Source organism: Paralichthys olivaceus, chromosome 13 (assembly GCF_024713975.1).
Source record: "Paralichthys olivaceus isolate ysfri-2021 chromosome 13, ASM2471397v2, whole genome shotgun sequence".
Lineage (NCBI taxonomy): Eukaryota > Metazoa > Chordata > Actinopteri > Pleuronectiformes > Paralichthyidae > Paralichthys > Paralichthys olivaceus.
This window is the reverse complement of record NC_091105.1, coordinates 4626445-4863592: the sequence shown is the minus strand read 5'-3', so window position 1 is coordinate 4863592 and position 237148 is coordinate 4626445. Positions and strand designations below refer to the sequence as shown.

Genomic DNA, 237148 nt, shown 5'->3' with positions numbered 1-237148 from the left:
ATGCCTGCTTGTCCCCCTGTGGACTGTTTTCTCTCTGAGTACTGCAGCAACACCGGACTGGCTATAAATCACATTGCATTATCACCGCGCCGCGCTTCGCCTCGCTCTTCGCCCGCCCACCAATGCCAGGCCCCGATTGGCCGGCGGAGGCGCACCGTACGCGCACCGTGCGCCTCCGCCGGCCAATCGGGGCCGGGCATCGGTGCAATCGTAAATCCCGCCTCCCTCCCTTGGGCTGGTGATTGGAAGAGAGGCCCCCCGCTCGAACCGTCAATCAAGCTCTTTTCTTGTGCGCCTCGCGTTCAGTGCTGCTGGCTGCGACGCGCCGAGTGCGGAGCGACGAGACGCGCTGCATACCAACAGAGGCACACGGGAGCGGACTAATTAAGGCACAAGCGGCGACTTGCGACCGGTCAGGACGCGCAGACCTCATCCCGTTCTCTGCCCAAACAACATCTTCTTCTAAAGTCACTGGACAGAAACAGATTTACCTTCTCTGCTCGTGCATTTTCTAACATTTTCTCTTTTCTTAAAAAAAGGCACAAACTATAAAGTGTCTGGGATTTCTGTGTTTTTTTTTTCTGCTCTGATATTTTTTTCCTGGCTGAGAGATTCTGCACAGAAGAAGATAAACAGCCCACCCCCCTTCTTCTGGTCTCCACCATCAGAAGGAAAAGTGAAGACTGGTGTTTTCCTGTCACATGTAGAAACGTTTGGACTATTGCTGCTGACATCCATCCACTGGCTCCGTGTCTTCACACACAGATTGTGCGCAGCGGCTCGATAAGAGGAGGAATACCGAAGCATCTGGCTGCAATAACAAGCAGAAAATCAATCACAACTCCATCATGGGCTGCCCCCTCTTGTGGAACGCCTTCGCTGGTGTGATCCTGGTTCTGCTGTCGAAAGGTAAGTTCTTACGAGCCACTTTGCCGATGCTGTCTCTCCACGCACGCATCCTCGCCTTTTCATTTTTCTGAAAACGGCGGTGGAGGTGAATACTAATGATGAGGATGAGGAGGAGAGGAAGGAGGTGAAGGATGTGGGGAGGGGGGGGGGTCTACCTGCCTGTGAATCACGCGTGTCCGCGGTGCCGCTGCGCTCCAGCTTTCCATTTGCCCACGGATAGATAAAAATGAGGATAGCGTCGGGAGTGGGGGGGGAGGAGAGAGCAAGAGATGCCATGTCCGCGTGCGTGAGCGCGTGCGTGAGAGCGCAGCGCCAGGTTCATCTCCAAGCCAACCTCGTGGTTCAGTGATGTGCGCGACGGCTGCTGCATGTTAAGCTGTTTACTATATGAGAGAAAAGAAAATAGACTCCCACCCCCATGCAGTCTTTGGTGGACATTCCTTTACGTGTGTGTCCGGTCTCCCACGCACACTACGCACCACCAGTGCAAAGAGAGGATGGTGGTGGTGGGGAATGGGGGAGGGAGGGTGTAAATGTCTGTGTATGTGCAAAAAGCAAAGCAGACAAGACACATGAGAGAAAGACTGCGTTTTGTTCTCTCTCTTCAAAAACCAAGGTCAAGAGAGACATGGAGATAAATGGTGATGGATGGACAGTTGGGGGGGTTTGGGTTTTGGGGGGCGTCAAACACGAACTGACTGACTGGGTAGTCAAGCCCTTGATTGTCTCTTTTATCGCTGGCATAAAACATCTTCCTCACAGCTCCAGGCACGAGGCAAGCCCGCTTCATTCATCTGCTCTTAAGATGTCTCCACTTAAAAGCTTGAAGCGCCTGTAGATAACTTCACCAATCGTAGGATTCACGTGACGTTTCAAACTGCTTCATAATGAGTTACACCCACAGTCAGTGTAGACGTGCTCCAGTCGTCCACAAGAAACATTAACCAGGGAATATTCAAAACCATTTCCCATTTTTCATCATGTCAACCTCTAATATCCACCTCATGCACCATGGGATGTCCCACCCTCTATTAGTTCATGGTATTCTCACTGTGCGCAGTAATCACCCCCCCCCCCAGCCCATCTAGCATGAATGCTCACACACAAATACACCTGGCTCAATTAGTCCTGCCTTCTTCCTCAGGGAAATCAGTATATAAATAAATTACTCCAGCCCTTAATAACAATAATTGATGTGTCAGTGCAATAAGATGTGAGGTTAACAACCTGCAGACGCAGGGGCTATAGCCTCCTGCTCGTGAGCTCCTTTTGGGCAGGAGAGCCCAGCTGGTCATGGTTGGCTCACCACAGCGAGGCTTTTCTCCGCACCAGGCAGAGAGCAGACGGACGGCCCTGCAGGACGCACACAGCCCACAAACACAATCGTCACAGCGCCGCTCAGATCCAACCCCACAACCGCATTTAGTCTCATTTCAGGCCTCCAGCCCTCTGAATTTGTAACCTGTGGGCTCTGCGCCGTGAAGGAGTTACCAATCATGCAAGCCACAATTGAGGAGTGATTGGATAGGAGGATGGGAGCCGTGCACACTGCAGCATAAGTTCATCTTTGTGGTGGATCTCACCCGTCGCTCTTAGTTGCTGCAGGTGCACAACATGTCCATCTTTAAGGTGGACGGCATGCATTATAAAGGAAGAACATGGCTGTTAAAAGGGAGCTATCCACTACTTGTTAAATCATGCAGCACTGGAATAATCCTTTTTATCTTTGCCTCTGAGAGTCAGGCTAGTGTGGTATGTGGTTGCATAAACGCTTCACCACCACAGTTGAGCAGATTGTTTGTGAGTTATTATAGGCTGCTTAATGATGTATAATACAAACTGACTGTATGGCTTCTACAGTATTTTATTCATCTGGAGACAGTTCTTCCTCTTGGCAGTGGTTATCACTCATTTAGCCACTTCACATTATGCAGGACAAATATTTATTAAGGGAGAGAGTGTGGCATTTTATCTTTAATGCCCTTAGAGAGATTGAAATCTGTTGCAGACCTGTGCCAACCACGTTGAAAAAGACTTTTCTGTGCTGTAAAACACCATTCGGCCTTTCAGAGGTAACAGAGTGGTTTGGAGGGGACGAACCATAACCACATGTGTGATGTCAGCTGCTGGCATGCCATCACACCTTTCCCTTCCTGATTTACTCTCCCTTTTTCTTTAAATGTCTGAGAGCCGTAACTCAAGTAGAGTGGATGGCCAAGTGCCGACTCATACATAGAGTAAACAAGTATATGCCCATATCTGGCACACAGCTGTCTGCAATAAATCAAAACCTGTTTCATCGATGAGACCAGACACGTGCTAGAATTTAAGCAATCTACTCCTTTATGGACGTATTTCTGTTGTGACACAAAGATTCATTGACTCGGGGAAAAATGAAGATGACAAGAGAAATTGCTTTTGCCACATGGGTCACAGCAGAGGACGGTTAAGGTTATAAAACATCATGTTAATTCTGAGTTTTGATAGTTAGCCCTGCAGATCTCCAATCATGCGATTACTGCAATAGATCCCATTGTCACACTATACAGAACATATATTTCTGTGATATGGAAACAGCCCGGCAGATGGTTCTTCCCACCAACAATGAACTGTCACGATGGAGGTTCTGGAAGAGGAAGTGTACAGGGTAGGAACACAGGTGAAAACAGGCAGGGTCGCTTTGTAGCCCACCATTCTTCTTGTTTCAGCAGCATATGGGGGCCAAGTGGGGTCAGTGCGCATTGCAAATGTTAGCATGTAGCTACCCCCCCTTCTTCCCTGCTCCCTCATAGACACGCACACACATACACACACACTCAACTGGATCACCAGCCTTGGCTTGAGGATGAAGAGAAGGGGGATGCCAGCATCAACAGATGCCTTGCGCTCCTATTCTGGAGGGGCCTCTGCTTTTTCTCCCTCCCTTTGAAATCCATGTTCTCTGTGTGTGCTGTTGTTCTCCGTGTTTGGCTTAGAAATGCTTTGCCGTTTTTGGCAGGTTTCTTCTATCTGCAAGTGTTGGACCGGGTCTGGATTTGGTCTCAAGAGCCTTGGAGACAAGGGTTGGAGGTTTAACCAGCCTGGAGTGTGTCTGTGGTCTGAACGTTTCTCTCTTGGGTTTCACTTTTTCTCTCTCATTGGTGTGTGGTGGCCTGTGGTGCGGTGTATTCAACATACAGAGATAGCGCCTTGAGGAAATGCCACTGTGCTTTCACCTTGTTCTGACAGGGATGGAAGAAATGTGTGAGGTTGGTGTTTTATGCAAATTCAACATCAGTCATCAGAGAATCGATTCTTGAAAATTAAAACACCACCCAAGGAAAAACAAGACGGACTCCACCTCAACCAGTTCCATTCAGTCTTTATTACCCCACATGAAATATAGCCTCGCAGCAAAAACAAACCCACCGAAGACAGTTAAGCAAGTTTAAAACAACAATAGGCGCACAGACAATAGGGCAGTAAAACAGGGACTGTCTTTTGGATAACTGCACAGAGTGAAAATTAGCAGTAAAAAAGAAATGTTTGAACCTATTGCACTGAGAAGTTTATACCTCTGCCTTGAAAGAAGACTCTTTTTGAAGGGGTGGCAGGTATCAGCAAAACCAAATGACCAGAACAGAGAGTAATTCGGAGTTGTATTCATTATTGTGCCCTGAATCCGTGGGTTTCTGCAGCGTTTCCAATTACAGGCCAGACATAGATCTATAACCTGTGAGCTGGTGACCCCACAACCTCCTGCGCTAGAGCTGAACTCTGCATCTCATATCTCGTGTTAGCAGCCCCTGTATCTGGTCAGCGCGGTGACCGGGGGGGGTCACGGGCTCAAATCCTTTGAGGATGGTTAGCCTGTGTGTTGCCAAGCCGCTGCCCTTGAGATTTCTCCTGTCGGTTTTGATAAACACTTCACTGGGCCTCACATATTGGTTGGGGGGGTTGGCAATTACATATAGTGTCAGTGTCATAAATAATGATTACAGCAAGGCTTGTTTGCAATTATAATTACAGTTAATATATGGAGTTCAGTGTAATGGAAAGGAACTGGGACCGCTTTCAACCCAGGACAGGTAGTTATACCATGTTTAATTACTGTAGTAATTCGCTCTGTTACAACCTCCCCTCGTCCTCCCTGCGTCCCAGTCCCGGCTTAAAGACCTGTGTCAGTCCCGGTGTGGATATGAATATGAACTGTGGGTTCTCAGTGTAACAAACGAGAAGGGTTTATATTTTATTTAGTGAAGGGGAAGGCTCATTCAAGAGGGAGCAGAGTGGCTGTAGAGGCAGGGATAAGTGGTGGCTCATGTACTCACATCCTCCATCAGCCCACGCACCTACACACACCCACACACAGAGAAGTAAATGTATGCATGCATACTCTGTGGTATACTACCTTTACTTCGACCACTGGGAAGTATGAATTCCCACCATTCCCCCTCTGAAGGCCTGAGCAGTAAATCAATGGATGGCCAATGGAGCAGAGCCATGAGGCAGAGGAGGGGACGTCTTTATACATACACACCGCAGCACAGATATTAATACGTTTCATTGATTTCTATTCGATAGTGTTCGTTTAGGGAGGGTCGATGATGCCTGAGCAGATTGGAAGGCTCTTCCCGTTGGTTTCCAGGGCTTCAGCACACACGCTGCAGGGGTGGGGGGGGGGGGGGGGAGGGGAAAAAACAGATGTTTTCTGGTTTTGTAATGTGCAGATGTTTTACATTTGAGAAAAATGTTCGAGGAGGGAGAGAAGAGAGAGAGAGAGAGAGAGAGAGAGAGAGAGAGAGAGCTGTGTGATTTTCTTCCTTCTATTCTTCTTCCTTCCAGTCGTTTTTTTGTGCCAGGGAGTTAGCATCATTGGAAACACAATTCAGATTAGTGCAGGCTGCTTGTCCTCGGGGAGCCGGCAGGGACGAGGGTCCCGCTTCTCTCCCTGTCCTCATTACCAAAAGACAAGGAGCTCGCCGGCAAATCAATGGAAAAGGCTTAGGCACTAATGCAGGCCGTGCCTGGTGATGGGACTTAGCTTTGTGTATGTGTGTTTTGTCTCTGAGTGTGTGTGCACGTGTTTATATGTGTGTGATCCTTCCCTCTTGTGTGTGTGTGTGTGTGTTTGTGGAAGTTTTGTCCTACAACACAAAGCTGGAGAAAAACATTAGTTTCAAGTGACGGCTGAATCACTCGCCATTGGACTAATCTCAAAACTCCTGGTGAACTGCCCTGATATTCACCACGGGGACGCACGATAGCACGCAAGCTCTTTAATTACGCAGAGATAACGTCAGATTCATCAGTGAATCCATTTAGTCCAGTGTCAAAACTGTTACCATTATAATTATAATTGCTCAGGGCATTGTTGCCATGACTACGACTACTACTACGACTACTTCAATAGCCCGCAGATGTGTACAACTTGCTTTAAAAAGAGCAGCACCTTGGTGTTTCCTGTCAACAGCCCTCTGCAGCGGAAATAGGCAACAAAAAAAATGCTGAACAATCCACGTGTCTCATTCTGTGCCGCAGCTGCTCTCGCTGTAGCTGATGCTGCCGTTGTTCTCATATTTGCCTTCATCCCCACCCTCGCACTTCTTGTTTTGTTTACACAGGTAAAACTACTGGGTGCAACAAATGCTAAATAATGGTTTCATGTTGAGGATTTTCAGCCTCCGCCGCCGCCCCTGACATCTCGTGGCGCTGGAGGTGTTTCTGGGTCTGTGCGTCGGGGAAGGGCGGGCAAGAGGGAAGAAAGGGAAATAAATAAAACTGAGGAAAACAGATCAATAAATATTTCAGTGGCTGCTCCCTTCACAGACTCCTCCTGAAGCCATAAGAGGAGGAGAGAGAGAGATAGAGGGAGGGATGGATGGATGGATGGATAAAGTGCACGAAAGATGGAGAGAGAGGGAGAGAGAGAGAGAACAGGGGTAATTGTGTTGCAGACTCTCATTCACAGTGAGCCGGAGAGATGGAGGGTGAAAGAGAGAGACAGAGAATGGGAATAATTGTGTTCTAGACTTTAACAGACAGAGAGAGAAGGACCGAGTGAGGGGTGGAGAAGTGACGCAGGGTGCGCTAACGAGCACCACATACCAACATTGTGTCCTATGGGAACAAAAAGACATGAGAGGCCGGGCCCCTGGACTTTGGCACGACATAATAGTGATTATAAGAATCTCGGCTTTCACATAATTCTAATTCCTGTCAGGAGTTAGCGACAGACCGTGTGGGTGTGTAGTTTGCGCAGCGAGCAGCTCTAAATGATAATGAGTCGGCCAGCGGTAGAGACGGACAAACACGTTGCTATGAATCAGGCGTGGCCAGTGTCAGTGCAACCACACTCCAATCATCAGCTGATGAGTTGGCATGATTACATGCGACGCGTGTAGTGTTGTATGTGTGTTTAATACGGCAGGAGGAGAAAAAAAAGACAGGGGGAGCTCATGATGGAGGACAGGCCGGAGAGATGAAGGAGTTATGAAAAAACGATTGAAGGGGGGCTGCTGGGAGGGAGCGAGGAAAGAGAGACAGATGGCGTGAGGCGTGGAGGAGGGACTCAGAAGAGCTGCAACAGGCAGCGATCGAGATGGATTGATATCGCAGGCGGATGATTGGGTCGAATTAAAACATGGACGGCTTACCCTGCCAATAAAAAACTATTTGGGGTGATTTTGCTGTGAGTGGGAGTAGTGAAATTGTGTCAGGGTCACTTGTGTGATATTGCGGCATTAAGGAGCTGGTGCTAATGTGATATGCCGCTGGTTAGGGAGTCATTCCAGCAAAGCAGCACACCTCTAATAAGATGTTCATGCAGTGCGCCCACTGGTTTGGAGACTCCGCAGGTTACATGATTTAAAATTGTCAGCATGTACAGCACAGCTACCTATTAGCAGGAAAAAAAGCGTGCCATGCAAAACCTTGGACGCTTGGTGGTTAAAAGTGTATTTGCCCTCCACTCGGAGCTTATGTGATTTAACGATATCCCACAATTCACCTCTCCTGTGCCGGTGGGATTTTCTCATAATAAAGTGGCCGCATAAGCTCGACATCCTGACAGTAAAGACTCAGTTAGTCAGAATTTCACTAAGGACTTAGCTGTGACAGCCCCACACATGCACCTTCATCTCGGGCTGTTTTCCTGCACGTGTTCTGAAGCAGAAGATCACAGCAATGTTTCCTCTAAACAAAATATCACATTCGTGACGCTGTGATGCTTTTGTCGTTAGTGGGATGTTAGGTGAGATTTCATCAAACGTTTGTGCTAAAATAGACCATTAATTGGGTTTGGGAGAAGATGCTGCCGTGTTATTGTGTTATGATATTTCACTAATTAGATTGGATAATGCTAAAAGCCTGCGCTGCACATCCCACTGTTGTAACGCAGTGAGTGAAATTCCATTAGTGCCTGGATGTGCATCGGTGTTGCTGCACAACATTCAACTGAGAAATTATTTAAAGGCATTTCAAGGACGATGTTTGCTTTCAAACTGTGCTTCAGTCACATTTGCTTTGTTTCTGCACTGAAGGATGTTGGTGAATGAGTCTTTCGTGTTGTGTAATATCATTCAATTTCAAAATTCGGCTCAAAAATTCTATTAATTATTTTCAAATACGTCAGTAAACTATTTTTCTTTCCTGAGGGCAGGACACAATATGAACAAACTGTCGTTATTTCAATGCTTTAAGTTCAAGACTTGCACATTTAAATTCTAATCGAAATTTCTCATCGTGTCATCCTTGCGTTGAGCTTGTGTTTACTCGAAAACCTTGAGATTCACCTCTAAAATTAGCAGGTTTTTTAAACTTGTGAACCCACAAAAAATGTCTTTCCCATTGCCATTAGAGGAGTTTTCTCACCTCGCTGTCTTGCCAAATTAGCTTGTTCACCGGGGTGTCTTGATTCCATCACTGCCGATCAGATCCGGAACCAATTAAAACCTGGATCTCTTGCAGAGTGATTTGACCCGGGAGTTATTGCTAATTTAATCCATTCCCGTGCAGACAAAAGCCAGATGTTGGTAATGCTTTGACCATTGGCTCAAGTTGCAGCAGTTTTTGCAATAGTGGAGTACATGTAAACATATCAATGAAAACTGTTGCCTGAAGCAGATATTCCCTGTCGTCCATTGTTCTGAGTTAATGCTATGTTTGATATACTCATCAAATACAGTGCTGGAAGCTTCAAATAGGTTTAGCACATCAAAACAAACATTTTAGTAACCCTCCCTTCGGAAATGACTCTGTGAAATCATTTTGTCACAGCAGCAAAACATCACACTCTCTCCCTATCAAGGGGGTACCGGCTGTATCGACGTGACCTTTATCTGGCCAGCAAGCCTCCGAATCCTATAAGAAATGATGAAAGTGTCAGAAAAGGGCAATTAGCTGCTTAATGTTGGGCAACAGTACTCTAATATAACACTTTGCTGACAAGTCAATATCTATACCTGACAGCAACAGCTGTACTTGGAGACACAGCAAGAGATATTGGAATTGTTGACATGATTTTCTTTATTCAGGCTCCAGTGAATCTGATATTCTGTAGTTTTATACAGAAGAATATCCTCTGCGTAGATAGACAGGTTGAAAAAACACTGTGGTAGTGATGGTTTCAAACGGTGGTATATGTATGTAAAGTTTGGTAGTAATGATGTGATGATTAGATTCGTTTCACATTGAAATTTTGTCGATTAAAGACAATGCGTCTGACGTTGGGTTGTTGTCAGTCCAGTGCGTTTCAGTGTGAATGGAGAAAATCAATGAAAAGGTTCATTCTGTTCATTTCCCCACCACTGTTATATCATTATGGTTTTTACAGCCTCCTTAAAAGAACAAACGATGGCTCAACTAGACACCGGGGAGACAAATGCAACATCCATGAACAATGATTCTAACCAAAAACAAATCAAAAAGAAATAGTTACAGGTCCCAGCCAACAATAACAAAAGACGGGGGAAATACTGAGTCAGCCACGCAATGGGCCGTCGGACTCAGCTCACCCAATGTTCCTACAGACACACATCCTGAGCAATATTTTAAAGACAACCACAAACAGGACTGAAGTCCTCCCTCCACGACTACACAGTACTATGAGCCAAATGAACGTCCTCATTGTTCAAATATTTTATCGTCTGAGGTGAAGACTGCCAGCGAACCACTTTCAATTATTTTTCTCCTTTTGTTTAATGCTTTCTCGATGGCCTGCAAGTGGTCAGGAAGTCTGAACTATCCAAAACATTTATTTTCATTGTGCAAACAGCCCCAACCATGGTTTAGTTTGATACCGAACCAAGACCACCTCTGGTGCGTACCTTTCACACAGGATATTTTAGTTCTGACTAAACTGGAAAGTCAGAAGGTCCGACACGAACAAGACAGGCGTGAAAATGCCTTAAAAAATGTTGCAGTCTTGCAAAACAACAAAACCAAATCGATATCAGACTGATGTCGGAGCAGGACCCTTAATATTGAAGATTTAAATCAGATATCTGAACCTCAGATGATAAACAGCTCAATTCCACACTTGTTATTAGGCTCCATGTTGCACTGTTCATGGTAAATATCAGCTTTTCAAACCTTCAGTAACATTTGTTTGTTATTTTGGCTCTGACAGCTTTAATCAGAATTGATTTGGTTGCTGCAGTGAGGCGGATAAATCAGACATGACAAATGTGGGGCAGACAGTGCAGGTGTTTTCTCAATCAGGCCGATGTGACTCATCCTCTCATGAATCCATCATGTTCCAGCCTCACTGACACTGGTCTTCTGTCGAGATTCTTTTTGTGATGAGACAGAAAAAAGTGAAACATTTCAAAAACTTGCATTTCAATTCAGCCCCGCTGAGCATTTATGAAAAGAAAAATGTTGGAAGGAATTCTGCTGTTGCTATTGATTTTCCTTAACTAGGCTTTTTGCTTCTTTTTTACTGGTTTTGTTTAGAGATTTAATGTGAAGATTTGTGATAATGGGAGACGACTCGCCTCAAGGTTCAATTATTCCAGACAGTGAAAACAATGACATTTACTGTATGTAATGGATTTCACTTTATTAAAACGTGTCACTATAACTTAATATAAAGTGCTGAATATGATGCACTTAAGCAAATATGTTTGATGTCATTTATTGAACGAGAAGCTCTTTAGCCAGTTCCTGTCATTTAGTGCCTCATTTCTGCTCCTTGCATCACAGCGAGGTTTTTATTATGAAGTATATAGATGTCGGTTGTCAGCGTTTTGACAGTGCAGTTTGATGCAGCGCAGTGATTTTCTTTTTTTTTTTCCCTTCTAAGCAAGGATCTCTAAATGAGCAGAGATTCTCTTTTATATGTGCTGTTCAGGCTGAAAGCAAAGATGGCACAACATAAGTTGTCAAGCCACATAGACGGAATAGCTTTGAAATACTGTGTTAGAAACTGCAACATTTCTTTTCAGAGGACAGTAATTACACAGTCAAACATGAAGGGGATGGAATTGCATTACAGTAGGATCCGCATTCATTATAATATAAAAGGAAGCCAGTTCGTGTTTTATAAGTTATGCTTTGCCGCTCACCCCTGGGACCCCCCGGCTTTCTCACCGTGCCCCCTCACCAGTTAATACCTCCTGCTCGCAGCTCACACTCCCGAGACATAAGCGCACGACCTCAGGCCATCTATCTGCTTTTTCTGGGGCAGCTTGATGCCCACAGGGATATGGACGTAGGTGATAGGAAGAGTTAAGAGAGTTGTCAACTTCCTGTGCCTGCGCTGACCTGGGGAACAACTCAAATCGTAAAAAGAGCTGCGCCTCCCCTGCTGTAGTAAAGCCACTGTAACATCCTCCCTTTGCAGCAACATTTAAGTGAATGTCTGCAGATGTTGATTCTGTACGACCAGGAACAAGCTTCACAAAAAACATTAACCGCCAATATGAGATATAAATAAAACCAAACCACAAATTTGATAAGTGAGATATCTCCAACGCCTCATATTTGGATTAAACTTGACACATGATGCTCACAGTTGGTCACATGTTTATTTTTCTGTGTAAAAAAATATGTGAAAACACTCACTTAGTATTTTACCCGAGGGATTCTTGGTTAAAAACACCCACCAACCATTGCAAAGATCCAAGTTTGATCACTGACTGTAGTGATTCCAGCTTGGCTGCATGCACTCGCCATTGAACAGATTTTAGCGTCGGCTGGTGGGACGCCAGTGAGGGATCCGTGCGTATCAGAGTGCACAACTTCAGGGAATTGGCAGTGATAATGAAAACAAGCAAAAATATGCCTTTTGGAAAATTGCATGAATAGTATTTCTCATGCTATACCTCTGAAAAAGTTTCCCCGGACTCTGTTACAAACTAGTGACTTTAGGGTGGCACTGAATGGATTCATCATGCATGAAGTGCGGGGAAATGATTAATCGTGTTTGTATGAAGGTCAGAGGGAGGAAGAACCTGTAATGGCTCCGGCATTAAAGGGAGTGGATGGCTAGAAGTACCCAGCATTACAGGAGGTAACTGGCTGGGCTGGAAAGGGTAAAGCCTCTCACGGGATGCACTGTGTTGTGCACAAAGGATGGATGAGCCAGAAACACACCGTATGGAGCTGTGCTGGCTGTGGTTGGTTGTTTTATTTATTAGCTCTGCCAGACTTGTTGCCACTTTCATTTCATGCCTGTGTTCCTCCACCTGCATCTTCCGTTGAAGCTGCAGATTTTAAGTTGCTTTAAAACTCCAGCTCTGCCTCAAACTGCTGGAATAAAATCCAATGAAGAAATACCAATATGGCATTTACTTTAATAACAACTGATTAGTAATATGTTTAATTTTCAAGCTTTTGATCTTGTGCGCACACTGGCCTTTTGATCTCATATATTCCCTTTCAGATATTACGGGCTGCATCATTGAATACAGACGTGCTTTGATTAAATCCAGATTTGAGCAGCAGAGTCACAACATAACTGAAGCTGATTTACTCAGCAGTCCTTCACTGACTAATATTAACCAACATCATGTTCTCTAGCATGCTAGCTTTATTGACTAATCTCTATTTCCAAAATATGAGACAAAAAAATAAAAAATAGGATCAGAAAATCAGCCGTGGCCAGAAAGAAGAGTTGTTTGTAAATCGCAGCTTGAGAGATGAGGAGTTAAGTGAGGAGTGTGACCTCTTGGCCAATCAATGAGAATGCGTTTGGAGGGGAGGAGAGGTTTTCAGCTGCGAGCGTTATCTGTCACTGAAAATGATATGAGGGCTAAACCGAGAAATAAGCCCATCTTCAAACATTCAAAGGGAAACACCAAACATTGAATCTTCACCCAAAAACATGTTTTGTTTCTCCAGGTTTCCATAAATAAAAGAAAATGCAACAAGTGTGTCTGCGATCTGAATCCCCACTCGACCTCTTCTTGTATCTGCCACCGGACCACTTACCTGTCCAAAAGATTGATATTTGAGAGACCATGATCCAGGTGCTCAACCCTAGTCTCCTCTAATGGTCCATCAAAACACACCGGGGAAATGGTTTCTCCTTCTCTCTTTTCTCTCATTCCTTCCCCCATATCAAACAGACAGCCAGTAATAAAAGATTCATGCATGTGGACTTTGGGTCATTAAAGAATGATCCACAGCAAAGCTGTTTTTTCACCCTCATAATGAAATCCAATATTCATGAAATGGATTTTTCCTCTCCGCTCTCCAACTCGCTCTAGTCACAGATGTGTGTTTGCTGGTGTGTTTAGTCTGTGTTTGCACAGCCTTGTTAGGCTCGTATGGGTTAATGGTATCCTTAAGGCGCATTTTCAGGTCTCCCAGTTAATTACACAGGGTTGACAGATGACCTTGCAATACATTACCTGTGCAAATCAACGCAGAGTTAGGGCATATCTGGGCTTTTCTAAGATTGGGGTCAGAGTAAAGATCAGTTAATCAAAGCTTTGTTTATGCAAGTACGGTCCGCACCGTACACAGCATCCAGTCAGAAGCAGAGGAACAACATAATCAGATTGGTACATGTGTATCCGACACCTACGATATGCAAATTTTGACATTAAAAACGATTCTGCTAATCATGTTCCTACCTCATCAATCTGTTCTATCCTCCTCGTGCTTCTGTTACGTTTCAATTTAATAATGTTTCAAAGGTTTTGGGGCGTCTTTCATTTGCTGAGGGCTCGACTGGTGATGATTAGTAAAACATAATAATAATAGTTAAACTTCTTACGTAGCAAATTTACAGTGAAAGAAAAGAAGAAGGCAAAAAATAGATATATTTGATACCAATAAATGAAACTAATAGGGATAAATATTGTGGGCGAGGTAAACAAGTGTCGTCTGTTCAAGCCCTCCGTCACCTCTATCCTCTGTTCTCCATCATCTTCAGCCTTTATCTGCCTGTATCGTCAAGACATTATCCTCTTGAGCTTGTCCTCGAAGCCTTAAGTCTCCATTATGTTGCATTTTTCCTTTAGCCTCTATCCTCTGTCCTCTATTCTTCATCTCCTATCCATCCTTCATTCCATATCCTTTATCTCCTATTATTTATCCTCTATCCATCTTTGTCTATCATCTGTTCTCAATCCTCAGTCTGTGAAAACAGGCTTATAAACTGTAATTTGATTTCCAGCATGTAAGAGGATCATATAAGCATATAACATGACTGAGACATTAACAGACACGATGGTCCTCCCCACTCACAACACTTGATACTCTCGATCCAGACAACATAATGTAATACCCCTCGCCTCACACCGAGGGACCAGAGTAATGATCCCTTCTCAAATCACCCTGCACTCCCTGGCACTTGAGTTGCTCTTGAACTGACCACCAGATGGCGTTAGCTTAAAAAAACGGAACCACGTTTTTTGGTTTTGAAATTATTTTTATTATCATTATTATTATTTATTTATCTGTTTCCAATTTCCATTTCCCTCCTCTCCCAGACCTGTACTGGCCTTTGTCGGATGCTGGTTACCACAGCCTCCGGCTAGATATTGGACAGCTCATCAGTATGGGTGACAAGAATTGGGACGGGACCTTCACTGACTGAGGAGTAGAAAGGGTGGAAAAGCTTAAAAGCTTAAAGTAATAATTCGCTTCTGTAGGTATAAAACGGCCATGTAGGCCTAATTTAATTTTTAGGGTACGTAGTCATACTAGATTTAAAATAAAAGGCAGTGAGTGACACCAGTGTTGATACCCCAGGGCAGCATCGGTAATTGAATATTCATGAAGTCATATAGGGCATAAAATGGAAACAAATCCAAAAGGGAATTAATGCAAAACAACTTTCCTGCTAAAACGAGTTACAGCAGAATATGTAAAACCTTGAATCTCTGTGATTAGATTCATGCCCACAAAATACCGCTATCATCACTGGCATCAGTAGCAATTTTAATCAAGTCATCTTTTTTTTGTCATATCATGAAGACATTACTCCACGTTTGATCCTCACCCCCTTCATTATGATAGCCACCAACACTGTCATCATCAACACTGATAATCAGCTCAATCTTTCCTCCCCATCTCCTCACTGTTATCTCTGTCTTCACCACTGCTGCTAATTCCCAGCATCGCACACACACACACACACACACACACACACAGCTCTCTGCCGCACATTTGTGTTTTGTTGTCGTAGCGATTCAGTGTTTTTTACTACAATTACATACTCCACTGAAGCAAAGGAGGTAATCCCTTCTCTTACTGTCTTTGATTATGTTTCATTGCATTCATTCTTCAGCCCTCAGCCGCCAGCTCCCCTCCCCCGGCCCACCCCCCCCCCCCACCCACATCCACGCACCCTCTTCTGGAATCTGTCACAACATCCAGATGTGGACTTATGTTCCCTTTGTTAGCACTTTGTCTACATCACTGTACAGAATGTCTTCCATCAAACACTCGTCCGTGTGTGTTTCTCCTCGTCTCTCTGCTGGAGTCTCTCTCTGTGCCTTTGGGTGCTCCTCTCTCTCAACCCATCTGCTCCCCATTTCTTTTTTATTTAAAGTGACCCCCTTCCATCTCTTCATTTTTATGTGCTGGAGCGTCGCTGCTCTTCTACTCCTACTGTGTCATAAACTGTGAGATTGCTGTCTGGCACTGCTCTGCGTGGAGTTGTTTGGGGTGCAGATGGGGTGCACTTGGATTGAAAGGGTGGAGTGTGTTTGTGTGTGTGTGAGAGTGTGTGTGTGTGTGTGTGTGTGTCCATAGCACGAATATGCACAAATGTGTTAACCAGGCCCCTTCTCAGTGTGAGTGTTAGTGAATCTAGAACCCTTGAGTCTGATATCAAGACTGTGGTGCCTCAGTGTGCTCATGTGTGTGTGGAGCATGTGCGGATGGCTGCATCAGCACGTGCATGTGTGTGACAAGAGCACGGGTCACGTCTGTGATGCCCAGGGCTTTGTGCGCAGGAGGAGGCGGGGTGAAAAGGCCAACACAGGGTACGCTCTCCTCCTCTTACAAAGCATGAGTCACCGCAGGAAGAGGAGGCCAGCAGAGGGTCCAGTGCCCCGTGCGCCTCCTGAGGGGACCTCCACCCACAGGGACAAACACTTCGTTATCTCCTCCATCGCCGTCTCCCTTACCGGCAATCACACCTCTGCTGCCGTCACCGCAAAGGAGAATAAAGTCATCACAGCCACACAGCAGAGGGAAGGGGAGCGCTGGTTTCATTAACAAGAGTTTTCTAATTGGCTCTGAACACTGACAGACAGCCACACGCCGAACAAGAGCTTTCTATAAATACAGTCTAACAACATGAAGCACCCGGAGAGGCACGCACGCCAAGTTACACACGCACACCTGCCTTCACCCAAATGCACACGTAACACACGTTAAACAAACAAGTGAATAAATCTGAGTCTGCATAAATCAGGAGATCTGAAAGCGTATATGTATATATTTTCCTTTTTTTTTCTTTTCCCGTCTTCTGCTTGATCTTTCAGCCTCAACAGGAAAAGAGAAATTGAATAAAAATGTGCTTTTGATATCTCATCCTTGCTGCAGATGAATAAAATGATCAGACACCGTCAACAGGATGACTTCCACTCCCGTCTCAGCCTCCTCCTCCTCCCAGCGCACCCTCATCCTCCCATTGCTCTGCCCCCACCTCCTATCCCACCCCTCTCCTCTGATTGGAATCTGGAAACCCATTTGTTGTCTTGCTCTCAGACCCAACTCAGGCCGTGTCAGGTAGTCTGCGCACGTCCCCCCTCAGAGCTTGTTCCCTCATTCCCTCCTCCCTCACTTCTCTTTTTTCTCTCTCTTCTGCTCCCTTCTTTTCGTCTTTATCCCCCCGCCGTCTGCTGCAGGCTCTGTGGAGAATTTGCCCAAATTACCTGTCATACTGGCAGCTACGTGTAAATAAGCCCGAAAAGTGTGTCGCTTTCTCAATGTAGCCCCCCCCTCCCCCCTCCCCTTCTTCTCTCCCCTCACTCCACCTCGATGCTATCTCGTCTCACTTCAAACCGCCCTCCCCTTCTTTTCAATCCATCACATCTTTCCCCCATTTCTTTCTTGCCCTCAACCTCAATCTCCCCTCGCTGTTTATACCGACTTCTCTCGCTCTCTCCTCTCTCTCCGTCTCTGTGCTCTGAGTTCGCGAGGCAAACTATTGGGAGGCTGTGGAAGTCTTTATGTTTTTTTTTTTCTAGTGGGGAAAATGAGATTGTTGCTGACTCGGTGGGAGATATAGCAGCATGCAGAGAAGCAGGGCATTGACTACCTGTCATTTATCCTCAAGGCGTAGAGAATTAGAAATTGCAGCCTTTGGTCTGCTGTCCTGCCAGATCCAATCTGATTTAGGTGGTTGAGGTTGGGGAGCAGGAGCAGGCGGTGTGTTGCATGTAGTTATCAATTAACTAAACATAGGCCAACATGGCGTTGCATATATGTACATTATATAAGAAATTGTTATTCTGTTCTTATTCATTCATCCGGTGTACACCACCGTCGTTCCGGTGTTGTAGATTTGTTAGTCTAGGTGGGTGGAGGTGGAGGTGTGCGAGTGAGGTCAGGGCCAAGCTCTCAGTTCAATATCTGCTTTGGAAGGTGTAATCATCCCTCACCCAGGGGTCGCAGGGCAAACACTGTGATTTGGATGGAGGGGAGCGGAGGCGAAACCTGGAGGAAGATGCTGCAGCGAGGTGGAGAGAGCAATAAGTAGGAGGGCATGGAGAGAGGGAGCAATTAAATCTTGTAAAAGGTAACAGAGCCAGGAACTCACCAGGCATCTTGCAAGATTCATCAAGTGCCAGCCAAACGGTCCAAATTACAAACCAATATGTGTTATCCTGATAAATGAGGAAGGTTCTGGGTTATTTCTGGGCTTTTTCACAAGGAGTCTGCGTGAAACAAAAGCTCCCCACACCTTGTCCTAATTCAAGGACAGCGTTTTGAAAACTAGGCCACTTTCATTCATAAAGATGCAGCATGGATTTGATGTCTTCACACGGATTCAGTTCAGGCCAAAAGAGCTGTTAGAGTTTGCCGACACAAATCCAGAAAACATCCACCACCTTTGAAGATCAACACATTTCTTTGAGCTCTTATCCTGAAGTCCAACAGCTGCACTTTCAATGTTCACTCACTGTGAGATTTCACACTGTGCCTCTCCTTGTGATTGGATAATATCTACATTTGTTCATCTTTTACCCTTTTTTTTTCTACGAGTGTGAGGTGCTGGCACCGGTTTGCAGAGATAATAGCACCTGTTAGCTAAAGAGGGCTCAATCATGAGCAGTCACGCGTCCCCTTTACTGCGATCCCACCATGTGGAGGGTAAGATATGCACACCAGGCCAATGCTGCAGTGGGGGAGCAGAGTAGTTCTCCTAATTTGAGATGGCCTGCAGCTCTGATAAAATATGTACAGAGGAGGAGGAAGGGGTAAAACACGTGAAGGTAGAAGATCAAGACCTTAGAGCGTCTTTTGCGGGTATGCGTTACTCCGAGGGTGGGGCAACAGGGAGCCTCTGTACAAACATAGAAATGGAAAAAGCATACCCACACATGCATATGCTTCCACGATCTCATGCGTACATGTGCAGTAATGTAATATATGCATGGCAGTCCCCTGAGGCGTGGCACATCCACGAGGAAGGAAAGCTAAGAGAGGAATTCCTGCTTCTCGCGAATCTTTTTAGCATACCTGTTGGAACGTCCCACCTCTGGGTTTTTTTTTTCTCGCATGCAGTTTTTCTCAGATGTGGGGGGAGGGAGGAGACAGTGGTGGGTGAGCATTTGTGCAGGTACATTCAAAGAAAACAACAGGCGCTGTTCACCTTCTGGACCGTTTCTTACATGTGCAGCTTTTTCTCTGAACTTAAAAACAACAGCAGTTCTTAAAGGCAACAGGGTGCAGGGGGGGGAATTGTGGATTCTAACCCACTGCGCCTCAGGACTCACACACAAACTGATTTAATATAATATTGTGTTGCAGACAGTGTCTTATGGATTTTTCTTGTGGGGCTGTCTCCCCCTCACATTAGTGCAGTGCAGCCACGCAGGCCGGACAGAACAGTGACACAGAGGACGTTAGAAACTGTGACAGCAAACTGAGAGAGACAGCTTTGAGGGCAGCTCTGTGACTCCACACAGCCCTATTTACTCTGGTCGCCCCGAAACACAGGTGCTCTGTAGTCACAAAGCACGGAGAAGCTTCTGGACCCTCTTCCTCACCTCCTCTATGGCCCACTGTTAGTCTGACAAGCTCAGGCCAGGCTCCATTTTTCCCACGGCTCATGTGCCAAAGAATACGTGAAGAACAAACCCCCTCAAACAAACATTCTCAATTAAAATGCGTTCAGGAAAATGTGGGAGCCAAAGAGAGACAAACAAAATCCATCAGCAGATTGCCATACACGGAGAGGGAAACATGCTTTTTCCTAATGAGCTCAGAATAAAATTCCCAACCATGCCATGTTGGCTTTTCAAGACTTGATTTCACATCCATTTATCCGCCCCCTCACAGCAAATGGGCTTGAGAATTTATGCTTTTCTGCGACAGTGGTGCTATCAAAGTGGGAAAGCTGTCTTTGGATGGGAGAGGAGATAATAAAAGGGGTATACGACTGGATCAATACCACAGCACTTGCTTGTGTTCAGCCAACAGCGTAAAGGTGTAACAGACATTGAAGCGCTTGAGCCAGATGGCAAGAAGATGTAGGCTTGATTTTGTTTCAATTTCCAGAGAGAGTAACTCAGGTGCTTAAAGCCAGGGCATCCTTGCTTTTTTTTTTTTTAATGACACTGCATTATGTTTACGCTCAGCTCTTTTAGGTTGAGGGCATTCTTTTTTCTTCGTCTTGTGTGTTTGATGGTTTTTGTTTGTTTTGCTTCTCATTCACGTTCGCAGGACACAGACACCACGGCAGAGCTTGATCACATACAGCTTTGGCTCTCCAAAGCTGATTGAATTCCTAAGCCCATTTCCCTTCAGAAAGGGAACCAGAGAAAGCAAAAATTATGCATCTCCCAGGCGCTCCAAGACTATCTTCTGCCTTTTCATTCTCTTTCCCAATTTGACTGAGTAACAAAATCCCAAGCTCCCAAGATTGAATGATATGACCTTCTTATTCACTCTGCTGTAGTACTTCAGATAAGCGAGTCTGTGTTTTCCACAGCCGTGAGACCAAAAACAAAACTTTCATTTGATTTCCTCCATAAGCCAGATTTGAACTTTTTTTAAAAGCGAAGCAGAGAGAGGGCTGGGTTTTGAGTTTCTGATCCGTGTTTCCTCGAAGGGAGCACGATGCATCTGCACAAATGAGCACATAATGGTATCCCCATGATGCATTATTTATTGGATTACTTCAGAATCCAGGAATATGCTTGCTCAATATGTTGGCAGCGGAGGGAGACGAGAGTAAGTGGACATGCTCAGATTGGGATTGATTTAGAGTCGCACATCGCTGGACCGCTTGTTACTCACCAGTGTTTCCCGGACTGCTAAGTCACCCAGAGAAAAAACAAGTTAACCCTGATATCAGTCTTAAGAGTTAGTCTGAGTGTGTTTGTACACTGTCGGCCTAACGCATCATCCATGGTGACTTGTGGGAGAATTCTCAGAGGAACTGTAGTTGCAGTCGGCTACGCAAATTAATGATTGTGAACCTCCTACAGGAAGTACTTCTGCAAGGATTATTAGTCACGCTTTTTCTCCACACAAATGACACATGAGGGCAATTCTGTTTGATGTGATTCCCCGGGCGGATTTGAACTACGGCTCAGTGGGAGACCGGAGCCTGTCCACCATAGCCCGCTTCTTCTGCTAAGAGGGGTTGTGGATTTGCCACAGAGAATGGCTCAGTTCCCATAAGCCCCCCTACATTTATATTACGCAACACAAGTGAGTCGAAGAACGTGAAGGGATAATGCCAAGAATGGGGAGAAAGAAAGACAGAAGGGGAACAATACGAGTATTTGTTGTAATGGAGACGTGAAGTCATGGCAGTGTCAAGGGAGCATGCTTTGCTGATGACGGAAACACTGAAGAGTATTGTTGGCCACAGTGGAGAGACGTGCAAATGAAAGTTAGGGGGAGAGAAAGAATTGGTGCAGAGGGATAATGAGGTGGTCGGAGTTGAAAAGACATCTGCACATTGTACGGTGAGAATGAGGGAGAATCATAGAGGGAGACGAAGAAAAGGTGAGAGATAAAGACACTGAGGGCAGCTCGACTCATGTATTGTTGCTGACTGTATTGATCGAGCTGGAGAGGCAGAAAAAAGAAAACTACTGACTGTCTTGAAACCAAATACTGATGGATGGAAGGCTGACAATAGTTTTATTTAGACGAATGAAGTGTTCATTCTCCACAGTGAAAATCCTAGAACTAGTGTCGACGGTGTGTAACTTTTTAATCGACATCCTCTCATAGATTTACATGAGAGAGCTGTTGTTATCCCTCTAGGTTAAAGGCAAGTGATCGGCTCACAGAACGGTTGTCATCAACACTCCCGGGGACGCCAAACTGCATGTGTACTATTGTTGATTGTGTTTTGTTAATGACAAATAAAAGCAAATACAAAATGTTTGCTCTCGTCCGTACCACCTCCCCCTCCCCTAAAGGCCACAACTCCTTACAGAGGGAAGTAGGAATAGAGCCAAAAATGTCGACATGTGAACAGAGCGAGTTGCACGTCCGCCTCCATCTCCTCCCGGAGGGAAAACCACCGTCTGTGACCTTGAGCAAGGTGCACAATATTCAGTCTGCGAGCGTGTGACAAGTGCAGCAATTGCATCGAACAGAGGGTCTTATCAACACAGGAGTCATCTCATCAAACTGACATGCAGATAATAATATGGCTGAAATTGGAGGAAGACAAAACGCTTGAGAAGTAAAGCTTTCGGCCCATCACGTCTGTCTGCTGTCCTTGGCCCCAGTCATGGTTTAGTGCATGTTTGTGTTGATTTTCCGTGATTGTGTACGTGCCTGCAATGCGCCCGGCAATGTGTTTTGATTGTGATTGCGGCCCGTGTGAGTCTGCGTGTGAGTGATCTGTGGCTGGAGCCATCCCTCAGGTGTCTGATATCTGATCGCCTGGATTGATCGGCCCAAGGAGAGCGTGACATTCAGCTCGTACTATCACGCCGTGAGCTCACCCAATAAGGCTGCGGGGCAACGGCGGCAGAGCCCTTTGTTAAAGGAAGTTAATTATGCTCGAACCACACAAGTGTAAAAAGGAGAATTAACTGAATAGCTATGAGCAATCGCACTGATTTCCCTGCAGTGGATAACTGTACGACTTAGATGTGATGGGATGTGGGGGGGTGGCTCACCTCATTTTGCTGTAAGGCGAATCCCGGGGGATGTCATCTCCATCTTCAGACGAGACACAGAGGCTTTTAGTGCTGCTCCCGGCAGCACAGGTGGTGCCCCTGCATGCATTGATCTCTCAGTGCTTTTTACTGTAGGAAACGTCAGCCGTGACAATGGAAGACAACCAGGCATGTCTATAAGACATCGTGCACTGTATGCACATAGTGGAGGCCGCTCACAGATGAGTGACGTTGCTGTCGATACATCTTCAAATGAATACTGCATGAAATGCTGACTTTACTAATGGAAATTAATGGTCAAAGACAGTGTAGGGTACTCTTGCCTTTCCGAATGCATCACTGTGATTCTCAGGTCTCTGCAGACCATTAGCTCACTCATACCACCATTTCATTTTCTTTTTTCTTTTTTTTCTTTTTTATGTCTGAGGTTTTTGGAGCAAAATACATCCTTTACTATGTGATTCCTTTAAAACAAAACACATTTAATGTTCTCCTGTGTCCTTGAGCAGACATTTTAAACTCCCTTTTTTAATTACATCTTCCAATGTTTTCTTTAATCGGTTTGGGGGCCTCGTGGTCGCAAAACAAGTCCCTGTTGTGAATACCAGTTCAGCCGAGGTCTTTATGTGTCACTGTGCCCCTCCACGACCCTCAAAAGATAGAAAATTGTTTGTTGCTTGGTTTGTCAACAGGATTACGCAAAAACAACTGAGCAGATTTCCATGAAACTCGGTGGAGTTCTTCAGCCAGGACAGAAACCAGTACTTTTTTGTCCAGATCCAGCGATTGCTTATTTACATAGCAAGACATCTTTTGATATTCCCACCAATTAAAGGGAATAATTCATGGATCACTGTGGATCGTATTCAGGGGACAGATGTCTAATAAGGGGACTTTTGCAGATGTATGTGTTGTACTGAGAGATATTATAGTTTAGACTGTCTGTTTCGTTTGAATAGGGTTTGATTCTTTCCTTTGAATTAGTTATTTTAAAAACCATTTCTTGATATGATATGTTCTTTTCTCCCCGATTCATTTTTCATTCATTAATAAAAGTTCTATTTGAATTGCCTTGCATTGGAAACATGTAGGTCTGGGTTTGTTGTGTGGCCATGATGCGACACAACATGTCCCTTCATGTGAAGGCATTCAGGGTGACAGATCATGTCCATTCAATGAGCTCTTTTCTTATGTGGTCCACAGGGCTACTCTTTCCCAGCAGAGCACTGGGATACCATGACATCTATCCTCCATTCAGTCCAACTGTTTTCTTTCTTTCTGACAAAGCTCCCTCAGTAACTGCCTGCAGGGGAAGGGTTCAGTCCCCCTGCATACCCTGGAAGACATATACGCATAACTTGATAATGCAGGGGGAGGGGGTCCTCCCTCTTTTTGCTGTAAGTCAAATCCCCGGGGATGTCATCTCCGTCTTCAGACGAGACACAGAGGCTTTTAGAGCTGCTCCTGGCAGCACAGGTGGTGCCCCTGCATGCATTGATCTCTCAGTGCTTTTGACTGTAGGGAACGTCATGACAATGGAATACACCTATGCACCAGGTCTGTAAGCCAGCTTGCACTGTAACCACACAGGGGAAGCTGCACACACAATATATTATATTGCTGTCAATACAATTTTATGACAGATGAATACTGCATGAAATGCTGACTTCACTAATGGAATCTAAGGATGCAGCTTTACCTTCCTGAATGCACCACAGGTCTCTGCTCTGGCCTCTGAAAACCATTACCTCACAAATATGAGTATATTTCAGAATACATCCTTTAACTGGCTTTACTAGCTGGTTTCTTTTTAAACAAGATTTCATCCTCTCCTGTGCCCTTAACTGAGTAAGGCAGCAAATACATTCTAAACTACATTCACTTTGTTTACATGTTTAATTAATTAGTTTCTTTCTTTTTTCTGAATGAGTTATTTTTTAAAAACTTATTTGACATTTCTTGTTCCCCCCCTCCATTATTCATCACCTATTAAAACAAGGGCTTGAGCTGAATTTGAATTGCTTTGCATTGGAAATATGTAGCTCTGGTGTTGTTGTATGCCCTTATGTGAGACAGTGTGTCCCGTTTTGTGAAGACATTCAGGATGACAGATCATGTCCATTCAATGAATGGTCTTTTCTTTTGTGGTCCACAGGGCGGTCTTTACACAGCACAGGACTATGATACCATGACAGCTATCTCCCATTCAATCATTTTTTTCTATAAGAGCCCTCTGACAAAGCTCTCTCAGTAACTGCCAACAGGGAAAAGTTCTCTCTCTCTCTGCTTCCCTGGAAGACGTATATGCACATAACTTAATCGTCCTATAGGCTTTTTTTTTTATCAAGAGTTTAATTCTATCAAAAGGAAATTATTAGCAGGACTTATCCTGAGCTCCAGTGTGGTGTCAGTGGATCCCCCCTGGATCTACATCTGGAGTCCTCAGGATCCCACAAGACATTATTAACAATGTCTGCAACGACAGATTCTCTCTCTTAACTCCTCCACAGAAAGTTATACCCAGTTGTAAAACCCTCTGTTTAATCTGGGACCAAAGAGCGGTCATTACCGACTAAATGTGGGAACTCAAGGTTAGCGAAAGCAGACCAAGGACTTCATAGATAATTGATGAGACATTATTCAGTTGTTGTTTTGGTGCCAGCGGTAATCGTATTTTTCTAGCCGACATTGCTTTGATATTCGTCATCTCTGCTGACACCGTAGCCCACGTTGTGCATTCAGTCTGGCCGGCAGCCATGGTCATCAGCGGCAGTTATGCTCGTGTTTGATCATCAGCTGGGAGGGCAGAGCATCACACTTCACAGCACCTGGTTGCCTCAAACCTCTGCATATCGTATACCTACCTGTCTTCCCCTACAATCTGCAGTGTCCTTCCAAACTCCTTCAGCTACTGCTGCACAGATGTCCACCAAGGTAAATAAGGATCGAGAATGAGGAGGTTGGGGATGTGGAAAAAGAACATTTTGAAAGCAATGTCAAGTCATAAAGCGTCATGGTGCAAGATTTGATCCAGATTCAAAACTACATGTCCATAAGACCCCTGGGACTCGTTGTTAGATTATTTCTGCTCACATGCAAACCCTTGTTTCCTGCCAAAACATTGTCACATGCATGTAAACACTGTTCTGTGATTCTAATTAGTGGCTGGAAGAGGCAGCTAAAGAAGCAGCAGGTTCAGTAAAAGATGAATACTTTTTGGGTGAAGCAGACTGCCAGTGACACCGTGGAGCATGTGGCCCTGGGCTGCCCAGCTGATGTAAGAGCATATGTTCTAGTCACTACTTGTTTAGTTCCCAGAGATCAGAGGCCGTAACCAACATCTTCCTGTGTGAAGACGTTGGTTACGGCCTCTGATCTGGCCTCTGGTGTGTGTTTTCTGACATCAGTGTGTCCTTTCCTCACCAGTCATTTCACACCACGCCACCGACTAAACCTTTCATAATTCGCTAATGTAGCATTTCGCTCCTGAGGTCAGCTGTAATAGCACATTTCTCTGAACGCTTAGCCTTATCCGGGGGTTTTGCACAGAAAGCACTATTCATGTTCCATTCCAATTTGTTATTGGTAAACACTGTGAAATTGCATGAGTTAACAGCTTCACTGTGGAGCTGATTTGCATGAGTTTGCTTTCTGAAACAACATCCTCCCTCTTAAAGTATGTTTTAGTTTGCACCATCTGGTCCTTAGTTCAGCGCTGTATCGAGCACTAAATACTCATTTTCCCACCAAGAACGGAAGGTTTCAATTTTCTTCTCAGTATAGACATCTGTAGCATTGAGCATCAAAAACCAGAGTAAATTATATGATGTGGGATTGTATTTCATCTGCTGCGCTGAGTAAATCCTAATGACTGTTTTGTGGATGGACTAAAATCCGTCTTGCCTGTAGATCTCTGATTTGCCTTTTTTTTTTTTTGCTGTTAAGAGTGTTTATTTTTCTCATCCTGAAATGCCAGACTTTACAAGCCATAAAATTCTCTGCTACACAGCAGTGGCAGCGAATGTATCTAATGTGTATTTTTATCACGACTTTGAAAATGGGTGGCTGCCAAGTGGAAGGATAATAAGATGTGGAACGTGTGGGTGAATTTTAAAACAATTCCAATTTTGCCCTCCGTTTCCATTATCATAATCTTCAAAGATGCTTGTCTTGTTCATTTTGCTCATGACCCTGGCAAGTAAGTCATTGAATTTCCTGAAATAACTGCAAATAAGAGAGCCATCATTAAGATCCCCAGCGTGTAGGAGTGATAGGACAGCAGAGACTTCGTATATGAAAGGACATCCAGTTGATGGCTTTGCAAATGATCTGAACTCTACTCATGACATGAATGCAAATCTGCCAAGTTTTCCTTTTCTTTCCGCAGTGCTGACTGACCCTTATAATTAGATGAGTACTGAGAGATGTGCTCAGCTTGTGGCAGCGACGATGTGAAAGAGAGTTTAATTCTGATAGAAACGTTGTACCTTGAGTTGACTCACCACAGTTGTTCTAATCTCACAGGAGTATTTGTTGAGGAAATATTTGACTCAGTTTTTTTTGCACTTCTGATTCTTGTTGCCGGGGCTTTTCTGGTAGAACACTGTGCTCAGATAGAGGTGAGGGATGTTTGAAATATTTACGTCACAAAAACAATACATGTCACTTGATCTGTCCTTTTGTTCATTTAACAAAAATGTGTAAAATATCAGGTAGAAACAATCTAGCCAAACTTACGGGAACATTTTACACTTTTCAATCTTAATAATAATGATAATACATTTTATTTACATAGCCCTTTTTAAGCTTAAGGAAAAAGAGTAGAAATTAAAATAGTCAAAACTCATTTTAGCCTGTATAGCCTGCACTCTTCACCCTCAGCAACAGCAATTATAAGTCTTTTGGTAGTGTGAAATAGATCTGGTCGGCGCAGTGAGGATTCAAAAGCAGAGCTCGGAGGCAGAGCAGGTAAAGTTTACTTGAACACTGCTCAAAGAAAAGGCCAGCAAGCAGTAGGTGAGCCAGCCAGGGCAAACAAGTCTAAAAACAAGGATACAGGCAAAGAAGAAAAGCCCAAAATCAAGCAGAGATCATAAAAATACACTACGTGACATATACTGATTTGATAGAGGGTTTTTATCGAAAGAGACTCGACTGAGTGACAACACACAAAGCTGCAGTGTATTATCAGACCTTGAAGTAAGCACCAAGGGATAAATCTGTTCAATAAGAGGAGGAGATCAGGTAAAGATGTGCACACTAAGTACTTGTTAGGGCTGTTAGTGTAGGAGTAGGATGAGTCTTCAAGAGGTTCTTGGAGATAGAGAAGGACGCTCGTGCTCTTTACATAAGCTCCTTCTACCACCGGGGACCACAAACAGAAGAACAGCCTGGTTGTGATTGCCCTTTGTGCAGGGATGGCAACGCCAGATGACATTCCACAGAGGAGCGGAGTGACAGAGAAGGAGCAGAGGTCAGTATTATTGAGTTCAAGTGAGCGCTGCCCCAGGAGTCGTTCAGTAGGAGTGTTAGTGCCTTGAATTTTATTTAGGTGGCCAGTGGAGGTCGATGAGCAGTGGAGTGACAAGTGCCCTTTTAGGCTGATTGAAGACCAGATGTATGCTGTTGCATTCTGGACCTTTGCTGTGCACGAAGGAAGGCACACCGGACGGGCATTAGACCAGTCAAGACGAGACATAACCACGGTACCAAGAGCTTGAATGATGTTCTAAATCAGCTGTTGGTCGCCCTCTGGTGAAAATCAGGTTTTTAAACCTGACGTTTATGTGGTAAAAGACATCATTTAGTAAATAAAGCAGTCAATGAAATGGCTGAGCATTGTGAAGAATGGATTTAGAAACCCAGGCATGGTGACGTCACAAACCACATAAACCAGTCCTGTAAACATCTCAGTTCAGAAATGAGGAAGGAAGGTGCAGAGATCATTTTTCATGACAAACCTTGTTTTAGGTTTTGTAATAAGCTGCTGTAGTGGGACTTAAAAGCAATCACGACCAGGAGCCATAGAGATTTTCAGGTGGGTGTGGTGATGAGGTAAATTAGAACGTTAGCATCTGTTAGACAGGTGGAAAACAGCAGGACTGGAACGATCCATTAATCAGAAAACCATGGGACGAAAGCAAGATCTGAAATTGAAGAGAGAAAAGGACAATGGGTCCTTATGCTAAAAGATTATATAAATGATCTCTTCTAGGAAGTGTCTTTATTGTTCCAGACTTTTTGAAAACCCACTGTTGAATTTTGATCTGACTTCCTAAACACAGAAACCCTGTTCTTAAATTTATCACATTCATCTGCCCAGAGGACAAAGATAGCATAATTAGTTTTGCCTTTCATATCATCACGAGGGGATCATTAGGGAAGGATCATTTCAGACCATCAGATCATCAAGGGGCACTGGCCAATGAACCAAGTTAATGCCGTTCCACTTTTAAATAAATTAATGATAACACTCATTTCTGTTCCTTTGTCTTCTGTATAAATTGTTGATGGTGTTGTTGTAGTTCTCCCAGCAGGACTCAGACTTCAGTGTTTTTAGAGAAAAGGGAGAATGTGTGACTCAAAATCTATTTGATGAATCACTTTTTTGTCTTTGAATTCCCTCATCAGACAAATATATTTACTGTCTAACACTTAGAAGGCGTTATCAGTAAAGTAAATATTAGGATAAAACAACCTCTGCAGCAGTTTTCCAATGGGAATATAATTATGGTAATTGCATTATTTTGGTTACATTATTCAAGAGTTTATTCAGAATTCTGCATCTCTGTCTTAATTTTTGCATATTACACATATTGTATATTCAAACTGTATCGCTCATTATCCTGCTACCTTTACTATTTCCAAGTTACGCAAGCGCTGTGACTCCAGGCTTGCTTTGGCGAAGCCCGAGGCTTCCATTGCACCGTTTTTTTTCAAGCTTCCACCGAAAAACACAGTGAGCCCCAAGACGAGCAGGAGCACCCATACTTGGCCTACTTAGCTGAACTTTCCTCTTTCACAACTGCGCTCACCAACATTTCTCTTCCCTTCACATAATATTGTCAGGATTTATTCAAATATATTCTTTATATCTTTGTGTTTGAATGTCTCTTGTGTTTAAGGATGTGGTGAAAAGGATTTTTAATGTCGAACAGGACAGAATCATCACACAATTTGACTTTAAGTCAGTCTTACTTGATCAACAACAAGGCCTGAGATATAAATTCAGCAGATAGGATTTTCTAAACCCAGCTTCTGATCATACCGATAATTACCTCTGCTGGTTTGGTTAAATTACTGAAATAAAACTTCATATCACCACGGAACTTGGTGGAAAGATGCGATATGGGTCAGGGAAGAACCCATTAGATTTTGGTGCAGATCAAGATCAGGATTTCTATAACATTGCGAGATTAAGTGTTAATTCAACATTTTCACCGTTTCCCCAGGAAATAATTCATGGATCTTGATGAAAAGAATCAGATATATTAGGGAACTGATATCTACAAATGTGTGAAATTTGGTGCAGCTTGATTTAATTTAAGGGGACTGTTGGGTCTTGGTGGAGATATGCCATTCTAGTTTTGTTGTTTTTTTTAAGGGCGACAATCTTATCAATGATCGAGCTGGTGCAAAGTGAATTTGAAGCCACAGCATGAAGGTAAAAAGCCTCATTCTTGATCCAAATTAAGAAATAGCAATTAGTGATTTATTGTTTGTTCAGTAGATGATACACTGGGGTCTCTGCTCTAAATAGCTAACCTACTAGACTCTATTTTGAGAATTGACTTTTTCATTTTTGTCATTTACAGGCCACTTGAAGCGGTGACAAAAAACTGGTGTATTTTACATTTTCATTCATAAGATCAATCACATGGATATGAATATTAATTATATGGTAAATTAGTTATTTTCATTTATAACTACATGATCAATCACAATGATGGTTTTGTCAATGATTGTCATTGCGGCATGGTGCGTATGATAAATGTGTGCAAACACAGTGTGACTCACACACAACCTCAGGATTTGCATGTGCGGTAGAGTTCATGCATCGGTGTCAATGCTCTAAAATCCTCTTAGCCCGTCTCATACATTTGATCTTCAAAGCTGACTAATTACACCCTGCGCTGGTGAGCTCTCAGTGCTTCTCGTCTGCAGGTGAAACTGTGTCACATACAGTGTTTACACGTGGTGGAGTTGTGTTCTGGGGTTTCTCCTTGCACCGATGTTGTGCGCAGAGACGATGAGCCTATCTATGCGCCAGTTTCATCCAGACAAATTGCACATTGGCTTTGAAAGCAGGCATGAAAACGATTTTATTTTCATCTATGCATCCGATACACGTGCCGCACCCGCTGTCACGGTAACCCTGACTGGTACAGGGTCGGCGAGGGGCGTATAAAGAGAGGCAAATCCTGCGCTTACCCACAAGGTTCCTTACAGTACGACTTGGTGCATAGCAGTCTGGGATCAAGGGACACAGCTGGGGACAAAGAAAACTGAGTTGGCTATGATTTGCTGTGTTATGTACACAGTTCTACCAGCCACTGCAGAAAACTAAAGAAAAATGCAATGCAGCACTTTGATCCACTTTAAGGTGAGTCACGGCCACATGGTGCTACTGTGATATAAATTGCCGTAGAGGTACAGTAAACAAAAAAAACCAGTCACTACAGACCACATTGGAGGTTATAGGAGTGTAGTATAACTCAGTATTCACACAAAGGACAAGGTAACAAGCATTAAATCCTCTACACCTGGCTGGAGGCAGCGTGGAGCCGGCAGCAGGAGGCTCAGGGACTAAAGCGACATGCTACATGCTTTTTTTTCCTACGTGCTGGTGCTACTCCCATTGAGACTTATTGTTTTATTCTGTCACTTATTCGCTTCATAGCTGCCGTAATCTAATGCAATTTAAGCCACTTACATTTTTCACACAGAGCACATTAACGAGTTAGTACTGCCTGAGTAAGTCAGGTTAAGGACCTTCCTGAAGGGCATTGTCACCGTTACAGAGTCCCTCATCTTGGGACTTAGCTGCCGTCTTATACACTTTCTATTTGCCCCCCTCCTGTGTGGAGTGGATGCAGGGTGGCTACTTCACGCCAGGGCTCCTCAATACTTGGCTCAATCCCATTTTCCGGCTTGAATGGCCTGGGTCTTCTCCTGAATGCAGCCTTTTTGTTTTCATGGCCTTTTCCCTGTTATTGACTGGACGGTATATCACACTGCATGAGAGGAGCGGCCAAGAGTGAGTGAGGTGGTGCTGGAAAATAAAGATGGACATAAATCTCTCAATGGCTCACAAATAACCCGGGGCCATAATGCTTGTAAATGACAAGAGCTGAGACGTCACATTAACATCACATGGACGATAGCTGGCAGGACAGAGATAATGAAACATGAGTGTTTTTATTTCATCCATGTGGGCCTTTATTCACGTGTTTACGAGCGCGTTTAGCCCTGATGAGAATATTGAACCTTGCACAGACTAGAGGCCCTTTCCTCACTCACTCACTACACATTGTTAACATGTGGAACTGCAGTCCAAGGCGAGATCTTCCAGTATTCAGTGTTACATAATAGGAAATACCTAACACAGAATACTGACTGGAAAGTTTTACCTAACTTTTGTGTTTCACATATGTGTGGTTGGATGAAGAGGCCCAGAGGAGAAAGGAGAAGCACACACACACAGAGATAGGGGATGGATATTTATTTGTGTTACTTTAACACACATTTATCACACATAACACTCAATGTGTCACATACTACACTGTCCAAATAATAACTATAGATACACATGACTGCACATTACTTCACTATAACAGTATAATGAGTAACACGAGTGCATAATTCTAAACCCAATATCACAAGAATCCATTTTATCAATTATCATATATTTGTGTCCACAATGCTATTTTTAAACAGTATCCTCAAACTGTGTATTGCAATACATACTTTTAATTATTCCTCAAGGTTCTTCCATAGATTCATTTATTTTATTGAAATAATTTCATTTTTATACCGTTTTTTTTATTAATACATTATTTCTTCTTATTCTAAAACCAACTAAATTATTGCAAACAGGTATTAGTTGCTGTTTTATTGGATGTGTATACATTTTGTACGTAATTATCACACTTCTAAACAAAGGTTGAGCAGAAAACAGATCTGACCTTTTAAAAATAAACTGCAGTTATTACTGCCGGCTACAGACAGTTTAACAGGTTTGTATTCCATTACTCTTTTGCTCACTTTTCCCTTCTTCCATTATTTCATCCCCTGTTTTACGCTGCCTCTATGCTTCTCCTCCATCCCATTGGTCCATCACACCACCATGGCGGTTGTCAGAGATGGAGGAGAGTATACTGGCTATAGAAACTCTCATCGATCTGCTCGCCCGCAGTCCGCACGGAAAGCTGCTGACTCCTGGCAGAAAATAAAGGGAAACAAAAAAAAAAAAAACTCCACCCTCAGCTCTTTTCTCTTCCCCACCCCTCCGTTATCATGACCATCAACCACACAGGTCACTCCAGCACGCTTTGGTCGCTCTTCCCTCCACCTGATCATACCTGCCATTTCCCATCTCACCGTTTCCTCTCTCACAACAACACTTCCACATATATCAGCGGTGACTGTCCCCCTTGTTTTCCCATTTTTCTTTCATTCCACAGGATCCAATTTTCCAATTCCCCCCTCCATTGCTCATATTTCTACCTCCCACCCATCTATCTATCAAACTCTCCTCTTTGCATCTGCTCATTTCTGCTTCCCTTTGCACATCTATTGGTCTGTGTACACAAATACAGACGATCAAACACAATCACACACACACACACACACACACACACACACACACATTTCTCTCTGTCTCACCCCCTGCTGTACATAGCCCATATTGAAGGCTCAGTCGCAGGGGATTAGCCACAGACTTGATCAGAGTCTCAGCGGTTGCCAAAGTTGAATCTGTGGCATGAAGATTTACACCACACAGCTAATAACACACACGTTGGGGTCTTGAGCGTGATATTTGTATTTCAGCTGCATAGGGCATCCTGGACTGCTCATTGTATGCCTTTCTTGAAATGAACAGGCTTTTCTTGCAGCCTTTTTACTAACAGGCGTCCTGCAGAGCTCACACAGTTTCTTCCCCAGCAATTAAACATTTCAACCTGAGTAGGTTTGGTCATGTGCCATTACCTGATCCCATCATTGTTCATTGAGTGGTGCCCTCAAGCTTACAAGTTAAAAATACTAACGTTAGTAAAATCAGCCTTTAAGCTCACTACAAAAGGTCTTTTTAAAGATAATGAAATCTTAACACATTTTACCCTTGGTATTTTGCAGATATTTAATCATAAGTTTTAGATAATTATTTGCCATTCAAAATGCTTGACACTTTCAAATATTAACAGATCAAGGGAAGAGAATGTGCCAAATTTCCTTTTCATGAAAGATACAAGGAGATCCGACCCACTGCTGCGCGCTGCGTGTGCACACGTGCCCTAAAATAACGTTTTATCTTTCTGCTGGAGGAAACGTGACATATCAGTTTTTGAAAGGACCCACTAATTTCCCAGATCGGTGAGTCAATATGCTTCATTTTTTCCAAATCAATCACGAGTCAAGGATCACATTGGAGTTGTGAAAAGATTCTGCACACGAGATCCCCTGATGATGGCTGCGCTTGCCTCTTTTTGAGCATTAATACTGAGAAGGCCTTGTGATGTGATGCATTGGGTATTCACTGTCCAATAAGCGAGGCGGGAGCACATTACACATTCAGTTTTCCATTATACAACCCTAATTTATAGAACATTTTCATCAAAGCCTGTGCCAAGCTGCAAGATCAATGGGCGTCATGTTTCCTGATGTAGACTGATACTGGACGACAGGAGAATCAGTAACAATTCCGCTCGCGTCTGTTTACAGTTTGGTATTCAGCCACACTATTACGATACGGCAGCTGCCAATGAGTTGACAGTCAGAGTTCTAAAAGCTTCCCCCTCTCCCTACTGCGATAAGACAGATCCGATGCGCTCCTTTGCTTGGCTGATGTCAGCAGTATCATTAGAATAAATGAATCACCATATTGCTCTGTCTCTGCTCCTTCGCTTCATGCATACAGGAGGAGGCGTTTATTGGCAGAAACCTGTGTACACGCTCCGCTATTTTGCTTTCCATTTATTGACCTCTGCGCGAGAACACACGCATTTCAGCTCTCCAAGTTTAAAAAAAAATCTGTTTATTTACACAAATGAGTGTCCATGTTCCTCGTTAGGCCTCCAAACAAGGTCTTAATTAGTTAATTGGCTTATTACGCAGATTGCTCCCAGGGCAGCCGGTGTGGTTTGGCTGTCATTCATCGAAGGCCTGCACAAACAATAAAAAGGGGGAGTCGCCCGAATGATGAGGGACAAGGAGGAGAGGGAACGGGAGGAGGTGGAATGAGGAAAATGTGGCGATCGCTGGTTGATTTAATAAAGTGTGGCAGTTCAGTGGCTCGCCATTCCAGAGCGGGACAGTAGCAATCTCTCAGTCTGCCCTCAATCTCAAAGCGGAACAGCGGGTGAGGGGTGACTTTCAATTAGCAGAATGAGCCCAATTAATCAGTGAGGAGGTGATCTGTAATGAGAACCAGAGGCGGAGGCGCCTGCTCATCACTGTGACGGGGTGAGGGGTTTTGCTGTTTCTGCCGCCATGTCAGGGTGACCTTCACCGCCACAGATGGGGACGCACAGAGTGTACAAACGACAACCCAGAATCACTAGAACCCTCATTACCGAGCAATATGGTAGAAATTTCTTACGTTGTCGTACATACTGCAAGTGACCTGTGCATGATTGCGTTGTCAGCTACATGGTTTGAAGCATGACAGGAACATATTCATTGTGCGGTCTCTCTTTAGATTAGATGGTAAATTAGGGTGGCGCTGTGGTGCGGCGGTTTGTACTGCACCTCACAGCAAGCAGGTTCCTAGTTTGAATCCTAGTTCGGGATAAGTGTGGAGTTTGTTCTTCTCATGTCTGCACGGGTTTTTTTCCAGCTTCCTGCCACAGTCTAAAGACGTGCAGACTGGGGTTAGGTTAATTGGAGACTCTAAATTGACCGTATAGGTATGAACATGAGTGTGAATGGTTGTTGGTCTCTAGATGTTGGCCCTGTGGTTATCACCCTTTAAGGGATAAGCGGTATGGATAATGGATGGGTTGAATTTGGTAGATTAGATGTATGACATGGTGTATATTACATAATGTATTACTCAAACTCTTCCTTTTCGCTGTACATGCTTTGTACCTCATTTTTGCGGCCCAGCAGAGAGACTGAAAAAGATGAACGCTGAGTGACAGAGCCCTCTGCAGGTTATGTTTTTTAATATGAATCAAAGAATCTGGCTTCAAAATGACGAAGAGCGTTACAGTCATCTACTAGTTACAAAGCATGCATTCGTCTCAGTGTTGCTCAGAGAGAGAAATGACCCCATGTCTAGATGTTCTGAAAATTATTAAATGCTGTTTTTGTGACATACTGGACATGAGCGTTTAAAATTTAAATCAGAGTTAAAAGATTCTCTTAAATTCCATGCTTGTTTGCTCGGGTCTCTCTGAGTCTTTGAACCTATTATCATTCTCTCCGCTTTGTCCTGGTCGAGCTGTGAAAAATGATTTGACATTCACGCTTTTAAAGCGGAAATACAGAAGAAATACTTAATTTCATATACCCAACTAAATGTTAACTTTCTTTTTAGAAATTAACTCTGAGCCATAACTCAGTAGGAGGGTTGGCAAAATGAGAAAACACTGCTGTGAGTAGTTTTCGCAGAAGTCATAAGGTTTCACAATGTTTTCTAATGCACTAAGAAGTGACTTATTTTAATGTGGGAGTTTGAATTTGTCATATATGAGGAGAAACTCATCAAAAAGTATGAAAATGCAGGAGTTTTATTTGGAAATCGATTCTCAAGCAACTGGTTACACATTATTTCATATTATATAAACTTCAGAATTCCTTCTAGGCTCTACACGGTGCCTGCGATGTGATGTATTACACTAATTACCCTAATGTGTGCATGTTGGAGGCATGTGGGAATGCACATGAGAGCACAAACGTATTTACACATGAGCATCTGTGTGGAGAGCTTGTCTGGTGTGTGTGTGTGTGTGTGTGTGTGTGTGTGTGTGTTTGCGCTGTTCATCTGCATGAGGTGTGCTTGACATACTAGAAATGCCGTGGGTGTTGATGGTGCATTCATATTGGCAGTGGACTCCCTCTTTAGGCTAAAATGTTTGCACTTGACTAAAAGCAGAACACCCACATGCGCCCGGGCTTTTCATGACTAGCTGGCTGTTACACAAGTTGAGTGCTGATGGCAGCCGCTCAGACCTCTCTTTTTCTTTATGCCTGCTTCCATGCGTAGTTACAGCAGCATCGTAGATCGCCTCCGAAGCAAAGTTTCTCGAATGGTGTTACAAGGGCACAAATTATCGTCAAATCCATTTGCTCTCTATTCACCACCATAGCATTGTGTTTTGTTTAATTGACTGTGAACCTGCTGGTGTGCATCCAGCTCGTGTTCGGCAGACGCCAGAGCTCACAAATGAGTCTGTTGGGAAATAAGAGCAGGCATCAAATTAGCCAATTCGCATGCAGGTCAGAGTGCTGCATTTAGGGTGACGGTGGAATGATAGACTTGCTAGGCAGTGAAAAAAGGGAAAACAGAAAAAACAAGCCACAACTGCAGGGCAATGGTTTCCACTCTCCCAGCCACCCGTGCACATTGTGGAGGGTTTCTGCTTCTTTTTTTTCCCCACATTCCACTCAGTAGGTCTCCTGCTCTTTTCTGCCCAGACTTTTAATTACAGAGGTGCACATAAAACATGCCTTTCAGTTCTGTTCTGCTGCATTTTAAATTATGTTCTTGAACTATAAGAGGTGAACACTTGTGACACTGAAATTAATTTGCAAGCCTCTGAATGTAAGTCGGAGAGACAATGGGTGAGAAAGCAAGAAAAAGAAACACAGTGAGTCATTGCAGACATTTAGGATTTCCTTGATTCGACTGTAGCTCCCAGTGACTGCGGAGGAGCATGAGAGTCTCTATATATCTCTGAAAAGGCAGCAAATGACATGGAGTGGCAAAGAGGTCACAGATCACTGGGTTTAATTGTCCCTGATGGGTGGCACTGAGGGCAAAACTGCTTTACTTGACTTGGTCAGTATGTGTTTGTGATGCGAGTGTGAGAAAGAAGTAATGTTGTACAGTATAGAAATAATTCCCCACTGGCCTCCTGTGGGTGGTTTTGGTCCAGAGGCCTGGGAGCCTGAGGGTTCTGTGCAGTATCTTAGATGTATCTCTGATGTTGTTCCTGGAATCTGCTGGAGCTAATTTGTGGGTTGCAGCCCTGAGTGCTGTGATTACCACCAGCTTCAGCGTCGACTCTTTCAGTGCTCGGTATTTTCCGAAGCTTCTCGTGTTCCTTTATCTTGTTGTTGCTGTCTGTTGGTACATTGCTACATCTATCACAACTGTCTCCTTGTGCTGTTTGGTGACCACCATGATGTCAGGTTGATTACTGACCACCAGTTTATCAGTCTGGATCTGGAAGTCCCACATGGGTCTTATGAAGGGTTATTATCAGCCATTGATTGATTGGAGGTGTTTTGAACTTCAGCCCATACTCAGGTTGTGGTGTTCCATGTAAGCCACAGCTGCCTGCATCCTACACCCTGGTGTTACTGTCTCAGGGGCATATTTACACAGGCTGCACCTTGGGTCCTGTCCGGTGCGGTAGACCCTGCATGCCTCTATTGATCTTGTGCTCAGCGCCTGTTCTTGTGCTGCGCTGATTAGTGCCTCTGTGCTGTGACACACACACCAGCCTTTTCCAGCCACTGGTATACATTCTCCATATCAGACACTTATTTTATCTTCTCATAAATGTATATAAATATATAAAGAGAAAGAGCGAGAGAGAGAGAGAGAGAGAGAGGGAGAGAGGAAAAGCAAGTGGCATTACTTTAACTGTCATCTAATCAAATGTCCCATCACATTAGCATCACTTTGTCACTCCCTCCACAGCACAGCTCCAGGGCCTGTTTCATCAGCTGTTATTTTAAGCTGCAGTCCTTGTTGTCTTCCTTAAATTATACTTATGAGTTATGAGCCTACCAACTTTAAGACTCCTGTCAGGATTTCAGTCTCATTTGACCCTTTCCCCAGAAGGTGGTTTGCGGAGTGCAATCATGCGTCGACTCTGACTTGCCGGCTGTCGCTCATGTTGACAGTTTTTTTTTTTTCATATCCTCACGCTGAGCAGCAAGCCACCGTGCATTTTTATGCCTCCATCAAATGGAAACGAGCCTTGATATTTCCCACTGAGTGACATTAAAAAGTGTGACTTGACCCGGTAAGGTAGAGCCAGTGAGAGCCAGCCCCAGACCTCTTTTGACACAACCTCTTGCACTTGTGTTGGAAGCTGCATAAGTGGCCGGGTCTGCTCAGATAATTAGCAAATGAAGTGGTTTCTCTGTGTAAGTCACTGAGCCCATCATGTTCGCCTCCTAGCAAGCTGATACTGACAGGCATGCATTTAATAACTGCAATTAGCAATATCCCTTTTCCCCTCGTTCTGACGAGAGTTCATCTGCACGCAAAAAAGGGATTGTTGCGTCAATATTTATGTCCGAGCTAATGTATTTCTTTCCTCTGTAGTAAATCCTCATTATCCATATAACCATGGCGGAGCTTATCGGAGCAACACTACCAATACGTATCCTCACAAATTCACTATCAATTACACAGGCGTGGTAATTACACATTACAGTATGTATGTCTGTGTAGTAATTATTAACTCTCTAGTAATAAGGATGTATATTACTGCAAAATGAATATAATTAAAATATTTTTTTCATTTCATCACCGTCAAAAATATTTTAACACAACAAAAATGTATATTTAAAACCTTTCTCACTATCTACATCTATACTAATAAATCCCATTGCGATTATAAAGAGTATCTGAGGGAATCCTGCATCTATCTGAGGGCGTTATCACACCTGAAAGTCCAGACCATAGTCCAAACCAAGGCACATGTATTTTTTTTTTACATTAAATCCTGTTAGTTTTGGTTTCACATTGTAATTTAGGGAGCAGACTAAAGGCCAATGCTTGACAGTGATTGGATTATAGACTGGTGTGCGTCTGAAGATGGCATGTTGTCAAATCTGCAATTGTAATCACTTGAAAAATGAACAGGTTCACTTAAGTTATCTCATTGGAACTGAAATATGATGATTGTATTACCAGCAAAATGAATGTCCTCGTTGTCGAGTGTATCGCTATCAAGACTCCAAGTAACCCTGTGACCCTTCTTCTATTGTTTAATGCTGTCTCAACTACCTGCGATCAGTCCCAAGTATCAGAAAAATGTTTTCACAGTGCAAACAATCTGAATCATGAATCATTTTGATCTGGACTGAGACCACCTCCTTAGCCAGACAAAATTTTGGTCCATTGGTCTGGACTGTGGTCTGAGGCACCTCAGACCATGGTTCATGCTAAACTGAAAAGTCTTCCCCAGTATCAGTGCCCCCTGCATCAGTCGAAAATGAGCCAGTATACCCATTAGAACTTCCAGACGAGTGTCACAGGAAAGAAGGGGCAGGGTGAAGGGGATACCTGCACATCGATAATATCCAGAATATTTATCACATAAATAATTGGATCAGTCACTCAGGACTGAAGAAGCAATTCACAAGGGACATTGTTGGGACGGTGGTGTGGGCTTAGTGGACTGATCAGTCGGGAAACAGGTAGCATCAGAGACAGGGAGAACCACAAAGCAGCAGCTTTGATGGATGAGCTCTAGACCCCCGCTAATGCCTCACAATGCTGCATCACCTATCTCTGGCCAAAAAAAATGAGGGTACATGAAAGGGATCACAAAGAAGTGTTCTCCAGGATTCTCACACATCCGTCCTGCAGTTCATCTGTGTTTCTTGTCCAGTGCATGTGTAATAAGGCAGCTGTGGTCTGCATTGCAAGAGGGTTAACACGCTTCAATGGACTAATTAAAGGGATCACTATAAATCATGGAAGCCTCGAGGTCTAGCTCTGACCTTTAGCCTTTGCCAACTAACTCTACTCACTATACCAGCTCTACTGGATTCAGGCTGACAAGCTATTAGACCATCCAGATGGTTGTGGTGGCGTGGGGATCAGGCTTAAAACAAGACTGGTCCATTGTCTGCTGCAACGCTGTGTGTGGCAAGATGTCTGAAGCCATTTTGTCTCCCCAGAAGCCGTCTCAAGCTCATGGTTGCAAGCTGATATGAAGTGAAAAAAGACAATTCCATGCGCTTTTCCTTGAAGTCATTTCACCAGCACTTATAATCTCTTTAGAGGGAAGAAGAAGAGAGCTACTGCTGCTGCTCCTTTTGTTTCCCCTCTTCCCCATCAGAAGCTCTCTGGAAAGGAAGCAAACTGGAACAAAGAGACAACAGGGACCAAGACAGAAAAATAAATCTGCTGATTTAATCAGGTTGCTATGCCTGTCTCCACCAAGTGGGTTTTCTCCTTGCCTCCAAGACAGGAGGGAGCTCTGACAGCGACAACAAGCCCCCCTCTGATCTAGTGTAACTGATAGAAGAGGTAACGTCTCTCTTCTGGGAGATATGCAAGTTCAGGTACTATCTAATTATCAGCTCATTAGGACATGTCTTCAAGACCTAAAAGCTGAATTAAACCACCAGTGTGAATTATTATCCAAATGACCAGTTGAATTTGTTAATTAAGGCTGGGAGTGGAGAGAAAATGAGCACAGCAGTTTGTCTCTCAGGAGGAAATGAGACCACCACCAGGCACCTGGTGTTGGATAAACTTCTCCTGTGAGAGGCTCTAGCCTATGGAGCCTCAACATGCTCCCACAGCTGCAGACCCAGTAGGAGACCTCAACACTGAAGGACCAATTTAGAGCCAAGCTAGACGATTGAATCAGGGAAATAAGACTGAACATGTGAAAACTAATGATTTCTCTCTAGTCCCACTCACTCATCTCATCATGAAATCCTGCAGGAGTGAAACTGGGTCTCGATGTGCTATGCAAGCAATCCAGCCTTGATGTAAATACGTGCCGGGTAACAAGGAGGAGGAATACAACAGAGCCAAAGCAGGAGGCAGGATTTTCAGCCTCCGGGGAAATCACAGCTCCAAGCAGTGTCCGTCATCCAACAGAGAGAGGCCCTCAGATTCATAAACAAGGCCGGGGTATTTAGGCGGAAGAGGAAAGTAGGGGGCTTTAATTTAATCTGCATCAATGTCAGGCACTTTGTGACAGCTGATGGGGAGATATACAGTGGACTGTGTACCATTTAACCCACATGACACACTCTCTGATTCTTTCTGCCTGTCTGATAGACACGGTGCCTCAACAGGCCGAGCTGACAATAATGACTCACAGCAACACAAAGTCTCATTACAGGTGGGGGAGGAGAGGGGACCAATGAGATGACCTACTCCTGGAAAAGGTTTGCAGTTTGAGTTTTTTCCGATACCGCTGCTAAATCAATTCTTTTAAAATGCTAGTGTTGGATGATAAATTGGAAGTTGAAATTGAATATATAATTTGTTAGCTGCATGAAATATTCTTAATATATATATACAAACGTCCATAAGAGCAAACGTTTGAACAAAATTACCCAACAAGATCACAATAAATAAATCCTTAAAGCTGCTGCACACTAGAGGATAATCTGGCCAATTTAGGACCCGGTTCACCTCTTGCAACAGTCTGTGCAGATTATCTGTTATCTGCTGTAAACCAGGATGCCAAGAGGCCAGCCGAGGAAGTTGAACGTAAACATCACTCTTCTCTGGTTCGAAGACGAATTGATTGTAATGAAATAGTGAGTGCACAATGACATCATCAATGGAATCAACAAGCGGCCATCTCCCCAGACCTGGGGGGTGTGTTTATCTTTTTCAGATCAATAGCCCCTTGAATGATGCCCTGGAATACAATTTATGAGGCATAAAGGACAAGCACATTGGTTCGGCTCCAACTGCCCACCCTGGCCCCTGAGATTATTCAGCTTTTTCTTTTTTTTTCAATTGTTTTACCTTTTTACACACTCTCTGCTCTGATCTTCCCTCTCTGCTATTTAGTTCGCCCTAATTTTCCTTATCTCCTGATTTGGCAGTCTGACTCGTCCTCCATCTTTTTAGCATCACTTTTTTCGGTCATCCCTTCATCTGTCACCTTTCATCCTCTTCAGTCCCTCCTTTATCTCTTCGCAGCTACATCTCTTTCGCCATCCTTCTCTCTTTCATTTGCTCCTCCTCCCTTTCATCTCCTCTCTCTCTCCCTCTCGGCGCCACTGTGCCAGCTGTGTGATGAGCCAGGGGCTGATAAGCGGTGGTCAGCCTCTCTCCAGATGGCAGCCTGCGCAGCAGCTGCCTGGGGGGTGGAAGGGTGGGTGGTGGGTGGTGATATGTGGGGGTTGTCGAGGAGGAAGATGGGGAGCGTGCGGATGATTACAGTTTTGTTGCATTTCCAGGTGAAAATGGGCACACACAAAAGAAAATCAATTGTCGGCAACGTGCTATGGTCTGCCTGCTGAGCTGCCGCACGACACACACACGGGCATCCTCTCTGCTGTGTGGTTTCCGCTCTGTTGCCGGAGGTGCTGTGTCAATGGTTCGGCTTTGTGAGAGTCTCCGCTAGAGGACGATCCCTCTGGTTATGGAAGGGGCCTTCCCATATGACATCTCTTTTGTAGCCTTGGGAAAAAGAGCCTCAATGGGCCATCGCCTCCATATGTGGAAGGGACTGCGATCAAAGTGTGGGCAACACCATTTGTTCAGGTTAAGTAGACTTGTTATGCAACTATATGAATTTGTTGAACCATATCTAGAACCACGAAAACATATCCTCCCACAATATTTGCTTGGATGTGAGTCACTGATGTGCCATCATTCCCCGGTATGTGACGTAACCCTAATTCTTTTCATCTGCAAAGCCGGATATAAAATCGGTGGCCTTTTGTTCTAGCCAATGTGCTCGGTCACGGTTCTGGCTTGTCTCTGTGAGTATTCACAGTGTGGCTCTGATCGAGGGGCCGTTGCGAGGGAAGAACTCTTTAAACAGTCAATAGATTCAGCAGTTTCAGCAAAGCCATAATGGAATTCCTCACATGACCAACTTGTTCGACAGACATACTCATAAATCTCTGAAATAGAAAATCAGTCTGAACCCTAAAGTAAGCAGTGTCTTTTTCAAGCCACCACATTGAAAATTTTACACAAACACACACACATGCCGACTTTCTGACACAAACTGACCATGTGCACCTCGCTTGCTCTGCTGATCGCCGCAGAATATTAATCATTTCATCCAATCACCCCCCCCCCCCCCCCCCCCAAACCACTAAATTATGATCCAAACAGTGTCTAAACCCTCTCAGCTGCTCTTCCATCCACTTCAAACAAGGCCCGTTTTCAGAGGGCTGTCAGTGGGAAAAGCCAGCACCAGCGATGGAGGGTCGCCAAGGGACTTGTATGAGAAGCATACAAGAGAAAAAGCGGTGGGAGAGTCAGAATGGAAAGGGAAGGATTGGGAGAGAAGGGGAGTGAGGAGAGACACCCCCTGTGCATGACAATGAGGAGACCATTCAATTAACATCGCTTTATGGGCCCTGATGTTGATTACCTCAGACAGGCCAGCAAGTCTCATCCTTATACTGATTAAAACCAAGAGGAAAGCTGAAACGAGACACTTGGAGGGATTGGTCAGACAGTGGAGGCTTTTCTAATTTCTGTTTCATAAGCAAGGAGAAACAAGGTCAGTGTATTCCTGGCGACAGGGCCAACTTGTGTGCGTCGCTCAACCACCAGGTAATTGGATGAAAACGGAGCACACGCTGGGAAAAGCAGTAGCTAGTTGTCTTTTTCGAATTGGTGTTAGTACGCTGCCTCGCATGATTCACGTTTCCCGAGGAAAGTGATGCTTGACACGTGATTAATTACACTCAGAAATGTCATCACCCCCCATGGAGTAATCAGGCCGGCTTCCAGAGAGCTGTGCTGATTGCCAAATGTGTCAACAGTGATGGTCTTTGATGATGGTCCGGTAACGCACACGTCATGGCCGATGATTCTCAATTTAGAGAGTGGACACAGCTTGCTGCTCCGTGATTTCAGTTCGTCAAAGCAACAGTCATCTCATTTACCCTTTCGTTGGACCATCTCGGAGTTTATGCTGTCACTAATGTACACAGTCTTTCAAACGTGGCAGGTATTCCTCAGTTCATGTGATGATTTATCCGACCGCCGTTTACTCTGCAGGAAAAACACTGTCAGGGCTTTGAGAGCTGTAGAGACCTGAGCTTTAGCAGAAGGAAGGTGAAGTTTTGCAGCATCAGTTAGGAGAATCTGACGGTTGAAGTTAAACCAGAACGACACGCCGTGCTCCCAAATGTCTTGTGCGTTCCTAAAAATATTCTCACCTGCCCTCGCCAGTGTTCTCACCTGTTTTCATGTGTGTCCCACTCGGTTTTTCATGGCATCTATCAAGGTGACAACTGTCATCATCAAATGTCAAGCGGCATAATTGTGGACACCAGAATATAAACACTGAAATTAGTGCCTCAAAGGCCAAGTCTGTGTCTCGTCTGCCTGCTAAAAAGAACTGTGACAGACAGTTTTGACATCCGATGTGGGGGGGCGAGGTGAGACGAAGCGGCAGAGAGGGTAAGTGTGGACCGAAGTGAGGGGGTAGAGCAGTCGTATGATGTTTTTAATCACAGCTTTGCCAGTTTGTGCATGTTTGTAATGTTTGTCGCTTATTTAATAATTCATCCCAAAGCCACTGACCCACTCAATTAAATCCCCCGTGATTCTGTCTTACATTTTCCTCTTTTTCTCCACAAAGGAGACAAATAAATATTGCATTTACAATATTCAAACAGTGCAGGGGGGGGATTGGTAAATATGATTGCCTCGGTAATTAAAGGAAGGAGGCGAGAAAGGAGCGGAAGAAAAGGAGAGGGGAATGGACGGGAGGATGTGTTAGTCATATCTAAAATGCGTTTGCGACAAGATTACATAGAGAAAAACAGAAGCGGATTATAGAGGCCTAAGAGAAGAGGAGGAGAAATGGGAGAAGGAGGAAGCATGAATTGGATGAGATGGTGTAGACGTAGGCCATGACCTCAATGCTGAAGCCCAGCTGGTTGTACTAGAGCATTTGGATGTATGTGAAACAAAGAAGGAATGGGTGATATAAAGGAAACACACAGAGTTTATGTTTATGACGGTTGCTCTGCTTTATAGTCGTGGGTGAGAGCTGATGTTAAAGGTTCGATCAAGTGTGACTCAATTTTCCAGAGAGGATTTTTTATTTTTTCCGAATGAGGATACCCATCAACCTCCCTGTTCAGTCCTTTGTGGCCTTGCTGCCACAGCTTTGATGGGGGGCATATGGCTGTGCTAGTGTGTGCGGTGTGTGTTTGCATGTGTGTTTATGTGCTCTGAAGGTATTCACCCCCGAGGTCGCACTACGGTTCACCGCTCACCTGAACCTCATGCAGGCAAAGGCTCAGGCAATGATGGAAAGTGAATAGCGGGTGGACATTTGCAGGTAGAGTGCAGGATGTATTTCGCGGGGCGTCGGAGGGTCTGTCGTCGTGTCGGGTGATGGCTGCTACCTGGAGGTGATGCTGGCAGCAGTGCAATGGTGGCAGGACATGGGAGGGACGAGGAGGCAGCGAGCAAGCAAGCGGCGAACTAGATCAATGACATGGCCGACGTGCCTAGAACAAAGTGCTCCGGCCCCATGTGTTGATGTGGTGGAAATTGCATCTTCAAGGAAAACGTGCTTGATGAGATTGCGGGATCAATAGAGGATGGGGGCTACCAGGCTGCAGAGCGGCTTAAGAGGTACGGAAGGCAGAAGCCGGGTCTGTTAAGAGAATTGGAGATGCAGACCAAGGCTCTGTAACCTTCCTCTGATGGTCTAATACAATATGTCACCTCAGTTACCAGAGGAGCTGAGAAAGAGACGTGGGGGGGAGGGGCCTGCCAACAGTAAAAGCTTTTAAAGTCTTTGGAATCCAGCAGCAAATTGAGTGAATTCAATTCCATCATTGCGGTCGTGGGATTGGCTGAGAAGCTTTAAACGGCGGCCGTGGTGGGTAATGGGCCGGCCATGCATGCTGCAAAATAAGTGATGTCACCAGTCAAGCATCTTGCCTCATTTACATGAATGATGAACGATAATGGGCAGGAAATTGGATCGGTAACACACACTAACATGCACATGGGTGCACATGACCACACACGTGCATACAGAGCATACAAAGTAGGATAACGCACACTTAAGGTTTGACTTTATAATGCACATTGAAACATATTTAACTAGCACTCTCTCTCTCTCTCTCTCTCAAAAACTCACAGCATTCCATCTCCACAAGTGCCCGATTACACACTCATTCATAAGGTCTCTATCAGAATAACACACACACACACACACACACACACACACACGCATGCATACAAAACACTCATCGAAGTCGAGCAATGCGGCAGACATTCTCCCCCCCATCCCTCCTATGCAAGGCTGTTTCTATGGCAACAAGCTCCAGTTTCTGGCACTAAAAAGTGGAAACTTACAGGAAGTATGAGAGGCCTCCAGGGGGCAGACTGGGGAAGGAGGGTGGTTGGAGGACTGGCTTGGTGGTCGGGGGGGGGGACCTGGATGGGGACGTTGGGGGAGAGCGTGCAGGGAGAGGGCACATTCCACAATGGGGGGGTCGGGATTCCTGCAAGTTGAGTTTCACTCTTTCTCCAAAATGACTGATTTCTTCTTTCCTCTTTTTTTCAAGCTTTAAATTCAACCTCTCTCTCCCTCCTCCTGCCTTTAAACAAAACCAATTTGTTTGAATTCATTAACAACGTCTGATTCTCTGCAATCGGGGATAGGGCTTTGTGGCTCAGCTTCAAATACTGAGATGCAAGTCAGGCACGCCTGGAGACAGAGAGACAGACAGTTTGTACATGTTTTCTGTCTCTCTCCCATTCACATTCCCTGCCATGTCCTTTTTCCACTCTCCCCCTGGGCTCACACAATTATTCTGCTCACTTTTGAACTGGTTTCATGGAAGATTTATCAATGTCTCACCTATAATCTTGACAGCGGAGTGACCAGGGCTGTGCAGGGGCTCGGGAATCCTTCGGTTCGGCATTATAACCCTCAGCATGGAAAACACATTACAGATGCAGCACCATGCAACTGCAGTTTGATTATCTGCCGCAAGAAAAGTTGTTGTTTTTTTCTCTCCTTTCTTTCCCCGAGTGTGTTTGTGTTGTGGAGACTTTGCCTGAAGGGGACAGAGCTTATCGCTCGGCAGACGTACAGGTGAACAAACTGGAGGTCGTTTTCACACCTAAGTCCTGCTCGGCTTGGTCTAATATTAATGTCTCTCTTCATTGGCACACTCTCCTCTTGTTTCACCTCGCATCCTCTCTGGAGAGATTCACAATGTGACTGCAAAAAATAAAACAACCTTTCTCTGCTCGTTGTCATCTCCTTACCCTTCTATCCATCCATCCATCCCTCCATCTTGGTACCTCTCTTTCAGCCTCCACTTCAAAATGACTGTGATTGACATATTGAAGTGTAATCCCAAACCACTCCTGACTTTTAAAAGTAAAGTTTCTTTCACATTAAAGCACCACATACACACGTGTTTAAAGACATTTATTAAAGACGTTTTATTCACAGCGTTTTCCCTCCACTTGATCCCGAAGGATTCACATGGTTTGTTCACTTACCAGCGCAGTGTGAGCTGATGATATTTATGAAGGTTGAACTCAAACAATGTACTTGCAACAAAGGCAGACATTTGGAATACTTGTGCTGCTTACTGATGGTTTATGTAAGCATCGTGGATTGGGCAAAAGACCTCGGAAACATGTGGCCGGGGATAAGAGGAGAGAAAAAGCTTTTATTGTTGTGGATTTACACCTGAATCTTCATCATACAGGAAGCTCTGCTACAGCGCTTCAGCTCCTCGGCCCCCCTGGGAGAGAGTCAGGAAAAAATCTAAACAACCTTCTTGCCTTTTCCTGTTAAAGCATGTCAAAGCACTATTTAGAGTTATAATTCAGACAGGAGAGATCGGAGAGAGCTGGACTTAGATGTCCAATTTTCATACATAATGGGGCCTGTGCTGTCTGAGCCACCTAAACGGAAAGAGATGTCTTTCTCTCGCTGGACCGGTATTCGGAGTGAGTCAGCTGGTATCAGGCCGACTGACTTGAAATTCTGTGATCGACTCCAAAACTTTGAAGATGCCTTCGACCGGCTCCGCAAATTAGTTTTTCTTATTTTTCCTCCTCTGCATTCGGCTTCTAATCCTCCCTCGAGTCAGTCTTTCTCGCTTTCTCTTCTTTTTGGATTGTTTCTCTCCCTTATACCTTCATTGCCACACTCGCTCACTCCTCACCCTGCTCAGTGTCCCCCTTGTTTACCTTTGTTCTCCCTCAATCGGACTCAGACAAGCCCAATTCTTCTGACCCTTGGTACCCAGCCTTTCCACAGGAATGAACAAATCTGATGATCAGCTCTCTCTACCTTTTTGCAGCACGCACAGACGAGCACACCCGACAGACTGAGCTTAGCCGCTTGCCAACCAATTACTCACCACATCACCAGTCCTGCCACCTGTCCCCACCCCCTACCTGTGTACCTCTGCACCTCAGTCTATTCCTGTCCACTTCCTTCTGCCATTACATTCCACACTCTGCTTTTATCACTTTTAATAACTCACTGTGAACCAAAGTTCTCCCGCCTACAGACCCTTGATTGTCTTACACCTCCATCAACTCCAATGCTCCAGCAGCAGTTTTCCCATCTCCAACTTCATTATGGCCTCATTTACCCAATTGAGCAGGATTATGCAAAAGCCAGGGAATAGATTACTATGAAACTTGGTGGAAGGATGCGGAATGGGTTGGAAAAGAAGTCATTCAACTTTGGTGCTGATCTGGATTAGGCAACAAATGCGTTTTGTTTTTTTTAAAATTCCTGGATCTTGATTAAAAAAAGGCAGGTTTAGGGGACTGATATTAATTCATGACTGCAGATTTAATGCAGAGCCAAAATAAAAATCCAGATCCAGTGAATTCAAATGTGGTTTCATAGGGGGACTGTTTGGCCTTAGTGGAGGTACGTGCTCTCTGAATGTCCATCTAGTTTTTTGATATTTTCCATTTCCATCTCTTTCCTCCGCGTTTGTTCAACCCAAGTCCCACTGTGCGAGCTCCATGGTCCTGCCCACTCAGCTCTAATTAGACGCTCTCTTACATGAACACCCGTTTTCTACTTCTGAGTCGTCTTTCTTGAGATCGTAGCAGCGATGTAGTGTGATCTCACTAAATAGGAATCTGTTACATAATGAATGCCTTGAGCTCTCTAATGGGTATCTCTGTCATTTAGTCTTCTTATGTAGTGCTACACTGGAGCATTATATCCTGGATCAGTTAAAAGACTTAAGTTACTCTTTTTAACCAACTTCACAGAGATGAACTTGTTTATTCTTGTTCATGCGCATAAGTAAAAAGACTGGGGTGGGAGGAATCCTGATTGATGTTCAGACTGTGGTACTTCTGTGTTAGTTTATCTGCTAGCTGTCTGGATAGACCCAATCAGTCCTGGGTTTCCCTTCGAATAGCTGTACCCTCCAGTTCAGCACTTCATTATAAGATATATTTTATTATGGGGCCCGAGCTGCTTCTCTCGCTTCTCTGCTGGCATATGGGCGTGGCTGCAAGGGGAACTCAAAGCTGTTGTGGCTGGAGATTTCAGTCCTTCGCCTTATTTATCCCGTAATTTGTTTGGCCTAGTAGAGTTGGGGTTAGTCCATCTGCCTACAGGCACTGGGGGCCACAAGGTCAGTGGTTAACAGCTCCTGTGAACTATCCTGCTGCCTCCTGAACATTTTTCAACCGGAGGGCATATTAAAAGTGTGAGGAGACCCAGGGGCTCGGAGGTTAAAGGCTGTGTCGGCCAGTTACACTTGTTTACATTTGAGCAAGCCTTGAGGACAGCAAACAGGTTTCATATTGTTGTAGGAACAGATTGGACAGACACCACTCAGACACACACAAATCCAAGAAAAAGGCAGAGGAGGCTAACTAGTGCTGTGTCCAGTCATTATTCCCCTGTCTGAACAGCCAGCTGAAAACCCCTGCACCCCTCTGACAGCCCTCGGTCCAAAGAATAGTGCAAAAGCAACCATGTTGAATGAGGTTTAGCCTTTTTGCACACATGTCAGGTTGTGTTAAAGGCAGAGAACTTATTTGTTCAATTCATCTGTAGTGTTTTTGACCTCTTATCCTCTATCTGAGCAGCCAGCATCCTCCCTGTGACTCTTCACCTCAATTTGCTGCTTCACATCCAACACGGCCCGGGCTTCAAAGTTCCTGTGACTGGTGTGTTCGACCCACTCCCTGTTTCACAAGTTCCTTTTGAAGCAAAAGTTCAGTGTGGAACAATTTGTGACAAACTTATTTTCCAGTTGTTTTCTTGATTTTCTATTGATTTCCATCTGCTCTGGTTCGGTGAAAGAAAAAAGAGAGAAACAGATGGAGGCGGGTGGTGGGTCGATGTTAGATTGACCTCCCATGGGGTTTGGGTCAGATGTGTTTCGGCCAATCTGAGCTTAAAAAACAAAACAAAGCGAATGATTTGGTTTTCTTTTTTGTTAGTTTGTGTCAAATCGACCTCAAAATTCAGATTTCCCTGCAATTTTCAACAGTCTTCCCTGATATTGAACTTGCAAATGCTGTGACCGCGAGATGTTGGCTGTTATTGGAAATCAATAAAGGACATCAATTCGTGAGCTCAAGGCCAACTTCGGAAATGATTAAGGCACATATCTGTATCCAAAGTAAGAACTGAAGATGTACTGCACTGCATCACTAAATCTTCCCCTGCAGCTATTTCTCTGCTTTGTGTCCCTGAGACTGTTGTCACTTGCTTGACAAACACTGAACAGGAAAACGGAGCATTATCCGTTGTTTCGACATGTGGGGACCCTGGACCATGTCAAACAGAATCCCAGATGCTTTCTCTTAAAAACACAAATCAAATTGACACGCTGTTCATGTCCATGTAATCAGGAAATCCAGTCATTAATTATGGTAGTGTAGTAGACCTCAAAGCGTCAATCCACAAATGGCACAGCTGCTAGCAGCGGTCTCCTCTGTGTACTCAGTATCTTCATGCCATATTCCTAGAGCCACTCCATGCAGCGCTCCCTCACCAGTCGTCCTCCATGGCTTTGGCCAAGCGTGCAAATGGCAAATGGACAGCAGGCATCCCAGCGGCCCACGCAGCCCATGTCTTATTCATGAGCAGGGGTCGGCGTGATGCCCCTCGTCACACACCATGTCAGAAACACACTGCCCTGCCAAGCCTCTTACTTCACTCCCACCTCCAAACCTCTTCCCATCCACTAAAACCTGTGACATTTTCACTTCATGTGCCACTCTGCTCCCATTCTCGGAAGGTGATAATCGTGATAGCCGGCCGCAACGGCAGGAAACACTCGGCTGCAATGTAATCCTATGCAACATCCAGCTTGCAGCTAGTCCCCGCTGCATCTGTAAGTCAGACTAGTGCAGCATGAATATGATAATGTGATTACTGGTGGTGTTTTTCTTATATTGCAGCACATCAGTGAGGAGAAAGTAATGTTGTGGTCAGGCTTCAGGCCAGAATGCAGACTGCCCATCCCACCGAGCATCTCATAAAGAGGAGCGAGTAGAGCTAGGCAAGGGGGAGGTGAGGGTATTAGATGATTACATGGCTCTATGATTCTGTGAGGATGGGTCCAGCTTCCTGAGCAACTATGACATCAGCAGTCTGACATTCAGGACGACATGTCTACAGCACCACCACTGTTAAGCCAGTCCAGTCAATAAAATGGTAAAGTTGTATTGAGCACCAGGCTTTGCTTAAAGGTCAAAGTGTTTTTTTCTTCCTCTTCTTCTTGCTGGACAAGAGGAGGTGGTGGCATTATCAACAATGATGTCAGTGATCCAGAGAGGACTGCAGCTCTTATTGTATTTATTTCAGAGCACAAATACATTCACACAGATCGATCTCACTGTTGACCTGATGTTAGACAAGCAGCTGGTTTGTCTTGAGACTTTCTTGCCATTCTTGTCTTTCGCCAAAATATGTCGTAAAACCAAGATAAATGAATATGAGGGAAAATGGATGAAGGCCACTGTGATAAAGTGGGGTTGTTCAGATCACTTTTTTCCTTTCCTTTGCGTTTTACTTTGTGTATTTGCTAATACCGAGTACCAGTTCAATACCACTGCATTTAAGAACAACCTCTACAACAGATTTTAACAGCAAATCGCTACTAACTCTGTGTGCAAGTGATGATGGCTCTCATTGTTGTATGGCCTTGCTTACCAACAGAGAATGAAGGTCATAGAACTTCTTTTATTATCTGGAACACAAATAAATACACCTAGGAAAGCATAACAATGACTTTGTTCAAATAGCATTTGATAAAAAGAAGACATTTCAAATTTTAAACAGTAAAGTAACAATACAAAACAGTGTGACAGCAGAACAACATGAATCTAGGAATAAATAACAATCGAAATTGCTGGTGTTGCAACCAGAGGTATTTCCGATGGTGGTATCGGCATCGAAACATCGCTTGGCATGGCAGAGAACATTTAAGAACCAGTGCCTTAGGGTTAGAAACTATATTCAGGTGAGTGGAGACGAGCCACATTTAAGCATTTCACCTTCACAGGCGCTTCATCTTTTTTTAAGCTTCAGTGAGAATCAACTGATCGATTAAATTTTAACAAGACGCCAGTGATGGACTCTCTGCAGGGTTTAAACATCCAATCAATCACAGCCATGGTGCTCCTTCCTTTTGCCTTCGACTCAGCTCTATCCATCTCTTCCTCCTAACTGGTTTTGGGAGGGGAAAATTATCTCTTGATTAAAATTTAATTAAAAGCCATTTAACTTTCTTTCCCCTCCTCCTTCGTTGCCCTTAACAGAAACATCTTTCCCCTCCTGGTGGGGAACATCTCACTTTGGTGGCAGAGAATCCTCTCAACACTCCCTGGGACACTGATTATTTCTCAGCTTCTTTTATTACACCTATAGATCAGTGCAATTAAAGTCCAAAAAGGGTTCATAAAAAATGCCTTTTTCTGCCTCACAATGGTAAACAACCACTCTCTGGGGGATCTGAATGGAGATCGATTGCCAAACTGAATAGTCCCAACCATCTATTCTGTTGTTTGGACCACCTAAGGTCCAAATTAAGTCGATTTAAGGAGAAATCAAATCCCAATCCATTCATCTCATTGATTCATCCAGCCCTGACCCTTACTGCGCTCAGTGCGTCTGGCCTTGAGATCATATCTTGGGCCTGGTCTCCGTTCTGTCCTGCTTGGCCTCAGTAACATGCAGTGGCAAGGGTCAGGATACAGAGCAACACAAGGATCCCATCCTCTCAATTAGTCTCCTCCAGAGTCTCCTTGGCCCTTGAGGGCTCGGGATTTAATTAAGTAATTGAATAGATAATTCTCATTTGGTTGGCTCATGCCACGCTTGCTCCCCCTGTGGAAGGTAGTGGTAGTAGTATGTGTGTGTCCTGTGTGCTGTAACCATCTTTCAGACCCCTTTAACCATCCTGGTGGCAAAGGGGGGAGCTGCTTCTTTCAAGTGATGTCACATTTGGGCATGATTGCGTGTGCTGGTGTGTGCGGTTATCCTCCAGCTGTGCTGCTGCTCCTTAATGACCCGTGCAGTGCCTGGGAGCAGGGGGTGTCGCAGCGTCGTGACTAACAGCCTGGGCAGATTGGCTGCTGCCAAAGCCCCGGCCCCGGCCAAGGCCCCATGCACAACACACTCCAACACTCACATACTCAGGCATACATATGTACAGAAAAAAAACCCACACACCCTCACATACAAACACCCATCACTGTGTCCCCTGCTGCTTAGATTCCTCTAAATGTGTTTACGTTACTGTGGATGGCTGCCTTAAGACATTATTATGAATTAATGTGTCTGCCGGGTGCAGATGTGTGTTGGACTGCAGCAAACATGTTTGTGTTGAGTGCATCTACATGGAAGGACGGGATTGATTGTGCAGCAGGAAGAAAACATGTATTTGTATGACACAGGACAACACTGAATCAAGGACATATTAAACTGCTACGGGGGCCTCAGGGCAGCATGGGGTTTATAATGTGTTGATACAAAAACAGAAACGGTTTGATTCTTGTTTTGTTGGTGAAATAATTACGTGGACCCCCTACTAAGAGTAGAGTAGAGATACATCATGCATTTAAAATTGTTTGTATGTAAAAGTAGAAAAAGAATTAGCATCAAAGTCTATTCGAGGTACAAAAAGTAAATGCTCATTATGCACAATGTATTGCATTATAATTACTGCAACATTAATCAGGTTGGGCTAATTTTAAGTACCTCATATACTGCTGAGCTTGTGAACTTCCCCCAAGAGATCAATAAAGTCTGATCTTAGCCTCTAACAATCGATAATAATTTATTAGTTGATTATATTTTGAATCATTCATCTGAATCTGAAAAGTAAGCACTAACCAAAGTTGTTAAATAAATGTAATGGGGTAAAAAATACAATAGTATAGAAGAAATGGAAATATGAAAAGTTCAAATGAAAAGTTTCAAATATTTGGTCTGCACACAAGATTTTTGTTCCTCTGCTCTAAAAAGAGCTGTTTGAATTTGAAATTATGTGATCAAGCACATGTTCAGCAGAGACAAAATTGTTCAGACATTGCAGGGAACCTCGAGGACAGTTGTCCACTTCAACAAAATCCATAATTAGTAACCTTTGTATATTAGAAAATGTGGCTTGCCCAGAGTTAAAGCAGATATATGTGCACAACCTTCTCTTCTTTGCACTCTGACTCACCAGATGTCGACTATAAGCCATTCACTGTGTAACTCACACGGCGTTCTCCTCGCCTTTCCACTGGCGGCATGTTACCGTTTTCAAAATCCCCCTCGCTATGAGAAACAACAACAACCTCCAAGCTACTGTACATGGATATTATTCTGCAAAATAATATCAGACAACGACACTGTGTCACTGCATCCTGGGCTAAGAACCGCCCAAGATGGTTGAAATAGGTAAAAATAACTACCCACAAGCCAAAATGATATTTTCCCATTTTTTAGAATGATAATAGGTTGATGGTTAAGATAAAGATAATGGTTCAGCCTGACCATCCTCCACTGCTGACACAGTGCGTGGAGACGGGTCCGGCGATATGAGACTAGTTTGTGTGTAGATGCGTGTGTGTACTACAGGATGTTTTTTTCCGTGGACATGCATTTGTTTTGGTGTGTATGTGTGTGCATGCTCACTGGGAAGGTGAGTGATGAGCACTGCAGAGCTGTGGTGCAAGAGCTTGTAGTTAGAAATCACAGGAGGACCCAAGTGACTTGATTTGCCCTGTGGCTCATGTGGATGCCCCCCCCCCCTGACACACACACACACACCTTAGAGATATAAGAGAGACAGTGAGAGGGGGGTGGCTCACATCCTTTTAACTGGGTCTCATAAATCACAGACAGCAGTATGGCAGGATTATCACATCAAGAAAAAAATTGTGTGTCTATGTGTGTGCATGTGTGTCTGCATGTGCAAATACACAAGTGTGGTGCAACCTAGTCTGGGACAGGTGGCGAGGCATTGGAACAGCATTGTTCAGTTGCTGCATGTCGGAGAAGGAACACATAAAGCCACCTCACATGGCGGAGACAGCTGAATGAAAGAAGAAAATGAAAGGAGAAACGGCTCGGCTGAAAAACTTAACAGGTGGATGAAAAGCTGTAGCAGAGATGTAAAGGTTTCACAGCGAGGGAGAGGAGGGAGAGGAGGGTGCATCTACGAGAGAGTCTGAGAGTGTGAGAAAAGAATTGAGTTGGTTCAGTAGATTCATCAAGAGAGAGCGAGAATGAAGAAAAATGCTAGAAAAATGCATTTTGATAGCATGGGGGTGGAGCGGAGTGGGAGTATACTTGGAGGCGGAGGAGAAGAGATGGAACGAATGAGAGAGAGAGAGAGGGAGATGGAGGGGGAAAGAGTCCATCATAGATCTGTAGTTGCAGGCTTCAATCAATTATTAACGCCATGCAGATTAGCAGCAGAGCCGACAAACGATGCAATGATGGCTGTCAGTTTCCCCCGCACCGCCGCCTACCTCAGGGGATGATGGAGAATGAGAAAACGACAGAGGGGGAAAGAGAGCGAGGCGATGAGCAATGATGAGAGATGAAAAAGTTGGAGCCGACTTGTTCTGTGGTTTGTTTGTACCTCTGGGAGAGAGATCGAAGGAGGGACCAGGACTGTGTGAGCCAGTGAGGAGTGTGATGTATTAACATGGGCAAGAGGGGAAATTAAGTACAGTCATCATCTGCTTTTATGATCGGATGAAGTTAAGTTTAGTTTAGCATCGACTTTGGAAATATGGTGATAGATGTCCTGAGGCGAGAGAGATTGGTCAGCTGGTTAGAGATGTTTCTAAAGGATTTTAATCACAAGCTTCTCTTTAAAATCTCTGCTTTTTGTCCATTTGGGACAGTGCTGCTATAATTATTATTAAGAATTAGCATTTATGTTATTTACTGGGAGAGAAAAAACACAGCAAAAGTTTTCTGGCTCCAGCTTTTTATTAATGTGACGAATATATATTCTTTTCTAACAAAGTGTTGGTTAGACTAAACAAGCAATTTAAACACCTTCTAACATTTTATAGACAAGATGATTATCAACTGATTGGAGTAATCTGATCAAGTGCATCGATTTAATGTAATTAATTCAAGGTATTAGCTGAAATGAGACATCACCATTTGTCATTTCTGTTAGCAAGTCACATATAAAGAGACAAATCACTGCACATCTTTATTAAACATCTTAAATCTTTGGATTTCTCTCAACTAACCATTATTTTGCACTTCAGTCTTCTTTGTCTTTTTGAGCTCTCTGTTATTCCTCTTTTCTTTCTTCTTCCTACTCACCACCATCGTAATGATGGACAAATTTAAGTGAAGCAGAAGCAGTGTCTTGATGCTGGGTGAGGTGAACAATGCAAGTTAACACTGTGTAAGGTCCCCGAGTTCTGAAGATCGTCCTCTACAGGGAATATTCAAATGAAAATGTCCAGAAATCGAGAAATAGATTCTGGTTCTTTGTTGTGGCCATCTACCACATCATGTATATAAAGATGGATGAGGCATCGCCCCTTCTTCTCACTATGAAGAAATTAAGCTAAAATATCCCTGATCTGAACTCTCTCGCAGATTTGGAGTCAAAGTGTGTGCGGTAGCGATCGGGGGATGGAGTTTGGCATTGAGGCCCGCTCGACCAAATCGCAAGTCAGTCACAGTTGTCAACCATAATGTTTTGCTCTCTTTGTATAGCATCAAATCACTAAAACTAAATGTAGTGAAAACAATTTACACCTGAACAAACATTAGTGTGATAAGAACTACACAAAATGACAGAAACCATCTTTGGAAAAAATTATATATATATGTACTTTGACAAGTCTGGCCCATGTCCCGCCCAGTAACATGGAGGAGGCAGTCATGACATCCATCTTTATATATGTTTACACCATCTATCTAAATACCTAATAATCAAAAATAGTGCACTATTATGTGTAGTACATTATATTTGAGTGTGACCTCGGTACATAAAGTACTAGTTTTAAAAAATAAAGATTCACTGTTATCCTATGATACATATTGGTACTGTGTTAGCATGTAACCTGCCATTATTCCTCCAGAGAAGTTAAAGGGTTTCAAATGGAGTGAAGCTGCCACACACAAAAACATAAAACACATGAACAGCTTTAACTCGCAAGTCTGTTGTCTCCCCGAACATCCAGAAAAACCAGAGTCGAGGTATTTTTCTCTCTCTGTGTTTTTATCACTAGTGCTTTGTCTAAAATGTCAAGAGTACAAAAGCACAGCAAGGTGATGTTGCTCACTTTCCCCCAAAAAAAGTTTGAGAGTAGAAAGAGGACTTGAACTTCCAACCTCTGCGTGGGAGAACAGCTCTCACCTGGGGCTCTGAAAGCAACCAGCAACGTCAAGGGATATAATGATGATGACGAGGCAGTTTGTTTGTAGAGCAGAGTGAGACGAGAGAACAGAGATGCTAAACAGTGAGGGAGAGAAAACGGGAGGAAGGGGGAGGAGGAAAGCTTTCGGGGAGGCGGGATATCCTGGCTTTAAAATGTATAATGGTCCAGCTCTCAAGGGCACCACATCTGGGATGCCCTTGAGTTGGCACAATTAACCTATACGCCCATTGGCACTATACATAGATCTCTGTAGAGGCTTGACCATAGAGCAGAGTAGAGCGGTGGCATTTGAGCTTGTTAAATCTCCCAGAACTCATAAATCATTCAGTGTTACCTCAGGATGCACTGACCATATATAGGGACAACCCACACGAGAAACACTGAGTACACAGACGTCTCTCTGATGTCCCTGTATTTACACGCTAGTCCATTGTTACATCACGATCACTTGGACTCAAGTATGAGCTGATTAGATGTGGGTGGTTAAAGGTTAAGGCCACCTGGTGAACATGATATGTCTAAAACCTTTAGGGAATTTCTTCTAATTTGGTACAAACTGTCACTTCCACTCAAGGTCAAGGTCTTGTTCTTGTGATCATCATAACTCCAAAATGCGGATGAGCTAATTAGAATTAGGTGGTCAAAGGTCACTGACGAAGGAGTCATGATATTCTGAAGACAATCCTTTTGAATTTTGCACAAATGCTCATTTAGATAAAACGTGTGTTTGGCCTCTTGAACATCAAGTCTGCCTTTAGCGAGTCTCTTCAATTTTGATCAGTTGTTACTTGGACTCAAAGATGAACTGGTTAGCCTGAGTCATGCACATGCAGTGCTGCATTTCTATTCCTGTCATTAGTAAAAAAAAATAAAATAATGTATGCTACTCTCCAAAAACATCGATTTTAAAAACTGAGAATGGGACACGTAAACTCAAAATGTAAAAATGTAGGTACACTTTTGGTCGTTCCCCAAAATAATGTGGTTCAGGTCACAGTTTTTTTTAACTCTGTTACATCCCCTAAAGTTAAGTAATTCCTCCTCTCCTCAGTGACAATGAATTCTGAGTGGCTCCAAAATCGAGTGGCTGTCCTTCTCCGGTTCTGTCATTTGAATAATTTTTTGGAGGCTCAGGGTTAGAGGAGGTGAAAGTTTCCACTTTTTGTCGGGCCATAATCTATTTTTTCCTCTTTTATATTCCGTAAATTCTCTCCTGACCCCTCAGGTTCACCCATGAACCCTTTGAAGAAGTCACAAGTCCTAACTGTACCCTGATGACATTGAAGCTTGGAAATAGAGGAAATACGCTTGTAAGATATTTTCGGTCGGCTGTTTTTTACTGAACAAATATTTTTTCCAAATCTAGTTTAATTCGTCAGATTACAAATCTTTGCATTTCTACTGACTTCTCAGAGACCAAGGGCAGAATTAATTACGCATAGAGTCCTGCAATATGAGTTGAATTAAAATGAAAAAGAATTGAATAGGACGTGGTGCTGGTTGAAAGACGGAGAGAGGAACATAACTTAAGGTTTACTTTCAATTTCCTGAAGGCTCTCTTGTGAGGTAAAAGGTCCTTGCAATTAACCAGAAACGCTAACGCTAACCTCCATCTTGTGCTTTGGGCTCGACCAATAATCTCAGCTATCAATCGTGACATTTCACCCTGTTTTTATAGCAGCAAAAAACTAATTAAAACCAAACGTATCAAAAACACTCAGACAAACATCAGTGTGACAAGAACTTACCTAAAACGACAGAAACCATTGTAAAGAAAATATTATTTGAAGTTTGCTTTGACCTTTTAGTTAAGCACATATTTCCCATCCACTAAAATGGAGGAGGCGGGGGTTAATGTGCGTGGGTAAGTGAACACAGGCGACAGAGACACAAGTAGCAAAACATAATCATTTATATGTGACTGAAAAGTGTGATGACAAAGAATAGCAGGCACTAAAATATACTTAGAGTCAGGGTGAGGCAGAGGGACTGCACTGCTTGATGCTGTGAGTGGTGGAGGTTTGTTGCCTGCAGCTGATCCTGAACACAACAAATACAGGTGAGGAACAGGTTGCCGGGCAGATCCAAGAAATGTGTGCAATGGAGTTGGCGGGAGACCACACACACACACACACACATACACACACACACACACACCGACAGGTCCAGCACTTGAAATGAAAAGCAGAAAGGAAACACACAAGCAGAGTGAAGAGACACATTCCCCACACTTTCCAGACTACTGTTATATACCTATATAGAAGCTGCTTTCAAACATACAGTGAATTCTGGAGATTCTCCAGAGTTTCTTCGATGGAGGTGTATGTGTGAATGCAAATGTCAGAGTCTCTCTCTCTGGCTGGCCCCCAGTATAAAGTCTGCAGAAACTCAGAGGGAGCTCGGGTGAATACAGATGAAGATCCTCCAGAGGATTCTAACATGCGACAGGCGCTAAAAAATGCTTATTATCACCCCAAATCTTCTCAAGAGAAAGGCAGTGCCACACAAGTAGAAGACACAGATGTCACGATAGATTTTGGTGACCGACGCCCCTTGTTGATGTGTAAACAAAGACGCGTGATCTCTGCAGCAGAATTAAGACGTCACATCCTGCCTCCCCTCACCTGAATCCCCCGGAGGATGTGTTGCTGTTGGGAACACATCTGGGCGGAGAACCTCCAGCTGTGTTGTGTGAACGGAAACCTCTGGAGGAAGTCCAGATGTAATATTGCGGAGTTCCTAGAGGTCATGTCTGAAAACGGCTCTACAGTGTGGCGTTGGGTATGTGACTCGATTCTGACTCTATTCAGCATCGTGTGACTCAGCTCCACACGTCTGCCACATCAGTATTTGTCTACAACAAGAGAGGAAGAGAGGTTTAGGTGAGGAAATATTCAGTGATGCGTTTTTTTCAGTAGAGGTGATGGCAGACGGTCCAGCGCTGCAGCACTCTGTCTTTCTTTCTCTCTCCCCCTCTCTCTCTTTGTTAAGCCAGAGCCCTGCCTGCTGCACCATCTGTGGCTGCAAAGTGCCCAAAATTCATTAGTGGAGAGAGGCAAGGAGCAAAAATACCCACCAGGAGAGTGACATACAGGAAGGGCAGCAGGAAACTGGCTTTGGGAAGCTTTTTAATGAAACATCTCCCTCAAAAGAATGTAGGAGAGGAGGAACGGAAGAGAGAAAGAGCAGAGAGGAAGGGAGAGAGAGAGAGAGAGAGAGACAGACTAGAGAGTGAAAATGGAGTCTGAGGTGGGCTGAGAAGACAAGGGAGAGAGAGGAGAGATGATGCAAAGCAAAGGAGAGATGAGAGGAATGGAGTGATGCAAATGGAGAATTTAGGCAGAGGGGAAATGACAACAGAGAGAGAGAGAGAGAGAGAGTAGCCAAAGACAGAGAAATGATGAGGAAGAAGAGGCGGAGGAGGACTAACGGGGGGGGCCTCTGCGTGGCAGCAAGATGTTCTTTGTGCCTGTCAGTGTCTGACTAAAGATCAGGATTTGTGTGACACATCTGCACTAAATCTCTAACAATGACAGTCTGTCTCTGTCTTTATCTGGGGAGCCGAGTCTCACTCTCTCTGTTTCTCCCTCTCGCACCAAACTTTTTCTATTTCTCTCCAGTCCCCACCTCTGCTCTGACTCTTGTCTCGCCCCCGTTTAAAATTACGTTTCTGCTTTATTTGACAGACTGTGCAGACAGGGAGCACAGGACGGTAAATATATGAGGCTCTGAATGTGAAATCTTGAGGGGAGAAAAGCTTTTGTTTCACTTTCTCTTCCTTCCTCTTGGCATTATTTTTATTTCAGGACCCCTCAGCTCTCTATTATCTTTGACCTCTTCCCCGCACTTTATCGCATCTCCCTGCCCCCTCCTCGGTTCCGACTACCTCATCGTTCGCCGGTAGCTCTTCCTCCCCCTCGTTCAACTCTCTCTCTGTCACCTCCTCAACCTCACACTTTCCCCTCCCCCTGCCCAACCAGCTCTTACGCTGCCAACTATCTACAGCGCCGACAGACGATTCCCACGGGGTCCGAGAGGTGACGGGGATCGCAGGGCTTTGTGGAACTTATATGCTTAGATAAGCTGCCGAATTAGAGGGTGGAGAAGATCAGCTGTGGCATTGCAGGGGCGAGGAAGTGAGCAGATGAAGAAGGGAGGCAGAACAAGGAGAGGAAGGGAATTGGGGTTGAGGGAAGGTGGCAGCATTGGAGAAAAGAGAGACAGGTTTGGTTAAAATGGGGATAGAGTGGATGAGCGGAGTATGTTGTTGTTGGGGTCAACTTTGTGAACGTGGGGATGGTTTATTTTAGAATAAGACTCCTATAAAAGGGGCCTTAAATCGACAGATAATATGCGAGGAAGCTGTCGTTAAAGCTGTGAGTGAAGCTGTGATCCATCGCAAAGACAAAAATTAACACAGCATTGTTTTCTTATTTTAGCGTGAAGAGAGTTAGTCTGTAAAACTCAGACTGTAAAAATGCTTGGATTTAAAAAAGGACTGCAGAAAAAGAGAGAGCATCGGAAACGAGAGCCGGAGCCGGAGTAAGGATCCATGCATCCATACAAGAGTCTGAAATTCAGAGTTCCTGGTGTTCAGTGATGAACACTCTGTCCGAGCTCGACCGAGAGAAAAAAGCCTCACCTGGACGTAGTTGGCGTTCGGACCCAACCCGAGCATGTGCAGTGTAAAAACTTTAATTGGATAACCAGCCAACGAGACTGAGCCTGAATATTTTAACATTTTTGTCCAAATGTGATCCTGAAGGGTCCCAACGGTCTCATGTTGGGTATCTACACACTCTTAGTATTTCAAATATAATAAATAAAAATGAGCAGCCATACAATCAGGTTTTTTTGGCTGTTTATCTTACCGCTCCACTCTCTGACCACTACAGCACAGACCTTCCCTCCGAAAGACGTCAGCAACGCAAGATGGTCGCATCCTCATCCAGGATAGTTTTATCCACAGTCAGTGGAGCAGACACACCACCGTCTAAAATAGTTCTCACTCTGTTGCTCTTCTGCCTTTAGCGAGAGTAAAGAGGAGACTTTTCAGATCTGTGGCTCTTACTACAACACACACTGCCTCACCCTGTGGAGGAATCAAAAACCTGACACGTCTGCTGTGCCAAATTATGGTTTCTGAAGATACGATCGCACAATCACTGTTCAGGAGAGAGGTTTAACCAACTGTCAACCGTCAATCCATACGTGCACGTGGCTTCTGCAGGCAAGCTCACAACACTGTATGCAAACATCAGCTGTGTGCCCTGTGGCGGCATTGACAGCGATACTCGCAGTGAAAGAACTCTGCAAATAAGAAGTAGATAAAAAGAAATACACAGAGTGAGGAAAGAATCACAATTCATTTAGATTCTGTGTAGTGTGTGTAGCTCAGTGCATAAGAGTTTAAACTGAGAGGAGGAAGTTAAACATTAGCAGAGAGGTCACAATATGTCTGACATTTTTATTTCTTTCTTCATCTCACTGTGAGCTTCTTTTCTCACATCTTCTCTCTCTCACTGGGAAAATACCGACATTTTCAATGCAGTTGAAAACACGGAGGGCAGGATGTGAATTCACAACAGCTACTTGCAACATTTCTATCGCCCTCCGCCAGTAACAGCCTGTGGTTGGAGGCTGTTGTCCGTCCGTCCCATCATTCTGAACACAGTATCTCGAGAACCCCCGAAAAGAACCATTTGAGTGAAAATGGTCAGTTAGACTCACAGATGAAGTGATTCGATTTTGGTGGTTAAAGGTCAAGGCCAAGATTACTTTGACCTCACAAAGCACTGTTTTGCTACGTGAACTTCTAGAATCCCTTCAAATTTGGCAAAAAAAAAAAGGGGTGCTGCTCTATAAACATGCAACATGCCTCCCTCTCTAACCCTCTATAATACACATCCTGCCAATTAGGGGGTCTTAAGCTTCAAAGATTTCCCATCTCTCCCTTTGCTGCTCCGCATCAGTATCGCCACCCATCAATTGAGCCCCTCCAGCGCCCCAGTATCCACCTGTAACGTCCGACAGGGGGTTAAAGATATTTGCTCATCACTCCCGTATTACTTCAATGTAATCATATCTGGGGAAGTGATAAAGTCAGAGCTTAGTTGCCAAACTCAAACTATTCTGCAGCTTAACGTTTCAAACATGAGTAGATTTTGGTCAAGGTCAAAGTTACAGTTGATATGAGTCTGGAAAGAAATGTATGTAGACTGTGGAGGCAAACAACCGCATGTATTTTAGCTCTTTACTGTACAACATTAACAGTGTTGTTTTCATTCATTACACAGGGCAGAGGCTTTCTTTTCCAGGCTCAATAAGTAATCAAGAGAAATTCAAATAGGGACCAGGTTTTTTCAGCTGACAAGGCAGGTTGAGAAAATGTCATGTTTCAAGGACAGAGGTAATATTTCCTCCATCTGATGGTTGTGGAAAGCAGCCTATGAAAACACTCTGAACTCATGAATTGAACCCACAAAACAATGATTCATTCTAATTTTACTTTCACAGCATCTCACTCTCGCTGCAGTTCAAGGAACCACACATTATCAGCAGCTTTAATAGAAGCAGATGAGGCAGATTGCAGCAAAGTGGGTAGAGCAAAAAAACAAAAAAAAAAGTCTCAATTATCTCACCAGAAAATAACTCCTGGAACACACTCAACATCACAGATTGAAGATGAAGTTACATAAGCATGAAAAAGAATCTGAGGGTGGATTTTTTTTTGCCTGAAAAATAGTCACCTAATCTTTTTTTTCCATCTTTTTCTCTTTGTTCAAAAAGTTTCTTCACTTAGTCCCTGAATGAACAGACTCAGGCACAAACAAGTCTCGCTGGAGGTTAACATGTGTCCCGGTGGGTAGATTTGAATCCTTTATTCCAGGCACTTGTGCAAACCTATAGGAAAAAAACATCTGGCTAATGTTCCGTCAGGTCATTTATGGATGAAGCTGACGCCAGTGCCGTGCAGAGGGAGTGAAATTAATGAGACAGCTTGTAAAAAGGTTGGAAAATATGCTTTAAAAACCAATCTTCCTTTGCTGAGTAGTAATATTAAATGACATGTAAATAAAATAACCTGTCTGCCTAGTGTGTTTTACACTGGACTTATATACAACACATCTACATTAGCACACAGCTTAATTAAAAAGTTTTATTTCCACTTTCAAGTTTCTGTTAGTTTTGTGCGAGAGTCGTTGACATATACAGTTTTACTCAGACATTTGCAATACATCCTGGCAGTTGTGCATGTTTCATTATTATTTATTATCATATATTTGGATTTATGTCCGGCGCCCTCAGTTTGGTAGTTTTTCTGTGCTATATATAAATGAACAACGCTAAATCAAAAGGGATTCTCCAGGTTTTTCCACTGTTATTGACAGCTGAAACTGTCAAGGTGACACACAGGAATGTGCATTTATACATATATATGAACTCAATACCTGCCTGTATATTTTCCTGTGCGTCTATGAATAAGGAAGGTCGTCAGTCTTCACGTGTGAGCTTGTGGCGCGGTAGTAAAATTGTTTTTGCAGCTCATTCACACATGAGGGAGAGAAGAGCCAGAGATCATTTTCAGTGCTCCACATGAAGGAGCATTAATCCAATTCAAACTGCTCCGAGGAGACGGCCCTCTAATAACTTATGGCGACTTTGGAATTTGTTTATGTTTGTAACAGAGCGCTGAAAGATTAATGACCTCCACAATAGGAGTTACACAACCATTTCTGTGAGAAAACACAATAAGAAAAGCACAGAGGGAACGAACGTGCAGAGATAAATGAAAGGCAAATTAGCCAGTGGCATTGTATTTAATTACACATTACTTCTGTCACACCTTTAGTTATGCCCCTGATTTTCTCATATTCCTCGTTATGGCCTCGGGGGTTCGGTAGAACAGCTTCATCAAGAACATGCACTTGCAGATTCATCATTGGTTTAGTCCACCAAGGCCGACATAAACGCACCACTAAGCTTTGCCCCAAGTAACCGGCTGCATGCTTGTTTCCTCCTCAAACAGATTATGACACAGTAATTCACTTTTACCTCTTCTCTGATCTCTCTTTCTCGAGTCTCTGGATTTTTTTTCTGCATGTCATACATGAGACTCCTCTCAGCTGTGCTCAGCTGCAAAGATTAAATGGGCTCTCCAATCGATTGCTCTTTTCTAATACATCAGCCTTTTCAAAGCGAGATACCAAAAGCGTGTCATCACCCGGGCTGAAAGAAGAGGTTGGAGGGTGAAGAGGGAGGGAGCGCTCGTCTTCAAAGTTGGTTGTATTTTTAACTCACAGGGCCTCTTTGCTCAACAAGATGAAGAGAGCAACCAGGGAGCAAGTGAGCCAGACGATCATGCTGTTTAGGGAGAGGGAAGGGGCCTCTCTGTAATTGAGCCGCCAAAGGTGCCAAAAGCCAGCCGGGAGTCATCCGGCTTCCATCTGGTGCAGGACAAGGATGCCGAGAGAAAGAGAAGTGAGCTCCAAGATTTGGTGAAGGCAAATACTCAGTGTGGCTCACTGAACCAGGTCGCCCACAAAAGGGAAATGACCAACCGAAATTCCCGTCAACGTTCACGCCAAGGCCCGAGCTCTTAGCAGTGTTTGAATGTCTGAAACGGGCTCTCCAGCACAGCTGTAGCCAAACGTAACTGGCACGGCCGCTGTGTGAGCAGGAGCTCGCCGTGCCAACGATGGCAAGAGCTGCTGCGATTCAGGATGCAAATGAGCCCCATCCACAGCTGTAAGGATGGCTGAGGGCACAGCCAGGCGGAATCCAAGTGCACACAAACTGACGGAAGTGTGCAAACACACGCACGAAAACACACACTCAAACTCTCTCTCTCTCTCTCTCTCTCTCTCACACACACACACACACACACACAGTCAGGTTTACAAGCACACACAGATTTGCACAAGCTTACAAATACATATATGCACATAGTCCCTCTCCCGCCCTCTCTCTCTCTCTCTCACTCACACACACACACACACTCTATGAGGCTTACTTCATCTTTACTTGCCAGCGTCTTAGTGCACTGCACCATACCTCCCTCCCTCCTCCCTTTTTTCCCCTCCTTCTCCCATTCCATCCCTCCGGAGCTCCCTCCTAAGCAGGTGTTAGCTGATTTCTGTTCCCTCAGGTAATTCTGTTTTGTTCTTTGCAGCAAGTGCTGGTGCTGCGAATTATCCTGACAGCACCGAACTCTCGGGCTCCGGCCCTCAACCTTCTCCCTGCTCCTGCCCCCCCGTACTCTATTTCTCCCATCTCTTTCTCTGCACTCTGCAGCTCCATCCTTCAAGACCCCTGGCTGCCCCGGCCCAGTGATCCTGAACAACACACCAGCCCACTCACACGCAAAGCAAATAGTGAAATGGACTTGCACACGCTGAAACACGCATGACTTCACACGCATGAGCTCATATGTATGTATTTCAGGTGCACTTGAAACCTTCACATTCCAGCAGTGCAGAGTAATGTCTGCATATATTAAGCTTGAAGTGTGTTGATGTGAAAATGTTGCCGCTCTCCTGTAGCCAAAATGCTCCCTCTTGTTATGTTGTTTGCAAAAAGGCACAGACAAAGAATGACTTATTTTAGATTGCTCATTACCATGGTGGCGTCAGACAGCGGCTAATTGCCCTCCATTCAGTCATCACAATTAACTGGTCTTATTACTCTGTGTGAGTATGTTACATATTTTGCATATTCACACTAAAATATGTCCTTATCAGTACGAAACGAACGGCGGGGGAAGAATTCATGAGCTAAGTAGTGGTGGAGCAGTAAAGGCATATTCGCTCAAAAAATTAAAACAAAGGCTAAATGAGATCTTTTATTCGGCTCCACATTGATTCGAGACTTTGTTTGAAATTCACTGAATGCATTTTCAGCACATCATCATTTGACTCTGATGGAAATTGCATGATTTCGGCTCTTTCAGTGTGAGCTAATGTCCAGCTTAACTGTGACAGTCGTTCCCAGGCTCTCGAAAAATTCAGTTTTTGTCATTAGTCACACTTTTCAAGTACGTCATAAATGACCATTGGCAGCGTGTGTGGTCTGGTCATCCATTTCACACACACACCTACTGCCCACCACTCAGCTGACTTTTTGATGCCTCATTCTTCTTGACTCCACTTTGCAGCCAATGGTCCTATCGAAAATAACTGCTCCCAAGCTATTACACTCCTTTGTCTCCTGTCACCATCGCCCAGTAATTGCTGTTTTTATTGTGGCCTCTTAGAGGCTCCAGTGTAAACTATAGGGTAAGTCTGGCCACCGTGTTGGAAGCCTAACTGCACTTCTGGAAATATTTGTTCAGTCTCACAGCATCGGACAGAGTTTTAATAAACTGTAAACGTATGGAACACCAGAGCATGTTCACAGTTTGACAGTGTGGCATAAGGCTGGGTAATAATTAAAGTGGAAGTAAGATATATTAAGACTGTTTAATGTTCTAAAAAGAATTCTGTTATCCTAAAAAATTATTCAATGCAAAATAGTCACAGACCAGCTAAGCAATACAAGGATACATTTTTTTTTTACTAGGGAATCGAACCTGCACTTCCACGTGATAGGCTTATGAAACTGTCCACCACACTAATGTATGACCACACCGAGCCAATCAGAGGACGGCTGGTGTGTCACTGTGAGAGTTGATGGTCGTGCGATTCATTTCATTCTTCAGAAACGTTCCGGAAGTTTGTGGCTGCAAATATTCAATCTGTAAATTCACAGACACAAAACGTTTCATTGTTTTTTTGATTTGTTGTCAATTGATGCATTTTTACAAACTGACTGACATCAAGTGTTAGTATCTTTATCCTCTTAAATCCACGGAGTGGTGTTACTAAATCACTTTGGTCAACATGTGTGATGGGGGGTCTCTGACAGGTCTGCAGCAAGTTTGAGACATGATGCAGTTTGTCATTGTAAATATGTTTGGTAAATATCAGAAAGATTACCATAGAAGTGCTGCACATTTAATATGTTTACTGTCAGTTCCAAGAAATAATCCTCATGCTTCTTTTGCTGGGAAGGAGAGCAGAGAGGTGAAGAAGTCGAGGGAGCAAGATGCAGGAGAGAGACTTTGAGGTCAGGAAAGACGGGCTGCACACAGTCATGAGACCTGGCTCCTGTAATTGCCCGACTGGAAAACCACCGTATCAAAACAATACAGGGATGCAGCAAATTGCGAGCATGTAGACGCACAGGTTCTGCAATATTGAAAAAAAACTTGCTTTGCAAATTATATTTTAAGGGGGAAAATAAATTGATTCAGCTTGTTTATTATTAGAACTCAGGGATACGCTCAGTGCATCTGGGAGGAGACAGCATGTTAACACGACTGGGGATTTTTATTTCTGTTTCCTACAGAAGCAGAACCGTTGAAAATAAAAGATTTTTAATATAATGAATACAAGACAATGAAATGCTTATATTTTGCTCATATTTCAGTCTATTTATTCTACATTTACTACATGTTATCTGGAATTGCTCAGCATCACAGATGGCACCATGCTGCTGCATTATAACATTTAATATATAATTATACTTTTTTTATACTGTTATCATCAGAGGACGTTAGTGTCAGAGCTGCTCGGGGTGAATCAGTATTTTAAGCTTCTTTCTTAAAGCAGTGACAGCGCTTACCAACAAATCTGTCAAATTACCAGTGTGCAGGGTGTATTTAGGAGCGTCTACAGGGCCTTGTGTAAGGTGAGGGTTGTGTGTGTGTGTACACTCGCTGAGAGAGGAAGTAACAGTTTAACTACTGTATTGATTTCAACTGTGCTAAGGGGTTTAGGCATCAGTCCAAGGAAAATGGGGGTAAAAGAGTCGGGCTCCTCCCTGGTTTAAGAACGCTCGGCTTTTCTCCCTGGCCACGCTTGATTCAGTGGAAAAGATCTGTGGCTGCCCATTGAAGTTGTACAACTGCTGCATCGAGTACTGTATGGCTCTGTGCACTCTGCAGTGCTCTATTGATTGATGTGTGAAGAAGGATTAGTTTGTGGGAGGCAGACGAGGGGTGGGAGACGGGAAGAGATGCTGGATGGGAGGGGGGCGGTGGGGGTGGCCAGAGGCAGAACTCTGGATGCAGCATGTGTACAATTAAAAAAGGGGGCAGATGTCACATCTTTGGTGAGGCAGAGTTGGACACCCGAGGGTGATGTCCTGCTTTTCTGTAAATGCTGATGGTTTTGGCACACTTGTGAGATCAAGCTGTTTCCGCAGTCGTATGTGTGTCGGTTATAGTCGGAGAGTGGGAGGTCCTGCGGGGGCGGCCGAATATACGACCTTGAATGACGAGCGGCTCAATGTCCAACCAGTCCTCCTGGTGCCTCGGAACGAGCTCACCAGAGCAGATAATGTTGAAATGAGCTGCGGTCACGTAAACACTCATTTCAGTCACTCCAACACATCCAGCAGAACAAAAACCTCTCAGCTCTGAGAGGGGGAAGGATGACATTATACCAGACAGATTCAAACAATTCATTCACCCTGACTTCTGACATTTCTTAGATTTCCTGTCAAGTGGACTCCTGCCAACATCAATTTTGCTTCACCAATTGTGAAAAGCAGGTGACCTGCGTATCCATCTTGTTGTGTTGTTGAGCGAGGCATCCAGGTGGTTTCTCACTTCTCGCCCATCACTCTCTCCTCCGCTCTCCCGTTGTTCTGTCCCTGACAGGTGGAGCTGAGGGTGGAGGGAGGCCGAGATTCCATTGATAGGGAGTAGAGGGGATGAATAAGTAGTGGAGGGAAGAAGGAGAAGGAAGACGGCGCTTCGGAGAGGTGGACCTGAGGTTGGATTTGGGCCATCCAGAGTTAATGGGATCAGACGAGGTAGAGAAAGGGATATCTGTGCAGGTTAATGTTTAATCCCACACCCCCAACCCCTCGTGTCCTGCCTGAGGCGGCCGGCATCTGATAATCCTTGGGCTGCCTCTCTTCATCATCAAGGTGTCGGAGGGAAGTGCCTCTGTAAATATTTAATTGGCTGCAGCATGCCGGTGTTAATTATGCGGGTGTGTCTTCCCTCTCGCTTGCTTCCCGAGCGTTACAGACTGTTTCCTTGCCCTTTTCCTCTCCTCCTCAAATCGATGCTATTTCTACCGCTCCTTCCCTCACTGCTACTCCCAACACCAATACTGTTGTTGTCACCCATACTACTGCTACTACAAGTACTGCTACAGTTACTGCCTCTACTGCTCCACAACATCCTGTTATTCCATATGTTTGCACCACAGACTCACTTATTCTCTGAGCCTCCTCTTTCCAGGACCTCTCCTCACCCTGCCTCTCTATTATCGCCTCTCTCCTCCAACCTTGCTCCTCACGTCTCTCCTTCTCCTTTCAAATTTAGCAGCCTTAAAATGGATTATTGTCATGGGTTTCTCTATAGCCGCTACCATTATCCGCCTTGACGCCAATCATGCTTTCAGAAGTAGCTTTCCCTCCTCTCTGTGTTTATTTGATCGTCAAGGGCAATGTGAAATAGATGAGGAGTACAAAGACAGCCTTGCGAGGACTGCGCCGGCTAAAGTCGCGCAGCTCAATAGAGATCCACTCATAAGTGTCTGCCAGTAGCAAGTGTAATTACAAACAGGCACATGTAAAAGTCAAGAGAATACAAATCACATAATAGATGTCTTGTGGGTACTGAGCAAACAGCCTTGTGACGCGTTTGCACATAAAAGACACAATGCAGGAGAGCACAAAGACAAAAACACTGGAGCACAACTGTAGGGAATTATCCAAGTGTCTACCTATGTGCTAACAATAGATGAAGTGTTATGCACAGATCAGCAAAACTGATTTATGCTTTTGAGAACGAATGACAAAGGAAGCGCTGCATAATTAATAATGTGTGTCCGGCTTTCCACAGGCTCTTTAACATTCCAGACAAATTCAACACTGTGTTAAGAGAAAGTCTTGAATGGGGGTCATTTGGAAAGTATTCTAGTGTGTGTGTGTGTGTGTGTGTACATGTATGGCGGCAGGTTTCCGTTTGTGCGCCAAAACAGCAGGTCACATCAAGGACAAGATCCCAGCAGCGAGGACAGACTGTAGCCCGCTAAACAAAAGCGAGCAGTGAAATTCAATAGGCCCGGTGGCCACGCCAACACCAGGGGCCACTGCAGTGTTCACAACCAGCGCCGCTCTGCACGGTTATTCATCACGTCTCGGTGCATATTCAGCTCCGTTTGTTGTTTTTCTTTCCCACAGACAAATCCAGTTTTGTTTGAGTAAAGTAGCGCTCTACAGCAGAAGAGACAAAAAGCTTGCTTTCTTGGCGGGGTGGGGGTGGGGGTGGGGGGGCACTACAACAAAACAAAAAAAAAAGCTCATTTAAGCTTTCCTGTTGGCAGGCATCCTCATTTCTGAAGTGTCAGTGGGCAAGACTCCTGAATCCTCCCGGTGGGTGCAGTTCATCAGCGTGCGTGCCGAGCCCCGGGAGGCAGCAGAGAAAAAGGAGAATTTGAGATAGGGATCAATGAAAAGCCAAAAGGGTAGCAGAGAAATTGAAAGTGAAGTCTGCAGATTCAGTTTTTGTGCCGTGCTGCATCACACTGCTCGGATGCACTGCGGACTCGTTATTGCTCCGTTTGTTCCTGTCACTTATTGTGTCTGACTTGATGCATTTGAATTAATTGTCTTACGATGGAAACATACCGTGGATGGCTTCAAAAAGGGAGGGAGACATGCATTGTTGTTCGACACCCAACACTCCCACTGCCATGAATGAGATGCTGCACATGCACACTTTACTTTCCTTTATCTGTAGAGGCAATAACCTTTCAGCTTCAAATACACTTACACTATCATTGCTGTATGATGAATTTCCGGTTTAAAATCTCATTAATCATGAAAAAATGAAAACATACGGATGAACCGAATTAAGACGCCACTCATGGATGATAGTGATGTTTATACACAACGTCCCATATGTTTATGTACACAATCAAAACTGACCACAACATGTATGATTCAGTTTTATCATTTCAGGTCTTCTCTCTCCTCAGCTCTGCCTCTATGCCTGAGGCCACACACACACACACACACACACACACACACACACACACACACACACACACACGGGCGGCTGATGACACAGTGAACCCGCTCCCAGATTACTGAAGTGAAGTCAACTACGTTTGTTACCGTGCGATAAAAACTAAACAGCAGATAAGCACTTTACCAGTTCAATAAACGTGTAGAACACAGATGTCTTCAACTGTTAAGTCTCTCAGCATGTTTTGGAGGCTTTCTTAAAATACCGTCGTCTAAATATTCATGTAAAAACTCCGGCCCTGCTGCTTTCATCATTTCATCCAAGGTGCTCGGATGCTTGTGCTGCTGTTGCTAAGCTACCAGAATCACGTTTACAATTTAGCAGTCAGCATCAGTGACTAAACTAACGTAAGGAAATAGTTAAAACAAAGATGAATTGATTTCTAACACTGTAAATTCCTCCCAGTAGCTTTTTCTGCTTGATTTTTCTGTGGAAAAGAAGAAATGTTCAGGTCCAAAAATCATTTATCTGACACAAAAGGGGGAGTGAATAAAAAACAAATAGAAAATCTTTCAACCAAATTGTTATTTTTGACATCAGTGCTTGCTTAGATTTTCAAAACCGTTGTATCCCTGATTTCATTATTTAATTCTAACCAAAAAATGAGTTATTATCAGTTTTGTTGTTTTTGTTCTTTGTATTTGTTTAACTTCTTTGTTCGGTATCGACCACAGAGTTTGTTTTTCAATCTTTCTTTTGGGATGACAGTTCGGTCTCGTCTAAAATATCTAGTGGGTAGATTGCCATGAAAGTTTGGCACAGATATCCATGAAGTCGGGTGAATTATAATGAATTCTGCTCTTTGTTGTTGTTAATTGTTTCTATTTTACTGTTGACATCCCTGAAGACTGTGTTCATATGCTTCGTGGTCGGCATTCGGTTTTTGACATCATCATCATTTGAGTCCAATCATCACGCAAATATTTGAATCGCTCCAACACAACGTTTTGTATGCAAGTGCAGGAAAAAAATGGTGTTTGAACCCCAGCACGGTCCCAAGGTCACCTCTCAGGACGGAGCTCCTCTCCAATCTCTCAGTACAGACACTGGTCCTGTTTGTTTGCTCCACACAAGCTGTTCATTTCCACATGATAACTTTTGGATGAGCAAAATGTCACAGCAACACGTTGACCGTGCTCTGAGCAGTCACAGTGAGCGACAGAGGTCAACAAAGGTCATAACAGGGAGTGGAGTGGAAGGAGAGCACGCTTAATAATTGTGCATGTGTGCATCCCTGTGTGTATTCAACATATATGCATCATGGGGAGTGTGAAGTGAACCTTCGCAGTTTTTCCTTCGCGGCAATGACAAACCTCCATCTCAGCTGGTTTGGCTCGTCGATGAGTTGTGTTTGGATGCGTGTGCACGCCTGTGATTGGTCCTGTGCTTCAGTGTGTGTGAGAGGGAAGTGTGGGCTGAATGTGTTGACCTGGTTATCGTTTTGTGCGGCGCCGGGGAGCGGAGACAGGGCGATACAGGTTTTAGAATGCGAGGTGCCAATCGAGCTGTGAAAATGGGAATTGAGCAGGGAAATGGGAATAGCTCCCCTCTGGTTTGTAACCTTTGCAGTGTTGTTTGGAGCATTCAGTGTATGCATACATCATTCATTCAATCAAAATGTGTGTGTGTGTGTGTGTGTGTCAGTGATTACATTATGTGTCTTTTCTTCATGTGTGTGTCTTACAGTGTACATAGGGTAGTGTGTAATTATGACAGCATGTCACGCCCGTCTCCGAGCCCTGGAACTGAATTGAATTAACCTAAATAGAGTCTAGTGTCTAGAGTACAGTGCACTAGAAAGGGAACAGCTTGAACTGAGATCTGTCTTCGTCTGAGACAGAAAACATGAGCACAGCAAACCTTACTCCACAGTAAAAAACCACAGATAAACAAAAAACTTGACAGTTTTTGGACACGACGGTTAATGTGCGACTCCCCCTCTCCCAGCGCCTTCAGAGAGTGAGAGAGAGAGAGAGAGAGAGAGCGTTCGCGATGCACCGAGCCAGTTCCGGGATTCTTGGCCGGCCGAGATAGAACAACAACAACAGCGGCAGCAGCGGCAGCAGCCATTAATGCGATTACAGCTTTTAGCGGGAGATTTTACGGAGCCAGTTTTCTTTAGAGGCGTCATTAGTTTGTCGGAATGTCAGCAAACAAAACGTTCACAGCCATGAGCAACAGACGCACGGCTACTGTAACTGTCTATACACACACAACAATGAAAAACACGTGCACTGCTGCACACACTTATTCATACAGGCATGAATATATGAATGCACAAGTATGAATGTAGCCTATATACTGTGGCTTATCCACACTTGTGTTCAAAAACATGCAGTAAAAGAAAAAGAAAATGCATAATTAGCTTTTAGGAGATGATAAATTATGACTTAATGTTGTCAGCACTTCTCTGGACTTCCTGCAATGCCATCTGAAAACCTTTTGATTAGCAATCCATGGTGTTCACGAGAATCCTGAAGCCTCCCTCATTATTCTTTGTAATCAAACCACGCGTCTTCCTTTAATTTGAAATACCACATTTCCCATCCATTTATCTGTGTATTGTCACCTCCGGTCTCATCTCGTAGTCGGCTCCCGTTCGGCGTGCTTAGCGCGTCTTTGTCTTTTTTGTGTAGCTATTTAACAACCTTGAGGTGCTTCTTAGCTCCTGACTGCCGCAGCTTCGTTTCATAAAGTCACCATTTATTAAACCTCAAGGCTAGACCGCAGCAAGAAAAAAAAACAAACCTACTGAGATATTGAGGTCATCTTACAGGCAGAGGGAGAAAGAGATAGAGGGGAGGACACAAGCGGAGGTATATCTGGTGTCGTGCTGTGATTTGGCGGAGTTGAGACGGACAGAGCCTGGTCTTAGTGGGGAGCTGCAATATCACTTTGTTTGCAGAGCGAGCGAGCTCACAAAATTGACTTCAAACTATTTTAAAGTTTTCCCCCCCTCACCTGAGTGTCAAACACACCTCTCAGATGCAGAAGTTCACGCTCCACCTATCGGCTCTCAGGATGTGTGTCTGCACTTGTGTGTGTTTGTGCCGTTGTAAGCATGTGCCTGTGTTGTGTGTATTGGTAGGCAGGATGAGCATCCCTTCTGTTACTGTTGCTGTCCCTTCATTTCACGCCCCAGCAGCTCCGCATGAATCCTCTTCCCTTGGCTCATTATCAGTGCTGTTCAATGAACGCACATCCCACCAGAATGCAGGGAAAAACCAAATCATTATTCAAGTATGGGGGTCAGTGCAGACATTGTGACTCATTTGTTTAGTATATTTATTATTTTCCCTTCAGAAAAGAAGCGAGCGGGATGCAGAGCACATCCTCGCCCAGCCTGGTTTGGCATCCTCAAGGACCTGACCTGAGATTGATGAACACCAGCGAAGCGTTTGGTGCCATTACTGTACACTCATTGCTCCTCTGTCTTTTTTCTTTTTCTTGGAAGGGTCCAGTTTGCACGGAGCGGAAATCGGACACCTGCCCGATAACATAACAGTGTTGGAGGGAGAAAGCGTCATTTTGAGGTAACTCTTGATCCGACACCTGCACCTTCTAATTACATGAAAACATGTTTGTTTCCCTACCCACACCTGTCACACTGGTTTAATTACCTCTTCCTTCTCGTATAAATCCCATATTGTGCCATAATTTAGTTTTTTTTCTGATAGCTAATGAAATAATAAGACCTGTCAGATTTTGTTTTATTAATGGCTGCTGCACACTGTTGGATGTCAGATGCCACCCTGCTGGCGATCAGGGGGGTGTTGCAGACTCATTTTAACAGATTATCTGGACAAATGATCCTCAATGGGGGGCTGGGGGGGTTACAGACATAATCTAAGGCTACATTCAAAAACAATCGGCCTGAACGCATATCAATGCACTGACCGAGAACTTTTCCGTGACTTGCTCCCTAACTTGTAGCTATCGTCTCTGCGTCTGTGGAGTACGTTTCCCCAGCCGAAGACTGTCAACAGCAGTCTGCACGGGCAGGTTGCACAGGCAGGCAGGTCGGTTAGTGACTGACAGGTACGCAAGCCTATCATTTCTGTCTGTGAAAATGAAATGATTGGTCTTGTTTGTTACAGTCCTGCACGAGCCACAAACACCGACATGGCTATGAGCAGCAGACATTAGATTTAATGATGCACAGGTCAGTGTGTGCACCTCTGCTGCACCCAACCACACCTGCCTCACTGTGAATGATAGGAAAACAGCTCACAACCAAGCAGACAAACAGCCAACGCACTTCCCCCCTGCACAGGGACGTGACCTGGTTTGACAGCGCACTCAGCAGCAGATAAAAAATAAATCCATGTCAACTTTAGTTTTGTCACCTTTAAGCCAAAGTTTCCAGATCTCTGCACAAATTCCTCCCTTTTCTCTCCTTAAAGAAACGCAGAGCTTCCTAGAAAATAAAATATGTCTTTCCATAGCAACATTCTGTCAATGTAGAACATCAACAAGCCTCCCTCTGAGTTGGAAATCAAAAGATCCAAGATGCTGATTTGTAATGACAAGATGTTCGGCCTAAAGATCTATAGATGCAGTGCAGAAGTCAGATGTATGGAGTTTATTTTGGTGTTTTCGTACATAAAACAGTTTATCACCTCCTGCCAAGGAGATTTTGTTTTCAAGATCACAAAAACATTTGCTGGAAGGATGAAGTATGGGTCAAGGAAGAACTCATTTAGATCTTGGGATGGACCCATGCATTTTCTTTCAATCCTTTTAATGTTAATATAATGTGAAAGAAAATAGGCAGTCTTTCAACATTTTCATTTATATCTTAGAGAATAATTTACGGATCTTGATTATAAAAAGATCAGACATGTTTAGGGGACTGATATTTATGAGTGTGTGTAATTTGGTGCAGATCCAAGTAAAAATCCAGATCTAGTGAGTTTTAAATGTGGTTTCATAAAAGGGACTGTACTCAGAGGTATGCACTGTACTGAGCGCCATAATATTTTAACAAGGCTTAAAATACCATAAAACTGACAACTCACAAAAATAAATCAACTAAAGATTAGATAGGTCTGAGGGGGAAAAATGACTACTGCTTTAGACTGTACTTGCAGTTTATCTAGTCTAATCTATCTTCGAGTTTGATTGTACTGCACAGATCTGCCTTCCTCTTCATCAGTGGATCTGATTGATTTTGAAATCAGTCAGTTCTGAACAGATGAAAAAAGAGCTTTATAAATAAAGAAACTCATGTGAAATTCACTTCCACCCAAGTGGCACAAACACTCATGTAATGTTTGAGTCAATGCTGTTGTGTTGACTTTGATGCGGGCCATTAAGACAAGGAACATTTGATGCTATTACGGTGCTCATTTCCTGCAGGCCCACAGTCCTGTAGCAACATCATCAGTACAGAAGTGATTCATTTTAAAAATAGAATAATAGAGGGTTTGTACACAGATGAATTTTTAATGGCAGGATTTCTCGGACTGCTTCTTTATATAAACTCACCAGTCACACACTGAATCTTGAAGCTAAATATATTTCCTCTCTTGTTCCTTTATTTCCTAACTTGTGTGTAGAGGTTTGACCCCGAGGTCACATGTCAGCCTGTGTCTGTTTGTCGAAGACTTCCAGGTTCATCTGTACCGTGGTTCTTATTCACTGTTGTGTCACCGACGGCCACCGACTTGGCAGCTGATCTAACATCTACCTCCACGTTGATATTTATCCAGGTCTCATCAATTAAACAAAGTCCTACAGAGGCATGTCTTCAAACTAGTTGAAGCTAAGGACATCTAGTGGCCAAGCTAAGAACTGAAGTCACACCTTGGGCCAGTGGCTGCTGTTCTGCATCGTTGAAAAAAGGACATTTTGATTTACTGCTCTTTAATCACAGCAGCACTATTATTTTGGATTTTTCAAACCGGTCATCATTTCCATATACTGTATGTCTCTATTTATCGTTATTTACTATTAAGTATGAGTCCATGGACACTTCCGGGCATATGGCCAGTGGAAATATCAATATTCTTTGCATTTAGAGTGCAGAAAGTCTTATCTGTAGCCAGAACAAAGAGTAATGGGGTGATGGTCGTACGTGCTACAGACTGATTCCATTCAACACTTTTCTTACCGAGCCATTTTTTAAATGTTTGACCCATTTTGCTGCACCATTGAAACAGGAGTAATGCATTCAATTTTCTACTTTTGTTGTTTTACAAAAGAAGATAGAAAGTTTTGAAATAAAGGGACAGATTCAAAAACGGTGCACAGATGCTGCCCGGACGACTTATGAAAGACACTTTTATTTGTATAGCCTCTATTCACAAATCCTAATATTCCCATAGGAGTAAAACAAGATGTGACGTCCTCTGTCCTTAACCCTTAAGCTTGAGAAGAAAAAACATTTAAAACTTGAAATTTTTTGAGGAATCTAAATAAATGTATTTAAACTAAAGAAATGGTGTGAAAGAGATGAAGGGAGCAGTTGTAATGGCATCAGTAGAAGTGATGGTACTGTATGTCGGCCAGATGGGAGGTTCCAGATCCACCCATTTGTATATCTGCTACCTGCTGTAATAATATGAACCCTCTCACAGATGCCGGATCAACGAGGAGGTGACCCACAAGGCCTGGCTGAATCGCTCCAACATCCTGTTCGCGGGGAAAGACAAGTGGTCGCTGGACAAACGCGTGACGATGGTCAACAGCAACGACAGCGACTTCTCCATCAACATCGACAACGTGCAAGTGACCGACGAGGGGCCCTACACCTGCACCTTTCAGGCCAACAACCAGCCCCACATCGCCCACGTCTACCTCATCGTCCAAGGTTGGCCGCCGCGTTGAGACGAAATACGAATCAGTCGCGAGTGAGGTGTTCAAGTCGTGACTCATTTCCCCAATATACCCAGAGTCTGCAGATTTGATTACCACTGCTGCAAAAGCAGAACGTGTGTGTGCTCATGTTACTGTAAGCTGCCTCAGATAAAAACATCCGCTAAATGGCTTAATTATGCTTTTCGTCACTCATCCAAGCGTAGAGCTGAGTACTGGGTGAGATTGAGGTTTGACATCAGGGGGAAGCAATTAAGCTTTTCTAATGGTTATGTTTCAGTGTTTCTTTTCTGTTAAGTCATGTTTACATCTATGCCTAAAATTCATGTTGGACAACTCACTACTCAATGTTCATGATGTTTGTGTATTTAAGGCTGGCATTTATAGCGACATCAAAATGTAATCACGTAATTATGCCTCAAAGGCTACACTGGCCCGTCTGTGTGTGTGTCTGCAGAAAATAAAGCCAGTGCAGGTGACGGAAAACCAGAAAGTCCGCTGCGATAACAATACAAATATGCGACCTGATAAGGTTTCAAGAGAAAGTTAGGCAGATCAGATGAGTATGTGTGTGGAGGAGACAAGGTACAGAAGTAACTGTCCAGCTACCCGACTAAATAAGTGACAGTGCACAAACACAACTGGGGCCTCAGTCATCAAGTCAGCGGCTAAGTGAGTGAGAGTCGGCCTGATCCTGAGTGACATGATGCATTGTTTTAGGACTGCCCGCAGGATGGATCTTGGACCTTTCCCCCCTGCAGACGGCAATTACATGTCACCGGCAGGATGAAGCTGAAAACTTTTAACAGGATGTATTGGGTACATTGCGCCGGAATGAAAAGGCGAGGCCTCGTAGCTCACAGGTGGCAGAGACAATGTGAGCTGCGTACTAAAGAGAGACTTTCCACATTGCAATGCAGCCAAACACACACTGCTGTCTGCAAGGCCCAAAGCCTGGCACACATCCCCCGATATACCTAATTCCAAGTCCCTTGCAATTTCAGCCCGAGCTTGATATCACACAAAATAATTACACCCTCAAGTCAACGCATCAAGCAGGAGCAGCTCTGCCGCCACTCCAATCTGTGCTTTATTGCTGCAAGTATTCAACCTCTGCAAAATAGTGAAAAATAGGATTCTTGGTAGATGTTTCACACAAAAAAAATGATTCTCAGGGTCAGTGAAATGAATGATAATGGGCCATTTAAATTCAAGGGCCATCTTGTTATCAAACTAACTACATGCATAGTGCTTGAACACTAAGTGTGTTTTAGAGCAAAACGGTATTCAGGGGTGTTCATTCATTTAAAATGCAGAAGCAAAAGTGTTCGTTCACGACTTGTACGAGGATGAAATTAGATTAGATGTCAGGAGGAGGACACGTTAATGGCCGTTTTAGGATTCAGTGCATTCTGGGTAGACGGTCAAGACTATTGTTGCATGCATAGTTCAGTGAGAGCTCATGCACAGATCATTACTCAGCTGATTGGTTGTCTGTCGAAAAAAACGTGCAGGGATTTGCATTTAAGGAATAAAAGGGGATCGTATCTTAGTGTGATCTTGTTTTTCAGTGCCGGCCAGAATCGTCAACATCTCAAAGAACGTGTCCGTGAACGAGGGGGAGAATGTGAACCTCTACTGTCTGGCAGTGGGTCGGCCTGAGCCCACCGTCACCTGGAAGGACCAGAAATGTAAGCTACCCCCTTCCTGTTTGCTCGTCTTAACATCCAGAGATGGCTTGTTCACAGCTTCACCTTCATCCCAAAGCCTGCTCAGTCTTTTGTAGTCTTATTTTCTTTTCCAGCCTCAAGAGCTTATCAGCATTCAGCTCGTGCCCATGTCTTTATCCCCCATTCCTGTGTCATCATTCTTAAACCCAGCTGTTCAGTCTGTCCCGGTCTTAAATTCATGCTGCTGTATTTTCCCAATGTCCTGATGTTTTGTCCCAAAAAAACGCAGCACATTATACGTAATTACACCCACCACGCCACCCGTAATCATCAGCATCTGTCTTCATCCAGCCTGTCACCTGGCATGACGCTCGCAGCTATTTCTTGTTGAATCCAAACCAGTTCAGCGTGGTCAAGGTGCACTCTCAAAACATCTTTGATTTTACTTGAAGCTGAGGGGATTATTAATATTGACTTTACCGTGTTCTGAAAGTCAAAGTCTGGACTCTTTGTGAGGCTGTTATTGCATCTGTGTCACCAGGAGTCACCATTAAAGTACTGTATCACACAATGGCATTAGTCGAGTTGTAGCAGCGGCAAAAACACGGTTCAAATGCGCAAACGAGACGGCAATAATAAATAGGTCAGTGTGAACAACCGCTCCAACGCGATGTGAGTGATGCTTTTGGGCCAATAAATACACAAGCTACTGTACTGCTGTGCTTACAGACAGCTCTGGGCTTGCTCAGAGGTCCTTTCCTCCTCTCTCCCCTGTTTATCCCTGGGTTAGCCTGCAGTGCATGCAGTGTCCTTCCCTGCACTGTTAGTTTGTGAACCTACACAGTACAGCACCTCGGGCATGGACAAGCACGGCAGCAACGCACACACACACACGAATAAAAGGAGAAAAGAAAAAAGTCATGCATGAACGCACACCTGCAGCAAACACACACACACACACACACAACCTTACATCAGAGTCTGTGTAGTCGCTCTCACTTGCGAGCCCACAGCATTTTTCCCTCTGTCAGCAGTAATCCTTCCTCTCTAACCACCCCCACCATCTCACACCGCCTCTCCGCCTCTCTACCCCATAACCCCTCAGCTTGCAGAGAAAGAGAGAGATATGGGCCGCATTGCTATTCCACGAGAGTCTCTGCAACCAAGCCATCAGTTGTAGGAGACTAGCGAGGGTGGAAAAAAGGGGGGAGCGGCCCAAAGAAACAGTGAGAAGCTGCCAGCCATCTGTCCCCATTACTCAGAGACTGCAGGGACGGAGGGGAGAGCAGTGCATGTTGAGGTGGTGTTTGCATTATGGAGGTGGTTGAGTAGGAGGAGCTATTTGCATCACCTCAGACAAGAGACCTGCTAAAACTTCTCTGAGGTGAGCAGAGTCTCTCCTCACATGCAGATGGTACAGCCATGAACTTTTGCACGTTTATATCCAGATGCCGCCTCCAGCATCTTAACTGTGGAGATACAGTTTGTCGCACCTGTTCTCTTTTGCCTGCGTCCATCAGTTTTAAACACAGGCAGGCTCACAGAACGAATGGATTCTTGTGTCGCTGAGGAGGAAAAGCGATGTGCTTGTGCTGCACATAAATAAAATCGTGATGTGACGATAACCGTATGAGGTGTATTTATATTTGAGTTTTGTTGAGATAAAATAAATGAGCTGTTGTTGTGGAGAGGATGCATTTAAACTGGGGTTCCTTGCAACTAGCAAGCAGAGCACAGAAGGAAAGTTGCACTCAGTAGTTACCATACAGGATCTAAAGAGAAAATCATACACCCCTTTGAAACCACATTTAACTCTGAGAAATCAACAAAAAAACATCCCATCACGTTGAATGTGTTCATCCCTGACTCACACATCCTACCACCAAGTGTCATGGAAAGCAGTTCAGGCATTTTATGAATAATCCTGCAAACTGACAAACAAACAAATGAAAGCACAACTTCTTCAGTGAAGGCAATACATGATGAAGACTGGTGCTTGTGAGCAGGTGTGTCGAGCCTCAGTTTCCTCATTTAGCTGCTTCAGTTTCAGGCTTCTTGTTCTGTGAATGCTGTCTCACTCTCATGTCTCACTGGGACACGTGACCTGAACTGAGCCTTTTTATACTGAGTGAAGCTGATGAGACTCAGGTGCGGCTGGTTGTGAGAATCAGGAGCAGGTGGTTTTGGAAATCAAGTGATGACATGAGGGGGAAGTCTGAAGGAATCAACTGAGTCAACAGAGACAAGAGATTATTTTTTAACTACAGTAAAAATTCTTTGATAAACACGTGTCCACCGTTCACAACCATGTTTAGGAGCTAAGGTTCATTTTTAAAGACATTTTATTAACAACACTATGAAAAAGTCTCAGTGCCTCTCAGCCCTGAGCTGAGAAAATGATGAGTTAATTTCTGTTTGTCAAATATTGTATTTGTTGGACAGGACAGTGTTCAGGACAATAAGGAATGTGTGTCACATGCTCCGTTTGGCTCATTGATGTTTATTTTCTATAGTTTTTGGACAACAGTCCATGAGACGATAGGATCAGTTCATTGGTCTTTTCATGGGTTCATATTTTCTACTATATCAAAAATATAATACAGAATATTGGCTTATCATAATAGAAAGTTATGAAACTGAAGGAAAATGAGAGGGACCTTTCTCTTTACAACCTTTGAACGCCTCATATCACAATAATTCTGTACAACCTAAAATAAAGGGTTATTTAACTCAATGAAACAATATAAATGATCAAATCCAACATGTGTTTTCATCAAATTTTGCAAAACCAACATACCGAGGTGGAAGACAGAGGCCCTTAGCTCTCTGGTACAAATAGATTGAATGATTGCATGTATTTGAACAGGATGATACAAACAACAGTCTCGGAGCCATCTGCTGGAGGTGATGATTTCAGAGGGTTAAATTCTGCTTGAGCTCTATTTAGCTCAACTAACACACATTCTGGCCCCTTACTCTTCCAAATGACCGTCTATAGCCTGTCCACCCGTCTCTGTTTAAACCCGACATCACACCTCTCGGCCCCAACGGTAGATTTTGTAATGGAAGCGGATAAGAGGAGCCAAGAAATCAAGTGTTCTGATAATCTAGTCCAGCACAAAGTGCTGCCAGGAAAACCGAGCCCGGTTTCACTGTAGCGCCAAATCCCACCCCCCACCTCCCCATGCGCTCTCTCTCTTCTCAGGTGCAATTCAACTATCTCTGGTGGTCAGGAGTCAGGCTCCTTCAAAAGCCATAAGTGGTTGATGGAGCTGTATTTTACAGACCATTGTAGGAGAGCCAGGGGCCGGCTCCACTCAGATACGATCTCCCATCAAAGTGGAGAGAAGTGTGCGATGCAGGTCCACAGATCTCAGGGGACGGAGGGGAAGGGGAAAGACGGGGATGAGTGAGAGCGCTGCCTTGCCCTGACACATCGCAACACGTATAGATGAAAAGTTCACGACAGAGCAAATCGCATCCAACACCAAACTCTCAGAGTTTCACTTTTTGTGACGCTGTTTTCACTCTATCGTTACATCTGTGTATCTCTTTCAGTCTCCTGCTCCGTATCTCTCGCAAATTACCGCTCTGTGTCTGTGACGCTCGCTCCAGCGCCCGATTGCTCTCATTTTTTATTCTCTTTGTCCTTTTTACCTCGTGGAAGTCAGCTGTAGCAGCCTTGTGTGTAATTTCTCCAGCGCTTGTTGTCTGATTGTATCTCCCCTCGTTTCTCCCCTCCAAGCTTCCGCCCCATCTGGTGGAGTTGGGTGCTCTGCCTGTCTGACAGAGATGTCACAGGAGAGCTGTGTTTATTAGACTAATGGAATGAGTGAATAACATTGCCCATCCACCCCACCCCCCTCAGCCACAGGGCCCACCACCCGGACTCGCTCGGGTGGCACCGGCAGCCATCACCGTGGTTGTCGCTCGCCGTTCAGCCTCCGCCGCAGCAGCTGCAAATAATCGTCTCCAGCTCAGTAGCCGCACTAATAATCCTCCAGTATAATCTTCAATTAGAACCGCAGTGCTAATCTCTGACAGGAATAATCGTGGCGTTTTTTTTTGTGTGTGTGTTTTTGCGTCAGTGTTGCTCACAAGTGTGCTTAGGAGCCATTGGTGTGTTTGCGAGGGGAAGTAAAGGTCCACTGATTGACAGCAGTGTGTGTGTGTGTGTGTGTGTGTTTTTGGGGCTTTGAGAGGGAAAAGTGAGCAGCAATTTAAGAGCTGGATTTCCTTGTTAGTGGTGAGATTATATATTATGTCGTGTTCCACAGTCTGACTTCTTTAATGGGGGTGAAGGGGAGAAAAAAAGGCCTAATGGTTTTGGAGGCTGTGAGACAGCTGTGCTGCTAAGACTTGCAGGGGGGCGTCGCACTCTCACTCATTCTTCTTACGTTTCTGCTCTTTCTGCCGCCGTCGATCCAATAACGCCAACGACATCCACTCACCTCACATGAAGGAGCAATAACTTGTAGCCGGACCATTCAACTCTCCCCTCCGAAGAGATTCTGTGTTTGTTGCCTGAGGGACGAGGAAAAAATAAAATACAAAACTGACTAATTTGGTTTTGGGGGCACTGGGGAGTTTGTCAACATCAAATAACAGCCAAATATTAATCTCACTACATAATGTGGTGAACAAGCTGTCGCCCCCTGGTGTGTCCACTCCATGGGAGCAAAGCTTAGAATTTCCCCAGACTCCATATTGTTTCTGTCGCTGATGCCAAATCATTTCTACCCAATACAAGAATTCACCAACCGACCCGTTAGTGCTCTGAACAAACCATCCTGAAGCTTTTAGTTTGTAACATGAGACAAATATGATCAAAATGTAATATTATTTCCTTGATACATTCTAGTACAGCTAGTACATTTATTTATTTTTATACAATTTCATGTTGTTGTAGTTTTCTGTCGACCAAGTTAATCAAAGCAGCAGATTGAAATTCATATTTTCTTACGTAATGGATTAAGTGGGACACAGTTCATTGCATTAAACATTCATTTGTGTACTTTATGTAATCTTGCATTGTAATCTATGAATTTCATGAATTTATCATTTTTCATCATTACCTGGCTTTATGTGTTGGTATTGAACATTATTTCCCATGGTACCATTACCAGGGGTGTTTCCAGGGTCCTGGGGGGCCCAGGCAAAAAAAAAACTGGGGGCCCTGCATCATACCCCCACCATCTCAAGCATACAGCCATTTAGACTCTCCCACCTTCAACCATACTTCTAAGATTACAAAGCTTATGACAGAAAGTTCGTGGCAGGGGTCCTTGTAAGGGGGGTTATGGCAGTTACGGGTAGAATTTAAGGGTGTTCTGACAATATTGTTGTGGCTGTGCACTAATCTAATAAGCTTTTTTAGGGGCCCCCTCTCCTGCTTTGCCTACCATGTTGCATTTGATTTACTGTGTCGTCACCTTTGACCTCTTGTCCTACGTCGATAGATGGGTTGGTGAGCGAGGGGGAGTTTCTAGACATCACAGAGATCAAGAGGCAGCAGGCCGAGGACTACGAATGCATCACCAACAATGGAGTGGCTCCAGCTGATCAGCGCAAGGTCAAGGTCACGGTCAACTGTAAGTATCTCCCCACAGCCCAGAGGTGATATTTCAACTCACAGCCAGGTTACAGCACAATGATGTATCCATGGTATATGGAAATACAGCATAGGCATTAGTATGTATGAATTCAAATATCTTAATTCTGTTCTCTCCGGGGGTTTTCCAACCTTATGGACTGACCTGACTGGACTCACCAGTGAGGGCAGGTTTATACTAATTGCTGAATTCCCTCCTTCTGTTTGTCCGTTCTTTCATCCCTTGGCTTTTCCTGCCAGACCCTCCGATGATCACAGACATGAAGAACATGCCAGCTCATTTGGGCAAGACAGCCATCCTGCGCTGTGAAGCCATGGCGGTCCCACCAGCCTCGTTCGAGTGGTACAGAGACGACCACAGGTGAGAACCAGCAACAAGTCCAGTGCTAATTTGATTCTTTGGCCACATCTGCACAAAGCCAATGATCCATCCCTCCATTTGTTTTGCTTTTGTGAACACGATGTCTCAAGAACGCCTTGAGGGAATATCTTCAGATTTGGTGCAAATGTTCTTCTGGAGTCAAAGAAGTGATTAGAATTTGGATGGTCTAAGGTCAAAGGTCACTACGACCCTACAAAACCTGTTTTAGGTCTAGTTAACATCCCAGGAACAGCTCAATGGAATTTCTTCAGTTTTGGTATAAACATTCACAGTAGTTTTCTACTACAACAGGACCAGCAGCGTAGGAGAAGTGTGGATGCCAGAGATGTGAAGGTGGCAATAGAGATGCATTATAAAACTAAAGCATTGTAGTGTGGATATAACCTGAGTGGATGAATATAAAAAGTCATTTTAGTGTTATCGTGGAAAACTGAGCTTTTGAAAGTCATTTCGACATCCTCGTCGTAGCTCGGTGGTTTGAGTACTGACAGCCTCAGTGCAGCAGCAGAAGTGCGCCTGACAAAATATTAGCAAGAATAAATACATTCTGATTTCATTTAGAGTAAACTATGAAAGGGGCCATCGCAAAAACCAGGCAACAAAATTAAGGTGTAACAGGCGGAGATTCAGAGAAGTGAAGTGTATCTGTTCCTCGTCATAGATGTTAGCTGTGATGCACAATTGATTTGTCGCTTGCCAATCAAAAGAAATCTACAGTTTTGACACTTCAAGGTGGAGAGACTGGAAAATAACAAGTCATTTAACAGATAATACGTTTTCCAGTTTCTTCTGGCGCAGAGTCGATGTGGTCTTGGCCACCGTCCATTGGCATCACCTCTGACATTAGATAGGGTCATAGATAATCTTGTGTGTATTTTTCATCTCTGGGAAAATATTAGCATTTTGGAAAGATCTTTTATCTCTATTACCGACACGCAAGCCGTCCTTCCAAATTTGTAAAAGGTTCCAGGAAGCGTAGAGGAGTCAGGTTGATTTAGCATCAGAAAAAGCAAGAGGCAGAAGCACTTAGACAAGCCTGTGCCAGCTAGAGAGAGCTGTTAATAGAGTATAATGGGCTCCAGCAGGAGGTCTCTGTTATTTATGGACTGTTAGATTTCACTATTAGTACAAGGTGAGACACAACCGATGTGTGCGGTGGGGGACTGCGTCGCACGGTTGTCTCTGGAGAGACTGGAGGGGAAAAAGGCATCTCACGGGGGCTGAGTCACTGGGTGCAATGTTGTGTTGTGTTATCTTATCTCTTTTTTTGTCTGACAGCCATTTTCTCTCTTTTTTTCTTCCCACTTCCTTCCTTCCTTCACCACCACCACCCAGGCCGGTGGAGAGTGACAACACCCTGAGGATCAAAAACGAGAAGACGCGCTCGCTGTTGCTTTTCACCAATGTGACAGAGAAACACTTTGGCAACTACACCTGCTTCGCCTCAAACCGTCTTGGCGCCTCCAACGCCAGCATGCTGCTGTTTCGTAAGTCATCACACAGAACTGCGTGCGGGCTGCACACATACAAGTGTACGCAAAGCCGAGCTCTTGCAGAATACACGACAACGCTTAAATGTAATCTCGTGGGGTTAGAAATCACCGTGCATGGTTTGAACAGACGTGACACACTACCACTGTGGAATACATATGCAGTGACACACCGTTTTTCCATCTTTGGTCCCATTTCATTTTAGCTCTGAACACAGCATTTCCTCAGCCCTCTCCTCCCTCCTTCTCCCCATTTTCGCTTCTCTCCGCCCCATTAAAGATGTGCTTGCCTATATTACCACCTCCCTCTCTCTCTCTCTCTTTCGTTCTCTCACCCTTCATCTCTCATTCCTACATGTTCCTGCACACACACGCTCTCGGCTCTGTCCCGGGAAGTTGTCATTTCTCTCCAAGACCAAATTCACGTTAACCGTCCACCATGAGCGATTTCCTACCCTTCCATTTCCAAACGCTGAGTCCTTCATCTATCCCCTTTCTTCTTTCATTCCTTTACCCATTATCTCAGCCCGTCCCTCCTCAATGACTCACTCCGCCGTCAGACCCATACATCTTCCTGCTCTCTTTTTCCAGCAGAGCTGCCACTTCTGTCAGGCTATCTCTCCATCATCTGTCCTTCTGCCTCCTCTTTCCTCCCTAATCTACTCCTGCCATCGATGGAAACACAACAAACCTCCTTTCTGTTCTGGACACACACACACAAAAAAACGTTTGGACCATAATCAGACACTTTTGTGGCTTTCCTATTCATATGATGGCCCTCACTGTTGTGGCCTCGCTCCTCCTTTCCTGTCTCCCTGCGTTTGTACCTCGTTCTCAGGTTATCACCACAGCTTTGTGATTTAAGATGAACCATGTTCAGGGTTCCTGCAGGTTGGAATCACATTTAAGACTTTTTAAGACCCTTGTAAAACCATTTTGAATGAAATTTAAGACTTATGTCAAATAAGACAAATATGAAGGAATATGTGAGTCTCTGATTGAATTACATTTCCCCAGTATGGAAGATAAGCTTTAGTAGCCACGTTATCTTGCAAATACACACGAGACAGTAGGTATCCGTCGTCTTTTTTCTCACAGCCGCACCACGTGTACTGAGATATATTCTGACCTCGGTGTTTTTAGACCCTGTTATCAGTTCCACGTTGGTCTTTTTTGCAGTTTTATCACAATGTGCTAATATCTGTGTTGTTGAGAAAGAATTACAACACATGGAGACATTATGTGCAACGCAGGTTGCATTAAATGAGAGTTAACATATTTAAGACCTACCTAAAAGTGTTGAGAATGGGGCAGCCGTGGCTCAGGAGGTTCAATCCTAGTCTCCCTCATTCCACGACACCTGGGGCAAGATGCTGAACCCCAAAACCTGACAGCTGTGCAGACGGTGAAGTGTGATAGAGAAAGTGCTGCACAAAGATGCACTGAATGAATGTGTGTGTGTGAATGGGTGAAACTGTTGTGTTTGTTATTTTGAGTCAAGACTAGAAAAGTGCAGCATAAAAATTTACCATTTACATAATATTTAGTTCTGATTATTTAATTTCAGAACTTTATAGACGTTTTCAGAGTCTGACGATATATTCAATATTCAACTTATGTCATTGCCTGTCTCAGGTTGTTTATTTTTAGTGGGATGACTTCATAGCTGGTGATAAATGGGGGATGTAGTTGTAATAGTAAGAAATGTTATATCATGACTGGCTACAGGCCAACCTGCTTATAGTAATTACTGCAAATTATCATAATTAATTTGATGAATTAATTGGATTAGGTTTAAAATTTACACCTCACACCTGGCAGTGCTGGTGGCTTCCTGTTTGCTTTTGACTTAACATATTTCTCTCCCTCTCCCCTTTATTCTGTTCCCTTGGTCTCCATCCAGGACCGGGGGCCATACAGGGGCGAGGGACGGCCCTACACGCAGGAATGAGCGTCAGTGTGTGTGTCTGGGTTTCTCTCTTTGCTGCTCTTCTGCTGAAGGTGTAAAGACGGAGCGTCGTGTGGAATCGTCCCTAAAAGCCCCCGAAAGCCCCCGACCGCCCGCCGTCCCTTCCTTCCTCCCTCCACGCCTCCCTCCCCCTCTCCCTCCCTCCCTCAACGGAAGGAAGACGGAAATGAAATTCTTTAATTACGAACCCATCACTGTGAACAAAAAGAATATGCATTATTCCAGGAGCCATCGAGTCATCGCATCAAACACACGACCGTCTCACCCACCCAGAACCCCGGCACCCTCAATTCCACTTTGAGGTCAAATCATTGTCATTGTCATTATCTCTCTCTCTCTCTCTCTCTCTCTCTCTCTCTCTCTCACACACACACACACACACACACACACACACACAACCTCTCTCTCTCTCTCTCGCTATCTCTTTGTCTCCCAGAATGCCTTGCAGATTCGTCTGACTCGGTACTTCCCGCCTCACCTTGCTTTGCCCTCATTATTACCACTGGGCTGATGTGGACAGAGAGTGTATATCAATGATTATTTGTTTCGGTGATCAATGAGAAAATAGAAAATCTAACAACTGGATGATCATTTATATAATCTACCACATTGACTAATGACTGACCTACAATGTTTGCCTTATGGAAATTATACATAAAATCACAATAATATGGTGGATATTTGTGGAAATGATGATGTGGTGCTGGCGGTCATGTGAAAAAAGTCTAATTGGTGGCCATGTGAAGTGTCAGCGTTTGATCACACACAGACACACACACGCACACACACACACTGAACACACACACTCATGTGTATGGCTTTTTGATTTTAACTGTGTAGCAGTGATGCTGCTATGAATGATGTCAAAATGTTTAAAAATAAAAAAAGGGTGGGTTGTGACGGCGTCAGTCTTAAATACCCCTTTATGTAATTCGGGGGGTTTATACCAAGGTTCCGCATGTCGACCCCCTCACGACCCAAACCTTTTTTAAGCTCCCCTCCCCCCCTTGTTCAACGTGCTCTGTCTAGTCGCCCCTCGCATCACTATAGTGTTCTCTGCTCCGTGTCACCCTCCTCCCCTCCCTCTTCCCCACCCCCCCAGTGTAAATATATGCAGTACAGAGGCCTGGCCGGTGACTTCAAGTTGCCTGGTGCCGAATGACACCCCGCCACCCCTCCACCCCCCCCGTCGGCCTCGACTTCGCCCCGGCCTTCTGAAGCAGCGAGAGACTGTCTAGCGACAACAATATGTTTTGTTTCGAGGCCGCGGCTCCATCCTCTGTGTCGCTTGTTGATAGCATGTACCGGTTAGAGATGTTCCTGTTGTGAGTCCACCCCCCCGCCCCCTCCCCCGAACACTCCTGTCCCTGCACTGTGTCTGTTTTACTCTGCAAGGTTACCTGCTTTTACTTTTTTGGTGTTAATAATACTACCGATGATGATGATGTTATGAAGTATTTGAACAACTATGAATAGTAATTCCATGTGAGAAAAAAAAAAATTAACAAATTCCGATGGTAATGAGCCGTGCGTGGGAAAATAACTTTTGTACTTTACTCTGAGAAGTCACACACATTGAAAAAAAACAGACAAAAAAAAAAAACACAAACATGTAAAGTTTTCAAAGTGATGTGCTCTATTTTGCCATGACAAGCTTTTTAAAGTCACATTTGAACCAGTCTGAGGGATAAGTTCATCCAAGTCCAGAAGCGGTGAATGATGATGATGATGTAATTTATAATTTGTAACAGTGTATGTATTGGACCTTTTGTTTTTTGTCATGCTGAAAACTGCATCTCACACATTTACAGCGTATTTGTCAACCTGTCATCGTGTGTCTTCTCTGCGACCAGCTAGATAAATGATTTGGATCCATGTCAGTCCCTGGTCGTGGCAGTGAGTCCCTTCTTGTTCTCCCGACCACAGGGAGATAAAGATGTAATTAGCCATTACCTGTGGCTGGCTAAGTGAAGGAGCCCGGGCTCCACCTGCCCCCTCCTGCCAGCCCGCGATGGCCCCCATAAATCAAGCTCAATCCTGCCACTGACAGGAATCCTCTTCAAGGACAACCTCGCCTTGGTGCACCGGTTCTCCCTCCAGTGTGCACCTGTGACACGCATGGGCACTACAAAAACCCCATGGCACAATTATCCAGCCACTTGCCCCCCGGTGCGGCACAAACAGTGGGAGGTAAGCCCCTCGTTTCTCCGCTGAAACAATGTTCCACTCACACGCAGCGACTATATGCAAATTTGCCATAACGAGTCTGCACGGAGAACCCGAACCCTGACTGTTGCGACCTGAGGGTGGAATTATTGAGTCAATTGTCTGAATGTGTTTTTTTTTGTTTTGTTTTGTTTGAAACCAGCAATAACCCCCTAACTCTACTGTGCAAGAGGTGTCAGATATGGTTAAAGCTGTGGTGTGATATCTGAAAAATTGCCATTAACAATAAGGTATATGAAATAAGTCTGATGTACTTTTACTGTGTACAGTACTCTGAAATGATTGTGAAGCTCTGTTTCAATGCTCCTCAATTTCACACACTGCAAGTTGTACTGCAAAAGTCGATGTAGTCGGGTCGTCCGTGTAACTGACCACGCACTGTTTGTGCTCGGACGCTGTTGCTCCAGAAATAACGATGGATTCCATTTCAAGCACAAGAGCAGGTCGTTTTGGTCGGTGCTTCTGTTTTTTTTTTCTGTGTCAAATCATCTCTTCGTCCACTATCTCCATCTTTCATGCTGTTTCTTTTATTCTCTGTTTCTCACTCATACACTCGTCCATGTAAGTGGCATATAACATCTGTATGTACATAATATGTCCTTGATGAAGAAAAAGAACAAAAAAAAAACAGAAGAAAAAAAAACAACAAAAAACATAACATACTGTCAAGTTTCTCAATGTGGGTTTGAAATAAGCACGTCAGTGTTTGTGTATGGGTGGATTTTGAAAAAAAAAAAAAAAAAACGAAACAATAAGCAAACAGTGTATGTTGTGTTTAGGGTTATGGGTCCAGAGGGTGGGGGGTGGGGCTGGGGGTCAGGCAGTATGTAGTAATACACAGAATGTGGGCATTTGTACAAACAAGCAGTAAAAGAACATGTTGCATTGATGAGACGCCATGTCATGATGTCATGTGTGTAACGGGGTGAGAGAGGGCGTGGCCGAGAGGGGAAGCAGATCCCCGGGGTGCTCAGTTTGTGGGTAGATGAGGATGCTGTTGAGAGAACACCCGCTCCGACTGGGGCGCCCGAGGGAGGATACCACGACAGTGCAAATCCAAAAAAGCCGAGAGCCGGAGGGAGATGGGGATGGGATGACACTAACCAGACAGTGAACTCTTCATTCAGGAGGAGAAGACAGACAGGCGCTCATATTGCATTTCCAAACTTGAGCACTGTGGACTTTCCCAGGAGTCGTTGGGATAGAGCACCACACACTATTTCTGGTTGCACTATGTAATATGAATAGTATTAACATAGCCTTGATCACAAACACGGTCTGGCCTACTTCAAGTGTATAAATAACAGCCCAACTAGGGTTCAATGAGTTTACAGTGATATAAACAAGACGCTCGCTCGGCCCCTAATTACATTCGGTGAAACCCTGATGAGAGAGTGTTGATTGGCTCCTGCAGCTGAAGGTTATGATGATCTGTTCACAGGAAACTGTTGTTGAGACATAAGTGGCACGTTTGCCAGTTTACAGTATGTTGCATTGTACTTCAGCTGAGAGCTGTATTTTTTTCCGGGTGGTGGGGGGGGGGGGCGTACGGTAAGATTTAAATACAGGGTTTACACATGGTAGCGACAAAAAGAGGTGAATATATATATAGTTGTAAATAAATTATACTTTTTTTTGTTGTTTTTATTGTGTTTACGTACGAAATGGACGTCGGGAGCAGGGATTTGAAATGACTTACATTTGACAGTTTTGGATCACTGTGCCTTTTGCCGAGAAGAGTCAGGTAATGAAGCTCTTCAAGGACAGATGCCGCACATCATTCCTGAGCGGTTGCAGTGAAATAGTGAAATAGTAATTTTGGCGCTTTGAAGGCCAGACTGTAGAATAGCAAAGGAAGTGTAACCCCGGGAGATGGTTTGAATGTACCACTGTCCTCGAAAACCCTTCCGACACGTACGTCCGATCCCAGACACACCTTCAAAACAGGCCGCAATGGTTAATCAATACGTTCGACGGAATGGCTTTGGAATAGAGCAATTTCTCCCCGCCCCGCCTCAACCAGGTCCCCAGAAGCCGAGCTGATCAAGTGTCTATAGACCGGCCTTAGAACAGAGAGCATAATTCATCATGCCTGATACAAGACACCCCTAATTGCACATCGATTTTTAAACCCTTCTCTGAAACTATTTGGTGAAGCTGTAATGTCAGCTCAGTAAACTATGTGTTCAGAGCCGCGGTTCGGATCCAGGGGAGTGAAGAATGAATCATTTGTTTCTCTTTTTTTAAGTCAAACCAGGCGGCTGTTTGTTGTTTGTTGTGCTACATAACGCAGTGTTAACCGATATGTTCCCTGGGCGTTTACACTTTAATGGCCGCTGTTATGGTGCACTCCATTTCATTAGCAACGTGACCTGTTCATTTTTGCAGTTGTCCGTGTCAGCAGCTGTTGATATGATGCAGCCAGATGCTAATGTCCGGATATAAAACACACAAAAGATAAGACGTGACCAGGCAGTGCGCCATAACAGACGCATAAGAGGAAGTAATTAGATAATAGGAGAAATTGCCGACATTGCAGCGTCAGCGTCAGGACGCACAGAATGACTGTAACATGACTGATCATCGCCGCTCCCCGCTCACGTCTTTTACAGCAAAGCACGCCTAATTCTCATATATGATCCTAATCATCCATTGTTTACCAACTATCTACAGGCTCATTCGGTTCTCATGGGCAAAGTCAACGTTGCAAGTCTATTAAGGCCCAGCACTTTTCCATTAGCGCGGCTAATGAGGGCATTAGTGTACGGCACAGTGGAGAGGACTGTGACGAAAGACGTCGCAGCGAACACATGCGCAGCTCAGGTGTTCGACATCAAGTGGGATTGGTTAATAAAGGAGTCAGCTGACAGCTGGAAGATGGACGACTACATCAGGATTCATTAACGGCAGTAGATAGATAGATAGATAGATAGATAGATAGATAGATAGATAGATAGATAGATAGATAGATTCAGGAGTTGTGTTTCCCGTCAGTAAATAGCTGAAAATAGATTCCTAATGCATACCACTCAGTGGTTTAGATGTTCTGTACATATTAAAAACCTGCAGCAGAGATGTTGGGCCACAGAACCACCAGCTTTGCCCTCGTCTTGTCAATCACTCACCTCTCTAAGAACAGAAGCATCTGGCTAATTAACAGCGCTGCCGCACTCCGAGCAGCCGAGCAAACGCTCGTGCGGACCGTGCGAAACAATAGACGCATCTCGCCCACCACGTCTCCCCTAGTCATTAAGTCGCCCACCTCGCATCACCAACATAGAAAGAGTCCTATTACTTGGCCTCTCTGAATCACCAGCCCACGCCTGGCATTTTCCTTGTCAATCAAGCGGGGGGGTAAATATTGGTTGTGGCGTGTGGAGCTGACAGAGAGAACTTGGATTCATTTTGTGCGACAGTACAACCCGGTGTTTTTGTGCTGATTTATATTGCAGTTATGCGAAGGTGGGGATGCCTCGCTGCGGCTGAGTCACCGATACGAGCTTCAAGTGTCTTATTACTGTGAAAGGTGCGCAGGAGACGGAGGGGATGTATGACAGGATGTGTGAAGGGGGGTAGGTCATGTGCACACCGCCTCAAGAGAGAGAGGTATCACTGATCGGACTGCAGGAGCCCTCGATGCAGTGACGGAAAATGTCTCATTTGGAAACTAATAGCAAATTTTACCAGAAGTGAACCCACTGTGAATAACTGAGGCTCGGGTTAGTGTTGGATGTGTTGAAACCCATCTCTCGCCATCTCTCTCTCTCACACACACACACACACACACACACATATTAAGTTTCCTTCATTCTTCCTGTCCTCTGTTTCTTTTCGTGCAATGAAAACCTGAAAGATTGCTGACCTCCCCTGACCTCCGTGATACCCCAGGTCTGCCCTCTTTGCCATTGCTAATATAAATGGTGTGTGTGTGTGTGTGTGTGTGTGTACTCCTGCACATATGTGTATATTGAGCTCCACGATGATCATGAGTAATTCCAGGAGCCTCTCATGCGATTATTTCACATTAGTGTGCATGTGTGTAATATTCTCTGCTCCACACAGGGCAGGTCTGTTTTCACTACACAGTTCCAGGCCTTTTGTTCCAGTTGTCAACTTCCCATCAAAGTAACATCACAGGACAAAAAAACAAGGAACGGAACAACACATTTGTCTTCTACACTGACGGATGCTCGGCGTTGTGAAGCGATGATTGTACTTCTCTTTTGATTTGTTTATTTCGCTGAACTTGTCTTCTTTGACTTTTATTTGTGTCTCCTCTTTTTCAAAATCCATCAAGTGGAGTTTAAAATGATATCAAATGGAGGGAGACAAAAAATAAAAAATGGGTTTTGTTTTTAACCGTGCTCGCTGTGTGTGGTTTGTTGCCCGGGAGCGCGGCTCGTGTCGGCCCCTGTGGTTAGAGCGAGGCCGAGGGCAGGCGAGCTGTTTCAGCTCTCTGCTTCCTGCTGGGGGAAGAGCTGCGGCTTTATTTTTTATTTTATTATTAAAATGTCTAAATGTTTGGTTTGAAGAGACACACTCAGAAATAAACAGTTCATATCCAATTATCAACAATTACATAAATATTATTAGTGGGTCATAACAGAACTATTATGAAGATTGAACATTCTTAACTAGTTTGTCAGTGTGCACTTTGATTAAAAACAGTTTTTTTTAACTTTAATTATAGGTTATAATGAGAAACTAGTGACCTCGAACACAGGAGCACATTCTCCACTGACAAACATCTTTCCTCATCTTCAAATTCAACATAATTATTTAGTCATTAATTATGAAACAAATTGATAATAGCATTGAAGGGCTAATGCAGCATGATAATTTATTATGACAGTAACATTTTACCGGTATTCCCTTTCTTTGCACTTTGTTTATATTGATATAATATATTGATTTAACTAGTTATAATAATACCAAACAGCACTTTTCAAATCACACGTTTACAAAGTGCTTCACAGAGAAAAAATTGAAAAATACATGCAGTACAAATTTAAACAAATTCATGCAAGACAATGGGTAAAATAAAGCAATGAAGCAAACAAATGTGTGTTTAGAAGCAATATAATTATAAAAACTATAAAATAAAGCAATGAAATGAGAAGTTAAAAGCCTTTTTATAAAAATACTTGTTAAAAAGTTTTAAAGAGTATTAAATGTGTGAGATAACATAAATAATCTCTGTATTATATGTTCAGCTCACACAGAAAAGGGAATGCAGAATGAGAGGGATGATATTTAAAAGTAGAAACTCTGTACAGACACTTCGGGCGTCCTAGACATTCAGCAACACTTGACTTTGCATGCAGCTACTTTAAATGTGTCACTTGATGAAGTGCATCTCACACACTTGTGTCATTTCCTGAGCTTCATTCTTTCTGATTTGAAAAAGTTCAGGTCACATCTGTCTCTCTCTCAAAATTCTTTGTCTTCCAAAATATATATTTTATAGTTTTGTATATTATTATACCAACATATTACAACAATGATATATAATAATAGTGATTGGAGGGTTTTCACTGGGTGGATTTTGTGTAGTTTTCAGTTCAGATCTAAGCAGATTTCTCTCTCACATGTTGTTAAACTTGTGTTTCTCCCTTTGATGATGATGATTACACCTCATCACAAGTGTTCTCCCCCCAGAGAAGACGGATCTGAATTCATTACACTATTCCTCATTAGGCCACTCATATATTCATATGTGCAGCTAATGCACGAGGAAAATAAAAGCCAAAACCACAACAAGAGATCTGGAATATATCAACACGATGCAGCAAAGCCTCTGAACAGGAAGAAATAATGAATCACGTCTTGGAACCAAACTAAAATATGAAGATTTAAAAAAAATCAAGGTTTATTTATTTTACTTGCATCAAGGTTGATTTACGTTTGTAGTGGTAGTTTATGAGCAGCTGTTCCTCAGATAAATAACTATAAATACAAAGCTTCTGTGACCGAAGGCTTTTTTGTGTTAATATTCCTCCAATATAAGTAATTTACTTAAAATTGAAACTCAAATCTCACAGACTTTGTTAGATTCATCTCCATTGCACAGGAAAAAAAGCAGTTTCTTGTCGCTGTGGTTTCAGTCTGTGTAGTCGTTGTCATTTTTGATGTTTGCTGAGACACGGACACGTGTAGTTCTCTCCACACCAACAGTCTCGGAGACTCAGGTTCCTGTTCAAGCGTGAACTATTAATCAACCATGAACTCCAACCACACAGTGCAACGGAGAAACAAGCTGACGACATCAGATTTTTTAAAACACGGCCAGTTTCAAAGTAAAAGCAAAATTACTTCAGCGCTCGAGCTTGGAGTGAAAAACAGCAGCAGCTGCAGCAACACGGAACAACTGCCTCACCTGTGTTTGCCTCTTTTATTGGCATCAGGACAGTCATGGTGGAAAATGTCTTTGTGTGAACTGCTGCCCAAAGTTCAGTTATTAATATTTAACAATATCTGTCAAGCTTATTACCTCCGCCAGGGAGGTTATGTTTTCATCTGTGCTTGTTTTTAGCAGGATTGTGCAAAAACTACTCTTGTTTTTATAGGACACAGATATAAAAGAGCAATTAGGAGATATCCTGATAAAAATCTTTATCTAGTGAACTTGAATGTGGTTTAATAAGCGGATGGTGGAGGTTTGCTTTGGTCTAGTGGCATTCCAGTATTTTAATTGAATTTCCATGATATTTTACAGACATTAATTTCCTCTTTAGATCTATTGGATCTGTTATTTCACCTCTTTCAATTTCATTTGTGTATTCATTTTTAATGTGTGCAAGATTATTACCCTCCGACATGTTTCTGTTTGACTGTTTGTTTAATTGTTAGCAGGATTATTCAGAAACTACTGGAGGGATTTCCAAACTTGTAAAACTTTATGGGAGGATATGTGTCAGGAAAGAACACATTCCATTTTGGTGTGGATCTGGATCAGGGGACAAATCCAGGAATTTGTTTTACTTACTTAAACATTGTTAGATAGGGTTTCAAAAGAGAATCCAAGGATCTTATGAAGAAAATTTAAATTTCTGTTAAATTAGGTGCAGATTGACCTGGTCAATTTAAAATTCATAAGGGGATTTTTGCCTTGGCAGAGATATGTACTCTACTGAGTGACACTCCGGTACTTCCCTTAATTTTTTATAAATATTCATTTCAGATGTTTTAATATTAAATTCAAGCGTACATCTCCTTTAACTGCACTGCCTGTGACAGTAATCAATGTTTCTGCAGTGAGTCCCAGCAGTAAAAGATTAGGAAGATGAAAAATGGAATTAGTTTTGCCTCTGCTCCCTTGTTTTTAGTGAATTGAAGTCAAAGGTAGAAAGACATTTGTTCCCGTTTTGAAAAGTCTTGCTGCGTTGGCTGCTCCGTCATTCTCGACTCCTCTCCAGCTGTGAGTGACGCACTGTTTCGCTTGTCTCCTCTGCAGAAATATCATCATCTTACTTAATAATCCCTTCATCACACTTAAGCAAGACAACAAGTTGCTGCAATCAAACACCCATTTGTATTGAAATCTTTTGTACTGAAGTGTGTCGGCATTAGTCTTGGCTGGGGGGAAAAAAAGTTCTCAGACAAAAGCAGTTGCACTTTATCACATTCAGTGTTTGGTGTTTTGTGAAATTACACTTAATTGACGTCCAGGTTTTTCATCCGGCTGTTATTTTTCTGTTTGATCATCTTTGTCTGGCATCTCTCCCTGCAGCTGTCTGATGTATAAACACATTTATCGTATTTGTACTGCGCTTTTTAAAAGTTCCCCCGTACGACATGTTGCACGAACGACTCAGTCTTCGTCCCTGACAGTGAGCGACCCAAGAGGGACGGAAGGTTAGACAATATCCTCCCTCTCTCTGTGTGTGACGCGAGGTGAAACGTCAAGGCTGTCCTGTCATTTCAAACACCAATCCCTCAAGTACAGGGTCCAGTGGTTCAAAATGAAGCCGGAAAAGCAGCTCATCCAAAACTCATCCAGGCGCATCGTCGTGCCGAAGAATCAAGCCTCCTCCTTGGGGATTGCCGAGGTGGCACAGGAGGATTCTGGGTGGTATTAGGGCGAGGTGAACGTCCTGCAGCTGGTCGTCTTGGGATGAGAAACAAATAGCCGAACGTGAATTTCAATCAGTGTTTTGGTGATTATGTCTCATTTGTGTTGTTCTGTGCTCCAGCTCCGCACAAGCACCATTGTGAACCACCTCCACCACCACAGGGCCATGCAGGCTCAGTCTATAAAAATTCCAGTCATGTGAAATGCCCTCAGAGTTCATCTTCTTGCCTGAGCAGTTTCATGACAAATTTAGAAATAATCACCCCGGCACCGTGCGCGCTGCCTTGTATCGATCTCGCTCGGGGAATTGAAACTCACCAGAAAACAAGGCAGAGAGGGAATGCTAAATTATTATGTGGAAATCTTCCATGTGGAAGAGAAGCTTCCTTTTGATTTTCTTTGGCTGCCTTCGCCAAACAACAAATGATGTTTCTGTCTTGAACATTTTCTATATACTGTATATTTATATATATTTTATTTAAATCAATGATTTAATATTTATATTTGCTTGTATTTTAAAGATTATAAATTCTGGGGCTCAGGCCGTCAACCCAAGGGTTCTCCTGTATCTCAGGGGTGAGATTTTTGGGTTTACTCTCTTTCACGTACCATTACGATCATTTGTGTTTGGAAGGTTATCTAACCATCCGTTCAGTAGCAGAATTATACTTAGGTAATACAGGGTTCTTTGTTTGTTCTACTGATGTATTCATTTTCTGAAGCACACACACTCACTCCAATTTGTGCATTTTTCCTCATGTCATGTTTGTCTTTCTCCGACGCATGTTTATCCTCTTTTGTTTTCGTGGCTACATTATGACTAATACCCCCCCCCGCATCCTATTTTCATATTTCTGCCCTAGTTTCCCTTCTCGCTCCATAGGAGGATTTTCTGCAGCAATGACCTGGTTTCTCGATGTAAATCTCATCTGATCATCCTCACTCTTCCTCCACCTCCACCTCCTGCCCCCCAAAAATATACCTCCAGATTCGCCCAGAAACCATAGACGGGTCAGTGGGCTCTCCTGTGCCTCCCCCGTGTTTGCTTCACCCTCACCTGGAACTGCCAGAGCACAGCGGCCGATATCAGTCACCTGTCAGTCACCAACTGCACACTTCCTGCCCTCATCCCTCAGGGTAACCCGTCCAGACACTTGGTCGACGGAGCCCAGCTGTCCTCGGATTGGTTGGTGAACTCGGTGCCACCGTGCCGGCCACAGTGTTTCCAGTTGATGGACATCCACAGTCCAGAGGTGCACCCCCCCCCCCCAGTGGGTTTCTTCTCACCTTCACCTGCAGGACCACCCCACCACGACCTCCCCTCTGACCGCCTCCTTCACCCGGGGTAAATAAAAGCAGAATCAATTCAGAGGCAGTGGCTCAAGAAAAGTTTTTATTACTGCTATTTTAAATGTTCCTCAAATAGAAACTTGTTGTACCCATCATCAACTTTTTTTCTCAGAGATCATATTTTTTTTTCCTTTTGTCATTTCACTATGACAGATTGTGATGGTTATGATTTCTTTTTTTTTTGTTTTTCATGGAAAAGATGATTGTCAGAGGGGTGAGTCACTGCTGAAGCAATTTTAGAGCATGTCATTGCAATTTCCTCCCAAAAAAAAAGGAACACTGCTCTTAGTTGTTGAATTGATTGAACATTGACCCAGAATCTGAAAATAACCTGATTTAAAATGTCGAGCTCGTCATTTGATTTCTCAACCTACCCTGTGAGCTCAGTCTGCTGTTAGCTGGCTGGATAATAATAACAATAATAATGTTTTTCGCCACCGTAGCAACAAGCTGGAATTCATTACAGCTAGAATTCATTACATTATACATGTTGCACATTCAGATTCTAACGTCATATGTCAGACATTCCCAGAATTTTTGATACCTAACCTGAAATTCCACATTATCTTAAATCAATTCTTTCTGTTCAGAACATGCTGTTTACAAAGCAGTGCCTTATTTTATTCTGCCTCGTTTCTTAAACTGTTGTGTGGATTCATCTTCACTGTCGTCCCCCTTCACGTTGCCTGCAGCCATTTGATCAATTTCAAAAATAAATATTGATTGATTGATTGAGCTTAATGCATAACATTAAATCTATAGTCTTGCTTGTTGGAAATCCAATCAGAAAATCCTGGTAATATCTATTTCAGTTGCTCAACTCTTGCACTGACGATTAAACCAGGATAATTCCATGTCCATCCCAGTCTCCGATCCTCAGTTACCTCATGTGATGACTAAAAATGAACTGGATTTTCTTTGCTGGAACCTTGGATTCCCTCAAACAACCTCCCTCTACATTTCTCATAATGTAATAGATAGTAAATAAATAACCCATCCTGCTCTGACACGGCCTCACATATACCACGGGTTGCACGCTGCTCAGTGTTCGCCCCTCTTGACTGTTAATGTGGGTCAGACATCGATCATCCCAAGGCAACAGAGTGCCTGCAATACTCCAACAAATTAATGATTTTTCCAATCAATGTTTAAACACCTCTCCTCCCAGTGAGGCGGTGCGCGTCCATCAAGCGAAGCCAGTTCAACCTTCCTGATTTCATTCCGTCCTGCTCAATAACGTGATACGTTGGTGCTAATCAGCGTTTCACTATTTTCCCTCCTCGTTCCAGACGCCTCTCCAAGTGAGCCGGTGGTAAATTGGAATATTCTTAAGATGTGTTTCTCCTCTGCTGTGGTTGTTTGTGTCTTGGCTGGAAGGTGAGTGAGTAATAATCTGACGGGAAAAAATTAATTAATGTGATCTCGCTCCTCGCAGCAGTCGAACAATTCTGTGTGAAGGGCAAATGATGTCTGTCATGTGACTTCAATATTCCAGTCTACCTTTGTCACAGACACACACACACACACACACACACACACACACACACACACACACAGTGTCTCAATGACTCCAAAGGACATCACATTGATTTATTTCCTGGAGACTAATCTTAACCACAGTTACTGCTTGAATAATCCTAACCTTAATCTTAACCTAAGCTTAACCTTAAACTAAACCCAACCTAAACTCATGGTTCCACATATGAGGGATGGATTTTTATCCCCATAAGGAAGACGGGTCTTATTGATGTGGTTATGTAAACAGGTCCCCACAACATGACTCACACCTAAACCACACACACACATGCACGCACTTGTGTGTACACATTCACACGGGGCTGTTTTGTTCTTTAGCCTTATCCCGGTAACCTATCACACATTGTTAGGAAAAAGTCAACACTGACGCAACAACCAATTATTTCCTTCCAGGAACTACAAAATGAAATGTGAGCGAAAACAAAAAAAATAAAAAAGGCAAGCCGGGTGTTCTGCAAATCTCAGGAGACGAACCTTTGACAAACAGCATCGCACAAATAACAGTCCAGAGTCATCATCACAGGGAAATTAATTCTGAACTATCAGCTCATTCTGCTGCATGAAACTGTGTCGCTCTCATGTTTGATGTTTGAAAAGTGGTTCCCAGGTTCAGGCCACATGCTGCGTGTTCTGTTTTGCTTTCACACGCTGTATATCCTCTAAACACCGATGCATCGCCGACTCCTTTCTTTCCATTCAAGCTGTTTATCTCTGTCACCCTTTACCACTGTGACGTGCTGACTGGCGTGTTTGCGGATTTGCTCATTGTGTCAGCGGCTGCTAGCCCGCGCATCTCCAGGTCTGTGTGTCAAAATGAATACTTCATGCATGATCCACCTGTCAAACGGATACAGTGATCAGCTCAACCTCCTCGCGGGGCCTATAATCCTCCCGAAACAGGATTACGACCGACGCCAGCGCTCGCTTGCGTGATATAATTGTTTGGGTTTGCAGAGTGTGGTGTGAGATCTTGATTCACGTGTCGGAGGAAGTTGGTTTTAATTTTAGCCGTGCCGACACTGCCGAGAGCAACGAACACCGACAATGATCATTAAATTTAGAGCGAGATGATCTTTCTGCAGCACGGCCAGATTACTGAGGTCAAAAACCCAAAAATTATCTGCTCAGTAATTTTGCAGTTGCTTATAACTTAATCCTTTTTTTATTCTACACTGCTTTTTTAAATGTCATCCTATAGTATATATATATATATATATATATATATATATATATATAGTCACATGGGCTGCAACATGGCTGAATATTTACCTACAACACACACATTCACTGCTTGCTCCTACAAAACCAAGTTTGTCCTTATCTCTCCTCTTGCACACAAACACCTCATGTTGGACTAGTGCACATATTAGTCATAAATAACGCAAATATAGTACGACAGTATTTGTTTGTGTGGTTTGTCTTATTCCTTCATACACTCATGCATATATGGACACACACACACACACACACACACACACACACACATAGTCCTTATCCGACAAAAGAATGAGTCATAAATTATATAAAAAAGGGGTTTATATGATTTGCGTATGAAAATAGTGCATCTACATTTTGTCTTATATAATTACAACCCTTGTCATACAGCTTCCAAACAAATGACATGTATTCATACATATATTCATACATTTATCCTACTTTAGTACCACATGTGTTTTAAACAATGTCATTTAAATGATCCAAAATATAAATTATATGTGACATTGTGTAAACAAGAATATCCTTAATTGTATAAGACAAAGTACAAAATACACAAATATATGATCAAAAAGCTGCATGTAGCTGCAACTAACACTATAAGCTCTATTTGTTTTAACAGAACACCTCATGAGCATCTTCTTACAAACAAATGACACATCCTGTTTGTGGTTAAGGTACCGTCCGTGTGCTTTAGCTCTCATTGCTTAGACATGACGTCCAAAGCTGTTGCTTAGATAGTCTTTTTGTTGACTTCTCCACCGCGGAGCACCACAACGCCCGACTGCATTAATGTACATCTTATGAAATCCTGCTGTTGTGTAATGAATGTTTTTCATTTCGAATGTGACAGTTCAAAGTAGCCCGTCTCTGCATCTTTTGCACGTAACGCTGCACAAAAACCGCCGCCGCTTGCTCCGACAGACAGAACGGTTCTTCTTCTGTCTCGTTTCCGAGCAGGAAGTTAAACATTTACGAGTTAAACAGCGACGCAGCGTGCAATTTTCTCACATGTAAAAACATAAACACGACATTAATTTCCTGCTTCCAGGGATGTAAAAAGAAATTAGCGAAGGCAGCTGTCCATAGCTCCCTTTCAGTCAGATAGCATTGATGTCGTCTGTGTGTTCCTTATCTTTCGTAGTCTTGTTGTTTCGTCCCCTCGAGTCCCAGTTAACGTGACAGGACGTGCTCATGCGTAGACGAGTCTTAAACCCTTGAATCACACTGCTCACATTTCCTCTCATAGCAGAGGAGGAGAAGTAGAAGATAAGAGGATCAAGACAGGCGTTGAAGGTGCTGCAGAGTAAGGCCTTGTCTCTCCAGTTGGGACTTTTCCATGTAATATAACCCACGATGTGCGAGACGTTGTAGGGGCCGAAACACAAAGCGAACACCAGCAGAGTTCCTAAAGCCATGCCAATGGCACGGAGGCGCCGGCGCCGGTCAATGTGCTGCAGGTTGGACAGAATCCTGATGAAATTGATGTAGCAGAAACTGCAAATCAGAAAAGGGATGCAGAAAAGTACCAAGCAGAGCTCGAGACGCACCGGCAGGAGGACATTCAGCTGAGCCTTGGTGAAATTCTCATAACACACCTCCCTCGTGTTGTTGGGAGTGGCAGAGGTGCTGTTCTGAGAGCCGATAAAGGGAGTGATGACCACAATGCTCAGGTGGGCAAAGGAGAAAAACCAGAAGAAGATGCTGGCGGCAATAGCATACGCAGGCCGTCGCTTCACAGAGTAGTGGATGGGGTAAGCCACACCAAGGTAGCGATCCACACTGACCGCCGTGAGGAAGGAGGTGCTGTTGTAGATGGTCATGTAGAAGACGAAGCCAGACAGCGGGCAGAGGATATAGGGCATGTCCCACAACATGTTGTTCATCACCTCCTGCATCTTAAAGGGCAGGAAGAGGAGGAAGAGGAGATCAGAGATGGTCAGGTTGAGGAGGAGGATGTCGATCGGCGTGGGCTTCTGCCTCACTTTCTTGCAGAAGGTGTAGAAGGCGAGGACATTGGCGGGAAAGCCCAGCACGAAGGTGATGATGTAGACGGACAGGCACAGGCCGAAGTGGCAACTCTGCATGGTGGCGCCCGGTGTAAGTCACTCACTCTGTCACTCAGTCAATCAGAGATCATCAATATGTCCTGGACTCTAGTGGGTTGTGGGGGTGGTTGAGTACACCGCAGCACTGGGAGGTGAGATCTGTCAGGCGGTCAGAACCGCAGGGGACGGAGGCGTCTTATTGGGTCAGCTGCCTGGAACAAACCCGTGGAGACAGCGTGGCTCTCCTGTCCCTGCCGATAAACCAACGCTCATCGTTTCCTCGAGGGCTTTGAGCTCTGCTGATAAGAGAGAATGGAAAGAGATTACCACACAGCACCGCTCACTTTTTCAGCCCATTGTCCATTTGACACTCAGCTTAAGAGTGCACGGCTATAATTTTTACACATTAAAAACCACAGGAAGAAGCCAGAGATAAACTCTATTCTATGTTTTTATGTCCCTGCTTAATTTCTGTCCCTACTTCAGAGTTTATTGTGGAGCTGAATCATCTCTTAATGAGGAGCCGGTGTTTTGGTCCGGCACATGGTTTTGTATATAAACCGTCTTATTGCTTCCTCTGCGTTGTAAATACACCACAATAATGATGCTTTTTATCACCAGCTCCCAGCTTCCACTGTATCACGATGCACAAATACTGGACATGTTGTGAAAATGATGACCCTCATAAACATAATGACTTAACTACACAAGGGAGTTGAGCGTCTCCGAGCTTTGGCTACATCTAATTCCTGCAACGCGTCATAAAGTACATTTAAAATGAAGACTCAAGAAAATAGACATTAAGATATAGACATTAGACAATAAAACAAAAAAAAAAGAGAAAAAGCTGGTTTCTTACCCTTTGTGCAAAGATCTCCTTCAAGTGAACATGTGTGAGCAAAGGTCAGCTCTTATAGTCCGACGGCACAGTGGGGAAAACTTACTTTTACTACAGCGGAGTGATGAAAACAGAGAAGTGCCACTAATTTAAGCAACTCGACTTCCTCCTTGCTTCTTGTGGCGGTTTGTCAGGACGCACATGTTCCCTCCAACTCCTCCTCCAACAAGACGAGTCAGGGTTTTTTCTCCCCTTGTCCCTCTGCTGTGTGTCTTGGCACACCCACCGGTGGTGATTGCTCATGTATTTCATCTCCTCTATCAAGCAGCCGTCCTCCTCTGCCTGCTGTCACCTGGCACATCCCACTATTTACATGATAATCTAAACATCCAGTGCAGATAATAGAAATTATTAGGTGGGAGATATCGCTGTCATTTATCACCCACGCTCGCCAAACATGGTTTCCGTGGTAACAACTGGGCCCTTTTTCTTCAGTGTGAGTGGTGCAGACTGGTCTGAGGGAGCCTGTGTGATCTTTGGGTCATTAAATAACATTTAGTCATCCATGCCCCGCACTTCTCCGAGGACCCTCTTTCTGACGAGTAGGAGGGGTTGGACAGAGGAGGTGACCCGGCGTCGGAGCGCCCCCCTCCCTTCACAACATGCAGTGAGGGCTGCACTGTCCAAACAGAGGCTGGTTGTTTGGTTAGCCACACAACGCACACGCTAATAAAAAATAGAAAAACAAAACGTGCCTGACTTGTGGTTTATTCAGAGAAGACTGATGAGGCTGTCCATTGTGAGTCGAAAAAACACCCTGAGATGTGAGAGGTCAGGGGCCCGTTCTGCATATTTACCAGCTAACATCACAGCAGCAGGGTTGAGTCTCTCCTGCGCGGCGGTAAAGCGTGACGCGCAGGTAGTCATGGTTCATTTTGCCGAGCAAGAGAAACAAGCTTTTGAAGTAATAATGACTCGAAGGTGTACAAAGAGTCCTTTTGATGTGGCTTAATGTATGTAAATCACACGGAGGCACTTTCGCTTGAGCCTCGTCCTTAAACACTTGACTCCCCGTCTGTGAGTTTTGGGTATTTTGTCGCTGCGTGACCCAACTTCTTATTAGATATTCCCCTTTTACTACGTCTGTCACTTCTTGGCCCTGCTATTGATCTTTTCAGTTTCTCACAGGCCTCCGCAGCCCAGACAAGTCGACCAAAAGGAAAACGTTTGGGTTTCAGGCGACGAGCTCCTGTCTGAAATCAGCACATTAGTATTCCACACATCAATGACTCACAATCTCACTGTATTATACAACTTTGAGTTTCCCGCTATGCTCGTGCTTTGTTTATTTTGGGGTTTTTTTCCAGCACGACTGCAGGGAAGTTTCAATCACAAACTTTGACGCAACACACACCGATGTTTCATCACTGCAGGATAACCTGGTTTAGAAATTAACCACAGACAACTGGCCCCTGTTGCAAGAAATCTCCAGAGAAATGTAAACAGGTTCCATTTGGTGTAATACGACATATTTTAACTTTCTTCTCAACAGACACAGAAAATGATTATTTACCTCATTAGTCTATTAACATCTATTCTATCTACTATTAACTACAAGGATTATTGGCCGTGACCAGGATTTATTTAAATACTGTAGTTCCCCTGACAACAAACAAAACAACTCATGCACCAGAGGAGCAAATTTTATTTAAGTGGGGGGGTGGGTGTTTTTTGCTGAACATAGAGTGTATATTTATTATAGGAGTAATCATAAAAATAAATGTGCTCTTATATTAAAAAGTGGTAAACAGGCTACCCCCATTACCCGAGCCCAGATAAGTGGAAGACAAGGAATGGAAGATCTTTAACTGAGTCTTTTGTGCCTGAATTTAACCTTTATCATGACATTATGAAGATATTTTCACATTTCAACAGTAATTACTTGAGTTTGTTTGTGTTGCTGTTTGTCAGGAGGATTCCACAAAAACCACTGATCGGATTTCAACCACCCTCGGTGGAGGGATGGGACGTGGAGCAAGAAATTATTACATGTTGGATTCCTGACATTTTCACCAAATTTCCCAGGAAATAATTTATGGATCTTCATGAAAAATATCAGGCACACTCAGAGAACTGATATGAATTCTCCGACTATGCAGATTTATTCAATTTAACGGGTGAAGATAGGCACTCTACTAGTTGTTCCACTTTCTTTACCAGAAGCAGACTCTCATGCTGTTTATAGTGTTTCATCAGTGTTTTCCCATAAACTGCTTGTCACAAGTTATTTTACAGTACAGTGCCGATCATCCACCACTATAGTCTATGTATTTTGTTTTAAATTATTTGTCAGGTTTTTTGTTGTCTTGATCCTTGGCTGTATGTATAATGTAAAAGAGACTAATACAGCCTCATAGCCGTGGTGGCAGTATGCACACTCTGAACGCCTTTCCAGTTTGAAAAGCACAAATGCACAATCCAGATCTACGGAATACGAAGAGACAAAAATGTACTGTTAAATATGACGGACATGTTTGGGAATAGAGATGCAAGTATTTTTTAGCAGAGCTGTTGTTAACTGCTGTGTAGTAGTGGTAGCAGTAGTAGATTGGCACTACAGGGTGCACTGAGGCTTGTGGCAATAAACATTACAGATACATCCTTTCAGGTGTGTGGTGTGCGAGCTTGTGTAAGTGCACAAGATAAACAAAGCTGTCGCTGCAGCTCTGTGTGTGAAGGGGAAATATGGGATTTCCCCAACAGCATCGGACAGCTTGTGAAAAACAGGTCATGAATAAGCAGCAACAGACCCACGACCCTGAGGTGTTTTCCAGCGCTGGGGATGCATGGAATGTAATCAGACGAAGCTGTTGCATCGTGATGATATTTGTGACAGAGCACTGAAACCGGAGCGAGGACACAGCTCAGATGTGCAGGAGGGAAGAGAGAAGCCTGCAGAGTCACAGTCTGTGTGGTTACTGAAGCAGCAGGGATAGATTCATACATTATATAAGCGAGGAGTGGAGGAGTGGAAGGATTTATTGGGGTGCCAATGTAACAGACTTCAAATATCAGAAACCGAGCGAGGGAGACTCTTCGGCCTCCACCGCAAAAAATATCTGCAAAAACATCAGCTTTTTACTCCTTATTTCAATTAGATTAATATTTTATTTGACCAAATCTCATAAAGTTAATGATGCTCGCTGAGAGTTTTAAGTTTTCCACAGGTTAAGTAGAGAGTGGGAGCAATAATACTTTATCAGGCTGCTAATTCTAAATCAATTACATACTTTCAAAGGAGAGTTTTAATGTTCCGTAATCACCAAGAACTGAATACGGGGGAGACAACTAATTACTTATCGGTTAATTATAATGAAATAATAAACTAATAGTAGTCCTTGATTTAAGGATTTAAGGATTTAAAGGTTGGAAAAGCTACAGCAAGAGCAGGGTTTGAAAACAAGCATCTGATACATCCACGTTTCCGTAATTCGCTCGCTAACGTCTGTCTATCGTCTCCCCACAGGCGGGCTGGTTAGTGAGACAGTCCAATCATTTCATTTGGTCCGAATTAGTTTTGTTTATCACAGACACCAGCTTTTATTCTTTTTGTCAGACAACTTTATTTGTTGATTGTGTTTCAGAAGCAAATTACCAACTATACTTTTAATATCAAACCTTCCACAAACCGGCCTGACCCCTGTGAGCCTCGTTAAGGTCCAGGAAATAAACGGACCTGTCGTGTGCTCAGGGACTTTACAGACAGTTCTTCGTTCAGTTGTCATTTCTATCGTGAACAAAGAGTCGGTGTTTCGTTGAAGAGCTCAAACACACGAGCAGCTCAGAGAACAGCTGCTCTGTATACATTACCAACAGCCTGAAAACGAGTGGAACAAAAGTGGACGTGACTTTGTTTGCGTCAGCTCCTCGGTTTATAGGAAACACTCTCTGTTTAGCTATTATGAGAAAGAGGAAGTAACACATCAGATGAAGTAATCAAAAATATGCAACCGTGTATGCATCAGTTTCTTTGGTTTGAACAAACAAACAAAGTCATGTCTCATCTTTTTTTCTCTGTTTGCTGCTAAAGGTGAAAAATGTTCATTCATGTTCAATGTTCAAAAATGTTCAGCTGTATATTAGGTTCTATGTTCTTCATATGAAATGTTGATCTAAAGTCAGCGGATATTAATCTTAACTCGTAACTTTTCCCTCCGGAACATACATCAGTATACTCATGTAGGTACAGTTCAGTACTTGAATAAGTTCTGAGTTCTTATCATTACATTGAAATGATCTGAAGTCCAATGTGGTGAAGGAATTAAAATATATTTTATATATATATATATATAAACAAATTACAAAACACGACATTATTTATAATTGTATATATAAAAATTATTTTCTCGAAAAAAGATCGTACAAAGATCGTACAAAGTCAGGTAATACCTCTAATCTTTTTTTTATCGTGATATATATTGATATCGACTGATATAAAAAAATATATCAAAATTCGATTTTTTTCCATATCATTCAGACCTGAGTCCACATAGTTTGTGATTTATTGTGTTTTCTTAGTACTTAACATGGAGGAGGCAGGATTTATGACCAGCCAGCTTCCAGATGGAAATCAAAATGCTCTGGCTTCACTTTTCGGAGCCGTCATGTATATTTATGTTTATTTATGTTTATTTACGATCTGCACGACAGACTCAGCTGCTTCCTCTGTGAATGTTCTTCAGATGAGACGCGACGGCCTCAACACGTTACATGTGACACTCTAACAATGGCTGCTGCTGAAATCTGCCTCCATCTTGTCTCTATGAGAGCTCTGTGTATTTGAAATAAACGGTTAATTGTGTTACGCACACAGAGATATCTCAACAATGAAGAGTTGGCAGCTCCGTGCTTCATGGACTTGAGCGTCCCAGAAGCCCCCCTCACTAATCCCTGTGTTAATACCCAGAGCATGAACCTATAAGCTTCCTTATATTTGTGGCGGGGGGGGGGAATAACAACATAATTCTCCCATCCCGACAGAAGAGCTCAGTGGCTGCTTAGACACCACATCGCTATTTGGAGAGTGACTTCGCTTCCGACGTAGCTGGACTCGTTTTATTCGCAGTGACACATTCATTCAAATCAAGCTAGCTGTGTTGAAAAGATAATCTTGTACGTTTCGGCTGCCGGGCTTATCTCGTACGACCTGAGTCCAAAGAACAACTGTTGGAAATGTGTAAGAAAAATTCAGCATAAAAGCCATGAAGGTGAAATAGGTTTTCGTCCCCTGGCTCTCCACCCACACCAACTAATCAGTTTTATAATGATCACATCAATTTCTTTTCACACATAAACGCCAAAAGGAAATTCGACTACAGTCCCATTTCAAAGTGCCGATTGCAGATTACTCTCTCCGCCAACAAGTGCAATTAATGTTTCAGCCGGAAAAAAAAAAACATGTGGTGATACACGACTTTGTCTGAATCCAATAATCAGAGAAACCAAGTAATACTTTAACTTTCGCACTTTTTGTTTGTTTTGGTTTTTATAAACTTTCCCATACTGGGAACGAGGCCAAGTCACACACCTGAACAATGGGACCAGTCGAGGGTGTGTATTGAATTATCTGTCGTTGCCGGGGGACTCACAAAGTGGCTGTAAAATCCGAGCTGATATGAATACATGTTCAGTTTGTGCTTGGTCAGAGATCACAGTCACGCTGCGTTAATGTTTGAGGTTCCTAAGCAATAAAGCCCTGACGTCACCAGCACCTCATTATGAACCTGAAGATGATGAATATGCACAACATGAAAAGAACATTTGGTTGTTTACAGTGATTGTTGAACCACTCACCTCTCCATTATGTCTCCTTTATTTGAAAACCAGCCTCCATTAATCGCCTGCCTTTTTTTTTTTTTTCTTACTTACAAAACAATTAGATCCTTGATTACCAGTATGTTTTAGTTCTGGCTTTCACACAGAATCCATCTCAATTAATCCGCTATGATTCAAGGCCCTGGATACAAAGTCGGTTGCAGTGCCATTTTAAAAAAAACAGTTGATCATTTCAGAGCGATAAATATACTGAGCTGAACTGACGGAACGTCGTGGTGTCGAAAAGCTAGTGATCCTCGGACCAGGAGCCTGGATCGTGGAGATAAAAAACGTCTCGGAAGATCAAAAAGCCGAGCTCTTAAAATGCATCTCGTTATGGGAGCAAAAGAGAGTTGAATCAATGGTTTTGTCAAACAGCGGGTGATTGGCGAGATAAAAGCAGCCCCCGGTTGGAGCGGAGCCACGAGACGGAGGCATCACACTCATTCTTGGAGGTCGATGAAACTTGAAAGTCACCACTGCTCTGATTAGAGGGTGAAATTGTTCAATAGATGTGCAGAATAAACCTCTTTAATTTCTCAGCAGTGTAATAGGAACGAGAGCAGGAAGCCAACTGTAACTTCACAAATTTAGTTTTAATGATCTCCATTGGGAACATTTGCAAACATTTGGGAACATTTAGATGAGACGTCTGCAGCTGATGAACTCACACCAACACACTTCTTTAAAAGAAGTAGTTCTTAAGACAGTTAATGCTTTTGCACAGTTTCTTTTTTTTTTAAATAGATTTTATTTAAATATGATTCAAATCAATGAAGTCCCTCTCCCGCGTGTTTTCACTCTCGGGGCTCTTCGTTAAAATATTCCAATAAGTTTAAACAATCTGCGCAGCGATGTGCTTATGTTTTGCTCCAGCGCTTCTTTGCCATAAACAACTTCAAATATAGATTCTGGAGGTCAAAGGAGCGAGATACTGATTCAACTGAATCTCAATCCATCATGGGAATAATGCACTTAAACACTTAAAACTGCTGAGTGGGGAGTTCATTTCATAATTTAAATATAAATATAATAATCTGCAGGTGAACAATGCTGATTTGGTGTAAACTCAAAATGAAGAGAAGTGCACAAATATAAAAATCTCTCATGTGAAATAACAAAATAAGAAATAAGGGGCTATTTAGGAACAAAGGCTTTCAGAGCTTTTAATAGGAAAATATAGATAAATTCAGCTTTAAAGAAATGCACTGATTCTTAAAACTTGTACAGACAAGATTAAATATATATTCAACTTCATGTCTTAAACAGAAAGTAAAACTTAATACTTTTAGGGTTCTGTGTATATTGTGCATATTTAAAACTGTGCCACTGCAGAATATAAAGATGAATAAAAGATAATGTATATCACAGTGTTTCCAGCTCTGAAGTGCTTTTTGCTTACTCAGCTTTTTCTTTGAAGGCACATTAAAGGCTGATAGGAAAAACAGCAGGTTTTTTTTTTTAGGTCAGCAAAAATGTCAATTCCTCGAGAACTTCAATGTCCCCGAGGAAATGTCGTCCTTATCAAAATGTGCCCAACCATATATAATGGTGAGAAATTTGTATATAAGTAAACCCTGCCCAAAAAATATTGTAAATGTCACTGTTGACTCCCCTAAAGGCTCAACTCGGGTTCACAAGGCTCAGTGGTGACATTTTTAAAGCAGAGATTTTCCAAAACTCTTTAAATTCATAAATAAAAGCAGGAAACCGTTGCGACCACAAGTCTGCGACCAGTGTTTGTTTTCATCATCAGGTACTTTGTCTGAATAATCATTTAGTTTTAAATGGCAACAATAACAAAAGCACTACACAGCTCAGCAGAGTCTGGATTGATGTTTACAAATGAACGAGTCTGAGGGAAAAAAACTAATTAATAATTCTACAAATGAAATCAAACTAAGACGAGGCAAGGTTTGTTTTTTTTCTCTATTCATGAAGCAATTAATATATTTTTAGCTTTTAGTTTGTCAACTAACTGTTTCAGCACCACTGCAGATCACATGCATTTTAACTGCCTGTCATCATGTTAACACTTAAAGGGTTTAAAACATTACATGTAAGCAGAGAACATATTTAAACTGTCACATGAAATACTGTTGATATATAGAATGTATAACATATGTGAACATCCCTGAAGCACATTGTATAAATATTTAATCAATGTTCGAAAACTTTTTACTAATTTGTTTTAAAAATCTCTCAACTTACTTGATTCCTTCAGGTGCTTTTATCCACATCTGATGGTTTCATCAGAAAATAGACTTTGCTCACTTTTCTGAGTAGAGCTCAACTGATGCGAACCAATATGAGCCAGGTAAAAAATTCAAATACCCTTGTGTCAAAGAAATATAATAGAAGCTTGATATTTTACAGTTGAACCACTGACTTTATTATAAACCTTAATATGAAAACAAAACACAAATACAACCAAATATGTAGAATTAAGAAAATAAAAGTGTTGTGTATTCTTGAAATTAATAAATATTAATATGATACAAGCATAAATGCAGATATGTCTGTGAAAGGCTGATATCAGACTATAATGAAGACTAAAGATACTTTAGGACCTCAGTCTCATTTGGGATTTGTCCGATATAGATGATAAATACAGAGGCTAAAGTAGAGTTTCACCTTTAAGCTTTCATTATTATTTTTATAAGTTGTTTTTAAGTTTTTAGACCAATTTCAACGAGTCTGACTTGACCTAAAACTGCAGTAAGAAACGTGTCCTCAGCTGCTATAACGTGTTTGATTTATTACAGTGGACCGGTCTGTCAATCAAAACAACTCTCCGGTCCCACGGTGGGTGTTAAAGAGACATTTAGAATTCAAAAGTTGTCAGGCTGAGCCGCTCGGCCTAAAGAAGTAGGACAACACGTGCATTTCAAAAGAACACGCACTGGGGCCGCACATTTCTTAACAGGGACATCGAGCTGTGGTTTGACCAGATGATGACACGTGTGGTGGAAACTGCAGAGAACATATAGGTCAGGAGGGGGTCATCAAGTAACAGTGGTATCATAACTTAACGTGGGCAGTACAGTTTATAGCGTCCGCAGCTCGTGAGCTGGAGGATCACAGCTGTGCAGTTACACAATAGTTCAACAGTTCAACTCCCTCCTTCAGTACACACACTGTGTATTTGTCATCAATCTTTCACAAGCAAATCTCATGGATGTCTCTGCCAAAAATCTTTTAATAAAGATGGACGACGACGTGTATCTTACTGCCACTTTCCGGAAATAAAAAAAAAAAACACGCTGCCATTTTGTACATTTGGACCCAGAGTCCACGCAGTAGCGCTTGGGGGGTGGAGCCGCAGTAGCGAGGTCCCATGGATACACACACACGACCAATCGCGAGTCAGTCTCAGCCATCAATCATAACGTGTCACCAACATCCAACATCGAAATAACTCATCAACAAACATCAGTGTATTCAAAACTACTTAATGTAGTAGTTGGGTTTGGTCCATATCCCATCCACTAACATGGAGGAGGCAGGGTTTATGACCTGTACTGCAGCCAGCCACCAGGGGGCGATCGAGATGCTTCGGCTTCACCTTTGAGGAGCTGTAATGTCGCTCATGTTGCAGTGGCCTTAATTTGCAAATCACAAAAACACTCCGGCATCAACTTCCAATGGAAAACGTATGTACCTTCCATAGCCGAGGTTCGCCATCACTGATTGTACAGATGTGTCGTGCGATTTGTTGTTGCGTTGTCTTTTTTCAGTGTATCGAGCACAAACACACAACACACTGCAGCTGAGCATGAACACAGGAACTTCCTGTTCTTCCTCCATGAACTGAAAAGTTGAATCCGACAGCAATTTAACGGCCTCTCGTTCCAGTCAACACATTCAGCCGTGTTGCTGACGCAGCCGCTCTTGGTCTATCAGGAGAGATAACAGTGTGTAGCTGGCATCACTGAATCTGTGCACTAACTTTAGCGCTATTCTCTACTTGTGCTACTGTTACACGACAGTTTCACACTTAGCCTTTCCCAGTAAATGTCACTAGAGCTACGTGCACAGACGCACAGAGTGACACCTTCTCCTTTTTATTAAAGGGCGTCAGAAAGTTTCAGAGCTGCTATTTTTAACAGAGTTGTAATTTTAACTTTCCGGTTTGCATCACTGTACTTCTGTCACAAATGAATTTATCCGGGGATGAATAAAGTCATCCATCCATCCATCCATCCTGTGGCCATGACAGAAGTTAGAGCTGTACCACCCATTTAGTTTTCCCCCTGAGAAATCAACACTGTGTATACACATTATAAGTGTAATATAGTGTGCGTGTATATATATATATATATATATACCTGCAGTATGTTTAGCCTTAATCATCTGAGTTGTTCTTTTCACAAGAAAGTGAGTAGAAAGAACTAAAGTACCTAGAAAGTGAACCAAACAGCATTGAGAGTTACATTTCTTTCTCCCTTCCTGTTCGTGCAGCTCACTGTTTTAGTGACTGAATCTGCTCAGTTCTGCACAGAGTTGTTCTAATTAAACCATGTGTGGCTGCAAAAAACAATTTGCTCTGCATTTCCTAGTATCTGCTCTTTTTTTGATCATCTTAAAAAAACATATGTGTGAACTGTCGTCATATTTTCCGCTCAAACTTCTGTTTCCCTCAAAAACACTCAGATGGTGAGAAGAGATAAAGACTGATGCGAAGTTTATTACCACTGAGGGAAGGGTCAAGTTTTATTTAGTCATCTATGCTCAGCAGCTATGATGTAATTTCCCGCAAACCTAAAAAACTTCTCCTTCTCGAGAAAGCAGGTGTACGTGACGGCTCAGCACATTATTACTGACACATTTGCCTGCAGATGTTATGAAAGGACTCTGATTTCTTTTTACATGGGAATATCAGCAAGAGTCTGACTAAAGCATGGTGACACACAACATGTTCCGCTGAATTGAATCAACAAAAAGATTACGATAAAACACAAGAAGCTCTTTGAAGTCACTGTGCTCGATATGTTTCCCTGAAGGCGACAGTTCACCTTTAAACATCCAAACACAGGCCTGTGACAACCGAGGGTTTCCTTGTTGTTGTAAACAGGATTTTAGTTTATGCATCTTGTTTTCTTTTCAGTGCTGGACAAGAAAAACTTTGCCTGTGGCTTTTGTTTTAACTTTTGCACCATGCACGGATGACAAATGCTGGAAAATGATCAATAGATAACCTCAAAAATCCTCTCACATGGCTCCCCCTAGTGGGATGAGGAGGAGTCCCCGGCTGCTGGTGCAGCTCTCAGCTCATGATTTACATTTTAGCTGCTCCCATCTCCAGCGATTTACAGTGAGTGAACTGTTGGGGATTCACCGTCCTGTTCAAGGACATTCTGACTGGATGGATGTGTGTGGCAGACTGACGTTGTAAATTCAGGGTCGTGCCTTCACAGTAAAATGGTCTTTTTCCTTTTTTTTTGTTGGACTGCCCTGGTGGATAAAGTTTAATCATAAATTTGTTTCATTTCATATCCCTTGATATTCGATGTGCCATTCACTAAAGGGGGTCAGCGGTTCGATGTGTTGCTCAAGGACACTTTGCCGGGGATGCCCACTTGGATCTCAGAGGACGTTAAGTGATGATCCTGACGAGGACGACCATGTCTGACCTCTTTCTTTTTCCCAGTGGTGGAGGAAATGTGGCATCACTGCAGTGAGCGAATATGACCAGAGAGGCAGCCACATGATCTTTTTATTCACCCAGAGATACGTAACTCTGCATAGGAGGTTACGTTCTTGTCTGGGTTTGTTTAATATTAACCAGTGTTAGGAGAAAACTACTTAACATGGTAAAATTTAAACGACACTGTCAAAGTCATAGTGATATTTGGGCCACTACCATTTACATCCTGAGCCACTTTAGGTGCACATTCAGATTAAACCAATTGCCCAGAGCACCACGTTTGCCAAAGAAAAGGTGTTTTGGGATATTTGAACCACACTTGCTATATTTTACAGATGAGAAACTTTGGGCTTACATTGTTTTGTCTGGGCCACAAAAAGACCAGAAGCGCCATATCATCTGTTTTGGAGGGGTGCGGACTGACCCAAAGCTGTAAAAAAAAAAATTGCAAATACGGATCAGGGGGCGGATCCAGGGTTTTTTGGCATTTTTCACCATTTTCATTGATTTCTCAGAAAATCCTTCCCAGGTACTGATATTCATACATTTGTGCAATTTGGTGCAGATCCAAATAGAAATCTGGATCAAGTGAAATCATCATAGTTTCAAAAGGAGACTGTTGGGCCTCAGTGGAGGAGTGCACTATATATATATATATATACATCATTCTAGATTGGATCATTTCTGTCTGGGACTTATGACACCTCCACTGTTACGTCAAACAATAAAATGCCTTCAAACTATAAACATGTGCTGAACTAGACTGAATTAGAATTAAAATTAGATTAGGATTACACTGGACATTTTATGGTATTGAGTTTCTCAGTGCAAATCTGCTGCAGCCTCCTCCACGTTTGAGTCATGAGAGCTCACTGTTGCAGTTGAATCACTCACAAAATGAGCATTCATCAGTACGAAAAATGCCACATTTGCACACACCGCACTTGTATTATGTTTGCCTTTAATTTATGCCTCCAAAGGGAGGCGTAAACAATTAAAATTACTCGGAGCAGTCAGAGTAAATCCCGATAAATCACAATACTAAAACAACAGCAGCAGATTTACATGCAAATTGGCCCAGGGAAGATGGCCACATCAGCGTTTGGGGTTCCACTGTGTTGTGTGTTTTAAGACTGAAGAGAGCCGGTAAACAATCCACTTCATTGCAAAGACAAAGTTTAGTGCACGCTGCAAACTTTTCATAAATCACAGCTTTCACCTGGAACCGGTAGGCAATGCCGCAACCTTCTCTAGTGCAGGTACTCAAATGCACTCCATCTCCACTCATTACAGTGCTAGACTACCGTGAAGTGTCTCCGATAGTGAGCAGCAGGACTGTTCATCAGAGGTGACGTACAAGTGGGAGCGGGGGATTGGGAGACTGATGGAGCTGTGATCCAAACACACGCTCTGCACCTCCACAACAAGGCGAAGGAACAGATTTATCTGAGGAGAATCAACAACAGCGCTCGGTGTACACAGGCTCCATGCATAATTAGCACTATAGACACAGAGAGCAGAAATATGCGACGACTGCAAACAGCATTGTGATTCAGGGGAACGGCAGAATAAATAGGTGCTTCTGTGGTTTGACTTACTGTCAGCGTGTGTGTGTCGGATTGTTTTTGTGCCGAAAATCAGAAGATCCTCAGGTTTTAGAATAGGTGTTTATTTTTGAAAGAATAGGTAAAACAAAAGTCCTGATTGTTCATTCTGCTGCGAGTAAACAAGACAAGTAGAAATAACGAACCAGTGTGTCATTGTTCGGTTCAACAGTAATTCTTTATTAATGTTGATCAAATAAGATCAAGGAGCATTTCACGAAGCCCAAACAATGTACAAATATCTTCCCTGAGAAGCAAACATAAATATTTCCCTTGTAGTGTCTCACATTGGAACTCAACATCAACCTCAATTAATCACAAGCAATAATTTTACAAAAAAACGGCACAAATTTCCAAGGCAGTGCAGTAAATCTCATGCTCCAGATGTTTGGCTGGAGCGACCAGATGTGTTCTGTGTTCCTTCAAGTTCACAGTTTGTATTTTGATATTAAAGGTTAAGGCTAAGATATGAGAAGTGTTTTTCTATGGATTGTCTCTTAATAAATTCGACTTGCAGGCTCTAAGCCCCAAGTTGTTGCTGCCAAAGTCTTGGACACCTGCAACAAACATATAGTTGTGTTTTCAAGAAAGGCTAAATAATAATTTCCTGGAACAACCATACACACATAACAAATGTAACCCACCCGGCATTAAGCAGTACCCGTAGTTATCTTCACCAGGGGATGAACATTTCTAACACCACAAACATCGGCTTCAGACTTTGCATGTGTATTGTAAATTACCAGAGAAAGTGCACTGCTGATTTCTGACACGTGATCCGTTCAATATCAATAAAAGTGTAACAATAATAAAATACTTTAAAATCTTCAGATAAACCAGGTAGGATGGACACAAAGTTTTCTAACTTCACTCTGCACTATAGACCGTTTATAAAAAGCTGTGCACAGAACATCCAGCACACACACAATAAAAAACTGACAGTATATTGTAGAACTGTTTGAGGAGGACTCACTAAGGATAAGGAATACGTCTGGAGTAGCTCCGCAGCATCAACAGCCCATTCCAAACTGGCAGCTAAAGGGCAAGCACTAGTACTTGTAATTTCCTCAGCATCACCCAGTAAAACATTGGGGCTGATTAATGTGCCTTTATTTATTTTTGGACGAAACAAACCACATATATATACACAGACGTGACTCGATTGGTTATAGTCTTGTTACTTAAAAACACTGAATATGCTCAGCCTGATCCTTGGAAAGTAATTTGGTGGCACTTACTGACACATAAAAGCATTGTAATCCATTAGTGTGGCCTTAATAACAAATGTCCACACGCACAACCCTGAGTTTAAAATATCAAACATGATAAATCAGTAAATACTTAGTAATAATGACATCCCATCACGTTGATGTGCCGCTCCTGACCCAGTGCAGACAGTGCATTGCAAGACTGTGTTTTTTCAGCGGAAAGCATGGCAGCCCAGGTCTTTGTGTTCCCCTCATTCATGCACAGGGTGTGATTATTTTCCAAGTCATTTAAGTCACATAAAAGCATTTAATTAATAAGCTCCATCCATTCGTGGGATCCCCTTCATAGTCAGCTGAGCATTACTTCCGAGAGCCACTGGGGCGAATCCTCTTAATTGAGAAGTGAAGTACGAGGCATCTGTAAACAGAAGGCGCATAAATAAATAGTTCTGTGTAGATGAGGACCACACCGCTGGCTAATTTCTATTTTTCATAGAACTGTGGCTGTTCCCAGGGTTTGTGCAAAGTCCCATTCTCGTTTACTGCCACTGTTCGATACCCCTGTCTGACAGAAACAGCACCTCAAGTGCATTTCGTTGAGGCGATGTTTAGTTTGGATGATGAATGGATGAGTGGATGTGAGCTCGGTCAGGAGCTATGGATCACTGGACCTGTCTTCTCCGAGCAGGCTGTTGCCAAAGTTTGATGCCTGACCAGAGATTCAGATATGAACACAGTACAACACGCGTGTGTCAACACACACACGTACTGGGGTAGTTTATCGGGGAATATTTTAAATGAAAGTCCTTCAGAATCATTTAATTTATTTAATTTAGTCAAACTATTTAAAAGGCAGATCAGGCCTCTCGTCATTTCTTTTTAAGGAATAAAAAAAAGGTTACGTATCATCATCCCCATTGGAGACAGATTCATTTCTTTTAGAAAGAAAACGGCTTCAGTGCTGAGATACCAGACCATGACAGCTTTTTTTGAGTCTCTCTTGCTTGGTGGTATATTGGATCTTGTCTGTCAGCTGTTTGTGTCACCGGCTGTGGAAGCGTTGTCGAGTGCAGTCTGCCGACATTTGTCATCATCTGGGTCTCCCTCTATGAGCCTGTTGCTGGAAAAACACAACAACAAGCCCGTCATTGGCAACATGTCATGCAGAAGAAGCAAAACCTCTGACAACGAAAGTTACTTTTAAAAACTGCCACTGTGTCGCAAACGTTTGAGACTAAGTGCATTTCTGTGGCAGAGAGAAGACTGTCAGTCATAAAGCTGCAACATCCAGTTAAAGGTGCCGCCTATCATCCTCAAAGCAATGCATACTGCTGACAAAAGTACAGACTGTTGAGGAGGTGGTGCAGGTAAGAGACGACCTAAAACACAGGAGGAAGGGCCCGATATGACTTTCATGAATCTGAGAGAGAAATCTGATTTCAATAAACATATGGCGTCTGTTGGCTGCAGACTCAAACTCTCACTCACCTGTCGTGGGCTGGTGGGGTGGGCATGGTGCCCGTGGCCCCGGGTATGGGCATGAGGATGGGCATGCCTGTTTGCACTAACATGCACGTGGCCGTTTCCAGGCCGGTGATGGTGGTTGGCGGCAGCGTGGCGCTGCACGTCCAGCCGCTTTTCTGCTTCCACATGCCGTTGAGTCACTGGTATGTTGACAGGAGGTCTGGGGGGCTGAGGACCTCTGATGGGGGATTTGTGCCGAGTGCGCTCTTTGGGGAGTGTACGGAACTGTTCGAGGGGCATCACAGGAGGAGGCGGCGGTGCTTGATGAGCCCCAGCAGCAGGAGCTCGAGTCTGTGGTCCAGGGTGAAGCAGGGCGGCCTGGGTCTGTTGTTTCCGATTTTGAAACGTCTGAGCCCTCGCAGTGTGGGCTGTGAGTGCAGCCTGGGTTAGGTTGCTGGGATGAGGCTGGGCAGTAGGGTGTGGGACTGGAGCGGTGCCTCCTTGGCGAGGGTGATTGGCACCATGTGTGACAGGCTGCATGCCCAGGCCTTGTGGTGAGTTTTGGATCGGCGCTGCTCTCTGTTGCTGGGACATGTGCGCCTGGGGAAGGTGATTAGGATCAGCCAAAGCTCTTGTATCTGCACTCTGTGGTGCAGTCAGTCCCGGCTGTGTTGTGTGTCCCTGTGACATGGCAGAGTGTCCTACAGAGGCCTGCTGGCTCATGTAAGGCAGTGCCTGGGGGCTACTGCTGTGTGTGACTTCCTGCCTGGGGGCCATCTGGCTACCAAGCGAACCTTTGGTTTCTCGCTGATTGCTCCCCCTTTGTGTGCGGGGGCTTCTCTGTGGGAGACGTACGGCTACAAACTCTGCTACACTGTTAACGTTTTGAAGATCAGCTGAACGGCTCCGCGTCCGTCTGTCCTCGGCTGGAGGCTCTTGACTGGTTGGACCTCTGCTCCGCAAAGTGCTGTGGCTCTGAGGTTGAGGACGAGATCTGTTTTGTGTTCTCGCCTCTCGTCTGGGAGGTTGGCTGGTGTAGTCTGTGCTGTCAGAGGTGTAATCAGAGGGTAACTGTCTTCTTTGAAGACTACTGCTGGGATATGATGGCGTCCCTCGCTGGCGATCCCATGGCATCTGTCGGTGAGAGGAGCTGGGAGTGTCATCGTGTCTTTCTGGGTTTCTATCAGATCGACCACGACGTGGTGCTTCCTGTTCGTACGTCTGGGTGTTGGCATTTTGCCGGGAAATATTATCATTGTTAAAATGTGTGTACCCGGTCGGTATGAGTCCTCTGTGAGCTTGATGACCTGAATCGTCTATGTGACCATTCAGTCGGGGGTCACCAGGATAAGATTGCCCGCTTTGCATTCTGGGATTTGATTGCCCTGTATGTGACAGGTTTTGTTGTGTTTGTGAAGTGTTATTATAAGCAGTGTTGGAAATAGGAAATGAGGCGTCTTGCGGTGGCCGTTGGCCGTTGTTGGGGTACGAGTTAAGATTGACGTGAATTGTGGGCATTTGTGCGCTGTTGTTGTGCTGGGCGGTTTGTGGCAGCGTGTTGAGGCTGACCTGAACAGCCGGCGGCTGGTTGCCCCCCTGGGAAGTGCCCGCCTGTATGAGAATATTAGAGTTTTGTTGCTGTGTGTTTGGGAGCGTGTTTGCATTCTGAGCATCAATGTGCGTGAAAGCTGGGTTGTCAATGCCATTGTGTGGGTATGAATTGGTGTTCTGAATGGCATTGTGAAGCAGTCCATTTGTGTGGGTATGACCATTGTGTCGGTGTGTGTCAGAGTTACGCAGGCTGTTCAGCGGCACTGTCTGTAGGTTGCCACGGGTTTCCCGCAGGGCTGTGTACGAGCGTCCAGGGTGGCGTGTGAGCGTGTTAGTGTAATGGAGGGGGGGACCTTGCCCCAATTCCCTTGCACCGTTAGGTTGTGGTTCTGGAGGCTTAATGAGAGACAATGAAAAATGAGGGAAGAGTGAAAAGAGACAGAAAGATGGAATAAAGGAATTAATTTGTGAAAAAACATTCAGCACCATCACATCACACAAAATCAATATATGAAAAATATGTAAACTGTTATAGTGGCTCACCATCGGCCTGGGATTTGAGTTGTTCTCCTGCACAAACACCGTATCCCTTTGTCTCAACTGATCTGTAGACAGCAACATAATATTTCAGTGCAAAATAAACCCTACTTGAGCCATTATACAGATCTATTACAGCTATTACAGGACGTAGAAATCTTTAAACAAGCCTTTTACAAAGTGTTTCACTCAACATATTATACAATGAAATGAAAAATGGACAAACAAGCCATCCACGATCGCACTAACACACTTACCCCTCTTCCTCTGCGTGAGACAAACGATGAGCACGATGAGGAGCACGATGATCAGTAGCAGCAGAAAACATCCAATCACAATTCCCGCCACTTCCCCTCCATCTAGACATGTTTCTGAAATAGAAAGAATGTCAAAGGGAGAGAATTAATAAAGATAATGAGTCTGGAGCTGAGACAAGAGCAGAAATAAAAAAAGACTCTAAAGAAAGGTCGATGAAGCACAGCTGAGAGACGGTTGGCGGAAGAAGTGAAAATAAAAAGAGAGGAGAAAGTGTGTTTGTAAAAGTCACTGGATGACTTTGACCAGATTCCCAGCAGATCAATCTCCCAGGACACTTCCTGTCCCTCTCCTGTCGCGAGGACAGATACAGGGACGCAGTCCAAACCAACCACCATCATTATCAGTCACAGAGAGGTCAGCGTCCACCATAACTCACCTACGACTGCCAATTCTGTCCCCTTCTCAGAGGTGCCGGTGGTGATGGCGTTTCTGGCCGTGCAGACGTAGAAGCCGCTCTCATTGGTTGAGAAAGTCTGAACACTGAGTAACCCGCTGTCCGGTTGGCCCGATGCGATGCTCTGTCCGTCACGTTGCCACGAGAAGACGGCAGGGGGCAGTGAGTCTGACGTACAGGTGAGACGCACTGTCTGTCCCACCAACACGTCCCCTCCCCCGACACACTCTTTAGGGGCGTCCTTGGTCAGCACTGGGGTGTCAGGGCCATCTGGTTCAGCAAGGATCACAGAGGACGTCGTCGTTAGCATCAGAAACGAAAAAAATGTGCAGAAAAAAGCAGCGAAAACAGCAAATCGAGGTAAAACTGTAAGTAAGTTTGTGTTAGAGCAGAATTAAAGCTACTTTTTTTACCCTGAAATAGCAGCTTCAAAATGAGTTTGATGGTTCAGTGATTTAGAATATGTAGAATGCTGCTTCTTTCATTCTCACTCCTCACCCTGAACGTCTCTTCTTGTTCTGTGTAACTTTGGTGAGTGGGTACGATCTCCTGTGAGACGTGTGGAACTGAAGTCATTAAAAAAAAACAGAGTTTATCTCCAATGTTCAGCAGGAAACTTTTAAAATATGAAGAATTCTTAACAGAGTTTGGTGGATTTGTTAAAGCCGCAGTTGATGGGGATCATGGGTAATAATTATTGTTCGGTCGTGTTTCAGTTCAGTGAGTGGGGTCACGCAGGTTTCTCGAAATGAAAACTAATCGCTCGGACACGGAGCCCAACAGAATGAATCACTGTGTGTGTGTGGCTGCAGAGGGCGCTGTTGCTCAGTAAGACTTGCCTAAGGTTTCCTTAAATACAACTCTTAAGTTTAAAACATTACGTCTGTTTTAAGCTTTATATAGTAAAGAAAAAATGCAACCATTTACTAACTAAAAAAAGTATAGTCTAATATTCTGAATAAATGCTAATTCGAAGGCTACAGTACGTTGAGTCTGCACTGGTTGCCTGGCAACCTTAAAAATTATCCCGGAGAAAACCACAACTTTATTTTACGTTTATTTATTTTTACATTTTACATTTTTAGAAGGAATAAAGAAATATGAAATATGAAATTCATTTCTCAGCTTTACAGATGCTTTATGATAGGCTAAGCTCATTAGCAGCTATCTCCAGCTCCATATTAAAATAATGAAAAGACCAAGTAAGTGTATCTCTAAAAATGTCAAGCTGTATCTGCCAATAAAAAAATTCTATTTAGTATTTAGTTATTTTCCATTTAACTAATTGTTAGAATAAATTATTTATCAAGCAAAAACCTTTTTAAAATATTGCTTGTTCCAGCTTCTGGGATGTAAAGAGTGTGTTTCCTTATTAGTATCATTTCAAATTAAATGTCTGTGGGTGTTGGACCATTGATCAGACTAAACATGCAATTTAGCTTCGGGGGAGGTTTGTGGGGCATTTTTACTGCTGCCTGATAATTCATGGACTGGAAGTATCCAGATATGAATCAATAATGAAAATAATCTTTAGCTTTATGACTTTTTTTCAGAAAGCTGGAATGAAACAGCCTCTGTGAAATGATTCCTCAGATTCCATCTGTGATTAAATACCACTGACACAGGTAGCAGTGACTTAACTTACGCTGGCTTAGGTGCAAATGTTTTGGCACGAATACGCAGTGGATTTGATCTGCGATCACCATCTGATGTGTTAGATGTTGGATCGAGAACAGGGATATTAAGGGTTGTCTTTGTAGGATGGAATATTACTGCTGGAATTAATGATGAGATCAAGACAGACGCGGCAAAATGAGTTTAAGGAGAAATCCGAGTGTACAGCAGCACAGTCGGTGCACTGCAGCATGGATAAGCAGAGAGTGGCTCCAGCAGATTAGCTGCCATTTATCTTGATCAGTGTAAACTCACAGTAGACAGTGAGGCTCTGCTTGGCAGTTTGGGCGCTGACAGGGTTGCTGACGGTACACGTGTACTCCCCGGCATCTCCCCGTCTGGCCGGGTTGATGACCAGAGAGCCGTCTGTGATAGTGATCCTGGAGTCGCCAGTGATGGCTGCGCCTCCTTTGCCCCACTGCACTGTGACATCAGTCCCGGCGGTCCACGTACACCTCAGGGACACATTTTTCCCCTCCACCGCCACCGAGGGAACGAACAGACTCACCCCGGCCACTGCGTCTGTGGGGGGACAAAAGCAGAATTACCCGTAAAAAAGGTGTTATCACTGTCGGTGTGGAACGTGAGCGCAGGAGAGGTCACACTTCAGAAGTTTGAGTGACACAACAATGGAGGGCAGCGTTATGTTTCTGTCGAGGATAATTTGTTGTAATCAAAGCAAATGGGAGCGAAGAGGGGACAAGATCCATGCAGAAGCACAGATGGTGAGTAAAGGGGCAGACGGTGGGAGTAGTGGAGAGAAGCCTCTTGGTGGCCTGAGTTAAATAATTGGAGAGGGAGAGGAGGGGGCGTAAGGACGGAGGCTGTGACGAAGAGAGCCGCTGCAAACAAACACACTCGAGCAACTGCTAAACAGCTCTAATAGCTCTTGCTCCTATGCAGACTCTCCACTTGGCTGTGACTCAGCAGGAGCGTTTTTATATTTCAGGGATTTTTAGCTGCCGTAAGTTTGCGATGAGTAAGTGGGAGGCAGGGAGCTGTGCTCAAGGACTCGGCTGTTCCATGGCATGAGCCAGCTGTTTGTGAGGGGCCCCTGCTTTGCTGGTGCCAACAGGGGTGAGAGGGAGCGTGCAGCATCCTTCCAGTGTGGGTGGATGACTGAAAATAAAGACAGACACTCGGCTGTTCAGGCTCCATTACAGCGCTGAATATAAATGAATGCAAACACCCTGTGTACTGGATGTAAATGTGACGCTACATTTATGGTTCGACAATATCAAGCATCTAAGAGCATGAGCGCTGCATGTCAAATGAGTTTGGATTAGCATGAGGCTCTGATCCACGAGCTACATCCCCTCCCTCTTTTTCATCATATTACCTGGTGTACTACGGGTCACTTATTTCATTACACCTCCCAGACTAATTCTCTTACTCCCCAAATCCTCCTTCTCTTCTCTTTCCTCCCATCTGCTCCTCCCGAACATTATTGCTTCCCTCAAAACCTCCCTCTCCTGCACACTCCGCCTCCCCTCGTCCTCCTTTTCTCTCTTAGGAGATCTCACACTTTCTTCTTTTTTTTTTAAATCCCTCACCAAATACCCTCAGCTGTATGGATCTGGAGTTCTGATCCAGGCCTGTGGTAGCAGAAGGGATCACGATCACCGTGTAGTTCCCCGCATCTCGGAGCTGGGCTCCTCCGATCCTCAGCTGGGTGGCAGTGATGGTGACCCTGCCCTGGAACTGGGCCACCGGATTAACCACAGCAGCTCCTCCGGCCCACAGACCCAGAGCCAGACCTCCTTGGTACTCCCATGTGATGGACAGGACCTGAGGCACCGTCAGCAAAGTGAACACTATCTCAGTGCCGGTCTGAACCAGCACCGGGTCTGTCTCGAACTGGATCTGCACCGGGTCCTGAGCCAGAACATCAGCAGAGAGGAGGACTAGAAAAAGAAAAGAAAAAGAATCAGGGGAGATTTTTTTCCGCAAAAGCACAAATTGCATTCTATGGTACTTTATACTTCGACTCAGAAGCGGATGAACAATAATATACTTAACAAATATAAAATACCGTCGTGACCTTTCGCCCTGTTTTTAAAGCGTCAAATAACAAATTAAAAGCTCTGAGCAAAATCTTTTTTTGAAAAAACATCTTTGAGTAAAAAGAATTTGACATTTGAGTTAGGTCAATGTCCTCTTGACTAACATGGAGGAGGGTATTTGACCTGTACTGCAGCCAGTCACCAGGGGGCGATCAAGGAGCTTTGGCCTCAGTTTTGGGAAGCTGTCATGTCGTCCGTCTTTAACATCTTTAAAGTCTTTAAACAGTCGAACAGGCAGCTCCAACACTTTTGTCTTTTGACCCCTTTTACAGAAGCAGAGTCTACTTGTCGTCTCTCAGACAGGTTCAGTTAATAATCATTTGAGACATTAAAAGGTAATTTTGTTCAATATTTCACCAAAAGAAATCTTATATAATCCTAAAAATGAAATTTTGGGAGAAATCGTTTTCTTACGCATCCAATTCAACTTTTAGACAATTTGACCCTTAGAAAGGAAAACAATGGACTAAACTACCAAACTGCATATAAAGTAGTTCAAGCTATTAATATGTTTCATATTAATTAAAGTCTACTTTCTTTACTTTTACTGCACAAATTGAAAACACAGACCAGGCTCAGGGGGTGAAAACCCATCAGTCAGACACACACCCTTATCTTCCCCGTAGATTTTTCAGACTGTTAGCGATCCCAAGCTAAACATCTCTTTTGTTTTGGTTAGCTTGACTTAACGTTAGCCGTGTCAAAATCACATTTGCTGCTCCCAAGAATCAGCAGTACATGGGTGATTTAAAAATAACACTGCAAAGACTTAATGATTTAACACACGCGGGCATTTAAGTGTTGGCTGCTGGTCCCCCTCTCTTGTTTGTGTTGGTATTTAAGACTCAGGCTTAATTTTCAGGCCCTTTCTGGCATCTGAAATCAATCCATATGGTCCTGAACAGTCGTGCTGGACTGACTTTACATGGTTTTCTCGGAGGAGCACAGCGAGAGGAGCCAACAGAGACATGGATTGTGTTCAGGTTCCCACGCTGAGGCGTTCAAGACAAGAAAAATGTTGCAGCACTCAAAATATCAGTGACCTTGTTTCGTTTTCGGCCGAGACACAAAGATAAAGAGTCGTGAGTCAGAGGTGAGCAACACCCATGACTGACGCAGCACAGTTTCAATGGAAACTCAAATATGAACAGGGACTGAGAACTGGAACGTAATGGGTAATATACAACTACATAATTAATATAAAACTGAACAGCAGCGACAAACTGTTATTAAACTGTGGATTAACTGGCAGACGGAAAAGTTTTTTTTTTTTTACTTTGTGAACTTCAGGTTTGTGTGGGTGGGTCTAATGGGTATTAGTGCTCATTCTAATAATTCATTTCTTCTAAGCTAACAGCTGTTTCTACAAAAATGTAAAATAAATCACTTCTTGTGCACCGAAGGATCTTTGTCAGAGACACATCCACCAAAAGATAAAAAAACACACACAGGCGTTTAGAGCAGAAAAACAGCTTCCCCAAAAACAGTGTAGGTGGAATCACTTTTGTGTAATATCAATTGCCAGCAGACAGGCACAAAATTAATATTTAATTGTATGAAAATGTTGCTGATTATTACTTTAATTATTATCTTTCATGCATGAACAACAACCCTTAGATAATGAACAAATTAAAATGTCATTTACATTCCTGGTTCTTATTTTCTTTGCACGTCTTGCTGCAGCAGCACAAATAGAAAAAGTAGATCTTTGCTGCTTTTCATTTTTTCATGGATCCGACACTCTGATAAACAGGATCAAAATATGCCGGGTGGGAGAATTGGGGCCACAGTGGTGCTGTAAATGCTGCTGGCTCCCATTATACAGGAGCTTCCAATATAAACACAGCACAGTAAAAGAGTAGGGTCGGCATTATTCTATAATATCGTTATTGTCTGCAAATACCATAAATGCCACCAAAAGACCAGAGCCGGAGAAGCATTAGCCTGTCAACGCTTCCCTACAACGTTTGTGGCACTCAGGCCCAAGACAATGTTTTTCCTGCTTAAGTCATAAATCTCTAAAGACTGCTCACAAATGAAAGATTTCATTTTTTAAATGTGATTTAATGTAATGTCCTAAAACAACTGGGCTCTTTAGTTTCAAGCAAATATAACAAGATCACATTTTCAGCTGTGCATTAATACACGTTAGGTGTAATACAACGGCAGAGAGGGGCACGATTAAATAGATAAGAGGCTCACTGGTGTTTTTATTGGAGGAATAATCAAAATCAGGCTTTGACTACACTGACAATTAACATTCAATTCATTAAACAAGTTTCCATGGACACCAACATTCTAACCTGACAAAGACAATAAGACACTGCCCTGTAAACAGCATCCTGACCTGTCCACATGTCTTAATTGCATTAAAACATCCAATTGGAGCTTTCTACATTGAGAAGTTTCAACTCCCTGTCCTCGGTTCAAGTGTAAATAAATTGGAAAAATAATGAGGTATTTAAGCTTTTGCAGAATTAGAAAGAAAACACTCAAAAGCGTAAAAACACTGCAGCATCGAAACATTTCACTATTTCAGGTTGCAGTTTTAAAATTCAGACAGGAACGTAATCAGAGTAATGTCTTATTCAGAATAAAGTCGATCTTTTCATGGGATTGTTGTTAATAAAAAGTGTTGAATCGTATTCGTTGGGTTCAACAATGTGATACGTGTTCACCTGTAATCAATAATAACTAGTTATATTTTCATGAACAACTGCCAAGTTTCTGTGTTGGCAGGAAACCTTTTGTTGGTGCATGAAACAACAATCACGCAGTCTGTCAGTCGAATTTGAAAACTGCAGCATCGCCCATCCCTGTCAACAAAATACCAAATGGCACTAAGTCACAGTGAGTCAGGCTGAGGGTTCAGACGTGGGAGGCCGAGAGGACGTCACGTCACTCAGCAGCCGGTGCACAGGCTGAGGGAATGACTGGGGGGACGGCTGGGGGAATGCAGACACACAGGTTTAAGAGCAAGTTAAAGAGGAGCGCCAAGCTTGAAATGCAATTGTTTTTAGAGACGTGGCTGGAATACCTCAGCTTCAGTTTATTTCCCCTGCACAGTGCAAACTCCAGTGAGACTGTGAGGGCTGTTTGAACCGTGCGAAGAAGAGGAGGAGGAGGAAGAGGAGGAGATAGGGAGAGCAAATTGTTTTACCTGCCAGTGACAGAGTGATAAGGAGCAGAGGTTGTCTCATGTCGTCAGTCAGGCCGCTCTGCACAGAGATTCAACTCTTTAATACACAAAATTACTTCTGCTCTGAAGTCTGATAAATCTGAACAGAGGTTTTAAACACAAGACTTAATGTTACTGTGCTGACACACACACACACACACACACACACACACACACACAGAGAGACTAAAAACAAACGTGTTCCCCTGATAAGAGCAGTGAAATGTTAAAAACTCACCTGAGTATTTTCCCTTTGCCCTCATGTTCATGCTTTAAGTTCCATATTGGATCATGTTTACTGAGCAATGAGGCCACTTCCTGCTTCCGCACTCTTACCTGTGGAGGACACACCTGTTCTCTTAAAGGGGCCGCAGACATTTCTCTGTTGAGCAGCAGCAGTGGGAGGAGCTTCCATCAACTGTAGTTGGTCTCCACCAAAGAGGGAAATATTTACTGTTGCGTGAAATGTGATTATGATCACCTCCTCCACCGGGGTCGTATTTGTGCTCCTATCGATCGGTCGGCCACTCAGCAGGATTGTGCAAAAACTACTCTCCTGATTTCCATGAAACTTGGATGGGACGTGGGCCAAGAGGGAATCTATTACATTTGTGCCATGGATTCGTACAAAGGGCAGATCCAGGATTTATCTTAATCTTTTGTTATCACTTTCTTTAACATGGTGTTGTCACATTTTCAGCATAATTCTTGGAATAATTTATGGATCTTGGTGGGGGTGGGGGGGGGAATCAGGCATATTCGGAGACTGTTGGGCCTTGATTGAGGTTTGTGCTCTACACATGTAGTTGTATTATACAGTATGCGACGCTACTACTTTAAATTGGGTTTAAGTTTCCTCAAAGTATAAAGACTACGTAAGTGCACAAACAGAACTTCAAGAAATGCTAATCAACACTTACATATACACATAATGTACATGGTTTAAACTCCTTATCTCTGAAGGCTTCAGATTAATGAAATTCATATTGATGAGACGCTGATACTAATTATGCAGACAGACGTCATATCATTTTTCAGAGAACAGGAATTATTTTATTTTATCAAACTAGTGATCGCTGCCCTTTCATGATTCAGGGTCATTTTGATCAGCACCCCTTACATGCTGTTACATGGAAGCTATGATCCGATGGAGGGATTGATGCAATTATGTAGATTATATTATCATATCTTAATGTATTCAGTTATTTGCTTAATTTATTCACTGCAGTGATATGGATTCGTGTGAAGCAAAACCAGACACTGATTATTCTGCATATGGAACCAGGAGCATATGTTGATATATCGGGAGAGAAAGAATCAAAGGAGGGAGAAGTGCTGGTTGTTTCTGCTGATGTATTAGTGCCACCCACTGGTAAACTCCAGTAAACAGCACTTCTGTGTAGACACAGAACACAGTGGGAGCCACAGCTGTTACTCCCATGATTATTCATATCCCCTCTGCAAATACAAATGGATTTATAATCAGTTTTAAATCACTTGTTATATCTGTGCCCCAGGATGCATTTCCTGAAGTGACGATCTGCAGAGCTGAGCCCAAAGCTAAGTGATGTCATTATGTTTCTATGGTCTGGTGCAAGAGAGACGGTATCTGACTGAACCATTCGATCTCCAGGTCCATTTAATCACCGTTCCCAAGCTCTCGATCGTATTGCACGACATTGTTTGACGGGAGGGTTTTTCCTCCACGTTCCTGCCGATAGCTGATGATTAAATTCTAATTTATATGTGGTTGGGATGAATATGACCTTTAATTTCAGTAGGACTTCAATCCATCAGCAGCCAATTCACTGTTAATGAAGAAGGCATAGAATTCTGAGGGTTTTTGCTTCAATTTTTAAGTGAACTCTCCCCGGGGGGGGGGGGGAACATAAAACCATTGGCATTCCCCTTCACGTGCTCCGAGGTGTCGCCGAGTTGCATATGCGAGGAGACAACTATTGAAAAATAATAAAACAATAACAATTCATGTACAGCCTCCTCTTTATTTTCCCAAACCAAAGACAAATAGTGTTTGTGCTGGATAAGATGCCTGCAGCACAAAGTCTGTTTCATACGGCTGAGTTCCAGCATTGTCACTGGTTTCCCTTCAAGAGAAAACCATTGCATTTTTATCTTTGTTTACAAAAGCGATGAGAAACAAATCCCCCCCCCCAGAAAAAAATGTAGGAGCATGTGCTTGGACTCAGGTCGCAGAGAGAGGATGGAGGGAGGGGGTTGATAATTACAATGCAAAGTTCTCAAAGCAGAGAGGAACCTCTACTGTACAGGAAGCAAAGGGGGAGTCAGGGGGGAGGAAACTGGTTGAAAATAAGGTGACGCCTACGTGACTCACTGACCAGACCTGACAAGCACAGGAGGAGGGGAGAAAAGGCCAGAGGAGGTGAAGTAGAGGAGGAAGAAAACATTCTAGCCCTCTTCCTCCAGTTTGATAGTGTTTGCAGACCTGCAGCTGCTGTCGTCACCTCAGTTGCTCTTTACGATGCAATGGCAAATGCTTTGAAGATATTATTTTATTTTGGGCCATAAAAGAAATCTACTCACTGAGTGAACTGCACCTTAACCTCAGAGAGAGGGAGAGAGAGAGAAAGTGAACACAGACTGGAGCAGCTCTGTTAGTGTTTGTCTCGCCTTTTGGAAAGAAGGTAGGTGAATCCCACTCGAGGGGATTTCAGTGTGGATAACTTCAAGGTAAACAGCAAGGTGAATTCCAGGTTACTGTTAATGCATGCAGGTTGTGTTCCTGCACAGCTCATCAGTGTTGCCTCTCCGTGTGTGTGTGTGTGTGTTTTGTTACTTTGCTTAAAGGGTTTCATTTTGTTTTCCTTGTTTTGGCAGCAGCACCGTCCTCATTTTGTTCCAACTTCTCTGTCTCCCATGCTGGTTATCTTTGGCTACTTCACAAATAAATTAAGAAAAGAAAAACACATTTTTACTAACGGGACGTGTTGCTTCAATCGATGTTTTATTTTTTCCATGTTCATTTCAAATTATCTTTGGAGGTGGTGTTATTTTTCCTCGCTGTGGTGGCAGCCCGGCTGCATGGGTACAAAAGGAAGTATTGTGCCGCTGCTGAGGTCATGGACAAATTCCACTCTGTGTTCTGTCTCTACATCAGCAGGTGTTATGGATCTGCAACTTTTCCAGTGCTGGAGAGTCGCCCTGCTGCTTCTATTGAGTAAGGCTTTTTGTTCTCTGCACCATCCTAATAATTAACTAAGAAATGAAGACACTCTCAAAACAATCTGTGAACACCGAAGAAGGTTTTGCTAGTGTGTAATCTTTCCCCCTGTGCCTCCATTTAAGACCCACAGTCCTCTTTTTGTAAATGAAGTCTTACGTTTACCTGGAGATAATGAAGGGCTGCAGTAGTCTGGGAGAAATCTTCTTAAGTTTCAGCCTTTTAGTAGAAAAAGTCTTTCTTTGTGTCGGTGTCTTTCCACTGCAGCTCAACAAGGAGACACTGTCGGCACCGGACAAACACCACAGAGACTTTTATTCTTCAACCTCCAGAAGATCCTGATTGATTTGTCTCTGTTCTTCTGCCAAAAGGTCATCGAACAGAAAAATAAACCCATAGGAGCTTAGTGGCAGACAAACCCAACCTTCATCATCATGGTTATTATCAACAAGTCACTAACAACACAAGCATAGATATGATCATTTGTTAAGATTCTTTTTTGGAAAGAGAATGAATTTGAGATGTAATGGTTTATATTCGGGGGTATTATTTGTTAGTAATATTTGAAAGTAGGTCACGTAGGATATAGATTCTGTTCGCATTTGTAACGTCAATGAGAAAATGTCTCTGCTCATCAAATAATTAATAATGTCAGTAAACATTTTGTCTCGATCTCTAGTTTCAAGTTTTCTTCTACAGCATGATGTTCATTTTGTAAAGTACCGCCCCACTGGAAGTCGAATAGATGACGTGGGTGTGTTTAGATTGACGGCTAGTAGCGTCCAATGGGTGCAGAGGTTTCAGTTCGAGCTCTCAGTCAAGCCCCACCCCTCGCTTCTCCAAATACGGTATCTTATGGTTTCAAAAATCCAAGATGGTGCTGGACAAAAGGCCAAGGCTTTAAAAAACAGCTCACAGACCAATGAGTGACATCACAGACCAATGAGTGACATCACAATGAGACTCACGACAATAACTGATCTTTTAAAATCGAGTGTATGAACAGGAGTGATGATCACATCGAACAAAACAAATGGTTTCTTCTGTTTAAAGACGCATGTAAATATGAAGTCATGCTTTACTGACAACAGAAAAAATCTCCCGATGTTTCAGCCTGAAACGAATGTAAAACAACAACTGTAAGACTTTTTTTTTTTTCGTTGATATCCACACGTGCATTACTCACTTCTCCTTCATGCTTTGCCGATCAGGTTAAGACACATGATTAATCCTCCTGCAGATCTGACTGTGATTTTAGGGATATTGACGTGGTTTGATGGATACCACATTAGGCACGGTCGGTCGTGCACTATAAATCATGGCTTGACACTGTTTGACAGAAAGCAGCCGTACATATTCATAAAGCACACGAGGACAGAGATGAATTATTATGCTGCTGTTTGTTTTATTAGCTTCCAGCTCGGCCCAAATAATGCAAAACCTCCAGGAGCCCAAAGGTCCGAGCTGATGAATATGAAAGACTTCAGGTCATGGAAAGAAAACACGTACCAGATGCTGATGAGCATGAACTAACAAACCGTCCACTCTCTGTCCTCAGTGCCATGCGGGCACCAGTGTGTGTCGGTGCACATCCTCAACAAGGAGCCGCTGCACGTCATCCCCGGCTCCAGTCTGGTTCTGAAAGCCCGCATCGAGCAGGGGCCCCTGGAAAAGGTCTCCATGGTAACCTGGGAACGGGAGGATGAAACTGGAATTGCTCCCACTAGAGCGACACTGGCCTCATGCCCTGGCGAAAGCTCCGAGTGCTCTGGTACGAGGCCAAACGTCCGTGTGAACGTGGAGCAGCAGGAGACGACACTTCAGATTAATGGATACAGCAGAGCGGACGGCGGCGTGTACGCTGTGACTGTGACGGATCACACGGGAGCCAAGACCACCGCTCACTGCATCGTCAGGGAATATGGTACAGTATGATGCATGTGAAGGAATTTATAAAGGACACTCACGAAGCGGTTTTAGTTTCTGGTGAGTTATATCTGTGTTTCTTTGTTCTCCAAAGGTCCGCAGGGTTAAAAAGCTCAAATTCAGAGGGAAAGGGTGATGTTGTATTTGCATAATGCACGTGAAGCTATAACTCCTGGCCGACATTTCCTACACACACTGGAAGCGGTTGACCAATCACAACAGGGCGGGGCCAGCTGGCCAATCAGAGCAGACTGGGCTTCAGTCAGGTGTTTCAGACAGAGGCTGAAAAGAGGAGCAGCAGCAGTGGACATTCTGAAGAAGGTGTTGTGTTTTCTGAACATTAGAGTTTTAAACCTTCTCGAGTAAGAACCCAAATTTAAATTTCAAACCTAAATATGAGCACAATATGTCTCGTTTGGATATTATGTGCAGCCAACGGTCACTTATACATTGTCGACTGATCCTGGTCCAAGGAAGGTTGATTACAGCCGGACTTAATTTTACTTCCTGTTCCTGCTCATTTGGAGAATTTGGATTTTCCATGTTGAGGATTAGTTTGTTTTCTCTGATCATTTCAAAATTTCCTTTCGACTAAACTAATCTCCCCTCCAAGTTAATTTAATACTTTGAAGCTTTTAATAAATCATCTGTTTTAAGGGAAGATTATTTTCCCTCTTTCAAAAAGCTCAGGTTTAAATTCAGATCCATGCTAAAGTCAGCGGGCTGTGAGGCAGGCTTTGAATCGCAGGGTTTTCACAGGGATTTCACAGAAACTACTGAACTTTCCCGGAGGAATAGAAAGGAAATCATTTGCATTCCTCTCTCCGAGCCTCGGACTTTTCCCAGTTGTATTGGAATTGTAGATGTTCACATTTACATTTTCTTCAAGTTCTGCAAGGACCTTTTTTTTGTTCATGTTCACTTCACAGCCGAGGTTTTAACAGGCATTTTGACCTTGCAAGTGGAAATCCTTTTAAGTCCCTTTAGGTTTTTATATATTTTCTCAGACAAAATAAAGCAGTTGAAAAACAGCAACATGGGCACCAACAAATCTGGGTTGTTTTTTTTTTTTAAATTCTTTTCAGACATTAAATTGATAAATTGAAAAAATGATTTCTTGCAAGGATAAGAAATAATTCGTTTTAAGGGCTGTTAGACGATTCTCTCCTCCAAAATCTGATCTTGTAAAGTGGATGTCTGATGGTTAGAGAGGTCAGTGAGTGTTGGTGAAAGGACATGTGAATGTGAATACTGTTTTTCTGCGGTGTTTAGTTTGTCTCATATACACATTTTACATTTCAGAGAAATGATATGAAAGATATTTCAAATACTCATCAGCTGACCTGGAGTTAAATTAACAATTATCAATGGTATTATGAATGTGCTTTAATTTCACACCAGCGGGCTTCGTTTCTCTCCGCTGGCAGATGTCTCATTTCAATAATGAAACACTTGAAATTAAATTTGCCTTCAGGACTTGCTTTGTGGGTTTCTCTTTCCGTCTCCGTGCTCTGAGATTATTTTGCCCCTTCTGGTTTTTCCCGTCAAAGCGTCTTTGCTCTCGCTCTCGTTCTGTCTGCACAAACGGTTTAAATTCATCAGCTCCACTCTTCTCCACATCTGCTCTCTCAGCTTCCAGGGTTTTCTATCATCCCGATCCCCGACATTATTGCTTCACTCTCGGCTCTCATTACGGTCTCTGAAACGGAGCCAGTTTCTCCTGACAGGAATAAACCTCTCATGATTCTTTTGTGTCTGCTGGTGCCCACAGCCGAACACCTCACGAGTCCCATTGCTTCTGTCCAACTGTAGATTATTACCTCCATTTCTGTCACCTGTTTCCATTCTTATCTTTATCTGCTTGCCTTTTTCAGAGGCCGTGAACCACGTCTCCGTCAGCATCAACATGTCTCACTCCTCGCTGGTGTGCGGCGAGGCCTGGGGGACGGACCCGCACTTCAGCTGGCTCCACGAGAGAGTCGCCATTAGCAGGACAGTCGGAAAAGTCTCGGAAGATGGATCGTTGTTGTTGGTGACCATGACCCCCATTTGTGGCCACTTCACCTGTATGGTTAGCAACAAGCTGGGCTACAGTTCCGCCACCTACACTGCAGGTACCTGCTTTAAAATACACTGTGTGTAAAGATGGACGACGAACAGCTCCATAAAAAGTGAAGTCAGTGCCTCAACCGCCCCCTGGTGGTTGCTGCAGTATTGGTCATACTGTAAATCTCGCCTCCTTAATGTTAGTGGATGGGACTTGGACCAAACTAAAAAGTCAAAAGAACACGTTAGATGCATATCATGCTAATGTCTGCCCAAGTGTTTTAAGTAGTTATTTGATGCTGTAAAAACGGAGTGAATCGTCATAATTAACAGCTGAGAATGACTCGCCATCAGTCGAGCCACTCGCTCCCGGCAGCACCTTGGAACTGTGGCTCCATCCATCCGATCGCTAATGTTCAGACTCAAATGTGCAAGATGGTGGCGTTCGTATCGGAGCTATTTCGGCTTCATTTCTGGGTCCTGAGAGGAAGTGGAGACGTGTCGTCCATCTTTATGTACTGTGTATGATGTGTTTGTCCATCCCTCTTTATAGAACTAGTAATATTTTAGTTTGCAGAGGTACATTTGTAAAATGTATTCTAAATCTTGCTTAAAGTAGTAAAGTAATATTAACATTAGAAATTAGTCGTTTTAGCATCTTTCAGCTCATTGTTTTGGTTCACTCTCATCAATGCACCTTCCAGACTCAGTGAGAAGCTGATAACTCCGTCTGTATCTGTCTGCAGATACAGACGGAGTTAAAGCCAAGCTGGTGAATTAGTGAAGAGTTTTGCAGCCATACTGAGCAGAGATATTTCCCTCGGGAGACGACTGGACTTCCGTTCACTGGGTGGCAGGCGCCCAACTCCAAATGAATGATAATGTTGCTCCGTGTCTGATCCGTGTCCTGATTGCGCTCTGTTCTGAGTGTTGGGGTTTCAGTGATAAAGGATTTTCCTCAGTGTGATCAATAAATCATGACCGCCACACTACCGCTACTGCTGTTAAAGAGGCGAGGCTAATGCAATTCCTATCTGCCAAGAGGCGTGATGATCCAAAGACAGTCGGGGTGTTTCAGGATGCCTCCTGTTAGCTCCAGTCTGTTTGGTGACAGTAAAGACTTGTTGCAGTGGACCTCTCTGGCCTTTTCCAGAAGCCCCGTCAGATGACATGTTTTTATTTTTCCCCACATCTCACCTTCTTCTTCTTTCCACTCGACAGGACCTTGTGAGACGGAAGGCAGAGGGACGACGGCGGCTGTCGTGTGTTTCGTTCTCCTGCTGCTGTTTGGAGGAGCGCTGGCATTTCTGCTGTGGCGGTACGGTAATGCACAAACGGCGACAGGCACAGACACAAATCTGATTTCAGGCTACGCTCTGATCATAAAGCCAAACACTGAGGGGAAAATAAGAGTCTCGTAGCAGCTGCTTTTAAAAACATGACACCCACTCTGGGCCTGCGAGCCAGGCCGCATCTGCTGACAACACAACACGCACACGGATGTTCAACGGTTTGTCACCGCTGTGTGAGCTGAGATTTCACCCGGTTTCTTTTCCAGGAGACACCGGCTCAACAACAGAGGAGACAGTCTGCATGAGCGTCTGGAAGAAACCATCTGAAAGAAAAAAGACCCATGGCCTCACTTCTCTTACTCTGAGGTCAAATGAGAACAGGAAATGGACTGAGCTGTGAGGGAGGGACCTCATGTCCTGTGAGCGGTATGAACTCACACGGCAGTAAAACAATGTGAAGAGTGAGCCGCTCACTGGAAGATAAAGATAAGAAGTAATGAGCTGGACGTGCCAGCAGCGTCTCTACACTTCCTCTTGCTGGGCTGTATCTGACACTGTATTGTAATAGTGAGAGCACTGATCATTTTGTATCGTCTATGCTTTGTATTTTAAACGTACTGTATTGCTTTCATAATAAAACTTGTTTACAAAATGTGAGCGAGGCTTAAATGATTCACTAGAATATGTATCTGAAAATAATCAGCCTTCTTTCAACTTGAGTCACATTCTGCCTCAGTGAATTGTAGGTGCAGCTTCAGAGCAGTTACAGAAAAAAGAATGTCATTAAAAAAAAGTTCAGTTCAAGTTTATGTTTTGGAATCAAATTTGAAAAGATCAGAGTCAGATAAAAGGGACAGAAATGATCTCACTTTTGTTTTGTCCCCAGAAGATAAAAAAAATCTATACAGCAAAATACATTTCATTGCACAATAAAACACCAGACACAATGTTCCTTTACTGATTTTGTTCCCGAATGCTTTAATTTAGCTTTATCATAGTCTGTCATCTCCACTTCCTCCCACTAGAAATTTAACAAAATAAATTAATTAACAAACACAGGTGTGATAGGAACTAATCATTTTTACGAAACATTTAATGGACGTGTATTTTGACCTATTAGTTTGGCCCATGTCCCATCAACTAACACGGAGGAGGCTGGGTTTATGGCCTATACCACAAATGAGATGCTTTGGCTTCACTTTTCAGGAGCTATCATGTCATCCATTAAACTTTTATTTTTAGGGTTAATGCATCTCAGATCAGATGTTCTAGTTATGTTCACAGTGAGAAATGAACCCATTAACCCCTCGGCACTGTCACGGCTGTGCTCCGCGGGGCCACGTTGGATCACGTGGGTGGAAATGGAACCAAAGTACTGGAGGTCAAGTGGAGGACAAGTCATATCAGTTGCTGGAGGACAAGACATTGAACATCTGCTATGAAAATGTGGGCGTGCCTGTGGGAGATCAAAATGTATTAAAAGAAAAGTTGCTTTATTCACAGCTACAAAAGTCCTCAATATTACCAGCCCTTAATACGGATACAAGAATGGTAGGTACGGCTTAAAGCTCCCAGAGGCTGCATCCAGAGATGGAAAAGACAATGATGAAATATTATGAAAATGGAATGAAAACTGGTGTGAGAGTAGAATGCTGATCTGTCTCTGAAGTCACATTGATGCTGAGGGTTGGTACGTGCCTGCCCTCGAAATGAACCTGTCTTTTATGAAACAAATATGTCAAAACGCAGGAAATATATAAAACATGCATCACTATGAGCCGATCATCCCTCTGGAGAGCACTTTTGACATTACGAACGTAGAGCACGGGCACGACATCCCTCAAACTGCTTTCTTACCAAGATCTCTGCCAAAAAAATCCCCCCCCCGTGTCACAGAGCCATTACCAGAACTCTCATTGTATTGTTGGTGTACCCCGGCGCTCCCTGGCATCCATGCACCTCCCATCAGACGGCAGAGGAGATGGAGGTGCAGCCGAGGCACATCCATCAAGTGGAGCTCAACCTGCTCCTCTGAAGCTGGACCCATATAATAAATAAGTCCTACAGCTCCTATTAAAGAGACTGGAGGACATTTATCTTGAAAATAAATATACATCAAGTGATATTTGTATATTTCTATTGTCAGAAAGACCAAAACAAATAATGAACAAGGGCTAAATAGTTGTTCATTAACCCAAAGCATCATTTAGCTTATTTTTTTATAGGAAGTGTAGCTGAGGCTGTTTCAGTGACAGTGAGGGGGAAAATAAAACATTTGCTTCCTGTGACGAGGCGAATCACAGCGTGGCTTCAAGTTAAACCTGGTCGTCACATTTGATCATGTGTGTCCAGGCTCTAACTTGCAAGTCATAAATCAAAGAAAGAGCAAATTGAAGTTTTGACATGATGGTGGCGCTACACAGACAGTCAGGGGATCACTTTATTAGGTGTTTGAATTTATCCACCACATGGCGCGATGAGTGTTTGCTCTCAGGGAAGTCTGGACCAAAAAGCTGAACCATCCAAGACACTAACATTTGCCACATTGATTCATTGGTTTAAAGGAGAATATTCTGCCCACACTCAGGTTCATACTTTTAACTTGAAAAGATTTTTAAGTTCTACTGTTCAGAAATGTCCATTGCTGCAGCTCCTCTCTTCAGCCTCTGGTTTCAGCTCCTGTCTCTTTAAGGCCCAGTCTGCTCTGATTGGCCAGCCTGAACACGCTGATGTGATTGGTCAACTGCTTCCCGGCGTGCGTCGGCCTCTGCTCTCGCTTTACCCGGCTTCGTTTAGGGGCGTGTTAGACGAGCTGCCGGATGTGTGCTGCATCATCGTGACGTCACGATGATGCAGACTTTTGACTTTTTAATTTTAAAGAAATTCTTTAAACAGATGATCTATACAACAGACTACAGAGGAAAGACGAAGAGGTGATATAACAACAAGTCTCCTTTAAATGATCAAAATAAAAGAAACAAGCGGAACGGACCCTTAATTATTATTTTCTTGCAAATTATCAAAATGATCTGTAAATAATTAAATTCATTATCGCTGCATTGACTGAGAACCGTCAGTGAATAATGACTGAGGACAAATTGTTAAAACGGTCCATCATCATTCACACAGCACATAAACAGAAGAGACTGTCTGCTGATCCCTGACAGCTCAATATTATCTTATCACCATCCCTGCAGTCAGGGGCACGCACACACACACACACACACACACATGCACACACACACACACACACTCTCTCTTGTTTGTGCCATGCATTGCTCTCTCTCTCTCTCCGGAGTAAAGAGCAGTGCACTGATCCATGACTCGTGCATGAGAACCACCCACAGCCAGTCTTCCCTCAGCCGACCCCAGATTATTCAACGTCTCTCTGCTCTTATCGCGGCACTGCTTCCTGGCCAGAACTATACGTATTCATGATCACAGATAGAGGGAGAGCAGTGCAGGGCGGACAAAAGGAGGAGAACGGGTGGTCCGGTGATTAGAGGAAAAAACATGTCCAGATATTTATAGTCACAGACGGAGTTACGTGACATTTCAGTGGCGATTAAATGTTGTTATTTCTGTTTTTAATGAAAGAAGCATCACAGCTCTTAACAGCGGTGGCATGTTCAGTATCAACTGTCATATTAATCGAAAACAACATGCAGGATGCAGGAATCCAATCCATGTCGGGGGCAGGGCAGGATTAACAGGCCAATACCAGACTTTTCTTTGTCCACTAACAGGAAAGAGCGTTAGCCTTGTGTGCCCTCCTTGACTTATGTTACCTCAACTTGATCATACCACTCTATTTTCTGAACGGTCAATATGAATCTAGAGCCGGGAGACAGTTAGCTTAGCATAAAGACAAACTGGCTCGAAATGACCTGCAAAGAAATGTAGATTTATCCATTTTTAACCCTTTCAGTCTCACAATTATTCACAAACTGCCGACACTAAACAACACCATGTCAATATCAAACTAATTGTAAATAAGTTCATAAGGGTTTGTAATTTTTACTCAAATAAAAAACATTTGAAAAATATATATATATATATATTCATGAAATCTGAATAAGTCCATCCCTTTTCAGAAACCTTTAAAAAGAGCAGACTGTTAATCACGGTTATAGAAGTGACCAGTCAGATGTCAGGCCTGTGGTGCGACGTCCTTCTTCAGCCTCTGGAACTTGCAAGTTGACGTCTGTGATAATTCTGTTCTGTCATTAGTCAGAGGAGATAGTGGCGACTTAGTTTCCCTCTGTGTGTGTGTGTGTGTCATCCTCTCTCCTGACAGAAGCAGCAGTCGAGTGAAATGAAAAACGTCACATTTGAAAGATACAAACTGAAATATAGACGTCCAGCAACGACAGCACTTTCGTTTCGATGGTAGAATTCTTAATGGTTTCCATCTGTATGACCCACACGTCTTTTTTAAATCTTCTGATTTTCAGTTGAGCCCTCGTCTTGACGTCAGTGAGATGCCTCTGTGACGTCTCCTCCACAGACATGAACTCAACGTCTCCCTGAATCCTGACAGAGCATCTCATCCTCTCTGCACCAAACTTTCCTGTTTCCGAAGCAAACTGCTCCCACCCCTGGTTGAGAGGTGGAACTGCCGGGGGAAGTTAAATCCAGTGTGATGAGAGGTAGAAAAGGATAAAGACAAGCCACATATTGTGAAAATTTTAAATCTTCATTTCAATGTGAACAATAATGGCACTGGATCAGAGGGTAGATGAGCTTTGAAGGGTTTGTGTTTTTATCCCAGCTCTGAACGAGGGGAGTGTTTACTTATCTCCTGGGATGAAACAAATTAAAGTTAGACACTTGTTTCTCTGAGGGACTTCAAGGTTCTGCTGTTTTAATTAGTGTGCCATGTGTGTGTGTGAGAGAGAGAGAGAGAGGGACTTGTGTTCTCTGTGATCTTGTGATTTGTTCTAAAAATAGCTCTTGCCAACAATATCTTAGATGTGATTTGTTTGTGAAGCCACAATCTGTCGCTTGTTTTTTCCTCAACCTGGGAATCAGGTGATGTGTTTGCTGCACGCTGACATTTAGCATTTAGTCAACATAATTCTTATTTCACACAAAACACCAACATAACAGATATTTTGTGTGCAATGCTCAGTTTCCTCAGTTTTCATTGCAGTTTGTGTGTGTGTGACTGTTCTTCTTGAAACTTGGTGGAGGTATAAACGAAGAAAGAACCAGTTGAATTTCTGCTGAGACATTTTCCAGAGTCAGTTGCCACGGACGTTTTCTGGAACTTTACCTGTCAGACTCTCAGTAAAATGTTTTGGAAATTTCCAAATGAGCCCATGTGAGGATACAGATGGTAAATTTGCAAGTGAGGGAGCGTGTTAATGAATCTTTAATTTACGACAGACAAGAAACTGGAAGAAAACAAATATCTCAGGTGCCACACGAAGAAGACACAGACGGAAAAGTCCCCTTGGCAAGGCGAGGAAATCTGAGATGGGCCGAGGCAAACAAACAAAAACATTAATTTCTACAGCAGAATGAATAGATCATGCAGCATTGTGCAGGAAAAACTTTTCCTTTTTCATTTTCAAACAGCTTTAACGTTGCCTGATGGTTATTTATGATATTTCCACTGATCTCTCAGGGAAAAATTCAAGACATATCAAGCACACAGATATTTAGGAACTGATATCTATGAGGGTGTGAAATGATAGTTTCTACAGAATCCCTCCAGGCTAAAGATCTTCTATTGTTAGTCTTTCCACAGCAAGTGTAGCAACATAAGCTACTTTTTCATTTCATCTTTAAAAAGCACCCAGAACCCTGCAACACTAAACCGACACATGGTGAAACAAACACAATCACACACATCCTTGAGCTGCACGCAACATTTCCTTCTCCCCACACGCGCCTCCTTTTATAGCAGCAGGTCAAGGTGTTTCACATGCAGCTCATCATCGTCAGCTAATCAGAGAAACCTGCAGAGACAAGGCCGAGAGGCAAGAAGGGAGAAATACAAAAAGAGCAAATGAGCAAAGGAAAGACAGTAAAACCACGTGTGCATCGTTGTGTTTCCTGTTAATTGTGGGAAATAAATATTTCAGCCAAATCAAACTTTTAATGAAATGACTAAAAGAAAGAAAGAGTTTGACTTTTTCTGTTTCCTTCCTCTAATCGTGTGAATGAGGGACACCTGCGCTCCGCAGCTCTGTGCATTCACTTACTTTGTAAACTCATTTATTAAACCGGTGATTAAGACCTGGATTAAAGCCGACGTATACTGTAGGTTGGTGTTTGTTTTAATTAGAGCCGGTTATGTAGCTGCTTGGCTAATTATGATGAAGCGTTGGGAAGCTTGAAATGCCGTCGCAATAGTTGACTTTGCAAATTTGTGCGACGTGGCGAGGGAAAGATTCTCAGACAAACACGATCCTCACCAACACGGCCTGAAAGAACTTTGAAGAGATACCTCAACAATAATTATTCAACAGAGTGCAGCCTTGTTGAATCATTACGATGAAAAACAGCAACAACATTTGATAGTCATTTTTACTTTCCTCATATTTTGGAGACAATGGTTTGTAAATTCTTATAAATGTTCAAATGATTTCATAAAACCTGAGAAAGAAAACTTTACCAGACAGATTCAAATATTTACAGGTATTTTATCTGATGTGTAAATCAATGACATGTAATGACGATTTGTTGCAGCGTGCACGTAACACAACTGCTGAAACAGTGATGCAATATGAAATATTGTCATATAAATTAATTCATAATTAATTCTTTTAATTCTTTTCTGTGGTGTGTATTAGCATTTTTCAGCTCGTTGTTTTGGTTTCACTGCCCATAACTCTAATGTTCGAGTCACTCGCATACAAATACCCAGTTTTCTCACTTTTCTTAAATATAACCAGAGATGTTAGCCTGTGAGATTTGTGTTTACAGCTTGTTCAGTTTCCTCAAAGTGGCCACAAAGAAATTAACACTGCTTTAAGTTTTATTCGAGGTGTTTTCATGTCGTTTCTGCAGATGACCATGATGACTTGTTGTTTCCTTGGACTAACGACCATCGTCTGAGTGTGTGTGTTCTATGTGCCGGTGATGATGGTGGAGGTTTTAATACTTTGCTGTTATTTATGAACCTGCATCATTTTATTTTGATTATAAAAGATCATTTTGACGATGAGAACAATGATATGATATGGCTCAGTGTAGCCCCACCCACCCACCAGGTTCCTTTTGCCCGGGGCCCTAAACTCCCTGTGAACACTCCTGTCTAGAATTGACTCTCTCATAAAATGTCTGGGCCTCATGTGGTTCAGATTCGAACAGTGGGTTTTATCACAGCGCCTCTGCGTCAAAATGAGTGATCAGTGAGTGAGACAGTGTGGCAGCTGCATTTAGGCCCGCGGAGGACGGTGTGTGACTCCGCTTTATTTAAATGCTGTGCAGAACTGAACATCATCATTTTGTCGGTGGGTGCAGCTGAGTGCTGAGCTGCGTCTGACAGTTAGGATGTGAACATAATCAGAGCTGAGTCCCTCCCTGCAGAGCTTCTGGTTTCTCACAGAGCATCCGTCTCTCTGTGCTCGCTGTTTGTTCCTGTTCTCTCATTCCACTGAGCTGCTGCTGCTGCTGCTGCTGCTGCGTCCTGGTCTGTTCCAGAAACACTTTCACCAAAAATATAAAAACAGGATGAATTCAGATCCAACTGGAACGTTTGATAAGATGAAACTCGTCCTATTTGTTTTTTTATAACAAACTATTTTGAATTGAGACTGAAAGACTGGGGGCTGACCTAAATTGTAATTCCACATTTTTATTATATTGTGAAATATGTGTCATGCTATTTCTGACAGTCCATTCATTTGGCAAACAGACTTTTCAAACTGTGACTCTGAAAGACTGCACCTGAATACAAATGTGAAAATTCACTTATTAAGTTAATCTTTTATATAAAGTTTTTTATATATACAAAATAGTCTAAAACTCAAGAATTAACAATTTACACAAATATAAAAAGAAATCCTCTGAGTTTTGTTTCGCAAATCCAAACAAAGGTGTCTCATCCAGTTATTAACTATTAAAATCATGAGGTGTTTTCTTTTACATTTTCACATATTTCCCGAAGAATAATATGAGATGTATTTATGAGATTAATATTTATGAGTGTGCAATTTGCTGCAGCAATTAGGGGCTAATTTAGTTGAGTATTTAATCAATCATTTCTAAAAGGAAAACAATGTATACCTGATTTTATAAACCATTATATTAAGAAACAAACATATCAGGTAAAGCCGCTTTCACCAAATTCAAATAAAAAGCTACTGGATGTGTCACATTACTCTGCACTGTGGCTGTTTTTCCCAGTTGCGTGTGTGTGTGTAAACTATTTTTCACCAAACTTGCCGGTAACATTACTCACAGGATTTTATCTCCAGATGATTAATCTATGCAGCTAAATAAAGCCACATCAACAAATACGATCTGAAATACAAATTTTTCAAGTTAACTGCACATAAAGTTGCGAGAAACTCTCTAATCTCTGCATCCTATGAGAATATCTATAGATGACCTGAATCTTATATAGATAAAAACATAATCTATGGTCATATGGTAGAAAAATCACAGGTTGAAAACCAATTTTTCACATATTGTATTATTTACCGTTAAATATATAAAGTGCTTAATGTGGGAAAACCATGTGTCAGATAACATTATACGTCATGATTTCATGAAACCGTGACAACTGTGCCTAAATGAATCCTTTATTTCGAAGCTTTAACTTTTCTGCTGGAACGCTGTAGGTTTTCAAAAGTGGTTACTTGTCCTTATTTCAACATGATCTCACCGAGACGACGAGGGTAAAGCAAAGCATTTTATTGCAAGTATTAGTCAAAGATACACTTCAAACTGAAGCAAAGCAACACTAAAAGGCCAACATCCTGTAAGAGAGCGTTACAAAAGAAAGACATTTAAAACTGAGAGGAATCGAGCTGTTGGTACAACAGAGCTGCTGCAACATGGGCTGACATGGACCGAGACATGGATCATCCGGTGGTGAAGGTTCGCTGTTCGGCGTGAACACGTCAGTTTGCTGGTGCCTCACTCAGACGTATCAGAGCCTAAGATCTTTATTTTGAAATAAGACTGACACAAGAGTGATGCTACATTGACAAAAGAAATAATATGACAATCAGCGTGCACAGAAAATCCTTGGCCACTGTCAAGTATCTGTCTTCAAAACCATTTTGTGGACACGAGGGAAAACAAAGCAGCGTCAGGAGCCTAATCTCTTCTGCAGTATTTGGTTCGTACTTGTTACTGGAATGCTGATGGGATGAAAACGGGTTAAATGTCTGATCACCATGGGAGTAAACATGACCGTGAACATTTATGCACCCAAATGTGTTTGGCTTAAATGGGGCAAAGGGCCTGTTTGCTTTGGAACAGGACTGACAACACTCAAAATGTCCATGTCTCTGATCCTCCGATGGGGCGAGGGACGACCAACAGGAAAGAAAAAGAAAAGAAAGAGAAAAGAAAAAGTAAAGAACAGCAATTCATCACAACACAATTCATCCTTGGTTCATTATACAGGCACAGGTCTCTGTAATCCAGCACACTGGGGACGCCCCCCCCGCCCCAGGTTCCTGTCAGGCCCGGGTCAAACTATCTGAAAATACCGTTCTTTGGATTTGCAGAAAACCCGATAAGTTTACAACAGCACATGAAAAGTGTAGAAAAGTCATATTATCACATGTTTTCAAGTCATTCAGAACGTTTATGTTGACGAAACAAATTCCAAGAATCGTTTCCAAATACGTTTGACTCCGACCTGCTTCTGTTCTGACATCATCACGAGTGGGACAGAGCGGATTTCCAAAAAGGCTTCAGACACTTCAGAGTTCACTGTAACGTTTAGTGGTTTTCATGAGAAGTGATGAGGACGCCGGTTAGGGGGGGGGCGAGTCAGGCTTGTTTTGTCAGTGGGCCTGCACGCGACGAAGTAACACAGAAATATGACGATTAAGAAAGAACGCACGTAAGGCTGAGGTGTGTCATTTCTCGTGGAATGAGACCTGTTCGTGCTGTAAAATGTTCTGGCACAGGAAAAAACTAAACGAGGAGACGATTTGAGAGGAAAGAAACAACGCCTACACAAAAACAAAAAAAACATTATCACCATAATCCGTAAGAATTCCGCCTTTTCTAGAAGTTTCTAAATGTCCTTCCTCCCCCACCCCCCGTTTCTTTTCACGCTGTCCCACCTGCCCTTGTACTGGCTCGGGCATCCGACATGGCAAACACACCAGCTAGCAGCTTGGGATGAAAGGAGGAAAACAAAAGAGTCAGCGTCTCAACACTCAAAGTCAGTGTGGTTCAGAAATGGTTCCCTTCATCATCAGAGATGAGCGGCAACATGTGGGGGGGGGGGGTTGGCGTTCAACCTTCTCGGGTGGTGGTAGAAGAAGAAGGAGGGGGAAGAATATTTAGAAAAAGGAGGAGGAGGGAGAGACTCAACCACAGCTCGATTTCTTTTCGTCACATCCACCTCCTGCTTCTCCTCCCCCTCCATATTGTTGTGCTTACGTGTTGAGGAGGATAAGGCGCCAACATGGAGGGGGAGGGGCTAAAGGCCTCATCCTCCTGGCTCCGCCCCCACCATGCTGCAATATGATGCGGAGACTCCAGCCGCTTTAAAACGCACTGTCAATAAATACACCATAAAATATTCCGCATTTATATATATATATATATATATATTTCATATATATATTTTAAAGAACAACACATTTAAATAGGACAACAAAATAAAAGTCGGCTCAAAGAACAATTTTTCAAAATTGGATAAGTGTTAAGACAAAAACAGAATATTTTTTTTACAGTTATACTTAGTTTGACTCTAAAATAGTTACCGTATAAGAATATCGCAATCAGGCATTACTCAAGCATTATATGTCATAATAAAAGCAATTTGCAGTTTTTCTTTCATGTAGTATAACATATGCAGCATACCAAGGTAAGTGAGGTGCAGTGTTTTGTTTTTTTTATTTGAGATATCTTGTAATAGAAAGATTTCACCCCCCTGGACTGAAAAGGTTCCCACAGAACTACAGACCACCGTCGGTTTTCAGTCGACACACGGCACAGGTTCCCTCCGTCAGGGGCAGGATACATGGCAGGGCATTGCACTGAGATGACAGAATGCCACGGGCTGTTACCAGGGCTGGGCATCGAGAGGAGAGTTTCAATACTGACACCGGTTCTGTGGATTTCTCTTTAAAAAAATGAAACTTGTTTTCGGTCATTCGCGCTTTTTTCCTAACAGATTTCTGCGTCTGTTGCTCTTCCTTAATAAAAATGCCCTTCAATAAGAAAACCTTGATTCCTCAGTGCAAAACATCTACCGTAAAAAGTTCTGGACCTGTTCATTCTCTGAACTTTTTAAAAATGTTGACACCAAAACTTTGTGAGGCGCTGATATTTGTTTGACACCCAGCCCTGTGGTCGTAACAGTGTCGAGTGGCTGTTCCAGAGGGAAAACCACCTCACCAGAGCAGGCTGACTAAACCGAGCCAACAACAAAGTCACAAGAGCATGAGGCACACTTTTAATGACCGACTGCTGAACACACACACACTCATCCCTTCGACTCCTCATGTACACTGAGGTCTGGATCCGCTCCTCCTCCTCCCCGAGCGGGAGGAAGAAGGGGGACTGGAGGGAGTGGAGATTGAAAACTCTTGGCTATGCGTCTATAGTGAGAGTGGCAGTCTCTATAAAGTGCTGTGCTATGTTTGTCATTCATGGGCCGGGCTGCGTCACGCCACGCTAGTGTGACCCCCCCACCCACACCAACACACATTCCACTGTACCAACGACACCATTGGTCCAAGACACTAAAATGCACTATAAGCGAAAGCTCAACCACAACCATATACTTGGCATAATATTGTCTCTACATAGGCTTAATGTCCAAATACACGAGATTGCATCGCCATCTCTAAAAACACTAACATGTACAGTGCGTGTGTGTAAGATGCAGACACTCCTGCGTTGTGTTCTTGAAAAGGAGATTCTTTTTCTTTTACATTTCATCTTTCAATTGACAGCACCATCAAGAGGAAAGGCACTTTCTGTGGACTTTTTCTCACTCCATTGCTACTTTCCACCGCAAACACAGAGCAACCAAAATCAGGGCCGTTGATCGATTTACTCGGAATACACCGTTTTAAATTTGATTTCTTTTTTAAAAAAGGAGACACTGACCTTTTTTTTTTTTAGAAGTTAATTTGGTTATTTTCCTTCAAAGACATCGTCTGTATTGGTAACAATCCTAATTCAGAGCTAAAGGCCACAGCTCGCTGCAAGCTGTGTGGACCTGTTTTACTTCAATCCAATCCAACAAGTCGTTTTAATAATAGAACTCGAAGGACAAACAAGGCTGTCATCCTGCTTTGCAAACAAAAAAAAAAACAATCAGCCAAATAAATAGTCTTCGTATCCCTTCGAGCGTTCACTTCCACAGGCCTCAGATGATTTAGCTCATGTCGGGTCACTTCTCTACTCGCCTATATTTGCAAAAGCGGAGCCGATGACATTTCAGTTGTACGCAAGGCGAACACATCTGCTATGTAAACATGTGTTCAACCCCAAAGAGCGTCGTTCGTACGCAAACCGAACATCCATGACTGACAGCGGAGATGGCGAGTAATAAACGGACTCCAACTCTCAATCAACCTTCAGACTCGTTCTACTTCCAACACAACCTGCCACATACCGACAAAGCCGACACTGACTTGGGCTTTGATTCCTCCCAAACACATACACACTTGAATTAATCACAGAAGCCACTACATCGTCTTTCCGCTCCAATCTTTGTTTTCTTCTTTACGCCTCCCAGGGGGATCGGACTGGGAAAGTGCGACCGTGGAATGAAGTCCTCTGGCACGGGGGAGTAAATGTTGGGGAGCAAAGGGGAGAGACGACAATGAGATTACAGGCTTTGTCACACAACAGATTTACCGGGAGGCCAGCACGTCTTTGTATTTGCGAGCACATGAAGGGGCTCGGGTCGAGGAGAGGAGTCTGTGGAAGAGCAACAAGAGGTTGTAATTCCGACTTAAATCCTCCCCTTGAGGCTTTAACACTGAAGGATTGGAGAACTACCGCCCCTCGTTACGCCGTTTTCTGATCACGTGTCCTTGAAGTGGGTCAGCGACTCTTCCTAAACCACTCGCCTGTTTCCTTCTCCTCTCTCCACCCTTGATAAAGCAGCAGGCGTCAGCACCAGGTGAAGAAAAGCAGAGAACATTCAGGAGCAGAAGTTCATGAAATCGACCGACTCTTCTTCTATTCTACGGTTTGTCGAGAGATGTGATGTCTTAATACAAAAGCCTTTCAGAGTTCAGTATACTTCTTCTACGACAAACCCTTCACCGTACAAACATCTAAAATAATAAGCGCTCGACATCTTGCAGCTTTTTTTTACCAAATATTAAAGCAAGAGGCGGTTTAAGTCCACGTCCCTATCGATAACAGTTTGACAGTCCAAACACACAAATCACTAGTTTCAACAACCCCACCACTGTTCACACATACACTATACATTATACAGTGACACAGGAACAAGTCAACAGTCTATTGCAATGATAGATCTTTGTTATTATACCGTTTTTTTAACCATTACGTATTGTGATACATTTATTACTAAGATTAATAATTAGACTACATTGTTTTTTTTCTGTTAGCAAAAATAAGTGGTGTGCATTACATAATTTAAAATGTACAAATATACTTTCGATCTGGCTTTTTAAAAAGGCTTTCAGACACTAGTGAAATCATGAAGGCTCAAACTCACTGGCTTCCACACTAGAAGGCTCGCCTACGAAAGGCAGTCGAATGCAACAGCGGATATAGGACCCTACATTATACCTCACTGTCCAAGAGCACGGCTGTCATTGTACCATTTGCGGATTCTCAACGTTGACCGCAACAACCAAGTCCGCAGCAGTGAGACCTTCCCCTGTCCTTCGCTGACTGAGGTTTACCTTTTTCTACCCTTCCCACCTGCTCCTGTACAGTCTCCTAAAGAGGTTCAGCTTCAGATTCTAATTCAGAATGAGTAGCACCACGCCTGTGTTCAGTCCCGAAACACACGCTTCTTTTAGTGCAGATTAAAAACATCCCCCTGGACGAGCTTCAGGTCGTCAGCGGGGCCGAGGAGCTAAGTGGCGACAGCGATCCAGACAAACGATTTGGATCGGTCAGCTCTACTTCTGCTGCAAAGGTCGGTCATCCACTCGGCTCCTCGGCTCCGCTCCGAAGCCGGTCTCAACTTTTGGGCCGGTCACATGGACAGGAGTTGAACCTCGTTCTGTATCTGGAGGTTTTCTGACAGAGAATCGGTTTATTAAGAGGGCGACTCCGTGTCCATGAACCCCGGCCCACACTGTAGCAGCTGGATCCATATCTGGTGAATATTTAGCAAAAGACAACTCGGCCTGCTTTGCTTGAACGCTGCTCGGAAGCAAAGCCAACAGCGAACACTGTTGAACAGGCAAACATAATAAATATAGAGATCTTAGGATGATTTGAATGAGATGTATAGAAAAGTCAGTAGACGGTTGTTGAGAAGAATAAGAGGCATCAGGTGAAACTTTCTTTTTGATTCTTTTACCCACTAAAACAGGATCCATATAATAATAGGTTGTACAGCTTTTGACCATCAAACACTTAAACTTCCACCAGGCACTTGAATACTACCTCTTTATGGCCTTTAGACTCTTTGCTGCTGTCGGGTGAAAAGCTTTGTTCTCCAAAAATGGGTAATTGTAAAAGAATTAAGAAAATCAGCCTCACTGGCAAACTGATAATCAGGAATTCTGAAATTATGCCCATTGATGATAAAAATGATCTCAAACCACAGAGGCGCATAAAATCCTTCAATTCAAGTAAAAACATGAAAATCACAAACTGCAGTTGAACCGTTTGAGGGTTTTTTGCCCAGCAGAAAAGGCAAACTCGTAAAACGTGCTGATCAATCATCAACGTTTCTAGCAAGTGGCAAACATCTCATCTATCGAGGACTCTCACTTTCAAATAGAATGTGTGACTGTTCTTTTGAGTCGTGTACGTCCCCTAAAATCCTCTTCCCTTCGTTCAACTGATTATTGCACTGGAGGAAACCATCGACATGATCTCTATTTAACCACCATCTCAAACTCAAGAGAGGGAAACGTGAGATAAAGCACTGAGGGAAATGAATGCATGACTACAAAGATTAAAAACATAGGATTACATGTTTAAATGATTAAAAACATAATGTCCATAAAGTAGAAGGAGAAATAACAGTGTTATACTTTAAATAAAATCCATATATGGCTGCAATTAAGCAATTGATATATCAGCCAATATAAACTGCCCCCGTTTAAATGTGACATCTGACTGTTAAAGACAAAACTGATCTAAAACGTTACAACTACATGATAAAACTTTAAGGGGGCAATTATACCTCGTCGCCAACAGGTGGCAGTGTGCTCAAAAGAACATGGTGCTCCATACACGTAACTGGTGAATTCACACACTAGTGAAAAGTGACAGAAAAGAGGAAACAAGAGGAAAAAAAATAATAAAAGTGGCAACTGGCAGGACCTCCGGCCAAATGAATTAGCTAAATTCCAAAAGAAATCAAAAACACGATTGAACAACTCCAGAGTCTGACGCCTCCTTCTCTGCTCTCTCTTATCAAACACTGGGGAGAATTAACAACAAACTGCAGTGGAACTGACAGAATGTAAAAGTGCTGCTGCTCAAACTGAATTGAGGTACTATAAATGGCAAAGGAGCAGATTAGTAGGTCATAAAGAGAGACTGTGCGAAAGGAGGGGAAAGGTACAAACAAGAAACACACCCACTAGGCCATGAGTAAAGGAGACGAACAGGGAGAACAGAGGGAAGGGGGCGATGAAAAGGGGCCTGATGAGGGTGAAAATAAACTGGTTGGCTGGTTTAATATTGCATAATAGTGCTGAGTTTCTCTCTTGTTTGTTTTTAAAGCCACGTTTGCATCCTCAGTCCAGTGTGGGTGTGCCTCCTCCCCTCCCTCCTCCCTGCTCTCCTCTGCACAGTGTCAGGTCCGGATTGACTAGGCGTGTGTTGGGTGGGACTCGCACCTATGAGGACTCCTTGACTGGCATGCCAGGCGTGCACGGATGCATCTGTGTGTGTGTGTGTGTGTGTGTGTATGTGTGTGAGAAGGGTGGCAATGACTGGGGAGGGTTGGTGGTAGCTCAGGCGAAGTACATGGTCCTCAGGGTGTCGTGGTGAATCTGAACTGCTTTGGCCAGCGCCTGGGGGTCCCGACCGTTACTCTGACCAGACACGTGGCTGCCCTCAGCGCTGCGGAGGGGACAGGAGGGAACCAGTTATGATGGACGACAAACTACAATGGCAGGTATGCAAGAAAAATCTGCTGATATGATATACAACTGCAATCAAAACACACACACAGGAGGACAGGACCTTTTCATCCAGAGAGAAGACCCTGTCCTCCTATCTGCTTCCTCACCTGTCATGTTCTTTGTCCACCAGATGGTAGCGGGCACGGAAGGCCACCAGGTGGGCGTAATAGGCTGGCGCAGGGATGGAGACTGAGCGGGTACAGCGCACGTAGGTGTGGCACAACTGGTATGTGAGCAGCTGGAACTCATCAGCGGTAAAACAATTGTCATCCCACAGTACATGGTAGTGGGAGGGCCGACTGGTGCCCTGGAGGACGACAATTAAGTGAGTATATTAGATCAATATTAGACCCAGATTCAAGATCCAGAACTTCTAGGAATATAGTTTCGGCCGGAATTATTTTTTTTAATGCAATTTGCAAGATTCTGTCCATCTGGGTCGTGAGATGTTTCACACAGTCTTTGCAGAGATGAGGGTGATCTCCATATGAGCGCGACAAGATTACATCCAACTTTCCCATGATCTAAAAAACATTTTTAGCTGTACTAAAAATAAAAGCCTTCTTAAGGAAATGACCAGATTTGGTTCACAGACCTCACAAAGAGCTCTCCAGGATCTAACCTAAGATATTTATGAGAAGAGGAGAAATAGAGAATAAGGTATTTCCTCTCTCCTCTAACTATTTCAAACGATGCAGAGTGTTCAGACGTTAAGATTTTCATGGAGGAGAGTGTGATAAACACAGTCAGAGCAGAGAGGAGAGGATGTTGGTCTGACCTGTATTCCAGCGTGACTGCAGAGGTAAAAGTCAAACTCGTAGGGATGGGTGATGTCCGTATCCACGGTAGTACCAGCGGGAATGTTTCCACTACGTCCAACCTGACAACAACAAATTAACCTCAGTTAGTCTCTACTAATGCAATTTGACCGTTTTTAATTTCCTACGTTTCCATTTAAACAGAAACCACTGGAACAGAAAGTGGAAGAAGCAGGAAATGAACAACAGAGAACAAAGCTTTTATAGCAGTAAAAAAAAAGAACTAGTTGATGGACCGACCCAGGCGAAGGTTTACCAAGTGCTTCCAACCAACCAATTAAAGCTTAATAGCCCAGAGAGGCTAATTCTCTGTATGAGAGTGCATGCTCTGAAAATAAGGTTGTTACTGGATAAGTCTTACTCTTGGGGCCTTGAGTGCCACTCCAGAGCTCTCGGTTTGCACTGGGCTCGCTAATGCTTTAATCGAATGTAATTATAGTAGTTAGGAGGGCGAATAGTCCAGTCCAATTGACAACAAAAGGTAATTAAGGAGGCCTATTTCCAGTAGTTAACGTGCTGGCAGAACATGGAGAGAAAAAAGGATATGGACAAATACATAACTTTCTGTACTGGCTTTAATGGGAGGCATCGCTGTGCATTTGTGTGTGTTGGTTGGGACTCACTCTTTCGTTGCGGTCGGCACAGAAGAGGCGTGTATGGTGGCGTTTTTGTACAACAATGTAGGTGATGCCTGGCTGGTACTCCTTCTCCAGGCTGATACAGGCCTCACGAATGGCCAGCAGCTCATAATACAGCACCTGTGGAAGCCAGAACAAAAATCAACATCTAATATTAATGAAATGTGTAATTATACTAAGAAGAATATAAGAATATTTATAGTTTTGATTGTAATAATCTGTGATAATCTGTGGAATGATAATGTACTCCATAAACTGCACACTATATACTTTATTTACATGTTTCAATGTTGTTTTATCATTCATGGATGATAGATCTTTACCACAAACTTGAGAATGATGCCATTCTAAAACTATTGAAGGTATATTATGTACTTTTTCTGAATTAATATTTTGAGAAATCTTTCATTTGATTCACAGGCCAATGGAGTCATATCCTCTTTAATTTAAATTTTTTTTAAGTAGATCTTGGTCATTTTTAATTATATATATTTAATCAAATTAATGGTTTTATCATTTATTGGACGTCTGGATTTTTTCAGAGAAACAAGCTGAGCAAACGCAAACTACAGTTCAGCTCACAGGAGCTCATGTCTGTTAAACAGCACCAACCTCTGACTACAAACAGTTTGTGAAAGAAGTAAAGACGTAGGCGCTGACCTGTCTGAACTGGCCTTCTGAAACTCCGTCCCTGTAGAAAATGATCCTGGTGGGCTTGTAGCGAGTTGACTTGTAGAACTGGATGAGCAGCTCCCGCACCATGGAGGCCAGGTCCTGGATGACCTCTTGCCTGGGCCTCTGGACCCGTACAGTGGCACAGTACCTGCTGGGGTGGGCGTCCATACTGCCGACCACCTGGAGGAGAGAGAGAGGGGAGGAGCGTGAGTGAGGGGTGGCAGTGGAAGAGGACGGGACGGGAGGAAGGAGGAGCGCAGGAGAAGGGAACGCAGATAAAAATGCAAATCAAGAGAGAATGTCAGGTAGATAATGAAAAGAAAAAAAAAACGTACTGCTGCAATTGAAGGCTTCTTCCCGTCTCCCGCAGGTGGATGTGTGACATCTGCTCCCAAGAAGATAACTGGCTGCTGAAACACTGACGGTCTGTTGAGTGAGAAACAAAACCATGAATTATACTGAACATACAAATAATATGTTGTGTGGCAGCATGCTACTGTGGCATCTGTCAAATATCATCAGGACAAATTCTCACGTATGTGACAGACATTTATATACTGACACAAAAAGTGAGAGTTCTTAAGTTAAGCTGTTTGAAGCCAGTTTAAACAAGAATTACTAAAACATTAATGTGGAGGGAGAGAGGACCACTGACCGTTGATGAGGCACCAGGATGTTGTTGATGCCTCCCAGCTTCACGTTGATCTTGAGGCAGAGGTTGGAGAGGGTCTGAGGGGACGTCTTCACCACGTTCTTCACCTGAACACACTGTGTGGCCATGCCAAGGAGGGTGTCTCCCACACGCTTCACCTCCGCTATGGATGTTAAAAGAAAGGAATGTCAAAATTTGAAAAACTCAAATGTATTGTTATGTATAAATGACGAGAGCAGTCATACAAGCACATTTAAAGACTTGAGAGAAAACAAGCTCTCACACTGTGGAAAAACATAAACATTAATAATATATAAGGCAATGAATATTATTACATAGAGAGAATATTTTTCAATTCAGTGTATTCAATCTCTTATTGACATACAGTGCAAGTGGGAAGCTGAGGAAGAGAGAATTACTCTAACATTCAGTCCAGGAACAGAGTAAGTGTTTCCACAGTCTTAAAGTCGAACACATATATCTCTACTTTATTATTACGTTTATTTCCAAGCAGTTTTCTCACCGTAGACAGGAGTCTTTCCCGGCAGAATGACGATGATGAGCTGCAACCCGGCGTACGTGTTCTTCAGGTGTCTGAACATGGGCTCCACGCTGTCCGCTCCCTGGGCGTATTTACAGAAACATGGCTGACCTTGGATTGGCATCCCCGCATCCTTAGAGATTTTACGTAGCTGGTCCGTGAAACCCCTGAACGAGGAGGGAAAGGCACAGTGTAAACAGTCGTGAGAATGGTGCTGGTCTCTGGAGTCTAGCTTGGAAGAGAGCAAAATGAGCAAACAGCATGAATACTCCATCTGCTTAAATAATCATTTTCCATTTTAAATCCATCTATTTACCCATTTTCCACATTAACTGGCCAAATGTTTTACTTTTTCTGCATCCATGCCTGTAGTAATGTGGTTTAGCATTTGGTGTGTTTACATCCATATCGACATCAATTCACATACGTTAAGAAGGAGTTGGGATGTCTTAAAATTTAAATTACAGTTAAAGTCACAGTTGGATTTAAACACGAGGCATTAAAGTAAATTTTTCAAAATCTGACCAGAATACAGATGGAAAAATATATTTTTGTCTAACTGACATATTTATCTGATACATGAATTGTTGCTCTTATATTAACTAGTTAACTAGTAAGATTATGTAAAAACAGCATAATCATCTGCAAACTGCAAAAGGTTTTTGTATTTACTTAAAACAGAAGTGGTTAATCCACGCCAGATTAAAATTTATGGAGACAGATATACACAAGTCTTTAACATTATTATAGTGAGAGGTAGAGATGTTCAGTGGTTTAAACATGAATCTAAAAAGCATGAATAAATTATCATACTTCAGGATTTCTTCCCGACACTGCCTCTGTGTGGCGAAGCAGGCGATGGCCCACATCTTGATCTCCACCCCGGTGTGGAACTGCTTCCCCCTCATGTCCCACACCCCGTGGCTGGGCGTGGCTACGGTGCGGTTCTGAAACAACATCGCAGTCTCACCACATATACTCACAATTTTGTGGGCAAACACATTCATACTGCTCACAGAAACAGAAACACGCACTAACATACACTCTTATACTCTGAAACAACACCGGAACCACCCGCACTCTTCATCCACACCAAAACATATTAACTTTAAATTTTATGAACACATAAAAAAAATTTAAAAAAAACATTGAATCACAAAAAAGTAAATTTAACTTTAAAGACAAATGAGAAAATATGACAAACTGTGATGCACAGTGTGATGCACTATGAGATGGAATCTAGAGTGTGTCAGATGTGTGTCATGCTCGGTGTTGTGTCGTATCTGTAAAACATGAAATGTACAATAATAACAAAAGTGTGCGTACTCAGATAAACAGATGTTAATTAACAATGTGGCTCAGTCTCAATAATCTGCTTCGATTGGAAACCTCTTAAATCCACCTCATTAAGGTCAATAAGAAGGATTAACATTAAGCAATTGCTGGAAAAGTTTCTGGTTGTATCTGACATAATGATCAACTGAAAAGAAACTGTCCAATCACGATTTAGGTCGTTTCATTTTGTTCAAATATACCAGTGACAGACGGACCAGCCATTCCCTGCCCTGTTCTATTTGTTTTTAAGGTGGAATCAAAGTTTGCACTATGGAGACTCAACCACAGAAAAAAAAAAAACTCAAGCCAAAAAGGACTGACACCATGAAGGTCAAACAGAAGCCAGTGAGTTAGTTCCCCTCAGAGACATGCGGAGTGAAGGCGGAGGAAGGGGAGAGCGTGTCAGACAAACAGAGAGAATGGGCGTGATTTAAAAGAAGGGTACCATAAAGTGCTCTGTGCTCACCCTGCCGCCGTATTGCAGCATGGGGGCGGGTAGCACTCGCCCCGTCACGTGGGCCATCTCGTCGCGCACTTTGAACTGGAACTCCTGCACGAAGGGGTCGGCCTCGTAGTTGGCACTGCGCACCTGCAAGGGGAGCGGGAAAAATGAACACAGCGTCAGGCAAGTAGCTAATTACAGAAGGAGTAAAGATGAATGCAGTGTTGAAGGGTTAGAGAAGACAGACACGCTTTCAACTTCTTTTATCTAATCTGTTTGGTCACAGGACTAGTTTGACATTAAGCCTATTTGCTTTCTTGTTGAGACTTGGATAAGAAGTCGGGTAGTAATTTGTGAATTGTGCAACAGATTTGTATTTTGCAGTAAACAGTTTGTTGTGTATAATTTTTCTAGAGTGGCCGTGGATTATGGAAAAATGATTGGTGACATGCAACAGACTGTCAGGTGTCTTCACCCTCATCCAAAAGCAAACACACTACAGACTTCATTATGTCTTCCTGATAGACACTGCTCATCTGCTTGTTCTGTCCTTTACTGCCTCTCAGCCTCTGCTCCTCCACCCACACGCCTCTGACAGCTTCTAAATGAAAACACCAGCACAGTGATGTCTGCGATGATTTCCTGTGAGCGAGTCCAGTCATTTTACTCCTGGGTGAGGAGATAGGGAGATGTGGTTTAATGCGGTAAAACAGGTACCACATGTGCACTGCTGATCTGACGGTGGCCAGAGGCAGCCAGTGAACAGCCTGTCAATCTCTCCATGAGCAACACGCCGCAGGCTCTGCAGCAGCCTCGCACAAATTGAGGTCGTTATGAATCTGGCATTTTTTTCATTGACCCTGCGTAGACCTGCCATGTAACTGCCAAATGTGATGAACAAGCTCACAGACATGCTTCTGTTAACAATACAAAATGAGAATCTGGGCGAGGTGATTACCCAACAAGCAATTTGATATCAAGATGAGCAGCACAGCAACCAGCTGTTGACAAGCCTAGCAACACAGTCGTTTCATAATGACGGCATTGTGGCGTGATGTACAAATGTTACATTAAAATATTCTTTACCGACAATCCAGGATGTTACTGTCATGAAATATTGAATCTGAATTTAGCCTCACAGGCAGCATTTTGTCTCGGGTGGTATCCACACCTGCCTCCTTCACTAGACTGGCAGACCATGACCTTCTAACCTCTATAATCACCATCTAAATGATGGTCCATGCTTGTGAATGAAATGATTCTTCATAGATATATTTCAATGGAAATATTATGTGATGGAAAAAAAGTATCTTTTGTGTTTTCTGCAACTCATATTTTAACATTTATGTAAAAAAAAAAAATTGTAAATTCGAATTTCTTTCCAAATAATCTAATAAGACTGTTCCTGGAAACAACAACAAACACTTTGGTACCAATTACAGGTAACACAAAGAGCGATCAGTTGGTTCTCTTACAGTTATTTATAAATGCTAAATTAGCATAATCTTGAGACTTTTATTCAAAGGAGGGCAGGTAAGTTAAATTTGAAAATATGTGAAATGTGTCTACAAACATAAAAACAAAACAAATTCTGAATAAATTAAGTTTGTTTTAAAGAGATTGATCTGCAAGACACCGATAAATTAAACTAAATGTTTCCTGTGATAAGTAACTAGAAGATTGTTCCTGGGAAACTTTAATGAAATTATGAGGAAATAACAGATCTGTCATGTACTGTTACCGATATATTACTTAATGTCCTTTTTGTTATTAAAATGTTTTGTCTTTGACAGAAGACACCTGGATTCAGCAGGTTTCTCCACAACTCACCAGCCTGCTGATCTCCTCTTGTCTGTCGGGTGCGGAGCGAGCTGTGGCTTTGATCATCGTGGAGGTCTGATTATCCGTCAGCTTCTTGATGCATCGTTGACCTGCTACAATGTTACACACCTGCATGGAAACAAAGGCAAATGTTTAAACAATGCATGACACATTTATTATAAATAGATTTCATTCTTATTTAACCAGTAAGAGAAGTATTTTTCTGCAGTGGATCTGCTTCATATTTATACAGTTGACACACCTGGGAGCTTCCCACGGATACTGCAGATTTCATCGTATTCTGAGTTATGTTTAATAAAAGACTCTGTAACAAGGACAACAAACTTCTCTCTCACCTCCAGGGGCAGGTAGGTGTGCTTTTGCTCCTGGCCCACTTGTAGACAGGGTAAATGTGGGTACTTGAGCTGCAGGTTGTACTTCTCTCTGAAGTACTGGGCTACAGTGCGCTCCACAGTCTGACCGTTTTCCAACTGCAGAGGGAACCTGCAGAGATAAAAGAGCCCACCTAGCTTTATAGCAGTTCACAGTCATTATCTATATATCATCAAATTCATTTTTCCATATTATCCCAACATCATATATACACACAGAACATTGCCATAGATATGAATCATTCCTTTTAATGTCATGAAAGTAATTTGAGGGAGTACACGAAGTGACCTATTCAACTTTGAATGCGACACAGCTACTTCCCTAATGACTCATGTTGAATGCATGCTTGTCAGATGACTCAGCCATTATCTTCTTTTTTTTTGGGGGGGGGGGGTACAGAACTGGTGATCACATGTTCTGTGGTTCATGTCCACTGCCACCACCCTCAACCTATCCACACACACTCCTCCCAAAGTCTCCTGTTCCCTCTCCCACCCAGACGGCTGACTCACGTTTGATGGCTCGCAGGCCGACGGGTCACGTTGCAGACGCGGTACTTCCTCCGCATGGTTCCACAATGTGTCACCTCCACCTTTAAACCTGTTGAATAATACAAAGTGTTGGAGCAGCATTAGACATGTTTCTGTTTGTGGCTGGCATTTGCTTTCCTTGCTCCTTTAAAACAATCTCCTTCCTCACATGCAGCAAACACATGGCTTCACCTTTGATTTCTTTGGTGAATTTGACGCGGTGCGAGTCCGTGAGAGGGCGGGGCTGCTCGTCTATGTTGTGGATGTCCAGCACTTCACACATGAACTGGATGACAGGCTGGGCCTTGTAGAATGCAGTGGCAGAAACTGCAACGTAGAACAAGGACGAGAGTCATTTAAGGCAAAAATAAAACAAAACAGTGGAGAGCAACAACTATGTTTTGTGATTCAACAATGTTACATCACTTGTTACATCACAGCAAAACATTTAAACAGCTTTACAAAGTTTACTGATCATTGTGTTTAGCATTAAACTCAGACTGTGAAGGGTCCTGATGATTCCAATAGACCAATTAGGAGTCGACGTAACAGTTTCATCACTCTAACTGCGCCTGCATCGTGGTGGCAGAATGTGCTGTCCTTGTATGAACTAAGGTTATGAAATAATATTGATTAACAGAGATGTGCCTTTTTAATATCTGTTTTTCTATTAAGATTTAAAATAGCTCATATTCAGTATCATACTTGACTTTAAATTTAATGTGATCTGTTCACTCACTAGAGGGCAGTACCACGGCAAAAATGCCATCTGATGAATCTTGGGGTTTAATAGGGGTTCTGCAAGTGATAGATTTTAAACCTGAGTGAGAATGAAAAGACACATATGGTCTGTTGCTCTGGAATGAGGAATGAGAGTCTGTAGAGTATGTAGAGTGGCTGGCAGATTGGATCCTGAGTCACGCACAGCTTCTTAATGACACGTGCAAACAATCTGTTGTCCGGAAAGTTGCTTGAGTTTTTGAGATGCAATATTGACCAGTACATCTCACTTGACATGGACTTGTTACTGAGTTTGGAGGCCGTTGTATGTTTACATATATATATACTTCATTAGTCCTATTACCTAAAAGTATGCAGGCACAGTCCGATGGTTTATACAACTCTTTATATGTTAAAAAACTAAATCAATGATGCACTGGATCCACAACCAACCAACATCAAGTTGCAACTTGCAAGTTTAAGTCCTAAATATATACAATTAATATCAAGTACACTGGATATTCCCTACTTTTATTATTTTTTAATAATAGGAGAAACATTGACTGCTGGTAAAATCATAAACTGTGGAGCAAATGCACATGGATGAGATGTGTGGAGGAAGTTAAGGTGAGAGCTCATAAGAAAACCCGAAACTCAGACTTTTACTTGAAACAATCGAAGATGTAAAAAGAGAACAGATACCATCGTGAAGACATGGCCCCACTTTACATGGCAGAGAAAAGGTTTCACAAAACAAGCCATGGTAGTAAAGCAACAATATGTACTAGTGAATTATAAGTAAAGGTAGTAATATTCTTTCTAATAATATGGATAATGTGGAAATATAATATATATAATATAATATTTGGGATATGAAATGTTAGTTATCCCTTCAGCCCTACATGATGCCATGCTGAAGAGTTAGAAAACAAGTGCATTGCAGAAAGTTGCCGCTCTGGTTTGCTGCTGGAGAGCAGACTGGTGGTGACTAATTGATTTCCAAGGATGAGAAGGCGGGAAAGTGAGACAAAGAGAGAATGAGAGGGAAAGATTTAAATAGAGAGGCTTCAAGCACTTGGAGCAAAACAAAAGCAGTCTGAAGGAAATGCTCCACACATCTGCCCTCCTGACCCGAGCAACACCCACCAGTCTAACTCATGTAGGCACAACTACTACCACACAACTACACACGCACACACATGCACACACACACACAAGCTGCCCTCCGTCTCCACAGCAACCAACCAGTCAGTTCCCATCCAGCTAAGAACCCAAGTTCCTCCAAGCTCCTCTATCAATCTCACACAAACACACACGCACAGCAGAGCCTCCAACCACCTCCTGCAGTGTGCATATGGAGAAAGAAATCTCTGCGCCACCCTTCCTGTTACAATTTTTTTTCACAAATAATAACAGATTGAAATTGAAGCTCCCTATTCCAGGTCATCAAACAGATTTTTTCTTTTTTTTTTTATGCTGACAAGGGGCCAGAGTCAGAGCCAATTACCAAAATAGATCTTGAAACATTAAATTTGTATCCGAAAAGCTGTTTCTCAGCCAGAGGAACTGGATCCATACTGACTAACTGAATCTGCGGGTCTACAAATAAAAGAACCTGCGATAAAAAAGCAAATAAATATCTGAGCTTATGAGAAATGTGCTGTTGAAAAAGTAACTATTTGGTTCCCATGCACAGAACTGAAGTCTCCATAATGACTAAAAACCATTAATAGAAACCTGACGACCTTCTGTAGGTCAAAAGAAATAGTAGCTCACATTAAATTTATGTTAAATTCCAACTATCAAATTTCCTTAAACATAACATCAATGAGAGTAAACTGATCATGAACAAATCTCTAAAAATAGCTTGTATCACAGCGGCTCCATGTCGTTCTAATCAATGTGTTAAATTATTAAAACCTAATTTTCCCATCTGTAACAGAGGAACAGAGAAAACAATTTCTGAGTGAATGTGCGAGAGAAGAGTTTCATTTTTAAACAAAGATTGAATCGCAGAAGAAAACGTTGTGAATCCTCCACATCTGACTGTGTCTGCAGCAGTGAGCAATAAAAAACAACTGTTGCGTTAATATGATTGAAAGCTGTGAGGCCATATTGAACCTCTTGGGAGACATCACAGTAAAATCAGAGCGAGGCAAACAATGTCGATTGGTTCTCACCGTCAATGTTGAGCATCATCTTCCACATGGCGGGCCGCACAGATTGATGGAAGCCAAACCAAACCTCCCTCCCGCCTCCCAGGGGATGGTCATAGCCCTCTGGAGCCGAGAAGAAGGATCGACCCACTGGAGTATACCTTGATATGGGAAAGTGACAATAATTAAAAAAGTGCTGAGAGAATAAAGAGATGAAAGATACAGTAAACAATCCTAGGGAGTGGGAAAAAAGAAGAGAAGGAGTTAATGGTGTAAATAGGAAAGGGCGCTGGAGAAGACTGGACATGTGATCTCAAGCTGGACTGAGGAGTTTTAAATTCCAGACCGATTTTGAAATCGGGTTGCATCACACAGGAGAATCTTTGCAGATATTCACACGTCCGAATGGCAAAAATATTTGGCACATCACACATTACAGGGTTTTTATCAAGACGATTGCTCCAGAGGCAGCAACCCCCTCACATTCGTCATGTGACCTCATGGGGAAGCAGATGTAAACAAAATGGATGTGCTATGGTTGCTCCAATGTTAATGAACAAAAGCAGAAGGCTGAACGAGTCTGGACGAAAAACGGTCAGAGAGACACGACCCAACATCTTTTCTTCGGGTGAGATTTCAACGGTCAGTTAAGTCATGAAATTGTAGCCTGTAGATTTCCCAGCTTTCACATCCTAAATTGAGAATATAAGTCAATGTGTGTTAAACAGTGTCAGATTCAGTGGCTCTTCAATGTGGGCTGAAAATACGTTTGTGAAATAAGAGGGTGTTGACACTGCCTGGACCCATTAACCTCTTATTACTCTGCCCAGGGTGAATAATTGCACAGGAACAACATTTCTCTCGGTAACACCTGTATTGTCAATGTGTCAAGATGCCAATGAAACACTGGGCGGCCGACACCTGCGAGAGCGGAGCTAAACGAAAGCTGTCGATATAACAATTTCTAATAATGCTCTGACAAAGGTTTTCATTAAGGCGCTGCTGATATTGCGTTTAACGCTGCTCTGGCTGCGGCTTAGGAGAGTGATATCGAGTGAAAGATTGTACGAGGTCAAGTATGAAGCTGAGCTCATATAAGCTGTGTTTGACTTCCGTTGGGATCATAGAGCTGATATTGATGCCACGGTGACAAAACAAATATATAGTGTTTGCTATAAGTTATAGAGGGATAATTTTTTACTATGTGTTTGACTCAAGAGGGAGGTGAGGAAAGCAAAGTATGTTTGACATTATTAGTTCTTTACAGATCATTCTAAAACATTTACATTTTCTATTTAGGCCCAAGCATCATTAAGAGAGTGAGTGTGTCTCTTAATGGAAAATAATGTCACATGAAAACTTCCGCTCACTTCATGGATGGCAGGTGTCGCAGGACCACGTCCACTGCATGAACAGGGTTGGTGCTGATGGGTTTGTCCAGCTCGAGAGGCTCAGGCATGCTGCGGCCAGTCAGCACCTCATGGAGCATGTGCCAGCTGACCAGAGACACGAACTTGATGGAAACTTTGAAGGGACGATCTTTCCCTCCCTCTCCTGGTAGAGTGACATCCAGGTCCACCTGTGAGGGGAAAAGAAAAAGGGAGGACAGAGAGGATCAGATCACATGGGCTGTTTTAACACAGCCCATTTCTCACTCGCAACTGACGCAAAACTGGAAGAATACAATTATCTCCGATGAAAAAGATATGCAATACACAAAGAAGATATTAACTTTAAAAGACGAGATTCTATGAAGAACGACTTCATGCCTAAAAAGAGCTTTAAAGAAGTTTGTGTTTGCTGTTAAGGTCTGATGCATTTGTGTACTTTCTTCTGTAAGTGCATGTGTGTCTGCGCAGGCTATGTGCAGGTTATGATTGTGTGTTTGCACTTGTGAGATCTTGTTTCCAGCTCACCCCTGCAGGTGCCACAGGTAGAGGGTTGGCTGTGTACAGGCTCCTCTTTCCATCGTACACTGGCCTGCGATCCCCAAAGATTGTCACCTTGAAGTGCTGCACCATCGAGTCGACCACCTCCCTGTACAACACAGACAGACTTTCAGTTCAACTGTGCCTGGTAAAGTACTGACATTAGAATCATCTGTGAACCAGAAGTCACGGATTAAAACCCCAAATATATCTCATGTGCCCGTCAACCGTCATTTATCCCTCAGCAAAACACAGCAAACTTGGGATCTCACTCTTTGTAAGATGCTCTAAATTAGATATTAGCTTAGTGCACATTTCTAAATGTTAGAAGATTAAAGATACAGGAGACGTTTTAAAGATAAGATCCACCGTACCTGTTGACTCGCCGTGGACACTTGTCAGGCTTGATGTCCACCTCGTAGAGGTAGACATCCATCTTGGGGATCTCCACCTGGAAGCAGTTGGCCAGCAGCTTGATGGGCTTCCCCATGGTGCCATAGCCAGGCCGCCGAGGCATGGAGAACAGGGACTGGGCCCCAACGGCTCCTGAGACAAAAACAAGGGGGAAGAAGTATGAATTTTTAAAAACTTGTTCAGGTCATTCAGGGTGAAGATGTGCAAATAAATCATGTTGTGCTAGACTGATATTACTGACAGATATCAGTTTATCAGTAAAGTATACACGAGTGGCTGATGGTGGGGGGAAAAAACAACCAGTGGAATTCCAAATGTCAAGATAAGATACGTATAGGGGAAACACCAAGAGCAAGCACGTTTGAGCATGTTTGACTTGGACATTTTAAACATTTAAAAGCAAACACACACACACACACACACCACACCATCAAACAACTCTCACACCTCGATGCAATGTGCACTTTGAATTCCATCTGATAAACAGAGAAAAGTACAGAGATAACTTGAAAGTGTGAGGGGAATAAAGTTGGTTTCACAATTAACACGCCGAAGAGGAAAAACATCACTGCACCCAGCACTGTAACCACGTGCATGAGCATTTCAACGTGCACCAACTCTAAAGTTACACACTGGCCGACACACTGTGTATTCTGGAAATACACACACGAAACACAGGTTCATTAACCACATAAGTGCAACAGGAAGTGTGTGGATCGGCAAATGGAATTGAAATGATGATGACATCTTCGCTGTCGCATTTGGAAAAAGAAACCACTTAATATTGTGACGTTCCACCGGGTTTTCCTCTGAAGCTGCTTAATTTCACTGCAGAGGAAACAAAAAAAAAGCAGGTTCTTATAGATGACTAACGCAAAAATGACTCACATTACGTATACTTTTACTTCTTACTGTTACTGAACTTATGACGGGACTGAAGATTTGACTTAAATGTCAGTTATTCATAATAAAATACACTTTCTCTTCCTGTGTTCTACAATAGACAGAGACAGAGCATTAAACCGCCAATATATAACTTCAGCCGCTGAGGGTCTCTCAATCAAAACAACAACAAAAGACTGGGTTTGATGAAGCTGTGAAGGAGCTTGGGATCATGGGAGTTGTGTTCACCACCACCTACTCAGGTGCAAATCATGTTCACAGATGATGTTAAGTTTTACTTACAGAGGCAGCAATGAATTATCATCGTCTTTTACAAGAGACGTCCTTCGTGCCTCATTCGCCCCAGAAGTTATATCAGAGACGGACAAAGCAACGAGTAAAGCGGATATGACGCAAAAAGAAGACAAAATGAAACGTACCGTTAACTAGAATAAAACTGTGGATTTCTCATTTTGGGTAATTTAGGTAAACAAGAGAACAAAATATATATAAGACAGTTTCATGACTGCTGATATTTGCTTTGTGTGTGTTTCACATGCTTTTACGTGACCCACACTTCTAAAAATGGTATTTCTGCATATGTACACACAAACAAACAAAAAAACCATGAGTCACTTTGATCCAGAAACAAATGAGTTCTCTTAAACCTCATGGGAAACACTCATGTCAGTGTTATTTTGGGTCTGCTGAGGCTTGTCCTCCACATCAGACTTGAGAGAACAAATCTCTTTGCTGACCTGCCAATATAATGTCTGGATTAAAAATCATGATGCTATCATGTGTTTTGCCATTCTTATGCAAGAGCCGCCAACTTTAGACAAAAACTCAGATGAGACTCATCAATTTTCCTGGCAAATGTTGCTTCCTTTCCCCCCCCCCCTCCCTCTACACCCCGTGGCTTTATTTAATTGTTTTCACTATTATTCAACCGTCTTGTTCTGTGTTGTCCGGTCCGCTCCAGTCTCAACCAAAAAAGAAAACTGCCCCAGATGTGTCACCGATAAATGAGAGTCGTGGTTTGAGTGTGATTCATCACCGATTTGACTCACAGCCTCACATGTGTGGGTGATGTGAGGGTTGAGGGCCCCGCAGAAGGGAAGTTCAAAAAAATCCTCCTACGACGGAACAGAAACCTTTTGTGAGGTAACGGCAGACAACATGAGCAAACCCTGACTGTTTGTTTACAGTCAGGAAGCTTTGGAAATGTGTGTTTTCTGGTCTGGTCCCTTTATTCTGCGTCTCCTCTGATGGGCTGTGGAGTCTAACAGGGTTGATGGAGGGTGTAGCTCTTGTGTTTGAAACAGTCTGCTGGGAGAAAATTATAAAAAAAATACAAATAAATTTAAAAAAGGAAGGCGGAGAAAAGTCTTGAACTTCTACCACTGCTGTCACTCTCATAGAAAACTATGTGCACGCTAAGTTTTGTATTGGTAATTCCCTTGGGGGCCCTTTGTGAAAATTACGAGGGAAGTCCAATTTCACATAAGCAAGAATGACGAAAAGAAAGACAACTATGGCGACACAAATGAGGTCGCCTACCATGAGGTGTGACTCGTCCCAGTTCCTAATTCAGGCAATTTCAGGACTCAATAAGTCCTGAATTTAAACGTCAACAGCGTCTTCCGTTACTGAGAGAACATTTTAAATGTGTGATGGTCCCGGTGAAGTCAGCGAGTAGGAGGGGAAAAGCAGGGAGTGGCAGGATTAGAGAGTGGGTTAGGTTTTCTGACTTTCATCTGCCTCTCTGCACTGGCTTCCATCCAGCGTGAGTCAGGGAGCCACCATGGGCAGAGAAACACACAGCGGAGCATCCTGCTTCTTTCTCCTGGAGTTACAGGAGAAATGGCAGGGTGAGGGAAAAAGAAAACACCACACAGGGTTAAGTTTTGGTATTCCACCCCCTTGTGCAGACACACACACACGCACACAACCACTTGTTTTCATTATTTTGGTATGGAACCCACACAAGGAGACAGGCAGTAATTAGTAGCAGTGGTATTGCAAACACACACTGAAATAATGAGCTTATATTTCCCACATTACACACGGACAGTTGCTATACTTTTGGCAATTTGTGCAAACAAGAGCGCAGATGCTCCCTGATTTTTAAATTCAAACAAAGTATTCCTGACCCACCACAATCTCCAAGGCCAGACCTCCATCGAAGCGCTTGATAGCACAAAGTAACCGCCAACCCGCAGACGTGATTTCTGTTTGGATGCTGGCAACGTGACAAGATGCACACAAGCATCAAAACAACCAATAACAAAGTTGTGTGGGTTTGATCAAAACACCGTCACCATGATATTAGGCTGGGCGGCCTCTGCATTCTTTGGCTTCCTGTGACTCTTGTAGATCTGGCAGATTGTGGCTCTTGCAGGAAAGTTTGAGATACTGTGATGTTGATATGTTCAGGTTCCCTTTGCAGTGGTGGGCGTGATTCAGAAGAGCCCGACCAATACGAGCCTTTCACGGTCTTATCAGTTTCTTTGTTAATGTTTGCTGAAATGTGCAGATATGAAAACTTTTATTTTACAGATTTAAACATGCAGGAAAGATGTGCATTTATGTTAATAATATATTTAAAAATATATTTTTATGGATTCAAGCTCTACATATTTGGTTGGATTTGATTTTTCTTTCTTCCTGTAAAATGTCAACCCTCAAGTACATTTCTTTGTTGTAAGGGATAACAACATCTTAGGGATTATTGCCAATTTAAATCAGGGTCAGTATCTGCCACAAAAATCCACTGTCTTTTTAAAACCAGATGATTGCAGCAGTTGAAGAAAACTGCCTTCAGTGACGACTGCTTGCTGTGAACACTGAGCAACAACATGAGGCACGTGGCAGGCGATAACACCTGGCTTGTCGCACAGGTGTGTGTTTGCGAACAGCCATACTGACCCTGATCAAACCGCAAAGGCCTCCTTCCTATCTGCACCTCTTGGAAAGTGTGTGTTTCTGTTGCCGTTCACAAACAGACAAAACAAATGTGTTTGTCCAGAGGAGCAGGAGCGAGGGGGTCAGAGAGAGAGAGAGAGAGAGAGGTTGTCAAACCGGGGGGGTTGGAGGTGGGAGCAACTGCAACCAGCGATAAAAGAGGAACTTGACTGACTCGGACATTTGCGTTCTCACATACGGCCCCTTCAGGAAAACGTCCAGAGTTCAGTGCTTGTCTGAGAACGGCTTTGTTTTCATGCTTAATATGATGACTAAGACCTTGACAGTCAAAAGCACCCTCACTGGGCTTGTTGGGTGTGTGGGAAGCTGTACAACCCCTAACACATGCAGATGCTTGGGTGAGTTTACAGGAACACCAACTTACTGCCAGACTAAACACAAAACTAATCAACAAGTACTTATCAGGGATGCGATGACCTCTACTGTTTGAAGGTGACGTGCAATACTTTGCTATGACAGATACTGAAAGCTCACCGACAACCACGCATCAGAAGGTTTATTGACTCTACCAACAGCGAGCGGAGGAGTTCAAGGAAACCTCCTCTTATTGCGATGAAAAATGCCACACTGTGTTTGTGTACGCACTTTCAGATAATTACAGGAAGGACATGCTTTGACAAACAGAAGACACAAGATTTAATCCTCCCCCAGTCTGTAAGTATGTTTCTCATTTCCTAAGCTGCAGACAGTAAGAGATCACAGAGGTGGGAAAACCCTTCTTTACCATGAATACCATCAGTGTGTTTCAGTGAAATGAAACTATGACAGATGTGGGTTGCGATTGCCATTGGAAATTGATGCAATAGCCCTGGGCATATTGCAATGTGCAAGAAAAAGTAATTATTGTTTTCACATTTATTTTGAAGGAACCCACTCTCTATAACCTAGTTCTAGTTTGGGTTTGTCATTACACTGACTGCTGTTTACTGTACCGGCCTTTTAAGATTCTGCAAGCAACAAAATCTTTCTTAAAATCAAATTTGTAAATATCTTTGAATATTTCTTAACTTTAACTACCACTGAAGTTCTAAAAATAACTGTTTGGGGTTTACATTAGGAAAATAAATCAATTATCATCAGGGACGATAATTCATGTTGATGTCAATGAAACTGTGTTGATGAATGCAAGTCATGTACTTCAGTTAACATTTAGTGTGCAGAGGCAAGAACCCTTTGGAATTACCTGCATTTATTTATTTATACATCTGTCTTAAAATATGTTCACATCTAAGAAATAGCAATGCTGACTGTGGGTTTAGGTTAAAGCTTTTCCTTATTAAAAGAAAAACGGACATTTTGAGTTTTCTATCCACAAGAAGCGTACGCTGATGCAAAACATGATCTCAGACGATCAATTAGGGCTGAGCAATAAAATTAATTGGAACATAATCTTTTATCAATAACAATATACAGAAGTGCAAAATATATCAATATATAATGCTTATGCATTGTGTGAAACATTTGTCATGTTCTGCAGCTGAAAGAAGAACTGGAACGATGACACTAGGATTGATTTGTTTGATGTGAAGAACGCAACACCAATGTGAAAACAGCCTCACGGCGGTTAAGTTAGGTGGAGGAAGCCTGAATATGGGCTGAATCAATTCCCAGTTTTATCAAGGTATCTTTAAGGATAATGCAATGTTGCTATCCAGCAGCTTAAGCTCTGTGCAAGTTAGCTGACGCAGCAGGACAATGACCCTAAACATTGCTGTAAATCTGCTACAGAATGACTTCAGAGACCTCAAGAGAGTCGTTCACACCAGTCAAAAGCAGTTCTGGAGGAAGAATAGTTCAAAATTCCTCCTAATCATTGTGCAGGTCTGAGCCAAAGCTACCACGACTGCTCGTTTAAGGGCTGCTGCTGCCAGAGGAAGTTCGGCCACTTGAATAAATTACCACTTTCCCAAACTTTTTCCACTAAGACTGTAAATGTTTAATGAATGTGTTCAATAAATTCAACAAGGATTATAATTGCCTGCATGTTATTAGTGTAAAAACATTGGGTTTTTCTGTATGTGTGACTTTGATAAAAATCAAAACACATTTTATTACAAATAAATGAAGAAAAGCAGGTAATTCCAGATGGTTCACATCCCTTTTTGCCACTTTTTCTTCCTAATGTCCAAGTCCAAGTTTCAGCAAATGTTAATGCTGCCAATGTTCTACAAACTCTAAAGCGATATCCAGATGAAAAGCTATGATTTAATGTGCTTATACCTTGCAAGCTTGAGAGACATCTCTTACATGTTGGTAGTTTCCTCTTTCAGAGAACAGCCGCTGTGCTCAGCTGGAATTTATGTCACTTACACAGTTCTCCAACAGTAACATGGATTCATGGCAGAAATACAGTATCAAAACAACTCCTACGAGTGCTGCAACATAATCTACTTTTCCGCCGCCCATCAGCATTCCCAATAAGTTTCACACACACCTTCGGTTTTCTGCTCATGCACTCAACTCATTTTGTGTGCTGCTTGTGTGTGGTTACAGTTGGCTACACTACGCTTGGACGTACTCCACCACTTTTTGTTGGCAGATGAGTTTTACACAAGTCAACTGGCTCAGTGAAGTGCTGCAGTCGCCCTTTGCGGTTTAAGCAATCATCAATCTTCCAGCATACATACACACAACACACTCATCAATGTTAGAAATGCCTTTTCCTGGCCATTGTTCCTGAAGAGAACTTATCAAACTTTATTGTCAGTGTTTTACTGAATTAGTTTCAAACATGCATTAATAATAATTAGTAACCAACAACATTGACATTACGAGTCAAATCTGTACTCAAAGACTCATTCTTTATTTGTCACACCAGGAACAAATAGCTCACAATACAGAAATCATTGTATCTGAGGAGAGAGTAACACTAAATACATTTCTTTGAATCAAAGGAAAATCGCAGGTATAGAATGTAGTTATTGAAGAGTCACCAGTGCTACAGCGCAATCGTCCAGATGTAATAATCACTGGCGAACCAGAAATCAATAAACAAATAATTATGATATCATACACCAATAATCAGGATCCTTTTCTTAGCAATAACATTTTTTCAGAAACATCTCAGCAATGCGAACTCGTTCCACTCTGCTACTTTGCAACACAACACAGTCACACTGTGCACAGTGGGCTGGGATCCAGAATAACTGGATAGTGAGAAGCTAGGCTGACGTCCAGTCCCTGCTAACCACCACATCCCCCCACTACACAAACGTCTACGCTGCTAACGAGTGCACATGTCCACACACATACAGGCCCACACACACACACACACACACACACACACACAATACAGCTGTTGTGTTTCTAATCCAGAGAGGCCTGAGCTGTGGGAACAGGGCTAGTGCTCGGCGGCGAAGCACAATAGCGTCAGTCACAGCAGGCAGAAAGTAGAAACACACGCACATGTATGCACAGAAAGACTTATAGATGGCGAGGACGGATCGATGCACATAACACACAGTCAGACTCCTCTCTCCGACTCCCCTCACCAACCTCAAGGGTGTTGCGTCTGGCACCCATGGGAGTCAACTCCACTCTCTGCCGCGGATAAACACCAGCAGGCGGCCACATACTGACAAGCTGACAAAGGCCTGGTCAGTCACAACAACATGCAAAATTGTTGACATCATCCTCAGGGCACACCTGAGGTTGAGTGAGAGCAGAGGACGGCACATGACAGGAAAATACCATGGGTGGGTTGAGGGGTTCAGAGGGGTTATGAATTATCTGCAGTAAGAACATTGTGACACAGGTCGGTGACGAACAGCTACACACAGAGACAGATAACTGTACAATAGAGTGTGGACACCCAACAGGACCAGACAGGCTGGGCCGAGCCAATTTTGAAATTACATTCAGGTCGGGCTGGTCACGTTGGCTGGACTGATTTTTTTAATGTCTGTCTATAATCGAGGAACAAGCACTAACCGCGCGTGTCAAGGGCAGGGTAACACAAACACAGTGCAGCTTATAATAACTGCATCGGGCTCAGTTCTGGTTCAGACACAAAATAACAGAATGCATGTCAGGCACAGGCTTGATTCGTTTTCTCTCGGGCTCGGACGGGTTCAGACAGAGAAATGCAGCTCGAGCCGCACTCGAGTGTCCATTTCACTTACATTTATAAAACATTACAAATCCTGCTCATTTATTAAAACTCTATTTGTTTTTAAACAAAGCTCAAGAAGAACGGAGCTAATTACTTTATAAAAACTGGAATGTTTGTTTAATTAATCTCTGGTAAAATGTTGATATTGTAAAGGCAAATGAGAATAATCAGTACATGCTTTATAAGTGAAATTCCATAATGTTTTTGATTAAACAGCCCAAGCAAAAAAACTGAAGGAGCTGACCACAGATTATTTCATAACCGTCATACAACTAGTCTTAAAATAAAATGATCAGGTTAAAAACCTCCACACAGAGTATGAGCTATGTTAAACTGAACAGGAGATTCTACTTGAGCGAGCTAAATGAAGCCCTCTGTCCTCACGGAGCTGCTACGCCTGCCCGAGTGAAACAGGGGTTCCAGGAGTTGTTGACTTTATCTGTTGACTTGGGCATGTCCGCTGCTGTTACTCTGACACTCTACATGCTCTCTAATAAATTCATTAGAGCCAAAGCAAGTACTCGGATTATCGGGTCATGTCAGTGTCTTAACCAGGATTTCTTACTGGCATTAAAAGGGTCTGCTTGCTAAAATGATTTGTCATGCTCATCAGCATGTTTTTCACCAGACGATGACCCTGTTTCTTTGGACAGTCCTTATCCCTGGCTGTGTATCGTCCCAAAAAACAACCCGCTGAACTTCAGGATGGAGAAGAGACAAGAAACCGACTTTACACAAGCAACATATTCACCTTCTTACAATTTGATGGTTTTGATAAAATAAGGTTGTGCACTTATTGTGGGCGAAGTGCACTTTTTTTGGGTAGGCAACAGTTGCTCATCATGATGAACGTGCTGAAAGACGGATGAAATTCACATCTGGTTTTTGCTGTTAAAACGTCGTAACCAAAACACAAGAATAAACACATGACTATTTTTTTTTACCTTTAATCATATGAGAAGCATTTAAATCTACTTCTTTGATTACATACAAATATACTTACATAGTAGGAAATTACCAGCTGGACCTTTGAATGTCAGAATAGCTGCTGAACTATATTCAGAGTGTGGGGAATACTGACGGGAGATATTAACGTGAATTCATCTCCCTGCCTCTGAGCAGATTTCTGTCTGCCATGCAGTGAACCCCCTCCCCAACAAAACACAGAAACTTTCCCATTCAATTCCCTCTCTTCCTGTCCATAACCTCCCCCTAAAATGAGCCCCTTTCAGCTCCCCCAAAAACAGGACTCAGGAAGGGGGAAAGAGGAGGGAGGAGGTGGTGGAAAAGAAGCGTGGTCTGGCTGCTCTGGCTCCTAATCTCTGTGACACATCACAACCTTCAGCCTTTCCTCGTCTCTCCTCCTCCTCCTCCTCCTCTCTCCTCCTCCTCCTCTCCCTCCTACTCACTAAGACATACACACTACCTCCCTTGACTTCTCCCTCCGTCGCCTCAGCCCACTTGCAAGAGTTTGCCGCTCTGACATCAGCATGTGTCAGACAGCAAAGCTCTTCATGTTTCTACTACACAGACATAAATAAATAAGACTTTTTTTTTTACTGAACAGAGTACGTACCGCAGAGGGCGGATTCACACCATCATAAAAAAATGGCAGAATATTTGGAGTTCACTTGTTGGTGTTTACTTTGTTCCACATGGGTAAAGCTACGGTACACTTCAAGTGCTTGGATGAAACAGCATTGTTTCTTTTTTTATTAAGATGCTCTCTGACATGTCGCTCTGACAACAAAAAACATGGAGCATGGTGATACATCAGTGGACAATTAATTTCTATCAGCATCAGTCTGGGTTAGAGTCTGGCAGACATGTGGAATGTCACTGTTAAAAAGACAAACTGAGGCTTTTATATCTAAGATAATTGTAAATGTCGTCATGTTGTGATTCATGATCTGTTGAAAAACTTTGGTCAGATCAAGATGGGTCATCAGGAAGGGTGTTTTCGTTTTCTTCAGCAAAATAAAAACTAAGACAAAGTTATCTCTTATACAAAACGAGCAAGGACACACTGCATTTTCAAGGAGACCTACATCAATATGCCAATGGTGAGCCTTATGGGTGGCAGGGGTTGTGGATGGGGGTAGTCTATTGTCAATGGGCTGTTTGAATTGACTGAGTATTATGGGGATGGACTGCAAATCAAGCACTAAGCCGTCCCTCAAAGCCGACCCCAGTGTCTGTACAAAATCCCCAGAGAGCTGGAATACAAGGGGGATGACAGGGAAGGCAGCGTTTCCCACTGAGGCAGAGAAAGGGAAATAGAGGCCACGACGGCGGGCGGGGTACGGGATGGGGGGGTATGTAAATTTTTTAAAAAGAGCGGGAAACACAGACGCACGAGAAAGAAGGGGGTAGGAAATGGTGACAGAGAGACTTGCCAAAGAACAAAAGTAAGCAACACAACAAACAAGCAGAAAATATGCTAATATCTGATGTTCTTAAAAAAAACCCTGGAGACGTTCTTCATGAAACCATTAATATTCCCCTTCAGTGTTAATGGACAGAAAAACCCCCGTCCACCAGGGCTGCCTTTCATGACAAGCTGACTCATCTCTAGCTAACTCAAATCCCACCTGGTCACCAAGTGTAGTGCGACAGGTGGAGGGTGGGGAGGCCCCCCCCCTGCTGTCCTGAATCTGCCATCTCATTGTCTTCCAGTAAGCTGCATCCTTCACGGTGCCACGTAACCAGGCTCTTACACATTCGATGTTCTCGGGTTAAACATGTGCTATTCTCACCCCACAGAGGCTACAGGTAACTTTGCTTTGACGGAGCAGACAAACCACTTCCACCCGAATGATGTTTTTTTTTCACCGTCATGCTTCAAACATGCTTTGAGGAGTATCTAGACTTTGTTACCTTTTTGCAGATGTTACCTAAGCTAAACAGACAGGCTGCTGGTTAGACATTATTAATTTAACTCATCTCCTCTCAACTATCTTATCTAACTCGCAGCAGGAAAGCAAATTGGAATTTTCCCCAGAATGACAATTGTTCCTGGAAAAGGTCTGAAACCAGCATGACATACCCATAACTTAATTCTGAATGTACGTGTAATAAACTGCTTTATAATAAAATATTTAACTTAGATTATATTTAACTATATGGCCTTTTCCGAAATGCATCATTGGAATCGTCTGACTAGTTTTTTGGACCTTAACCACAATGTAGCATCAAATCAACACTAAAGGGACAAGCTGTTTGTGGACATACCACAGGGTTAGCGCTTAAAATGAATTTGATTTGCTTAAGGCTCTGAAAGCCTTGCACTCATTATAGTCCTAGTGCTAAGCTCCCCAGAGCCATGGTTTCCATGCCACATGTGCTGCTACTTAGATTACTACTGGGGAGAAGGGTAACTGTCCATTTCTGAGCAGGCAAATGCTATTGATTTGCATTTTCTCACGCTGCTCTGCGGGCCATGGCAGACTGATGGAGGGCCTCCTTTTAATCATTCACCCATAAATGGCGCTTACTGGTCGGCCCGTGGTGGTTTGTGATATGGGATTGTGAACAAATATGCACAATACAAAGACCCTGCAGCTAGTGAAGAAACGTCTTCCAAAGTAAAAGCATCAAGCAAACTCCTTAACACACTTAATGTCTGCGTCTGTTTTCACACTGACTGACGAGTTTGAGAGAGATGGTGGAAGCAAAATTGATTCAAGTTCCTCAATTTAAATAGAAATATCGCAAAATATTTCAAATGAAGACAGGTAAAAACTTATCACATGTCATCTAATTCAAAATATACAGTGAGCTTAACACCTGCAACCCAAACTGACACATGGCTCGTTCAGACGGTTTGATATTACTGTAGGGACTCGGTTACTGGGAAAACACCTCGAGATCCCTCACACCACCAACACTGGGAAGTGTCCCAACCGAGCTGAGACACTAATGAAACAGTAGACAGCAGAGAGGGAGCTCTCCTCTTGAGGAGGAGGAGGAGGAGGAGGTTAACGACAAACTCCTGTATCATGTGTCGCTGGCTGATCGACACTACCTGGTATTCATTTATGGTCACATAAGTGGAAAGCTTCCGTTACAGCTGAGACAAAGCCCGGCTGTTCAGACTGTTAAACCGCCACAGAGACAGTTAACTGACCATGAGCTGGGTTGACAACAACAAAAATAAATAAATCCACCGGGACGTGTGGTATTTTAGACGGGAATTTGTGAGGTTACATGAGGTCACTGCTGCAGATAAACATGTTCAAAGCTCAAGCTGAAGCCTCACGGGCTTGACACGCAGCCAGTTTCTCTAAAAACAACAACAGAGGATCCTGTCAAGAACAACACTGCCTACCTACATGCTATTTAAGAGTTGGGGCAACATATTATAGGCACGGATGTGGGAAAATGTGGTTAAATTAGAGTGTAGCTGCCGGGGCCTGCACTGACACTGCACTGCTGCTGCTGCTGCTGCTGCTGCTGCTAAATATGTTGAGGTCAGTCTGGGGTCAGTGGGTGACCAAGGCCTGGGGGCAGTGAAAGGACAGAGGGTTCATCCTCCAACCCAAGTTCTCAGGTGCTGGGTTTGCAACACGAGGATTAAACCCATAAACAAAGAGGAAACCCAGGCTTGGGTTCAGTGTTTAATGGAGCTCACACATCTGGCTGGTGAGGCTGAGGAGTTCACGGCAGCAGCAGCAGCAGCAGTGGAAGTATTTGACTTTTTACGTCCTGACAAGAAGTTGGGTTGAGTCTCGTGTGACACTCAGTGAGATCATTTCTACTGTGACTCATGTTGGAGGGAATCAAACTCCCTGGTTGCAGATGGAGACCTCGGGTGGGGGGACACATCAGACATGTCTGTGGACAGCAGCCGACACTGTCCCCCGGGAAACATGTGCACACTCACGGAACAACTCGGGAATCATTTACCTGTAGTTCCGATTTCCATTCATGAGGTCTCTGCCCGGTTCACTTCCCGGATCACAGTTGTCAAATGTTCGGGACTCTTCCTCCGTTCAGTCCGGTGTCTCCTCCGGCAGCGCACCGCCTCTGCAGTGCCCCGCTCTCGGTTAGCTTCCCCCTCCTCCTCCTCCTCCTCCTCCTCCCTTGCGGGCTGTCAAACCGGCGGAGCCCCCCCTTCTCTTCGGTACGGTGGGTTTCGTTTCGCCGGCCCGGGGAGTCGTTCCGTTCCGCGTCCCCGGACACGGTCAACGTTTCCAGTCGGGGTTCAGTGCCACGGCGGAGGAGCTGCTGGCTCCTCGACGCGACGCTGTGGCAGTTGCTAGTTAGCCAAGTTAGCTCGCTAGCCGGGCTGTGGAGGAAAGTAGCTGGAGCGGACGAGAGGAGCCGTCAGGAGATCATCACCGCGGGGGTCACAGAGTCCAAATCAATCGCTACACACATCCGAACCCGGGCCACGTTAATCCGTGTCTGCGGCGCGGCGAGCGTCCCGGAGGGCTGGCTACGGCTCTTAGCTAGCTCGGCTGGGATAGTTGGAATTCTGACAGACGACGGCGACTTTTTCTCGGGTTGAAAACAGCCGCTGACTCGGCCCCCCCCCCCTGCTCTCCGAGCACCGAGGCCCCCGCGACGTCGTCCCGTGCGGTTCGCGTCCCGCAGCCGAAATCGAGCTGTCAGCGCCGGGTTGTATCCGCCGACACGTCTCGGGCTTCTCGGTCCGGGTTGACAGATCAACTCTGCTGGGCTTCGGCGAACCAGCTAAATATGGTGAAGTTGCCTCCTGACACCGACAGGAAGAGGTGGGCTCACTGTCAGGACGTCAGAACAAACTACTCCGCCTTCAGTGAAACCCTCGGTTCGCTCCTCGGTGAATATATGAATTATAATTATACGTTTTCAACTTGGTGTCACCACGATCTCTGGATTATCACGATCTGGTTCGAAAGAGTTTCAGGGGGGGACCTGTCATCTGCTTTGATGTCAAATTGTTTCCTGATCTGGATTCAGTTTTTTAAAGATTCTGAGAGAAAGATTTTTTGAATTGAAACCAAAGTAATCAAATGATGACAACTGCCCAGGAGCCACACGAGTATGAGATCAGTAAAATATTGAGATTATTATCAACCAGCACATGTTTTTCATTATTCCTCCAGACACTGATCTAGTCCAGCCTGACACTTACATATATTTAAAATGTCTCATTATATTACACATATTTCTATCTGTTTACTCTACCATAGGAACATTACACTTTTTTATATATGGTTTATGTTCAACCATTTAAGTTTGGGGAACATTTCATCTGTTTATGTCTTGTTCCGACTGAGTTGAGTCCAAGTAATGAAATGATGACAACTGACCAGGGGTCTGCATAAAACCATGAAAATGTTGAGTTTACCCGAGTGTTTCTCTAGGTACTCAGAAACAATTTAGTCCTCTAGCAAAGAGGCACATTTTTACATTTTTGTTTTATTTGTTTTAGTTTATTACCTCCACTGAGTGTGTATTTTTAATATTCCGTCTCTGTTGCTTTAATGTGGTAAACTTCTTCTCTTATGTTATTGTATCTCTGGAGCTGGTACCAGTGGGTTTTTGTCAATTTTGCTTATAGAATTAAGGACTAAGCTGATTCGTGTCAATGATTTCTGTGCTCGGCAACAGAACGGGCACGTTTCTGTAGAGAGGGTCCGTAAAGGCACAATAAACATCCGTGTATGATGATCTGGTCAAGAAGTAAACAAGTTCCTGGTTAAAGGTATTAAAAAAAACACACAGGAGTAATAAAAAACAATTTTATTTTCTTTAAAAAATAACCCTCCCCAACAGAGTTCCCATACTATCACATACAGAGCCAAAATAATATGCTTCTGCATCCTTTCATTCAAATCTACTGGGAAGTGCTATGACAAGAACTGTTGTTGATCAGTGGCTTCAATATTGCTTCGTCAGACAGTGAGGCTGTGTGGAGAACGTGGACTCTCCGGTGTCCACATGATGCATTTCCAGGGTGACTGCCATTTGGTCTCCCCCTTTGCAAGGTGCTTTGTGGCTTCAGTGACTGAAGAACTGCATCTGGTTTCAGTGGTGCTGGGAAAATGCCCCCAGACTGAATTCTTTTTGTATCTTTTTTTAAGCACAGAATGAGGGGTAGAACACTGGCCCCAACTGTGAAAGGCCCGGCAACTGGTGAGCCAAAATACAGGACAGGTTAATATTATATATTTATATATACAAATCACCCCGGACACAATGAAGGATCAGTAAAACGGTGTACAAAGGCATTTTGATTATTTAAGTTCATAAACATGTTTTAAAAATCAAACTCATCTGATCTCTCATCTTTTGATCCCTTTCAGCTCAAAGGGGCTCTGACCATCAGACAAGATTTGAGGCGCTTAAAGGGCAACTGAGGTGGAATTTTGAGACCGTCTCCACAGTGCCCTCTAGAGGATACACTCTGACACTAGTCACAATATTCATCATCATAATAATAATAATAATGAAAGAAAAAGCAGTTTTTATAACCATTACACAATCGAGGCAAAACAACTGACAGGCAGTGGTGAGCACGTGGCTCCTACCTCTAAGAAAACCCAAATAAGGTGGCTCAGAATATCCAGTCGAAGAATAATTACATGCATTTTTTTTTTTTAATTAATACAGAAAGTGACGAGATGTAAAGGCAGGGCGTATTAAGAATCATTAATATTTGCCTACCCTGTCCAATGTAGCAATCCCATATCTGTGTCGCCCATGCACACAGAGCACCAATGGGGATTGGCGAACACAAGCTAAGGGATTGGGGCAGGGGATGCTTCAGGTTAAAAGTGAAAGTTAGAAGACGAGGTGATGATGGAAAAGGTGACAAGTGACAGTTTGGCTTGGAGGGAAATAAGGGGACAAGTGCATTTGAAGAGGTTGGTCTCTACATGCTGAGAGAGAGACTGAGAGGGCGGGGGGGGTGTGCTTCTGCTATTCAGGCTGTGAGTTGTAAATGCCTGCAGAGGAAAAGAGCTTTGTATAAAAATGGGACATGTGCAGGATGCTGTGTACAGGTACGCAAAGATGTGCGTGGGTGGAATCTGGCGTCATCTGCACTGATCCGTGTGGGAATGTGCAGAATGATCGGAGCAAGGTCAGTTGCTGAATGAGAGTTCAGCTTTGCAGCACTTAAGTGATCATAGACTTCACACTGAATTTGCCTGTTATCAAATGTACAGAGAGGTGTTGCCTATTGCCTTAGTTACCTATTTGTTCTGAAAGCTGTGCGAGTGGGAAAACTTCAACCTAGTGTGTGTGTGTCAACCCTCAGTACAAACAAGTCTCACCATTTCGAAGTAAAAAAACAAAACAATAAGTAAATAAAAAGTGCCTCATATATCGTAAAAGACAGAAATAAAAGATTCTCTTCCTGTTTAAGTGCCCCTTTTCCATTGGTTGGCATCACTTTTGGCTGGTTAATAATGCTGGTTTAGGTGCATGGGGTGCCAGTATATTGGATACACTCTATGCAAATGGTCCCTCTACTGTTATGCTAAGGTTGCCGCTATAGGCTAAATCTCTAAGGGACTGGCTAACCAGCACAGAGTGCACGGCAGGACTTTTCTCCTGTGTCTACGATATGCTACACCTGCTCTGTCTGCCTCTGCTAATGTGAAGACCAGAGGGCTAGCCTCACATCTACTAACAAACTCTTATGTGCAGGACTGGTGGCACCTACATGCTAACACTAAGTGCTAATGTACCATACCTCACACTCCTCAAGGCAGTTTAAAAGAAATAACATTATTCAAAAAACATAAAAAACATGAATGTAGTTCATGGCAACGTTAAAATGATACATGTAAGTGTGCGTGCCCAGTACCACCCCTCTGGAGGATCCCCATACTAAGGGGCTTGGAACACTGGTATCCCGCGTTCGGATGGTAAAGAGGCAGCATTGTGGTGGCAGTTTAAAAAGTGTTTTTCTTTTTATCGCCTATTTTCCTCCCATCCGTATTGCATACTTAAATACATAGGAGTGTGAAGGTAGCGTACAATACAATTACATAATAATACCCACGTTTTAAAAATTCAACATAAAAAGAGCAATAGAGTCCTGGAAAAGTAAAAAGAGAACAAAATGACAATAATAATATTCATAACCTTTTGAGTGCATGAGGCTGTTGAGTCTGCCTGTGTTTTACAGGTGAAGGGCTTTACGTTTCTTGGATTTGGGTGATTGACTGTCAGGTCTGTGGAGTGTGTGTGTGTGTGTGGTGGGCAGTCATTGGGAATAAGGGATGGGGATGAGGTGACGGTGGGCCGTCTGCCCACTCAGGTAGAAATGAGGTGGGAGGGGTTGATAGTTGTGATGGTGTGTGTATCTCAGGCAAAGTACATGGTCCTCAGGGTGTCGTGGTGAATCTGAACAGCCTTAGCCAGCGCCTGTGGGTCCCGACCGTTACTCTGACCAGACACGTGGCTGCCCTCGCCACTGCAGAGACAACAGGGAAAGAAAATACAAAAGATCAGCTACTCTTCATGTGAGAATATTGAAATAAAGTCACCGATGACACATGGTTCAAAACAGTTGACTTCATAAACAGGCAGTGTAGTAGAATAAATGTACTTTCGTCGTTAGAATTCTGGGAACCAAATATGGGATCACAATGCTTTCAAAGAGTGAGAAACCTTTACAAGTTTCACACCCACACTAACCTGTCATGTTCTTTGTCCACCAGATGGTAGCGGGCACGGAAGGCCACAAGACGAGCATAGTAGGCTGGAGCAGGGATGGACACTGAGCGGGTACAACGCACATATGTGTGGCACAACTGGTAGGTTAGAATCTGCAACTCATCAGCCGTGAAACGATTGTCGTCCCAAAGGACGTAGTAATGAGACGGTCGGCTGGTACCCTAGAGACAGACAGAGAAGGGATATGATGTGTGGTATTTGGAGTCAAGGGTATTCGTCTTATTGTCTAATCAGGGAATTTAAAAATGCAATTACCCACGAGCAGGAAGGCATTTTGTTTCTGTTATTACCTGTATGCCTGCATGGCTGCACAGGTAGAAGTCAAACTCAAAGGGATGAGTGATGTTGGTGTCCACTGTCGTCCCTGCAGGAATATTCCCACTTTTCCCAATCTATCAAAAGAAGAGGCAGGGTTAGAATTACCAAGCAAAAGAAAACAGATTTGTTTTATAAGTACAAATTGTTTCAGTAATAAAAGACTCACTCTTTCAGACTTGTCAGCACAGAAGAGTCGTGTGTGATGGCGTTTCTGCACCACAATGTAGGTGATGCCTGGCTGATAGTCTTTCTCCAGCTTGATGCAGGCGTCTCTGATGGCCAGGAGCTCGTAATGGAGAATCTATACAAGAGAGTTCCTTATTAGCACTTATGGATATGGTGTTTAATACGGCAGCTATCAAAAACAAAATAATCAAAAAACATCCCATCTCACATACCTGCGGCAACTGTCCCTCAGGAACGCCATCTCTGTAGAAAATGATCCTGGTGGGCTTGAAGCGAGTCGACTTGTAGAACTGAATTAGCAGCTCTCGCACCATGTAAGACAAGTCTTCAATGATCTCCTGTCTGGGTCTCTGGACTCGCACTGTGGCACAGTATCTGCTGGGATGAGCATCCATACTGCCTACCACCTGGGAGAGAGAGGAACAAGGCATAGTCAGGATTAGTGATAAGAGTCGTACTAGTGACATATAGGCAAACATCTGTGCCACTGGACACAATGAGGTGGTTTGTTCTCCAAATAAACCCACAGGCTCTGTCACACAAAATAAAAACGACATTAAAAAGAAATATGCTGCTGAGAAAAAAAAAATAACAAAAATGAAATATAGTTATCACAATAATAATTAGGTGTGGATTTAGAGCATTTTAAGTGGGAAGGTCTAACTGCACTCTCTCAGTTTTACCATTTGTTTTTCTTAATATGTATTTTTGTATGTTAGCTTCCCCTAGAGGCTTCGAGCAGAAAGTGTGGCAGGCTCAGCATCGACCTTTTCGTTTTCTTCCTTCAAATCTCTCCTGAATCATCTACAATCACCACTTTTCACCGGTTTTCTCCTCAGTCAGGAGGATCGAGACAGACCCTCTCCTCTCTGCCGGTTCCTCTCCGCCGCGTGACTCAAGCGTTTGTCATAATTGCTAGGCAACAACACAGCCAACCACAGCTGAGCTGAGGTCAAGAGCAGACGAGGGTTGACGTCATTTCCTTTCTGAACGCGAGTCAGTGATGAGCTCACCTACTCCTCTCTTATTTCTTTTTTCTTTTGTTCAGCCTCATTTATTGTGTACTAAACAAAACTTAAATACAGACGTTTGTAATGATGCAGACTCTCAAAGCATGACGCTGTTGGGGCCTTGAGCACTAATTTAATTTATCAGACAAAGTGTAAGTTGGTGTTTTGAAATGTTGATCATGCAAAACATTTCTACAGCTCTAAAATATGTGTTGTGTTATGAAAAGCCTGTAATACCTAATAGACCTGTAAATTACGACTAAATCTAATGATGGTTTAATGAAAATCTCAAACTGAATCACCAGTGCCCGAGGTGATGAATTCCTCCACAGTCAACATCCATATTACTGTTGGTCCATTTCTATTGTACATTCATGTTAACAGTGAAACCAAAAACAGGCTATATTAATATGTGAGCTAAATCTGATAAGAGATTAAGGATGTTAAAGCTCTTCTGTCTCAAACATTATTTATTTCTTGATAGGATTCTTCTCTACCAGCGCTGCTGTGCGCCATGGTCACCCAGTGCCACTGTTACCAAGCAACCTAAACCAACCATGTGTGTTTGTTTTCCTACGACATCCTGAGGTCATTTGCATAATTTACATCTCCTTGATGCAGTTTTTTTTTTATATGGCTATGAAAGTAGTGCTGAATCCAGCCACACTTAACTATCACTTTCAATGATTCGCTTCTGAATATGTAAAACAAGTCTTTTATGGCTCAGACCAAAGTTCAAATCCAGATCATAAAGGCAACTATTCCCCAGATATACATTTAGATTCGATGTCATCTGTGTGTCGCAGCTAACTGAGCTTCTGTGTCCATCAGATACAGAAGCTGTGGACAGAACGTGGAGGATATTCATGTTGATCAATTCTGCGACATGAATACATTCATTACTTTAACTTGCTGGTTGATCTAAGTTGCAGCCAAAAGCATTAAGGTACTGGTGTTAAAAAGACGACTGTATTTCAGTTTTCATCTACAACCATTATGGGAATCGGAGCCCCAGAATTACTTACACTTCCCAATAATTGATGATAAGGTAATAATGTAGATAACCATTGTTAAAGCATGGAGGAACTAGCATTAAGTTCATGTTAAAAATGATAATTTTAAATAATTAAGACCTAAGCAAGTCATATTTGAACATATTTAAGACTTTAAAGACTTTCAGTGCAGCAAGCCCTAAACTAAAGGTTCCTGTATTTTCATAAGCAGGTACTTTTTTTGAGGGGGGGGGGGGTTAAAAAGATTTCCTGGGACTTATTTAAGACCCTGGTCCCTGCAGTGGCAATGCAGCATATTTAAAATGTGTCTCACTCTGTCCATTCAAATCTGTTGTACTTCTACAGCCAATGATCTATAAATACTACCGTCACAGGAAGTAATTACACAATCTATCGTTGCATCTAACAATTAATTTCACTTTTACAAGCATTATCTTTCGATTGATCAGTCATCGTTTAGACGTTAAATAAGAAGGAATCATAAGAAATGCCCTTCAGAAGTCACCAGAACAAAAACACGTCACCACCCCCACCTAAGCCTTGAACATGCACACCCACATTTGACAAATGGCCTCGGTCTTTGTAACGCACGATAGTTCGTTCCCCTCCTTTTCCTGAGATTGTGTTCAAGGTAAACTGGTGTAGTTAAATGAAGGCGTTATTTCGGAGACTTACAGCAGTAATGGAGGGCTTCTTGCCATCTCCAGCCGGGGGGTGCGTGACGTCTGCTCCCAGGAAGATAACCGGCTGCTGGAACACTGCTGACCTGTGAGTACAAATGGAGGAGGAGATGCGATTTACATTTGCTCATAAAGACAGTGCAGGGTAGTTATATTGTCATCCCAGGCTGAGAGCTGAGACGGGTAAATTCACTTCATCCAGTGGAACACCGGGGGCTTTCACTTGAATTGTTAAGAGCGGTTGTTGTTCATGGATGCCGGTTATAGAAAAGTGACACATCTAAAGCGTTATTTAAAAATGACCTGTACAACATGAAGGGTATGACAGGAATAAATATATGGTCAAATAACTGTTGTACGTGACAGTTTCATGTCATCGAGGTTATCACAGCTGTTCTCCAGCTAAATAAATGTTTGCAACAAATTCAGAAGAAGCCAAACAGCTTCTCACCGTTGATGAGGCACCAGGATGTTGTTGATGCCTCCCAGCTTCACGTTGATCTTGAGGCAGAGGTTGGAGAGGGTCTGAGGGGACGTCTTCACCACGTTCTTCACCTGAACACACTGGGTGGCCATGCCAAGGAGGGTGTCTCCCACACGCTTCACCTCCGCTACAAAAGAAAAACAAGAAAAACAATGATGCTAAAGAGCAGAAGAAGCGTTTAGTGAAGTCAGCTTCCCAATTATCTGTCTTGCTGTTTCCTTATGTGTATTTTCTGAAAGCGAAGTATGTCTTTAGCGGTTTGATGAGTATCATACTCACTTTATTTTTTCATTACCTAATTATTTGTATCGAATGTAAAATAAGATAGAATACCATAGACCGGAGTTTTTCCTGGCAGGATGACGATGATGAGCTGTAGACCAGAGTAGGTGTTCTTCAGGTGTCTGAACATGGGCTCCACGCTGTCGGCTCCCTGGGCGTATTTACAGAAGCATGGCTGGCCCTGAATTGGCATCCCAGCATCCTTGGAGATCTTACGCAGCTGGTCTGTGAAGTTCCTGGGAGGAGACCAGAGTAGTTTATTTAGCTATGCAAGCTAAAGTTAGTTCAGGTTTTTAATGCTGAACTGTTCAATATCTGTTGTCTTACACAGTCAGAGTGATCATGTCCACAGTTTTTGATCTCTCTGTCCTAAAGTCTTAAAATCTCTTTTTGGAATAGAAATGTACTTTTAAAGAACGAAGGAACCTAAATTTGCAGAATTTACATTTACAGTTACAATTTAAAAGTGGACCTAATTTACTATGATCAAATACAAGTCAGTCAGAAACGTTTTAGGACATTTAATTTAATTCCCCTTCACAGAATGAAACCTCACTGCTCCCGCTCATTAGTTCTTACTTGAGCACCTCCTCTCTGCACTGTTTCTGGGGGGCAAAGCAGGCAATCGCCCACACTTTGATCTCAATGCCGTTGTAAAACTGCTTTCCTCTCATGTCCCACACTCCCTGGTTGGGGGTAGCTATGGCACGATTCTGTTCAAAAGACACAGAGAGAAAATCAGGTCAGAGCTACAGCAAACACACTTTTGAGAGATTACTTTTAACTCAAAAATTGATCTTTTAAGCTGACAAATGATTAATTATTTTACCCGTCCTCCATACTGCAGGATTGGGGCCGGGAGCACTCTGCCCGTCACTTCAGCCATGTCATCTTTCACCTTGATCCCAAACTCCTGGATGTACGGGTCCAGGTTGAAGTTGGCGTTCTTCATCTGTGGAGAGAGAAAGTCATCGTTCATATCTTGTTGCCTTTGTGACTTAAACACTAAATATTACTCATTTAAATTATTTCTATGCAACTCACCAGCCGGCTGATCTCCTCTTGTCTGTCGGGTGCGGAGCGAGCTGTGGCTTTGATCATAGTGGAGGTCTGATTATCTGTCAGCTTCTTAATGCATCGTTGACCTGCTACAATGTTACACACCTGGAACATGTAAATCTCAATTCAGTGGGGTGTAAGCATTGGTTATTTACGTGCACTAATGCTGCTACTGAAGATTACATATGAGCACAAGACGGTTGGTTAAATGTTTGAACGGCAGAAATGTAATCGTCCTTGAACTTCCTCACCTCCAGGGGCAGGTAGGTGTGCTTCTGCTCCTGGCCCACCTGTAGACAGGGTAGGTGGGGGTACTTAAGCTGCAGATTGTACTTCTGCTTGAAGTACTGGGCCACTGTACATTCTACTGTCTGCCCACTTTCAAGTTGGAGGGGAAACCTGTCAAAAAGACAGAGAAACATTAATTATTATCTGTCCAGAAAAAAGGACAAGTACACACGTTTTCAGACTCCAAAACTAATAAATTAAAAATGTCTTTTCAGGACATGAGCGTCAGTCAAGCTTGCAGTTTTTGTATTCACAAAAGAATCTGTTATTAATGTAATAAACTGTAACTTAATGCCGACTGTTGACTTACGTCTGATGGCTGGCAGGACGTCGGGTGACATTGCATACACGATATTTTCTCTTCATTTGGCCGCAGTGGGTCACCTCCACCTTCAAGCCTGCCAACACCAAGCCGGGTACACAAGAATTAACTCATAGTGACAAAGGAAGACACATGAAATTGTTAGAAGCAAAGGAATCATCACACTCACAAATGCAAACATAATGACAGCGTTTTCATGTGCCAGGTGTAAATTAAGTAAATATGCTTTGATTAGCGACATCTGTGTGAAAAATATTTTCAGTGTCTGGGACTTTCATCCTCTCCAGCAATGCACCTTTAATCTCCTTTGTGAACCGAACCCTTTGTGAGTCAGTGAGAGTCTTGGGCTGCTCGTCAATGTTGCGAATGTCCAAAACCTCACACATGAACTCAATTACAGGCTGGGCTTTATAGAAGGCCGTGGCAGACACTAGAGGGAGACAGAGAACACCAATAAATCCAGTGAAGATGAGAAACCTGACAGAAGGTGCATGGATGTCCACACCTTTAATCTGTATAATCCTAAAACTTGAATAGAGTCTAATGTTACGAGCAGCTATTACAAAGGTGAGTAACAAACATTTCACATCTGCTTTCTGTTAAATTTTACTTTTCAGCATTTCTGTGCCACTGTTCCTGTCTAGTCATGCAATGTCAGGAAACAAATCCCACATTGAGATCACCGAGTGACTTCACACGCTCTGGTGAGCTTGTCTTCAGTGACTCACCATCAATGTTAAGCATCATCTTCCACATGGCGGGGCGCACAGACTGGTGGAAGCCAAACCAGACTTCCCTCCCCCCGCCCAGTGGGTGGTAGTATCCTTCAGGTGGGGAGAAAAATGAACGGCCCACTGGAGTGTACCTAATTAGAGGAGGTAGAGGGGAGAAAGTGAAAATAATGAACACACAGAATGACCTCACTGAATTAATACACTGACTTGTGTTGAGTAAAGCTTATGTCTCATGTAGGAGGTGTCAGAATAAGTCTTGGTAACCATTAAAAAAAACAAGAAGACCTGAATGGAAAATACTAAAATTGGACTAAAGAACAGAGCTTTGTTAATCAAATATGTGTGGTTGGAGGAGAAACAGGCAAAAAAAGAAACATCTGTGAATTAGCTGTTTTCCTTTTTGACCAGCATCTTTTGTTTAGTGACTGGACCCCTGGAGCTAAGATGGTCTGATGCAATCCAGTTAACCTCTTCATAAACATGACTATTCCAGTCATGGTCTGTATTTATATACTTTTCTAGTCTTGATACCCACTCACAGTACAGCTGTTTGCCATTCACACACACATTCATACAATGCACCTATCTATCCAATTTTTTTTTACCTCATAGAGGCCAGGTGGCGCATGGCCACGTCCAGGGCTTGAACTGAGTCGAGGGGGACCTGCAGGCGGCCACTGACCAGAGTCTCCTGCAGCAGGCGCCATGACACCTTGGCCAGCCAACGGATGGACACCTTGAAAATTCGGTCCTTACCCTCGCCTGGGATGGTCACCTCAAAATCCACCTGGAGAGACAGAGGACAAACAGAGAGAAGCGATGAAGAACAAAAACTGCAGGAGAACAGGAACATGGGTAAAATAAAAAACATCTGGCTGTGTGGTTTAATGCAAATTATTACTCAAAAGGGCGAAGGCAGCTTTTAGCCTGGTTACCTGTTACTGACATGACAACAACCCACAAGCCAACATGAGTTTTCCCCTCACACCTAATGAGTTCCTCTCTATGACTGTATGTCATTGTACCTGTGTTTGTCATGCTGCGATTCGTGTTACAAATACAAATGTGTAAAGATAACAAGTTGCCGTTTTAAAGGGGATAATGTGCCTTCATATATCTTCTCAAAGTCATTTCCAGTGTCTTTGCTAACCTGAGCTAACTGGCTACTGTCTGTGGCACTTTGATTACTAGACAGATATAAAGGTGGCATACATCTTCTTGACTTAATCTCTGCAAGGTAGCAAATAAAGGTATTCCCATGAGCTTACATCTTAAAAATATATATAAAAAATATATCTTTAAGATTACAGATAACAGAAAGCAGTACTCTTATTGAGTTTCTTTTCTTTTAGTCTCAAACCAGATAGTAGGAGTTTTGTCTTTAAACGGTCGACATATGGGCTCTGCAGGAAATGTCAAACAGTAAATTGTGCATGCTATTCACTTCCTCCACAAGAGAAACTCTAATTCTTGTCCAAACTGGGCTTGAGAGAGAACTTATTGATCCCTGAGGGGAGATTTGTAGGTGATTTGTAGGTTTGGTTATTGTGTGTTGTAGCATTGTTCAACAAAGCCCCTGCAAACACTCACCTTCTCACTCCCGATTGGAAGTGCTAGCACCGTGTAGATGTTCTTCTTGCCGTCATACACCGGCTTCCTGTCACCAAACAACTGGGGCTTGAAGTGTTGCACCATGTACTCCACCACCTCCCTGTAGGAGAAAAAAACAACAACACAATACTCTGTCAATGAAACCCATCGCCTGATCAAGATGCTCTATTGTGATCGGGTGAGAGGGGGGCAGTTCTTCAGATGACAGAATATTGATCGAGGAGGGTACCGCTGGTGGGTGCAATATTTCATGGTCATGGGGGGAAGGCAAGGACAAAGGGAGAGAGGGTGTGGGTGGTGGGCCACCTTTCAGCGTACGGTGCCTTGGCCTTCAAATGAGCGTGGGGGATGAGGAGTCGCTCTGAAAAGAGAAAGGTCAAAGAGCTCGACCTTTGCATGCCTTCTTGGACCTTTTGTCTAAAGCCAAAAGAAACTGAACTCAAAGACCCTCTCTGAATGTGAGAAAATGGTTCCAACACATGCACATTTCAGAGATTCGTCTTTCAAATTTCAAGTTCTCTGAGGCAGGTTTGATAACAAATACAAGATTGTGGATATGCTTCACTTGTTTCTGTTCACAAACTTGGCAATTAGGAAAAGAGTGAAGCTCAAGGACTCTCCCCGAGGGATCTCTGGACAATCGCCGCTGAGATCTGCAAGGATTTCTACAACAGATTGTTTGAGGACACAAAGGGTCAAGGCTGTTTTAGCAGACAAAAATTAATTATGTTAAGTTGTTTCTTTCAGAGTTTGGGTAATTCATTTCACTTGAGGAAACACGCAAAAAGAGATTCCACAAGTAATTTTTTAAAACTGCCCACGTCTTCTCATAAACATCTGGCTTCAAATATCCAGATGCCACTGATACATATGTACCTTTGTAATAAAAGTGTATAAATCCTAACTTCACACAAAAGGCGACAGTAGAAACTAAAAAACAATCATATCTTGTTGAAACCCAGTTCACAATCACAAGACACTAGAATTTCAGTTTGGAATCAAATGCAGGTTAAGATAAGTGAAAGACGACAGTCACGCCTTCGTGAAAAGTGGAGTTCTCCACAATCAAATATGATGAAACATCCACTCTGTGGCATGTCGCCCCCAAAGGCAGACGAGACAGTCTCTCTTTTTTGTTCACCTGAAGAGGAATGGGCTTTCTGGAGAGCCATGACCAAAGCCATCAAAGCAAACTGCACAACTCATCCCCCCTCTGAATGTTGTAGGTTATGTTTATGTGCAGTTTTCTGCCTGGATTAAAGTAATAAATGTGACAAATGATAGTAATGACAGCTCTTTTTTGTTTTTAAAATTGTAACAGCTGAGAAATTGAATGGGAAAAGTGATGGAAGAGCTCCGTACAGATTCATGGAGTTTCCTCACATTACTTTATGCTCTTCAAGGTGTGAACTAGAGTCCTACTTTGTTTGATTTACACAGAAGATTAATCTTCCACATTGAGAAGAGTAATGTAACGCAATACCACTTAAATTATGTGCAGCAGGTCACAAGGTTCAGGATCTGAGCAAGTTACTTCTACTGATACTGCACCCCAATCCATGTGTTTTCCTACATATGAGTAATAAATGAGTATCAATCCTCTATTTAAGAGCTCTACTCTTTTATTTCCCCAAAACATGGCAAGCAACCCGAAAAAACTAATAAATCGTCTTTACAAAGAATGACACCATATATAAATCCCTGCTGAATTTCACTTCATGTTGATGGCGGCTGTGGCTGCCGCCTCCTGAAAGACTGACACCACAGTGATTACAAGTGGCCGTTGGGCTTTCATTATCCAATTTCCAACAAAGCAGATATTTCAGTTGCTTGTTGACATCTTAAAATTCATGCTTTGCTGCCACACAGTAATAACGGCTTATGACAAATAGGAACTGACACATTCTGATTTTTTCAGATTAATGTAGGACATCACAGACAGAAAACACAAGACAAAGCATGACTGTGACTTTCCATTACCTGTTGACTCGTCGTGGGCACTTGTCGGGCTTAATGTCCACCTCATAGTGGTAGACGTCCATCTTTGGGATCTCAACCTCAAAATAGTTGGCCAGCAGCTTGATGGGCTTGCCCACGGTGCCCATTCCTGGCCGGCGGGGGGCATGGAACACCTGCTGCAGGGGTGGGGGGAAGACCCCCATGGGCACTGGACAGCCAGAGGATAGGGGGCCATCGGCAAGGACAGGTAGAAGAGGGGAGGAAGTTCAAAACAATGGTGGCAGGAATGAGGAAAGTGGTTGTGCACAAAAGCAACAGCAAGTGCAGGAAAAAGAACGAGTCGAAGCAGAGGAAGGATATTGGCAAAGCACGCACACAAGAGATGAAGAGCGGTTGAGCATGAGAGGGCAAAGGAGGTGATGTGAACATCAGCGACAGGAAAAAGAGGATGAGAAATGTGGGTAAAAGTCGAGAGGAAGCGTGGGCAGGGGCCAGGAGGACATGACAGATGGACATGAAAGCAAGTGGCAGTAACAGACGGAACAGGGAGAGGAAAGATAGGAAAGTGTGCATTTGGGGCCGGGGAGAGGGGGAGAGGAAGATAGATGTGTTGAAGTTAGATAAGGGGTGATGGAGGAGAAGATTGGTGAAGCAAAACAGAGGAAGAACGAGAAGATTTGGTCAAATGAGGATGGACAAGGGGTGGGGAGTGGGGGGTGGGGCATAAAAAAAATAATTAGAAAAATGCTTTTTTACATATTATTAACAGATTTTCATTCATAGTAATTCAAAGTGATCAAAAGATATGTATGTTCCACGTGTTTGTTTCAAACATGTCCGGCTAAATCTTAAAAGTGATTTTAGCAGATTTGATCCCTCGAGTCCAATTAATCTATCAAACAAATTTCAGTTTTGTTGTAGCAGCTGTAGAAGTTATAAATATTGGCTAGTCCCAGTATTAAAAAATTAGGCTATTCTCAAATTAATATCTTTGGGTTTTGAACTGTTAGTTTGAAAAAAAGAATATGCTGAGGGAATCATGACGGGGTTCTGGGAATGCACAACTACATTTTCAACTATTTCTTTTTTTTTTTCCATAATCTATAAACCAATTGACTATCGGTGCCTATAGTGTCATGCCTCAAAAACAGTCTGGGTGCTAGATGTGAGGCTAGCTGTGACTCCTGCCTGAGAGGGGCCCAGTGCCTTAACCTCTGGGTCCCCAGAGAACAGCCCTCCTCCACCACAACAAAGACCCCAGCTGCCCTGCTCCTCTGTCTCACACTCACACACAAATATGGGTGTGTGACAGAGGGAGCGCCCTCGCCACGGTGAACACACACTGACACACACAAATACAGGGGGCCCCCCTCTACATTCCCAGCCTCACCATGGAGACACCACGGCAACACGGTATTGTCATGGATATCAGGGGACCTGTGTGTGTGTGTGTGAGTGTGTGTGTGTAGGGCTGTTGCAGAAGACGGGAGGAGGCAGGGTAACGCCGTGGTCATGATGAAGAGACCTTGGCCTTTTTGGTCCTAAACTGAGCACGTTCCCACATCGTGCAAAGGCGCCTGGGTATCCCAAACTGAAATAGCCCTGCTTTAAATAGCTGCTATGGAAATCCCTGGGTCAGACACACCACTCTATCACATGGATGCTAATCCTTCAGAAAAAGCCGAACTGACAGGAAGAGTAACAGAAGCCAGAAAAACACAGAGAGATGCTCTGTGTCTGTGTAGAATCACACATCTGAGGAACATATTAAACACAGACACTGGACATGTGTGGACCACATACTCTGTGCAAGATAGCCTGTATGCGTGTGAATATGTCAGCGCGCAGAGTGCCATGCAATCGTTTGCACTCTCACACACAATGACACACACTTCACGCTCGTGCCAGTGAAGGCAGATGGTGAGAAGTAGCGCCAGCGCTCTCACATATCCCGAGACAATAGAAGTCTTTCCAAGGCGGTAAGACTTAAATCAGAGCTCTGGTGCTGCGTCACAACACGAACGATCACGACACTCACTATTTACTGACTTTACAATTGCGTAACGTGTAATAAGCCCAAGTTTCATGGGAATGACTTAGTTAATATTTTATCTGGAGGGTTACGGATTATTTTCGTGTACTTTCTTGTATTTTGGTTCAGTAACAGCCAATTGGCAATGTTGATTTATGATCTTTTTGTCAGCTTTACAACAAATTTTGAATAATTTCCAAATGACAGTATGAGAACTATTTTGTACATTCTGATTCCAGTATGAAACTTGTAAAGATTCAATTCTGACTGACAGTAACAGCCGATCTCAAGTGTGGCTCATGCTTGAGGATGAGTACTTCTGGGCTCAAATTTATGAACACATTGAAACTCATTGAAAAAAAAATCTATCAAACTGAAAGGACCATTTACAATTTTAAATACTGAGCAGCTTTAATATTTACTCAGAGACTCAATCGCTCATTACGAGATCACAACAGGTCAAGTACATGAAAGAGAAGGAACAACCAATTATGCATCAATTGTTTTCGGCCAAACTAGTTGGCTCTCTGTGTACTTGGCTGTTGATCATGAGCTAGACATGGCAATCAGCTCAATCTTGGAAAACAGCCCATTGAATCATCACACTTTAAACACTACAGCAGCACTAGAGGTGTCCCAGGGGCCCTTCCCCACCAATCTTTAAAAAAATAAATCAAACCTATTCAACTGAGTTCAATCTGTTACGACAATGTGATTTAGATCTGAGAGTAACTTGTGCAAATATAGACAACTTGGAAATATTCAGAGTTCAGAACATCTGCATGCAACATATAAACTCTTTCTGAAGGCCAAGGTCCAAGATCTCCCATGATGGGGTGGACTTCACACCTGGGCATGAAGTCAGTCACTGCATTCATTGTTTATTAAAATGGGATCGATGATAGCTGAAAGATAAAGCTCAGCACTGGCACTGATACGAACTGGCTGTGATTCTTAAACCTGCAGAGAGGCTGCACACTTCAACTCACCCCTGAAAATCAGGGTTTGTGAAATCCAGCTGCAGATGTGAGCACATCTCAACTGGTGCTTATTGTTGGTTCCACTTAAATAAATAATTCATTTGTCTCCGCGGTGGTTGGGGCCTGAATGCCTGTGTCCCCACTGTCTGTGGATCACAGGTATTAAACCTGAGCAGCCACAACCTGTCACTGGAAGGCTGGGCAGCGGTGCGGGCTGCAGCCAGCTGCTGGAAGGCGGGCTTCACCTCGTCCCTCCTCGCCGAGATTCCCACGACCTCCCTGCCCCCGCGCAGGGCTGAGGATACGGCCGAGGCTGCAAATATCTACAATCCTGAGTAAATGATCAGGTTTCCCGCAAAGTGTTGTGCACGCAGCCTGCTAAAAGAGAACCCCCTCTTCCTCGACACACGGGGTTGTCACGGAGCCCCCTTGCACATACCACCCCCCACCCACCCACCCCCTGGATGCTAAGGCCAGGCTCCGGAGCCTCGCTGTCCGAACACCGCAGTCTCTACCTGCAGCCGTAACTCTGCTCGATACTGGAGAGGGAAAGAAACCTACCAGCGCCAGACGGTCCCGGCTCCATCCCATTCACTTAGCCGCGCGGGTACAAAGCTAGCTAGTCCGGGGGGGTGCTGTGGCCAAACCGCCGGCCCCTTCAGGCTGGAAGCGTTATCAGACTTCCAGCCCCCTCCTCTCGGCGTGCGGTCGTCTCCCTTCTCGGTGTACCCCCGCCCCCTGCCCCTGCCAGAGCCCCCCCTGGACCCGCAGAGGAGTTGAGGCTAACGGCGGTAGCTGCCAGTCGCTGGCGTGCCCGTTGACCCCGGAGCTGGAGGGCGATAACGGCTGGTTCTTCTTCCTCCTTAGGGGGCAGCGCGCTCCCTCACGCCGCCGTGATTTCACCGATTTCCCGCGACGTGGTGCCTCCCGGTCGGGGTGTTGTGCTCCTGCCGCTCCGCGTCCAGACAGGACCCTCCAGCGGAACAAAAAAAAAAACAGGCCAGCCCCTCACCCCCCAAAATCTGAAACTTCTTCTTTGTCATTAAAAAAGTGCCATGGAACTGTTGATGAACTTGCTGTCACACCCTACAGGCCGAGGCGGGAACTGCACTGCAGATATTTAAGCATGTCTGTGAAGCAGAGGAGCTTTGAGTCAGGGCAGGTTTCCTCTTGTTCGACAGACAGTGAATCTGTGATCATTATTATTATTATTACATTACAGTCCGTGATTGCTTTTTTATTTATTTAATCAGGCAGCCACATTCGGTCACATTGTAATCCAGTGTCAGTGATGGAGAAAGTGCGGTGGCCAGGAGAGCTCGACGTGCTGCACAGATAGAAAAATACACGTGCAAACGCATGCAAGTACAGGAATGCACTGCAACTCGGAAATTACATCAGTCCTGTATTTTATACACTTGCACTGCTTTTATTTAAACACTGCTTAAAGTTGGACATTTCAGTGAAGTCAGTGAAAGAAGTTGAAAACTCTCATCTGCCCGTTTGTGCTTCCTCAGTTAAAAGATTAAAACTTAGCTCCTTTTACCAAAGGCTGCTGAGAGCTGATGGGAACATTTCACAGCTTGAAAGAGAACTTGGATCTTTTATTCATTTTTTTTGCTGGTAAGTCCTTGAGGTGAGGCCTTTGCAGTTTCTCTCCAAAAGCGTCTTCTTTATTTACTTCTCCATTTCATTAAAAAATTACTATTTATGTTCTGAATCCAGAGAAGTTGAATGCACTTTATGTAAAATACAAGAGTCGCCTTCTTCAACAATGGTTGTTCAATCCACGTTGAGTTTAAAATACAGAGGAGTGTCAGCAGGCTGTCGGCCTGCTCATACAGTATTTGTTACATGTTATTTCAATATAAGAACATGAAACGCTGGAGAAACTTTGCTTTAACGTTGAATCAACTTCATCCACAAAGAAACTTTTCATGATGAATTAACAAACTGTGTAAACACACAGAATTACAAAAGTAGTGAGAAAAGAAAAAGTCTGAATGATAAAATAAAGAGTCCAGAGATCAACTAACAAGACAAAAACACTTTCAGGGATAAACAACAAACAAACTAATCAGTTCAAATCATTCGATTTCACAGACTTTGAGCAGAGTGAATCCTCTTTGAAAAACAAAATCTATCTATCTATCTATCTATCTATCTATCTATCTATCTATCTATCTATCTATCTATCTATCTATCTATCTATTTATTTATCGATCTATCTATCTATCTATTTATCTATCTATCTCCATATCTATCTCCTATATTCACGTTGTTTATACAGTGTTTAAAATATATTTTGTAATGTAAAAATTTTAAATTTTAAATACTTGTTGAATCAACTTTATATTATTTTAACTGTAAAAATGACAGAGTGCAAAGTACCGAGTGTCAGTTAACTTTTAAAACAACTTCTTAGTTTCTGATGAATGAAGTTTGTGTATTTTGAGAATGAAGTTTGTGTATTTTGAGAATGAAGTTTGTGTATTTTGAGAATGAAGTCTGTGTATTTTGATGTGTTATCAGAGTATTCAACTTCACAGGGATAAGAACCAACTTCTGAAATTATTAGTGCGGAGTTGCGCATGCGCCTATGGAGAACAGAGGTCTTGTCGCCATCTTGTCTGCAGCCGGGCCCCTCCCTTTTTAAAAAAAAAAATCCAGTCCATCCACGTGTTTTGGAGATCTACCGTCACGTGGCAGGAAGTGGTCACCGCGTCACATGACTCCAGTGCGGAAGAGGTCGTCATCGTAAGAGCTGTGAGTTGGAAGATCTGACAAATGTGAAGAAATGCGAGTGAATCTGTGCAGAGGACAGCGTGTGTTCGTGTAGTTTGAGTTACTGAAGCAGTTTCATGTAAGAGGACATGTTTTCTGAACCACGTTCGATTCCCTCCGAGCTTTTATTCAAACCCCTCAGAGCTGCTCAGGTCGAGTTAACGGAGGAATCTGTCAATGGCTGCATGTGGGAATTCTTTTTTATCATGACAGGATTATTAGACATTCAGGTTATTTTCCCGTCATCTGAACTGTGACTTGGTGATTTTATTTCTGCAGCTCAGTGGCTCGTGTTCATTTTCATGATGTCCTCGTGTTTTCTCAGATCGTTTAAAGACTGAAGATGTCGTGGATCAAAGAAGGTGAATTAAACCTGATTGAAAAGATTTCAGCCAATGTCCTAAAGGTGAGTGTGAATCTGTGTCGTTTAATATCTGTGTGTGTAGCTCCAGGTTCTGTTTGTGTCACACAGATATGCACATTTCTGGAGAAAAAGCAAATAGGACTGTCAGCACACATCGATCCATTCACACATCGTATGCAGCAACTAGACACGACTCATTCTACAAATATCAATATTCTTCAATATATATAAATACTTTTTTAGGCCACCAGCTGTACGCCAACTGTATTTTTAAGTGACGCTTCGATCTGTTCTTTTAATCCAAAGTGAATACATGATCACAATCAGCTCCAGTGTAGGGCTGCACCTCACATTTATTATTTTCTCAATCAAGTGATCATATTTGCTGTTAATTGTAATAATCACTTTTCAATCAAATGCCAGTAAAAAAGTGCAAAATGCTCTGAACAGTTTCCACAAGCTCAGTTTAACGTCTTAAGATTATTATGTTTTTTATTGCCGTAGATATGTTTTTAAAGAACAACCCAGTTTTCTCTCACGTGGACATTTTACAAGAAATATGGCCGGCGTATAATTTTAACATTATGTGATGTCCATGTCATCTCTTGCGACTGTCCTCCTGATCTGTGATGTGTCCCCCAGGCTGGACCCATGCCGAAACATGTGGCCTTCATCATGGATGGTAACCGCCGATTTGCACGTAAGAAAAACATGGAGCGGCAGGAAGGACATATGCAGGGCTTCAACAAGTTGGCAGATGTGAGGACACACTGGGTTTAAAGTTTGTCTCCTTCATAAACCTGTCACCTGGGCTTCAAATGGTTTGTCCCTGTATGTGTAATCCGTTGTTCCTTGCACACACCAGACACTACGTTGGTGTAAACATCTCAACATCCAGGAGGTGACAGTGTACGCCTTCAGCATTGAGAACTTCAAGCGCTCTAAAGACGAGGTGGATGGGCTGATGGAGCTGGCCAAGCAGAAGTTTGAAAAGCTGTTGGAGGAACGGTGAGTTTCAAGTTGAGAACGATTTAAAATGTGGTTTTACTTCGCTGGTGCTCGTGGGATGTTTTAGTCACATTTATACATCTTATGATTCACTGCTTCCTTAAAGTTGAGGGAACCAATTACAGTGCTGTGATGTTAAAGTCAGTCTATGCAAGTTTCCTTGTAAGACTGAAACTTTCAGTTGTTGCAAAATGAATCAAAATGTCTGTTCAATGCTTCAGGAGGGTTTTTTGTTCTGGGAGGAAATATTTCAGTTGTTGTAATTTGACACAATAATAATCAACAACACTGACACAACCACCACCTTATTTCCCACATAGTAAGATATACAGTAGACAGATGCTAGGCATGCTAAGAGTCACACAGGCTGGTTTATAAACAGGAATGCACATTATCAATTATTTCTGTCTGACTCAGACTGTTTTGTCCTATTCATTATCTAATTAATTATTAATTAAGCTGTAACTTTGGTCCTAAGTGCGAAGGCAGATGAACGTTAACCCAGGGTGACTGCTATGTGGAATCTAATGCTTTCTAACCTGCTGGCAAGTTTATGAACATGGTGAAATGATAAGTGGCTTGAGAGTTCAGTTACTTGTGGTTAAAGCCTGGAAGTGCTTACGAAGCACATTGCACTGTGTCCTAAGTCTTTCAAACTTAAAAAACCTATGGGGATGATGGAGGTGGAGTCTAACAGACATAAACGCGTATTTTCACTTTTGGTATCGATTTCATCCCAGGTTTGGTCTTGAATTGAATCTAAGTGGTATAAAAGATGTGACACTTTCAATATGTGAATCATGTTTTACAACCCTTGTGTTTATAGCTACATGGCCGCTGCTTCCAAGACAACGTTTTATGATGGTTAGTTGTTGTGTTGAACATGTGATTCACCTCGAGCACACAAGACACTGAACTTCAGACTGTTTTAAACTATGCTCACAGATGACTATATAGACAATCCTTGTGTGTCTCTGTCTCAAATGTACACAGACACGTTTCACCGGCTGTGAACAAAAGACATGGTCGTCTGGTTCTCCCTGTTCTTCCTCTCCTCTTAACCCCCATCCTCTCTCTCTCTCTCCCCCTGCAGGGATAACCTGGAGAAGCATGGTGTGTGTATCCGGGTGCTGGGGGACTTAGATATGCTGCCGCTCGACCTTCAGCAGCTGATTGCCAAAGCTGTGCTCACAACCAGAGCTCACAACAAGTATGTTCATCAATGTGGTTCTACCCACCTGACATATACAGATTTTATTTTATATATTTTTATTACGATTAATAACCACTTTATATAAAATCTTTTTTGCAGATGTTTCCTGAATGTGTGTTTTGCCTACACGTCACGATATGAGATCACAAATTCCGTGAGAGAAATGGCTTGGGGAGTGGAGGAAGGCCTGATCAAAGCAAGGTGAACAATTTAGACAATAAATAGTTAAACTCAAATCCATAACACGACATAAAGTGTAAGACATTAACCAGATGATGCTTTAATGAGCTCTGTGTGTCTTTGTGATGCTCAGTGATGTTTCGGAGGCGTTGCTAAGTGAGTGTCTGTACAGCAATAATTCTCCCAATCCTGACCTGCTCATCCGCACATCTGGAGAGGTGCGCCTCAGCGACTTTCTTCTCTGGCAGGTGAGGAAATTATTCAAGTAGGATTGAAGATCTGGATTTCCAAGCTTGGTTGACTGTTTGGGAATCGCTGCAAACGAGTGATTTTCTGATACGAGGACCTGAGCTGTCACAATGTTAGTTCAACTTGTTTGTCCGGTTATGCTGCTTAAAATATTCACCTCCAAACATCACTTTGAATAAAGCTTCATTTTTTGTTTGCCTTTTCCCCATAGTTATGTTTATTAGTATTTCAATCTCAACAATCATTAGCTGCAAAAAATGGGAATAAGAGGAATTATTTAGTTATTTTAGTTATTTTATCTTTAACCTTCAGCTATTTATTATAAAACTCAACTGTAGTTTTGGAGTGTATCCACATACAGGATTTTGTTTGTATGGTTTTCATGGTTTCATTTAATTCATAAATGAATAAACTTAAGATTTTGTACGGATTAACTTTTATCTTCCATCCTGCAGACGTCCCACTCCTGTCTAGTGTTTCAATCAATTCTGTGGCCGGAGTATTCATTCTGGAACCTGTGTGAAGCCATTCTTCAATATCAGCTAAATCATAAATCCATCCAGGTAAGGCTTTTGCGCCACCAATATGTGAATTGGCACAAAGAGCACATGTCAGAATACAGCACATACCATGTTTGTAATCAAGGCAATTCCTGCTTTTATGTCTAATTAGAATTTGAATGTGCTTCGTATTTTAGAAAGCCAGAGACCTGCATCAAGATCATCAGGCTTTACTGCAGCTAGAAGCGGACCAGGCCTGTATAGCAGAGCACCTGCAGCATCATGGGAATGGAAAACCTGCGGACGCCCAGAGGAGACAAGAGGCTCTGCTGCACTACACCACCTGCCGGGAAGAACGAGTTCAGGATTTCCTAGAAGCACTAAAGCACAAGAGAGACTCTTACTTTAATGACTTATGCAGTGAAGGGGTCTCGGCCTAGGAAGACTTCGAAGAGGGAAAAACAGTCGGTGGAAAGGAGGTGAAACTCCCCCATCCTCTTCACATGAGGGCTTCTGTGGAAGAAGACGCAAGAGCGAACAGTTACTAGGCACGGGCTCATTTTGTTGCTGATTTGTAAAATACAAGAGGGCGATTTTACCCCCATGGGGCTGTAGAAAAATTGTGATATTTATGATTGTAGATTTTAAAAAAAGCAAAAGAATCTAATGTTTGGAAACTTCTGGTCAAGATGTAGTTAAACAATTGTGTGAATTAACTGTGAAATGCATGCTGTTGATGGGAAGATCAAATTCTCTGTGTGAAACCCAGAGACCCTGTGTTTTGTAAACGCTTCTAAAGCAGCCACTCACATTAATACAAATTAATAGTCGAGGCCCAAAGAAAGTGTTGTGTCTTCAGTGTGATGTTGGTGAACTAGTAACTAGATTTTGACCAGCTTTCTTAACAGATCAGAGACATTACTGTCTGTCGGATATGATTAAAGGAAGTATGAATCGTGCCTTTTTACTTGTGTGCCACATGCTTCTCTGGATTTCTGTGGATATTTGTGGTTTGAGACAATCTGGTCATTTGAATGGAATCGAATGACTCCTGTGACAGAAAAAACACATTCAGATCAGCTTCCTCTCCCAAAGAAACAGACCTCAGCCCTGGTGTTCCCACATGACGACTGATTACTAACTGATTTGTGTTCCATAACATCTGAAATGTTTCTCAAAGGCCCCTCAAGCCCTTCTGCCCTGAACTAGGTCCAACTTGTTTTCCCCTGCAGGGCCCTGAATGTGTTTAACATGTGGCCGAGGTTTTCTGTTCAGCTCAGCTTGTGTTACAAATCAGTTTTATACTTTTATTGCAGCATTTGTTTCATAGAATTCAACTGTGCAGCTTCAGATTTCCATGAAATTTCTTGGAGGGATGAGACACAGGCCAAAGAAAGAATCCGTAACATTTTGGTGCAGATCCGGACAAAGCAATGAATCCAGGAATGTTTTTTCACTTTCTTTAACATCGTTAACACTTTGGAGACTGATATCTATGAGAGTGTGCAATTTGGTGCAGCTCGAATTCATTCAAGTGGAATGTTGGCCGGTATATCTGCATCTGGGTTCATATTTTTTAGATGGCACCGGGTATCGAACAACATGATATCACCCATCGATGGTTATGTAGATCGATACATGAAAAACTGTGAAATTAAGCAACATCCTCCTCCTACAGTGACTTTTCTTTAAAAGTTCATCCTACAATGTAAACAGCTGCAGATAAATATTAGCTGTAGCCATTCTAGTTAGTTAATAATCTGCTTTTTACTGGGACCATCAAAGATTGATAATGGCTTTTGTAAGCTTGTGTTTGAGGATTTAAAATTTCAAGATTGAGATCTAAAAGATCTTGAGCTAAATGAAAAATTGTAAAAGTTTTTGATAAGATGTTTTTTCTTCTTCTTCTTTCTACATGATGAGGAAAGACAATTGGCACTGACTCCCAGTAGGTGGCAGTAGCAACATCAGACACTGGTGTCCATCCTGTCATGAATGTGTTTGAATAATTTTTAGTAAATGCAAATAAATAAATAAATAGATAATATTATTATTATCACCCTTTTTAGACACTTGAAAACTAAAAGCTGCCTATTTTTTTAAAGTAAAATAAACAAATGGGCAAAACAAATACCAACTGATAGCAAACAGATAAAACTAGGAAAACAAACCTAATGTGTTTATTAAAATCACATTAACACATTTAAAACTTGGTGCAAAAAAAAACCCCATCACAGATGTAGTGATGTTGAGGTACAGCGCCCCCTATGCGTCACTGCGCGGCATCGCTCCCCAGCAAGCGTACTGCCTCTTTAAGAAATGGGCGTTCCCCGCCACCACGTGACACGCCTCCGTCCAATGACAGACGCGGAAACAGCAAACCGGCTGGAACCGGTTCGCTTCTTACATTTCAGAATAAACTACAAAAACATTCGTCTGCGTTTTACATTCGCCATTTTACACTGCGACCACCGCGCCGTCGTGTTTCCTCTCCCCGGAAAAAGCTCGTATCTGTCGGTGTAATCTGTCCTGAGCGCTGCCGTTCGACCCCTGCCAGCAAACATGGGCAAAGCGAAGGTAATGTGGTTTTTTTTTTTATTTGATTTGTTTGATTTCGTTCAGCGGCCGCGGTTTGGTTTAGTCGTCCGCGATGCGTGTGATACATTTGTGCATCAGGGGAACGTCATCATCATCGGCGTTCACAGCAATGGCGGGTGATCCGTTATTTCATCCTGCAGCCCGCGAACCGACGACAGCACAGCACAGCGACGTCGCGATGCAGAAAGTCAGAGAATCTGCGGCGGAGAGCCGGCGACAACGAGGCGACGCGACAACACGGCGCGTTTAACAACAAGTTGACGTCCCGCGTCCGAGCTCCCGGGCTTATTGACGGTGTCACTGTGTTTCCCCGCCTGATGCAAGACTGTTGTGAGGAGGAGACATCTTGAAATGTTTCACTCAAACTTTGCATTCGTGCTGTTTGTGTCAACGCGATGGTTTGACTTATATAACCTCACGAATTCATTTGAGGGATTTTTATTTTATTTTTTTTTCGTGCATATTGACGCAAAACATTATTTATTTTTTAAAATATATTTTTTTTTTAAATTGCATCAGCAATTTTTGCATTGAATCGATAGACTGCACGTTTTAAACTTGATTATTTTGGCAGCAGCTTGTGTGGATTTATTAACATCGATGCTAACATGCAGCGATGTGGAATCAATGGATTCTCGATAATCAACGATTGTTCAATTTGCTTGATTCTGCAGCAGCAGCGTTTCCTGCTTTTAAAAGTACAGATTTAACGCCCCCCCCCCCCCACCCCCACAAAATAAAATAAAATAAAAATAAAAAAAATAAGAAAATGTGATTTGGATGTGTGTAGATGAGTCTGCAGTCGTGTGTGTGCTGACGTGGGTTCGAGCCTCAGATTAGTAAAGTCATAATCTCGTCGGTGTCTCAACAGCTGTCTGTCCGCGCGCTGACACAAAACAAAGGAAGCTGTCAGGGCGCCAACGCGCTGCCATGGCAACGGGACGACCCGAGTTTGAATTCAAATATGCGCGGGAAGTTCTTTGTCAACTTCAAAAACAGGACAGGCGGACATGTCTCAATTTGTCTCCGGGCCTTTGTGTCCCGCGTGTCCGCCCCGCGGCGTCACACCCACAGACAAACCGAGCGGCGCCGGGTCTGATGGAGATAAACATGATGCTCTGCTTTTGTTGATATTTTACAGATTGTGCAGATTTTTTTATTTGATTCTAATTCTTGTCCCTTGTCTTTTCAGCAAAGTGTGCCAATAGAGGTATGGATGAGATAACTTGTTTTTTATATATATATATATATATATATATATATATATATATATATTATTATTACTTTGATGCACGACTGTCATACAAAGATGTTATATTATTTGGTGATATAAGCTAAGTCATTCTGGCTGCTGTCCCACATTGTACCTCTGTGTTTCCCTGTATTTTATTTATATTTTCATTTAAGCTCTTATGTTAAAGACCCTGGTCAGACTTGGTATTAACACCCGTCCCCTGTAATCCGGGAAAGACACATTTTAAATCGGATCACTCAGTCCACACTGAGGTGATCTGAGACACATGGAACGTGTCCTGGATCAGATATGAACGACCGCCCACTCAGCTGACGTCATCTTAACCACAGCTTTTTCACAAGTAATCTCAAATATTACAGTCAACTGTTTGTGGCCACAGTTTTAACCCGACCGCCACATATTGGTTTTCTATTTTTTTTAATAAGTAAATAAACTCATTATAAAGTCATGCATGTTGATTCTGTCTGCCCCGACTTGTTAAAAACAACATCATTACTTGAACCGACAAACCCGGGGCTGTCCACTTGTGCTCCGATCTCTCAGGTCTGAACAGGGTCCAAAAAAGGAAATAACATACATTTTATTAATCAAGTTTTTGTTTCTATTTCAGCAAAGAAGATGTTCTTCACGTCTGGCCTCGGTAAGTTTACTGAGAGTCACCAGCAAACCACTGAATGCTGCCCTCTGATGATTCTGCATGTTTGTATTGCACATGCTTTTTTCCCCGATTTTGCATCAATTTATTTAAAATATCACGATGTTGGCTGCAGTACAGAGCTGAATATTAACCCATTTGTAATTTCTCCTTGTTTTACAGAAAAATACACTTGCACCAGTGGAGAAGAAAAAAACTCTGGCAAAAGTAAGAAACTGAAATCACTTGCAGATTTCAACAGAGAGACCTTTGAAGGATGTTTTCATCATGTGATGATTGAGCACGAGCTATAAGTAATCAATTTCCATGTTATTTTACAGAAGGGACCGAAAGCAAAGAAGGCCAAGCCAGCTGAGAACGGGAACCCCAAGGCTGAGGTTTGTTTCTTCAGGAGAGAAAGCTGTTGTGACACCATATGTTTAAATATTAAAATATACATATATGTTTATTTTACCTCAGTTAGTCATTTCTTCCAATGTTTTGGTAATGCAGAAAAACTCTGACTCTTACAGGTTGAAAATATGATTATTTTAAACATATTTACTCTTTGAGAGCTTAAAAGTTTAAAGGCTGTTGACAAAAACTCCGTGGTTAGTGATGAAAACTGTTAATTCAGGTTTTCCACAGCGTCAAATAAACAGTGAATCTGATCATTTGAAATTTAGGCTGATAAAGATCTTAAAGGGTAAAAATATTACTTTGGTAATTCTCTACTAGACTACTTCCCCTTGTGGGATTTCTAATTATGGGGATGTCTAAGTAATTATTGGGCTCTGATGTTCCTTCATATCAGTCGCACTTGACGTTAGTCGTAAATTTCATTCCTTATGGTCGTGAGGAGTTAATGTTAACTTGCTGAAACCTGCCAATTAAAGTTTGTTTGAATTGTTAAGACTTTATTCTAAGATGTATAAATATAAAGTTCTCAGTGCACTTATTCTTCAGTACAAGCTGTTATTGTCTGAGCTATTTAAGTTCAGGGCTCAGAAAACTGACCTGATTTAATTATTTATTATTTTTAAAGGACATAATTTCATGTCAAAGCGAGCACCGCATACAACTCTGTTTTATGTTCTGTCCCTGCAGGAGCCAAAGGCTGAAGCGACCGAGGCCAAATGAAGAACGGTTGATATGCTCACTCTGTGTACTTGGTGATTGTACAGTTTTAAATGAGTATTTTTTACCAAGTTTTATATTACAAATGTCATTTATAGTTTTTTTTTTTTTTTTTTGGCTTGCACTTGATGTAATAAGAACTTTGTTGTCACACTCATATCCATTTAAAGATGATAACCGTCCATATCTTGTAGACGTGGCATTTTAGTTTGTCTAATCCTGATATTTTTTTTTTTATTATTATTATTTTGAACTGCTGACTGATAGATATCTTCCCAGTTGGATTTTACTTCAAATTTTAAACATTATGAGGCAGCTAATGAATATTGTTAAAATTCAGGGGAGAACAGGAATTTCACCCTTTTGTCCCCTTGTATTTTAATGTTAAACTAATACAAACGATTGCTTACCAAATGTTTTGAAACACTGTATGTCGACATTAGATGTAGTCAGTGGAAATGCCACAGAAAAATACTGTTATTGGGTGAATGGTGTTGATATATTCCCAATACTTGTATAATGTGAACCTGGTCATTTGGTTTAAAACATTCTGTTAAGTTATGTTTCTGTTAGGAGAGAAGAAAGATTTTTCTGGCTTCATGGTTGATCTAAATGTTCTTGAATAAAAATTTTCAAAATGTCATCCTGGTGTAACTTTGTCTGTTACTTTGTTGAATGATGAAAAACTTAAGGAAGGGAAATAGAAGTTGCCCTTCCCACGGTGGTCACTGAAACCTGCGATTGTCACTTAGGTCAGGAGGAGGATGGGCGTCCATTTTAAACACTTTGTCTCCTGAGTATTTTGAGTACATGAGCTTTGTGTAATGTAAATCTACTTAATGCTCAGATTTAACTACATTTCAGACGGACATCTTATTCTCTCCATTACATTGCAGCAGTTGTTTAACATAAAGCGATGTCATTCTTCCTCTGCTGCCTTTCACTGTAAAAGTGTGGTCTTAAACATAAACAGGAAGAGAAACAACAAACATGTTAAAATAATAATTTAAATATTTGGACAAAAATAAGTCAACCTTTGGAGAACCCTGGGTGTTGTGGTGGTGTAGTACCAGTAGAGGACAGTACCACATCATGACAGACATCAATACATAAAAAGTACTTTTCCAGCTGAGGTATTCCTCTGCTGTAAATTCTCCACTCTGAGAAACTTGGTCAAATATGACGCTCATTGTTTTGACCAGCTGAAGACTGAGGACGTTATTTCATGACATTTGTTGCTGTTGTGTAGTTAAGTGATGTATTCAGCACCGTGTGATGTCTCCTGTGTGTGTGTGTGTGTGTGTGTGTGTGTGTGTGTGTCCAAATATAGGTCAAGTATAACTTGAGGTTAAAGTCCAATGCAGGATACAATGGTTTCAGTTGAATACAAACCTCCCATTTCAAGATGAAATCTGAATATAAAGATTTATATCTCTGCAGATATTCTATTTATTCCATTTAAGAATCTAATGTTAATATGATCAACCCAAAAAAATCTTTTTGTTTTTGAACTAATTGTTAAGGCTCCAATCAGCCAGAAAAGCCTAAAAAGGTTTATTCCTGAGCTCGGAAACAATGGACGACAAAAACAGCAACAACGAAAAAGACAGAATCACACCACAAAGTCGACTTCGCTGTTCTGGAGCTTTTGATTGTGTATCACGATCATCCTCAGCAGATTCACGTTTCCCAGCTGATGAGAGATTGTAAATGTTTTCATCACATTGAGCGTTATTCTTCTTGAGGTCTTGACGATAAGAAAAACGAGACATCGTCCCTCCAGAGATAAAATCAAATACATAAACGTAACAGTTCCCTTCTGTTCCCTTTAATACACAGAGTGCATCACAACAGGAAGCGATCTTAACATTGGACCCAAGCAAACGTCCACACTTACATCTGTCTAAATGTCTAAATGTCTCTTGCTGTATATAGGGAGACATTCCATTGTGCTGGCTGTCCTGCGTTCCTGAACTATTTGAGGGAGAGTGTGGCGTCCTATACATACTGTACAGTAAACACATAGTTAAAATGAGTTAACCATTATGTTACTCCACATGTGGTGATGTCCGGGGTGGAAGATGACACCAGGGGGAACATGTAATGGGAGGAGGGGGGGGGAGGGGGGCTGCAGCACAATTACAGCATACAGTTCAATTCGCAGGATGAAAACCTGCAGCTGTGACCGCTCTGCACAACTTTAAGGAAGCTAGTTTCAAGGAGCACCCAGTAGCTTCCACGGGTGAGAAGTTAATCCCAACAAGGTCGTAATCGCAACTAGATGTTATCACCTGGAAGTCAAACCTTTTCAAACAGGAACTTCTCACCCTGGAAAAGAAGTTTCATCTCTTAGAAAAAAACTCAAACATCTATTTTTTCAAAAGCTCCAGAGAAGAAACATGGAGATCCAAACAAATGAACTGCAGCTGTTTAAATCTCAACTGATCAATTTTGAAGAGCTGGAATGTTAAGCTCTTCTTCTTTTCTAAAGATCATTGTTGTCTTGAAATTTAAATAGAAAGAAAGCTAATCTGAAGAATCTGCATGACAAAGGTGCAAAAAAAAACTCCAGTGAGGTCAAAGTTGAACTTTCAGTCTCATCTCCTGCAAACAAAGAAATTTAATGTGAACATCCGCAATTTACAAACATTCAAACCTTTTTCTGAGGAGCATGCAGACATCTTCTAAACCCTGCCACGTTATTAAGGTTTTTAAATAAAACAACTCTGACAGAAGGGTGAGCAGCACAGGCTGTGTGTACTTTATATGTGTTCAGGTGTTTCAGTGCATGTAAATAACGTATGGAGGAGGAGGACCACATGTTTCTGCACACACACACAATCAGCACAGACCGTGGACGAGCTCATTCCTCGCAGACGTGGGGTTTCTGTGCGTTTCACATGCTCAGTGCATGCTTTGTGTGCTGCAGGGCTCTGAGGGCCCCACCCCCCCTCCTCATATAGAACATGTCCCGGCTTCCTATAAAGACTCTGCAGCCTGGTGGAGACCTCACACCGTCCACCCAGACCAGCCTGCGCCCCTCCCCCTCCCCACAGTGCAGCTGCAGGTAAGAACACACGTTATTTCACTTTTCACACTTTTCCAGTCAGGCCTGAAACAAACCCTGAGGAGTGACCTGAGAGCCAGAGCCGGACACCTTTGTTAGTTCTGCAGACACCAGCGCCTGGTTTTCTAGTTTTTTTAATAAAAAAGGAAAGTGTCCTGCAGCTTGTTTGGCTCTACTTTATTTTCTCATTGTTAAACTCGCGTTAGAAGTTAAAATGTATTTTTGTACATTTTGACCACGTGCTCACACACATTTGTTCTTTTGCTTTGAAGGAAACAAATATTAATTGACGCCTGTTTTCTTGTGGTGACGATGAACATCGAGAATCTCTGTGTTGATCAGAGGGAGGTTGCTGGTTTTCAGAGGAAAACGGTTTTAATCGAAGGTTGAAATATGTATTTAGTCAAAACTGTTGCTGTTAAACATTTCTGAGCCAAAAATAATGTTGTGTATTCTGGATTTTGTCTCAGAAGTTAGAGTTTAAAGGACAAAATGTTCTAAAACACAGCCAGATAGAAAAAAATTTGCCATTTATTACTATTTACTGTGGTGTATAATGCTGTGGCTACACTTTGTGAGTAGAAATATACCGGCAATGTCTATTTGTAGTCATTTTAAATACATTTGAAAATCATGAAATGATAGAAATATTATTTTCTTGAGTTCCTTGAAAATGTAAAGAACAAGATGACACTGGTAGCTTTAAACCTGGGATGGTTTTTTTTCCCAGTGTGGCTTTTCATTCAGTGTCATTGTGAAGATCTCTGTAGTTTCTATTTGTATAATTTCATCACAGTTAACGCTGATTAAAAGCATTGTTTTATTGTGAGGTGCAGTTCCTCAGTGCTGCCACTGGGTGCAAGCCTGCTCTTGTGTCTTCTGTACATTGTGTGCTCTGGCAAACAGGAGAAAATACACTGACCCCCTGTCCTTACACTGTGTTTTCTGGGATATGAGTCAGTTAGAACTTCAAGGTGAAAGATTACAGATGAATGTAGATTGGATTTTGACTTTTAATCGGATGCGTACTAAGCTCTTTGATATTTTATGTATTTTAATTCACATACAGGTGTTTTTGATCAAATTAAAAGTCAGGGATGATCATTTTCTCATTCCATTGCTTGTGCTGTCGGGTCAGTTGTAATCTGCGTCATTTTTTTTGGCGTTAGAGTCTCTTTGGGACACTTCTCCCTCCTTCAGTAGATTTACATTCATGTTTCAGCCCAGTTGCTGATCGGCTTTGAAACAGTAAGTGAGAAATGCTGGGTTTTAATGATGGTTAACAACTTTTGAGATCTGGCTGCTTCAGCTGACAAACCCTCCTTCAATATGTGACTTGCCCCAAACTTTCTCTTTGTTTCTGTACGTCAGCCATGTTGGCTTCTTCACAGCTGGGGCCCCAAAATGGAGGCAACACCTTGAGTGTCATTGTCACGTCTGCCAGGAATACACAAAAATGGTTTGATCTCTTTGTCCCTCAATTAGCTTCAGCAGTTGATTTGTCCTCATTCTACACCAAACCCCTGAGTTATGCTTGTTACATACATAGAGTGAACTTCAGCGTGTTTTTTCACAGGGCTGCAGCATAATTGCCAAAAATGTGATCAATAGAACGGCTCATTGGGCTCCAGGGGAACGTAAACAGTAATGAAAATCATCATTAATAACAAACAGTTGCCTTGGTATCATTTTCTATGTAGTTGTGAGACTTTCTTATGATCCTGAATGTGTTTTGTGTGTATCATCACCACGTGTTGGTGAAAATGTTTTGGTTATAGAAAGACGATAAATAGGGTCCGGACCTTGTGACCAGTGGTTCCCGGTGACAGCGCTGCAGTGAGAGCTTGTGCCGATAGAGCGCGCAGCTAAACTACCCTGTGACACAGAGTAACCACGGCAACAGCTGTGTAGCTACATGCTTCAGTCATGGAGAATGCCCAGATGGACGTGTGAGCGTATGTGTGCCACTGAGGAGGATGATAATGATGTAATCCTAAAATGCCGTTGCCCGGCTGGAGATTCTCTCTCTCGGTGCTGCAGACTCTCACATGAGATCTACTTTGCTGGAGGCAGATGAGCTGCGGAGGGAAGTGAGGTGGCATGAGAGGGCAGGACCAACAAGGAAGCAAGGGAGCTGGAGCTGATTGGCTGATGGGTGTAGAGAACACAGTGTACCCAACACATGTTCACAGGCTCATTCTCATTTTGCTTTTAAAAATAAATACAATTACAGACCAATGTCATTCAGAATTAAATGTCTATGTGGGAGAGATGGATTATTTCAGACCTCCCATCCTCCTATTATTTTGATTGCATTCTGCTCAGCATCTCCAGATGAAAAGGGATGATTCCCTTTTACAAGTTAGACAACAATCACTTTTCTCTCTCTAAAGGAAAGGTTAGATTTGAAATTAAAAGGCTGTAGTTTGAAGCACACAAGTCTTAAATGTCCAAACCCAGATTCCATCTGTTCTTGACTCATTGAATCTGTATGCAGGCAGTGTTTTGAAATGTGTCCAGAAATGCCACATAGCTAGGAAACGCCCGCTTGCTTTTACATAAGACCTCAGGTAAACTTGAATGGTTGGCAGGTGATTCACCTGGACTCATGCCCAATCTTGTAGTGAACCAACCCAACCCAACTCTACTCATCAGCTGAATCAGCTGCTGGCAAAGTTTCTCACGGTGTACACATCTTTAAACAGCTGCTGAGAATATGTCTGTGATCAACTCCAAACACCTCAGACCCCATGATCAAGTTAAAATAACCTTTGTGCAGAATGTGTATCTCACTAGCTCATGGTCACTCAAACAAAATTGGTGAAAAACTCACATTGTCTCGACTCAAAGTACACGATAAATACATTTCCCCCAAGGAAGGTTTCTGTCATTGTTGGTATTTTTTGCACACGGATGTTTGTCCATGATGAGCTTGGTTTTGATTAATTTGCTATCAAAAGAGGGTGAAGTGTCACGATTGAAAGCCGAGACTGACTTGCTATTGGTCGAGTGTTTGTGTATCTGCGGGACCTCGATACCTCAATCACAATCAGGACTTCACAAACTCTGGCTCCGGTGACGTCTCATTACGGCCCAAGATGGCAGCATCTATATCTGGATGGAAAAATGATCTTGGGTGATGTGAACTCTCTTCAGTGGGTTTGTGTGCTCAACATGCAGCTCTCCCCAGACCGTGGACTATGCAGTGACCTCTGATGACCTCTGCATCGTCGTCCTTTCTTTACACTAATGTGTCAGATTTTTCTGCATGCGTTCAATAATTCAGTCTGGCCCTTACAAAACTTTAATTGTCCCTCCGTGTACACACCCTTGCTATACTAGTTAGCAGCAGATGATACTTGACACTGCACTGGAGAAGTTCTATTTACAAACGGAGCCAAACTATCTGTGGAATCTGCACAGTCAACTAATGAGCTGAGGAAGATGAAAGCACAGGTGAACGCCTTTTAAATAAAAGGTGCATCTGCTGCTGCGATTGTTTCTATTCTTATAATTACTCAAATATTTGTCTCAAGAAAACAAGTAAAAGGTGATGAGGGTTCATTTGCACAGCAGCGAAGTAGTTACAAGTTCTAGTTTGAGTTGAAGGAGGAGAAAGGTGGAAGAGGTTAAAACAGTTGTTGGTTGGAAACAAGCCTACATCACTGGATCTAATTATAGTAACATGGCACATTAAGGGTTTGTTAGACAATAGCTCACTTGAAACAAAATTTCACAGCCCTTGGGTAACCACTTTTTTTATCGAGCATAAAATAGACCGAAGACCACTTAGGTATCAGATTACTTACGTCGTAGACTAAGCTGTGATTTCATAATCATAGTGTTGTAAAGACGTCCACCAGCAAGCTTACTTTGTATGTAATGAGTTATGTGGCTGAGTTTGACCCAATGCCAATTCTCATTGTTTCCTGTTTCCTGCATGAAAACTTAATGTATTATGCAGACAGTCGCTAACTGCAACTATTTGTTCATTGAAACAGAAACAGATTATGTAACACACTCTGCCACGGGAGTGATTAAAAAAACAAAAACAAATGCAACTAAAATAGATGTAACTAAAAGGGGGAACCCACTGTCCTGTGCCTCTAATCTTGGATATTTATCTGGGTCTTGATGGACAGACCTGAGGTCCGTGACATTTCATTTCTGTGTGAGATTAAAAGCAAACATCAGGCTGGTTATGTAACACCACAACAGGATATGCGTGCTCTGTTGAGAGCACATCGCCACGCTGTATTGTTTTGTATCGTTACTTTTAACCTTATACCGACAGAATTATGAGCAAATCATACCCGGCAGCTCTCAAAGTGTATTTCTTGCTTTGGAAGGAGCCGGAGAGGGGCGTGTTCGGTAACCCAGCCCACTGAGAGTAATGCTTTTCGACAGCATTGTGTATGTGTTTGAAAGTGGGCGTGTGTTTGGTAGGCAAGACCGCAGATCTGGTTGGGTAAGAGCAGGGTTGTATAAAAAGGTGGAGCACAGCAAAGAAGCTCTCTCTGTAGTTCAAGTTCATCGGCGTTTGGCATCTGTTGGGATTCTGGCCGGGGAGTAGAAGGTCCAAGCGACCAGTTGGGTCTGACTTTCTTTGGGAGGTGAGGGATTCCAAGCCCTGGTTTCCGTGAAGACCGACTTTTTACCCGAGGAGCAACCTTTAAAGCTTGGGATCGCATTTCTTTTTCTCGTTGGGGGGGTGTAACTCCAACCAGGTTGGCTCATCAATGCTTCCCACATGTGTTTCCTTCTCCTCAACCCTACACCTCACTTTCCTTGGAACCCTAATCTCAGATTTAATGATCAACGCCCCTGCTTCCATGACATTGTGGTTGTTGAAGCAAATGCGTTTTGTGTCTTAGTGCACAATCTTTTCGGATTCATTGACTCTTGCCGGAATGCGTTAAGAACCAATTTCGAATTCTTAGTAGCATTAATATATCAAATTCGGTACATTTTGTTCTTAACTCATGGTTTGACATCGATCCATCCAGGAGTTTCTCTGTGGTGTTCTTTCTCAACTTGTGCCTGCATCATGCAGTTACATGTTGTTGATCAATTACACATGGAATTGTCCATGTGCAAATAGATGAAATTGTCAGACTGTGATGCTGCATGAATAGAGGCTCTGTTGCTCTTCACCCGATCTAGTTCAAATATGATCATTATATAAAAAGTGGGGGAATTTTCTGCAGAATCCATAAAAACAAGAAACTCTGCCAAGTGGGTCGGACCTTAAAGAATTCCAGATGTAAACTTTGTTTCTTTGCATAGTGATCCTATTGAATCTGCACACATGGAAGTTTTGTGCAAAGCCTTCAGGCAAGAGATGTTCCCTCCTCACGCATGGATCAGATGGTATTGGTGTGTTTGCCAGCCCGCAGCAGTCTTCCTCCCTTTTTGGCAGCAAGACTTTCATTAAAAGTTAGACCCTTCTTATCTCATAACCGGGATCCAGATTGATCTTCCTCCAGAAAGGTTCAGATATTAGATTTTGTTTATACATATCTGATGTGTTTGATGCAACAGTCCCCTCTGGTGGGAAATGTTAGTTTTCCAATTGTCTTTCTTTGTTGGAAACCTGATCATTGATTCCTTTAAATTAATTGTTGGATTTCTCTGCTGATTCTACTGAACTCTTGATTTTCTTCTGTGCAGGTCTTGAGCCACTCCAGATCTTCCCTCAGACACACATCCAATCAGGAGAAATGATCATCAGACTGGGCCGACTGACACCTGGATACTTCCGTCTCCTCCAGGTATGTACAGATTCACCACCTTTTACAAATGAATACAGAGTAAATACTCAACGAACCTAATTTCATCCTGAGATGCTTTAATGCACGAGTGAAGTGGATGAGATATGTTTGATTTGAATTGTTTCTGACGGGGGAAATAAGTGAAAGATGTTTAATCTCCACCCAGTAAACCATCTATAGGAGTAAGTGTGCAGGTTTTTCTTCTTGTGCACTTGTCTTCATTCAGTTCTAATTTGAACTGGGGCCCAGTACGTTCTGCGACCCACAATCCACTTTCATCACCAGTGTAATTAGGGATGACACTAATCATTGCGATATCCTGTCCTCCTCGGTTTCCTTTGTTCCTCCTGCTGTCATCATAATCCACTCATTAGACGTGATCCTCCATAGGCCTCGTCCATTGTGTAAAGTTTTTGTTCACGTATTTACTTTAATTCGAAAACAAAGGCTTGTCACCATGTATAGATTTACAGTGACTCAAATGCTTAACGGACCATAAAGAAGTTGACTGGTTGTTATGCAAGGTTTGACACTTGCGTGAATATTAGCTTTGCCACAGAGTTTTTTTTTTTTTTGGTAGAGATTTTACTACCATCTGCAGCTTTTCAATTAATTTAAGTTAAGTTAATACAAATATATAAACGTTTGGTTCGACAGTTTCTCTAATTTAAGTCACTTGGATGATTGCTGACTCAGCAGGGAGACAAAGACTCAGATATCAGTGGAACAATATGTTTTCTCAATGGTGTGAGCAGATCCTGGAGTTAACAAGGAATAATTTGTCCTTAGATTTTTTTATGGAAGGACACTGCCCATGTAAATCTAGACCTGCGTTATACGTTTAGCTAAACTGGCCTCGACCGATGAGAGAAATGTGCTAAACCTTCTTTGTTGACGGTTAATCAACCATGGCTCGTCCCACCAGTATCACCAGAAGTCTTATCTGACGTGTGTATTGTATACTTTCTTTAAATGAATGGGGGTGTATGCGCAGCTGTTGTGGATCCTTCAGCTGATATAGAACAAGAAGGAGCTGTACAATTAGTCGTCATCATTCTTTAAAACGCACACGGTTTGATTCTGGGTTGATGGTTTGCTCTTTATACTTTGTGCTCAGAACATTGTGTTCTCCTTCTGCTGCACCCCCCCCCCCTCCTAAATGTTTAATCACATGGCAGAGGGCTGTGGAACTGAAGTTGGTGATGTCAGGGCTTTTTAAGGGAGAAGCCTCTTAGCTCTTCTGTGAAAATTTGCTTTTACATTTTTGTCCGTTCGTGGTTGAAACAATGGAACAACGCTCTGAAACGTTTACCCTGTTTGCTGACCTCTGACCTTTGTCCTGTTTGTCTTTGTCTCTGCAGAGGCAAGTTGCCGGCGAGGTGCAGATGCAGCCGCAGGACCGTGCTGTGAACCAGATCGCCATGATGCTGGCCATCATGGGCCTGAGTTTGTCCTACTACAGTGCCAAACAGATGATGGAAAAGGTCCAGGCCCAGCCAGCGCCCTGAGGAGACTTGACTACACTTCGATTGATTGTTGAAATAGTAAATGGACGAGCCAATGAGGAGTGAAGGAGATGGAGCGAGGAAGCAGGAAGGCACAGCAGTGTCCTTCAGGACCGCACTTTTCTCACCTCACAGTCATAGTCACACTCAGACATTGAATTTCCGGTATCCCTCACTTACCAACACTTTTTAGCGTTTTCTATATATTCCATTGTCGGGGCCTGGAGGGATTTGTGGCTCACTTTGGGGGGGGGTCGTGGTTAGGATTGGTTTTCTGGCCTGGTTTGGGTGGGGGATCAAAATAACCCAGCTGCCTGCCAACAGAGTCCGACCCGTCACAAAGGTACATGCTTGCACGCTGCTGTCAATACTGTTCTAAGCAACAAATCAGAAGGGTGAGCTCTTGCACAAGAGTGAATTGTGCCAGTGCTCAAAGCTCGGCCAAATACAGTTGAATAACATGAACAGTAATGCTCTTTAAGGGAAAGCACACTGCAATTGAGATGCACCTTTGTATGGACGTGTTGGCAGGTTGAGGACAATGGTTAAAGGGGATAAAACTTTAGCTCAACCCGTTTAGATTTTCATTTTTTTTTCTTTGCCTTCACAAGAGAACCTTGCAGCGCCTGTGAACAGAGAAGGAGTAGTACTCTCATACTGTGAATATATACATAAATATATATACTTGTGAAATATATCTGTAAGGTTGAGAGAACATTTGCACAAAACTTCCGACATGTTTAAAATACTTCAACAGATCCGCAAAGGGACTTAAAATATCCACCACCTTATTTTTTGGTGTGTTTTTTTTTTTCTTCTGCGATTTCACGCTGCTTAACATTAATCGAGTTAAGTCCTAGAAATAATAAGTGTGTGACTACCTTGATAAGCACCCTGGTTCCTGCTGTATCAAATACATGCGAACATTTATCTTTACTGAACATTGCATGGGTGTGCTGACTTTTAATCAAAACAAAATTCATGAGTCTCTGTTTTTATTGATGAATGAATGTATAACCTTATTTTGTAATGATTTAATAAAGCTGTGAATTTTTTGAATTGAGCTGTACGGTGGATGTTTAGTCGCGTTGACTGAGCTATTTGAAAACTAAAGTAATCCAAAACTTAGACTGTTGTTATTTGCACAGAAAATGAATTAAGTCTGAGCTTTCCTGAAGTAGCCACTCGAAGCTGCAGCGTCAGTCAATCATCTGCACGCAACAGGAAGTCCTCAGGCTTTCGCACATGTTGTGTTCTTCCTTTGCGTGCCAATGAATGTGACGCTCACGCACTAAAAGTGTTTGAGCATAAATGGCATCAAGAGCAGAGAGGGGCTTTTTCTTTAAAACGTTTTTCGTTCCGTGTCGACGATGGAAGGGTTATTGGAAAGGAGCTTAGATGACTTTTTTTTAGGTGAATCCAAAATGCTCCACATTTTTAAAGAAATATGTTGGAAGTGACCTGGGGCAGTTTTGGTTGCCTGGTTTGTGAATAAGCCATAATGTGGTGTTTCTGGATGGAAACAGTTTGTTGAGAAGATGGTATGTAAGAATATTTGTACGTTTTTATAATATGAATACATCAGTAAGTTTGGAGAAACAGGATTTGGATCGAACGAAACTGATTTAGCACCTGATTCGCATCTTCCCCTGCTACACGGACATTGTTTGAGGTGGATTGGCGATGGCTTCTCTGCACATTCTCCCATCCTGGAGTTTCGCACATGCCTGCTCCCAGGCTGATGTGATGCTCCGTGACAGGCTGAGACCTCGTTGGGACGCCACGTGCCCCCCCCCTTGCCCATGCCGCAAGCTCCTCCCCGCCGCCCTGCCTCTCCCCTCCCCCTTGCACATCACTGGACGAAGATATCACTTTGGTATCTCAGTGATGCTAGAAACAGGACACAACCCTTTAACGAAGAGCGCCTATTGGCTGAGCGGTGATGCGTCAGCCTGGTTCTGAGCCACAGAGGCAAAAGGGGGCAGATAAGGCCATTGGTGGGGAGTGTGGGTGAGGAGAGGATCATTATCCTGGGCTCCTCCTCCCTTTATTTTAGTTTGTGCCAACATCAAATCAATTATCACAAAGGAGCGTATGGATGCACTCGGTCAAAATGAAGTAAAGGTTTGTAGATGCCGTTCGTGAAGGGCCCTGGAGCTTGATACTGAAGAATGTCCGGAATGGGTGGGAGCTGCAGGTGTGAGCAAAAGACACAAACAGGACTGTGGAAGTCAGTTGTAATTTTCCAGTCACCGCTTCACAATTATCATAAATACGCTGAACTTGTGTCTGCATGAAGAAACCTTTATAGCGTGTGGCAATGGGAGCCTTGTTGCTCCTCTGTTTTTCTAGACAGGTTATATAGTCATGAGATATTGTTTAATTATTGCTTTGAATGGTGCTTGTTCTGATTCAAGTCAATTATAAGTATACAGATTTGTTCTATGGGCTGTACAGTTTATGAAATAGCTTTGTTTTATATTAAAACTGAAAATCAAACTACTTTTAATGGCTGATGAAGTTTTAGAACCCCACCAGGAATTCCTTGTGGTCTTGTGAGGTTCTGTAGATGAAGAAGTTCTGACGATGAAGTTCCACACATTCATTCCTACCTGTGAAAATATATCTTGTGTGTTTTATGTCAAATAAAATAAAGAATAAAAAAGTCTTTGCTTTGTGGATTTTTGATTTTATTGTCCTGCGAGAACTCATGACCCACATTAAGCTGGTTTGGTTTAACTTTTCTTTACCTCTTTGATTTCAATAAACTCTAAACCTAATGCACCATGACGTTGGTTGCCACTCGCTAATAAACCGAACAAAGAAGAAGATTTCAGTTAGTACATGTCAACGATGAATGAATCCTCCATACATGCTAAACTTAGTCATAGAGCTTCTACAGGGGCCACCGCTCCGGCCTCAGCTCCTCTCTCTTCCTCTTCCTCTTCATCAATACACATTCATATCCCACCAGTGCATGTTAGTAACTCTGAACGTGATATCTTTCACAGATGTGAGGGTGATGGTATTGATGCTTTGCACTCAGTGACAGAAAGTGTCATGAAGAGAAGTTTAAACCCGGGTTTCTTTTCACCTGACTAATCACTGACCATTGTGGCCATAGGTTGGATTGGTTGTAGACACTGACGCACACAGCCCATCCCCCAATTTAGATGTTAGGTTTCCTAACCTCTTCAACCAAGTAGGTCAGAAGAAGTTTATCCATAATATATTCAAAGCGTCTGACAAGATCTTGGTAGAGCTCCTGCAGAGTCAGATTTTAGTTTGTGTACCTGGCACATCAAAGTGTTGTTCATTCATCACACCCATGTTAGACCGGGTTCAGACTTCCTTCACAGATTCATTTAACACACAAAATGTAGAAGAATAATCAAGTCACAAGCTTCCTGATGTGCACAGACCACATGAGGTCACATCTCAGCATCCAGGCCGTGGAGATGGCAGCGTGCACGTGGCTGGCTCGGGCACGTGCTACATGGAGGTACACTCCGGGGGTGGCCTCTGCCCGGGGAGTGTAGACCATAGACTGTATATAAAAAGGTGTAGACGTGCAGTCGGTAGCAGGGAACATGCTGTCTCTGAGCTCCAGACACCCCCCCCCCGCCCTGCAGCACAATCAGCAGCATCTCTTTTTATCTGCTGCCCCATAAAAGCTCCTGTAAACGATTCACCTCTACTCTTTAAATTCCTCTTATTCTATGTTTTTACTGATCGTGAAAGTTTGTTTGATTTAATCACTTTTTTAGGTTCCGTAGAAAAACGTCCCATCCTATGAAGCAATATTTAAAATGTTGTTTATAGGTTTACAGCTGTTGCTCCCATCAGCCCTTCACCCTCGCAGGTCAGTGATGTAGGACGCCATGTTCTGCCTCTTAATCTCACTCTGATTTTTTTCTCCCTTATGTCCCATGAGTTCTTTTCATTAGGATTTACTGAAAAGCTGCTTATCTCTTGACTCGAAGGCTGTTTGTTTCTCTATTTATGGGCTCAACTGTTTTTTTTTTCTCTCCCACAGGATATTTCTTTATGACTGTTGCCAGCTGATGTCATCTCTTAAGTGCCAAGAAAAAAAAAGTGTGCAGCTATAAATAAGCCTATCCCACAAATTAATTCTTTTGAACACAGTGATTTTTACACTTGGACTAGGTCTCTATTTATTTAACACTTCAAATGAATAAAAGGGTATTTACTGTAACACAATAATAATTAAGGCTTCTCTTATGAGACAGAAGCGCTGGCATCACCTCTCCAGCATCAACACAATGACTTTCATCAGTGTAATTCAAATTATATAATGTTGGGAAAAGTATCCCACTCTTTGCACAGACAAAACATACAGTGGTAACTTTACTGTCTCAGTATTTCCTGTATGTGTTCATCCCCTTTTAAAGTCTCCCAGTCTTTGTTCAGACTGTTCCTTTTGTTAATCACAATCCTCAGCCTGAGAATGTTGTTTCAGCTCCCTGCACGGTTTGGACGGGCACATTTTTTGGTTGAGCCACGATATGAGCAGAGCGGGGACGCTGAGCTGCTGATTTCCTGTCGGTATCGTAGGGGAGCGTCTGTGAGAATAACCCAGACTGTGGGAGCCAAAGCTGGAAAGAGTCAGCGGTTTGGGAATGATACACTTTCATTCCCTCCATTTAAAATACTACATTCTCTCATTATAGTTGTTGAAGAAGTATTTATGTCACGAGGAATCACAGATTGCTCTGAGATTGATTCTCTGGGCAAACTAGTGACATGTAAGGGCACTTTCATGGATTAGTAAATTATGAAGATCAACACCTTCACCTGTTCAGGAGCCGTCACTTTTGACATTTAATACATTTAATTGGAATTAAATATGATGAGTGTCTGCATTTATTTCTTCTCATGTTTTGTTAACTCTGCTTTTGCTTTTGACATTCTTTCTATTAACGGTTTCTTGTCACACCTGTTTGCATTTCTGAGGAAAGGAGTGTCTTGTCAGGAATAGATCACCTTTCTCAGCTGTCGTTGTCAGGTCCTGACATACATAGTTCAGTGGAATGGCTCGGGGCCTAATGACCCACTTTTATCTTTAACAGTAAACAGGAGCTTATATGAGTTGTGACCTATAGCAGCGTACTCTCTTGCACTCACCTGTAAGAATAAAGTTTCTTTTCTGTGTAACTTATCTGTCTAATCTTTATGGTATGAAGCAAATGTTTTACTTAATTTAAAAAGTAACTCTCGTCGTCAGTGAGTCAAACCTGACACATTCATTTTTTCTTTAAACAGCAGCTTTATCTCTTCTAGGAACAGGTCAGTGGATAAGATACACAACGTGCACAGTGCACGGTGCCTTCGTGAGCCACTTCACAACAAAAGGCCTCTGGGTTGGACTCCGGCTTGCAGAATGCCTGTGGGTGCAATGAGCGGTTATACATCATACATCTGTAAAAGGAGTAACAGGTCACATGATATTTGAAAAGTGTCACATTTGTACATCGCCTCATTGGTACGTCACAGGTACGTTTCTATACAAGTGTGTGTGTGCATCAGCGTACGAACACTCACACGTATGCAAGTGTGCATTTTCATATTTTTGTCTGCATGCAAAGCAGATTGTCAGAGAATGCAGTTCCTTGCACGCAGCTTTGCTTTGCACACATCCTTCCTTGTTATTCCTGTGTTTTACGAGGCTCTGCAGTCGTGAGGGCTTTGGCGCTGTGACTTCCTGTTGTGCCAACTGTTGTGTAACATCTAACAAAATGCTCACTGACAGTTCGCCCCCCTAAAAAACATTTACTGTTATGTTTGAGAAGTTTGAACCAGTTTAAGTTATTTACACGTCGGCGTGTTTTGGTTCCTGCAGACTGAAGCCCTGCAGCTCACACACAGACTGTCTCTCTGTGTCAGCACGTTTCTCTGCTTATTTTCCTTCATCTATACGGGTTTTGTGTAAGTTCTTGTGTATTTACACTGTAAAACCCACAACGTGTCACTCAGCTTACATAAAACACATCTTGTTTGCTGCTGCTGCTGCTGCACATGACTTCTCTCTTTACTTCTAACTCTGCCGACAGCCTTTCCCCTACTTTCCTCCTCTGTCACTGTCGTATCAATATCTCATCTGACACCTGATAAACTCACACCAGCGGCTGCTGCAGAGCTCCGTAACTTAGACAACTTTCAAGAGAATGCAGAGTTCTACGATAGCTGTTGAGGAGACATGCTATAGGTTTGTAATTTTAATTTGGGTCGTTAAAAGATTTGTATGCTGCATTCAACACATCACTTCCCTCACAGTGTTCATTGCTGCAGCTCCTCTTTTCAGCCTCTGTCTCTTTAAGGCCTCCCCTCCCGATAAAGCTACGTCTGCTCTGATTGGCCAACTACGTTCAGCAAGTGTAGGAAACATTGGTGTCCGCTTGCGCTAGCTGCTAGCTGCTAGCTGCTCGGCATGATGCTAGATATGCATTATGTAAATGTGGGCCATGTGACATCACGGTGGTGTGGACTACCGATGAGGTGTTTCAGGAGCGTCAGTAGCTACTGTCGACTTTGGGTTTTTTAACATTGCAGATCTTTTACATTAAACTATTTAACACAGTAGAGGAAAGAGAAAAACTGAAAAAGCATCATATTCTTCTTATCTCTTCCTCCACCGGAATCCCTGCATCCTCCTCTTCACTGATCGATATTAGGTTTGGTCAGGTTCATTCTGAAGCTAACATTTGCGGACAGGCGTGAACCGACATCTGAGAGGCTGCTGTGGCACAAGCTGCCACAAGGTCCACTTGGAACCTCTCCGACACGCAACCTCACGCTCGTAAACTGCTCTGGACCCAAAGCTGTCTCTCATTGGTCGACACAGCCGTCAGTGAATCGATATATTAAGGTCAAAGCTGGAGGATCTGGCCGGGGTGAGAGGAAACAGTTGCTCCATCATGGCAGCAACAGTAGACGCTGTAATGCAGAACGAGAGGCTGTGATAGGTCGCCAGTGAGATCATTGGACTCTGTTGCATAACATGCTTCACAGCTCTGTCGTGTATACTGGTCATGTCCACACGCAAACATGTCCACACGCATGTTCATGCACTAGAGTCTAGTCATGTTTGTATGAACACACACATGCGTGCAGATTTTGTGGCACTTTACAGTCAATTCTCTGATGTCCTTTGTCTTTGTCTTCTTGTTGCTCCAGTTCATTCAGAAAGTCAGTTGTCTGAGAGTCAGCGTCAACATCACAACATGTGACAAACGTTCACAGCTTTGTTTTTTCAATCGATGACGCCTCCTTCTCCAGCTCTGAACAAAACCAAAACCATATTCTATATGAAATGCACCTGTGGGTCGACTGTACACGAGGTTCACAACCAGTTTTAACAGGTGATGTACTGAAGTGCACTGACTATCAGTTTCAGAAAGTAGGTTTGTAGATGTAAATAAAGAAAAGATCTTGGCAGCGACTGTGGTGATTAAACAAACCTGCACATAAACACACAGGCAGATGCCAATAAGTTTATTAAGGCTCATATATTGGATCGAGGAGCAAGAAGCTGTACTTAGAGCTAAATGCTAATGTTAGCAGGCCATGCTCAGCAAAAATGCTAGCATGTTGATGTTTAGCAGGTTTATCATCGCTAATTAGCACGAAAACCGAAGTCACGAAAGGTTTAAAGTTAATTATTCAATAATTTGGTCATTAACAAAATACTGGACAAATTTAAACAAGTTATAAAACATATGAGGAGCATGAATGGTGACGATTTTATACAACGACGGACGACATGACAGCTCCACGAAAGTGAAGCCCAATCATCCTGATCGCCACCTGGTGGCTGGCCACAATAAAAGACCCTTTAAAACATTCGGGCTGACTCATAAACATTAGGTATTATTAGTCTTTTATTGTCTAACAATAATTCATCTACCTCGAGAAAGTCCTGTACGGTAAATGAGATGTTTTTTTTCTGACTTGGCTAAAAGAATCTTTATTATTCTCATTAGCGTCTTTTCTGTTTTGAATGAGTATCTTGCTTGTGCTGGTTTTCGGTGCTAACTTGTGTGATGATCGACCACTTTATCCACGCTATTCATGAAAGGTAGAATTTAAACTCTCGGCCTAATCTCCACAGCGACATGTTGAATATATGATTAGAACCGGTCGGTGTTAAAAGGTCCTGGGTGTCTCCAGTCAGTCACTGGAATGTTTCACTATTTACCCAGAGATCAACCTCTCGGTGTCGTGGCCTCCTCTGGTCGGACAACCTGTCTGTGAGGAGGAGGTTTGTTTGCACACGTCTCCACTCACATGTACACAACATGTGCATTCAGAGGCATTGAACTGCTCAGGACGTAAAGCGCTCTGCAAACCAAACTGAGCGATGCAGGTGAATGCAAAGTAGCTGGAGTGTTGTGTGCATGGAAACACTTTGTGAATTATGGCTCGGTTCATTAGTGCAGAGTTTGGATTGTGGGGCTGTGTAAAGTTTCTGATGTTTCTACAGTTGTGTTATTTTATTCAGTTGTGATGAATTAATGTGAGTATGTCTGTGGATGTTTGTCCTGTGTGAATGCAAATAAAGGCCTTTTGCGTTGCATTGATCTGAAATTAGATCTACAACACTGTAATGCATTCAGTTTGAAAAAAAAAAATAAAAATCCTCGATTGTTCTGATGCCAAGTTGACGATGGAAACTTCACAACAACAACAGTGAAAGCCTTTTTATTGAGATGAGACGAGCTGTCAATCAGCATTTTACTGGATTTTACACAACAGTTGGCACGACAGGAATCCATAGTGCTCAAACTCACACGCCCTCAAAACCTCGTAAAACACCAGAAGAACTAAGAATGTGTTTGGGCACCGCATTGTACAGCGTGTTTTTAAACATACATAGGATATACATAGAGAAAACACAAAAAGTATACAACGACATGAGTGTTTGTATAATGTACACACACTTATTCAGATCCCAATGAGGTTATATTACAGTAATATCTATCATATGTATAATATCCAGCTACGTCTCTAATCATACTGAGGCCTGTTGGCCGACAAGTGGTGTCAGGTGAAAATACAGTTTGTGACAAAAATGTAATATTTGACAAACTAAAATTTCCAGCTGGTTGTAAAAGTATGTTGGATTATAAGCGATGACATCACTCACTCACATGCCAACGTTTTTGCCAACTCTCCGAATTGTTCCCGACGTGAGATGGGCGTTAACAACTCTGTGTTAAACCACCATCACGTCTATTTAGCCAGAGCTAGGAGATTATTATCTTAGGTTAGCAGTGGAAACGCAGTAGCTAGCTTTAAAAGTTCACCTTTTAAACTCTAATTAACAAAAACTAAGGTGCTAAAAGAACCTGTTGATGTTTTATGACGTTTTATTTGTGTAGTCGTCACGGTAGCTTATTGTTGAGCGTTCAGACACAGTTAACAATCAAGAAAATGCTTGTGTATCGTTTTTTTTGTCAAACTACTAATTTAATCTACTATCATAAATAACGTGGACCCTCTCTGTGAGGTGTCGCGACGCCATCGAATCGATCGGTTTGTAGCTCATATTGGATGACGGATGTTTTACAGCTGAGATTTTCAGTCAAAGGTCACCAGGGTCCACGACGCGTCCCTTCACCAACTCACCACCGGCCGCTCTGTGTTTGAACAGGGCTCAGTATTTACATTCAGATCTATTTCAGGACGGAAACATGATGTGCAGTGAGCATTAACACACGTGTCAGGTTTACCAAGTCCTCGCGCTCGCAGATCTGAGTTGCAGCAGGAGGTTGAAGTGCAGCGGTGATGAAATGCTGGAGATAATGCTGATGGGGGATCTGAGGAGAAGGTCAGATGTAAGATGTCTCCTGCTGTGAGCGTCTCAGATTAACACAGTGAGATGTGTTGAGGAGGAGGATCGGCTGGTTCACCTGCACTGACCTCTGCTCTCAGTGGCGATACAGTCCCTCTGTACACCATCGTTTATCTGAGTGGGCAGTACTACTACAGTTTTTGAGATATTTGTATTTTACAATACCTCTACTCCACTGTACGTCAAATATTTAAGGCACTTTTTACTTTGACAGCTCTAATCACTTCCATCGACGTCAATACGAGCTAATAAAATATGATCGGCTGTTAGAGGTTGAATTACCCAACAGCTTATGAATTGTAAATGAATAAATAAACATTACTTTGCACTTTACTAACACGTTTTTCTTTTGTTTAAATATTGTCCCCAATATTCTATAAAGGTCAACGTACACTGAATGTAATAATAAATTAAACAATAATGTAAAGTAGTTCAAATGAGCTCTCCCTGTACATTTGTGTGTTTTTGAATCTAATGTATTGTCATGATGTATAATTACACAGTTGTATTTGTTACGTTTATTGAAGTAAATAATCTGAACTTGACATTTCCTGTGTGTGAATAGAATGACATAGGAATAAAGGAAATCATGAAAACTTTCTCATACTTACATACAATAAAGTAAATTTTTATTGACAATGCTTCACACATTTGCTCAAGTTAAATTGTGAATTCATTACTTCTGTTTGCTTCTAACGGAGTATTCTGACACTATTGTATTACTTCTTTTATTTGAATTAAGGATCACAGGTTCTCCTTTGAAAACTGTAAAGAAATCAAAGTTTGATTTCGGTGTTACATGTGGATTGTTACTGGAAAATCTGCTGACTTCAGCCTCGTGGAGGACACAGAGTCACTCGATGGGAGACTCCAGCTAAATGATTTATCAGTCTCATCTGTGCAGCGCTCACATGATGATGTGTTTGTTTATCTGAAATCATTCCTCCAGTTATATTCAGAGCTGCTGGTCTGAATTTAGTGTCAAAGAGAATGTGTCCATGTGACAGTTCATCATCCTCTCATCTGTCCTCATTCTCTGCACAGCGCCCCCCGTGGTGCTGAAGGGGACTGGCTGCTCAACAGAGCTGCAGGTGATTTGCTGCAGCTTCACTGAGTCCATCAGCTTTAAATTTGACTAAACCAGTATCTTCATTTAATCTGCTTTGACCGATCATATTCAAAAACATGAATCTGCTCAGCTCTGAGCTTCTGCTCTCCAATGACCGGAGGTTGTGTTTGTACACAATGTTCTGTACAGTCTGTTCCATACAGAGCTGCACCACTGTCTTCCTCTAGTGGCCAACAAAGGGAGAGGGTCATTGTAAAGTCCCATAAGAAGGATGCATCGCAGGTATGTGATGATGTAGATGAGACTGGTGTTTGTCACCTGGAAGAAGAAACTGATGAAGACAGGAAACGTTTGTTCATCTTCACCTAAATAAGCTCCAAACTAGAATCTATATTTTAATGAAATTAACAAAAATATTCCATTTACAGGGACAATGCACATTAATAAATACATTTCTGTAAATGATTAATGTAGTAATAATATCTTTTTCACTTAATAATTGAATTCTTTGTCGTTTTGAACCTGGTAAGCAAAAAGGAAAATGTGCAAGTTCACAAAAAGTTCAAATACAGATTTCTCAGACATGACCCCGATCCCTAACATCCAGACATAGCGTCCTTTAAGATAAAGACATTGTCCCACATTCAGAAAGACCTTTGGACTCAACGTGATTATC

The 237148-nt window shown here is 43.0% G+C and overlaps 7 protein-coding genes and 1 long non-coding RNA gene across 17 annotated transcripts; 4 read left to right on the top strand and 4 right to left on the bottom strand.

Annotated features, from left to right (window-relative positions):
- Positions 1 to 262: 262 nt before the first annotated feature.
- Positions 263 to 98465, top strand: iglon5 (IgLON family member 5). Its single transcript, XM_069537430.1, has 8 exons — positions 263 to 909; positions 77397 to 77475; positions 80521 to 80753; positions 82330 to 82449; positions 87888 to 88019; positions 88280 to 88400; positions 89757 to 89908; positions 91815 to 98465. The coding sequence occupies exons 1-8, from the start codon at positions 849 to 851 to the stop codon at positions 91916 to 91918; spliced, it is 1002 nt and encodes a 333-aa protein (XP_069393531.1). The 5' UTR covers positions 263 to 848; the 3' UTR covers positions 91919 to 98465.
- An 8116-nt stretch (positions 98466 to 106581) lies between these two features.
- LOC109633163 (free fatty acid receptor 2) lies at positions 106582 to 110167 on the bottom strand. 2 transcript variants are annotated; one of them, XM_020092803.2, is made up of 2 exons: positions 109186 to 110167; positions 106582 to 108625 (listed from the first exon to the last, which is right to left on the bottom strand). In XM_020092803.2, the coding sequence occupies exon 2, from the start codon at positions 108363 to 108365 to the stop codon at positions 107379 to 107381; it is 987 nt and encodes a 328-aa protein (XP_019948362.1). In that variant the 5' UTR covers positions 108366 to 108625; positions 109186 to 110167; the 3' UTR covers positions 106582 to 107378. The 2 variants fall into 2 exon arrangements, with proteins under 2 accessions (XP_019948362.1, XP_019948363.1); XM_020092804.2 differs by having other exon boundaries at positions 106582 to 108622; positions 109186 to 109574.
- A 12284-nt stretch (positions 110168 to 122451) lies between these two features.
- LOC109633522 (uncharacterized) lies at positions 122452 to 135017 on the bottom strand. Its single transcript, XM_020093462.2, has 9 exons — positions 134915 to 135017; positions 134659 to 134716; positions 130989 to 131339; positions 129691 to 129957; positions 127744 to 128031; positions 127307 to 127420; positions 127056 to 127117; positions 124986 to 126908; positions 122452 to 124617 (listed from the first exon to the last, which is right to left on the bottom strand). The coding sequence occupies exons 2-9, from the start codon at positions 134696 to 134698 to the stop codon at positions 124588 to 124590; spliced, it is 3075 nt and encodes a 1024-aa protein (XP_019949021.2). The 5' UTR covers positions 134699 to 134716; positions 134915 to 135017; the 3' UTR covers positions 122452 to 124587.
- A 2009-nt stretch (positions 135018 to 137026) lies between these two features.
- Positions 137027 to 143796, top strand: LOC109633012 (uncharacterized). 3 transcript variants are annotated; one of them, XM_069537658.1, is made up of 6 exons: positions 137027 to 137339; positions 137813 to 137872; positions 139434 to 139799; positions 141676 to 141915; positions 143069 to 143165; positions 143406 to 143796. In XM_069537658.1, the coding sequence occupies exons 2-6, from the start codon at positions 137821 to 137823 to the stop codon at positions 143464 to 143466; spliced, it is 816 nt and encodes a 271-aa protein (XP_069393759.1). In that variant the 5' UTR covers positions 137027 to 137339; positions 137813 to 137820; the 3' UTR covers positions 143467 to 143796. The 3 variants fall into 3 exon arrangements, with proteins under 3 accessions (XP_069393759.1, XP_019948154.2, XP_069393760.1); XM_020092595.2 differs by having other exon boundaries at positions 137071 to 137339; positions 137816 to 137872; XM_069537659.1 differs by having other exon boundaries at positions 137317 to 137385.
- An 8196-nt stretch (positions 143797 to 151992) lies between these two features.
- Positions 151993 to 186371, bottom strand: ago3a (argonaute RISC catalytic component 3a). Of its 3 annotated transcripts, XM_069536624.1 has the most exons (20): positions 185540 to 186371; positions 172617 to 172788; positions 172231 to 172351; positions 171685 to 171893; positions 170339 to 170475; positions 167631 to 167765; positions 167421 to 167508; positions 166872 to 167019; positions 166525 to 166644; positions 164719 to 164841; positions 163960 to 163998; positions 163731 to 163864; positions 162900 to 163084; positions 162380 to 162539; positions 162060 to 162150; positions 161710 to 161904; positions 161035 to 161169; positions 160372 to 160473; positions 159701 to 159900; positions 153975 to 159531 (listed from the first exon to the last, which is right to left on the bottom strand). In XM_069536624.1, the coding sequence occupies exons 1-20, from the start codon at positions 185556 to 185558 to the stop codon at positions 159423 to 159425; spliced, it is 2622 nt and encodes an 873-aa protein (XP_069392725.1). In that variant the 5' UTR covers positions 185559 to 186371; the 3' UTR covers positions 153975 to 159422. The 3 variants fall into 3 exon arrangements, with proteins under 3 accessions (XP_019948422.1, XP_069392725.1, XP_019948423.1); XM_020092863.2 differs by lacking the exon at positions 163960 to 163998 and having other exon boundaries at positions 151993 to 159531; positions 164698 to 164841; XM_020092864.2 differs by lacking the exon at positions 163960 to 163998.
- Positions 186372 to 187348: 977 nt separating this feature from the next.
- Positions 187349 to 204263, bottom strand: ago1 (argonaute RISC component 1). Of its 2 annotated transcripts, none has more exons than XM_020092861.2 (19): positions 203829 to 204263; positions 200277 to 200463; positions 198276 to 198396; positions 197291 to 197472; positions 196680 to 196816; positions 196247 to 196381; positions 195940 to 196060; positions 195593 to 195740; positions 195327 to 195446; positions 195112 to 195234; positions 194862 to 194995; positions 194334 to 194518; positions 193968 to 194127; positions 193512 to 193602; positions 191026 to 191220; positions 190794 to 190928; positions 190600 to 190701; positions 190271 to 190470; positions 187349 to 190046 (listed from the first exon to the last, which is right to left on the bottom strand). In XM_020092861.2, exons 1-19 carry the CDS (start codon positions 203851 to 203853, stop codon positions 189938 to 189940), a joined length of 2610 nt encoding a protein of 869 aa, XP_019948420.1. In that variant the 5' UTR covers positions 203854 to 204263; the 3' UTR covers positions 187349 to 189937. The 2 variants fall into 2 exon arrangements, with proteins under 2 accessions (XP_019948420.1, XP_019948421.1); XM_020092862.2 differs by having other exon boundaries at positions 195940 to 196027.
- A 1649-nt stretch (positions 204264 to 205912) lies between these two features.
- Positions 205913 to 210524, top strand: dhdds (dehydrodolichyl diphosphate synthase). Of its 3 annotated transcripts, none has more exons than XM_020092564.2 (9): positions 205913 to 206033; positions 206377 to 206457; positions 207058 to 207174; positions 207281 to 207423; positions 208517 to 208633; positions 208736 to 208837; positions 208950 to 209064; positions 209521 to 209628; positions 209763 to 210524. In XM_020092564.2, exons 2-9 carry the CDS (start codon positions 206395 to 206397, stop codon positions 210003 to 210005), a joined length of 1008 nt encoding a protein of 335 aa, XP_019948123.1. In that variant the 5' UTR covers positions 205913 to 206033; positions 206377 to 206394; the 3' UTR covers positions 210006 to 210524. The 3 variants fall into 3 exon arrangements, with proteins under 3 accessions (XP_019948123.1, XP_019948124.1, XP_069393549.1); XM_020092565.2 differs by having other exon boundaries at positions 205986 to 206130; XM_069537448.1 differs by having other exon boundaries at positions 205994 to 206238.
- A 7592-nt stretch (positions 210525 to 218116) lies between these two features.
- On the top strand, positions 218117 to 226591 carry LOC109633544 (uncharacterized). 2 transcript variants are annotated; one of them, XR_002203005.2, is made up of 3 exons: positions 218117 to 218256; positions 223927 to 224027; positions 225389 to 226591. It is a non-coding gene; the product is annotated as an uncharacterized lncRNA (long non-coding RNA). The 2 variants fall into 2 exon arrangements; XR_011245887.1 differs by lacking the exon at positions 218117 to 218256 and adding an exon at positions 222767 to 222983.
- Positions 226592 to 237148: the final 10557 nt, after the last annotated feature.

Coding starts and splice junctions, on each gene's coding strand:
- ago1 (XM_020092861.2), bottom strand. CDS start 203,853: ATGGAGCCGGGACCGTCTGGCGCTG. Junction 194,128..194,333: donor AGGAAAAACTCCGGTCTATG/GTATTCTATCTT, acceptor TTTCTTTTGTAG/CGGAGGTGAAGCGTGTGGGA. Junction 190,047..190,270: donor GTGGACAAAGAACATGACAG/GTTAGTGTGGGT, acceptor TTGTCTCTGCAG/TGGCGAGGGCAGCCACGTGT.
- ago3a (XM_069536624.1), bottom strand. Junction 170,476..171,684: donor CGACACCTGCCATCCATGAA/GTGAGCGGAAGT, acceptor TCCCATATCAAG/GTATACTCCAGTGGGTCGAT. Junction 160,474..161,034: donor GTGCCGACCGCAACGAAAGA/GTGAGTCCCAAC, acceptor TGTTGTTGTCAG/GTTGGACGTAGTGGAAACAT.
- dhdds (XM_020092564.2), top strand. CDS start 206,395: ATGTCGTGGATCAAAGAAGGTGAATTAAACCTGATTGAAAAGATTTCA. Junction 208,634..208,735: donor ACAACCAGAGCTCACAACAA/GTATGTTCATCA, acceptor TCTTTTTTGCAG/ATGTTTCCTGAATGTGTGTT. Junction 209,629..209,762: donor TAAATCATAAATCCATCCAG/GTAAGGCTTTTG, acceptor TTCGTATTTTAG/AAAGCCAGAGACCTGCATCA.
- iglon5 (XM_069537430.1), top strand. CDS start 849: ATGGGCTGCCCCCTCTTGTGGAACGCCTTCGCTGGTGTGATCCTGGTT. Junction 910..77,396: donor CCTGGTTCTGCTGTCGAAAG/GTAAGTTCTTAC, acceptor TTTTCTTGGAAG/GGTCCAGTTTGCACGGAGCG. Junction 80,754..82,329: donor CGTCTACCTCATCGTCCAAG/GTTGGCCGCCGC, acceptor CTTGTTTTTCAG/TGCCGGCCAGAATCGTCAAC.
- LOC109633522 (XM_020093462.2), bottom strand. CDS start 134,698: ATGAGACAACCTCTGCTCCTTATCACTCTGTCACTGGCAG. Junction 131,340..134,658: donor TATCACTCTGTCACTGGCAG/GTAAAACAATTT, acceptor TTCTTTTTCTAG/TCCTCCTCTCTGCTGATGTT. Junction 128,032..129,690: donor GCAGAGCCTCACTGTCTACT/GTGAGTTTACAC, acceptor TTGCTGAACCAG/ATGGCCCTGACACCCCAGTG.
- LOC109633012 (XM_069537658.1), top strand. CDS start 137,821: ATGGATCTGCAACTTTTCCAGTGCTGGAGAGTCGCCCTGCTGCTTCTA. Junction 139,800..141,675: donor CTGCATCGTCAGGGAATATG/GTACAGTATGAT, acceptor TGCCTTTTTCAG/AGGCCGTGAACCACGTCTCC. Junction 143,166..143,405: donor CTGGCATTTCTGCTGTGGCG/GTACGGTAATGC, acceptor TTTCTTTTCCAG/GAGACACCGGCTCAACAACA.
- LOC109633163 (XM_020092803.2), bottom strand. CDS start 108,365: ATGCAGAGTTGCCACTTCGGCCTGTGCCTGTCCGTCTACATCATCACC.